This window comes from Liolophura sinensis, chromosome 9, assembly GCF_032854445.1.
Source record: "Liolophura sinensis isolate JHLJ2023 chromosome 9, CUHK_Ljap_v2, whole genome shotgun sequence".
NCBI lineage: Eukaryota > Metazoa > Mollusca > Polyplacophora > Chitonida > Chitonidae > Liolophura > Liolophura sinensis.
In genome coordinates this window covers 28,164,585-28,376,055 of record NC_088303.1, presented here as the reverse complement: position 1 = coordinate 28,376,055, position 211,471 = coordinate 28,164,585, and the positions used below count along the sequence as shown (strand labels likewise).

The window sequence follows — 211,471 nt, the reverse complement described above, 5'->3', positions numbered from 1 at the left end:
AGCTCTTACAAATTTGTTTATGGTATCATGTATCTTGCGAGGTCGATGAACATACGCCTGATCACAAGCGCAACAAGTTATGATTATAATAAGATGGCGACATTTTTCCTTAAACAGGAAAATGATGAAGTAAGTCACTGAGGAACAGTTTATTTTGCACCTAATAATTTTATTATAACACCTTTATAGTATGTACACAAATTGAGTGTCCGAGACGATCTGTCCCTGTAAGATTTAACCAGAACAAATTCCACCCATCATGCAACTGGACGTTTTTATCAAATGCAGCTTCCAGTGGAGAATTCTTTGGTGTTCATCAAAATCATTTTAGTGCTCATAATCACCATAGCTACAAGCAATCAATCTGCTTGGCGTGCTGTCACCACAAGGCAATATCTTGTCAACAATGAATCCAACTCAACCTAGCTTGCAGGCAGCTGCATTACACGAGGAGGTCTGTCGAGTTCTGACCCATGCAGGTGCTATATGGTTCCCTTATGGTATGCTCTACCTCTGAAAGGTTAAACCTGCATGACGTCCGCCACATACATGCAAAATATTATGGAGTGCGGCTAATAACATCAATTAAGTAATAGCATCAATTAAGTAAACATATAAAATGTAATGATTATAGGGTTGAAATCATTGGTTGATGAACTATATGCATGAGTGGCTCTGAACTTCGTGTTATTATAAATTGTTGTCTCTGTATATAGTAACAAAATTTGTATGGAGCGTTAGTATATAGTTGACCTCTGGAACTGCCTATAGTAGCGTATATGTACTTCTGGCTGAATCACGATTACTGCCAAGGTTGACAGAAACAATGATGTAGCTATGAATGGGTAAAAACAAGTACGCACACTTCAAGCCGAACTGTCTTTTTTTTTTCCAAGAAAATGTCAACGCAAGAATTATTGGATCTTTCCAAAATGAAGTCAAGGACTGAAGTGTTTTTGTTCTGAAATAAATTTAAAGCTTAGTCCACGAGTTAACCACATGCATGTTTAGATCATGTTGTGATATCTTCGCAAGCTGTTTTCCGCGTCCATCGCATGGCTATTCCGAGCTGTGTGTTTTTACAACGATTTTGAATAGAAATCCAAAACGACATGTAATAGATAGATCTATATATGTGTATGTAATGTATATCATATATACATACTGGCATTATCCACTTTCAAATTCTATACGTTTCTAATGCTACACACGGGGCGTCCGTGGCCAAGGTGATCAGCGTTCCAGCCTGCTGTGAGTGCAAGTCCAGGTCATTAGGCCTATGGCTTCCACATCACACACGGAAAAGTCTCTTCGCAACCTGGGGAAGGTCGTGTGTTTCCCCCGGGTTCTGCCCGATTCCACCCACCGTAATGCTATACATCACCAAAGCAGTGTTTATATTGGGGAAAATAAAATACCTGAAACTGTTAAAGGCCTTCAAAGTTTCTGAACCCTAAAACAAAAGCATCTATAGGCTTAGACAATGTGATCAAGATCATTCATCAAAACGACATAGTAGAAACCAGGCATGTAGTGATCTCTGTATACCTTCTTAAGAGAGCATTTTGCCACAGAATATAAAACCACCATTGATGTTACCGCGATTCGTATTACTTCCCTGTATACGCATGCAAAAACTTGATAATAACTAAGGCACTCCAATTAAGAGCACAAATCTCTGCCATGCACAAATATTTGTAAGCAAAAGTCCGCATTATACAGTATGATTCCTGAATCGTGACACCGATCCAATATAAACACCAAAGTTAAAAACACCAAAGTTCAGCACCCTTGGCTGCTGAAGTAATAATAATTAACGCAACATAAAAGTATTGTTGTTACCATGGTTATGCCTTGCGATAACTGGTATTCTAGCCACAAAATCATAAATTTTGTGCTACGTGGGAAGGTCTCCCAGTAACCAGTGGATGGTCGTTGGTTTCCCCCGGGCTGTACCAGTTTCCTCCCCAAAATAAATAAATAAAATGTGCATTTTTTTTACATTTCTGAACTGGCTATATACAAGAACTGCATTATATATTTGATGTATGAGGGTTTGCCATAGATATCATAATTTCTTTAAAATATATCTGTCTGTTGGGAATGGGGTCTTTTTAGCATCCTTAACTAGCTATGCAGCCAAGCATCATATATTTGATATATGGTTTGCTCTAACATCGTGAAAATGTATTTGTCTGTTATCTGTCTCTATCATTGCCCAATTCTTTTCACACAACCTTTAAATCAGTCTTCCAGTATTTGTTTTTTACACCTCACCCATCAACCTTCATCACACCGATCGTGCATCCCCATGGTTGCACTGGCCAGCTTCGATTTAGTCATTATATAGGCCTACCAACCGCTGTCACTTTGAATAGACTCTTCATTAAACCGACCACTTCATCTGCATGGTCAACACTGAATCGTTTGATACTGGCCACTGTCAACTTCACTGTCAACAGGCCTGCACCTTTACTGGATGGTCACACTCGACACATTGTGGCTATACATCATCGTGTCACCTCACTAACCACCCTTCAGTACTCAGGGAGCACCCTTCATTATGAAATGATCACCTTCACTTGCCCCCTTAGCCCTTCTGTGCTCTTTGGCCAAACTGGAAAACAAAGTGTGTCCGAGCTTATACCAGCTTGGGACATGAACCAGCGATCTGTTAGTTTCCAGTGCACTTCTACGACTATACTGCAGGGAAATTACCTCCATCACCGTAGTTTGATAGAGATTATATTCCACTCTGTTACATTAATCCCCTGTCACGTTCTCGTGACTTTCTTGAGACGGCGATTCTATAGTATGCACAACCCGGGGCCCGTTTTACAAATCTGTCGCAATGCCGTGTCAAGCGCAATTACCATGGTGAAGCATCTCAATTATTAGAAATCAGGACCGATACCTTGTTCCAACTTCCATGCAGAATGTAATTCTTTGCATTTTTGTCTTTCTTAGCTGCGAGAGAGCCATTTTGGTGTACAAATGCATGCTTGGTATGAAAATAATGGAAAATGACTAAACCTTTGGCAGGTATATGGGTTTGATTGATGAATTTAGTTTGAAATTCTTAAGGCTATACAGCTGATAGCATTGCCATGTCAAGACTTTGACGGCTGGTTAGGATAGGCACCAGTTCTTACTGGCCATGGAGTGTTTGGGCAAGAGTTACATTATTACATTACGTTAACACTGTCGCTTGCGGAAAATTAATATAAAAGTCTGAAAACCTCAAATGGCTCTATGTGTACATATGGATTTTACCTGGACATTGCTTATTCCGGTAGATTGCTCGACCATAGTTTGGTTAACTTCGAATCACCGTCCAAAATCGGTCATCTTCATTCCATCCACCATGTAACGTCCTCTTCCTCAAAGTCAGTTCTCATCCTGTTGGCCTTCGACCACATCACCTTACGGTGACAGAATTCACAGTTATGTGTATTTGTCCCAAGTTTGAATGGCATAGTAATAATAATAATATACAACATAAGCTTAGCCTTAAGTTGCATATATTTAATGCCAGTGTCCAAGAAGTCGTACATTTAAATTCCCATGGATAAAAATAAGAAAAATAAACCGTGCTTTTTCCTAAGTGTAACTCTATACACTGATGAAAACAGCTGCCCAGTTTAATCCAAAGTCCTTTTGAATCAGTTCTCGGACAAACTCTTCTACGCGTGTATCTTCAGTTGTAACAATCAAGCCTTGTTAACGGGGAAGTTGATATTCCATTTTGCTTGTGGCCAATGATAATATGTACCATGGATATTTTAGTGAACACAAGAAAATGCCGCACACGCATTCCTGATTCTCGGGTTTCTGAAACCAAAATACTATCTCTCTTCTCGGAAAATGTTGTCCAGATTGTGGTGTGATGGGATTTTTGTTAGCTCTACAAACAACAAACGAGCTGACCGATCGACTTTGCTAAGAAACGCTAGAAATCACGTCTTGTTGTTATTCTTGACTGAGTACGGCATTCTGAACAACCGATGTCGGAGAGTGGAGAACTTCTGTGCATGCAAGGGGAGATGGGCTGTGCGCGCGGAATATATATTGCATGCATTCGAAACGTGGAGTCAGATGTGTTTCCTTCACATATTCTGGCTTAGATATGAATTACCATTGTCCTCATGCATGTTAAGTTCTTTATTCAACTTCTGTTGAAATAAAGATCTCAGAAAAGCATAAACTACAATGTTTGCGCTTGATGTCTCAGCAAGGAGGTTCATGCGATTATGCACTTATATATGTATACAGGCATCACAGCCGAACGTATGCAGTTTATAGGCCAATATTGTAATATGATTGTATATGCATGCATGAATGGAAAACCATTGATTGGACGCGCAGGCAGCATTCATGTATAAGGCTACATATAAGCATATGTATGGAATTTTATATGTACAGTTATAATCTTATTCTGAAAAAATACTCGTACTGAATTTTATTCATTTAAAGAGGCTATACCTACAAAATGATTATACCTTTCAAAAAATATTGGCTCGTCTACAGGTACGCGCGTTATCGTTTAATCTACGTATCTGATAACAAAAGGAAATAATGTGAGCTATTGGTAAAAACAGAAAATTGGATTCGCCTAGCAAATATGGATTGTCCACGAAAGCCTCTTTTAAAAATACACAAGAATACCTCCCTGGGTGGAGGAAAACAGTCAATGGCCGGTGTAAACTGCCAACCTTCGTCAGGTTATTGGCGAACTTTTCGCCAATTTGACGTATACATATATAGGCCTATATCATTCGGAACTCTTCGCAAGGTTCCGGTCGGCCGTCAACAATCCTGGGAAGGGTTTAGTGAAAAACATCTTGTTTTGTGGCATTTTAGACTGAATAAATAGTAAGTGATCATCTGTGATGGGTCATATTATTCAATCTTGCGCGAACACAAACATCGTTAATGAACAAGAAAAATACGTTAAATATTGATTATATTATTGAATTTTATTGAGTGTCGTCAGAATTATTCAGCTAAATATGCCCGATATATGCATAAGGTGAGTTTGAAGTAATAAATTGACATGTATCACACGTGTCACACAATTTAAAATGATATATACAACTCTCTGCCTGAGGAGTCTGAGGAGTGAAAAACGCCTATGTTCCATGTTCCGAGTGTATACATGCCATGTGCATACAGGCCTATATATTGGCATTGGCGCATGCCAATAACGGCCACACGAGTGTCTTCGATCGCTTGTATCACCAAATGTCCTGGGAGTTAACAGTGAGGGTGGTAAATGTACAAATCCCATGTCCAAGGCAGGGACTGAACCCGAATCTCGTGTCAAAAGGCAAACATGGTAACTACTTGACGACGACTCGCTCCCTTCAATCCTTTCTGTCTCTTCGTAGGCCAAGCACAGAATGTCTCCCTCTGCATTGTTTTAATATTATTAGGCTATATGTTAAATGTGATGACAACACAGCCTTTTGACATCTAATAAACTGCAACTAGCATCAATGCTTTTTTTCACCTAATTCTGCTTAATCCAAGGAGTTAGGTGTGTGCGAAATTTTCAATATTTATATGAGTAGTTAGAATAAAACTCTGACTGAGGTAGGCTAAACTGACAGGAGACCGAATTTGCCAACTATCACATGTCGTAGATGCTCTGGGTTTACTCTCTACACTGTATGCGTCTCACCATATTCTTCATGTCTATATACTGTTGAAAGTTTAGATCTCTGCATAGGGCCTAATACTTTCGCCTGGGTTTCTCTTTCAATATTTCCCCCTTGGTTTTTGTCTGATATTTTCCGTGGACAAATGACTGTTGTATCCAAGTAAACCACAAACAGGTCTAATTGGTGCGCTATCTGAACGCATTTATAGGCTTACGATGCCTAATTAAGCCAGCCTGGAAGTTGCGGTTTTAATTTGGTCGTATTTCCCATAGTGAACAAATGCGGTAATCCACTCAAGGCTATTTTTACAGCCCAATCGGATTTAAGCTCAAATTCGCCGTGAATGATATTATAATGATATCATTATACTTTACGCCTCGTGAACTTCAGTCGATGAATTTATCAATGAAAACGTGTACTCGTACGTCTCCGTCACTTTCACGAGGATACCCGAAGGCGAGACTGGCGATCCCGGTGTGTTAAATCAACCGCTGTCTGCCGTGCTTTAGTGGAACGAAGCCGTGGGACAGAGTTACGCACACTCTGTTCGAGTTTGTCTGTCCGCCTAGACAATTTTTACAGGTGACTGCCTCGCTGGATACTTTACTCAAGTAACACGGAGAACAGTTCGAGGAGTTGTTGAGAGAGTTTCTGACAGATTTGTAGAAATCAGAGCGACTTTTCGAAGTGGATTTGTACGGGTATTACATGTAGACGTCCCCCGCCTGGCGAGCGGCACCGTGTCAAGGCGGACAGCAATTTTACCTGCCACCGTCTCATGCTGAACTAGGAAAATTTCATCGTGGGAATTTGAACAAAATATCCTCATGGCCTCTTTTAGAAACCGGCCTGTATTCATGGCTCGAGGGTGGGATGTGTCTCGTGGCTGGTGTTTTGTGTTTCTTATTGTTCTATCTCTGTCACAAAAAACAGTGGCATTCCGAAGAAAGGTTGCGGAAAACTGCAATGAGAACACTTTGGAATCCAGGGAAGACTTGGCCAACGTGATTTTGTCTGGAACTGTGAAAAAACTTTACCCAAACGGCCACCCGGGTATGATGAAGGGAGATATCGAAGTTAAGCGCATTTTTAAAGGATTTAATGTCATTAATGAGTTGACTAACGATTATAAGAATTCCCTTTCTAATGCTAGAAATTATCGCGAGTTAACGGTTGACCGTAATCAGAACAGGGCTGCCAATGCTATTAAAGATGGGGCGCCCAAGAGGGGCTCTCACCTCATGCTGACAGTTGACGGGTTCGGCGACCCTGAACTTTGCGACACCAAAGTGAATAAGTTTGACACGAGAATTTTCCTACTAACGAAAGGAAATAATGGTGAATTGAAGCTGAATTCCAGTGTAGTGAGGGTTACTTTACGAAACTTGGAACATGCAGATGCTGTAGTTAAAGGTAAGCTTTTTTTTTCTTTTTTTTTTTGGACAGATCGATGTGCAGAGAACTATCCACTTTCATGTACACCCCTGTTTGTGTTTTATATTGGACTGGAGGGCCGGGGGGGGGGGGGCTGGGGGGGGGGGGGGGGGGTAATACTTGGAGCTCCTGGCATAAATGTAGATGTGTGTTATAAAGAATAGAAAACGCATTCCATAAAATGAACAAAAGATAAATGTAGAAAGTTATCATTTAATTTTAACATGGCACAAAGAAGTGACAGTTTGAGAAGCTGTAGACAGTACCAGGTATAATCTGGAAATAAAAAAAGAATGAATAAAATGCATACAGAACTTCAACCACAAAGAGGAATGTAATGAAAGGTTTTAATATGCTGACTTCACATGTAGTGTGATACTTAACACTGCTAACTGACTTTTAAGACCTTGAAAAACTCTTTATTTATTATTTTCTAATTTTTTTAAGAAAGCATTATTTATTAAAACTCACTTATAAATTTTTAATTTAAGCTGTCCCTGGTTTGTTCACATCATGAACATAGATTATCTTCTCGGAGGTTTCATATGATGTTTGCATAAACATATGTATACTTGCATGTAGGTATAGGCCTACATCATTGTATAATTATAAAAGAAAAAAAACAGGGTATTTGTTTTATATATATAGCATATAAGTCTACAGTGTATATGTACTTAATAAATGGTGTTTGACAGCTGGAGATTACTGTTCAGTTGATGGTAAATAAATGTAGATGTAGGTCAGTGTGTTGCTAAATTCATGAATTTACGAAATACCTGTACATACTGTTTAGATAAAGTACATGTAGCAGGCCAGCCAGTGTATAACCACTGTGATGAAATTTGAAGTGTCAGTCAAAGACATCTGAAATATTCACTCAACCAAGACACATGTTCTCTGCATTATCAGGTTTTAAACATTTTCAAGTCAAACTTTTGAAAAGACTATTCCTTAATTGAATAATTAATAAAATAAGCCGTTGTTTTGCACATGCACATTTGTATAGCCTACTTTGACGGCTCTATGCATCACATATGCTAATTAACAACTATTTCATGAATTAATATACAGTATTACATGCTACATTCTGAAGCATATACTGTATATCTTCATAATTAGACGCTAATAAGCCAGCCAAAAGAATAATAATGCACCCATGTGCATATGTGGATATTAATAAAATAATAAATTTGTAGCAAATGTAGATTAGTGTCAAATGTCTCAGTTACAATTAAAAATTTTGATAAATGTGTAAACTGCAAATTTGGAATTTTCCCTCTGTTTCACTTAGGAGGATCTATTGTACTTCACTGCTGATAATTGTTTGTTTATAAAAGACTTGGAAGATTATCATTTGTCATGACAATTGCTTGTAAATGTATCAGCAAGCTAGTTTGCATGTTTTTTTTTATCAGATACATTGCTATTTGTTTAAAATGTCTGTTGTGCATTTATCGTGAAGCCATCGCCTATAAACAGTATCATATCAGGCTGTTCCGAAGTGCACTCTAACCCCCTATGGTCAAAGCTAGGCGTGCGTTGTATGATGGGTGACAGACAGACTTTAGACACTGTCGTCAAATGGCCTCCTCCCCCTCCCCCCCCCCCTCACAATATCGTCTCTATTTACCTCCATGTCATGCTTGCTTTCTTTGGTCTGCTTGAACGAACAGAATTTTTGTGTGGCCTTGTTTGAAGAGCAGACTGGATTCTCCTTAAGACGAGATACCCGCTGATCCCTCCTTACATATTAAGCATCCAGACCAGGTTTAACTGCCATTTTATGTTGATAAGGGACAGCGGAGATTTAACCCCCAAACTTTGTCCCCTTTTTGTAGAATGACCCAATAGAGTGTCAGTCCATGAATTGTCAGCAGCTACAGGTATAAGGCAGCCCTCAGGCGCTTTGATCCCTACTCATAGATAACTTTTCCATGCCTCATATACTGGTTGTTAAACACCCACAAATCTGATGTTCTTACCTATGCTGCTGGTTAAACAACCCCTAAAATGTTGTTTTTACCTATGTGTTGGATGTTAAACAACCCCAAAGTTGTTGTGTTTTACCTATGTGTTGGTTGTTAAACAACTCCAGATCTGTTGTTTTTACTTATGTGCTGGTTGTTAAACAACTCCAAATCTGTTGTTTTTACTTATGTGCTAGTTGTTAAACAACTCCAAATCTGTTGTTTTTACCTATGTACAGGTGGGTAAACAATGCAAAATATGCTTTTCTTATACTACGCTGGCTGTTAAACTGTGCAAAATCTTTTGTTCTTAACTATACTAGTTGTTAAAGTACTCAAAACCGTTGTTCTTGCCTATAATGGAGGTTAAACAACTCAAAATCAGTCACTGTTATTTATACTGGTAGTTAAACAACTCTGAATATGTTATTGTTACCTTAACCCATGATTAAACAACCCCAAATGTGTTGCTCATACCTACTTTCTTTCACTGTTTTATGTGTTAAACAGCTTATATACAAGTATGCATACATGGTATGCTTGCTTTATATATCTGTTAAATTACCTTAAATTTACCTGAGTGTCAAATTAAGCAACAATCAGGAAAATAATGTAAATATGTAAATTCCCAAATTAAGTGTTAGCTTAGTGTGGAAAAGAAGATATATATGGTATTACAGTAGAAAATTAATTTGTAGAAGAAAAAAAACAACTTTTTTTTACATAGTTGTAGTTTTATACATAAGATATTAATAACTGTTACATAATGTGCATGCCTGTACTCAATGACCATAGAGTACATGCATGCAATTCTCTTCATACCGTGGCAATTAAATTAGAAAATTAATTGTTAGAGTTTTGTAATTGACGATCGGATATTGTAAAAACTTTAGAAAATGTAATCTGTCAAGAAACTTCTATTAAAACAACTAAGTGTGATTCATGAGGAGATTAATGGGAACAGTTGATTATTTTTATACAGATCTTGAAAATGAGTTACACTTTTTTAGTTTCCTGTTGAACTTTCACTTTTAATAGCCTTTGCCTTATATTTTATTCAGGTATAATAAGCATATTGTGCTGTTTAATACAGTATATCAAAATAGGTATTTGGCTAACAGGTAGAAAAGATCAAAATTTTGTTACACTCAAACTATATAGCATGAAAATAGAATTACCATGCACTGAATAATGAAATTCTACAACCTTTTCAACGGCCTCTGTGAGCAATATTTTGAAACATTCTGAGACAGAGAGAAATAATTTGCACAGTTTCATGAAGCTTGCACCTTTAGTGACACAAACGACTCATTTTTGGTGTCATTTTCATGCTGACTATGCATAAAATTCCACTTAAAAATTCTTTGAAGGTTGAAAAGGTTGAAGATTTACAGCATTATAATTATTTCCGTATCAGTCTATATTATAAAGGTGAAATTCTTAACATATTTACATGTATCTGTTTATATATTCTGCAAGGGTAATTTACATATTAAGTCAAATTATGCTGAAGACCATACTTGCATGCAAGCAGTACGTTGAGGGTTAAAATGGCTGGTTTCTATTACCAGAGATATGGTTGGATGTCTTGTTAGCTTTTCCTTTTTATTTTTTTATAATCCTCTGTAAAGTGTAAAAAAGATGGTATCACTCTAATAGTATGGTGGCAGGGTATAAACTTTTGGCATTATAAGTCCCTAAGAGTATCCCCTGAGGTATATACAGGTGACAGCAGCCTGTTGAAAATGACCACTACATCTCAGTTCCTGTGCAATGTGTGCTTCATTCTCAGTGGCAGTCATAAATAGTAGATGATAAAAATCTTAGGACAAACTTTATTCTGCCAAAAAAGTGTAAAGATTCATCAGAGATTTATGGAACTGAGTGTGAGAATGCACACATAAAAGATAGGGACATGCTTCTTAAATATCAATTTACTACAAAGTAATTTGTCCAAAAAAAATTTGCCCCAGCAATTCAGCATACATATCATAAGATCATGTACACATGCATTATAGATCGATGTATCCGTATACTCGTATACAATAGTAGACCCCTGGTATGTAAGTACACAGGTATCTATATACAGGTATATAATGGTAGATCGTGAGCACAGGGTTTTTGTTGATCAGACGACATTTTGATTGATGGTTGAACATGTTTAGTTCTGGTACAGATAGATCTGTGTTCTCAGCACATCATTCTCAGTGATATCTGATCAGTTCTAGATGTGTGGACATCTAGAAAAAAAAAAGCCTGCATTAATTTGAACACTAAAAGGGAAATCTATAGGGGTCACTCCTAGGCTCCCTAGTGTTATATTTTTTTTGTAGATCTTATGTCTACTGATTGGACATAAATAAGATACAGAAAATATGACTGTTGGAATGTTGTATTACTAAACGAAGCTACATGTACCAACAGTGTGAATTCATAAATTTAAGTAAAATACAATACACTAATTACTTGAAATTATTATCGGTATGAATATTTCTTGATAAGTACTGTGATAAATAAAAACATAAATTTGCGTTCAATTGTAATGGGGGCCTCCGTGGCTCAGTCGGTTAGCGCGCTAGCGCAGCATAATGAGCCAGGAGCCTCTCACCAATGCGGTCGCTGTGAGTTCAAGTCCAGCTCATGCTGGCTTCCTCTCCGGCCGTAAGTGGGAAGGTCTTTCAGCAACCTGCGGATGGTCGTGGGTTTCTCCCGGGCTGTGCCCGGTTTCCACCCACCATAATGCTGGCCGCCGTCGTATAAGTGAAATATTCTTGATTACGGCGTAAAACACCAATGAAATAAATAAATAAATCAATTGTAATGTCTTGTGAATTGAATTGATTTTATTCACTTGTAAGTAATGCAGTCTTTCATGTAAATATTTTGAAAACTTTGTATGGAGTTTAGTGTTGACAATAATATGCTTGACTAAAAAAAGCACAAAAAAGTTATTGATACATGTATGCATGTACATTTTTTTTTTCTATATGTACAAATAATAATATATAACTGGTATATTTAGATTGTACTCCGAAACAATGTTAGAAAACTTTAATACTAGTATATTTTACATACAGTGATTTACAAAAGAACTGGAAAATACATGTATATATACCATTTTAATGGTATTTCATGTAAATGAATTGAAATATCATTTGGCTTTTATGTACATTCTGACAATTAAATGTCTGTTGTAGCAGTATGGCAACTTGTGAACAGGACTATGTCTATGAGAATTTTTGTCCAGGTGGTGGGTATAATAAATATTATAGTACATGAATATAATTCTTTGAAACAGTTTATATGCATTCTGTGCTAGAAGGAGTTGGGTGTGGGCGTGTGTTTGTGTTGGGGGTGGGGGGATGGGGGGAGAGGGAGCTGAAATATAAGTGCTGCTATGGAGTGTACCTAGGGCTAGAAATTAGCGCTGGTCCAGTGGTTCGAGGCCATAGGGTTAAATGGAATTAAACCTGAATGACCAGCAGCTCACTGTGTGCTGTCATAATTGAAGTATTGTGCTTACAGGTACTGTAATGAAACTTAAGCTGAAATACAGTACTTATGAGCTTATGTAATTTGTAAATGCAAAATTAGAAATTGTTCTGTTTCAAGCAAGACCTACACTTGTAAAACCCAATGATTCGTTTCCGAAGAAATGAGCCGTTTTATTAAAGTGCTTGTTATGGCGGTATCAAGCGTGTCCTTTTCATTTTGTCAGGACCAGTAAACCTACTGTCGGACCAGTAGAACTCTGAGAATACTGTGTCCTAGCCATGAGGATTATCATCTTAAAAGGTTGTTACCTGCTCTCGATGGTTTTAGCTCCCCCCAGGTTATACTGAAAATCTCCCTGACATTAATGAGTATGTTACCTGATGAGGTGATTAAAATATGTGTGTGGTTATCTTTTTTGTTCCTTCCTAGCCGTAGTAAGTGGCTCTCCCAGCCCCCCTACCTTTAATCACACAGGTGGGGGGACAGGCGAAGAGGTCAACAATGTTGGTTCGTGTTAGCACATGTGTAAGCTGAGACGTCTGAACTAACGAAGCTCGAGAATACCTGTAAACCTGCCCTACCTGCGTTTGCTTACCTGCCAGATTTTACGACCCCCCTGAAGACACACCTTTGAATTTATATATAGACCTGATGCAATTAACAAGAAAACTTTGCTGACAAATGTCAATAAGGTCTTAATTGAGTGAAGAAGTTCGCATCTAAAGGCCTGTGTCAAGAGTGGGGGTGGTGGTAAAGTACGTATGTGTAAGAGCACCAACTAAGTTGTGGCTAATTTGTGTGGGTGGGGAAAGTTAAACAGTAATGCATAGGTACCACATTAAGTTATGTACATGCAATTCTTCACTTTCACTGGCAGGTGTAGCCAGGGTGTGAGTGGCAGTGTCCTGTGATTGGTGTTTTTTGTTGACTGCTTCTATGGCCTGTTGGTTAGAACGTCCACCTCGAAGTCGGGAGACATGGGATCAAACCCAGGTTGGGTCATACCAAAGACTTTAACGATGGTAATTGTTGCTTGCCCTCACTGGTGCTCAGCACCAAGAGGTTAGATCAGGGAAACAGGACTGGTTGGCCAGTGTCAGTATAATGTAGCTGGGTGGGATGTAATGTTTGGTGTCTCCTGCATGATTACCTCAGTGGTGGCAGCACTTTGGCAGCATGGGCTCGCCATGCCACAAGAAGACACAGTATATACACACACCTAATGACTTTTCCTCTTCATAAGACAGAAAAATTGTTCAGTACGATGTAAAACTCCAAGCTTAGCATACATGCATGTGTATATATATATATATATATATATATATATATATATATATATACACTATGGCAGTCACCATTATGGTAGAAGTAAACCGAATAGAGTAGGTGAAACGCATGGCCATCCGTAGGTTGCTGACAGGCCTAATCCCATGTACCACCAGAGAGGAAGCCAGGCTTGAAGACACAGCGACTGCATTGATCAGTGGCTGTTGAGTCCATGTGCTGTGCTAGCATGCTGTATATATATATACATGTATTTATTTTACACGAGGATGTCCTCGAGTATGGAACATAAAAGGGGACACATTACAGTTCTCAACACTGATGTGTACATGTATTCTACATGAGGATGCCCTCAAGTATGGAACATAAAAGGGGACACGTTACAGTTGTAATGTGTACATGTATTCTACACGAGGATGTCCTCAAGTATGGAACATAAAAAGGCACACGTTACAATTGTAACGTGTACATGTATTCTACACGAGGATGCCCTCAAGTATGGAACATAAAAGGGGACACATTACAATTCTCAACACTGATGTGTACATGTATTCTACACGAGGATGTCCTCAAGTATGGAACATAAAAAGGTACACGTTACAATTCTCAACACTCATGTGTACATGTATTCTACATAACGGATGCCCTCAAGTAAGAAACATAGAAATACACACATTACACATGTACAAGACCCAGCAAAGAGGAAATGAAAAGGTGCATATGAACTGAACATCTTTGATCATTATAGAGTAGCGCCCCCAAGATGTCCCGTGGAATCTGTACTATATATGTACTGGTGCATGCAAGCTTCAGAGGTTAAGAAATACATAAACTTTTTCATATCAACTAGCGCAGCATAATGATGCAGGAGTCTCCCACCAATGTGGTTGCTATGAGTTCAAGTCCAGCTCATGCCGGCTTCCTCTTTGGCCATGTGGGAAGGTCTTGCAGCAACCTGCGGATGGTCGTGGGTTTCCCCCGGGCTGTGCCCGGTTTCCTCCCACCATAATGTTGGCCGCCGTGTTATAAGTGAAATATTCTTGATTTTACGGCGTAAAACACCAATCAAATAAATGAATAAATAGAATATGTCAAAGAGATTTCAGTTAAGTTAGTTTCAATTTAGAGGGACTACAAAATGATAACAGCTATTATGCGGATAGTTTAAGAATCAGACGGTAACATGTAGCATTTCCATCCACTATAAAGTGTGGCTCAGTATAGGCAGCCATTCAGTTAGAAGTTTGCATTTATCACTTCTCGTTAAGAGTTTTCTGTGATTTAATCAGCTGTAATAATTATTCAGTTAGCTCTAGCTGTGCAGTTTGGGATGTTTGTATTGATTCTGAAATCTCCCTAAATGAATTTTGCTTTTGCTTTCGTTGTGTTGATGTGAACGGAAGATCAACTGAAAGGCAATCTAGTGAGCAAATCTTGCTTTGCTACCATCATAAAAATGTCCTCAGTAGCACACTGAACTTGTACCGTAGCTACACAGTCAGCTCAATAAAGCTCTCATTTGTCCTGAGCCAAAAATTGCATAATTATGGCAGTATAGCAATAACAATGGTAAATCAATGATTTCAGGCTTCGTGGACATGTGTAGCTTAAAAGGAATCCTAGAAAAATATTAGTCCAGTATTTGATTTGTGGGTAATATGGTACAGTCGTGGTGGGTGCCCATCAGACATGTGCATTACCTGTGTCGGCTATGTGGCTGGCAGAGCATTGGCAGGTTCATGTTACAGCTATTGACTCAATCTCCATGCTTTGAAGTTGCAAGTAAACTTGACAGTTGCCTCATACTTTGCTTTAATTAGTTGACGTGTTTTCTGTATGACAGTATTGCATGTAAATTGTGGCATTATATTCATTACCTGTGGTGGGCATCGAGCTTCTAGATTGATTAGATGTGTAGCATATGAGCATCGTGGAGTATGGGGTGTGGGTGAGGTAGACAAGAATGAGTTAATGCATGGTAACTATACAAGTGCATACATCAGGTGATAATATAGAAATTAATGCAGTCAGTCATCAAATCAATTAATCAGTCTTTAAAACAGTTATGTCCATTATTCCTTTCTTCTGGTTTTTCCTCGTTATCAAAAGAAAACTGTTTTGTAACTTGAACTGAACAAATTGAAATTCAAATTATAAAGATTACGTACATATGAAATACAGAAATATATGTGTGAAATGTACATGCACAACATTGATATAATTATAAAATACAAGTACATGTATACAAAATCTGAAAGATTACATTTTTAGGTAGATAGCTGAGTTTGCTAAATCCTGTCACCTCCCACCATGGCTTACATGCTGTATATCTGTACAGGTGTAAACTTGAACATTCTCAACAGGTGTCCCACAAGTTATTAGACTATTTACTTCAGACCCAGGTGATTCCGCAGAGTTCTGACATTTTTCCCAGCTAATCTATGTGTCCGCGAGGTAAGAATGTCTCGGCTGGACTCCTAGGGACGACTCCGAGAGGGTTGAGTGCAAATTCACGCTATGCCGACACAAACAGTGTTGATTACCAGGAGATACAGGCAAACTTACGTCACATTTAAAGGCAAGCCTTTGCACACACCCGAAGCTTGTCAGGAATGTTATTTGAGGGTACTTACCTTAAACAATGTTTAAACACAACAAAATACTTACAGTACTGTCTGGACAGTTCTGTGATACTGAAGTAAAATTGTTCCACAAAGTGGAGTCTGTGTTGTACATGTATGTATGTACACAATCATAGGAACATACAGGTACATGAGCATGTTTTATAAATGTCTCCAGTCTCTATTTATGCACCTACTGGAATTCTTCAATCTTTTTGCATGTTTGTAAGGTGTTCGTTCAAGCATATTCCTGAGGCATAATGCTGTGTAGACTGATAAAATTATCAGTCTACACAGCAAACCCTGAAACTGGCTAATCCAACAAATGTAGTTTTGTCTCTAACATCAAATGATAAATGTGCATAAATTGCAGTGAACGTCGCTTCAACATATGTGAAAAGATTGAGGAATTAGGGTATATTTCATAAATTAGGATGTATAAAGCCTCATTATTAGTAGTAAACCATATGCACATTGGAATCACCTACTGCCCTGTATTTTCCATGACAACAGTTCACTTAAAATCCCTAATACTCAGGTAGTGCACGTATAAACAATATGAAATTTTTTGGGATAACTTTAAAGACAATTCCCATAAATCTCTTTTTAACAACAAGTAACATGTAACTTTGGAACATAACAGTTACAATGAACCACCTTTGGAAGAGCTTAATTAATCACTTTTTAGTAAGTCATACTGTAAATATATACAGTGTACATGTATATTATGGGTAATGGCACAGAGGGCTATCAGTTTTAAGGTTTACAGGTACTGTATGTGTATGCATGTAATTCTAATTAAATTTTAAAAAAAACAAAAGAATTAAACAACTTAAGATTAAACTCTTGCCACACAGCAGGTTTGTCATGATACATGATTTACTAATTAATATGATCTATTTTTTCTTATCATCTCGGAAATTAGAAAGTTACACAAAGATCCAGAATATAACGTAATATGATATCTTACATTTGGCAAAAAAATCCTTTGCATGTCATCAGCATATATATTGACTGATTTTGTATGTCCTAGTTGTTGCCATGCACATGTTGCACCTGAATTTATGAGCTGACAGATATTACATAATAATTCAGATACAAGACGCTGATTATAATTAAAATAATTAGAAAAAAAAGTTCATATCAAAAGGTGGATTTTTAATTGTGTCGTATGATTTACTTGGGGTTTTTTTGTTTGATTTGTTTTTGTTTTTTTTTCTTTTTTTTAGCACATTTGAAAATATCTTCATAGGACTGTCTTTAATAGCTGTACATTTGGTTATGAAATATGATCCTTTTTTGAATGAGTGTATAATAGATGTACATGGTCGTTATAATTATTAAAGTTGATATGAAGTGTATCAAACCTATAGTTGAAAAAGTTTTTACAGTAAACCGATGTTTTTTCTGTCTCTCCTCTGTTTGACGTTGATCTATGAAAGTGTGACATTCAGTGTCAATAATCACATGTGAATTCGCAAATCTTTTACATGTAACATTATTATAGTATGTAATCAAGCCCTGTACACTTAATTACCTCATGTATTCTTACTATAGCCGATCTGTCTATCATTGAGCATTGAAGTAGTGAGTTCATATCCAGCACGTGCTGTTTTGGCTGCTGCTTTAAGTCAGCTGGTTTGTCCTGGTATCTTGTGAAACAGTGTTAAACACCACTCAGATACATACACTTTGTCAGATAATAAGATAAACAAAATAATTAAAGAGGGGCCTCCCTGGCTCATTTGGTTAGAGCGCTAACGAAGCGTAAAGATCCAGGAGCCTCTCACCAATGTGGCCACTGTGAGTTCAAGTCCAGCTCATACTGGCTTTCTCTCTCCGGCCGTACGTGGGAAGGTCAGCCCAGCAACCTGCGGATGGTCGTGGGTTTGCCCCGAGCTTTGCCCGGTTTTCCACCCACCGTAATGCTGGACGCCATTGTATTTAAGTGAAATATTCTTGAGTATGATGTAAAACACCAATCACATAAATAAATAAATAAACAAAATAGATAAATGAGGCCTTCCTTGAAAATTCTTTGTTGGGCATAACCCGGACATTTAAAAAAAGAAATAGGGTTGATTAGTAGACAGTTGGCAAAAAACTGGGATGTTAAACAGAATAACAATGAGAGAGAAACAAAATTCTGTCAAAATCTCAATAAACATTCAATAAAAAAAGAAACCCAGGCTTTTTTGGTAGCTTGATCAGATTATGTCCCACAAACATATTTTCAATGACCACCTGATGGTGTGGTATTTTAATTTCATAAATGTTACATAATATATACATGTAACGGCAAGAGCTAGTGCCTGCAATATCATCAACCGGATTGCGCCAGTTCATGCCATTCACAGTGTAAGCTGGATATGATTATCTGGTGTCTACATATATACATCACTGTAGCAGTGTCCTTAGTGCACTGGTTGTCTAGCTCTGGCAGACTATCACTGGTGGTTTTGGCTTCATATAGCACACATAATTAAACCCAGTTGTATTTCATCAACAGTTTGGCTTGTAAAAGAGTGCACTTTTGGAAACACGCAATTAAACTAATACTTTTGAAGCCAGTGCTTTAATTTTGCTGATAAATTTAAGACATGAGACAAATTTCACAGAAAAACAAGTGACATTGTAATGTGGATGAATCAGAATCAGAAAACTATATGTGAAATTACTAAGTATTCAGGTTTTTGAGTACAGCTTGTAACAATGGTCAAATCCATGTATATTGTATATTGGTTAAAAAAAAAAGTTGTTTTCCTACCGTATTTTACCGTATTATTGATAAATGTATGTAACTTATATATTTTACTGAATATTTTGCACTGTATATCAAGCTCCATTGGAGTCTCAAAACAACAGACTTCACAAATCTAAATGTGGTAAGAATTAATGTCTTGATGTCCATGCATGCACATCAGTGTGTAATCTGCAATGCTCAGTCCTCCTCCTTTGTTAGCTGTGTATTAAACGTCCTATTGTTTCTGTCTGTAACCCCTCTTACCGTTTTTATAAAGGTCATGTGACTTCTCCTGCTCATAAGCCGCTGACAGTATAAAAAACATGTCAAAAAGTAATTATTTTGACCTGGTTGACAGCTTAAAGGACCTCTGTTTTACTGTCAGTTTTTTCCATGTGAACACCAGTGATAACCTAGCTGTTTGCTAGTTGAACCTGTGCCATAGTTGCCAGGTACTTGTACCTCAAGTACACAGTGATCTGGTATATAAAGTGACACTGTGACAGTGCACAGAGAAATTTTATAAAATGCAACTGCTTTCCGACAGCTTTTAAGTCTGTGAATGAAAGACACTCTTATGAAAGTAAACTTTTTAATGGTAAACAATCATATTTTTGTTAAATTTTACTTGCTCATTTTAATATACCTTGGTTATTTCGAGTGGCCAACAGTTTGGAAACTTGTTTTCTGGTTCTAAAATGGCTCTGTATATTTTCTTATTGGGGTTTTGCCTCTATATGTTGGGTGATATATTTATTAATTTGTCATACTCAAGAAATTTTCTCACATACAATGGTACATGTAGTTAGTTTTTTTGAATGGAGGAAACCACAGTGCCTAACTTAAACCATCGACCTTTGGCAAGATAGTTAAAAACTTTCCCACTTGTGATGTATAAATATACCCACCATTTTGGTAAGAGACAAGTGGTCTAAAAGAAACACTGGACTACGCGAACAGACACATGTGCATTGTTGACCATTATTGTAACCAAGATCCCATGAATTGTGACAGCAGGGGAATATCAATAGACAGTTATCTATCCAAGGTCGAAATTGAACGCACATTTCATGTGGCCTATAGCGACTGAAAGGCAAGCATCTTTACCACTTGGCCGTATTACCCACTTCCTGTTAGATCAGATGAGGTGCAGTTAAGTTACATGTAGGTTAAGTGCAAGGTTAGGTGAAGTGCAGTGATGGATTATGGGAGGTGCAGTGTTTATTAGGCTAGGTGAAGCGCAAGTTAGCTAGGTTGAAGTGAGGTGCAAGTTATGTTAGGTGAGGCGCAAAATAAGGTTATGGAAAATGCAATGTTAGGTTCTGTGAGGTGCAAATTAGATTAGATGAGGTGCAACATTATGGTTTCTTACTCCACTCTTAAAACTGTCAGCTTTGTTATATGAGGTGCAAATTAGATTAGATGAGGTGGAACATTATGGTTTCTTACTCCACTCTTAAAACTGTCAGCTTTGTTATATGAGGTGCAAATTAGATTAGATGAGGTGGAACATTATGGTTTCTTACTCCACTCTTAAAACTGTCAGCTTTGTTATATACCTGACTAATCAAATAAATACAAAAATACCTGAAATATATGAACCTGTAGATGTACATTCAGCATATGATGTCCTGCAGAGATGATGTATCTGCAGATACAGACACTTTTAGTGATGGACCTAAGACCTTAAAAGAGGAAGTTATGACTTCCTTGCTTGGCGTTCAGCATTAAGGGGATAGTGCAACGACTGGTTGACCGGTATCAGTATAATGCCTCAGGCAGGTCGGCTTACTTGCCTTCCGTAAGTTGTCTCACTGAAGCAGCACTAGATAAAAGAGAGGCGGAAATTTCTTTCTGCAAAAAGGAGGCACATTACACGTACATGCACTCTAAGAACTCCTTCGTCGTCATAGAACTGAAAACTTGTTGAGTACGACGTTAAACCCCAAGCACTCACTCAGTAGCGATGGTGAGCACGTATAACCGTATGAAACAGTGTAACTTGTCAATAAATGGCGTTATAGTCAGACAGTTGAAACATGCGGTGTGTCCCAAGGTATGACATTAAAAACTCACTACCACAAAGTTTTGTGAAAATGGGCCTTGGTCTAGCTGCAGTATACATGCAGTTGTCAGTGTTTCTTCAGATAGTTCAAGTGTATGGTTTAAAACCGAGCCTAGTTTGTCCTCTTTCTGAGTATACATGTCAGAGGAGGTGTGTAAGCTAGGAATATGTACATGTATGTACCCACTATACTTCTGGTCTCATCAACCCTGTAGCTTCTCACCACACCACCCCCTGCTAGGCTGGTCTGCCCACATTGTCCCCTGCAGACAGACAGTTACTTTATCAGACTGTTTTCTGACAGCCTGTTCAAACCGCCTTTGTAATGCCTTGATAACAGACAGCATTTCCACCTTCTATATACAGTGTACATGTACCATAGTATCTGTAATAAATCTACTTTAAAATTGTTCCGTAAATCTCTAAAAGACTGGGAATTCCATGAAGCTTTTTAGCACAGCTTTATGTTGTTGATGAAGATAAAAATGAAAGGGCAAAAACATTTTATCAACAGTGTATTAAAAATGTCAGCGCAAATATAACAAATTCTGCTTGTCACATTTGGGATATTTTGTTGTCAGCGTCTCCAAAAAAGGTATATATTTGTACCCTTATATTCTACAGTACTGTATATGTGTAAAAAATTTGTAAATTAGAAATAGCTTAACCTTTGAAACCTGTGTGGGATCAAACAAACGTGTGTATATACCTCTCAGAAAATCATGGAAACACTAAATAACGCTTAATTGTACAGTACACTGAGTACATCTGCACACTGTGTACATCTGCACCCTGTGTACATCTGCACACTGTGTACATCTGCACCCTGTGTACATCTGCACTACATGGTATCAACAAGCTAAATGTTTACACTGGAAAGATCTGCTTGCAGTAATAGTGTGTTTTCTGTTTAAAAAAAAGCCAGAGAGATTAGAAAGAACCGGTGTTAGATGGACACATTTAATATTCCTGAACCTGTTTGCAATTTTCAGTGGAATTTATGCACATTTTTCATTTGATTTTGGAGACAAATCCTATATTTATTGGATTGGCCAAATCAGGGATTTAAAAAAAAGTATGATTTTATCAGTTCACCCAGAATAATGCCTTCAGAAAGTGCTTAAATAAACAGCTTGCAAACTTCTTGTTGAAGAATTACAGTAGTGTAAATTTAAAAGTCAATTTTGAGGATATTTACATCTGTTTGGTTTATTATGTGTATGGCTTGGGTGGTATAAAATGGACCTCAGCTTTATTTGCGGGGATCTAGGGCATCAGACAGTAGGCAAATACAAGCTCCCAGGACCCCCCTTTCCCCCTTTATTGTTCTTCTCACCTTAGAGTAAGGCAGTACAAAACTGCTCCAGTTTATACATGTACACCTGTGAGACTGTATTAAGGAAAACCTTACATAAAACTGACTGGCCAATTAACCTTTGATGTACCAGTACTTACTTTATTCCAGTCCATGTCAGTTGATACATAATAATCGGCTCATGTCTTCTGATTTGGTCACAAAATACTGGCAATACAAATATAAAGACAGTATTTAATTATGATTTGCAGATTGGTTCTAAATCTAGACCAGCTGAGATTTTCACCTGTCTGAAGTTCCAAGACCTTATGTTTTTGTACATTTTTAGCTTGTTTGTATGAAGTCCAATAACAGTTGATGTTAAAGCAGTAAACGTTGAGGGGGATATCTTAAAAAGTACATCATGTATTGAGATAGGGCTTCGCATACGTGTGAAACACATTTAGTATGAGTGGAATGTTCCATTGTTGATGCCCAGTGTGGATATTAATTATTGTAAATGACTAAATTCACAACTTAGCCACTTCATTGTGTATTGGAATCAATGATAAGGTAACGACATAAAGGGTGGTGTCTCCAAAAAGCACTGCATTTATTGATAAATACGATAAATGTGAAGTGCAGTAACAAAAAGAGAGGGATGACCCAACTGTTTGCTTCAAGTTTCAGTTTGAATATTGGCTTCTGGTTGGGTTAGGAAGAAAAAATTTTGTTCAAAAGCAACGGGAAGAAAATCCTTCCCCTCCCCCCCCCCCTCCCTTTTTATGCTTACTGTACACGTACTGACGATTAACAAGTACCTTGCTATGTTCACAGTTCTGACTGACCGCCCCAAAGAACATATCACGGTTTGACGGCAGTCAAGCATGTCTTTTTGTTTGATGATACATAGTTATCTAGGCAAATTAAGGATCATCTGCTCAACCCACTTTCTGCAGGTTGCGTGTTAGACAGTACAAACAACACCCACTTTAGGATAATCATGTAACCTGTCACGCTGCAGTATATCTGATAAGTTTTCTTTTGTTTCCACCATTCTTCTGAAACTCCCTCTTGGATTGACAACAGAGCTATCTGTTATCAGTCCCTTCCTGTGATAGACATGACGTGGTTTTGACAGACTAGATACTTGGATCACCCTAGACTACGCCGCCTCGGAATGTGGCAGAAGAGCAGCATTGTTCAGAATGTGTCATGTAACATAAACATGGACTTTTATCTACTTGTATACTGATACCAAGGCTGGAATTTAAGTCAAAAAATGTTTACATGCACAAGGTACAACTACATGCTCATGTTAAAAGCTGTGTTGCACAGAAGGTAATTCACTCGCACATGTAAAATTGAATTTCATATCATATAAATTTATGTGAAGAAAAGTTTCAAATTCACTTACTCTAAATTTATTAAGTCATGAATTCAGGAGAATTTTTTCTGATGGAGATATGATATTTAATGAACAAAAAACTTTCATGAGGTATCAGGTTTATTGCCTGCATGCATGCTCTAGATTGTCTATATACACAGTACACAGGGTGAAAGGCTGCATATACAGGTATGCACCCCATATATTGTAACCCTGGACATACATGCATTGGAGTTCCTAGCAATCCCAGGAAGCTGTATAAACAAGGCAGTGCGAGGGAAGGTCTGGCAGCAACATGCAGGTGGTCGTGGGTTTCCTCCAGGCTCTGCCCAATTTCCTCCCACCATAATGCTGGCCTCAGTCATGTAAGTGAAATATTCCTGACTACAGCTCAAATAAATAAACGTGCCATACAAGGTGATGATTATAAACTATATAATAATATATATAGTATATACTAAACTTTATTTGTACAAATGCTTTGGACAGTGTAAATTAGGTCAAAGCTGGTGATCTGAGCTGAGGCTCACTCTTTATACTATTAGACAAGCAAGCAGTTACATTGAATGATGTATTGAGGACAGAATAAATGTTTGATCCTTCACATGGAGGAAGAATCCCCTAAATCTCACAAAATTTAATTAAAATCACTAAATTTAGGAAAATGGAAACAGATTTCTCAGTATAGATTTTATGTTACTAGGTCATGACGTTTCACTTCACTCCATCAAAAGTATCAGATGGACAGGATTTGGGTTGTATTTTCACATGTTCGCCACTCCATAGGATCTGAAAATGCTAGCCCAAACTGTTGACTTAAATTGTACTTATGAAAGTGCTTAACTAATGTTTACTAGTTAGTTTTATTGTAAAGATCTAAGAATATCTATTTTGAGAATTGCCAAATATTGGGTGACATAATTTAGTACTATGTTCTGATCAGTGTTGAGGAAGTTTGTGATCAATCATTTGAACAGAATTCTATGATTGATCTTCCCTTCCGCCAAAAAAAAAAAAAAAAAGATCTACCCACCCTCTTTTGTTATAAAGAATGGGTAACATCAAGCAAAGAATATCTTAATTTTGTCCTAGGGTAGTTAGATATTTTTTTTTTAAAAAATCAATATGGCACTATTACAGAGTAGTTAGATCTGACAAAAAACTCAAAACAACAGTAAAAAAAACTCAGTATTTATGATAGGGTAGTTAACATTTTGACGTCTATGAACCCCTGATCACCTGGACAAAGTTTGTAGAGAAAAGTTTTAAATGCAGTCTCTATATAGTATACAAGAAAAGTTTAAATGCAGCCTATATATAGTATACATATGCCTGGGATTGTATGCTGTGTGTTACACTTCTGGTGAATTTCCTGTTATGACGGGTACATTTGATAATGTCATTGACCTGTCAGAGTTTTGACAGACACATGTTTATTTTCAGTCTTTTTGTGGGGTTGGCTGGGGAGGAACAGTGTTTAGATATGATCATTACAGAATCTGTTGTCACAAATTTTGAGAATTATACACTAAATGAGTTAAGAAAAAATAAAAATATGTGCAAATTACTAAAAGAAAAATGAATTTGACGAGGATGTACCATTGTCTCAGAAGAATTAATGATAGTTTATTGGCCTAAATTATAACAGGTCAGGTGAGGTACAAATAAAGGTTAATGTCGAGGTTTCGGCTCCCTAACAATGGGGCAACATGTCCAATCTTTAAGCATGGCAGCTTTTCTATACAAAGATAAAACTACCCAGACATTATCAGTATTGTTGTCAATTTTCGACACTCAAATCCACGTTATAATTCAAGAGTTATTCAAGAGAGAAATTATGAGGATTAATCTAATTATGTTTTCTACTATTTTGTCTGTATGTGCCACACCATGTTAAAATTGGCAGGCTGGCCCATCCGTGCTATGAGCCGATTATATCATATCTTAAGCAGGTGGTGTTCTTTTGTTGTATCTCAAAACATAGGTGTTACAAGGCATGATGTTGATTAGCTGGTATGACTAGAGTTTAATGTAACAAACATATCAAGGTTTTGGTATATGTATATGTGGCCCACCTTTTGTGATATACTGCGATTCACAGGCCTATATGATGAATGAGGTCATGAGTTTGAAGGTAGCTCTTGCTACTTCGTTCATGGTTAACTCCTGGAAATTTGATATTCTCCACCCATGAGCCTTACTGAGCTGTCAACAGTTATTAAACGCTGTGTTAAAATCCTGTGAAATAAATGAATTCATAAAGCTACACACTGAGCAAATTTGACCTCATTTATTTATTAATTTGATTGGTGTTTAGACAAGTGTGAAGACATGATTTTGTATTGCGACAGTTATAACAAAACCAGGGCTTCTTTTCATATAGAATAAAATGAGAACTGATGTAAATTATTAGCTGTTGTCATACATGGTTATACACTGTAGGTTTATTATAAAACAAATCTCACTTATTGATCAGGTAAGATGAAATGCCCCGTTAAATATGTCATATTAAGTTCACAGGACTTTTGAGAAGAACTTGTCATTTTACACGTGTATGTACACATATATATGTATATGATATGTAATATGTTTGCCTGTTCTGTCAGACTGAGTATGTTAATTACCAGAGTGACATAATATATTTTGTCTGCTGCATTACCGGTAGCTGACCAAAGCACATTGCTGATCAAGGCACTGTATCCATTGTTTTCTTGTCAGATTTTTGATTTGCTTGAGAAGTTTTGTGGGGGTACTTAAGAACTTTCATTCAGAAGTCGTGTGAACTTTATATGACATATTTGAAGGAGCATTTCATCTTACCTGATCAGTAAGTAAGGTTTGTTTTGTAATAAACGTACAGTGTGTGTAAGCTAAGGCACAAATACAAGTACTCATTGCAAACTCCTTTTCAGAGACACAACTTGTGATAAATTACCCCCGGTCGATCTTACAAAACTGTAGCCTTTTATTGCATGGCGACAGTTGTAATCGACCAATGGCATTCAATATTTTCATTCACTGCCATTCTCAATTAACCTCGCAGACGCCAGTGTTTGTAAACCCAAGACCTAGACGATCATCAGCCAGCAGTGGATTCTCCCCCAACGATGGACTTAGCATGAACCCGCCAAGAAAAGACTGTTAGCAAACATTGAGCTAATTCACTTTTCTTGTCAGAACGTGTGCCTGTGACAAGGGGCTACTTTATCCCCTGCTTTCTTTCAGCTCCATCAGGATTTCGTCTTTGAAATATATTTCTTGTCTGTTTCCACAGTTGTCTTTCATTTATACACGTTATACAGACTGACACATGAACTTGTATATATTTTCATTCACTAAATTGTTCAATACAGAGTCTGTAATGTTGTGTATTTTACAATGTATTTATTTTAGGCTTGAACATTTTCTGTATTTATCAGACTATCCTCTTTTGTTAGTATACTGTATATGTGCCAGAGCAAAAAATAAACCAGTACTTAAATGATTTGTAAACACTAAATAAACTGGTTCAAAATGTTTTATATATGACCCCTTCTTGAACTATCAAAAGCTAGTGTATAAAATTTGGGGTGAGCTTTATATGTTAAAACAAGTCTCCACAGCTTCAGATTTGGAAGCCATGGACTGAGCATTGCAGTCAAGTATTAAGTTTAATTGAGGTAAAAAAAACCTTACGAATTGACTCCTGAAATCATCAAGGCTCTGTTGGTATGTTATTTTCTTGCTGTTTAATACATAAGTTTGGGGCACTCGTATGTATATATATATATATATATATATATATATATATATGCAACTTATGTGAATTAACCATTCACTCTAGATATGGAATAAATACTAAAGTATGTAATATGGACATTAAATATTTTCTTCTATACTCCTCCCCTCCCCCTAAAAAAATTATCTACTTTTTATATGCTTATTTATTAAAGTTTCAAATATTTCACCATTCTTTGCACTTTTTCATAAATTACTAAGTTTCTGTGAAGTGTTAAACTGTGAGAAATTTGGAATACTGCCATCATTTCTGTGGGAGTATTTATAACAATTTTCATGTATAAAAATTCATTTAAATATGGCAGATTAAACTACAGATGTGTGTTCAAAGCTTTAGAAAATTATGGCGACAAAGTGTGTATTTTGTAGGGATTATTTCATAATTAACCATGCATTTTAAGTGAAGAGGCACCCTGTTTATTTACGCTCGCTATATAGGAATGCCTTAATTTATACGGTGTACAAAGCATCAGACAAAATTATGGCTATTGAGATGGGAAGCCTGTTAACTACCCTGGAAATTGGTTGATGAGATTATTATTTGTGGTGCAAACATTCCGCTATTTGCATAATGCCGCCTCTGCATGGCCCAGTACTGCCTCCGTGGTGCCTTCATTCAAGCGAGTCCCTGATTAAGGAGAGATGCATGGTTCCAGAATAATTCTTGCTGTATAGATGTTGTTGACGATTCAGAATATATAACTGCAGCGCTCAGAGAGCCGTTTCCTCTATGTAATGGCCACAGTATGGCACTATTGCCTGTAAATATTAACAGTTGTCTGGATCATCTTTGTGGACAAAATTTGAGGAACAATTTATCCATCTTGTATTGAAAACATCTCATAGTTAATTGGCTTGGTTGTGACATGAGCAGTTTTGTCCAGGACAGTGGTTTTTCTCATGGTTCTGCCTGATTAATCGTGACACAACACTTATCTTGTCTGTAACAAGATAAAGAATTTTACTTAATTATTTCTGTTTATTTGATCGAGTCTGACATAATTTCAATAATATTTTGGACATGCATGTATGTGTGATGTCCCACCCTGTAACATACTGAAACCGAGCCAGCCAGTAGGCTACATATATGATATTCTACTGTACAGACGTGAATTTTAGCACCAAAAGTAATGCCGTATTTTGTGATTTATCTGCCTCTAAAAATGCATTTTTCATGAAATTTTTTACGGAAAATGCTGTAATTAAGCTTGCTGGTGCTTTATTGTTACAGTAGCAAAAGGTGTAGAAGATAACATGATTAACTAGAAGTCTGTTCAAAAATGTTAGATTCTGCTTCTATTATTAAAGGCATATCATTATCATCATTACAAAGCCCACTGTTAATTAACATTCAGATGGATCTGCGGAAGATGAATTTGTTTAGTGCATGTACAAAGAAAGCTTCATTATTTCATTCTCTCTTGAGTTTCCCATGCCATGCAGTGTTAATCCAGCATAGTCCTGGTTATAATTGGCAAACAAGAGTGCACAGTGAAATAGAAGCCTTGTGTAAATGAATTTTAAAGTCATTAATTGTCAGAGGTCATGGCAAAGTCACATGATCAATATGTGCGTGAATCTATCCCAGTGAAATATCCAGTGTTGAGAGACGTTCATCAGTATTATTTGATTAGGACGTGTAATCAGTGGTCAAATTAAGGTCAGTTGGACAGTCGATATTTGAATGTGTAATGTGTAGTTCAAGTTCTCTGAGCACACCGTCTTTGTTACAAATCTTGGTCCTTCAACCATTCTAATACATGGCGGAAATTAGTATCTGTATGGTTTGTTTCTTGGATTGTTTAACTGCTGGCTGTTGGAGAATGTCCAAGAATCAATTGTACGTACTTGTGTGTGAAACCATTATGGCAGAGAACATTATGCCCTTCGTCTGTCATGAGCTGAGCTGATAAGCCGAAAACTTTGCATGCTGGAAGCTTAAAGAAAAGACAACTATTAACCAAATTTATATGTGCATCTATGAAGTATCCAACATAAAGTTTAAAAAGCAAACCGTTTTTTGTGTGATGTTCAGTTGCATAACCAAGATATCACAGTCCAAAGTAAGCCAATTTGCACATGTTGAAAAACTCAAAAGTGCTGCCTTGTCATCAGTATTTCTAACCAGGGATGAGATATTGCTGTAACCCAAGAAAGCAATTGTTTCCACAGTGTTGATGAAACCCCATTTTGGTTTGAAGCAAACATATGGCATATGCCTTGTAAGAATTCCGTGTAGAAAGCTGATTTATAAAGTTACTAAGCATGTTAGAACAAAATGACTGTGGCCAGTCAAGACAGTTTCCCATACTCTCTTTTGTTTTAATTAAGGTAAAATAATTTGTTGTCTCCTCATTTAATCTTGGTCGTGATTTAAACATCATTGTCCACGTGCTGTTGAATGAATGCTTGACCAAAATGATACAAATGTCTCAAAGGGGATGCCATTTAAATGTGTTTGTATCTTTGCTGACCATTCTTGCATGGTGTGTCTCACTGCTGTTGACCTTTGAACCTCAGTTGACCTTTGCACTCATGATTGATCACTCAAATGTGTTTTCCTCACCTTCTGAGGAGGCCAAGGGTCACTGTAGTATATGTGGGTGTTTGGAGTAGAGGGGGTTGACCTGTCATGCAGGTGGTTTCACGCCTGACAGTCCATAAAAATTACAGGTTATTTATATAGGTGTAGATAAAAGTTTTTTGTACTTTATGTAGTGACAATTTGAAGATTTGTCTGTGCAATAATTACCATTTATGTATCATACAGATGTGCAAATAACAGCTCTTAACATCTAATCAATATGGCTGACTTAAATTTTCCCAACCCTTTAAGCGTTAGTGTGATATTGTGAAAAACTTTTCCGAACTAGGGTTGGTAAATGTACATGTGGATGGAAAAACAGTATATGTACTCTGAACAAATGTCATCAATCTTCTTATGTTGACATGTCATGTCATTTACTTGCAGCAACCATATATGCCACTGTGTAAATTCGTGCACTAAACTTGTTTTAGTATGTATACACTGTCCTGATATGGAAAAGTTTTTCAGTAATTTACCAAAGGTTGGTGGTTTATAACTGATATCTTGTAAATGAACAATTCTTGGGGATGTACCTATTGGATTATGCAAAAATCATTCAGTCTTGGTTCTGTTATTCACAGTTGTTAACTTACATGTACATGTCTACAATTTTCTGTTACGCCTGTGTACGTGTAGACACAATATATAATGTACATAGGTACATTTGTTTTGCGAATGTAAATGCACTGTGAAGCTACATGTATACTATACTGTACATTAATTGCACAGTGCTTGTTATGCTTGTTGCTACAGGCATGGATATGACTGAAATATTGAGGACGTTAAAAACCCCAATCATTCATATATATACAAACCCACAGGCATGGTAAAACTATACGTACATGCAGTGTACGCGTATATGAAAAATTATAATGCATACGATGAAATGGTGACCTTGACCTGAAAATAGCACCTATTTCAAAGTGTAGTAAAATAAAACTGAAAACACACGAGAGGTTGTAATGCTGGGGGATTGCCTTGTCTGCCATGAGCACACAGTCAAAACAGCGAACACAGTCTGATGCCCTTTAATGCTTGTTAAGTTTGGAGGGTTTTTTTCTTCAAAGCATACATTATAGAGTAAATACAGGTGTTTTTGCTCGTTATCTACTTAAAAAGTCTGATTACACCTGTAAAAGATACTGTAGAAGGTAGCATTAATCAATTGAGGTAAAAGCTGTGTAGACAGTTTCATTCATGGTTGAAACCAGGGGCAGTACTTAAACCTGTCTGAGGCTCCACAGGGGTTGATTTTTGCAGATAGTGTTGTCTCTAGAGATTATATATGTCTGTAGTGGAAAAAATTATATAAACTGGTGATTAGATACATGTTTCTTTGCTGGATGAATATATTGTACACTATCACTTTTGTTGGTCTGAAATTTCCGTCAGCTGGCATCTCAACATGAAGACATTGTAAAGCATTTTCTTACAGATGTTCAGAAAAGTGCAGTTGTTTGTGACCCCCACTCCTCTAGGGCTTCCCCAGTGACCCGGCCAAAGATGTAACATGTATTGAGGGTAAATAATAAAGGGCCTTTCAGCTCTGCAACAGTTGAGGTGGAAAGGAATTTAAATACCTTAGGACTGTCAATTAAAAACTTTTTAAAAAATCGGAGTTTGAAACATAAAAGGGGCAAAAATAAAAAGGTGCTTCTTTTTGTTGCTGGTATCATGGATTACAAGCCTGGGTGTCCTTACTAAGGCATGAAGACTGATTACAAGAAATTTCTTTCTTTTATTCAATTCTGCCATAGTTATTTCTTATTTCCTTTTTGTCCTTTCAAGGTACATTGTACAAACACTTCCTGCGTTTACTGATAGCAAATCTGTATTGTGTTTGACAAGCATTAAAAATCGTTTACGACCAGGTTCAAACTCCCGATAAAATGACCCGTTTCGTGTTTGTGTTTACCTGGCTATTTAAGAGCATTCATCATACGTACGCCTTGATTTATGGTTTTTACCTACAACCGTTGAATTCAAGCGGGCTGTCTGAATCATGAGAGGTGCAGGTCCTGACCTGGGCGTGTAATTGTCTACGCCACAAGCTTAAGGCCTTGACTAAGACTTGGCAGTTGCCATATACCGGCGCATGTAAAGTATGGCTCCGTTCAGTATCTAGTTCAGTACACGTACTAAGGGATTTTTCACACGGTCATGTGTATTTAAAGAATGGTATGTCATATTATGCATTGCACATATTCATTTTACACTACATGGATGTCATGCCAGCTGTCATTATTACATGCCTACATGTAGGTACATTGTACATGCCGTGTAATTCTTACAAAATGTAGATACCCAGTTGTGTGATCACCAATACTATAATCATAAAAAATTAATTGATGAGTTTTATATTAAATTTTATTACACTGGTAAAAGGTGTACATTACCTGAGAAAAAAAAAACAGCCATCTATTTAAATACCTAAATATGACATTTCTTCACGATTTACACATAATGGATGATTGCATGTATCCATTAAAGAGACCATTAATTTGCATTTGTTATTTTGTGTATATTCTTGATGATTATGTACTTGTCAAATTTTAGAATGTTTACATACATATAGGGGTGCTTATAGGTATTTAGCGATGTGTAAACAGGGAGCTTAATTGTTTTTTCAATTGCTACCGGTAACGTATAGTTGCGGGTTCAATCCCAGCCTTGGAAAGGGAAGCTATGCATTCCCTCAGTACAATCATTCATGGGGCCTTGGAGATAATAAGTAGTCAGTGTTGCTGGGGTGGCCGTTTGCACAGTTTAACATTCATTGAAGACAACTTGTCTCTTTCCAATAATGAGTGTATACACATCAGATACAACTTGTACATAAATGTGTGGTAGGAAGGTATTTCAGCAACCTGCGGATGGTCGTGGGTTTCCCCCAGGGCTCTGCCTGGTTTCCTCCCACCGTAATGCTGTCTGCCGTCGTATAAGTGAAATATTCTTAAGTACAGTGTAAAACGCCAATGAAGTAAAAAAAAATAAATAAATGCGTGAATGAGAGTTTGGCAGTAACTTGCTAAAGGTTGGTGGTTTTCCACAGGAATTCTGTTTTGCACCACCCATAAAGCTGACCACCGTCATATAATTGAAACATTCTTGAGTATGATGTTAACAACAATCTAAACAAGTAAACAAGTAAAGCCTGTGCTTCATGCACAGAAGTACACTACACTTTTTAACAGTTACCAGCCATCACAGACTTCACAGCAATAAATGTGTAATTTGAAAGCAGTACATGTACTTGTATTAGAATTACCCCTTATATTTCATAGAATTTTACATTTCATACAAAATTTAAAATTCTACTCTATAAAGCTGCGCACATGATCATGAGTTTGCATAAAATGTATCTATTTTTTTCTCAGGCATGACAGCATCACCGCATCATCTTATCCCCTTGAAAGAGTGTGTCACTGTACATTTTAGTATCGCTTACTATTTTAATGAGATGAAATCTGATCCTCACATTAAAAAGCAAACATCATTCATGCATGAATAAAAATCTGATCCTCACATTAAAATGCAACCATCATTCATGCATGAATGAAAACCTGATCCTCACATTAAAATGCAACCATCATTCATGCATGAATGAAAATCTGATCCTCACATTAAAATGCAACCATCATTCATGCATGAATGAAAATCTGATCCTCACATTAAAATGCAACCATCATTCATGCATGAATGAAAATCCGATCCTCACATTAAAATGCAACCATCTGGAAGCTGACAGGTCTGTGAACTGACAAGATAAAATGCATGCTGGGCCCAGTTTTAAATATGTGTGAAGATGATCCCACAGTGTCTGGACACATCATTAAGGCTCCACAGGAGGGTCTTCGTCTTGTGGCTTTTATATGTACTATATGATGTAATCTTGTGGGATGTTCATATTTAAGGGATGGTTTGTAATATTGCGTGTTCGGCACCATAATAATATTTTAACACTATGTTAAAACAAATAATGTACTCCATGAAACTGGTTTAAGACTTAATACCAGATTTCAATTTAAGCCAAGTCTTCAATTTTGTACTCAGTCAAAAAGAAATTGCGCAACAGTGTATTAAACAAGGAAAACAGCATGGCTGGACTTGAACTCACAGTGAATGCATTGGTTAGAGGCTTCTGAGTCATTGTGCTGTAGCTAGCATGCTAATGGCTCTGCCATGGAAGCCACTGAAGGTACATGCATGTAACTAAACATCACTGTTGGAAAAAGTACTTGGATACACGTAGTTAAATTATAGGGTTAAGGATTATAGGGCTAGTTGAAAGTACACTCACTTACAAACAGTGAAGTAATATTGTGAAATCATGGAACCATGTTGATAATTATTTTGAAAAATTTCTTGAACTTGTGATGCATGGGCATATGTATGTTACTGAAGTAATTACACAGGGTCTTCTGTAATTGTTTCTTTCGTACATTTAAAAAAAATTTTTATGCTGCAAAGAGAAATCTCAAAGACTCACGTTTTGGACTTTTGCAAGATTTTCACAAGGAAACATTTCTGACGAATCATCACTGTTTTGCCCGCTTTAATAAAGGAAGCACTTTGATTCAATTCCTGCAATAAGTGGCAGCTATCCTTTAATAAATTCAACGTAGTAAGATATTAATAAGACATTTAATGTGACATTAACATTGTATTGTGTAGGAGTGTTGGCTATTGTCAACTTCAGCAATGGAGCCGATCTTGTAGAAGGGTGAATTGCTGTATCACGCCATTCATGCCTAAATCAAATCGTCCGCCTGGCTTGAGGTGCTCACATCCTCACGGCGGAGAGCCAGAGAATTAGGACTACAGTACCCCCAAGTTTGGCAGGACCATAACTGATTTCATGGACCACTGCCTCCAAAAGACCTGGGTTTGTCAGACAGTATTTGAGCGACGATTGTAACTACCCTCAGTCACGCCAACTTAACAGGCCCTCCTGGACCTGAACTGGTGCTCTAATAAGATTCCCTGCCTTTCTATTCAATCTTAAAAGCTACTCTAAATCCTTCACCCAGCTTGAAAACGAAAAAGCGCTAATCTAAAACAGCATAAAGTAAAAGGCAAAAAAAAAAAAAAATAGCCCAGCCATGTGTTAACGCTGTTCTTCTTTGTGTTAGATCTTTTCTTTCTAAGGTGAGCCTAGTGGCAAATGCCTGAATGAACCAGATGTATGTACATCAAACACATCAGTCATTATTGGCTGCCTTTAAACATTTCATTATATATCCAGTTGCTGCTTGGAAGGCTTTGTTACATAATAGTCACAGAAGATTCCATTAAACAGTCATTTCCGTTTGTATTCACTGTAGCGAAACTAATTTTGGGGGTAGTAGTTACAGGCAGAAAGTTATTAGTAAGCCACTGGTTCATAGGGTCATTTTGGTACATGATCTGTGCATGCACTTGTTGATTTAAAATGTCAGCCTGTGTGTAAGTGATATAAACTAAGCGAAACTAAGTACATGTAAACTTTTTAGGTGGTGGGGGTCTGGCGCAGGAGCTAGGGATGCAATATAATGCCCTAAAATGGCTATGTTTTATGTGGTGATTCTGGACGACTTTGGATATCAATGACATCACAAAGGTTTTTAATGTCGCTTACACCAGTACTCGTAGGTCAATAGAATTTCATCTATTTTAGGTGAAACCAATAAAGTTGCTTCACAATCCTGACATTCAGCATTATCGGTGAAAAGAAAAATAAAGGTAGTTTTGAGTATAGATTTCAATGATCTTTATACTGATGATTAATTATTTTGGAAGCTTCTTGACAAAGTATCCCATGGAATAGTATCTAGTACATGTTGAATAAGGTGTGGGTGTATTTAGGACCATTAAGGGCTACCTCAGTCCAGAGGAAACCACTGCGGGAATCTTAAAATGAAATGATGGATACCCTAAGGAAATAGAGCTAATGGCATAGTTCAAAAAGATTTAAGATGAATAATTCTATTTAATCCCAGTAAATGAAAAGTCCTTAATTTTCCTGGTAATGTTCCTGGTAACGTGGTAATGTTCCCTATGTGATGACAGATATGAGGTCAAGTAAGGCAGTTATGCTGGAATGACTTCATGCACATTTGAAAGTTCGACGGCATTTCTGCAATGGGTGATGCCAAGTGTTCCTTCATGACGTCACACCAGGCAAAAAAGGGAATCAACAAAACTTTTCTTTCCGTATTATTCTCTGAAACTACTAACAGTGGTTTAATTGCATGCTATTTTTAGAAGATATAGTAAAGCAGTTTAGACCATCTTGATTTTTATCATTTTACCCTGCTTTGAAGACATTGACACTGAAGTAGCTCTTTAACACTAAGAATGGGCAAGACTTTCTGAACGGGATCGGCCCACATTTAAGATGGCCAAACAGTGTAAAGCGACATGTAGGATGGGTAGCAAAATCTGGTCAGGATTTGAGCAGGATGGAAGGATAAGCAGATGAGGATTCAAGTAGAATAGGAGGATAATCTGGTCAGGATGATAGTAGGATGGTGGCGGGGGGGAGATAATCTGATCTTGATTTGATTATGAAAGGAGGATAATCTGGTCAGAATCAGAATAGGATGGGAGGATAAGCAGATGAGGATTCAAGAGGAGGATAATCTGGTCAGGATGATAGTAGGATGGTGGCGGGGGGAGATAATCTGATCATGATTTGATTATTAAAGGAAGATAATCTAGTCAGAATCGGAATAGGATGGGAGGATAAGCAGATCAGGATTCAAGAGGAGGATAATCTGATCAGGATGGGAGAAGGATAGGAGAATAAACTGATATGGATTAAAATGGGAGGTGAAAATACATGTAGTTATCAGGATTGAAGTAGGATAAGAGCTACATGTATGTTGATCCAATAAAGATAGGAGTGAGATGGAAGAAATGATCATACTAGAACATGGGAGGATAGTCTGATAAAGATCAGAGTAGGATGGGAATAATCTGGTCAGGGTTGGAGTAGAATGGAGGATAATCTGGTCAGGATTGGAGTAAGATGGGAGGATAATCTAATATCGATCAGACTAGGATGAGGATAATCTGATCAGGGTCTTAGTAGGATGGGAGAATAACCTGATAAGATTCAGTCTAGGACGATAATCTGATATGGATTAGTCTAGGATGATAATCTGGCCAGGATTGCAGTAGGAATGGTGGATAAAACAGCAGAATTGCTAGAGCACCTTGCAAGTAGAACATGTTTTGACATTATTCTTCTACCAAAACAAGCAATTATGTGTTATAATACTTGGTAAACATTGTAATTAGTGGATCCCCAGTATACCACCCTAGAGACCCTCCAAAATAGATCAAATTTTTGGCACGATTTGTCGATACAGAGTGCATAGAATTTGAACACTTCTTTCACGCAGCAGAGCCTTCAAATCATTACCTGATACTATTCCCGACCTCAGCTTGTCTTGAGGTTTAGATCTTTGCTCGTTACGAACACCTGAGTAATTAGTAATGGTGTTACATGTTAGGGCAGACAATGGCAGTTTGTCAGCAAAGGTTGTTGGTCTGAACTCAAAACAAGTCTGTGTAACATGATGTACATGACACGAAACAGATTTCACGATGCCAACAATGCAGACGTAACTACACAGGCAAAGGATTAATTCGCTCCCAAATGGTATCAAGCGATAACAATTTAAGTTTAATAAGCTTTGCGTGAGCATGCATAAACTAACAATATGAAATATCAGTTTGGCTGTTTGCTGTGTGAACTGATGCATGAAATCACGTCCCAGAGTGTAAATGACTAGTATAAATACATGTATTACATTATCAGTTATCATATTACATTGAGACGAGTACTTTTAGACCACTCATACATGTAAACATATAAATTTAGTACATGAAGACTGAAGTGCATGCATGTACATGAGGGCTTGAGCAAAAAATGTGCAAGGAGCCATAATTACATTATCATTTGAACATATCGTCTGAAAATATCGGTGAAAAAACTTCTGAAGCTTATATGTACATATATGTAAAAAAATTAGAACTGTTAAGTAACCCTTACAGGAAATTGGCCATAAATTAAAGTTATACATATGAAGTGGAGTGTTCCAAGACATGCACATGTAACGTGACAGCAGAGTTTTTCATCAAGGTGCACACATATACTGCGGAACATTCCATGAAGGCTTAATTACACACTCATGGACTGTGAAGTTTTCCATGCAGACACACTCATGGACTGTGAAGTTTTCCATGCAGACACATTCATGGACTGTGGAGTTTTCCATGCAGGCACACACATGGGCTGTGGAGTTTTCAATGCAGACACACACATGGACTATGGAGTTTACTGTTGAGTTTTCCATGCAGACACACACATGGACTGTGGAGTTTTCCATGCAGACGCACACACATGGACTGTGGAGTTTTCCATGCAGACGCACACACATGGACTGTGGAGTTTATTGTGGAGTTTTCCATGCAGACATACATATTGACTGTGGAGTTTTCCATGCAGACACACACATGGACTGTGGAGTTTTCCAATCAGACAACCACATGTACTGTTGAGTTTTCCATGCAGACACACACACAGACTGTGGAGTTTTCCTTACAGACAAACACATATATACTGTGAAGTTTTCATGCAGACAAACGCATATGTTGTTGAGTTTTCCATGCAGACACACACATGGACTGTTGAGTTTTCCTTGCAGACACACATATTGACTGTGGAGTTTTCCATGCAGACACACATATACTGTGGAGTTTTCCATGCAGACACACATATACTGTGGAGTTTTCCATGCAGACACACATATACTGTGGATTTTTCCATGCAGAAACACATGTACTGTGGAGTTTTCCATGCTAGAATACATGTAGATACATACATACATAGAGTCTGGTTTCATAGCATCACGTGCCAGACATGCCAGACACTATCACTATAAACACAGACAGCTTTCTTTGTGTGTGGGTTCTCTCTCGGTAACTTGATAGTAAACCCTACACCATCCTAAAGTTTTATATTTCAAAAAACTTTTCAATGACTGCAGTCAAGGAGGCATCAGCCTATTTTCTCCCTGTTTGGTTTTCATGTCAGAGAATTTATATTGCTTTTCATAACAAAAGGTTGATGTTTTCTTTTTGACTTTTCAGACTTGCATACATGGACGACATGTAGCGCTCTAAATATTTAGACGTCAACCTTTCATTTCTACCTTTTACTGTGGATTGAACTTGTAAACTCAGGAACTCCTTGCCGCCTCCAACAAAGCAGTCCACAGCCATGTACTCCTTTGTTCTTATCCAATAGCATGTCACACTTTGGTGCGTTTGTGCTCATAAAAGACATAGCTAGAACAAAATTATGACTGTAGCATTATCAGGAAAACTGCCTCTTGTTTAGCAGTTAGCATTTCTTGGTGATCATCATTCATCCTCGCCATGAGGCTGATCATCATTCAGTCTCACCATGAGGCTGATCATCATTCAGCCTCGCCATGAGGCTGATCATGATTTATCCTTGCCATGAGGCTGATCATCGTTCATCCTCGCCATGAGGCTGATCATCATTCAGCCTCGCCATGAGGCTGATCATGATTCATCCTCACCATGAGGCTGATCATCATTCATCCTCGCCATGAGGCTGATCATCATTCATCTTCGCCATGAGGCTAATCATCATTCATCTTCACCATGAGGCTGATCATCATTCAGCCTCGCCTTTATAATGCATATACTGTTTTTGACTCACCACAGATTCTGCAAATTCTTCTGCTCGTATTTGTGCTCATAATTTTCAAGATAATATTTTTCTACTCAAACGTAATGCTTTTTCATATAACTAAATCATGATGCAGTGATATATTCCACTCCAGTGTTCCAACCATCCGACACCAAATCACAGTCAGCACAGTTGGTAGAGCGTCCGCTTCGGGACCGGTAGATCCAGGATCAATCCTTGATCGAGTCACACCTAAGACTTTAAAAGAGGAAGTTGTAACTTCCTCGCTTGGCGTTCAGCATGAAGGGGATAGTGCAACAACTGGTTGACCCGTATCAGTATAATGGCTCGGGCGGGGCGGCTTACTTGCCTTCGGTAAGTCGTCTCAGTGAAGCAGCACTAAATAAAAGAGCGGTGGAAATCCGTCCTGCATCAAGGAGGCACATTACACGTACATGCACCCTAATGATTCCTTCGTCGTCATATGACTGAAAAATTGTTGAGTACGACGTTAAACCCCACTCACTCAATCACTCACTCACCAAATCACAGTCAAGAAAGAACATGGAATTTCAATTGTTAAGCGGGTGATACATGGATTTGCAGGGAGGAATACCACTCATCCAGAAGGACAAAGATTGGCATTAAGATATTTCATGTGCTTGGAGTTTCATGCCATTTTTTGACATTGTGACAGAGGATATGACATTCTAACACAGCACAGTGGATCGGACTCTCATCAATTCAGTCACTGATAGTTCAAATCCAGCTCATGCAGGACTTCTCTCTTGCCATGCATGGGAAGTTCCACCAGCAACATTCAGATGGCTGCAGGTTTTCCCAAGGTTCTGACCTGTTTCCACCATCTATAATGATGGTCGCAGACTTATAAGTGAAATATTCTTGAGTACAGCTCATAACACCATTAAGATCAATAAATAAGCGTCACAGCAGATGTCAAATCTGCCCTTGAGCAATGTCTTAAAGGTCAGCAGCAACCAATGGAATTGGATGGGTGTTTGAGATTGAACTTGATTTTCTACAGAAGATGGACTGCTCTTGCATGTTACGTAGCCATCATAGTGCAAAATGTGTGTTTGGCTTAGTATTTTGGCATTTGCTTACATTGTACATGTAGCCAGCAAAAGAGAAATTTTTTTATTGTCTGATTTATTTATTTATTTATTTATTGATTTATTTATTTATTTAGTGATTAATTTATTTATTTATCTAGTTCTTATTTGATTGATGTTTTATGCTATACTTAAGAATATTTTACTTATACAATGGCAGCCATTATTATGGTGAGAGGAAATCAAGAAACCCACGACCATCCACAGTCTGCTGCCAGACCTTTCCACGTACGACCAGAGAATGATTAAGCCAGCATGAGCTGGACTTGAACTCAGAGCCTCAGTGTTGAGTTGAGGCCCTGATGTCTGATTTGTATCATGCCTACAATGCACATATTTCACACTGAAGCACAAAGGATAAGGGACAAAGTTTAATTTTCTCTTTAGATAACCTCAATTTAAGGTCTCCTTGACCTTTCTACATCTGGAGACATAAACCTCCACAAACCTGTCACCAGACACAAGGAACCTGTGTGGAATATCCTAGGTATTCTTCCCGGAAGAAACCCTATAATGTCATGGCTGTTTTATGATTGATGTTTTGGGTGAAGTGAGGGCAGTGGTAAGCAGTAATGTTCATGTCATGGCATAACAACTCTAAGATGATCTTCTTGACGTCAGTTAGCAGATTACATGTATGTAACGATTATCAGGTTTTGATGGTTAAGCAAGAACTTTAAATAATATCTAGCATTTTGTCACAAAGTTTTCCATTGTAATGTGCATGTATCTACATGTAACTTCTTAATTTAACATAGGAAGGCGCAGTTACGGAGGATTCTACCTTGTTAGATACTGCTCTACTCTTTATTTGGTGAAAGGTAATTTAATCGGATTTCTCTGGAGTAAGCAGAAACGTTTGAACTAAATGATGATCAAGCATGTGTGACCTTGCCAACAATGAACCATTATATGTGAAAATGGATTCTGGAAAGCCGTTGTGTCACTTAATATATAATATTACATCTAATGGTTGAAATAAAACTCTGTTCTCTATTCTGTTTTTCCCCAGCCCACATGGCTTTCCCTGTTAAGCGAAAAGATATATAGGTGTTGGAGTAAATAAATACTCTGACACTGTCTATTGTAGTTTGGTGTAAATTTACTGATCGTGGACAGATATCTGTGGGTTCAGTAGTCTGCAAGATGCGGCAGTAAAACTGTTCCGTATTGAATGTCCTAAACCTACAGCTTCCTTTGTTCTTTTTAACCAAATCATCCCCATTTTGGAGTTTGTTTCCCTGGTTGTATGTTCTCCATGACAGCATCTGCATGCTTTTAGAGGGGCTGTGATTAAAACAAGTTTTCCTTCATGTATGTCACTTGTGACAGGCTTATATATGACTTGTGAATATACAGCAATAACTTTGTATAAATCTCACTGCATAAACCTCCCTGTATAAATCTTGTAAATCGTGTAAAAAAAAAATCAGTAACCTTGGTTGGCATAAATGCAGCACTATATAAATATATTGGTCAGCATTAATGTAAAATGTGACCAGGTAGGATGTGTCTGGCGTCTTAGGCATGGCATTTCAGCGAAGCAGCACTATACAAGTACACTATGGCTTCATTGTGCCCGGACTGCCACAAGGAGACACCTTTGAGTCGTGATCAAGGATCAATGTTGTTATTTGCGGCCTATTAGAAATATAATCCTCATGCTGCTACGTACATGTATATGAAATAATGATAATTGTGTAGGCCAGGTAAAGCAATCAGGGATGTTTTGTCACGTATTATTTATGAACACTGCACCTGAATTATCATTGTGGTCTCTTATGTACTTAATACAGTGGTTGGAGCCAGTCGCATGTATGTGTGAATACGAAGGAGTTATATGCTTGGACATAATATTGTGTATAAACTGCAGGCAACACACCACATGTATTATGTCACTGTGCACACACATACTGTATATGTCTTGTCATCGCCACTACATCACCACATGTACAACTGTTTGTTTGCACTCAAAACATGTAAACCTGCACTGATTGCTGAATTATCTCCCTTTAGGGTTCCACAAGCTTTTCATGATCCATACAGACTCTGTAGCTATGCTGAAGCCTGCATAGATCAATCATTTTGGGGATATTTGTAAACCTATTGATCATGTACAGATAATGTAGTTAATCCATGGTTAAACCTATCAGGTATATCAAATTCTTCCTGTGAATTCAGTTTGGTGTTTTCTGGATAGATTAAACATGTTGTTACTATACATGTATATGTTACAATGTAATTTGGGGCCTCCCAGGTTCAGTCGGTTAGAGCGCCAGCTCAGCATAATGACCCAGGAGTCTCTTACCAATGCGGTCGCTATGGGAAGGTCTGTCAGCAACCTGCAGATGGTCATGAGTTGCCCCCGAGCTCTGCCCGGTTTCCTCCTACAATGATGCTGGCCATCGTATAAGTGAAATATTATTGAGTACGGCGTAAAACACCAATCAAATAAATAAATAAATACAATGTAATTTGCCATAGCTACATGTAGGTGTGAATACATCAGTTAAATACATCAGTTAAGGTACATGTATATATGAATGGCCGGGTATCTTTCTCATATGCAAGTATTTTTCACAGTGTAGTCTTTTACAGTAAACATGTAGCAGTGGGAATATTTATGTGTACATTCACATGTACATATACTTTGCATGATTAAAATAAATATCAAGATGTTTCTTTTCAAATACATGTTTAATGGTGTTCGTGTAGTGTGCAGTAGTTTTTCGTTTATTTATTTATTTATTTTACTGACTGGTGTTTAATGCTGTACTGAAAAAATTTTTCTTGTAAATGACAGCAGTTTATAGGTGGAGGAAGGTAAATTAATTGGAACCATAAACCGGCCAACGTTTTCCCTTTGTGAATACCTGAGTAACCACCTGACTTACAGCCGCAGGCGAAACAGTGGTCACAGGCTGCAGCAAGCCAGCACTTCAACCATCTGACCCAATGAGGCCGCAAAACTAGACATCTTAAGGCCCGGCCTTGTTGGCTGAGGGATCTAATGGGTTCTGACGAAAGCCCTATAACCTGTTCCTCTCGCTAAAATGAAGTCATTTGCCCTGCAATATGGCTTAATTTCATAAACCAGTCTATGGTCATATAAGAGAAAAATGAAGTTAATATAGTAAGTTTGTAATATGTTATCTACAAATATATAAACTACTGCCCGGTTTACGAGAAAAGAAACCATGGAGATGAAAGGCAGCAGCCAAGAGATCACAATTAAATGTATTCCGTAAATACATGTAAGAATTAAAAAATGCCAAAAAGGTCAATTAACAGTCCATTGTTACAAAGTCTTTATCTTATATTACTGGAGGCAGTGTAGTAAATTGACATGGTCTAGGTGTAAATTATCCTTCATACAGGCTGCCTGACACCCTTATCATGGCACAGTGTCACTGGTACAATGGGTAGACATAAGGGTAAAGTACATATACATTGTACCTGTACCTGTTCAAGGGAGACAGTCACCTTATGATATGTATGTTGAGATCAAGTCAAGGTCACGTCAAGGTCAAATCAAGGTCCCTTCATTGCTGGTTCTTTTGAGTGAACATGAGAAAGGCACTCCTACCCTTAGGCCTGCTGTCAAAGTTTTGCTTTATGCTCTCAGTAACTCATTCACCTCAGTCAAAATCAGACTTCGGCGGCTTAATTCCTCAGGAATCAAAAGCTGAACCAAAGAGCCCTTTTTTGTGGACCGTGGCAAAAGTGTTTTGATAACAAGGGGAGAGAATAAGGGTTGAAGGGTGGTATCAGTGCCTCCAGTGTATTGTCTAGCTGTTGCCATTGTCATCAGCACGCCTGTGTCACAGGAGCATCTGTCACCTGGCTAGGTAATGGGGCTGAGTTTATTTCCCACCTGACAATTGACGCCCAAACCATGCCCTCCCCCATCCCCTAACCTCGTAATGTTCACGGTCTCACAACAACTTCGACAGTTTTTCAGAAGGCTAGAAATTTGTGCAAAATGAGGCTTAAAATATCAACTAGACCATGAACAGGAGACAGCATTGAATTCACTGAGTGATTGTTCTGAAAATGATCATTAATGTTTTTTTATTACTTGTACTTGTGAGTCTAGTCAAAAGGGAAAGAAATAAATTGAAATTAAGAAACAAAATTTTTTTCTTAAATTGTACATGTATGTGTACTTTTTTTAGTAGTTTTGCTTTAAGATACAATGGCATGTATCTGTAAGCCACTGATTGCACATTAGATTATTACAGAAAAGTAAATAATATAGCCACACGCATTCATGTGTATGTATATGCAAGGAATTGTAATTAACTCATTTTATATTTTCCTTCATTCAAAAAATTAGAATATTTACTGCAAATACTTTCAGTTTTAACATTTTTCTAAGTACCTGGTCTCCTTGAAATCATTTTCTCATCAGACTGTAGAGTGAGTAGGCTTGATGTACAGGTGTGTGGAGAAGTACATACACCTCTGTCCATATATCATAGGTAAACACTGATAACATACCAGAGAGAAGGGCTGGTTGTTCAAGTAAAGGTCAGCAAACGTAGCATAAAGTCAACACTGGAGGGAGGGGAAAGAATGCTACCTAATGTATGAGTGGCCAGAAGGGCAAACTGACAGGCAAGCCCACGAAAAATATGGTTTTTATCTGTATGCTTGACAGCACACAACACTCAGCCACCACTTTTTGATCTAGTACATGAGGATAAATAGAGAAAAATTGTTAAAGTGTTGATATGAAACAATGCAATATTAGAGAGTGGTTGTACATCTGGCATTAAGGAGGTGCAACCACCTGTACACTGGCATACCAAGTATTGTTGGTATACAGGTGTATGAGATTGCTGTGGTGCTCCCAAGCTTGCATTACTACATGTATGCCAGATAATTCCTTTTTTTTTTTTGCTAACCAGTCACATGTGATAGATAATCTTTTTTCTTCCTGTCCAGAAATGTCTGCACATCTGTTAACGTAATTCTTCTTAAACAAATAGAAGAAACAGACAGAAATGTTTTTCAGTTCTAAGACTGTAGTTTTGATGTGCTGAATTTTCGCTCAAAATATTATAGGTTTCATAAATAAGTAGTGTGCTAAAAAGCACCTGTTAGTATCTAAAACAAGTAACCCATGTTATGTGCCATCTCCCTGGTTTGTGAAGTAGGCTGTCAGTATTCACCAGCCCCAGACCAATCATCTTATGTGTCATATGCAAAATCACCTCCTGTTTTGTTAAGCAGGCTGTAAGTATTCACCAGTCCCAGGCCAATCATCTTATGTGCCATATGTGAACCCACCTCTCTCTGGATTGTGAAGTAGGCTGTCAGTATTCACCAGTCCCAGGCCAATCATCTTATGTGCCATATGTGAACCCACCTCTCTCTGGATTGTGAAGTAGGCTGTCAGTATTCACCAGTCCCAGACCAATCATCTTATGTGCCATATGTAAACCCACCTCTCTCTGGTTTGTGAAGTAGGCTGTCAATATTCACCAGCCCCAGACCAATCATCTTATGTGCCATATGTGAACCCACCTCTCTCTGGTTTGTGAAGTAGGCTGTCAATATTCACCAGTCCCAGACCAATCATCTTATGTGCCATATGTAAACCCACCTCTCTCTGGTTTGTGAAGCAGGCTGTCAGTATTCACCAGTCCCAGACCAATCATCTTATGTGCCATATGTAAACCCACCTCTCTCTGGTTTGTGAAGTAGACTGTCAATATTCACCAGTCCCAGACCAATCATCTTATGTACCATATGTGAACCCACCTCTCTCTGGTTTGTGAAGTAGGCTGTCAATATTCACCAGCCCCAGACCAATGGTCTTATGTGCCTTATGTGAACCCATCTCTCTCTGGTTTGTGAAGCAGGCTGTCAGTATTCACCAGCCCCAGACCAATCATCTTATGTGCCATATGTGAACCCACCTCTCTCTGGTTTGTGAAGTAGACTGTCAGTATTCACCAGCCCCAGACCAATCATCTTATATGCCATATGTGAATCCTCCTGGCTTGTGAAGTAGTCTGTCAGTATTCACGAGCCCCAGACCAATCATCTTATGTGCCATATGTGAACCCACCTCTCTCTGGTTTGTGAAGTAGGCTGTCAATATTCACCAGTCCCAGACCAATGGTCTTATGTGCCATATGTGAACCCACCTCTCTCTGGTTTGTGAAGTAGACTGTCAGTATTCACCAGCCCCAGACCAATCATCTTATTTACTATATTTGAATCCACCTTCCCCTTGATTATGAAGCAGGCTGTCATTATTCATTAGCCTCTGACCACACTTATCTTATGTGCCATATGTGAATCCTCCTGGCTTGTGAAGTAGACTCAGTATTCACCAGCCCCAGACCAATCATCTTATGTACCATATTTGAATCCACCTTCCCCTGGATTATGAAGCAGGCTGTCATTATTCACCATAGATTTAGCCAGAATTTGAAATCATGCAGTCTGATTTTCTCCTATTTGCTCTATCTCTCCCATACACTCTCTACCTTTTACCCCCCACCCATGCTTAACAGCTTTTTACACAAAATCAAAACTCTGTTACCCTTCGATTCCTTTTTATTACATGCAACGCACTGCTTGGCATTGTGCCAAATGTACATTATCTGAGTCGTTAGATACCCCGATCACGAGACAGAAGCGTTTGACTTCTGGACGGGCCTATTGTAGTTCTATGAGTGGATAGAGGTTGTTGTTTACATCGAATAAAGCAGACAACAAATATAAACAAAGAAACAAAATGGCTATTTTTTCTGTTGGAGCGAACGTTTATTTTAAAGGAGAAAAGTATCAGGTTACAGATAATTTAAAGCCCATAGGGACATTTGAATGCTGTACAATAAGAGACAATAATGGTTTAACAAAAATTTTTTTTTTTTTACATACGGACCTGATAACTCTTCCTGCGAGTCTTTCTTTCAGCGGCCTCTCCTGAACACTCTAGTTAACCACAAACCATGGTATGGCAATCAACCAATGGGTCACAAAACGATCGGATCCATGATGTCTGATATTTCCTGCGATGCAAAACTTAGCCGTCGGTACACGAGTCACTGCGTCCGGGCTACGACAGCCACAGTTCTTGCTGATGCCGGGGTTTTTGTGATGGACATAATGTCTCTGACAGCCCACCGCAATGAATGCAGTGTACGGAGTTATGTCACCAAACCGTCCGTTTCAAAACGCCGGGAAATAAGCGATATCCTGCATGCTTCAAGTGTGTTATCAGAAAATGCTGAAAGTGAAAATGCCGTTGAGTGAAAATATTCCCATGTCAATCACGCCACTCCCAGTGCAAATGCCTGACGCTGTCGACTATAATGTTACACGTAACAGTAGGAATACCATACAAATGGCAAAATCCCAGTTTTCAGTCACGCCTCAAAGTTTTTGAGGGTTGTTCAACAATGCAACAATAAATAACAGCACAGTTCACATCAACTTCACATCCTCTGGGTAGCGGACTGGCTGCAGATCGCCCTTTTCAACTCCCAATCCTTGTTTGATGTTTATCCGTGTTAAACTGTTGTTTTGTTTTTTTTTCACAATGTTCAGTCCGTTTACTCGTGTTTTCTCTCCACAAACGCTATTGTCTGACTGCCGTCAATATATTGCCGTTGACCCAGATCTTCAAATTTGGTACATCACCTTTATGCATGAGTGTGACGCATATATTTTACGTAACTGGTACGGCGCACTGAGTGAAACATGTGCACGGGGCAGGTTTAATGTACATATAACTTTGTACAGATTGCGTCATTACAAATTTAAATTGTGATAGCCATCCATTGTATTTCACAGTACTATAAACACAAATCATGTTTATCCTCATGATACCTTCAACATATAAATTATAATATATTTATTTGCTTACTTGTAATTAGCATAAACACATATCTATGATGCTGTTATTGTTTTGTTATTTATCAACATATGTTGAGAAATTAACATTGAATTGAAAATGTGAACTGAAGTGTTCCATTATTTCAACATTCGTTAATCAAATTGAATTTGATACAGAATGACCAACATGACCGCAAAGCATTTACACAAGTAAACTAAATAAAATTCAGTATCAAACTATTGTTAACCTATTTTTGTGTGATTCATTTATTTTTTTTTTTTACGTAATTCAGACTTTAATTACGTTTAAACAGTTGAACTCCTCACTTTCTTTGTCGTTTTGCTGATGCCAGAAGTTTCCATCCGCTTTAGCTATGTCAGACAGAGTTTGGGAAAACTTTTGACCTGCCCAAACTCTTGCTGCCAGCAATGAGCGACCTCCCCGGCTCACTGTCAGTGTGGTCGCTGTTTGACACCGTGCCTATCTCACCGAAGCCTTCCCTGATAACAGCGTCTTAGCTGAAAGCAGGACAATATGAAAGCAACCCTGCAGATGTTTTATTTCATAGTGCTATATTTTATAGTCGGAATTGTTTTCGAGAAACACACATATTCTTTTTATTATTCTATCCTAGTTGTGAAGCAGATATCATAAATATTTTGAAGTCATAATATTTAGCATTGCATTTTAACACCCCCTGTAAAACACATCATGGTTTCGTCCAGAATTAGGTCACGCACCTTTAAAACATTTGGTTGGACGAAAACGTGTCAGGGAAAGTGGGGGCATTTTTTGCTGTTAGTCTATACTGCAATGGCGTTTTTGTTATAATTACGAAAACATTTTGCTGGTACCAAGGTAATAGAATAGTTCAATGTTCGCATCAGGGTAGTCTCAGGTGTCGCCTTAGACCTAAAATTTGTAAACTCTTCCACATCGATTTGATGTAAAACTACCATCAGACTACCCTGACGCGAACATTATTTCTTAAATATACATAATCCTGTATAATCAAATAATAATAAATGTACATGTACAATACACATATTTATGGAGCAAGTTCTTAGAAGGCAAACATTTTGTGAACATCACCATAGTACACGTATATCCCGTGAAAGTGTATGATCTAAGGGGGATAACTCTCAGAGCCATCTGTCTCAAAACCACGAGATTCATGAAATGTCTTGGTACAATCAGTGCAGATTAAAACCCCTAAGAATTAGACAATTAATGAAAATAATTTTATTTGTGACAAAACAAAGTGTGGTTTTATGCTTGGTCGCCTGATTCATATGAGCTGTTTTATGTGAGAACTAAGCTTAAATCGCCTATTCTGTGTTGTGCATCTCCTGTTCCACAACAAATTATTATTACAGGCTCTCAAAATTTTGTTCTCTCTGAAATGTTTCTCAGATGTATCATAATTAAATATTAACATCAGATTTATTTGTTTAACTTTTAATAACCAGGAAAACATGCAAGTAATTAAAATGAAGAAAGTACCTGAAAAGTAAATGTAATATATATACTTTTATATATATATATATATATGTATAAATAAATTTGTCAGGTGTGAAAAAAAAAATAATGGTATCAAAATATGCTAAATCAAACATTCTTAGCAACAACAAATGGGCACAAAGTCTTTCAGAGCTAACTGATAAGTTATGTTTCATTTACGTGTAATTTATCAAAGCTATTTAAAAAAGCCGTTGAAATATGAGGAACTGTCACACTTGCCTCTGAGTATTAAGCTAAGACTAGGCCCCAGGGGTGGGATAGGGTGATTTGTGTCAAACGAAACACATAACTTATTAGTATTTATACAATTACACCAGATTTTCATGTCTCATTTCTCCATTCCTGACTGGGCATACCTGGTTTACCTGTTGGAAATTACCTTTTCTCACATACAGGTACTTTTTCACCTATTGCGAGTCGCTGAAACCTTAGTTAGACTTTTTTTTTTTTTTTTTTTTTGTTTTCGACTGAGCTATGTGTTTCCCCTGGGGCAGGAGATCTGCCTGATCAAACAGGTACATGTAGGTTGTCATCAGCAGGGCGGACAGGAAGACACTGTGAAGACTGTCATTTTGCTAATGTATCCTGCTGTGGTTCACCTGAAATAAGCTAACAAACTGTTTGACAGGTGTGTCTGCAAAGGGACACAATAATACCAGTAATTTTCTCCTGAAACTGTCACCTTGGATGGTTTAGGTGTTTGGAAGGAGTATTTGTGTTTCCCTTAGTGCCTTCTTGTTTATTGCCGTTTGTCCGTGTTTTCTAACAAATCTCAGTCTGATGTCAAAGCCTGTAGTTAGCATTTAGTTTCTGACCTGGTAAATTCTGTACATTTACGTTGACACTTGGATGTGTTAAATAGTGAAACCAGATGTAGTGGTACGCATGCTGATAAATGTAACACTTGTACATGTATACATGTTGAGAGTTGGTAGTGACTCAGTAAGTACTGATACATATGGCACTTGATGAGCCATATGTGGGAAGGTCTGCCAGCAAGCCCCGGATGGTCAGTCGTGGGTTTCCAGAGCCCGGTTTGCTCTCACCATAATGTTGGCTGCCCTTGTATAAGTGAAATATTCTTGAGTATGGCGTAAAACGCGAATCAAATAAATAAATCAGTTTGATGCCCCTGAGGTGCAGGCTGAGTCCTGGCCTTGGACAGGTAATTTATAGATATTCCCCATTCTCAGTATGGGTGGGACCTTGGTGGCAGTGACTCTCCCAGCTGACCAGTGCGTTTGTGTGGAGTCAGCTTACTCTGTTTGCACCACCAGGAATTTCTGATCCAAAACGTAAAAGGTGCATGACATTGTCATCAAGCATTGCACATGTAAACTGTTATATTTTTGTTCAATTTATTTCTTATTTACTAAAATATAGCTGTGACCACTGTACACAGTTTTTGTTAACCTATACTTACCTGAAGGTTTGTCCTTCATACAAGTGAAACATTCTTGGTTACAGCGTAGAACAGGACTCAAATAAGTTAATGAAATGAATAATAAATAATGCTGTAGCAATTTTCCAGTAGTGATTCAGAAGTATTTTTGACATAGACAATTAGGCGACTAATGATATTGAATTTTCAACTCCAAGTAAGCTGCATTTTGTGGACCAAAAGTTCCTCCATCACCTGGCTCCTTTGATCCATAAAACGATGGTTGTGCATGGTGTAAGGAAATTATTCTTGACTGTAGCACACATGTACATTGGCAGTTAAATCAAGACTGATTTCTCTTGCAAGTGTTCATTTAGTGTGCATGCATGATTGTCATGACCAGATCTGCATCCAGAAAGAGTTGGGTGGAGATGTGATATTGTTGGCCAAATCAAATCCTATAAGAGCTGAACATTGTCTTCTGGCATTTAGGTGGTGCTAAATAATTCAGGCATTTCCCTGTCATTAGCCTATATGTGTATACACGGGTATATTAATTGACTTTGTGTTTATTTATTCCTCTATCAGGCAATGTCAAGAGTAAAACAAAATACACCATGTTTATGATTATGCATGAGACTGTCAGCATGAATATTCATGAGCGGAAGAAGCTTCCATTTTGCATGAAGGTTAGGAGTTGAGCGATCGGTTTGGGTCTCAGGCCGTAACTCGTTATGGTTATCTTGCATATCGCCTCCAATAGTGTAGCCCACTAGATCAATACAGCAAATGTCCAAACTGTTTAAATATTCCCTATCAGGGCATGGGATTTCCCCTAATCTCAACCTATTGCATATAGATAACTTTGTTAACAGACTTGTTACCGTAAACATATTAAGAAAACCCATCACCTCACATGAACATCTCACTTTTTTTTTTTTTTGTCTAAATATTATTGGCGAAAGAGAAGCAAATTGTCAAATCCAGGTTTTGTGTTTTATTTGGCAACAAACTACATGTATATGGAGCAGTGCTCACTGTTCACATTTTCATTTCAACATTAGAATCCAATTTACTGTTATCGGTGAAAAATCAATGTTTTAGAGGACACATCAGTGATAATTCATTGCCATTGTGTTAAAAAAAGAAGATAAGCTGTTAAATTTGTTTTGAAACAGAATAAGACTTGCAAAATCAAAGGAGAAATTTGTCTTAAGATTTATATTATGTATAGTTACAGAATTATTTCTGAAAACATATTGATGCATGGTGATGATGATGATAGGGTATGGATGATTAGAGTCAATATGAAAGAGAGTAAATACATGAATATTGGTTTAGATTTTGTGCCATTAATATTAACTAAAAATAAGTAATGAATTAAAATTACATACGTAGCAAACATTGTAGGTTTACTTACAGATACATGTATGTGTAAAACCATTTTCCTATGGTTTGTACATTTATACCTTACTAGGTTGAGAATTCATACTTTTCAGTGTTTGGTGAATTCTGCACATTCACTGCAACAAATTGCTTTATGTAAATGCAGCTTAAGCATTTTAGCTAATCGCATTTGCTGTGCCTGCTACATGTATTCACTGCGCTGGTTAAAGGTGGACACCCAAGTGAATACTACAGTTACCAGTGCTGTCACTTATGAGCAATCAGTTGAATTAGTATTCACTGTGGTATATTAGAGCAATGTAATATATATGTACATACTGGTTTAGAACAGCTTTTTTGTCTTAATTGCAAGACTCTTTACAGTATAATCTAGGATAACAATTTCAGACAAATCTGACAATATTGAGCCAGAAACCTGCCAATGATTGCTTGTGACATACCTGTGAAATCTGGGCATCAAATCAGACAACTGTATATCAACTGTCAACCATGATAAGACTATTGACAATTAGTAACAAACATTACAAAGTCATGTAATGATAAGCCGGTAACAATTTTCAGTGATTTTGAAAAGGAACGTGCTAGGGACATGAATTTAATCAGTATCTAAATTATGTACCATGTTTGTTACTCAAAAATATATATCTCTGTTGTGCTAATCAAATTCATTTATTTATTTATTTATTTGATTGGTGTTTTACGCCGTACTCAAGAATATTTCACTTATACGACAGCGGCCAGCATTATGGTGGGAGAAAATTGGGCAGAGCCCTGGGGAATCCCACGACCATCCGCAGATTGCTGGCAGACCTTCCCACTTATGGCCGGAGAGGAAGCCAGCAAGAGCTGGACGAACTCACAGCGACTGCATTGGTGAGAGACTCCTGAGTCAGTACGTCACATTGATTGCAACTGTTCATATATCCAACATTAGGCACAATACCACACAGTTTGGAGGCTGAGCCCCAGAGGTTATAGAATGAATGATTGAAAGATTTGTGCATAACGCAGCTTCGTCAATGTTGCAGCCACATTGCATTTGACAGAAAATAACATTTATGAATATTTGAATGTATAGGGTGAAAAATAAACTCTAAAAACATAATTTTAGTTTTATTTTTGACTAACATGTAAGTCTAAAATGGCTTTTGCAGTCTCTTCTATGTTCATATGCAATGATGGAAAAATTGACAGTCCTTTTTATGGTGCCTAAGGACATGGCTTTAAAATAGTTCCAAACGTGACAGCAAACTCTCGAGTGCAGCTCTCAAGTGGGCGTGTGACGTCCCGCGTGAACTAACATGTCAATTTGTCTGCTAGATGACCCCGTTTCCATGGTTGGTGGCTGAAATCATGCCAGGCTTTCAAGTCGGTAACCCAACAGAGTATTTCCTGTGTTTGTTTTGCTATCAGAGCAAAAGTGTGGCGTGGACACAGCAGGTACTACGGAAACCAAAGATTCGACCATCACATTACACCTGTATTTTAGCACTTGTAGTTTGCCTTAATACAAGGCTCACATATTACACCATATTGTTGAAGTCAGTAAGTACTTGCCAGGAAGTTTCTAGACATTGGCATGGATGGGTAACTTTTTTCCAGCTCATTATGTTATTTTTATGTGATTTTAATTTATTATTTTAATAAATTATGACACCACATCATCACCTACATGTAAATGGAGTGAAAAATAAGGCTTGCCCCTTGCTCTGATTTTTTTTTTAGTTCAAACGTACATTATTTTTTGTGGGATTGTGATCCACATGTACATTTGCCATACCATCCATCCATCTATGCAGCATGGCACTATGGATGTAAGTGAGCTCATTTACTACAGGGGGTCAAAATGTTTGATATCTCCAGGTCTTCAATGATGACCTCAACAAAACTGAGGTCATCCACTATGAGTTAAAGGTGTGAAATGTACATGTATTTGCTCTTATTTATATCATTGTAGAACAACTAAGACATGAAGAAAATACAACAAACAATCACTTAGGTGTTTGAAATTATGAATATTTACATGATACAAAGTAACCTTTGTGATGACCTGGGCTCAATTTTTAGCCAGTCATCATTTTTATTTTGAGCTCTTCCAGTGATCGAGTGAATGAACATATTTACTAGCAGTCCAGAGTAAGAAGGTGCACATCTCTTGCACCAGCAACAGGAAATTGTGCCTTTACACTTCAAGAGTAATAGAATAAGAGGGGAAGCTCTAAAGAAAAGATCTCACTTTGAGAAAATAAGCAGACTATGAGGCGTTAATTAAACCATAAATTAATTATCATTCATCCCAGAAAACGTCCTGTTTTTGTACATCTGCTGAAGCACATTGTGAAAACTTATAGTGTACCTGTATATGTAGATGATCAGAATACCGGTAGTGAACATGTGTAACACAAAAAAATGGCTGGAAAGTTAAGCTCTTTTTTGCAGTAAATGGCTATCATAAAAAAAGTCTTTTGGGTTGTGTTACCTAATGCATACAGGCTCGCTGGAGTCGTTTTTTAGGTGTGAAAGTTTTGGGGTTAAGGGAATTAAGCCATTCCGCTCTGCGAAAAAGGCAGTTGTCATGTTTCAATTTTAGAACAAATTTTGTTGAGTGTGTCTGGAGGTACATATATACCCTAAATCTCCTAAAATTTAACCCACAAAAATTGAATTTTTAGATGCAAATAAATGTCACAAAGTAGTATATTTGATGCTGACACATACCTGTATAATTTTCCATTAGAATATCTTCCCATGTTCCAAACAAACCTCAAAACACCTTTCTAAAATCAGAAGGACTCTGTGAATCTGGGGAAAAAATGGGCAAGTTAGTCATGGACGAAATTTGTGATCATTTAGGGTACTTCAGGAACATACATGTAAGTATAATAGTGTGAAGGATGCACATGTGGAAATCACCACAGGGTACTGTGTATATATATATATATATAATTTGAGAACTGGTGAGTGATCCTGACATTACAGTCTAAGTTCTGCATTCTACTGGTAAATCAACCAGTGAAAGTCTTACCACATGTGTCCACACCAGGGAGAAGCTTAAGATGACCATAAGCATCTGTGATGCTATCTGGCTCTTTTGATGTGAGAACTTTATAAGCCCCTGGGTGGGTAGTAATAGTGTGAAGGATCACTGATTGGATGAGAGATTAGATAGTAGGGGGTATCAGTGTCAAGTATTTACATCCTGAATGATTGCCCCTCCTACATCTATAACCCCCCCCCCACCACCACCACCACCATATATTTCCCCTATGTTAGTGGCTACTCTTATCTTAAGGGCTACTGTATAAATTTGGATTTACAAGTACCCCACACAAACAGATCTCACTATACATATAGCTTTCTATATACATGTATTATATCACTTTTGAGTCAACTTAAGAAATTGGTGAAGAAACACTCAGTAAGGTAGTTTATAAGTTGGTTCTCATAGCACCATTGATCAAAGCATTCATTAGTTAAATGATTGTTCCCCCCCTCCCCCAAAAAAGAGAATTTTTTTCTGCATTTAACTGCTATGTTTTATATGTGAGGATCATCCAATTGCATGTCTTCCTTTGGAAACTGGTGTCTTAGGAATTATTTTTAATGGGCTTTGTAATTATCGACTTCATGTTCCCTTCATGTTCAAGAAATGGTATATACATGTCGGACTTGACACTTAGATGGTAGATGTGTGCTTCATATATAGAAAGAAGTTTCCATGGCCCTACCATACCTTACACTGCATCGACCGTAAGTAAGAAGGTCTGCCAGCAACCTGCAAATGGTCATGGGTTTTCTCCGGGCTCTCTCCAGTTTCCTCAAACCATAATGCTGGCCGTCGTCGTATAAGTGAAATATTCTCGAGTATGGAGTAAAACACCAGTCAAAATAAATAAATAAATACACTGCATCAGTTCTCAAATCAACTACATGTATTAATACCTTTGAACTGAGGTTATATAAATGGCATGCATGTTAACTCTTTATACATGCTGGCAAATGTATCTGTGAAAAGTTATTGGAACATGTCCTTGAAATCAGAAAACATGCACTTGGAAGTACTGTGGTCACCCGTGGGGGGGGGGGGGGGGTAAATTTGGTCCTGCCCTCCACTGTAATCCAATTAGTTGTTAAGAGTGACTTTTAATGCATGGACTTCAGTCTGTCCCCCACCGCTCATGTGCTACTATCACTCCAGTACTGTTTAACAGGTATCATGTGTGTCTATGTATGGCTCACATCTGGCTGTCATACATTCATAAAGCAGTGGTCATTTTCTGTCCTGTCACTCACAGCCTATTCAGAATCATCTGCTTATTCTCCTTAGACCCCCTCTTCTGCATAAGCACTACCCCTGCCCACAAGGCTGGACTCTTCACAGGGTTCTATTAACAGGCACAAATGAATGCCCAGTCATGGAGGGGCTCTTGAATGCCCAAAAGGTAGCTTATTCCCTGTAGTACTAGCTTCTTCATTCTGCCATGAAGGTGAATGGCACTGCAGCACGTGGTGTCTGTTTACAACTACACACAGGATTAAAGCCGGCTGTGCTGGCTCCCATGCCACTACTATATAGCTCTGGATTAAAAGGGGCCCTCACTCCCAGTTCCAACTACTATAGGCTCTTTCTTTGCTGTCAGCTGTGCAGTGGCCGACCAGTCATTCACTGCCTTTGATATAGCCGGACTCAGGCTGGATGCTCTAATGCCTACAGTACAACAGTGGTGTCTGTACAGTCAGCAGTTGGCTAGGCAGCGTTGTTGTTGTGTTGAACTATTCAAGAGATCAGGCCTGTGTAAACGAAAGTTTGAAAGAGTTCAGTGTGTAATGCAGGGAGGTCCAATGGAGTGCTAATATGAGTAAGATCGCTATATAGAAATCCGGATCACAACTGGAAAATGCCACACAGGAGCTTCGGGCCTAAAAAAACAAACTCTCAGGATATGTTTGGATGACCTATAAGTTAATTTTTTTGAGTTTCCTCTTAATTTTTTATTAAGTTGATTTTGTGTGGAATTTTTTTTTTTGTTTAGGGATTGTTTTTCTTTTTTTTTTTGTATTTTTTGAATTTGCCTGACAGGTCTTGATCACACCTCAAGCGTGAATGGGTGTTAAAATAGTGCTGGTGGGTGTTATCATTGGAAGCTGATGTGTAGTGTGACCTGGATACCTGGAAGGCATATAGCTCTGTGTGCATTCACCTACCTTGAGAAACATCTTTCGACCCACCACAATCAGGGACAGATTATATATTCAACACCGATTTATTCGTACGTGTACAGCACTTCTGTGCTACTCTTGGAATTGTGGTGACCATTGTCGTGCTTTTCAAAAGTTCACGAATACACAAAGTTTTTATTCGTGCATGAATACGGTTTGTGCACTAGAATTTTGTTATGACACAGTTATGAATGTGTCGCAGGCCTTTTGATGGAATTACCGAATTTGTTGTCGGGGAAGTGTTGAATTTGTTGTTGTTGATCAACTTCGCAGATTCTCAGGTGCTGGAGTTACCATTGAAACGGATGTATTATTTCTACCTCATGTGATTTATCAGTCATGATGGCAACTGTTAAATTACCTCACGTTCACATTGTGACAAGGAAAATGAGTTTCACGGAAAAAGCTACTACGTGTTTGCGCTCATGCTGGAAAGCCAACACGTTAGCAATTGTGTGTTGTCTGTTTGGTTTGTTTTGGTGTGGACTTGCTGTAGTTATGATTCTGCAGTACTCCAAGTTTATCAAAGTATCAAGTAAGTATTTCTAATGTGCTGGTAATGATTGTAATAATTTGTCCTCATGCATGTATTCATTTAAGTGTTAAAATTAAATTTAAAAAGAAAGGTTCTACAATTAAACTTAAAAACAAGGGATTTTACAATTAAATTTAAAAGTAATGTTGTAATTTAAACTTGAACGGGAAAAAGTATTGTAATGGGAATTGCAACTTTTGTAATCATCTTAAGTTAGATTTTTATTTTTCCTATTGCTGATGAATTCTAAGCAATTAGTGTTGATTTTCATAGACATTCGTCTTTACTTTTTGGCTTCACAAAGTTTTAAACTTAATAATAATTAGGCAATAACCTTAGCGCTTGCTATATACGTATATGAATTTGATTTTACCTGTTAACTTACTGAATTGGTATTAAAGTTGAAAAACCAACAGTGGATTTATAAATTTTTGAAAGTCAGTCATTTGAAACCTATTTCTAAGCAAAGGTAAGCAGTAAAAAATCTTTGGATGTTTATATTAGCAATGAGGCAATTTGATGAAAAAGGCTGTCATACAATAAAACACTTAAGTAAATTTCAATTATTCTTAATTGAAGAACATAAACATAAGAAACTTGTTTCTTCTACGAGAGGTTATAAATCCATGTTCTTAGAGTACATAAAACCTACATGTAGAATTTACTTACAGGTAATTGCTACATTCGTTGTTTGACAAACTTTTCCTTTCATCTCTATGCAAACTAAAATATATTATCAAGGTTTACACAGTTGAAAAGTTTTTCATTTAATGAGGTAAGTTAAATTTGTAACTTTGCTAAGGTAAATAAATGTACATTTACATACAGCACAACATGTGACTGTTTTAAAGTAACTCCTGCCCTCATAGTTTCTGATGAAACGTTACAACTATTTCTAACTGTGTGTCTTTGACTTAGTGAATGTTTAATTTTCAAAAAGGTATAGCTTTAATTCTGACAATTAATTTTGCTACTTTGGTCAGGGTATTAGTACAGTTTTCCTTAGCCGATTTTTATATTCTGTGTGTTCACATTACTTACTAGCACAAATGCATATAAGTGTTGGAAATGACAAATCTTCACCTACCCTTATTTCATGTTATCATCATTTTCCCAAACCGAATCAGAATGAATTAGTCAAACATAGTAGCCAGTAAATTAATGGACTGTAGGTAGTGCCCATTCACTCTATCTATCTGCATAGAGTCAGTGAAGTGTGAAAAATAATTATTGTTATCACATATTAAATAAAAAAGTATCAGCCTCTATCTGAGATGATCAGAGAAAATTCATTGCCTTTGTTGTGGTAAATATAAAAAAATACAAATTGTAATAATAACTCTCTGCTGTGACCTAAATGAGACCTGAAGCCAATTATCAGAAAGCAAAAAAAAAAAATTTAAAAACATTTCTCAGAGTATACTCGTGTTTTTGTGCACTCGTAAAACGGTTCATACACAGGTACATGTATGTGTTCATTTGTGTACCTGTTTCAAATTCCAGATGAACTTGCTCTAGCTTTAACTCTCGGTAAACTTTCAGGATCATCTGTGTCCAAGTCAAAGTTCATTTTCTCTTGTTTGTCAAAGAAAAGAACATTTTAAATAATGTTTGTTTAAGGCTTTTTGCAAATACTTGTAAAATGTATTTGGTGAAGATGTTGTGCAACCTTTTGTTTTTCCCATTTAAACTTAGAAGAAAGATTTAAGATTTATTTCAGTTAAACAAAAGAGGCCTTGTGGCCTTTGAGTCAGTAAGGTGATACAGACAAATGGTGCTTGGTACTGAAATAGCATTTAAGGCCTAGAAAATAAAAAAACTTCAAGAGAAGATCTCTTTAAAGACTTTGAAGTCAATATTAGAAAACACATAAATTTGGTTTTTAGCTTATCAGCAATAGAAAAGTGAAGCATTTTCTGCATTGTTGTTTGTTTAAAGTTGTTTAGTGTAATTCACAAACCTTTTTTCTGAATTATTAACCACAAAAATTGGATTTTGTATTTGCAAATGCAGAAAAACTGTGATGAAAGACACATGTTTTAGCTTTGATATAAGTAACATGTGCATCTACATGTAGAAATATTAATTGCCAGGTAGCGTCTACATGTAGGAATGCCCTTCCTAGGTAGCATGTACCACAAGGTCTTGCAAATGTTCAGAAGTGATAACTAGATTTAAGAAAGGCTTTAATTAACTGCTGTTAGGAACTGCACTGTGATGTTCATTATTTCACAGGTGTGATTTTTTTTTTTTTTGACTTTTTTTTGTTGTTGACCTGATTGATTTTAAAACTTGTCTATAAAGACCCGTTAAAGTAATTAATAAGTTCACTTGAAAATACTGTAGAGCTACAAGACATACTTGACTTAAGTGATCTATTTAGACCAGAAGTGAAGTGTGTGTGTTCACATAGTGGAAACCCGTTCCAGATGTGGACATAATGAGTCTAGCAGTACATGGGTGTTTATCAGTTCAGTATGGTGAAAATTCCAGCCATTTTTCCCCACCATTGGAAGATAAATATGTCATTGAGATTCTAAACAGTGCCAGAGCTTTGCCTGGGGCTAAGTGCTTTACAACCAGTCATTTAACAAAGACCTCACAGTTGTTAGGGGGTGAGGGCAAGTTAAATACACAGAGGGTGTTTGAGAGCTTGTAGGTGCAAGTGATAATCTATCCCAGCTTCATGAACCACAAGTCAGAAGTCAAATACACATCACTGCAAGACAGTTCATCTGTAACACCTCTTGTCAGTTAATTAATTAGATATTTGTTATTTACTAATCTTTGTACTCCCATGACAGATTTCTCATTGTTCACAAATAGTTAAGACAATTTATACATGTTTTACTATATTTGAAATTTTAACTTCCTCAGATAATCTTATCCATTTGTTTGCCACGTTCTTGTATGTACATGTATATCAATATTAAAGGTATAAAATTAATCAGCAAACTTTCAAAATTACTCATTGTTGATCTTTTTCTACTGTGATTTACAAAGGGTTCATTGGACAAATTTGGGACTCCTGTTATGTAGAGTTTGATTTGAAACTATTAAGACTTCACCAGCAACCCTGTATACAATATGTCATAGGAAGACTTTTTATATTTGATAGTCTACAGTTCTGAAGCACTCAGAAGGTTTTGAAAAATCTGGTGGATCAATACCTGAGAGAAAAAGTAATATGTCAGTCATTAGTAATTTTACATTTTGCATTATTATCGGTGAGTCCAAATAGCCACATAATATGACATATTATAGGTATATGAAGTCTTGATAAAACAAGACAGTTCACCTCGTAATGCTGAGGTTAGTGAAATATCTTTTAGATTGCTGTATATGGTCACTTTTACTCCTTAGTTTATTTGGCCTCTTTGCAAGGAGAAATGGTTCTGACCCCAAAATGTTGGAAGAAGCATTACACAAAAAGGTGGCAAGGGGGGGCTAGTGATGTCTACCAAGCTTTATGTAAGACTACATCAATAGCCTTGCCAGAAGAAAGTACAGGTAAATGCAGGGGGGTGAGGAGTGGGCGGTAATTCAAATGTTTTTTCTTAATACATGTAGTGTGACTCTACTCTTGTTGGTTTAATTGCTTGTTTTGGTAAAATAAAGATCTAATACATGTTACAAGCTTTCCTGTTATGGGGATTTAATAGGATATTAATCACTAACTATACAGCTGTGATTACTGGCAGGCCGTGGCAGTGTTAATTAGTGAGGCATTTACCTGTACTTTCTTCTGGCAAGTAATGAGGCTAGTTTAAGTACCAGCTGCCCTTGATTAAAGGAAACTCAGGTTTCCATGTAACGTGGTGTGGAACTTCAAGCATTCTACGTTAATTTGCACCTGTAGATTTACCTGATGAGTTTAGGTGTCCCAAGTTTCTTGATTTGGCTTAATTGGTCTTTTGCTCCCAGGTTTCTTGATTTCATTTGAGGTTTTAGGGCCAGCGAACAGTTGATAGGGTTTGTAAGGCTATTGATGTAGTCTTACATAAAGCTTGTTAGACATCACTAGCCCTCCACCCAATATAGCATATATACACCTTGAGCTCACCGTTTGTATGAGTCATTCATACTTATTCTCTAGTGCAGCCATTAAGCCCTTAGAAATTGAATAAGTGTCAGCAGAGCAAATTTTTTTAACATACAGTACAGTGTATACGGTATTGTATGTATTGTCTTAAGATTGATTTCATTTATTGATGGGTTTGTTTTTAATGAAGTGCTTGAGAATTTCTCCCATAATCGATGATAATCATGTCTATGAGTGGATGAAACTGGATTACCCAGCGAAAACCACTAATCTTCACTGGGTACCTGACAACCTCTTGAAGCCCCAGCGGACACAGTGAGACCTGGATTCGAACTCACAACCAGGTCAAGGACCAGATACTCACAGCAAGGCAGAGGTTTAATAACCATCTGAGCCAGCGAGGTCTGTATTGTAGGTTGTTGTTGGAAATCAATTCTGGAACAGCTTTGTATCTTCCCTCAAGCCAGAAGTCTTGTCAAAATACATCGTTATTGAATGCCTGTTTAATGGCACTGCAATACATGTAATTGACTTTGAAAAACCTCTTCATCCGTTCATAATGCTTATGGGGTATTAATAATGTGTTATCAGTAGCATTTCTTCTTCACATGACAAAATCAATTCTAGTTTTCTTGGAATGTTATGATCTGGAATTTTAATGTAACTATTGAAGTCAGTTGAATTCTGTACATCAACACAATTCAGAGTTGCATACAGTAACAGCCTAAAAAATTATGGTCTGCAAGCTAGTATAGATGTATAACAGCTGTTAGAATATTTAAATTTTCGGCTACATTGAAACCCTGTTTGTGGGATTCGTTTTATCTCCTGAATGCAAGAATACATGTATGATGAAGTAATAACGTGCACACTGAAGTAATAAAATAGACATACACTGTTTGCACGTCCATTGTACATGTACGTGCATTGTAAATACAGGGAATGTTATTTCTTTTCAAGTTGAAAATCCACATATTTCAGAAGGTGATCCAGTCAAGTTTGACAATTTGCCAAGTTGTTTGTGGTTCACTGCTACAATGCAACAAAAATTTAGTAGTATAAGATATTCTTGGACTAACATCTGTCTGATGTAAAATAGAGAAAGACTCCAGAAATAATACATTAATTTGATTCTATCAAATTTAATCATTAATAGTGCCTACAAATATTACCTTTTTATTTTTTTTTTAATCCAAAATTCGTAAAAAAAAGCGTGATACTGGCTGAAATATTGTAACCGTAATGTGCAAGTGCAGCTTTTAGTTAATGAAGTTTTTTTTTGTCCCAGGAGTACATGTACTGTACCATCTGTAAACATGATAGCTTGTGTACAGAGTCAGTGTACATTAAATTGTAAATGCATACACATTCAGCGTAAATGTACACCTATACTGAACTCAGGTCAGTTGTACATGTACATGTATAATGATGTGTTTGCATGTGTCCATCCATACATGCAGTATCATTATTTCCACTTGACCACTTGCTCTCCATGCGTACATATCTCCCATGCACCAATGTTAGTCATTTATAACAAGGGAACTGACCATTGAGCAGGTCAGTTTTTCTCTCTCATTGCCTTCTCCAATAAAAGCTGTGTTTGAGAGTGTGGTTCGTGAGCATACAGACCTGCTGGGACACCTATTAAAGTCTGCTGAAGGCACTGTAGCATGTCTCCTTTGAGGCAAACATGAATTGGCCCGATCTCTGGCCATTGATCCTGAGCGGGAAGGTATAGCGGGTTATCAGAGAGAGACTTCCTTTGTCCGCCGATCAACTAGCATGTTTGTTAGCCTTTCCTTGGCCGGTTCCTCCAACTCCCGAATACCCCTGCCAGCTATTTGGCACTCCCCAGTCTCCTCTGGCAAGATACCCGATCTTTTGTGTGAATTGGGATCGTTTAATTTGCCAAATTTAGAGGGAAATAAGGCGCGTCCTAGCAGTGATTTTGCCATCCAGGATCAATCCAAGAGTATTTATTTCCTTTAGTCAATCGACAGGTTTGCCTCCAGGCAGAATGCGATTACTTTTTCACCAGACGCTTCCGTTGACCGTGGCGTTTTTTTCTCCTCTCTTCTTGCACAATGTGGTAAATTGGAGCCAATTAGCATTTTGTGAGACGTGTTGTAAATTGTTGGAAAAGGCAAAGGGGACATGACATCTAAGTCGTTCGTACCCAGAGTGCTTTTATCTGATGCCTTGTTTGATCTCTTTGCCCAAGTTTGTCAGTGTTTGCTTTTATCAGACCTCGATCAGACAGACTGTTAATAAATTTCAATACATATAGCTTAGTTTGCATGTAGGCATTGTCACAAATGAATCAATGTCTATCTACTCTTTTGCTATTAATTGTGCTAAGACTTTCATCTTTGTATATTGTGAATTAAGTCAACATGTTGTGCAGTAATATACAAAAAGAAATGCCCACTGAAGGTTCGTTTGTAAACTTTGTAAAAAAGAAAGGTTTGAGACACATACTGATACTGTACTTACACATACTTGTGTATCTCTTGCAGAAGATTTTCGATGCATGTATCAAACACTGACTTATGAAGCAGTTTATCAGCTAACTTTAACTACAAATGCAGATGCTGGTCAGACCTCCGTTACCTGTATGCCCCTTTCCTCTGAGCGAAGGTGGGGACAGGAGCTCAATACATTATAGGGGCCTTCGTGGACAAGAGGGTTAGCAATAATCCAGGAACTTTCCCTGATGCATTTACTGTGGGGTTCAAGTCCAGCTTATGCTGGCTTCCTTCTTGAGAACGGCGTAAAACCCATTCAGATGAATAAATAAATTAATATGTAATACAGTGATATGACAACAACAGTTGGTACTATAACATGTACCCTGCCCAAAAAGTCACACGTCTGCCTTGACAGTTCTGAGATTTCTCTCTGTCTGTCTTGTTTTGAGTGATAGGACACCATCAAGAAAACAAATTCAAGTTACTTTACTGGTATAACACAATTTCTTGACGCTCTTTAATATTTTTTAGCTTGAACTTAAGATTTTCCTTTATATTGCTTTACGTGATTGTTGTCCATATTTGACTTACATGGAATGTTGCCGCAAAGAAGCAGAAGTAGAATATTTCTCTATTTTCTTGTCCAGCTGTCCATATTGTCTCTTGTACATCTATTTTTTGCCTTTTTTGTCCACCTGTCCATATTGTCTCTTGTATGTCTATATTTGCCTTTTTTATCCAGCTGTCCATATTGTCTCTGGTACGTCTATTTCTGCCTTTTTTATCCAGCTGTCCATATTGTCTCTGGTACGTCTATTTTTGCCTTTTTTATCCAGCTGTCCATATTGTCTCTTGTACATCTATTTTTGCCCTTTTTGGTCCAGCTGTCCATATTATTCCTCATACATATTTTTGCCTTTTTTTATCCAACTGTCCATATTGTCTCTTGTACGTCTATTTTTGCCTTTTTTATCCCGCTGTCCATATTGTCTCTGGTACGTCTATTTCTGCCTTTTTTATCCAGCTGTCCATATTGTCTCTGGTACGTCTATTTTTGCCTTTTTTATCCAGCTGTCCATATTGTCTCTTGTACATCTATTTTTGCCCTTTTTGGTCCAGCTGTCCATATTATTCCTCATACATATTTTTGCCTTTTTTATCCAACTGTCCATATTGTCTCTTGTACGTCTATTTTTGCCTTTTTTATCCCGCTGTCCATATTGTCTCTTGTACCTATGTTTTTGCCTTTTTTTTTTCCAGCTGTCCATGTTATTCCTGGTACATATTTTTGCCTTTTTTATCCAGTTTTCCTTCTTGTCGGTATCACCCCAGGTACCGGTAACATAATATGATCTATTTGATGATTACATGAACCAGCAATGCTCCTAAGGCAACTGGGGAAGCAACATATAATTGTCTTCCATTTGTAAAAGTTTACATTAATATAGATAACATGGCTAGCTGGAAGTCTTTATAATCTTAAACCTCAATGATAAGATGAAACCAACATCTGTAACTTCATATGCAATTACTGCCAAAGTTATTAAAGACTAGCTGGCTGCTGCGAGGACATGGTACATGTAATGATAAAGATGGACATGTGGAGGATTCTGTGAACTGATGATTCTAGGCCTAACAGACTTGCGTTACATCATTAAACAGGTTACATAAAAATTTGTAATAAAACCATTTGACACCTGTACTTAATGACCACTTAAAAACGTGTATTTTATTAAGATTAATACGCAGATGGAGTTAAGAGTGTGGGTGCAGGGTGGGTTTCTTGTACCACATTCCCAGTCTTAGCAGATGATGTTGAATGAGTGAAATGTCTAAAGATGAAACCTACATGCTTACATTGCCGTAATGCGCAACCTTTATGTGCTAAAATTTATATCTGTAATGCAGACCCGACTAAAAGTCCAGCTTAAGTACTACATGTACTTGTATAATGAATACATGCTTACCCCTAGAGGTATGAAAAAAGGATCAGGAAAAAGTGAATAAATTGAGATCATATAAAAATGTACATGTAGTGCGTTCATTATGTTATATGCTGGCTTTTCAAGGATAGAAGGCTGCTAGCATTGATTGGATGCGTTTGATTGTACAAGTAATTCCCCTCCACTCAAGACTTCAAATGAGGATGGCATTAAGTTTTTATCACCAATATCATGCAGCTATCCCATATATAGCACAGCAGTTCACGTCCTTGCAGCTCTGAAAGTGGCATTTTGCCTAACAACCTATTCATACCTTTAAACTTGCCGTCTAAGTCTTTTAAGCCTCTTATCTGCAGTTCTCCATACATGTATGGTAAGCATGCTACATAACAGTATTACTATCTTAAGTCTCGGTAATTAAATCAATAAATGTAAATCTCATAACCAGTCAATGTGATAATGCTAACCCCATTAAAGTTATCTTTCTGGTGTTGTGAATTTATAGTTTTTTATTTTGCAATCAGTGTGATTAAATTGTCAAGGGAACATGCATTCAAGTTCCAGTTTTGGCCTCTTGAGATGAGTGTAGTCCTTCTGTAAGATATCAGATTCAAATTGATTGGTCAGTATTGATAAAGATGTGGTCACCTTGGATACTGCAGTAATGCCCTCAGAGATTGGTTGACAGATATCAGGTGACAGTTAAAATGGATGGACTTTAAACCATGTGATCAAGTGAAAATTTCCCAGTGAAACACCTGGGTCTCATTTGCTTGATTGAAAGCTTGATTCAGATGGTATGTGAACGCCAAAAAAGCTTTGCGCATATCATTTTACAAGTATAATATGAGTTGTTTACTCTGAAAACTAAATGATAATGGTGGATGTTCCAAGGACATTACTTTCAGCTACATGTGTAGTGTTACATGCATTAAATATGAAATAAATCTGTAGTGTTTAGCTGACATAACTTTTAATCTAAAATTTGTAACATTTCCAAGTAGTTGCTTTGGACCTTTAAGAGACTACACGGTGTGCCAGTGAATTCTACATCGTAACTTGACTTGTACATGTATATCTTGAATTAATAAAGTAAATGTAGCTTTGCATGCTGTACATGGGCTTAAACTTTTATGCAGTGCTCACAACAATAATGTGATTTCATCAGTGCTCCTTAATATTCAACCTCAGGAGCAGACCATTATCAGAATATCCATATGATGAGTGACAATCATTATTGTTGCAAGTAAGTGCATACATTCAGGCTCATTTGGAAACATTTAAAAAAATTAATTATTGTGAAAATTGCCGAAAATCACAAGATACCAAGGGTGGTATTTTAAGAAAGTGCAGAAGTCAGCTGTTGGAAGAAATATATAGAAACTGAAAATGTACGATAATTTTTCAGTATCATAGCTTTATTATATGTACAGAATTCTGTCTATTCTCAGTAATGGTGAAAAGTTAATATCATATAGGAACATTTCAAGGAAACCATTAGCGACAAGGCGACCATTACCATTACATGCCTGCCTGACTTAATTCAAGGAAACCATTACCATTACATGCCAGCCCCACTTCATTCAGGGACATACCACTACATGCCTGTATGACGTCATCACAGAAACCATTACCATTACACACCAGCCCCACTTCATTAAAGGACATCATTAACATTATATGTCTGCCAGACTTCATTTAAGGAAACCATTACCATTACATGTGAGCCCTATTTCATTCAAGAAAATCCTTACCATTACATGCCAGCCTCACTTCATTCAAGGAAACCATTACCATTACATGTGAGCCACATTTTATTCAAGGAAAAGTTACCATTACATGCCAGCCTCACTTCATTCAAGGAAAAGTTACCATTACATGCCAGCCCTACTTCATGCAACAAATAGTTACCATTACACGTCAGCCCTAATTCATTCAAGGAAAAGGTACCATTACATGCCAGCCACACTTCATTTAAGGAAATCGTTACCAACCACATTTCATTTTTTTTGTTGGAAACAGATTTTGTATATCAACTCCATTTGCTGAAGTTGATAAAATGCCATGATTTGAATTCTTTTGCACCAAAGCATGTTAAAATGATATGTTATTAACTGTAAGGTTGAATTGACTTTCATGATGAAAGGTCATGGGCATGAAACTGGCGAATAGTTTATATATGCCTGTACATTAACATTTGTTTTGATGTATGTGTGTATGGTATATATTGATGCACCATGCATATATGTCACATTGTCAGGTGATCAGAGGGAACCAGAATAGAAAAGATCCACAGTGTACATTGTGTCAACACATTAGGATATTTGAGCCACTGTCAACCAAGCGTTACCAATTCTGAACACACATTTAGAAGCTAATGTACTGATTATGTTCTGTAGTACTTTGTGCTGCTACCATGCGAGGAAGGGATGGAGACTTTTCTATTATGGCTAGGGCCATGGTGATCCATGTTCTGGTTGTACAGTTTAGCTTTATGGTCGGACCTGAATAAGTATCTTTATATATATTAACTAGATTCACCAGAATAATTCATGTGAACAAATTTATATGAAAGAGATTACAAAAAACCAAAAACAGCAAAACCACCTGAACTAAGGTCATGTGGGAAAGTCAATAATAAGAGGTATATATTAAATATGTTGCTTCCATGTTATGTAATGTAGTGAAAGAACGAAGATAATTATTGTGTTATTTTTCTACAACTTTCATGTAACTTCATAGCCACGTTGTACTGGTGTTAAATTTGACACCGAGAAAATGTGTCCTGGATGTAAGAGGACATGAAATTAGCTCTTTTAAGACTGCCAACTAAGTGAGTTTTCTTATACAGTTTCATGATACATGTAAATGCCTTGGTTTACCAATGTGATGCTGTAAAGTTTAATTCCGTGTACAGGTATACATTCTATCAAAAGTTATCATCTGACCCATGAACAGCATGTACATGTATTTTTGCACTTTTTGACCTCATACATGTTTTATTTTCCAGGTGTTCCATTTAACCCACCTACACCTCTTCCAGCTGGTAAGTAACCCATAGATTATATAACTTTTCTTATCATGTGCATTTACGTAAATTTCGACAGTAGTGGTGGTTGTTATTTTTCTATTCATTCAGGGGGCCTCCTTGGAAGGGGGGAGGGGGGCAACAAGGTGCAATGATCCAGGTGCCTCTCACCACTGCAGTCGGGTTCAAGTCCGGCTCATGCTGGCTTCCTCTCCTGCTGTGAGTGGAATGGTCTGGCAGCAACTGGCAAATGGTCATGGATTTGCCTGGGCTCTGCTCGGTTTCCTCCCACCATAATGCTGGCCGCTGTCGTGTAAGTGAAATACTCTGAGTACGGCGTAAAACACCAATCAAGTAAATAAATAAATCTATTTCCATCTCCATCGTATACATACATCGTATCATACTCGAGCATGTGGGCATGAAAGATGTGCATGTTATAAAATGTCTTGATTTCAGAAATCGAACACAGATCTATGTATGATCAGAGTTGTTGCGTTTAGCTATCGCAGATTTGCCACAGTGAAATATATTTCTGCTACATGACAATTTATCCCAAAATCTTTCTGTTACATGCATGATCATCAATGATTTGTTTATTGATAGATTGAAAATCTGTACATTTATCGCAAATTTTCACAAATTGACATGAATCAATCTTTCGCCTCGCCACAATATGGCTGAAAAATTGATGTGGCATCAAGCATATACATGTACATTCATTCATTTAATACGTTACATCATTCCTACGAAACAAAAAACAGAATATAGAGAGTTACATACTTTTGAGAAATTGGTCCAACATTAATATAACATCAACCAGGCTAAATGATTATTCGTAGTGTGCGGCATGCCACTAGCTCACTTGTAGCAGGCTTAAAGCAGCACATGTTTATTCCCTGGGTGTTGAGCTGCTCAGATAGACATGTACATGTAAACCTATACAGTCTGTAGATATGGTAACTGGCCAACCAGAACATTGCTTAAATGTTCCTTGATCACTCCACAGGCCCTTCCCAGACAAACCATCAAGGACCAGTGGCTAGCTACCATTTGTAGGTTGCCTGCAGAGAGCTTTTAGTCTGGCTTGTCCTGTAGATCATAATTTACTTGCACATATGTTAGCCTGACCTTCAGTTTTTCGACTCAATAACATGAGCAACTTCCAGAACTGTGTTCAACAAAGTAATGTTCAACAGAATAATAGGACGAAAAAATGCTAAGAAAAATGATAACCAAAAGAGAAATGATAAACAAAATACTGTAGAAGAGAATTGTTTTTAAATAGAGTAATGTGAACAGAATATTGCTGAACCAAAAAATTGGAAAACAGAATAATTACATTGAACAGAATAACGATTTTCAATAGAATAGTAGTAACATGCCTGAATCCATGACACTTTCTTCTGCATTAGCTGAAAGGCCTAATTAAATTAGTATCAGTGCCCAGCACAACATTGTTTATTCTATATTCATTGCGAATAGGTCATACACCAATGTGTTTTGAGAGAGTTTTTGCCCTGAAATGGGAAGCCTTGGTATAATTGTCCACAAAAACAGTCCTCAACTCCCCAAACAGTGCTCAAAGGTGGACATTTAACAGGGGATGTGTCAATTCTAGATGGATCACTTTCCAGACCTACGAGAGGTCATTTTGAGGCTGCTTCAAAAGACTGAAGATGATTGATGATGTGTGATTTAAGATACAATTAAAAAAATGTGTAGGATTTGTTTACAAGAGACAATAGTGTACATTTACCTTACACATGTGGAGTACACTTACAGTATATGATGTTAATTATGTAGTCTCCCATCTTCATACACGAAGCACTGTCCAGAACAATGTTGCCTTTAGTTTGGTAATTAACATTTTGATTATTTTCTTGGCTTTTTGTTGTTTGTTTAGAAAACGATTCCTATTATCCCTGTTTTTGTTATTTTTTGTTAATGGAAGACTTGTGTTGGTCATTAGGATAGAGTGTGTGCTTAAATGCTGAACCCCAAAAACATACATTAGTGAGGATTAGATCTCTTTCTTTCTCTCTTTTTGTTTTTGTTTATTTTCTTTTTTTTTAACACTGTTTAAAAGATCTATAAGAAAACATGCAGTATTGAATGAGTATTTCTTTTAAATGGAGTTCTTGCACTGAAGTGTGCATTTGAATTCTGATTAATATCTGTGAATTAGTTATATTGTATTAATTTCAAATCTACCACCACCACCGAAGATATTATAATTGAATGTAGAATAGTGAAGTTTAAATAAAGCAGATAGATTCTTGACCCACCATAAGATTATGAAAGAAAGCAAAGAAAAATTGCTACAGTAGCACTGAAATAGTGGTATCTTAAGATTTCTTAACTGGTATTTAAGATCTTAAGATCTTAAGAAGATCGACTGTTTGTTTTTGTAAGTCAACACGATATACCAGATTGAGGATAGTAAAATGCTAAAGGCTCACCTGTCAAACTTTGAATTATCTGAAATGTTTGTTTAATGAACCTTTTAGCATTCATCAGGTGTGAATGTGAATGTTTTGGGGACTGAAGTGGAAGAAAACCCAGTTACGCAGACTTGTGAATGTGATAGCTCTGTGTTGAGACCTCTACCTGTTACTGGGGGTCAAGTAAGATTGGGCCTTTTGTCCCACGGGTAGATTTCTATGTTTGAAGTGTTCTTTGCACGTGAATACAAACTATATCAGGTCATTTCCTCTATGTCGGACGATTTTACCCATGGGCAGTCTCAGACAGGAACGTATTCATAAAGCTGGCTTGTCCAAGTGCGTATCAAGTTCTATATCCAACAACTAACCCTCTTTTCGACTTACCTTGTCCTTTCGTGTTTACCCTGGGATCTTTTATACAAGTACTTTAAGTGCAAAGGTCAATCTTGTTTTCTTGATAAACTGAAGATACGGCAAAACAAAGGATAAGCCCATTTTTCATGTCTAGACATCAAAATGGCCTGTGATTGTTGAAAATACCTCCTAGCACACATATGCACTGTTTTTTTGTGCTTTTTGCATGTACCGAAAAACAAGTACCTGTATTTGACAGTAATTTGGAAGTTCCCTTAAATGTTTTTTAATTTATTTATTTATTTGATTGGTGTTTTTCGCCATACTCAAGAATATTTCACTTATACGACGGCAGCCAGCATTATGGTAGGAGGAAACAAGGCAGGCCCCGGGGGAAACCATGATCATCCCCATTGCTTGCAGGCCTTTTTTAATTTAAAAAGTTTCTCTAAATTTGATTTGTAATTTAAAAGTTCCCTTAATTATAAGTTACTGAATTGTAATCTTTTTTCTAAATAAACAACCTTTACATGTAGTTCAGAAAAAGTATTTTCAAAAGTGAACACTATTTCTTATAGTATTTAATTTACATATTTTTTTAAAATTATCTAGGTAATTTGCTATTATTATTATTATGCTTGTATTGTTTTACACATGTTAAGTATAAGGGGTGTCTCTTAAAGTATAAAAGTAATTAGAATATCCAATGTTCTGAGACGAAATTCTTCTTTAATAAGAATTTGGTGAAACTTTAATAGAAAAGGATTCTGATGTATCTCTCATATTGAAAAGAAAGATTCACTCCTAATTTCCTGCAGAGTTGAGACAACCATCGTTTGATGGCGTGAAAGAATTGGCTAAAATTCAATTCATGTATGTGTTCGTCTTCATCGTCAAGGAATTAAATCTTCCTGACAGTATAAGGTCTTGTTCTAACTGGTACAATTGCATTTGAGGCCTGATCTTGTCAAGGTTTTTTGTCAGGCAGATATGTTAGCCTTTATACACTCCATCTGGGACCTGAAGCTAGATAACTCAGTGCGCAACTCCAAATGGCAGCAGCATTTTCCCTCTCTTGGAGCAATTCCTCCTGACACGCGCTCTCTCTATGTCAAGCATAATCGAGTAACCTTGTTGACTTTTCTATCCGTCAAATCCACAAGTTGTTATTGGCCTGAGGGAACTGTAAAACTTAATTTTTGGGAAAATCTCAGCTGAAACACATTTTGTCCGGCAATGTACTTGCGGCCTTTGCCCCAAGAACCAGTTATAAGGAAATCTGCTGGAATTTGCTGGCCATAAAGCCCTTAAAAACCTTTGAAGTGAAAAAATCAATAAAAAAAGAAATGATGGTTTTAGGGTGAGGGGAAGGGTTCAGGTTGGTTTGTTTAATTTTTGAGAGATTATTCTAAACTCTTGTTTATTTTCCTTTCCAAGTGAGTTTTTGAAACCACAAAATGCAGTACATGTGCAAAGATGGGAGCTATAACATTTTTGCTTGTTACTAAGTTCTTTTACTAATACATGTATCTTATCCCCAAATGATTAATTTCCGTGGGGGAAATCAACTGAGTTCTTTTTAACAATGATTCCCTCAACTCCACGGGGACCTGCCCATCCCCTATGTCAAGTTTAAGGAATGGCAAGAAAAAGATCATTTTAGGGAAAATTTTCAGTTGGTGCTCACGATAGTGTTAATGCTACGATGGAACTTTATCTGGGAGTCAGTAAAGCGCATCTGATCTCTCTCAAGGGAGGGCCACTCGCAGAACCCAAGGTGTGGCTTGGATAAGAAATGTAATCAACCAAGGAGAATGGTTCACTTGGACAGTTTGGTATTTTCCTGAAAATAAAGCTTCGCGAAGGAAAACTAAATCATGGCCCGTTTTATAAAGGTGGACGCAGAGATAATCAGATTGTGGCACTAATGCTCGTTATGGTAGCCGGGATTGTGCGCGCTTGTCAGACAGCCAATGGCAGCTTCCCTCCTGCGGCCATCCATGGAAAATGAGGCCAGCGAAGGCCAAGCTGTTCTCCTAGGAGCAGACTGTTATGGAAAGTAGCGCAATTTGTTTCGGCCCCCTTTCAATGGCCTTGTGGTGTTATCTTCAAATGTTAAAGAGAAGGGAATTCTCCAGGAAAAACGTCAAAATGTGAATTGCCAGGAGCTGAAAAAACACTGTATCAGTGCTAGATATCAAAGTGAGAAGTGTAAATTAGATAAACGAGAGCTGCAAATCTCACATTATACCCCTCCAACGTCCGTTTAGATCGTCTCCCACAGTTGCTTCTTGGGATCAAAGCTTAAAAACGATATCATCCCTCACAGGCAGATATGTAATACATCCTGCTCATATCAGAGGAACCAAATTACCCAGTGCCATTGTATTTTTGTGGAAAGTAATGATGGCTAGTATGATGTGTTAGAAACCATTACATTTGTTTCTGCGAGCTTTTAATGCAAGCAGGTTACACAATTTGTATACTGATTTAATTCATTCATCTAGAATATTCCTTGCGTCTTTCTGTCTTCCTGGAATACTGTTGACTGCTTCTTTTTATATGTACCTGTCTTTATTTCCTACTTTATGTACTTTCTTAGTTCTTTGGTGTTTTGTGTGGAACATCCGTTTGGAAATTGGTCGAATTATTGACTAGTTGAGGAATGTCTACATCAACACTAGTAGATTATGTTGTACATGCACAAACACGTGGTCTTCCAAGGATCTGGAATCTAAATACATGTGGTTCTGTGGTGGAAGGGAAGTGGACAAAAAGGCTGAGAGAAATTAGCTGATGAAGTGTCCGTTTGGTCTACAGGAAGGTGTCTGGACTATGGGCAGCTAAGGGACTGACTGACTGGCAGAGGTACTGCAATTAGTTGAGATGTCAAACCACAGTCTCACAAATGTGTCCTGCAGTATAGGGAGTGGGCAATGGACTGAAGAAGGGCAGAGCTGTAGGGTCACTACTGCTAGATTAGAGGTTGTATTCGGCCTGTCTGGGGCACTGGAAGGGTTACTACAAAGCAGCAATTGATTGTCAAACACCCCCCTGCCAGGTTTTATCATGTGCTGTTGAGCCGCCTTCCATTCCTATGTAGATAAAGGAGACAGCTTTGACAAGGCAAATGCCTCTATGTCTTGGATTTCTTCAGAAAGATTGCCTGTCAAAGCTAAGGCAATCTGATAAATCTCCTGATTCCTATGAATATTGGAGAAATTCTGCCCTTCAAGGGCGATTGTACATTTGCCACTTTTCAATAACATCCATCTTGGTAGGTTATTGGCTACATGTATCTTCAGTACTGCATTCTCTCAACAGGGCTTTTATTGACAAGTAGAGAAAACGCTGAGAACCAAAAAGTAAACAGCTGAATTGATTGGAGTAATAACTTATAGTCAAAATATAACCGGGGTTGAATTGAAATATAGATGTGCAATAACGCAAAAATCAGTAGCATTTTGCAGCGGTCTACTTGCCCGTTAATCCTTTAAAGTTGCAACATTTATGGTACTCCACTTACACATGTAGATCAGGAACATCAGGAAAAAAAAGTGATGTGAAGGGCGTTCCTAGATACTGTCAGTATGACTCATAAAGCCCACCATAGTTTTCAAATATTTTAAATGCCTTTCAACACTCTTAAAAAATCTGAAAAAATCCACAAAAGTATTTTTACACGTAGTTTTCAGTTGATTATATGATGAACCTTACTTCATATTTTAACTGTCTTTTGCTTTAATAGACCAGTAAGTGAATGAATTGGTACGATTCTATATCAGTGAATGGTCACGTTTTTCAAGGCTGAATTTATATGCTATTTTAGCTTTTAATGTGACCTTGTTGCCATCAAGGTCAAACTTAAATAGCAGCAGCAATAACAATTCACCTGTGTGCTACCGTCAAAGTTGGAAAAAATTCTGTATATATTTGTGAATTAGAACACAACAAATGATGCATGCTCATGCCATGGCAGCCATTGATGTCTGCATGATAATGTTTCTTTGAATATTATGTAGTGTGTAAATCATTGCAAAGCCTATGCATATTTGGTTCTTAGTGCCATCTTTGCCCAACGTAGGCGTTGCACTCAGTTTATCGACACTATAGTCTTTCCACTGCAATAAACCAGCATTTACCTGAGATAAAGACAAGACAGCTTTGGAAGAGAATATGTCAGTCTTATGCCTTCCATGTAATCACTGACGGAGATCCAACGTTGGGCTGACATAGTAAGTGTTATGGATTGCCCGTCCAGGCTGTACATATAGCTGTCATAGACAACGGTTAATGAAGGGAACTGTCCTGGCAGCAGTGTTGTATGTCCTAAAGGACAATATTTTATTCTGATCAGCAATCCAGAAAGAGGCATCCTTGGCTCACAGACTATGTACTTCATCTGGAGTCTATAGCTATATGTATGTGATGATTATTGTGAGCAATGCATAACATCATATTGTTGCAAAGAAGAAAATATACATGTACAAATTTGTTTAATATGTGGATTAATCTCTATTGCATGAATGTACCTTGCTTTTGTCATGTTGTAAAATTCTTCAGGTGAAGACTTGATAATTACCCAAATGTGCCTTGTAAGATATCAAAAGACTTATGGCGTAAACCTATATCTATAATTATATTGACCCATTCACAAATTTTAAACACCATTCACAAATTTCAAAATACTACAGAAATGTCTCTTCCCTTCAAGATTGTGTTTATAAATACAACATATTTTGATGGTGAACATTTAATCCTCAAACTGGGACCTCTGTGGCCAAGGGAGTTAGCACACCAATGACCGAGGATCCTCTTACCAATGCAGTTGCCAGGAGTTCAAGTCCAGCTCATAATGGCTTCCTCTCTGGCAGTATGTGGGATTTGTTTGACATATCTCTTCTTTTGTCCTCCAGCTTCCACAAGCTGTTCTCTGGTGTTCTTGGAGCCAAGATTGCCCACAAGACTCCCAAGACACTTTCACTCCCCAAGTTTTGGGTGGCCAAGGGAGCACGCTTGGCAAAGGTGCTCCAAATGGGCAGGATTAGTGAGGATTTCAGACCACCTGGGGGCAATTTTCTGGGGTTTTAGGGGGTGTTGTAGTAAGGCCTAGGTAGTGATTACTGGGCACAGAGGAAGGATCCCAGTAGGGCACTGAGACAAAGGCTATCTCTGACCCACACAGTCATTAATCTGACAGTTATTGGGGACCTTATCACATGCAATCTCTGCGTAAACAGCTGGGACTCCAGTGGTCATCTGCTAATGGAATGTTGGGGGAAGAACAGGTTTCCACAGAGGCTGATCTTCCATCCAGTCTCAGTTCTTGGAAACTGGTCAAATGACTGGTCAGTCAGACATAAATTTTATATAAAGGTATCAATTACCTTTCTCCCTAGAATGTTCAGTGATTCATTTCATGGTGTGAACAGTAATTATTTTGTATAGCCATCTTTACAGTGTAGGGACCACAGTCCATCAGCTTGATGAGATATATTTCCTAATGTTTACATTTGCGAAGTTTAATGATATTGTTTAACATTAACCTATGGACATCTTTTCTAAACAGTGTAAGTCTAGGTTGCATGCAGCGTTTACTGTTTAAGATGGGAATGAGAAGATCACAAGTTCTGTGTCTGCACGATATGTATTTCATTTGTATATATGAGAATGGTGTGAAATCTTAAAATGGATTCAATTGGGTATCAGTACTGTTTGTATATATGTAGTATACGTTGGAAAGCAGTTAAACGACATTAAGTGAAATAAACAATTGTGGCTTAATGCAACATATTCAGCGCAAAGCTTTTGCAGTGTACATGTACACGTTAGGGAGAAACTCAAATGTGTTCGCGTGGGTTTCATTAACAGAAAAAAAGAACAACAGTTCATAAACAGAACCAGCAGGTTAAACTGGGAATTAACTGAGGAAACATTGAGTAGCATTTGCTTTGGTAACCTGTTTATCATGAACTTCTACATATATGTTTTATTAAATACACTATATATTCAAAACATTTAAGGTTGACTGCAGATACCTACATACATGTATATATTCAATACACTTCCTGTGGAACACCCAGAAAGGCATGTATTTTTCTTATTTCCAAGTGTATGAAAGTTCTCTTAATATAGATTTCTCAGATTACCTTTGCTGAATGTCCTGCTTTTGATTGACTAACGATATATACGGTTCTTCGGCCTCAGTGTGAACTACTTTGAGGGAATATGTACATATGTTGAGAAGGAATATTATTGACAGCATGCAGTTTACCTGAAACTGAACACCAATGTTCAAGAGAATCGCACGTCAATTATCTGAGATCTTTGTTTGATATGCAGTATGTGTGAATTACGAAGGAAGGTGCTAGCTGCGAGTTCTCATCCACTGTTTTGGTTAAACCGTTGCACTCTGATGGCGTATTAGTTTAAGGAATGGCAGGATCTGCTATAAATGTTTACTTAAAAGAGGATCAGAAGCGCATTTGAGACCGGAAATTTCAGAGTGGTTTTTGGAGAATCACATTAGCTGTGAGTTACACGGTGCATGGACGAGTAGACAAAACAGTGGGAGAAAGAAAAGGTGAAAGCCCTGGCGATTGCAAAGCCTTAATGGCACAACTGTTTGACTTGCCTGACACACAGCTTTGTTTTTTGTCGTTGGTGATAAGGCTTTTTGAGTTGAAGCTTTGACTGTGTTGCACATAGTTACTTTGCAAAACCAGTATGTAAGGTCCTTATCAGGGCTAGCAGACAGACATGACCTTATGTTTTTTCCATATCCAGGTCACACAAGAATAAATATTACTATTAAGGATTAATTTGCTGACAACAAATTAAGTCCTCCCTCCAAGTACACTGTCTGCCATGTGCAGTTCTGCTATTAAAGCACAGGTTATAATCATACACACGAAAATGTCTGGAACATATGCCTGCATGTACAGCTGTGGCTTAATTTAAACACCATTTCAGATTTCAATAAAATTTGGGGATGTTTTCGGCTTAAATGTAAATTAAATCTATGCATTTGCATACTGGTTAACATTTGAGTTACTAGGATACACAAGCTGGTCTTAAAGACCCCTTCACTGCGCAGTTTCAGATCCTTGGTGGCAGTGAATGGTAGACAGCTTGTACTGTAAAAGCTGTTTTGGTACCTGGCCTTACAATGAAGTGTGTAAACAATCACTTTCCTTCCACAACTATGACATACCGTCCAGGTGTATCTTACGAGCTTGTACCCTGTGGGAAAATTTTCCAGCTGCAACCGTATGTACCGTAATTCCTTAATTTTTTCGCATGTGAAAGAGAAGCTTTCAGTGCAATTTATGCACCTTTTTAATTTGATTTTGGAGACAAAACTACATTGGTTTAATTGGCCAATAACAAGGCCTCACAATACAGTATAATTTTATCAGTCTACACCAAACAATGCCGTCACAATTTGCTTGAATAAACATCTTGCAAACATGGGAAAGGGTTGAAGAATTACACCAAGTGTGAATCAGTGCCAAAGGTTGGGATGGTTTTTACTAGGCACTCAGGTTTAAATCTGACCCATATGTCATGTATGTATTACATGACATTTGACCTATTTGACATATGACATTCTTGATTAAGGTGCTAAGCCCCACTTAAAGATGTACATGTAAGTATAAAATTAATGTAGTTTTATATACACTTGCATGTATGTCTAGGTGTAAGAGAGAACAATTGAAAACAGTTATTAAACATATGATTTGAATGAGTGACAAAGCCATAGTTATATTTGGCATACATGGGCTAAAATGTCAACATTGCTGGGCTACTAGAAAACAGTAGTGTATCTGAATGAATGAATGTAGATTTGAATGTGTTCATAATGTAGATTTGAATGTGTTCACACTGTGAATTTGAATGTGTTCACACTGTGAATTTGAATGTGTTTACAATGTGAATTTGAATGTGTTCACAATGTAGATTTGAATATGTTCACACTGTAGATTTGAATGTGTTCACACTGTGAATTTGAATGTGTTCACACTGTACATTTGAATGTGTTCACACTGTACATTTGAATGTGTTCACCCTGTGAATTTGAATGTGTTCACAATGTGAATTTGAACGTGTTCACAATGTAGATTTGAATATGTTCACACTGTAGATTTGAATGTGTTCACACTGTGAATTTGAATGTGTTCACAATGTAGATTTGAATATGTTCACACTGTAGATTTGAATGTGTTCACACTGTGAATTTGAATGTGTTCACACTGTAGATTTGAATGTGTTCACACTGTGAATTTGAATGTGTTCACAATGTGAATTTGAATCTGTTCACACTGTGAATTTGAATGTGTTCACAGTGTGAATTTGAATCTGTTCACACTGTGAATTTGAATCTGTTCACACTGTGAATTTGAATGTGTTCACAGTGTGAATTTGAATCTGTTTCTGCAATAATGTTCTGAATTAAGGCCTTACAACTCAAAGTAGTCACTCACAGGAATCTCTGACGCCCCAATAAGTGGATGAGATGAACCGGTTGAGATTTCTCACGACAATGAAAAGCCAACAGACGGCATTGTTTATTTCAGTGAACAGTTTCAGCAAGGTAGTGTAAACTGTTGAACTTAAAAGGACAATGGAAAGCGCGACTGTGCATGTCAGCCGAATGGTGTTTGGATGACAACTTTGGAGGCACATGACCAATGTATTGGGTGGCTAATAGAAGACGGCTAAGCAAAAGGCTAGCACTGCTCATGCGAGGACAAAGGGACTTTATGCCTGCTTTATTTGAGAATGGCCGGAAAGCAAACAGTGCTCCCAAACAGAGACAGACACACCTCCACTGAGTAGAAATTTCTTAAAAGCCTGACCACAAAGGTTAAGTCTGCAGGCTGGGATACTCCGCAAATCGCCATCAATAACCAAATAATAGCCTACCAAAATGACCCCCTTCCACAAAGACTCCAATGTCCCCAGAAAAGGGAGATATGAAATCCATTCTCATAACCTTTCCACAGGAGCATATTTCGTCTGAGTGTCAATCAGTGATGGGGACCAGTTACCAGGACAATGGGAATCCAACTCACGGTCCAGCTCGACCTCTCACATCAGACAGATTTTTTTTTTATTTCCTCCCTGTGTTATTGCGTTTCAGCTGATATATTGGCTGGCGGAGACAAAACAATGTCTGATTTTCACCCTGCATCCAGAATAAGGCCACTGTGTCCTAGAGAAAGATTCATCGGAATAAAACGGAATACTGTATTACAAAGCTTTTTTCCTATACATCAGTGTTACATTACATACCTCTTTATCTTAATGTGCCCTTTTTTGAAATTCAGCTGTAACTGAGTGAACTGATTGGCTGTTAAACCATTCCATGTTTTTGATGTACTAGTGTTTCTTTTTTTTAAAGGTCAATCCCTGTAATAAGTGTCATTTGAAAAGTTTTGATACTTTTATCTCACAGAGACAAATAATTTTATTTAACTCCAATTTACCCAGCCTTACAACTACTACTACCCTTTGTCTTGCAATGATATTCCAATATGAAGCATGAAGAATTTATGCATTGGATCAAGCCAAGATTTGAACTCGGATCTCCACATCCAAAGTCAGGCACAGTCACACTACAGTGGGTTAACAGGACATTCTCGCTACCATCCACTAATACATGCATTTGCTGTGGACAGCTTCATGCAATGGTAATCCTTCTTTTTTGTCAGTATTGTTTTTTTTTTGTAAGTATTGTTTTTTTTTTTTAATGTATACATGTGGTATATAGTTCTGATGATAGATATACTTATACATGTATGTTCATCTATGTACACATATGCAGGTTCAGGTGGCCAGACCAAATCATAAGGGATTGAGTTATTGATACATCTTCGTACACAGACATAATCTGATACTGCCATTTGGCTAGTCTCACAAAGCCCTTGGGGCATTACTTGTTTGTAACTACATGCACAAAGTGCCTTACTGACTTGCTGTCTGCAACATTGGCTTGTGGCTGTATTGCCTGTTCTTATACATGTACTGTTACCTTGACATAGCCATACTTGAGCTTTGTGAAAATGATCTTTTATATGACCATTTAGAATAACACCTTGACTTCAGTTCACTGGCAAGAGGCCTAATTTCACCAGATATGTGGGATTATTTGCCAACTATCACACTGTGGTCACTGCTCTGGATTTACTCTCCATTTCTTTTATCCTATGTAAGGTAATTGTACCAGAAGCTTCCAGCATGTCTGTCTGGGATGGCTAGAGATTAGTGGTTCATATCCATTGTTTCTGGCTGGTGATTGATGTTAGGCCCCAGGGGTAGGTCTGGATGTACCCCCAGGGGCAAGGAAGCGCTGATAGTCACCCCAGTAGTTGGGTGTGAGTAAACATTGTGATCTGCGCAAGACTACCCCCAGAGAGGAACCCAAAGTCAAAACACTGGAAGAAATGTAGATACTTTCTTAAAATAATAATGATGCTTTATAACATGTAACCAGTGCATGTGGAACACTAACACTGCAAGCAAACTAAAAGTGACAGCCTTAACTCTTTGATAGAGTGTAGCTGGGCTACAAAACACAGGTCAAAGAGACATCTTGTAGATCATGTCGCAACGTATCTCACTGTGTAATAAAATGATATGGAAATCGAGTAAACAAGACAGTATACTAGCCCAAGTCTATAAGCCTATTTTGTGATTCTGAATGTGTAAAAACAAAATTTGTTTGACACATGCTGTTTGATGGCCCCTTTAACTTTTAGACATGTGTCAGTAGGCTGAGAGATGTTGGCTTGGGAAGTCCCCAGCTCCAAGATGTGAACTGGTGTGGGGTCCCCAGTGCTTGCAGATGGTGGTTTGGGAAGTTCTCATTTCCAAGAAGGGCTGATCAGGGAATCCTCAGCTCCAAGACAAGCTGGTGTGGGGACCTAAATGTTTATGGGAGTTGGCTCCAGATGCTCTTATTTCCAAGAGGAACCCACTGTGAAGAACCCATTGCTTTTAATATGAATGTATAACATCCATTTGAATTTCTCCATCAATTCCTGTCAGAAACTAACATTTGCCCTGTTAAGCTGAAAATTATACTTTAGTCAGTCCCTCAAACCATTCTTCCCCAACAATTTCTTAAGAGCCTTTAAGATGATTCGAATCCTGGCTCCAAAGACAACTTCAGAAAATCTGTTGTAGGCATTACTCTTTTATTCAGGAGCACACCATTTATGTCAGGAGGACATTCATGACTATGAATTTATCCTGTTGAATGTATATTAGATTTTATTCGATAAATGTGCAGCAAACATTTGATTAGCAAGCCCTCACTGATCACTTTATTATTGAGTCTTATTAACACTTATATTATGATCTTTGTCTTTTTCCATAGTTTAGGATATTTTTTTTTTTTTTTAGTGTGCATATTTATTTTGTTTTCATTATTTATGAAACGGTAGCGAAGTTTGGGTGATTGTAGAGAAATGATACCTGTAACTATAAGGGCAATTCTGCCGTCTGCGCTTTAATTGTTCTCACAGGTCGGCAGTTCATTCCTTGAAAAGCCGGCCTATTCATCGCAAACAGTGATGGATAATATAAGGTGCAATATGTTAGAGACAGTTTCTCTCCCTTTCAATTGTAAATGATTAATTTCTAGAGACATTAAAAGCGATTTCCACATGGAGACGCTAAGAAATGCTTTATTCTGTATAAATCACTTTCAGTTGGTCTAACAAAAAAAAAAATCAAAATGTCGTTTCATCAGTTTTTCTGTGGAAAAGGTAGCACTTGCTGTTTCGTCCAAAAATATGAAATATTGATGTTCCAATTATTTATACCGTTCAGAGAAATGAAAAAGCTTTATGATTCTCAGGCTTTTTATTATTAACATCTTACATCAAAAGTTTGAAATATTTATCGGCCTGTTTATTTTCTTCAGGCTATAATATGATTTTTGTGTTTTTTTTATAGCAAGATCATGCCCCAAAATAATTCTATTATGATGAAATTGTAAGTAATGAATTAATAGCAAACACACAGCATGTGATTTAATCAAAGTTCATGAATGATAACAGCTGTTCTTTGACCTGACTTTTGTTCTGATCAGTTGTCCTTTGGGACGAAGCTGCTGTAAACATTTTTCTGTTGATATCCTAAACAATGTAATTTGTGAGTGGAAATGAAGTTTATTTCCCTCTTCTTTTAAAGATTCCAGTGTTCACAAGTTACTGAATTTCATCAGATAGCCAGGATTATGTCACCCTGGTTTTGTTAAAACCGAACAAAATTCTGTTTAAATTTAAGTCCAAGTTGACGACTACTTGTACATTTTTTGACAATCTGCCAGATACCATCTATGCAGAAAATACAAGGCATTAACAACATCGTACTGTCTGGGTAACACAAGCATGACATTATGGGTAAAATTCTTGAAAACATAATTCTGAACAGTCAAAGAACTGTACAGTGAAATCAGACTGGAGACAGTTTTGGTATTTTTTGAGTCCTTTATATTGTATACATGCATTAAGCAGAAGTCTGCCCTAGACAAACATCCTCATTTATAAATGTTTATTAAATGTGTTGACAACACAGCATTTTCAGCAATTCTTGTTCACATCACTTTTTTTTTTTTTTACCTACACATGTATTTTATTTATTTGATTGGTGTTTTATGCCATACCTGGGACTAATATAACTTATTTTGAAGCTCACTCAAGAATATTTCACTTATACCACGACAGCCAACCTTATAGTGGGAGAAAACCGGGCAGAGTCCAGGGCAATCCCTCAAGTAATTCTGTGTATAAAGTCATATGTTATTGTACTAGGGTGGGGCATAAGTTGCTTAAGCATTTACATGAACAGTTTAATTGTTTAATGAGGTAAAGTGACAAGAGGCTGAATTTCACTGGTTATGTGTGGTGATTTGCCATCTATCATGCTGTCATCACTGCTCTAGTTTTACTCTCTCGGTGCCTTTGGTTTGACTTGCCAAACTCAAGTTTTCCTCAGTGCTGACAGCTGTACATTCTAAACTTGACTTAGATGTCAGCACCTCAACTTTTTTCTCTCCCCAATTGTACATATCCCTTACAAAACATCAGATTTCATCACCGTAAAATATACCAACGAATTATGATATTATCTTTTCATTCACTGCTTACATGTGTTTTTGCAGAGCCTCATTGAGATACTAAAACCTGAATAAGTGGTGTTAAACTGTTCGTTAATTATTCCCAGAAGTCTGGAAAACTGACACCAAGGAAATTGATGGCGCAGGGCTAGTTAGCGACACATTTGTGATAAAAGTTGTCAAATTAAAAACATTCAAAAATCAAGATAAAGCTGTAGGTCACATTTTGACTTGGGCTTGGTGACAGAAGAAAATCATGAGCAGGTTAATGTGTGGCGACCGGGACAAAATATTTGTCAATATGGCCGTAAATCTGTTATGCTCACAGGAAATGTTACACCAGAGGCGAAGTTTCTGGTAAGTGTATATTTAGGGACTGAAGTGATATAGAGCATAGGAGGTGAGTTCTAAACTTTTATTCCTCAGGTCGCTGCGAAATGACCTCAAATTTGACCCCTCACCTAAGTCGCTCATTTCCTCTGACCCTGAGAGTTCTATTTATAAATGTGTTTTGGTGTTAAAATTGTGTGGAAGGTAAAAATGATATTCCACTAGAAAAGTGGATGATATCTTTCCAGAAAAAAGGATGATATCCTAGTAGAAAAAAGTTTTAAAAGTAGTATTTTATGACATTTAATTATCTTTTATTGCACAAACGTTTCGAACATTTGCATTATATCGCAAAGAGCAGTAATTCCTCTCCCCATGAAGCTGCTCTATTTTTTCATGTTGGCCAAAAAAAGTGGTGGTAATGTCAGAAGCCAGTTGAACATAAAAACACAAATGTCAACATAAAGACACTCAGAAAATCACCTTTTACTGCGTTAATCTAGGCTGTGGGTGACAACACGATTGATCTGAGATCATAAATATTCATATTTCAAGTTCATTATATTGTGTGATCGCATTGCTTTTTCATGTACAGTTGACTACAGTATGTACATGCTCATGTAAAACTTCTGTACAATTTAAGCAGCACAATATTAAAATTAACCTTTTGGGGGTTTTTTTCTTTTTCAACAAAGTAGCACTTCCAACTAGCAGTTTTCACCTGCCACTATTCCGTTCAACATGTTTTTATATGTATGCAATGAAGCACATTTTGGAAATGAAAATGTATCAATTGCACAATGTTGATTTTGTATAGCATATATATTGAATACAGATTCATGAAAAACTGACATGGTTGCCTAGTTCAAACATATTCTCGCCATGATGTGGCTGAAATATCGCCATAATCATTCATTCGTTCGTATTAGGTAAATTTATTTATTTATTAGCCTGGAGTTTTACACTGTTCGAGAATATTTCACTTCTATATCAGCCAGCAATATGGTGGGAGGAAACGATATTAGGTAAAACACAGGTCAAACCTTTATTAAATACATGTACACATGTACACATGTTGGTGATTTGTTTTGTATTTGTTATTTGAAATTTTAAATTCAATTTTAATTTCACTGGCTTAATATTGATGTCTTCATGGTACATATAAGTCTGAGTGATTCAACAAGCCTCAGTTTGCATTCATTTCTGTTACATTTTTCTTTTAGAATCGGTGTGTTTGTTTGTGTGAATAGCACAGAACATCCAGTTTTGGTTTTTCGGTGGTATACAAATGTCATATCTGATACATACAGTGCAGCACTTGTACATATGTGAAGATCCTGTATGTTTTTCGATGAATGCCTTCATTTGTTAATTATCTATAAGCAGTGCTCAGTAAGGCTCTAAGATTCAGTTTCTCTGGTGATAGTCTCTGGATGATTTATGATTTCATCAGATGTTTACGTGCTTTTAGGAATCCAGAGTAATATGTTCATGCTACGTACCCACAGACCAACTGCGACCAGATCGGAAACAAAGAGTCTCCCTTGACTCTCCCATTCTAGATTAAGTCAGGATATCCAGACGGAAGCAACAAAATCACTTATCTAGTTGTAAAGTGCAAACTGATATTTCCCATAGGAGATAAACAATGGTGGTAGCTAATGCGGCTTTCCTTTTATCTGGGGAGAAATGGTTTACAGCAAGCCTAGAGCAGTTTGTCCCTCACATGGAAAAGGGTGCCAATTTTCGATCAACTTTCTGCAGCTCTTCTGACACGGAGGTACAGTTTGTTGTCATGAAAGTGCCAGTGAATGCACAGTGTGATTACTGCCAGAGGCACAGGATTTGTTGGCTAGAGGATCTTTGTACCAAGTCTGTGGTAAAATATGGTACCGTATATTTTAGGGTAAAAAAGACAAAACATATGTGAACATAGTCACAAAATACTTTCTGTATGACACTGTTTTATACTTCAGTTAATTATGCTTTGAAAGGATGATTCTGGCTAACATGTCTTGGAAACATTACATATTACGGGGGACTGCAGTATATAGGGATACGGTGTGTAAAGGGAGAGACCCTTTTGGTACGCCAGTTGTCTGGTTCCAGTCAAATACAGACACAAACTTTCTGATTCAAAACTTCATCTTCAATGCCTAATCCAAAAATATGTATGTATGGTTGAGGTCTCATGTAGTGTATACTTAATGATTTTTCAGTCATACTATGACGACAAACGCCTTATAGAACACAGACCAGAAAATATGCGGTGTGAAAAACAGAAGAAATTTTGAAGAGTCATTTCAAATTAGAAAGACGTTCCTCTGAGAACAACAACATTTGAGATGCCCAAAAGGGAGGCACGCAGTTGGTTGACTTTATCTTCACTGTCAAGGATCAGTTTATATCCCTGCATTTAACGGTCTCGGTATTAACACACATACATGTGTATAACAGTTAATAGACATGCCTGGACTGCATGAATTCAAGTGTTTGGGCTGTTTCTGCAAAGTTGTTCATTTTATGACAGATACCAGCTGCAACAGAAATTGCAATTTACACTTGCAAAAGAAACGGCTTGATCATAAATCGTATAGATCTGTTCCCTGAAGAAGAAAAACGACCTTGGCAAGTTTGTGCGGCACCTCATTTAATTGGGGGCAGAATGTTGTCGCCAATACAAAGCTGCAAGCATTTCACTTGTAATTACTCGACGACTAGGAGGTGAAACCTTGCATAATGAGATATTGGTCTTCTGATCTAGCCGGTAATTACTTGGATTTTCTTTTCTTTTTTCGAACGGGTGGGGAAGGGAGTTGACGGGTAACTTGTAGTGTTTGCCTGGCTGTAAGACAGAGATATTGCTGACTCTGCAGTGTTCATGACCTTGTGACTCAGATGACATAATTTATATCCAAGGAAGCAAAGAATCCTTACCTGTTGCCCTTTGTACAAGCCTCTAAGTTAAGATCTACATTTGTGGGTTACAAGAATGTCTAATATATTTTCTTGATTTATCTCCATTTTTTTATTAGTTGGAGGCCCAGATTTGTTTTTTGCTGTTGTTTTTTGCTGTTGTTTTTTTTTTTTATGTTAATAAAGCTACAAATTGATTTCCAGATAATCTTGTTGTGGCTGCTGTCACAAATATATACAGCAGTATATAAAAATATTTGTACAAATGTAAATGAATAAATCACTCCCCTCAACTTATAAACTAACACTGGACTGTGTTCATACTGAAATATTCTCCAATATGGTGTTAATGAACATTAATCAAATAGATAAAGGAAGAAACATGTTGTTGAAAATTTTGGCTTTAGAAAATGCTTTAGTTTGGCAAAAATTGCCTCTACAGATTTGATATTTAAGTGTGTCTTTGATTTTCTGTAATTTAAATTAGTAGTTAATTCATCTGTCAGGCTGATGCATGCAACAGACGACACATTACATGTATAATGATTCAAATTATTTTAAAGGCAGTGAGGAAACCGGAGTAAACCATCAGTCTTAGGCTAATAACTGATGGACTTTTCCCTTATATGACACACGAATATTCACATGTCGTATTGTTGGAAAAGGGGGCCTCCGTGGTTCAGTTGGTTAGCGCGCTACCGCAGCATAATGACCCAGGAGTCTCTCACCAATGCGGTCGCTGTGAGTTCAAGTCCAGCTCATGCGGGCTTCCTCTCCGGCCACACATGGAATGATCTGCCAGCAGCCTGCGGATGGCCATGGGTTTTCCCTCGGGCTCTGCTTGGTTTCCACCCACCATAATGCTGGCTGCCGTCGTATATGTGAAATATTCTTGAGTACGGCGTAAAACACAAATCAAATTAATAGATAAATAAATATTGTTGGAAAGCAAGTTATCTTTGTGTTAATTTCAGGAAACCTAAATTATGATGCTTGCGCTGTTAAAACTGTCCTCCTTTTATCACCAAGGCCAAATATTGGAGGAGACAATGGAATCTTGACGGTTTCCTGTCATCTAGACTGGAATGGAACACCTGATGTGTGCTGGTGATTGCAGTGACTCATGTAGGCTATACGTTCAGCTCCTTGGGAGAGCGTTTTGCCACAATACATATATGCTATTCATTCTTGTCAAACTTGTGTTCATAGGTTTTATAAATTTTGTTTTGTTTTGTTTTGGTTGATTTTTCGCCAGGACAAGGCCAAGTCAACATTTATTTTCGGGGTATTTTTTTAAATTTTTTTTATACAATTAACTATGACATACATAAGACCTACACATGTAAACTTGTGTTTATAGCCTTGTAATTCAGATCCAAAGAACTGGTAGTAAGATTATCAGTATGACTATATGTGATGATTAGATGAGGTGTCATGACTGGTGTCTTGTCTGGTGTTTACGGAATGACGTTATTCAATAGGGCGTCTGAGTCTGGCTGCTTTCAGGAGATTTTTCATTTTTTATTATTTTTAGACATTGAAGTAATGTTTTGCGTAAAGCCAAAGGCCAAAATGTAAAGATGATGTTTTTCTCTGAGGTGTTCTCAGGAAATGATGTGTAAAGGTATATGAAGACATCTTGGCCTAACACAAACATGGTGTTCTCAGGGAATGATGTGTATAGGTATTGCTGTGGGAAGACATCTTGGTCTTACATAAACATGATGTTTTCAGGGAATGATATATGTATAGGTATTTCTGTGCGAAGTGATCTTGGCCTGACAAACATGGTGTTCTCAGGAAATGGTGAGTAAAAGTATATGGAGACATCTTGGCCTAACATAAACATGGTGTTTTCAGAGAATGATATATGTATAGGTATTTCTGTGCGAAGTGATCTTGGCCTGACAAACATGGTGTTCTCAGGGAATGATGTGTAAAGGTATATGAAGACATCTTGGTACATCAGGTATTTCTTTGCGAAGACATCTTGGTCTCACATAAACATGGTGTTTTCAGGGAATGATGTGTATAGGTATTGCTGTGGAAAGACATCTTGGTCTCACATAAACATGGTGTTTTCAGGGAATGATGTGTATAGGTATTGCTGTGGGAAGACATCTTGGTCTCACATAAACATGGTGTTTTCAGGGAGTGATGTGTATAGGTATTTCTGTGCGAAGTGATCTTGGCCTGACAAACATGGTGTTCTCAGGAAATGGTGAGTAAAAGTATATGAAGACATAACATAAACATGATGTTTTCAGGGAATGATATGTGTACAGGTATTTCTTTGCAAAGACATCTTGGTCTGACAAACATGGTGTTCTCAGGGAATGATGTGTAAAGGTATATGAAGACATCTTGGCCTAACACAAACATGGTGTTCTCAGGGAATGATGTGTATAGGTATATGGAGACATCTTGGCCTAACATAAACATGGTGTTTTCAGGGAGTGATGTGTATAGGTATTGCTGTGGGAAGACATCTTGGTCTTACATAAACATGATGTTTTCAGGGAATGATGTGTAAAGGTATATGGAGACATCTTGGCCTAACATAAACATGGTGTTTTCAGGGAATGATATATGTATAGGTATTTCTGTGCGAAGTGATCTTGGCCTGACAAACATGGTGTCCTCAGGGAATGGTGAGTAAAAGTATATGAAGACATCTTGGCCTAACATAAACATGATGTTTTCAGGGAATGATATGTGTACAGGTATTTCTTTGCAAAGACATCTTGGTCTCGCATAAACATGGTGTTTTGAGGGAATGAAATGTACCCGTATTTCTGTGGGAAGATGCCTTTGCCTGACGAGTCTCTAACAGCTGTATTTGACTTGAGGCTGAATTCTTTTGCTGTTGAAAAACAAGCGGAAATTATTTTCTTCAGAATGGCAAGGGAATTGTGCTATTTGTCTCATTTCTCAGCTTTCTTTACCCCTTGGCATTATACATAACGTCATTTTGTCCTGGTGGAGAGTGAATCCCCTTCACAATGATATTGGTAATGACACTGAAGAACAGCTTGACCTTTATCATCCTTTCTTCACCAGGGTCTAGTGTTTGTCAGGCGACATGTGTTAGGCCTAAGAGGTGTTTCTAAATGACATTCAGCCTGGCAATGACAAAATTGAGCAATATATTTGATATTTCCAACATATATCCCCTAATGAACAGTACTTGGGTGATGTAGTACATTCTCTACCAGACTAATTCTACTGATACAGCCATCGTGGGTAAAATCTTTATCCATTTTCACTGAAGAAATCAGCTTTAATTCTCAGTATGCAGTAATAATACACGTATGAACATTATATGTGTGTGATATTCCTTTAAAGTGCAGACAAATTCAAATCTAAATGAAATTAACTTGAGATCACATATGGTAGGATTGTAGTTTATCATTTCCTTGGAAATCGGTATTTGTACATGTCCAGTAGTTTTAAAGCACATGATATGCATGTACAGTGCATGTCTATATGATATACAATTATTCTTCATCATCATTGGCTAAGTGGTGTAAAAGGGATGTTGCTAGAGACTACCAAGTTGGAAAGTTCTCTTTGCTGTTTGAGGTGTAGCATGTTCTGTACCTGTATTGAGGATGGTTTTCACAGCAGGACATTTTTCGCTCATATTTGCTGTGGTTATGTCCGATCTACCAACCAGATAAAGACTTTATACTTTACATACTGTATCAGTCACAAATTACAGACTGTACAGGCCCACTTTGTGCCCAAAGGGACCATCACATGCTGTAGCCTTGAACTCACCAACAACATCACATAAATGGTTGAATCCAGTTCTCACTAGTTCATCTTTGGCTTCAGTTAAACTTGAAGTAAATAAAAAAAAAAAATCACCGAAGAAGTAGCTGATCTAGCTTTTCATTGGAGTTTTAGTGCAGAATTTTATATATGATTACGTAAATTTATTTTTACAGTTATTTATTTATCTGATTGTAGTTTAACGCCATATTTGGGCATTTTTCATCTATAATATGGCAGCCAGTTTAATTGATTGAGGAATCTGGAGTAAACCACCATCCTTTGGCAAGTTAATAACAGACTTTCTGTCATGTGAGCTTCACATATTGGTGGAAAGGGTCTTTAACAAATGGTAGACTACAATAACAGATATAGGAATGTTGTAATTGTCAGCACGATCCCACAAAAGAGGGCAAGTCTACAAATTGTATATATACCTGCCTATAAACACCTGTGTGAGAAAACAGGTGTGCCTCTATAATTACAGGTATGTAGACATTTTTTATTTGGGTTACGTCCTCATTAATGATTCTCTATGGTACAGGTGCACAGGATTTCACTTTTCAGTATACATGTAGGTAATGAGTCTTGATCAGCACAAGCTTTGTCGGCTTTGAAGAAAAACAAATTAGTGTTTAGAGGATATACACAATTCTTACATATCAGGTAAGTGGTAAGAAAATGTTTTAATCTGCCAGTGGTAGTGTAAGCCTCCAGGGGGTATCTGTCTTTTTTCACAGCTGGTGTCCCTTCCGTCCCAGGGTTCTTAAAATCCAAGTTGACACAAAATCGATGTTTGCATTTTAAGACTGGCATACTTAAGGCGGTTTTTGCGTTCACTTCCATTTGTTTAATATCCAGTCTGACAGGAGCAAAATTGAAAACAGGACTCAATATTTCATCTATCCCTTGACTTGTAGGGTGCTCAGGTTTCTTGCACTCCAAGGACGCTGATGGCATATTGTCCCCTGTGAGAAGACTTCATCACTGTGTGGCTATCGCTTTACTGTGATCAGTCATTAACTTTCCCTTATGATAACTTATCTAAAGTCATACCCTCCCCATACCGTCAAACTTCGCCCTTCTTCTCCGGACATGACAACAAACCTTATCACATGGTGTGCGTGACGGATGTCTTCACACTGAATATCTGATCCACGATTTGATTGACTTCTTTGGCATAATTGTGATGTGCTGCTCCTGTACGTACACTTGGTACGAAAATAGAACAAGATGATCATAGATGGCAGGTAAATTCTTTGATGTTCGTCAAGGCTAACAAAAGCCTTTCATGTGACACAATCAATTTGAAGAATTTTTGATGCGAAAAGGTGTGTCTTGACAAGTCGGGAAATGGATTAGCTGGAAGAAATGTATGATCTCCTGTCATTGGTGTGGATGACAACCTTGGCCCATGTGTTTGATCACTCAATAGATCATTAGTTGTCTGTTGATTTGGATCAGCCCTCATTAAGGGATCAAAGGGCTCGAGGCGAGATAAGGGTAATAGCTACACCTAGAGCGTAAAGGCTACCCGCTGACAATGCTGGTACAAAATCAGTATTGGTTTTGGTTCATTGTTATAAGACATGAGGTAAGAGATCTCAATATGGATTTCACTTTTGAGGCTATTACTGTGCATAGAATGCTCCTACATAGAAAAAGTACACAAAACTTAAAATAATAAGCATCAATAATTTGAGTAATCTTCAACTTCAAAGAAATGCCATAATAACATAAACAGGTGACGCAGATATTTGACCGACAACCATGTGTACCACAGTTGGATGTACAGTTGCCTGATGAACGTATTGGCATGACCAAGATACATTTTACATCATTTGTACACGTTTATCTCATACTCATTAGGATGTGTACATGGATTCTGTGTTATTACATGTGTTATGGTTGAAGGATTTCGCTACGTGGATCACTCCAAGATTTGAACTCTGGTCTCAGCAGCCGAAATCCAGCGCTCTACCAACTGAGCTAAAGGGAAATTCCTGCTAGCTTCTGCTGGTATAAGCACTGGAAAGCTGCTACTGTTACATATACACGTGTACGTGACATAGATGTTACTATTACATGTACATGTATGTGGAATGCAGCCCAGATTCCTTTTCTCACATGAGGTTGTGGTATTCATACATGCTGTGATGGGATAATTAGCAGTGGTAATAAGACGATTTACAAGGATAACTGTTAGTCAACCTCACCCTAGCGCCCCCCCCCCCCCCCTTACCGAAATAATCCATTATTAAATTGTCTCCTTCCCTGAAACTTCCCTAAACATTTTCAGTTTGATCCACCATACCAAACAGATATCTTAAATACATGTGTTCACTAGCTTTTTATTGATTGACAAATATATGTACTGTACCAGATATATGCCTGTACCAGATAATGTTTTTTTATTACACCTGGAGAAAAGAACGCAGTTTCAGTTGAAGCATGTGTAGTCTTGCATTGTTGCACTTCAGGTTACATGTATGTTCTTGTAACTCAGGGGTAGAATGAGAGAAAGTGAGGCAGCTCTGTGTGAAGTGCATGTACATTGCGTTTTCGCGGCTCACTCAGTCATTATTGACATTTTCCAAGAATTCCCAGAGTTATAAGGAGATTTGCAGGAAGTGAGCAATTTAGGGCTTGGTCAGGTTTTGTTCTTCTGGAGAAAAATCCAAACACACTCCTTGTTGATCAACCAATGCCTGTCTGAAATGCAGTTTGAACTTGATTTTCTGTGGGATGAAAATCATTTCTCTCCATTTGGAAACTCTTCATTTTTTGTCCTCTTCACCGGAACACGTACTTAGTAAAAATAGATTTGCTGTTGGAGTTTCTCTGTATCCATTTCCTGAAAGTGAGATGTCCATGGCATTGAGTATTAAGCTGAAAATCTTGTTCTTTTCACCCTTTTAATGATTTGCAAACAGGGGTTGGAATCCAAATGCTGTACTATTGGTTACGGGTTCTGCAAGTATTTGATTTAACATTTCCAGTGGTTAGCTGGAAGTTCGAAGATGTTGTCCAATTTTCCAGAAGGAGCATCCTATTCACCAGTTATATGTATTCAGCAATATGGCATAAATGTCTGAGACTGTCTGGATTTTGTAATTAGCTTCTAGCTATAAATTACTTGTGAGTGACTAGTACTTGTGCATGTTTGGTTGATAGGATTTATTTATTTCATTGTTGCGTAAAGCCATACTCAAGAATTTCGTTGAAAAGAATGTGATTATGTATGTACATGTTTACATGTATGTACACCATGCAAATTGTTGAGTCTGCGTCATTCCCACCATTCATTGTAAGTCTGCACCATGCAAGTTGTTAAATCTGCACCATTTAAGTCTGCACCATGCAAACTGTTAAATCTGCACCATCCATTGTAAGTCTGCACCATGCAAACGTTTTAAGTGTGCAGCATACCTTTTACTTGTGCACCTTAACTTCGTTAAGCTCCCGGCTTCTGTGGGTATTTTTTATAACATCTTTATATTTATGTGATGAATGATGTGGTATTTGCAAAAGTCATGACATTAACCCCTAGGAATCAGTAAAACTCTGAAACCTTGATATAATTATACTTATTTGATACATGATGTATATATACAAGATGATTTGTTTTGCTGATGGCATTTTGAAGCATCCTGTGTTTTGACCTGAAGATCATGAGTCAATTAAGTCTCATTGCTGATCGAACGCCACATTTGATGAGCTGGATGAAGTGGAGTAATGGTCAGGACAATGAGTCTAATAAGACTCTCTTTTGTATGTTTTTTTTTTTTCACCGTTCTTTTTCAGCAAGCTTTGTAGCAAAAAGATGTCCTTCTCGAATCTGAGATTGGGAGATGTTTTCTTTCCCGCAGCAGGAACAAATGATGAGGGGTTGATTAAAATATCTCCTATTATATCCTGCCTGTTTCAGAACAGTTATAATATGACCTGATTTCTGTTTTCATCTTGCATAGGTGATGGCAGGGAGGAAAAAGTATTTTTGATAACCATTATCAGATTTAATTGTTCATGTGCAACTTGTTTAGTGAACTGTTCAGTCCTGCGATATTACCTATACTGTCTCTCGCTTTCTCGATCTCGAACTCGAACGTTTATTATGATTGCTGAGCATTTCTGCTGCTAAAGCTAAATTTGCACTTTGCAATTTATTATATTGACTCCTCCAACGTAAATTCTATTTAATATGATCTATTTAAATTGCACTGTGCGTGAATACAGGCTATGGAATAGATTTTCCTATTTTCATTTGACTAATGACATTTAACTCGTCAGATTTGAGTCGCACCTGATTTATCCACCTGTGAGTTTACAGCAAGAATAGTTTATGTTTACTAATTTATTTCCCATGGGTGGACAGTATACATTAGACCACATTACTAAACTCCATTAGGTTTTACAAAGCTAATTAAGTGATAACTGTACTACATTTTTTATAGGTTATCAGCTGAATTAAGTGCCAGCGTCTTTGAATTGTATCCAGTCTACATGTATGTAAACATAAGCAAATTAATAAGCTATGCCTTGGTTAACCTTATATGCAATAAAAACTAAACATCATGTGGAAAAACTGAAAATGGTGTGGATGTGAAAAAACTTGTGTCCATCCAAACCACTTCACCACCTTCTGTGAAAATGAGATTCCCTTTCCAGAGGCACTTGTAATGCGACCATTAATATCTGGAACGTGTTATTGTGCCATATGCTCAGTGGTTGCTCGTGAAAGCTGATCAGAATGCCACTCACTGTATAAAGGTATTGTAGACCAGTCTTACTGACGCACATACCCCCCAGAGGGTTCCTCGCAGAGCTCTTGACCTTATACCTGCTCTCACAGGAACCATGCGTAAAAAGGATATCAATTAATGCAGCATGGGTTTGAACTTTGACCTTCTCGCCTTTGATTTTTATTTCGGTTTGGTCTTTGACGTCAGGTAACTGTTTAATGTTGAAGGGGGTATTACCTGATAGTAACTATCCAAAATCAAATCTGCCATATTATAACTAACATCCGTGTTTGATCTTCGCTACAAATTAAGTAACCTGATGTTAGAAAGGCGCTAGGATGTAGACTGATAGTACATGTTAAGTAACATAAGGACATTTACACCTGTTGTTGTTGCAAATTAGAGCCTGGGAATTTAGTGGGGGGTAATGAGTTTAAGTACATAGACTATTAAGTTCAACCAGAACATGATGTACACCTGGTCTTACAGATGAATGATTAGAGCTTTGAAAGCATACAGGGTTATTGTACCTCTAATTGGCTCAATTTGATGATAGTAAACTCCATGGTTAAAGTCGATGTTTGTGTCATGTTTAAAGCGTTCCCTTTCGAACACCTACAGTAACTGTACTGTATACCAACAATCTAGCTTCTACGGTTACAGATCGGCACGCATTGAGCCTCTGATCCCTCGATTTTATGTGTTAACTCACAATACACATGTACTGAACTGGCACTAAGATTCACCTAAAAATACATTTTTAGAGGTGAATTATTACTTTTGCCTCCAACTACATTTTTCCCATAGCATATCTTCCTACATGTATGTACCATCCAAACAAACTACAACTTTAAACTCAGAGTAACTAAGACAAAATGAGTAATTTAGAGTCATTGACGCACATTGGATTTGAACCTGTAACCTGACTGGCCTGGGGCTAGGTGACGTCTGGCAGAACCCATTAGGTATCTCATATGTGTCCATGTACGTATGTACATTAGCTGCTTAACACTTCAGCATATTTGACCAGTAAATTTGACTTCATTTTGAAGGCCAAAACATGTTGTTCAGGTAGAGACACAAATAATCTTGGCAGAAAGTGTAAGACAATCTTTCCAGATCTTCCTATTGTATGTCAAAATGCAGGCACTACAAGTTTGTCTGCGATCAAATTTTTTGAGGGTCGTGGGTAATTTATTTATCCCTATGTGCATGATCATGTCCAATAAACCTTAAAGTTAAACATTCACCAAGGTAAGAATTGATCGATCAATTTTGTCAAGACAATTTCTGCACCTCTATGCTACATATTATATCTTGGTGTGCATTTTTATGTGAAACATGATAAGAATGGAACAAAAAATGTAAAAGTGTTAAGCCATAAAATGGAAAAACAGTTACATAAAAGCAGGTGATGTTTCATTTTATGTCTGTACACATTTAATTTTTTCACAGTTTTAAGGGTTAAAAATACTTTTTTTATTACTTTTCATATTGTCATTATCACTTTCAACCCTTAAATTGCTTAAAAGCTGCCTATAGTTTTTTGCTGTCATGTGCAAGGATTATGACCCTATATAATGGGCAAATCTGCTATTTCCAGATGCAGGACACACAGCTTGATAATGCAAATTCGTCATCTTGTTGACTGGAATGGACCTGGTAATTTTAATGGTACATTGCTCCTCATCCAGTCAAATTCACATTATGCCTTTACGGGACATTACACCAATAATCTGGATCAAGCAGGATTGTCGTAGTGAAGAGATATGGTAGACTCACTCAACAATAACTGTAGCTATTATAGCTCGCCTAGTTCACCGCATTTCGCCCAATTTTAGGTTGACTAGGCCATTCTTGTTCATAGTACTACACACATAGATGAAGCCTGATGTTGCTGTAGTTTTAGAAACCATATTTGTACAGTCATGGTTTATTCTTCATATCATTTGTCATTTCCGATGCACGCATTTCATGTAGTCCTATCGTGTGATTACAATACAAGCTAACCCTTACGCATCTATAGAAGCAAGCTTTATTATTTGTTTATTTATTTGATTGGCGTGTTATGCCATACTCATATATTTCACTTATACGATTACGTCCAGCATTGTGGTGGAAAGAAACTAGGCAGAGCGCGGGGGAAACCTACAGCCGTCTGCTGGTAGCTGGTAGACCTTCCCATGAACGACCAAAAAGGAAGCAAGCTTCAACTGGACTTGAAACACGAAGCTTTATCACAACAGTGTTTTTAAATTGCTTATTCGAAGAATACACCACAGTTATTTTTTTTATCTCGATTTCATTTACATTTGTGATGCTGGTGTTTAACCCTTTAGTTTGCCTAATATCTTCAGATTTGCTCACTGATATTTCCTTCATATTTTGAGCATTTCAACAACCAGTTCGGGATTCATTTTCAGTGATGTTTGTTATCGAAATTGGAACGGGATGTCAGCATCTGTCAAATTCAGCTTCCACTCAAAAATCTTGTAAAATATTGCAAAATCTTCCGAAATCTGCTGCTGATTGCTGCCTTAAAACCTGAAGAGTAAGATTAGTCCCACGTTATAGGGACCAGGGATACAGTACATCCTTTTAGCTCGTGACAGGACTAAAAGTTAATGCAGAAAATTAAGGAATCCAGGAAATGGCTGCGGAACACCCATCACTTCAGGAGATAATATTTCAACTCTCTGTCATGTTCATTGCATGCAATCACAAACTTTAGTGGATTGGTCGAAACCCATAAATAACATTCCAGATACCAGATTTTTTTTTCATTTCTTTCCTCACTTTCTGTGCCTGAATTATCATACTCAGATATAATGGAGAAAGTTTGCAGAGGTATTGAATCTACTTTCAGAGTGCCATGTTTTGTGACTTTTTTGTACTTTCTTATTCTTTTGAGAGCCGCTGATACAAACTTTCCGTTCAACTTTTTCTCGCGTGTTTGCGAAGAGTCCGAGGTTTGATACGTAGAGAATACGAACAATAAATCATATGGATCGCAAAACCCTTTCATACACGTTTGGCCTCAGATGCACTTATCAAAATTGTCATCATATTTCTTGCGGTGTATTGATTTACACTGTTACATAACCAACGTTATGAAGCATTGAAACTTATTGATTTTATTTTTATTGATACATTCGTGTGATAAACATACAAAATTCTTGTATAAATTGATGGTTCACAAATGTGTAAATGTATACACACATGTATGGTTTTGCATGACTGTCACATTTCTATATACGGTTAATGTATTATAACCACACTATCGCAAAAACCAGGCATACATCAAACTGGGTCTGTCCATTAAAAACCAGTCCAGTCCATGAATAAGTTTTGCATACTTGTATTTAACAGTATCCTTGATTGTGTAAGTGGTCATTGGTTTCCATGCAGTAACTGCTTCAGCAAATTAAATATTGGTCGATTTTGATGGTCAGGATTCAGTTTATGGCACCTCAGATCAAATTCCATAAACCAGCTGAACAGCTTGACCCATGTACATGCATTGTATAGTTTTGAGTACATGTATAAAGCACAGGATTTGAATTTGCTTGTTTGAGGTGAAGTTTGCAACACAGACACACATCTGACCCAAAGCCATGCCACCAGTCTTGATTGGAGCACAAGGTCTCATTGGTCAAGGGTTGTTGGTCAGAACAGAGGTAGCCAGTCTAGACTGCCCATGCAGCCATGCTGGGAGGACAACTTTCATAACTGTATTGTCTGTATGCATGTACGTGTACACAAATATGGGTTGTTTAGAAACAAAAACGGCAAACTGTCTTGTATTCTGTATGCAGTCAGGAGCTTGAGCTGTCTTCAGAGATACATGTATGTATACGTTTATTCATACACATAACATTTTATGTAGTACATGTGTCTGTACATGAAAGCGTTAAAAGAATTATTTCTTAAGGTTCATTAACTTACGGAGCAGTGGTCATATTGGATCTGATACTGAGAGTTCCATTCATCTTTGAAAGGTGTTTCAGGGTTTATTTAGGATGACCAAAAGTGATGTTTTGTGACATTTATTTGCTTCTGAAAATGTCAGAACCTCATCACAGTACTTTTGATACGGGAAGTTGAAATTTTGACACATTTGTCTTGAGGTAACATTTAAGACGTTAATGGTGACAATTTTTTTATTTCTAGACTCCAAAAATAGGACCTAAAATCATATTTCAAATTTTTACCTAAGTCAGAAATTGCTTTGTGGAATTGGCCCTTGATGGTGGCAAAGCAGAGAAATTTTTTAATCGACCCATGATGTATACCTAACTGTTCTTATCTGCTTGTAATAAAGCTCCCTGCTCCAATGTTTGCACAGTTTGGGTTCATTTTATGTTGGTGGATTCTAAAAGGGGTAACATTTAAGGGAGAGTTTGCGAAGTAAAGGTGACCCCCAGCTGTTATGTGACCCACCCACCTCCTCTCACTTAACCCGTAAAAAAAAGACCAGGCATTTTTGGGTTTAGGTACATGTCCAACTAATAAACGAGCTGTTAATTAGATGCATCAAGGGTTGAGGCTTTTTTAAACTTGTGTTTACGGGACTGAATTGAGTTGGTGAGGTGTATTCATGGATTCCTGCCGAGTTTCAATGGTTCATTATTATTGGGTATAATATTCTCTTTTCACATGCCAGTCCATCACAGCTGCATGTTTTTCCCTCACCTACTCCATGCCATAAACCCATTAATGGTTAACTTCCACCAAAATGACACTTCCGTTATAGGTCAAGTTTCATGTAGAGAAACAGCAAGCACAGTTTTGTGTAACAAAATCATAGTTGTCCAGTAAGCATTACATGTACAGTGTGCATACACATTGTACACCACTGAATTTGCATGGTTACATATTCTACAACTGGTGTCTATTATGTGTTTAATAACCAGCAAAGAATGTAAATGGAAATAAGAATTGCCTGAATTACAATGTACATACACGTAGATGTACGTGTAAATCTTTCTGACAATTGCTTCTGACTACAGTGTGGCACAAAGGGGGTTTTGTTAAAATGATTTTACAAAATTCTTTAATTCTTTCTTTAATTATCATAAAAGTCAAATAATTTGTGCTTTAAGCGGATTTTTGAGAAAAAATCGATCAGTACAAATACAATCAAATGGCCAAAATAATTACCTTTCACAAAATAGCAGCCTCAACTGTGCATGTTTCACCGTTCAAAATCAGCAACACAGGTATGAATCTGACAGCTGATATAAATGTCATAATTTGAGCACTACTTGGTAAATACACAAAATTTGATTCCATTAGTGGATATGGAGTTTTGGCTGAAAATCTCCAGTATAGCCTGTTCAGACATCCTGTACTAGGAACATGTAAGCAGTATGTGTGATAGCTAAATGTAGTACTACCACTAAATACTTTCTGATGAATGTTCTGATCTGATCATCAACTTAGGCTTGCTGTTCATGATGTTAGCAGTGTAGAAGTGTTTGTTTTGTTAACCTGAAGGAAATGTTGTTAACGAAAAGAAAAAAGAAGAGAAAAAAAAAATAGATTCAAGGTGATACAGTATCCAATTTCCTCTCAGTGTGATCTTTGCTCCGAGTGTTGGGGCTTGACTTTGACATTGCACTCTGTTCCACACAGCGATCATTCGGCCACAACAGACTATGAGCAGATGATACCCCAAGACAAGGTAACTCATCCATCCAACCTAACATAATACAAGCATTCTCCCTCCCTCTGTGCATACTCCCCTTTCTGCTCTCAGGTAAAAAAGCACCAAGGCCATGTGGTCGCATTTCCCTGCTCGTAGGGGATGTCAGATTTTATCACTTGTCAGGTTTTTATGCATTTTAGAAGATACTCACCAAATATATAATAAATGTCAAAATGTTGGTTGGCATATATGTGTTAATGGTGTGTGTGTATATGTATAGGCTAATCCATGCTCAGCATGCTAAACGTATGCATGTATGTATACTGTATTTATACAAGACATAACCCCTCATGTATATACATTGTACATGTGGACGTTCCTCTCTGGCTTGACCTGCCAAAGCATCATGCGTAACACAGCTGATGGGCAGCTGGCCAATGAAGCCACAAGATCAAATCCAGTTCTTGCTGTTTTGGCTTACATACCACTGTAATTCAAGAAGTTTGTCACTTAACTGAAATATTCAGTTTCCATCACATTTAAACCTGTCGTACATGGGAAGGTCTTTCATCAACCTGCTGGTGGTCATGGGTTTTCCCCAGGCTCTCCCCGGTTTACTACCACCATAATTCTTGTCGCTGTTGTATAAATGAAATATTCTTGAGTACGGTGTACAACACCAATCAAATAAATAAATAAATAAATTTAAACCTGACACCCCCATCAAATAAGCACAAAAAACTGGTAGAGTATTGCATTAGTAATTAAATAAATAAATATTGACCAGATGGTTGCTCAAATTATTTGTCATGATTGGCAGGTACAGAGGTATTAGACGAAGATGGTATGCTTCATGTGCCTGTAGGAATGGTAACAAATAATCTAGATGTCTCAGCTCCGATAATAATGGCATGTGTTCCTTTGGCTTCCAAAGAAGATTTGTCAGGTACATATTTATACCTGTCAGTATTGAGGGGGGGGGGAGGGGGGAGGGGAAACGTAGTGAATTGTTTTATTTATTTATTTGATTGCTGTTTGACTCCAAGTCAAAAATATTTCACTTGTACGATGGTGCCCACCATTATGGTCGGAGGAAACCGGGCAGATCGCAGGGTGCGTCAGACGAATAGATAAATAATACATGTGTCAATCTACACCAAAATATGATATAGGTATAGGTCATTGTTTGCTATTGTTTACTCAATGTAGACAGAAGTATTCTAATTTCTTAGATAAGTCATATGGTATACATATGGTATACATGTAGTTTAACTTTTTATTTGCAGTAACAGCTTTCAGGTTAATATTTTTCTGGAGACCACAGTAAATGTTTACATTTACTCTTACATGTATGTGACACATGCACATTGTACATGTATTGTATGAAATTTTGGACGGGGAGGTAGGGAGAGGAGAAGGAATATTTTATAGTTTGTAATTTGTGTCAAGTGACATGAACCCTTGGGAATGAATAGATTGAGTTAAAGTCGCCGGGTTATTTGGAGCGGGAAATTTCAGCAGGGTAGAAATAACCAAGTGAACTCGCCCTAGATGAAAGGACTTTGTCTTGATGTATTTAGCGAACAGATCTCATTCACAACATTCAAGGCGCGGAGACATTTATTGAATTGTCGGATGGAGGAGAATTGGAGATTGCTTATTTAGAGTTAGTCAGATGGGGAGCCAATTTTGTTCCCAGTTTTGACCACCAGCCACTTGATTACACGCTGCTACCGTCCCTGATTTCAACTGCCCCCACTTCTCTATGGCCCTTCCTGATTAATGACCTAGCTCCCAGGTAGCCCAACCCTTGCCTGATTGAAGCCTTGTTGAGGGACAGGACAGGCAAACTTCTTGACTTGCTCTACACTGGTACATCATGGATGGTGCCACCATCAATAAAATTTACAAATGTAGGTGATTTTGTCAAAGATGATGGAATATGTTGTTTTTTTTTTTTTCCTTTTTTTTTTTTTTGTGTTTTTTTTAATCTTATCTTGGATGTGTCTAAATTATCAAATAGGGCTATCAAAGATATACATGTAGTACATGTTTTAATTGGCTTATCGGAGGAATGTTATCTTGACAGACTATTTTCTAATTTCAGTGAAGTTATATGTGACCCCATCGTGAACATTGCAGCTTCGTCTTCAAAATGCTCGGGGGGGGGGGGGGGGGGGGGCATCAGTTGGTTAGCGAGCTAGCGCAATGCGGTCGCAACCTGTGGACAGTCGTGGGTTTCCCCCAGGCTCTGCCCGGAATCCACCCACCATAATGCTGGTCGCCGTTGTACAAGTGAAATATTCTTGAGTATGGCGTAAAACACCAGTCAAATAAATAAAATATATCAAAATGTTAGGAATTATGTTGTCAAATTGCATGTACTCAAAAAGTTATACTTTTGTCGTCAAATTTGTTGGTATTTAAAACATGTTTGTCTTACTGTAACATGTATTTATACTGCATGATCTTGAAAATTTAAAGACGCTAGATTTTGTTTTGACTTTCTTTACATGTGTCTATGTGTCACATATTTTTGTTTTTTGGGGGGGTTTTTTTCTCAGCCAGGGTGTCGAAATTAAGCGTGCATATTTTAGTCAGTGCATCCCCCCCCCCCCCCACCCACCCAAAAAAAGCTGTAAGGACAACTGTTTTTTTTAATTTGGTCCATTTCATGCACCCACCCTGTCCACTATGTAAGTAACCATTTCACAAGTTTCCTTAACAGTTTGTTGAGAGTTTATTGTTGCTCACCAACATTATGTGAGTCACAATATGAAGGTGTCTGTATGATTCTTGCAGGATTGTCTTAGTGCAATCATGTAGTGATTGTGATGCCTTTGTTGAAGTTATAGATTCCCACCATTCTGTGATAAACTGTAAATCTTTAACCTTTTCACGTGTTTGCAAGGTGTTTATTCAGATACATTCTGACTGGCCGCAATAGCTCAGTTGGTAGAGCATCCCTTTCAGGGGGGGTGGCGTTACATCCAGGGTTAATCTTGGGTCAGGTCGCACGTAAGACTTTAAAAGAGGAAGCTGTAACTTCTTCGCTTGGCGTTCAGCATAAAGGGAATAATGCTGGTTGACTTTGACTGGTTGACCCGTATCAGGGCCGTATGAAATCGGTCAATCCAACCAGTGTAGTTTTGTCTTCAAATTCAAATTAAAAAATTGCACTCAACGTTGCTCTTTCATATGCGGAAAGGCTGAGGAATTATGGTTCATGCATTGGATGTGATGCACCACCAAGTTGGAGTGAAGTAACACCATACAAAACCAGTGCTAACCTTGTTCCTAAGTTAACCAGTCTTACGTGTGCCAAGATTGCTAAACCCAGTTTTAACATTGAACCCAAGTTGCTTGTCTTTGATATTGACCTTCTGAACACTGAGCCCATTACAGTGTGATCAGAAAATTACAGTGCACTGTAAGTCCTGTGTGTGGTTAACATTTTTCCCACAATCATTAACAAGGCTTTTAGATCAGTTTCAAACTGAGCGACAAGAATGTGGCGTGCAAGTACTGCTAGAAGACACTTTAATAGCATTGGGTAATAGAGTTGTTAAAATCTCTGCTGGCATAGTATGGATTACACTCCGAAGGCCGTCGGATTAAACGAAAATTGAATTCGATTGGAAGGAAAAGTGTTGAAGTCTCTAGAATCGTTGACCTATCTGGTGTCTGTAGAAAATGAGTAAGAGAAACAAACTGCTGGTATCTGTGTGAAGTAATTGTGTGTTCTCACGTCAGAAAATATCAATATCAGAGAGATAACTGTTCACCGATATTTGCTTCAGGAACGTCAGTATGTCCTGAAAATTAATTATTGGAGAGGTCTGTGTTCAGATGTGTGGATATGCATGATTGGATGTAAATTAAATAGCCATCAGGTTTTAGCTATGACCTTTGTGTCGATAAAGCTCCGTTCTTGTATTAAATTGTTTAGAGGAATGATTTAGCATCTGCAGAGTTTTGAATGTAAACCTGTAGACCTGACATTCCATTCCGTTTTCCTAGGAATAGTAATTCAGACCATTTCCTGATATGGTTCTATTTTTTTCACTTTTATCAGACCTTGGATTTTTAGACAGCATTCTCTTTATGTCTTTTAATAATATATAAATGTCATGCATATAAATTTCAGTATTATATTATATTAAGTGTTTTAGCTGCCTTGCATTATACAAGAATATTAAGCAAAGCTTCACATTACTTTATGGGATACACGCACATATATACTATCAAACCTTGAAAACACATAACATAGAAACTGTTGAAATTTTATACTTCTGTTCAGGCAAAAAAAAAAAATAAATATATATATATATATATATTGAGACAAACATAACATTTGTGAGTGGTAAAGACATATTCTGACAATATTCTTCTGGGGTTTGTCGAGTGATAAACCTATTTCTGTTCCAATGGCTGTGTATCAGTTAGGCATTTTCAGGGTGTTGAGTTTACATTGTTATATTGCAAAAATAACTTCAGGGTCTGGCTAATTTTGCAACCATATTCCACAAGAAAAGGGGCAGATTATAAAAACTGGTATCAAAACTTAATCCAGAATCTCTACTTTAGTACTTTAGATTGGGAGCAATATAGGCTTAAAGACCTTAAGTCAGAAAAGTTTCAAACATTTCAAGAGTTCTTTGAGTGTAAAGGGTCATACATTCATAGCTGTCTCCAAGCACGCCTCCTACACATGACCAATACCATCCCTGGTCAGTGTTTCCTGTTCTTAACACGCATTCCCTGTCCCTCAGATCAATCAGTTTGTCAGATCAGAGCATTTATCACGGTACGGCTTTTAAACATCTTCCAGCTAACAATACTGACCCTCTGAGATATAAATATGTCATTGTCAGAACAATCCACTGGCAAATGCAAAGCTACTTTGTTAAACACGGAGACTTAGATTTCCCTTGGGACTGGCTTCTGGCCCATATGACCAACGGATTGCTTGTTTGTGGTCGCTATCTCCCCACTACATTATTAAACTCTCTTTGTCTGAAGGACTCAATCTTAACGGACAGGTCTATCACCTTCACACTCTACTGAACAAAAAATAATATTTTCTTCAAAGAAAGTCAATTGAATTACTTACATGTTTTTCTCTTTTTCTGAAATTTTGTTTCTCTGATATCATTTCTTATCGGTTAAGTTTCAAACTGGATTTTTTTTCTGTGATTTAAGAAGCATATCATTTTTTTCCTCTGCTTAAATCAAGACCTATGTAAACTAGCATGTCCTAAAAAATGTAATAATCAACTTTTTCCTCCAGTTGTTTTTCATTTTAAACTTCCTTGAGAAAGACCTAAAACAGGAGTGGAATGTAAATTGTTATATACATACACATGCAGATTGATTCTTTTAAACTGTACACCATATAGTCAATCTATGAATAAATATATTGAAAAAAATAGCTGTTAAATTTCAGAACTTTCTTGAAGAGCTTATGAAACATTTTAATAATCCTCCCCTGTCTGTTTTGAGTCATATCACTTTCCTTTGTGCACATTTTTGAACTGTTTCCATGGGGTCTCATATAATTGTGTTTTACAAATTTGATTTGAATGTCATTCAGTGTTGTACAATGATTCAGTTTACAATGATTGTTAAACAAAGGAGTGCGTGTCATCGTTTATTACATTTTTAATCATAAATCATGTCAAAGAACTGTCATTAGAGGAGACATTAAGCTGGACATTGTAAATGATAATTACCACTTCTGTTGCTTGGAGCAATTATCATAATGGCAGACGATGTCTTTGCAATGAAAAGCTTTCTGGGAGACTCTTTGTCCACGAAGGATTCATGATTTAACAGGACCAAGAAAAATCAGCTGCCATAAAAATGAATCTTGAAAGAGGTTTGAAGAGAAGCACCAGATGGGTTGACTGTCCCATCAATAAGATATGTGATAGCTTATTGTGACTGGGCCCTCTCAAAACCTGTGATTTGTTCATCTCCAATGTATTTGATGAATATCATGTCACAGAAACCTTGACCATATAGTGATACTGCCGGGCTTTTATGTACAATGTAAGCAATAAAATTACCATGCGAAGGACTGAGGTGGTCTGTTTTATAGGAATTTTAGTCTCCTTTCAAACAGATTTTGCTCATAAAGCGTGATGTTGTCATTAGAAACAAGAGCCAGGCCTGTGAAAAAGACATAAGGGACAATAGCCATAAATTATCCACTTCGGTTTCATAACCTTGCTACATGTGCATGATACCACTTATTACTAAACATATTTTATCTCTTGTAACAGAAGCTGTTTTTCTGTAAGTTCTGACCAATTCTTATAATGAGTTGCCTTTAATGAGTTAAAGGTGTTTTGAATGTGACTGGCAAGGCAGGGCAAAACACTGAATATAGTAGAGACACATGTGTTCATGAAAATATAGATCTCTCTTTACTCCAGTAATTCTTCTGTAAAAACAAAGCTACAGAATTTTCCCTGTCTGTGATCAAGTAGACTATCTTATCAGTGGCTTACAATTATTGACCATCTTCTGTAGGAATGATTCGCAAAGATTCTATATGTTTTGCTGTTTAGGGAATCTATCATGAATTGTTTTGCTGTTGAGAGAATTATAATGAAGTATTTTGCTGTTGAGGGAATCTGTCGTGAATTTGAATCTGAATGAATTTATCATTCATCATGAATTGTTTTGCTGTTGAGAGAATTATAATGAAGTATTTTGCTGTTGAGGGAATCTGTCATGAAGTGTTTTGATCTTGAACGAATTTATCATTCATCATGAATTGTTTTGCTGTTGAGAGAATCTATCATGAAGTATTTTGCTGTGGAGGAAATATATCATGAAGGGTTTTGTCGGGTGTCATTTGCTAAACTAAAAGGATTTTATCAACGCTGTAAAGATATCCAGTTAACTCTATAAAAATGTGGAGCTACATAGATATGACATACATTCTGTGTGGAACTGAGGTGAGTGTCATTTTCCTGTTGATATGTACTTTTCCTGTTTCAATCACTATACCAGTGGGAAATGTCAGAATTTCTTAGTTCCAGATTTGATGTGCCACAGTGCACCTAACAGTTTTTCTAACCTATAGTTCTTACATGTAATTTGGGTAAATCTTTCCAGTAATAGGGAGAAATATAATTGCACATATTAGTAAGTATGATAAATCATTCAGTTTGTCTTCTCTGTCATCATTAGTGTTGGGACGATGTCGCCAAGTCACTGTTTACTGTTTGAGTGGAAATTTATTTCTGCTTGATGATGATGGATGCTAATAGCCTGAAATAACCATTTACAAATGTATATTAGAAAAGAAAAGAATCAGTCGAACCCTAATGCTATTGCATACAAAAGCATGGCAATTAATTCCGAATAATCAGAGAATTTATATATTTAACATTTCAATATTTCAAAAAAAAATTTTTGCAATCCAAGGTTGTGCATTTATGTTACCTATCAGCTTTCTTTTCATAAAGAGATGTATTGACCAACAGTGAAAGAATTGTGCTATTCTTTTAGATGCCACGTCCATAGAGTTGAGACTTCCAGATGTCTACTGACCTGACTTTGAACAATCAAATTTTCAGTAATTATCTGGGGTTTCCCTTCGATCATTAACTCACTCAAGCTACTATATTTAGAAAGCTGACTTTTTTGTCTTGGTTACCTTGTCTAGTTATTATCCTTGTCTAGATGTCTAGACGACGGGAGATGTTCAGAGAAATTTCAGACACGGTATTGTGTTGTAATTATGCAGAAAATCATGTATCTTCTGTTCTGTCGTGCGGATTGTTGGGAATACTTTATAATACATTGTAGGTAGAAAGGAAGATTGTATTTGGTTTATTAGACTTATAATTGGCTTTCATTCTATCTGTTTACATGTGCGATCCACAAGTAAATGTTACATTGTGGGGGTCTTTGTGCAGACTCATTTGCATGTTATCTCATCGGAGCATGACGGATTTCCCCTTATAATTCTCTTAATTGACACTTTTCAGAAAAAAAAATAGGATAGACCCAGGAGGTTTAGTCGGAGTGAAATGCAACTTATTTTTGTATTTAGCTGAACAAACTCAAAATTCTGAATTTCTTTCAATGGTATGTCCCTCCCTTTAAAGCTTGCCCTTCTTGTAGCAGTTAGTAAACCATTGACTTCAGTTTTTATATAATGAGATATTAATCTTTGATTTTGAATTTAAATGAAGTCTTGATTCAGAATCATTCAACCAAGAAATTCAGACTGCAACCTCACTTGGTCAAGAGGAACTGATGGTAGATGTACTGGATGTACTTGATGTTCTTATAACTTTTTCTTTTGTTTTATATCTGTTTTACTTGTTAGTGTGGGTCATTTATTTACATACAGTAGGTGTCTTATTTAGGTTTCAGTTATAAAATGCACATGTGTGATTTATTGACAGAAAGGTAAAATTGTTTGGTTACTTTTCCTTCATACTATTTTGTAAAAGCTGTAATATTGTAGCAATTATGTTTTAAGTTAATAGTTGTTTATGAGCGTGTCTGTGAAATATGATTTGTTGGAAATATGGATATGATTTGTTTGTCCAAAACATTTAATGTAACACATTAGGCATCTGAAATAAGCATGGCAATTTCAAATTATTAGGGTGTCAACCACCACTTTACACTTTGGTGCAGAGAGTATGTTATAATTCTGTTACTGCTCCAAGATCTGAATATCCGGGTCTAATTAACCAGACAAAACTGACCATGATCGATGTCAAGGTCGTGACGCCCGGATGCCTACATCGGGATAATATTGAACAGGATTGCCACAGATGGTGCTGTTTACCACTGACGACTGTTCCACTCAGTCCCAAAGGTGCTACTCCCCAAGTAAATCCTGTTTGAACTCGATTGATTGATGTTAGGTCTAGCGTTTTGATTATACCGCATTGAGATTTGTCAAAAGGGATAATAGACAGCGGTAAATATCCCCGTGAAATGCACACGTTATAATTTAATAGACTCGTATAAATGATTTCCCTTCGAACATAAATCCACATTTGAGTGGCATTATTGAGGAAGGCATAAATTGTTCACAGGTCTTGCTCCGCTCTCCTTGATTTAAAGTCAACTCCTCCACAAACGTCAGCAAGGTGATGCTCACAGTGAAATGTGCGTGTTCTGTTTTCACATAATGTACCTTCGTAGACATTTCATGGTGGCGTTTGTCAGGCACCTAGCAAAGTTGAGGTGTTTCACTTATCCATATATACTTGCCCAAGGTGTTTTCTCCACGAGTAAATTACATGTACATGTAAATGTAGACTGACCATCCCAGTGTATGTTATTTATATGTTTGCCAAGTACATTGTATTAAATCAACTAAGTAAATGAATAAATTCTTATTCTTTTCATTATTTTAAAATGTCTGTTTTTTTTTTGTCTTAATTTTGTGATTAATTACTTTATTTATATATTCATTTATTTATTTGTGTGAATAGTGCATTTCTTTTCTGCATATATCGATTTTGATCATCACCAAAAACCTAATGCATTACAAAACGGCAAGTTTCCTGATTGCTAGTATTTTGTTCATGCATGCCTATAATCCTGTGGGTGCCATGCCGTGTAAACGCTGAAGAGACATTCAAATTTGTTTTTTCAGTGATACACATTTATTGCATTTGACAGCATTAATTGGTTTAAAACATAGGTTTGAAGGAATGAGAACTACTTTGTTACATGTTACATGTTGGTCTTGGACAGACAAGAACAAAAAACTGACACTGACTGGCATGCAGGGTTATTAAAAACACAACTGGTGCTGGATGAACTGTTTACCAAATGTTGTATATACATGTAGCACAGTACATGCATGTATGTGAGCTAGCCAGACTACGGGTTCACTTGTTGGCGTGTTTCATTCATGGTTGTCATTGAAATACAAGCAAGTCTTCTTTGAGGAGCTCTACTTTCATGTCTCTCTGCCTGGATTGAGAGCTTAAAACACCCTGGGCCTAGACTTTATCAGGCAAAGTTGCATACCAATCACTGTCAAAATCTGGAATATCGAGATGAAGTCAGGCTTTTGACCTGGACGAGTATTAACCAGCATTTACTGGTAAACACTCCGAGACGGTTGACACGAGACCTCTCTCTGGACTCGGCCAATAGTGAGTCAAAGACTTTGGAATAGCCAAGGAGAATTGATTTCTGTTCATACTGTTTTTCTGATTTTTTTAAGTGTATGGATACAAAAGGCTGATCTGAAAATGACAGGCCAGCACTATTACCTCTTGCCCTCCCAAAAAAATTAGACAAGTTGGAGAAGTTTTTGTTGTTCCTGCACTACTTTTAATGATTTTTCAATTGGGACTTAAGGAATTGGCTGGGAACTAATCGTTATGTCATGTGGATCAGTGTCTTCCCTGCATTTATCTAGAGACTTCGTCCATGTTAAAGATACCATGAAAATTATCCACTTTCATGCTACAAAGAAAATCCCTCTCTAATCTTATTGCACCTCAAGATTTTTTTTTCTTTCATCTTCTTCTTAAAGGCTTCTTTAAAATAATCTTGTGATCAATACACTTGAACGCAAAAATTTTGCCTGATTCAACAACTCTTGATTGGAAATTTTCAAAAAAAGCAAAGCTCCTCTCTTGTTATTTTGATGAAATTCCTTAAAATTACATTTAGTTGATTGTAGCATATCTTTTTCTTGACAATTTTGCATGTATTTGTAAGACTTCATTCATTGTTCTAAAGAAGTTCTCTTTCTATTTCATCAATTTAGATGTTTTAGTTTGTATGATCTTGGTCATTTCAAATAGATTTTCTCTGGCAGTCTGCAATACAATGTTCTAAATTCAGGTTAAACTAATTATGACAACAAAAATTTAAATCAGTTTTCTGGATATGCTGTTTAGATTATTAATTGTAAAGACTGGATTTTTCAAATACATGCACAAATTACAAATACAAGGGAAAACTATGGCTCCTTTCTCAATTTATAAAACTGTACATCTACATGTGTACATCATATATATATATGTATATATATATATATATCAGGTGGGCATAAAAAAAAATGGGCTGTACTTTGATGCTGCATTGCTCCATTATCCTTTGTTCAAACCCTTTCAAGCTTTAGACATTCATATGGCAAAATTTGTTAATATAGTGACCAATTTTCAAGGTCATAGCTTGAGGACTCTATACACAGGGTTAAAATGAAAACATAGCCTCAAAAACACACGTTCCGGTGACCCACATTGCATCACCTGTCAGGTGTCATGAGTAGAGCGCGCACTGCACCTGTGTGACATGCATCAAGGACTGCTAGAAAAAATTACTCTTAAGGAGATTCAGGACTCAAATCAGTTCATGGAAGAAACGTTTGTGTGCCGTCTACTGAGAAGATGCAAGGCCAGGATCACCTTTTCAAGTAAAACAAGGTAGAACATCATTTTGAAATGTCTGGAACATGCGTTTTTGATTCTGGTCCTATGAACAGAAATGTTAAAGGATGAAATTGAAATTTGGTCAGTATACTTAAAGTATAATGGCTTTTGAGTGCGTAAATTTTTAGAAGCTGACGTAAGAGGGTTTCGAAGATACTGAGTGTCAAAGTATGGCCCATATTTTATGCCCACCCGGTATATACACATTAATGTACACATTTCATTGGCTGGGATGTACTACAGGACATCATCATATAAGTGGGAAAATTCTTAATTATGGCATTAAATGATATTCAAATAACTAAAAGCAAAAATAATTAATAAATTGGCTATTGGTTGATCACTAAGGTCTTAACAATCAAATCCAGCTTACGCTAGATTGTCAGTAACACTAGATTAGCTATTATAGGAGATTGTGTCTGGCACTTGCATGCATGTCAAAGTGTGTTTTCCAGCCTCCTCAAAGCATTTATTTCATTGTCTTATTTAAAACAAAATATTGTTGATTAGTGAAGAGTATGTAACACAGGTGAACTAAATAAATATACATATACATTGGATTAAAAGACATGCATTTGTTTGACTTTTGTTTTTAATTTGGCTACATTTTGTTGGTAGGTGGTACCTGACATTTGGTGGTGTCTTACTCTAAGCACTCTGGTGCTTATATGGTCTTCTGCACCAATACACCTGACAGCCATTGTAACAATTGTCGAGTACCAAACAGCATTAAATATTTAAGTAAAACCAGAGACTGTGTTAGTTGGCAGATGCTTATGCACTTCATTAGGTTTGATTTACACCAGTCAAATAAATAAATAAATTTGATTGAGTGTTTTACGCAGCTTTTTTTAGGGCAAAGGGTCTGGACAGAGACAGTGATTGGCACATCCAGCCATCACATCAGAAATAGGTCAACAGCCACAACAGTTTGTAACCTTGACATCAAAACAGACATTTATATACCAGCCATCCACCAAAATGGAAATTCCAGGTCAATAATTGCAGCTTCAATTCCAAAAATGACATATAATTAAGCCACCAAAGAACTAATGGATTGGATGATAAAAAATTAGAATTGAATACACACTCATTAGGAATCATGTAGGACTTATGGTGACTGTGTGGCATTGTATAAAGGATATGAGTCTCTGTTGCTTGCTTGATAAGGAAAAATAACTATCTGACACTTGAAAATGCAGTTCATGTAGATGAACCTTGAAACACCAAATGGTGAAAGTCCTGTTCCGGAATACGGAAAGACTGGAATTTTTTCCTGGCGAAGATTGAGCACCAGGATGTGATAGCTAGATACAGCATCGAAAAAAAAAAAGCCACAAGGCAGTGCACTGATTTTCTTTGGTGCTGTTATGTTGACACGTACAGCCTCATTTTACAAAGATTTATTCCTTCACCAAATATTGATTAAGTAGTTCTGTGTCCTTGGTGAACCCTAGATTCTGTATGGACAAAGGAAGTTCTGAGCCATAAACTACATTAAAACTGTGATCATCCTGTAAAATGCCCTTCATGGGGTGACTGGTCACTTCATGCTGCATGGTTAAGTCAATCTCAAAATGACCGCTGTCTTCTTCCGGCTTTTAAGCCGGGAAGTACAAATAAAAATACATCTCTTATAGAAAAGCATTCATGAAATTTATATTTGTAAATAATTTCATGGTTTGAAACTTAAATACCATGCGAACATGAATAGTGAATGGTTACTCACTGTTGTGAAAGAATGTTTATAAAACAGTAGATCAAGCATATGAAAAGAAGAAACCTACTGCTTGTTTTGCTAAAGTTGGATTTAATTGAGATAAATGTTTCCTGTGCTGTTTATTCTTCACTGTTAGGCGCTAAGTACTCCACCTGGAGTATGTTCCTGATAGTATGAGACGGACAGCAGAAATTACAGGTAATGCAAGATATTAATTGGACTTTGCTCCATTTGTGCTCACCTTTTCTTAAAATACCTCAGAATTTAAAAATTGCTTAAATTCCTTTTCGCTATAATAAACGCAAATATATCAGCCTAAGAAATTGATCAGGGAAGCGAAAGTGGTAACTGAAGAGCCCAAAGTCTGAATGATGCCTTGATGAGCTCAATATTCAAGTTCTTGTGGTTGGAGATGTTTTGTGCATCTCTTCAAGTTACTTCACAGGAAATGCCATTAATCATGGTCATTTTATCTGCGGAAATTATTGTTTACGAACATGTGGTAATTAGTCCAGTTTGTTGTGTTAACAGATGTTATCCCTCAGCAGTAGAATATTCCTACGGGGTGGAAAAAGTTTAAATCCCTCCGGAAAATTTCCGGCCAATTTTCCAGCAGATGTGGCTTTGGCTTGGCTTTTCCTCTGTTGGCCTGGCGATTTGTGCGTAATTATCTGTGATGGACTCAAGATGGAGTCCAGTAGCAGTGGATTATTTTCTTTCTATTTTATGGAGATCACTTTATAGACAGACTCGTTTTCAGAATCTGTTGATTATGAAACCTGCTTCTAAGAGGCAATGGTTTTTGGAATATCAAAATTTTTCAATATCCTGTGAAAGCCTATAAATCTACCCAAGAGAATATTTGCAGACCATTTGTAATTTTCACGAAAGGTTTCCCTGTAAAGGAAATTGAAGACATAAATTTTGACAAGTGGTTGGCATTTACAGGCGTTTTTAAGAACTTCGTGGCTTTTCTTTGTTATGATACTCACTGATTGACCATTTTTTGTGCATCCCCTAATTCCTCCCCTGCTGCGGTTTACAGGGCCAGAGAGTAAAATACACATTGCTTATTCATACACACATTATGTGCAGAACAAATTATGTTGTTTACTACTGCATGTACATGTATATCTACAAGTAGTTCTAGGTTTACTTCTAACATCATTTAATCCACCAAAACATCACCACTTACATCTTGTGTTTCTTTTGAATTTGTTTGTGAAGTTCGAGTGGAAATATACCTCGTATCTGCAAAATGGACAGATTTATTTGTATGTACGCTATTTAGATCACAAATTGGAATCAAAAGTTTTTGCAAGGTGTGAGATGGATTGGGGATTGGGCTAAATTGGGTGAAATTGTCATTTTATGCTGCAGTGGATTCAGAAAGTATTAAAAAAGGCACTTCTGACAATACAGCATACATGTATTCATGTTGAAGTCTGTGTCCCCATACATAAATACAAAACAGTATGTAAGACTTGCACAGAAAGTGAACTCACTTCTATTTCTTGGAGATTTCCCATATCTTATTGATATCTAGTAATTGTGAATATCTTTGATATACATGTGTATACAATACATTTCTGTGCAATTGCAAAAGAGTGCCTCAATCAGCATCATGTAACTATATGTACATACTGTTCTGTAAGAAGTATTTACATGTACCTGTTTACATTCTATATGTATATATACTGTATATAGTTGCATTCCTTTAGCTGTAGTATTTCATCTCTTTTCCTGGGTTCGTACTTTCATGGCTAATCAAGCAGAGTGTATTGTCTTGACCACATGAGCCCAAATCATGGCTAAGAGTGGTGTTGGGCAACTGCCAAGCCTTTCAGCCATTTCTGATGACATTTTATCAGCTAGTATGCTTCTGTAACTCTGTGGCGATTGTCGCCGCTTCGTTGACCATCTTTGGGGGAATCCGTTCAGACAGACAGGTGGCCGGAGTGGGCAAACTTTTGATCAATACATTCCTTGTCATGATTGTCTCCATCCATCCAAGCCGACGGAACGGAAATGAGGCTGGCTATGGTAGTTTTAGCCGCGGAAATGACAAGCCGTAGACAACTGGTGGTAAAGGTAATTGGGACTGTTTGCGTTGAGCCTTTGTGTAATGAATAGCAGATTTAGAAGGCGTGTACAAACTTCCTGAAAGAAAGAGCAGGAAACGTAACTGGCTGGTAGTACCAATTGGTGATAATGTATCATCACATTTTGTACCATAAAAATAAAGTTTTTGTAGTTTGACATTATTTAATGTGTTGGAAAAGGCAGAGACGAATCAGAATGACATGCCAACAAATTGCACCACAAGGTCACAAGATGATAGATAGCATTACCTTAGGTCACAAATGACGAAAACAGCAACTTATCACCCGCAACGTTATCCACAACAGTATCACTGACACACCACAGTAACATCATAGGCTTATCAAAGGCACACCAGTGGCCTACACCACACACCACAGTAACATCATAGACTTATCAAAGGCACACCAGTGGCCTACACCACACACCACAGTAACATCATAGACCTATCAAAGGCACACCAGTGGCCTACACCACACACCACAGTAACATCATAGACTTATCAAAGGCACACCAGTGGCCTACACCACACACCACAGTAACATCACAGACTTATCAAAGGCACACCAGTGGCCTACACCACACACCACAGTAACATAATTGTCAAACTCCTCTGTAACTAAAGGTAAAACAAATTAACCTACAGTGTCAAGTGACATGCCAAAAATTTTAACCAACTCTTTTTGATCACATTTATGATGGGCGTCTGAAAAAAGTTTCACAAGAAGTAATTTAGAGTAGACAAAAGTGGAGAAAGTTGAGGAGCTGACCCTAAAGGAAACACCTGTCATTAGTGCCTCTGGAACACAGTGAGACAGGTGATTGATAAATTAATATCTTCAAAGGTTACCTAACATTTTTCATGAGGTATTAGTACTGTTTTTACCTTTAACGAGTTTAAACTCAAAAACTCCCTAACATAGGGCACCCATGATAAAATGTTGTGTGAAAGTCTGTCCATATTGTAGCCCAAGATGGCCATCCCCAACATACTCGGAAAGAAGGACATGTTTCATATGTTTTGCATGGACATATGGTTCCTTGTTTGCCATACAAATTCTTCACTGCATTTTTCACAACCGTTTCCATAGGGACTCGCAGACTGGTAGTCATAAATCTGGGAGGGAGTGAAAAAACCATTCTCAAGAGAATTCCGAAAGAAGAAAACAGAATTACCCTACCTTGCCGAGCCAAGGGTCGTAAAACAAACTTTGAAAGAGAGCCAAAATGTTCATGAAACATTTTTAACCTGATTTAGAAATATTAGGAGACTTTATGAGCAAATAAATTTTGATTGGTGCAGAATTGATTCGGATCTTCAGGATTGAATTTGGCACTATAGAGTGAGGGGGCAGTTCATTTTGATATTAGTTTTATAGCTGCCCCTTTTTAGGTCAACAGAGAACTTGACCAATTTTCTCTCACCAACAGGCTTTCTACCAGAATTTAATGGTACAAGAGAGAGAGAAAGAGAGCCAGGAAGCAGTAAAGAGGACACACAATATTTTAAGGATCACCCATAGTAGGTAACGTGTGAGCTTTACAGCGTCTCTGTACTTCTCCTGTGTACCGGCAGGCAGGAAAATGTAAATATAGGTACATTATTAATGAGGACATTGTTAACCTCATTTGTCCACAGCCTGGCACGAGCTTAATTGCTGGCCCCAAAGTATGCTCTTCAGAGATTATATGGCTATATGGCCTGATTGATAGAGATGTACATGTACAAAAATGACGTGCATGTAAATCCTGCAACACAACAGCCCGATTCACATTGCCGATTTGCAAAATGACGTTATTTAATACCTTTTTGCACTGCTTCATCATGATCAAGATTTGAAATGGGTTTCAAGTTATTACAACAAGTTTATACAAGGAACGGTCTGCCAGCAACTTGCGGAGGGTCAGGGCTTTTCTGCTTCGTTTCAGCTTTGTATTCATTATGTTACAGCGTTACTATAATATTAGTATATTAATAATTATGTGTAAGTGACTTGACTGCCGATGTCATTTTTATTAATGTTGGTTTTGGCTGAATTCGCCCAGTTCACGGACTTGTGATGTGCGAGTTACTTGTGGGGGGTTTGTGAGCTGTTCTTGAGTGGTTCTTAGGGCCTCTGTGGTGTAGGGGGTTAGCACGTCAGCATGGCGCAATGACCCGGGAGCCTCCCACAAATTCGACCGCTGTGAGTTCAAGTACAGCTCATGCTGACTTCCTCTCAGGTTGTACATGGGAAAGTCTGCCATCAATGTGTGGATGGTTCTGGGTTTCCTCTGGACTCTGCTCGGTTTCCTCCCACCATAATGTTGGTCGCAGTCATAAAATTTAAATATTCAGCGTAAAACACCAGTCAATTAAGTAAATTAAATTGAGTGGTTATGGGTTTAACGAAATATACAGTTTCTGCCATATTTGCTTCATTTTGAGGAAGAATAGACTTTAATACCTTTTTCTTTGTGTTCGTTGTGTACCTCTTCAAATGCCTCAAATGCCGCGCATTCTCGGCATTTGAATATGTATGATGCAAAGTTCAGCGGTATCTGGGTTACACAACAAACACCGTTACGCTCATGCTGCCATTCTGTTTTACTCCCTCCACAGAGGTCTTGCATTTTAGACCAATCAACAAACAAGCTTAGGCCATAGCAGTTGACCTAGATACGTCAAAGCTGTGTCTGTATGACACCGTTTCTTATTGTTGCCTGACATAGAAATGTAAACGATGTAATATGACATCATAAAGCTAAACTCAGATTGGAACATCTTGAAACAAATGTTTCTTTTTTAACCTTATGGCTTCTGGGTGTAAACTATAAAACATGTAAAAGCAAAAACATTGTCTATAAACTGTGTAAAATAACACTTTGATCACTGAAGGAAATTCTGATAGTTCACTATTATATGAATCAGGAAGCAAATCTAACAAGTAAACAAACTCAAATTCTTTTATTTGTTGACATAAACAGCATGAAATGATATTCGGAGAAGTAAACCTATCGGCTGGTATGTTGCGTTACTCACTTAATGTTGTTTGAAAATTCAGCTGTATTTAATATGTATATTTGCACACGGCTTGCAACTAACAGAGAGGTAGAATAAACTGCAAGCAATTATGAAAATTACAATATAAAGCAAGGAAAGTGAGATGAAGACAAGTACATGATATAGACACCGTGGCACAAAATTTGTAAAGACAGCAAAAATATGTCTTGTCATTGCATGTATTTCATTTTACACCTGTATACTTTGTGTGAAAACTTCAAGCCGATTCTTTTAAGAACCACGGGGTTGTTTTCTATCTTTTTTTCTAGAACATGGTTATATATCAGTATCAAGGTTTTGTCCCATCTTACAAATCAGCTCTTAGTTAATTTCATTAGGATTCAATTCACTAATGAGAAAAGTGGCTTGGCATAATGTGTTAACCAAAGCGGCGAATGTCCTGGATTCCTGTGGTTATTGACTCGCCTATCAGAACTGTGAGAACACTTAAAAGGAAAGCATGCATTAATCCTACCTTCGGAAGCCCAAATTGCCATTGTATGGCTGCCTAGCGAAATGAAATGGATTCTAGGTGTTGGTCCTACTTTTTCTAATTACCGAATGGGACATTTTACCATGAATAAAGAGAACCTCATTTCGAGTAAATAGCAATTATTCATGTAGAGAAAGGCAGTAGCCTGTTATGAAGCTGGTGGATTAATTTCTTTCCAGCAATATAGATTATGGTCTTATGTACAAAGCACATGTACACTGTCACTCGTGAGGAGAGTTCATCAGTAAGTCGCCAAAGACCAGTTCTTTACACTGTTTTGAAGGGGTTTGCATGACAGCAGTCCAAATTTTTGAGATATATCAAAAAGAGCTGGAATCCACTCTTGTGAATGCTTGGTGTACTGGTACTGCGCGTACAGTATGTATGCACCATGGTACATGTTTGCTGATCGGGGTATTGCATCTGCTTTTCTGTTATTCCAAGGCGTGAAATGAGACTACATATATGTATGTGTATTGTATATTTATTTATTTATTTGATTGGTGTTTTTCGCCGTACTCAAGAATATTTCACTTATACAACGGCGGCCAGCATTATGTTGGGTGGAAACCGGGCACAGCCTGGGGGAAACCTACAACCATCTGCAGGTTCCTGGCAGACCTTCCCACTTACGGCCGCAGAAGTAGCCAGCATGAGCTGGACTTGAACTCACAGCGACTGCATTGGTGAGGGGCTCCTGGGCCATTACTCTGTGCTAGCGCACCAACCAAATCAGCGACGGAGGCTTCTGTATAGTGTACACAAACATTGCTTAGCCTGCTTAGAGTTTGGAAGGACGGGACGGGGTGAAGGCTGCAGATGTTTTGTTATGTGCGTTGGTTTTCTCTTCAATGAAGAGATTTGATGGCAGTGGAGCCTGAGGGCCACCATCACCGGATTGATGGGCAGATTTTTGTGATGTACGGACACAAAAGCCCACGATAATTTTTGTCCTATCAACTTGCGACAGGAAATAGCCTTCGGGCAGATCAGGTTTTTTGCGCTAAAATTCTGAGCTATGATGATTATTTGTGGTTATCATATTGCCTGTAACAGTATAGATATCCCAATACAGTCTGCCATGTGGCTTTCTACAATGGAAAAAAAAGTCAGCATACACACTTTTGTTATACGGTGTCATTGTAATCTGGCATTGCTTGTCAGTTCCGTTGTGTTCAGGCTAGAATTCCAGAGTAATTCCTCTGGCATTTACGATAGTCCATAGGTTGTTAAATGATATTGGACCACAAGGTCATCTAGGTTTGATAATAACAACACTGTGCTAATGAGTATCTGATACATCCAGCTCTCTTGTTGCTTTTGGCATAATATTTGTATTATAAGCTTGCAGTTTTACAAATGGCCTTCCTGGCAGCAGGCTTTGTGGTAGGTCTGCTTTTACTGCTGGCGATTACGAGCAACATCTCATCTTTTCATGGGTTTGTGTTGATCTGTGCTTGGCAGGAGAACTTATCCTGAAATATCAGAAGGCTATAATACAACTTTTGCAGACAAGCGCCTCTGTAGTCGTGGATTAAATAATGCAGGCTTATCAAAATGAAGATTAGGGAACGTCTTTCATTCAGGCTTCATCTTATCTAACATATTTATGAGAGGAAATGGTTTCTTCTTGTTTTTTGGGGGTTTTTTCATGTGTATATCATCATTTCCTTATGAGGGATAAAAACTAGAGAAAGGTATATTAAAGTATAGTCAGAATTAATCTGTCTGAAACCTTTCAGTGACATGCCAGTAACATCCCATGTAGCTCACCACGAGCTCACTCACGGAAGTGGCTTTGCCATCTTCTCCAGACATGAATGTATGACTACTATCAAGTCTGCGTAAGATTGGTTCTTTTTTCACTAAATATTTCAATAAAAGTGCTGAGGCTTTAAATATTTGAACATCTTATCTTTCCTCTTAGACCTGATTTAATAAAAGTTTGAGTGATTAAGTTTAATTCCACTTGTAGCCTGATTTAGTCTGAAGAGAAAACGTTGACATATCTAAGAGTTTTGCCAATCCATTAGTGAAGTATTGTTAAGAACAACTCAACTTGATGGAAAAATGAAATTGTGACATTGCAAGTCAACTATGACTTTTCTTAGCAAGTTAGGGCAGAGAACATATGACAGCATTAGATACAATCATTTCACGATGAAAACCCAGCAATGTACTGTCTGGGTCACCCCTAGTCAGTTGATTTCTGTCAGTCTCCTTTAATCTAAGCAATAGCTTCATAAATATTATCTGACTTTCTGCGAGAAAGATTGACCATTTACAGTGTATGTCATTGAAAACCCCAGTTGTCAGCTGTGTGGCTTCAGGAAAGCTCTGCCGGCTTCAGCTTGTGCTAGCCATCATCCCCTGATTTAAGAGATGACCATTTTTTCTTGATTCCTCTCGAATTCAGAGACGTAATGATGGCCTACAGCAAGAATATGGGGAAAAACTGAAAGCATATGCCTAAGACAGATCATGGCTGGGAATGTGTTTTTGTCTTGCACATAATTCTCTGTATACTCATTATTTTTTTTTCCAAGATGATATTTATATTTACATGATTACATACACGTATCTCTCTATATGAGTAGATTTCAAGAAGACAGATATGTCTACATATATTACCAGGTTCTCCTTGGGATAGAGTCAGAAATAATTGCCATTAGTAATTGCAAATTAATGTAATGAAAAAAAGTGAAACCTTTGGGTAATTTGACATTGCATTACTCTCTCACGCCAGACCGTCCTGACCTACTGGCTCGTCATATTCTGATACAAGAAGACAGTGATGCAATCAGTGTTAGCCAGTGAATGCTCCTTTTGAGAAAAACGCCTTTGCAAAAGACTACAAATTTTCATTGTTGAAGTGAGGGGATGGGGGGGGGGGGGAGGAATGTGTCTTCATTAATATTCATCATTAACCCAGGACTGGCAGAAGTAACATGTCGTATAAAGAACATGAGTTTGAGATATAGCAAGGAAGCTGAGGTCATGGTTTGTCACAAATTCAGGATAAAAGAGCTGCGCACATATCAGAGACCATGTCTACAAGCCATTCTACAGGGAAAAGATCTTTTTCTATCCTGTTAGACTGGAGCAGGGAAATCATGCTGTCAACAAAATGCTTAGAACAAAGTCAAATAAAATTGGATATCCCAGTTGTTATTGTTGTGTCACTTGATTACAAAGTCTCAGGTGAAAGCTTTAAACAAGAGGCATAAATGTTTATCTAATTACATGTACAGTGGAAGAAAATTAGTTATCAATCAGACTTAGGCCTGTCAGTATATTAAGACAATCAGTGGATGTAAACAATGTTGTGGTGGTGAAAAGGCCTTTATTCAGATTGAGTAACTCTCCAGATACAGTATGTCCATGATATGTATGTGGTTTAGTTATCAAAATAGGGCAAGGATATACATGTATCTTAGTTTGGTTTAACACAAATATTTAGTGACCCGATGAACTGATCAATGGGTATTAAATTCTTTTCTTAATTGATTTTTTTAACACTATACTTGGCTTGTACAAAGGTGGGTGGTCAGTTTTATTATGGTTGAAGAAAACCAGAGATAAGCCACTGTTCTTGGGCAAGTTGTTTGCTTACTTTCACACTGAAGGAAGAGAGGTTGTCCTCCTTTAATGTGAAATGCGTGAATAACCCTTGGAGTACCGCTTATTGTCACAATGAGAGCAAGGGAACCTGGAAATTCCCTAAACTGAACCTGCAATTAGGAATTCATCACCTGAACACAGAGCCATGCCTGTACCCTGCTATTAATAATAAGATACATGTAGAAGCCATTGGTAATAGAATGGGGTAAGGGTGTGTTTGTCTTCTGTCAATGAAAAAGTGTTTACTACAGTGAGGGTTTCACTCAGCCATCATTTATTTCCCATCATAATCATACTAGTTACTGTTTCAAGTGTTCTACCTGAAACCTGTAGCTAAAATACACTAGGAACTCCATAAAAACATGAAAGAGAAATGGTGTGTCCAAGCGGTATTATACACCTGTACAGTATTATACACCTGTACAGTATTATACACCTGTACAGTATTATACACCTGTACAGTATTATAGGTGTACAGGTGGTACAGTTCATTTACATGGAGTGTACCAGGTTTATTTATTTATTTGATTGTTGTTGAACACTCAAGACACTGTACAGATTATATATTAAGACAATGTGGTCTTTAATAGACCATGCAACTGGTCATTTGGGCACCTTTGACCCCTATAAATTGTCACCAAGGCCCCACATATGGTGAGAGAAGGGGAATGTACACCATGTTTTATGTCCACCCTTATGTGCAGGGAGTAAGGGCTCTAATGAAAGCTGCAAACAGAAAATCTCTTTATGACGATTTTCCATAAGGTAATGTGGTTACCCTAAGGTAAAGGAAATATACCTTTCCACGCGTGACCTTAAATCAAATATCTGCTTTAAAAACTTGGGAATGTTCGATAAATAATATACACTGTTGCGCTAACAACAAACATGCGGGGAGATGGGACTGCCGATCAACAGGCACTCTGCTTTCTCGGTGCCCATTGCTTGCAGTTATTCTACCTCTGTCATATGCAGGTTTCCTCTTTCAACACAGCCTTTCCCAATTTATTTAATTGCACAGAAAAACGTGTGAAGCAATACCCTCTCCTTCCCCAACAACAACGCCAGGGGAAGACAAAATGGAAAGCCTCCAGGAGCTCCTTTCGAGAGCTTGCTTTTCTTCGTCAAATCCCGCTGCTGGGCTACAACACCACCATTGTTCACTGTTGATCTAGTTGCGCTAAATAACTTTTACAGTATGCCTTGAAATCAACAGAATATTTCCATTTTTCACTTGTTGTGGATATCGAATCGCATCATTTGTGTAAGCTTTAAATGTCTGCACATGTCAACTGTCATTTACTGTTAACAACTTCCGGCCAAGAGATAGTACAGTCATTTCCATTGGTCGGCCAGGATTATTTTAAATAGCCATATTTACGTCGCCGTATGCCAGATGTGCAGGCTATTCAGCAGAGGTTGAGTAGGCCTACAGCTACGGTCCTGTGCCTAAGGAGATTAACATTGCATGGTTATGTACATGAATTGACTTCAACATTTTTGCTAATCTAATAGTTATTATTCTTTACGAAAGCTACTGTCCTTTACAGAACTTACTGTCCTTTACAGAACTTACTGTCCTTTACAGAACTTACTGCCCTTCACAGAACCTACTGTCCTTTACAGAACTTACTGCCCTTCACAGAAAATACTGTCCTTTACAGAACATACTGTCCTTTACAGAACCTACTGTCCTTTACAGAACTTACTGTCCTTTACAGAACCTACTGTCCTTTACAGAACTTACTGTCCTTTACAGAACTTACTGTCCTTTACAGAACTTAAGATCCTTTACAGAACTTACTGTCCTTTACAAAAGTTACTGTCTTTCACAAGCAAATGCAAAAAGTGCATTGAAAACTTTGGTTCTGTTTCATTCTTAAATTTGTGTTTACCGATAGATATCACTGTGGATTGAAATATACCCAGAATCCTGTCAATGTACCCTATAATCCTGTCACTGACCACTCTAGTCTGGACAGCCTTTTCTCACTATACCCGTGTACCTGGGTTACATGTTTACTGTAAATATATTTATTGTGAATAAATACTATACAAATGCTATTCAAATCACATTCATTACGGACAAACTGTGACAAATAAATTGAGCTCTATCTTAACTTCATTATTGATCATGTGACTTTTCAATAACTCAAACTTTATGTTTTGTTGAGTTCATTCTCCCAACAGTGTATCATATGTTACAAGCCAGATTGATTAAGTTTTTCCTATGGCTTTTCCATTGTCATTATTAATCTGTTCGCCCATCCCGGCACAGCCTGGTCTGCTCAGTTAGCCGGCTGCTGGTGGTTCCAGCTGGTCAGTCCCAAGGTTTTAATTACTTGTAGCCAGCAGACTAGACATGCAACCTATAATCCTGTCACTGACCAGTCTAGCCTGGACAGCCTTTTCTCACTGTGCCCATCAGCTTTTCCCCTAGGGGGATTGAGGTATTAAAGATTTACTATAGGCCGGTTGGGTGATCATGACCAGGTATATGTGCAATATACTCACTTTCTAGGTTGTTAGTTAATTAGTTCTGTCCATGTATTAAGTAATGTGTAGACAGGTCATATATAGCTTAAGTACCACGATATACCTGTCTGCTCCAACGATAAAAGAATGTGGAACACTCTGCAGAAATTTGTAGCTATCTGCTTTATGAGTGAATTGTGTTAACATGTAACTGCAATCTTCATTTATGCAACCAATTCTGAATTCACAAACTTTTAAGCTGTTTCTCTACACATGCATGTATGCATTATATTTTTGATTTAGTATTTGTATTAGTAGGAAAAGTATGGTCAAACTAAAACTTTTTAGGAAAAGTATGGTTGAACTAATGCATGCATATTTCAAGGTTTCAAAAATACATTTTATGTTGTGCATTTGGTTTGTATAAGCACAGAAGTATATATGTATGCACAGCTAAGACAGAGTGTTCTTTTTGTACCACTTCTGTTAGTACAAAGTTATGCACATTTGTGCCCTATACATGCAGTAACAAGTGTAAATTCACAATATAGACATCCGATAGCGGGAAATTCGTGTCTTCTTGCACACAGGCCCCTCATCAAGTGATTGGCTTATATACGTATTAAAAGATAAGAGATTCGTGTTAAAAAGCTAGGATGCCAAAACTTTGACCAAAGGACTGACACACAAAACAAAGTAACAGCTGAAACAGGCAGCCACTGAGCATTGCTATTTGTGCATGTGTAGGCCAATGTAGATATATAATATACTGTAAATGACATAAAATTTCTCCCACAAATGTGCATTTATATGCCACAAAATATTATTTGCTGCTGAAAAGTACGTACAGTTCTCCAGTAGAATATCATCACATGTTCCAAGCAAACCTCAGAACACCTGTCTAGAAGTCAATAAAATTCTCAGATTCATCAAAAATTGGCAAGTCAGTCATGGACGAAGTGTATGGTCATTTAGGGTAGTTTCACACAAATATATGTTAAGACCTCTTAACTGTGAATAACCTTCTCTTGAGAATGTTAACCTCTTGTAGGTCGAAAGGCCTTTGTCAGGCAGTTATTGTATTATTCATTTTGTTCACCTTTGTTAAAACATGGTCGTTAAACATAGTCCCTGGGTTAACCCGGGGAAATACGCAGCTAGCTTTACGGCTTGTTTGAGACAACGGCCCAAGTCCCAAGGGATGTCTGTCTCTTCACACTCACAAAGGGCCAGCAGTGGTTCCAGCATGAGGGTCAATACCTATGAATTTTCAACAGGGATTTTCATTTGGTCCGAACTGTCAAAGTAAATTTGTTCTGTGGCCATGTCAGTTTACAGAGGCAGATGATGTAGCCAGTGGTCATTTGCTTTGGCCTTAGTGGTCCAGCAGTGCAGAGTACATATAAGGTCGGTGACTAATTTGGGAACCATGGTCATTAAAAAACCTGAATAGTCAGAAAAAAAAACCTACTTAGCCATGACTAAACCTGAATAAACATATAAAGGTCCCAGTTCTGAATTATCATAAAGAAAAGTCGTGAGCATTTAAAATTATGAAAAAAAATATGTTGATAAAACCATGAATTTTCACTTCTGATCTGTGCATACAGTGTAGTTTTCCATATTTCTCGGTTTTCCAATGCAATGTGTTCCATCTGCATTAATACTGTACCTGTTAATAATTGGCAACAGGTTCATTATACAATAGTGTGTGCACCACTGCTCATGTAAATCAAAATTGCATGTTGATTGTATATTCTCCATTATTCAGTAAAAAAATTATATTTGTAAAATTAATAAATTACATTTGTATTGTGCGAATCAGATGAAGCATTAGAAAATTGTCAGCGATGTTTTGGTGTTGACATGCATTCTGCATTTAACACATAGTACAATTTAACCGTGCAGGAAATGTTTTAGTTTAGTGTTAATATGACTGGACAGAAGGAGGTTAAGCTCATCCAAGTAGAATTAATGTATGAAGCATTTAATCATCAGAATTGAGCGATTCCCATGAAAATACCCTTGCATATACATCACTTTCGGAAACTGATAGCCGTTATTTAGATTGATACACAGTGACACAGATAGTACGATATGTCAGCTAAAGTCTGGCCCATTAGCATATTGCAGGGACTTTAAAATGATACCTTGGATGCAAACATCTAAAGTTTTGTGATAAGAAATTACTCAAACATCCCATCAATGTCCAGAGTGGCACTTGTTAGGTGAATGAATCCATCAGAATCAAGCAAAAGGTGTTACTTGAAAAATGCTAACCTTTAGATGAATCATAATATTTCGTGTGTAAGTGTAATAATGCTTCCCGTGTTATTACATAGTGTTTATAATTCCAAAACCCTTCTTGTCTTTGTTTCTACTACTAGCTTATAAGTCTGTTAACCCCTGTCAGATTTGAAATGCTAAAATGCATACAGTTTACAGTGCAGGTGCTTTTGCAAAAGTGGTTAGATTTATCTCTAGGAAAGGTAGGGAAAATTTTTCTTACATTTTGTATATTTATTGTCGCTAGATTTAAATCAAAACGATGCTAAACAGCAGTAAAATTGACTCCCTCCAAAATCTGTCAAAGCAAACTGAATCGAAAGTTCTAAACACTTCCACTTTATTTATCAAACAAGACATGACAATTCTGTTTGACACAGGCAGCTGTCATAGCAACCACCAATGGCTGACACGGCAGATTTATGATGAGGATCTAATTGGTCCATCTTGACTTGGATATTAACCAATCAGTGTCATATGGCTTATCGTTTCCTGTTGAACTGTGTTTGGTTAAGAATGGTTAAGAAAACCAGCTGTTCATGCAGAAAAAGTCTGTAATGATGGGACAGAATCTCCTGTGTAAGATCTGTTTGTGGCTTCAGCAAGCCATAATTATGTAGTGGTGAAAAACATGCAGCTCAAAATTTATCATTCAAAAAGGAAAAAACGAGAATAGTTTTTAGTTGCACTGTATGTTATAATTCTTATATTTCAGACTTCAGTCAAAATTGGCCAGGTCTTTATTTTTGGAAAACCTGCGTAATAATATTTTTTATTTTAAGTATACTAGTATCCTAAAATATAGACCAACTTTACAGGCAAATATGTTGAACAACTAGAGCTAGTAGTTACATCCCAGTTTTTTTCACTGCCAAACAAATACAAAAATCATGTCAGAAAGGAAAATAATGGAAAGAGGGGGAAAAAAGTAGATTCCAACAAAAAAAAAAGTCAAGTCATAACATGGCACTTCCTGCTGACCAGGATCACATGTCCATGATGACCTGAAAAACAACGAGACATTAATGGCTGTCAATTGACTGGGATTGACAACTAGGATAATAGCCTGCCGATCAAAGAGGGAAGCCGGGATGAGAAGTCAGGGGTGGGTGGGTGGGTGTTTGATTTGAGACCAGGAATTGAAGACCCATGTTTGCCTCCTTACATACCGCTAGATGCTCAGGAGATGGAGTGAGCCCTTCTAGCATAAAAGCAATATTTACAGAAATAATATTTTTTCACTCCTGCAAGATATTAAACCATCATATTTGGCCTGACAGAGTTTGAGTCACACTGCCTATTTGCACAGCTGGTGACTGTGGAGTTTAGTGGCTGTGGCCTAGGCTCCCCACGCTGCCTCTGGTTTGTGAGCTTTATCTGGTTATCCTGGCATTCCCATCCCTTGCCACTATACTACAGTCCTTTGGTCAACCATTTTTTTTTCTCCTACACTACAGAGTAAATAGTGTTGGTGCAAATGGCCACTGACATTTTCAGTTTCCATTCAGAGCCCCACATGTAGCTTATTTCCTAGTTCAGTCAGGGCTCTGAGGTTAAATGTGGCGTCTCCGATTACTCGTAAATCTGCGGTTCGCGCAATATGGCATGATATCGACTTGGCGTGATGAGATGTTTCATCTGGCAGCTATTTATCCCTAACATGAAATCAGCAGTAAAGCACATAAAGTGAGTCTGTGATTTAGTCGGATCTCCAGGCTCAGATTGTACACAGAGCACCATATACATCTGAAACATAAAAGCAAGCAAACGGCCCCCACCCCCCACCCCCATCAATATACATAAGTTACATCCAGTTCAAGATTTATAACTCCCCAAGAATCAGGAGCCAGCTCCATAAAAGCACTTTTGACTTTGTTCCAAATTTGAAATCTCCACTGTATTTAGAGGTCTGGCAGACCTCTAAATGCCACAAAATCATTTCTAACTCAAGCCTGTTGTCTTTTAAAGATAACATTTTTGAAGTTATCAAAGTTTTAACTTCTATGGCCACAGATATATTTTCTGAAATGGAATTTCAAGTATTGACTGAAGTCTAAAACAGCTTCAGAGGATAGGCCACGATTCCACTCAACCTTTTGTGGCTGGTCGTACTATAGCCTCCCTGAACTAAGATTTGAACTTCAACGCTCATTTTCAGTCTTCAAGATCTAAGACAAGTCTTAGAATTAAAATAAAAATTACCTGAAAGTGACAATTTTTTTTAGCAGTGAACTATTTTGAAGAAATTTGGAATTTGACATGTATGTTTAAGGCAACTTTGTGATCCTGCATTGGGGCAAAGGTTCAGTTACTTCACACCTAAAACAATCTCCACACCTTCTTACCATAAGGGTATTCCAATCAACTGGTGTGCCTGGTGTCATCACATACACTGTGTTGTGATTGGGCCTCATGCCTGCTGTCCTCAGCATTGCATTTCAGTGAAGCAGCACTATAGAGTGTAAATATGTTTGCTTTAAGGCTAGCTCATTCAGTGTTGCAAGGAGAGACTGTAAGGGAATGACTTAAATAATACCAAAAGCTAAGTTAAACCCCTAAGCTAACAAACAAAAATTGGAACATTGAAACAAAATTCTATATTAGGATAAAATTTATATTTGTTAACAAATTACGAACATAATGATAACTAAACTAAGTTAAACTTAGTGTGAACTTTTGAATTAGAACTCCAATTAGTCTCAACTTCCCTCCACGACTAATCAGCACATTGTGCATAATTCTGAGTTCATTTGATCTTAGACAGGTGCTTTGTGGTCAGTTTGGAAGGCCGGGTGATGTACTACTGTAAAAATGTAAGCTTCACCATAAAAACCAATATTTTGTGACATTTATTTCTCTCTAAAGCGTTCTTTTTGGGGCAAAGGTTTAGGTCATTTACAGTAATTTTAAAATTATATTCAAGTTTTAATTAATGGCTAAGGTCAGAAATCGCCTTTTCACACTGGCTATTATAATGTATAGAGATTTGGCTGTCTGTTTGTCAAACTCTACTTGTAGTCATCAATAGGATTGTTTCTTTGCTTGCTCATTCTTTTAACAGCGTTATTTTGATCATGTTTATCAGGGAGATGTCTCACAGTATTGAAATGGACACATTTACATGGTTTGCTGACCAACTTTGAAGCCTTTCAAATACAAATAACATGTACACATGTACTTAACAGTTTCAACTCCATTGAAAAGATGGACTCAGTTTGGGCATAAGTACAGAAAAAACAATAATAATGACCATTTCCAGAGATAACACAATTAATTATGAACTCATCCTTTGGTAGGAGTTGTGGGGGACAGGGGGTTGGGAGCTTAATTATCTTCCTTGGCCAGATCACATTTACAGAACTTTGCAAGTCGTATTTCTTGTGAAAGACGCTGCCTAGGTTGTAGTGCAACAAGGTGATGTCATTTTTTAGAAAAGATGCAAAAACTTGATTTAGGAAAGTTTGTGAAAGCAGGCCCTGTATCTGCATGCTTACACAGGACAATTAAGATACAAGTTGCATATTTTAAAACAATTTCATACACTATTATGCAGAAAGTGCACTAATCTCTCTATTTTATTTTATATACAGGTATATATCCTTGACTGACATTATACAAGTATTAATGATCACATATCGAAGGAAATTGCTGGTTAGACTTTGGGAATAGAGTTTGCACCCAGTGTCAATGACCTTACCCAGTGACACATGTTAACATTATAAACAGATCTTGAAAGGAAATGTTTTTTGGGGTTGTTTTTTTTCCTTCGCTGGTTTCCTATACCCAAATCTTCATAATTCCGGAAACATGCTCCATATGTCTTGGCTTAAACACTTCTTCCTGTTTAGCCAGTTATTGACACGTGAAGATAATCATGGTAATTAGTTCATGTTTATGTTTGTTTTGTTGGTTTGCACACCTGTTCATTAGTAGCAAGAAATTAGCATTGGTTAACAGGTGTGATCAACTGGTTTGATTGACTAGCCACTTGCCCAGTCCGAGATTCACCTGTTCAGCAAAGTTTTAATCAAATACACCCACATAACCCCAAATCTTCTGGGGTTATTAAGTGTGAAAAACACACTTAAAGAAACTTTCTGTAGTCAAATTTAGAATAAACATGTATTTATAACAGAGGAGCAATTTCTGCTACAGTTTTTGGACCCAATTTACCTAACTTTGCCCTGACTCACACTTACCAGTCTAAACGTTTAAAATGGATTTTGTAGTTAACCAAAAACATTACATATATCTCTACATGAAGATATTTATAATTACTTTTATGTATTTACATTTACATATATTCATTCATTTTTCTGGAAGTATAGACGGGTGTACATGTAAAGGTTGGACAACTTAAAGTGTTTATTTATTGATTAAATTAACCAAGAAATTCCTCTTTGGTTAAGTTAACTCTCGGTATGCATATCTTTTCCCACTTCCCATCCTAGTGGTAAAGGGTATTTTATCGTAGGCTTTGATGGGCAGCTTAGTATTAAATGTCGTGCGCATAAGTTAAATTCTTTAGGTTACATCAAACTTGTGTGGTCTTTTAAAGGGTCACAGCTCATTGAACTGTTTCTGCTGTAAGTCCTACCACCAACAAAGATGTCAGCGTTTGCCTTTGGACAGATATATGTCTTTTAAAACATTGACTTATTAAGTGAAGGACCAATGAATAAACTGAAAATTTGCGGATAATTACTTACAGGTGGTGGCAATCATTTATACTCGAGTTTACCAGGAAACAAAAAATTACTTTTTGATAAGCATCAGATGTACAATAATTTAGTTCTATCAGGCACAGACCTGTTTTGGTAATTGAGGCCTACAGGGATGCCTTTGTGGATGCAGATATATTTACATTTGCGTATGGAAAGTTGGAAATCTGTAAATGTTGTCATTTGATTCCCACACCTACGCAATATTTTCCTCATGATATTTTTGCCATGTCTTTGTTTCTCCTTTACTTACACTTTCGCGACCAATACGTCAAAATTGCAGAAGCAACTGTGAAGCTACTTGTACAACATTTCATAGAGATCTATTTTAGATATCTACACTATATTCTTGTGAAAGCCTTTTTTTTGTTAGAATGCCGTAAGCTGACTTTTGAAAAAAAAAATATGATGCACGAAGATTTACGGAAGTGCATTCTCCCATCCGCTTTTGGATTATGTTTTTTCGTGTTTTCCATGTCAACGTTAGGGATTGTCACATATAGTTTATGAAGCTTTGCAAGCTTTTTTTATTTTGTATCTTTGCCTCTCTTTCTCATGGGAAATTGAACTCTGTTTTGGATAGCAAAATTACAACTTATTTTTTTTGACCTACTGTAATTACCATGGTCACAACTGACCTCAATTTTATGTTCCCTGCCAGAATGATAAACAGCCCACTACCCACTCTTCCTCTCTCCTCCTTCCTCCCTGATCAAAAAAATAAAAACCTTTCTCTTGCACAGCTATACCTCCCTCCCCCTCCTCTTCCACCCTCCCTATAGCCTGTCTTCTGTAGCAGTTCTAATAGCCCTGTAATTTGTGAGCTCAAATCCCAAAGGGACATCTGTTACACTTATTACCCAAAGAGATTTGTCAAGGTGTTTTAAACATCTCCTAAACATACACTAAGGCAGATTGATTCCAAGTGGATAGTTTACCCCCAGAGTAAACAGTGTGGTGGGTGGGCTTTATAGTTACTTCATTCTCAAAGCTCATACATCAGCCTTTATGATCATTGCACACAAATCACTCATGAGTGTTTATTTACCAAGCACCCTTATTAACAGAAAACACAGATTTAAAGGAGAAGCTTGGTTTGTCTGGTTAGATTTGAACAGAGACGAAAGTTTTCCAGAAAGAATTAAAATGTGTTTAATGTGTGGAATTTGCGTACATTCGTGTTCATAATTTTCTTATATGAATTAACAAATATTGTACTTTAGGAATAATTCAAGTTGGATTTTTTTTTTATGCAGAATTTAATGAAAACCTGTTCAGCTGCATCATCACACACTTATTTTATAAGTGAAAACCTTATTTTGAAATAAGGTAAAAAGTTCATCTTTTGCAAAACTTTTTTTTTCATATGATATTGTTTAGGCTTTAATGCAAGGATTTGCCAAACATTTCTTTTTCTTTTTGTATGTGAAAGCTTTATGAGCTTCATCACAACTATTTGAAATGAAGTATAGTACTCCTATACTTAGCTGCCATTTTATTAACCTCTCGCTTCAACTAAAGGTGACATTTTAATGTGGTTTGGATGGCTCTGTGACAAGGCTGTAGCCAAACACTTGAGTTATCTCCCTCAAGAGACTCTTCACTTCTTTCCATGCACTGAATACTTCAAACTTTAATGGGTGGAACTTCAAAGAAGGATTGCTCTGAAGGTGAGAGAGGAGGTTTGTTGAAGAGGAAGTTCTTGTAAGGTGGAATCTTTAATGAAAAAAATGACTGTGGTAAAAAAGGTTGACTGTGAGGGTGTGATTTTCTTTTGTAGATGTTTTCAACAAAGGTTGTAGTAGTTTGTGTTAACTGTTTTCACTGTTGTTGTCCTTCAGATCTCAATTTTCTTTGACACATTATGCTGTAATGTTACCTTCAAACAAGATGAGTTTGGTGTGAGAATGGGCAAAATAGGCATGCCTCAATAATCTTTTTCACAAAAACTGTTGCAAAAAAATGACTTGCAAACAAAGGCAATGTACGTACATAAATGATTGAACGCAATTAATTTAACTAAATTTCGAATGAACCTTATTTGAGTAATGTTCAAGTGATCTAAAATTATTCACCCTGTTAGAGAGACTGGCAAAATGTGCTGAATTTCTACATTTGAAGCTTCAAGGCACATGAAGTCAAGCAATTGAACTGTTGATTTCATTTCTTGGATTCCTTCAGCAGAGTATAGATATTTGCATGTTTCATACCCACTTTAAAAATATCTATCTATCTAACATCTACCACAGTCAGTTGTAGTAATTATAAAGTGGGTAAAGGTAAATTTGCCGGGTTTATCTGTGAAGTCCACTTTTATCCAATGGAACCAGATTTGTGTATAACTAGTCAGCTCTTTTACAAGCAGTCCTTGGCTAAGTAAGGTTTGTTGAGCCAGCTGGCGATGTTAGTACGAGATCTAACTGATAAACCAGTGATACAGTAACTCCGTCAACAAACTGTTTACCTCCCTTTGATAGCCAAATGTCAGTTTCGTAAGATCTGCAGGTGGGGCTCTGGCATACAGCGCCTGGGCTAGACGCGTGTTTCTCTTATCAATGGGTGTTCTGTAAAAAGTAAGCATTTTCCATGTGTGAGAAGTTTCCCGCTTTCATGGGCTTCTGTTAGACGCATAAACCTCTAATACAGGATTCACTTGTTTTGCTCAAATAGGCCATGAAAAATACTTTATCTATCCTTACCCTATGCAGATGTTTATACTAATATGTAAGTGTAGATCTGCTTTGGTAAAGAGTGGTACGTATTTTATACCATTCTTAAACTTAACCTGGATATCTTCCTGTATGATAATAAGTGCTATTATCGCCAGTTCTAACCATGCAGTACTTGTACTTTCCATCAGTACTGTACCATTAATATATGGTACATAGTATTTGATGATGTCCACATGGCTGAAGTTTTAGCTGCTAAAAGAGATGCATACTTTTGACTTGTGTCTATCAACATAAGCTTCAATATTAGAATATGCCATGAAGAGTTACATCCCCTTTTCAATATTACTGTAGCCTTCTCTGCATGGCTCTGACTATGCATGATGGTTGTTATTAAAGTTAAATGAATAAATTGAATATTTAGTTCACTGTCATGACAAGCATTGTACATGGACTGTAATTCTTCAACCTTTTCTCCTTTTTTTTGTATATTTTGTGTATATGTCATAATGCATTTTATTACAGTATTTATGTAAAGGATAAATGTCAGGATTTCCTTCACAAATGTGATATCTCACTGGCTAAGTTAGATATCACTTTTGTTATTACACACCCCGACACGATGACCTCACAAGGAAACATTTTGTTTTATGACGTTCCCATCTGAACTCAGCGGAATGCCATCGCAACACAAGTTCAGTCAATTTTAACATTCTTGTTTCACGCAATAAAACACAACATATCGCTAAATACACAAGTCTGTTAAGATCAACAGCTAAAAACATTTGCTTAAACTTGTTCAAAGTCATTATATGGTCAAATATAAATAATATATAGAATATTGCAGAGTGAATGTAGAACATCAAAAATCTTTTTCTTGTGATAGGTGGAAATGATAATCCACTGCGTCTCATGGGTTGTCAATTTCACCTCTAACTCGAAAAATATTTATGATATTCTACCTACACTGTGCAATATCCTCAATGTTTTTAATATATTAATCACATCTTTGAAATATTTTAGGCTGAGTACTTCTTGGCATGTAACTTGTACTGAAGCCAGCTACTAGATAAATCCATGTGCGTGTAAATATTCCATCATCTGTCGTTTCAGGCCCGTGCGATCGTTACTACTGTGCGTTTGGCGCCATTTGTATGACAAACACCACCACCAACGCCCCCTACTGTCAGTGTATAGAGAAGTGTCACCATGTATTTTCACCAGTCTGCGGCAGCGACGGGGTCACCTACTCCAGCGAATGTCACATGCGCAAAGCAAGCTGTATAGGACAGAAGCGTATCCAGGCCCGATTTCCAGGGGCTTGTGGTAAGATTTCAGAATTTATACATTTTACTTGAACATATGCTTTAAGAGCTGTTTTGAATTGTTTCCACATTTGCTTGAAGTGAAGTTTAAAAGCCAAAGATAAAGTTGATTAATTTTTATATTCACCATGAATTTTAAACACATGCTTATATTCGTTCGCAGGAAGATGGGTAATGGCAGGATTAAAGTCATTAAAACTTGTTCTTAAGATGTTACAAATCATCATTTGATGAACACCTGAAAGATATACCTGCTTGTATTTTCATTTTAACATTGCTCTTGTACACCCTCAAAAAGCATACATAAATTTCACAAATTTCCTTTCTAAGTGGATAAAAGAAAAAAATAAGTTACCTGATCCAGTGGTCTGTATCAGCAAGTTTCATTCGAATGCATATATTCTTGTATTTGAGTAAATAAAAAAAAACAATTAAGATCCTCATATTTATAGAGTTTATATATATCATGTTTATATATTTGTATATATACATGTTATGGTTATCTAAATATTTACTGATTTTAACTATCAGTATGTTGTACCTAAAATAAATAAAGTAAATTTCTGATATTCTCACTGAAGATGGTCAGGTGATGATATGTAGGTGGTCTAATGGCAATGCTGATGTTCGTTTCCCCCTATGGTTTATAAGGTTAGCAAGATTAATGTGAGGCATGTAGATTTGCTGATTAAAGACTGTATTCAGACTTTTTGGAATTTGAAAGCCATCATTTTGGTAAAAATCTCACAATGTTTCATAAGAGCCAATTTTCTTGCAAGTTTCAACATTCTGCATAATACTGCTAAAATAGTTGTTTACTTTTTAGGCATCTTTTCTATTAGGGGCTTTAGCACAACTGCAATGTTTTATACTTTTCTAAATGAAAGCAGTATCAAACTGCATAAAAAATGTCACCAGAAAATATATATATTGATTATAATTTTGAAATATAGAGAGTGAAAAGAACAAGGGGAATAACTCAGATCAGACAACATAAGGTTTGGATGACAGACCTGCAAGACCGGCAAACATAGAGTATTCATGATGAATTTTAATTGTATCATTAAAATATTTTCTTCTTAAAATATTCATGTTGTAATACCTATATCAGTTCAGTTAAGATGTGTAAATACATGTGCACATATAGCCTAATTCCTCAGCCTTTTGCAATTTATGCACATTTTTACTTTGATTTAGGAGACAAAACTACATTGGTTGGGTTGTTCGATTTCAGGGCTTCACAAAAAGTATGATTTCATTATTCAGTCTACACAGAATATTGCCTTCAGAGTATGCTTGAATAAGCGCCTTGCAAACATGCGAAAGGTTGAAAACTTACTGTAGAAACAGCTGCATTCCTCACTATCGCGATCCGATTGACAATTCAAACACTCCCAGACTGGTAAATTTACTCCGATCTTAATCAGTTTTCATTGATCCAAAATAAGCAGTATAAATATGAGTTGAAATCAGATTCTATTTTATACGTTCGAGGTTGCTAAAGTGAACATTTATAAATTATTAAGACTACACTTTACCATTTTTTCTGTAGCAATACATTATTTCTGCTGGATGATGGTTATGGTGATAAATGGGAAGATTAACATATTTATGGTAAACTGCAGAACAGCGATCTCATAATCTGAAACTCTGAATGACATGTATATGCCAAAAAGATGACATCCACATATAAAACCCATATGAATGCATGTAATCTGCTCAATAACAAAATGAAACATGGGCTTTAATACTTTTCAGCTCAGGGAGGCAAGGTCATAAAACACTTAAATTAAAATTACAACTTCTATAGCATTTAGCTTAATATTTACTGGCAGTCCATAGGGTTAACTTATTTCAGTAAGAGTCGCAGCAAAGCATCCTGGAGAGAATACCCATCATGACACTTGAGCCCTCACTGTTTCTATCCCAGTTCTATCCTAGTGCATTGCCCGTAAAAGGATACCTACTATGACACTTAACTGCTCTCTATTTTAATGTGTTATCTGAGTGAAGCATCATGGAGAGGACACCCATTATGACACTCATGCCCTCACTATTTTAGTGTCCTATTCTAGTGCATCATTAGTGACACTTCTGTTTTAAGTATTATCTGAATGAAGCATCATGGAGAGGACACCCATTTTGACACTCGATTCCCTCACTGTTTTAGTGTTCTATTCCAGTGTAGCTTCAGTAAAAGGATATCTATTATGACACTTAAGCACTTCTATTTTAGTGTTTTATTTAAATGAAACATCATAGAGAAAACACCCATTATGACACTTCAATATTTGCCTCCAAAGATACTAATTTTTTTCATGTGATACAGCCGTGTGCATGTCAGATAGATTATGCACGTGTGTAAGACAAAATACTCATATTAGAAGAAAGAACTGATCCAATGGAAACATTGAGATGATGATAAAAGCATCCTACTTTGAATCCTGCCACATACATACTGGGTAACACATGCATGTATACATGTACACCCTGGAGTACAAGGCTACACTAACCAATGATGAAATCATAATGTGATCTACTTCTCTGACTGCTGCACAACTCTGCCGAATCTTCAGGGAGTGTTAATTATGTTCTGTCAGTCCAGATTTTCATAAGTTAATATTTAAGCTGTTTCCGATGAAGTTCGCATCGATCCGACTTTTGGTGGCAGTGATTTAATTTCCTCCCCGAATACCTCTCAGTGTCAAAACTGTTTGCTCAGTTCTTTCATCCGTTGTCGCTGAGCAAACAATCCAGTCACTGAGTGAAACAAAAAATTGAGTCGCTATGGCAACTGGTAATTGTTCCTCCAATATCAGCCAGTTAAACGATACAAACTTACAAATCCAGATCGTTAGCAGTGCACCTCACAAACCAATAAAATTAATGTAATTGAATATTCAGCCCAAGTTGCTAACCACAGATAGCTGTAGCAATAAAAAACAATACTTTCTTCTCTCCCTGCTGATGTAGTTGGGCACGTTAAGGATGCTTCGGGCTGTACGCATACGTCTCAAAAAATGGTGTTACTTGAATGAATGTTTTCTTGCTTTTGTTTTTACAGAGTTTCTCATTTTACAATGTTCTCTGCATGTGTTAGACGAATAACAGAATATGGTGACCTTGTAAGGTCTGAAGGTCTGAAAGTGGATAATCGTGGGTTTCCTTAGGGCTCTGCCCGGTTTCCTCCCACCATAATGCTGGCCACAGTTGTATAAGTGAAATGTTCTTGAGTACGGCGTAAAACACCAATCAAATAAATAAATCAAAGACCATAAAGTCCATACAGGTAGAAGATGAAGATGAGTGATAAGATGACCTGAGCAGATTACCTACATGTAGGGGATAACTCACCACTGAATGTCAATCAGAATTTAGTTATTTGATAGTTGTCTCTATCAGTATTTATTAATATTACAAATATTTCTATCAAATCACAGCATTTATAATCATATGAGCTTTTACCCCATCCCAAGTATCCAAAGTTTTCATGTATATGCTGCTATCTTTTGCTTATGATTTCACCAAGTAGAAGTTGTGATTGCTAGGTAAACTCATTGGTCAGTGAACAAATCGATTCATCAATCAATCAATCAGTCAATCAATCAGTCATTGAGGTTTAGTTCATGCACCTGATAAACCCTCTCACCAGTTAAAGCTGGATTTGAAGGTGTAACCTGATTTATGAATTGCTAACCTGATTTATCAATGGCTAGTGGAATTCTGGCATGATGCCATTTTCCACTCTGCTCCTGCCAGCAAGAGCCCTCAAGTCAAGACGTGTGTATGATGCAGAATAACTTCTTTGAAGGGCCATATGTAATTGGTAGGGATTGGTACACTAGACAAGATATTTCGTATGGATAAATAACTGGTTTGTTTGTTAGTACAAATCAAGAATCTGCTTACCCATAACAGACTTCCTGTAATGCTCAATGAGTCAAGTGGCGTTTAGAAGTTGAATTAATGCACTGTACATTCTGTATTCTAGTCATATTAACATCAGCAATTTGTTAACATAAGAAAATATACTTAACCTAAAATGTATATTTTTGTTTTTGACACAGTTGATACACATGAGTTTCCATGGCATATTTAAAACATCTTGGCTCTGCCATGTATGTTGAACTGAAATACAAAACTTGCAGTGTATGCCAGATTTAACTATAAAACTCAATCATATGAGCTGGGGCTGGTTTCCTGAAGCTCACTAAGCTAAGTTTGCACTTAAATACCATGACGACGCATGTGATAGAGATATAAAGTGCACTTTAGCTAAGGGCTATTTAGCACTACTTATCACTGAGTATAACTGTAATAGGAATTATTTAATAAATAAATCATAATTACAGTGAATTGACACATACATATGTTCCTGAGCGTTTGATTATTGATCGAGAAGCAAGGTTTTGTAGCGATAACGTAATATGGTCCTGATTAAGTAAAACTAAAAAAATTGGCTGGATCTTCATCCAAAATCCCATCAAGTATTTATGAGCAAACATTGTTAATGGCATACCCTGAGACATGGAGGGCATTCCTGTTCATATGGAAATGGGTGCATTCTCCTTCAGAGCTAATTACAAAACCAGGGATAGATACATAAAGCCAGGAGCAAGACTCCAGAAACGATTCCTCCTTAATTAATGCCCCTCAGCAGAATTTGTCAAAGTTGAAGTGATCAAATAGCAGTAACAGAAATTCCATCAGCAAGAGCGCCTGAGTTTTGATTTGGTAATGTTTCATCGAGGATCTCTTAAGAATGTGGCCCACAGTATGTCGATATTAAATACTGTATCATTACAAAGATCCCATGTACTTTACATGAATATCCTAAGCTTTCCAATGCGTTCATAAATACATGTACCAATCATGTTTCAGTTGTAATTTGCACATACAGTTATCCATACATAATCTAAGGTTGATTTATGGTTTTTACTAATAGTATGTATTTTCATTATTAGTACTCAAATACATGAATGTTGGCTCTTTTCAGCGATTTAAAATCATTCAGCCTCTAAACATGTAGGTGATAAAAAGTAGCTAATTTGCATGTGGTAATTACCGTACGTCTTTTATGTGGATTTTAAAACTTTAAAATGTCATTACATTGATTGAAGTTTAAGGGAATATTGAAACAACATTTTCATGATAGTTATTTTTTTTGATAAATTAAAATTTAAAAAATTGTATTCTTTCAAAATGTATTTCTAGGTTTATTAGTCTTTATTTAAAAAAGAAAAATGGTAGAGTTGATATTTAAAGATTGATAACTGAACACCCTTCAGGTGGCTCACATCATGATGTGCCTTAGCATTTCATGGGTCAACTGTGTGTGGTTTTACCGTTTCCTGTGCTAGCTGGCATCCAAAGTGTTACCATGCAGAGCAGGTTTCTGGCAGGCGGGAGGGAGGGCACCCAGGCAGGCAGGCAGGCAGGCATTGAGCACAGCAGTCAGGGATCTATTAAACAGCATGCTTTAGGCCACCAATATTGACCAGGCTGATCACATCAGCTGTAGCACTGGAGCTAGACTTGCTTACTTCACCCAAAGGCAAACCTCCAACCAGTCGTCCTTCTTGTACTAGAAACGAGTATTACTGGTGATCTGAGGGCGGCTATCTGGCCAGCTAGATAGCGTGTATGGCTAAGCGGTTCTCACTGGCACTGTGCTCCTCCCAGTCCTCTAATACTATATCAGCCACAGGAGACTGAGAACAGTGCAGAAACCCTAGTCTGGACTGTCTGAGTGATTTATGCTCCGTCCTATGCTGTCTTGAGAGGTCTACAGTGGGAGTTCAGTCACCTAGCTCAAACATGGGTTGTGGATGAATGCTGGAGCAGTGAGGAAAGCTGTTAGGTGGACACAGACTTGTGAAGCTGTACGGATGGTGGACATTCATGTACTCATAGTCTAGCAGTGAACCGTCAAGTCTCTCTCATTGCCACCTGGGTCTAAGCTGCTCTTAGACGCCCAGCTTTTTTTGCCTGCAGGCAGGCGTGAGGAGTCGTGTATTACCTCATGACGTTAGTAGTGTGTGGAATTACCAGTGTGTACAGGGTAAAAGGTCCAAGATTGTCTCAAAGGAGATGTGCTAGCATGAAGGTTACCATATGCCTGCAGTGTTTTATAGGGATGATCTTTGGCATGGCAGAAAACCTCATGTAACCAGCAACAGATGGTGCCATGTAATCAAGGCCTCCGAGCAGAAAGACATTCAGAGATGCTCCAAACCCTACATTGGGATTCCGTGCTGGATTCTTACAGAAAGAAGAACGTGTGTTGAAATTTCCAGGAAATTAATTAATATAGCCAGCTTTTGAGAAGATACGATACACATGGACATGTACATGTGTCTCTACATGGAGATTTGTCTATGTGTTATCTTTCACCACTAGGTGGATTTCAAGATAGATATTGATGGAGCAGTCTGGCCTTGTGTCCGGTGATTACATATGCATAATCATGGCCGCATTCATGCTGGCAGTCTGGACCTCAACATCTTAAGCCTGTCGTTCTGGGTCGTCTGGGGTCAGGTGCATTAGAGGATCTTACCTGACACTAAAGCAAACAGGAATTAATTATTGAAAGCTCATTTTGTCATTGTCAGATATATTATTGGTACACTGTAATACTAGCAGATTTACCACTGCTAACGGTTTATGAGTCTTGGTTCAAACTATAACTGGCTTTTAGTAGGAACTTCTGTGAACTGCATGTCATTTGGCATGTATATATGGCTGTCTTCCTGCTCTCATTGTGTTATTTCTGGATCTCTCTGTTTCGCCAGCACATTTGCAGATGTGGATCGTTCATTACCAATTGTAAAGCAAAAAAATCACAAAGACAGTGATGTATCTGAAGATGCAGATGGATTCCGACCCCAATGTGTCGGCGTGTTGCCGCTGCGCAAGGAATTCAACGTCAGCCGATTATTCATTCTCCCAACAACACATCATGCCTGACAGAGCTTCTCTCAGAAACATCAGCGCAGGGACAGTATTGGCTAAATTCGTGTCCCCTCACAGAACTCGGCCACGGTTAAAATCGCCTTGGGGCGAATTAGACCAGATAATTTTTATTGTCACATTTTTGATGTTGTTGTTGTCATGCTTGCCAGCCGCTAATGCATGTTATGTTTACCCGCCAGATGTGAAGGACCCTTGCGAGGGGCGGGTGTGCAGCTTCGGAGCCCGCTGTGTGCCTTCACTGGACCTGACGGCCGCGCGCTGTGAGTGTCCGGCCAGGTGCGATTCATATGGAGACAGCGTGGGAAGCAACCCCGTATGTGGGAATGATGGCGTAGATTACCCCAACATGTGCGAGATGCGACGAGCAGCATGCAGGCAGATGAAGGACATCAGAGTCAAGTATTACGGCAAATGTGGTAAGTTAGTTATTATAATATTTTATGGTTCTTTCAAAAGCTGGGTTGTTATCTAAATTTACACCTGTGTCTAAGAGAGTGTGGGTGTATTGTGTTTCACCTAAAGTTTAATATGTGTAAATAAACTTTTAGTAGCACCTGAAGGCTTTAAAATGGTATTTTTAAAGTCCACACTTGGGTATTTCTGAAAAGAAATTTATCAAACTTGACAAGAAACTCATAAGGTGAATGAATTAATTGGTTTCAAGAATAATATTAAAATGTTAAATTTTAGGTGAAATACGGTATGTGTTAGTGTGACACACGTGTAATCTTGTGAACAGTTAAGATATCTGAAAAAGCAACTAAGCAGAACTTCAAAGTTGGGACACTTTCTTCCAGCTACCATCATGATGAGATTAATATTTGAAATATATGCTTTCACGCTTTACCAGAATTTACAGATTTTGGTATTTTTCTTGGATTGAAGTGTGACTTCAGGAGCTGGACCCACTTGTACGAAGCCCATCTTATGAGGAGCACATAGCTACCATGGCAACCAGCAATGTAGGCATTACGTCGCCACGGCCATTGCGTACTCATAACATTAAGTTGGCTTTGTACAAGTTGGCCCAAGTCTGACATACCTTGTATATGTGACTGTGTTAGTTGTATCAACGGGTCATGTGTTTTATAAATGCCTAGAACAGCCTCTAGTTAAATATTTTCTCAACTATCAACCAATACTATGAGAAAATATGTATGTTATACCATCAGAAAATGCCCATGTAATGGCATGAGAAAATGCCATTGTAATACGATGAGAAAATGCCATTGTAATACCATTAGAAAATGCCCATGTAATATCATCAGAAAATGCACATGTAATACTGAGAAAATGCCCATGTAATGCCATTAGAAAATGCCCATGTAATGCCATTAGAAAATGCCCATGTAATGCCATTAGAAAATGCCCATGTAATGCCATGAGAAAATGCAAATACGCAATTCATACCATGAGAAAAACAAAGTTTCATAGAAAGGATATCATTTGAATTTTTTTCGCTTTTCAGTTTTTGCCTAACTCTGTCTCTTGATACAAAGCATCTGTTAATGTACCTTAGCCTTTGACACTTGCAGCCTCATTGGGGCATGAGTCTCTCCAGTATCACAGTGAATGTCGCCAGGACTCCCTCGTTATGATCGATTGGGATGCTTATTTCCAATCGACTGATTGCGTCATTTCAGTGCACGTTGACTGATTTATGATTTTTATTTTCCATGGAGCATGCTGACAGCGGGTCAATCAATAAGCTGTATATCCCTAATCCCCATGTGAGCTGTTCTCGTTAGCACCAAGACAGCGCACCTTTGACATTTCAGAGTGGTTTGATGAATGATTTATGACTTTGTGTAAAGTCACCATTCATGGGATTATATGGATATCAGTTGATTGATGTACGCACGGTTAATCTGTTTCTGGATTAGCCATGAATCAGCAACTAACAGTTACAAAACTGTTTTGGGCTGAACTTTCTTTCATGAAATTTGAAAGTTTGTTATTTGGCACCATTCATTTGGCACCATTCATTTGGCACCATTCATCTTTCTCACTGAAGCAATAAACCCTGCAAGACAAATAAGTATAAGTTCAGTTCAGGCTGCAGCGTCTTCTGTAATAGGTGAAGCAGATCAAGGTCTTGGTAAGATTGCTCTGTATAATCAGCCATCTTGATTTTCACAGGATTTCTTCACCAAAAGCCTTTAAGCATGTGGACATACGTTTGAATCAACCAACCAGATACAAGATTGTTATTAAAATTTGACAGTATGCATTTCCTTTTGTGAGGTTTAAAAAAAATATTTGACAATATGTATTTCCTCTTTGTGATGTTTGACAAAAAAATTAATGATCACAAATACAAAATAATTACCCTCACAAAATATCAGCCCCATCTGTGCAGGCGTTATCTTTCAAAACGAGTCCCTAAGACCCTAAAATTTATGAAATGGGCCGCAATTATGAGAGAAAACCGAGCAAAGCCGATGTGTGTTTTGAAAGGTAGGATATTATCCTACGGGAAACATTAACATGAAAAGTAATATTTTAGGACATATGTTTGCCTCTAAAATAGCACTTTCAGGCAAAATTCAAGGTCATTTAACATAATAACATCAGGACATCTTTCTGGAATCAGCCAGTGAAAGTAACCAAATTCTAAATACTATAGTGACAAACCAAGAAAATTTTTGCCGAGAAAGAACAAAGTATGAAACACAAGACATGATACTTATTTATATGTACATTCAAGAACTTCTTCAACCATTTTGTTTTTGAACTCACTCAAGATCATCAAGCTCACAGAAGTATCCAGGCCATTGTTTAGTATTTTCAATCTCCATGGGGACCTCTCAGATGCCAGGCAGAAGGACTTTCACATCATTGTATTGGCAACACATTTTCGTTCCCCAGCTGTTCACAATAACGTCACATTAAAACAGTATGACGTTAGAATTAAAACTGATGCACTGTAATGTTGTAGATGTTACACTACTATCCATTTTTGAGGTAACAATGACCCAAGGGTTCAGATTCTAGCGCCCCTTCACGTGATTAAAAAATATGCTGCCTCCCCATTGCTTTTAGTATGATAGCATTTACATTATCATTAGTTGGTTTTAAATAATTGTTGCCCTGCACAATAACCTTTCGTTATTCATGATTACCTTGTATAAAAAATTAAAGTATGGCAAATTCATACTGTTAAATTGACAGAGTTGCCCTGACAAAAAAAAAAAAAAAAAACATTTAGTAGTTGCAATTAATCTCCCAATCTCCAGGTTTTTAAGGATCCGAAAGTATCTCAGGCAGTTTTCTATATCTGTAGTCATCAAAATGATCAACATAATGTCACTTCGTCCCTGATCTCCTTAAAGTAAAAGATAGCGAAAATATGATGTAAATTCATCATACAGACAACTTAAAACTATGCATAAATATACTTTCATTTATGTTTTTTAGATTTTTGTGAAGAGAGTTAAACTGTTCACCTGGTCACTGTTAATATTTACTTGTAAATGCATGTTTGTTTTGTCACCCTGTCAGAGGGCCTCTGGGAAGAACAGTTTTTGTAACTGACAGAGTAAATGTTCATCATTTGTCTCCCTCAGAAATTAAAGTTATATATATATACATGTATATCAAGCCATTTAAACCTTTGAATTCTAAGGTGGGCTTTATGGAACATACTATCAGAGTTTAGGAACTCTGACGTCACAGGAAGTTTTTCCAACTTTAATTACGACAATGAATGTTGCAATAACTCTTTTAACCCAAATTACTGAAATAATGTTTTCAAAAGTTCTTTCCTTCTAGTTAACATCAGGAAAAAAGGTGATGTGTTGTCATGGTTCCAAGACACCGTCAGTATGGACCATGAAGCTAACCATAGAATTCAAATACTTGAATGCCTTTGAACATTCCTAAAACAATCTAAAAAAGTAAATGAAAGTCTCTTTACATGTAGTTTTCAGTTGTCTCGATGAGCTTTACTTCATATATTAGCTTTTTTTTACTTTAAATTACACGTCACAAAATACATCCTAAATTGGCCCAGTTTGTTATATGTTTATTATCCTACAATATGCAAAAATAGAATGTACATGTATGTACTGTAACATTTTACATATTCTATAGGATGAAGTCATACCTCCCAAAACGTGCAAGGGAATTTAACCCTCAATATGAATATAGTTTACAAATATGTCAATGTTTTTCATTCTCCATCACATATATAAATAACGACTATGTCAAAGACAAATTTTGCCCCAGAAAGTGCACTTTTTGTGTCAAAATTTACATTTTTCCTGCAAAATATCATCTTACCATCCAGACAACCTTCTAACACCTTTCAACAATCAATGGATAGAACAATTTCAGGTCTTTTTTTAGTATATGTGCCGGCACTAAGCAGTATCTGTTTTACATGCGCTTACCTGAGTATTGATTTTTTTACCTGTCTGATAATTTATCATTGATACCTCCTGTGTATGGCGCCATATCCGAGTAGGACTCCTCAATTAACTACCATTTACCATTTTATTCATGTCTACTGGACTCATGAATTATCTATTTATCCTGTAACAAATTAGGCTAATTCATAGTTAATTACCATTGTAGAAGCATGATGAAGCATGCTGCATGTTTTGTCAGTCATGCAGCAAAAAGTACATGTATACACATTGTCTACAATTTTGTTACATTCATTTTTCAAGCTTTTCACCCTCATAGATTTTGGGTAAACGGGTTCAGGAGTTTTGACACAATGACACTGTAGAAGTGCATTAAAAGTCATAAGCAAACTGTTTCTGAATAAGCCTATAAATGTCTTGTAAAAACAGTGAAGAATTCCAATCCAAAGCCAGACTTCAGGGCTAAATTTTTGACACAAGCTTTCTGATCAATACTTGAATATATCAAATGGTTTAAAATTAAGTGCAAAAATTTTTTTGGTGTCATGCTTGAAACTTCTTTTGCACCATGAGTACGGTTTTAAATGTTTTCTTTTTTTTTTTTTTGATTTATCCAAAAACTATATCAGAATTTTTTGTGAGCTGCATTGATTTTGTTGGGTAAGTGCAGATCTTTTAGTTTATTGGTTTGTAACATTGTGATGTACATCCTATTATTGATACTCAGTGAAGCGCAGGGAGCCCTGTTCAGTAAGACATACAAGTCATCAAGGACATGTGTTACACAGAGAAAGCAAAAAGTTTTGGGACTCTTGGGACTTTTTTTAGTATATGTTATTGGATTAAGTTACACTTGCACTGAAATGTTTCAGGGACATTTGATATGCGCTGTAGATGGTTTAATTTTTAGATACCGATGCTAATTAAAACATTGATGACCTTAAGGCCTTACTAAAAGTGGAATGACCCACAAGCATGTTGTAGTTTCTTGAGCATCCCTAACCCTCATGATTTCTGGATGCTCCAAAACATTGTGTGTGGCCCGTTAGTCTGTCTGTTCATCAAAAGAGCAGTTTTGGGGCTGTGGTATTTTGATATCTGATCGATATATTTGTGTAAATGTATCTGCCAAAAGACCTAGAATTACTCACCTGCATACTGTTAGCAACAAGCTAATAATCAGTAGAAAAAAAGGAACTTGGATTGGAATATAGTTGTAAAAGTCTGTACATTTCTTCAGAGATTAGTGTGTAATTTTTGTGAAATTTACTGCTTTTCATCTCCTCATCTGTGAAGGCTTTTTCCTCCAAACCAGAAGCAGATGTGCAAATGTTGGTGTGCTGCCGGGGATTAGATTACATTCCCTATTTATTTTCCTCAGAGATAGGAATCTCTTTTAAAACTGATGAGTGTATTTACTTTGTGAACTGACAAGATCAACATGTCAGTATGATTTGCAAATCTGCCTTTAGTTAGGGTCCAGTCATATGTGACAGACGGTTGCTGTGATGTGATGGGACCCCCCCACCCCCCCACCCCACCCCCCTTAATTGACTTCCTAGGTAATGTTTCTGAATTTAGGGGAAAAAAAGTCAAATTGATGTGGACATTTGTAAGAAGTACTGCACAATTTTGTTATTGGTCATAAATAATGCTTTACTTTCTTATGCTCAATGTAAATTCTTGAATGTGGTGTCAACAACAACCAATCAGTCAATCAATACTGAATTATTCTTCATTACATGGCAGAAAGCACTAATCAAATAAGCAAATGAATAAATCAATGTCTGGTAGCTTTACAGAACAAAATTAAATTTGAGAAACGCGTTGAACATATTTAGACCCACCTTTAGAGTTCAACATTCAGTTCATGACACCTTCTTATCTGTGGAAAACAAAAATTATACTGTAAAGGTCATATTTCGTGTAAGTTTACATGAATATTTCATGCAGAAGCATTTATCACCATCAGACAGGTTTAAAGAAAGAGTTTCTTATCAGTATGGCACTAATTAGCAGATGCAAAGTATAGGAAAATGAAAAACAACTTTGGATTGGATGAAACCATGAAGGAAATGGATGAGCTTTGTTTTAAGATTAATTTTGGAATACATCTGGTAAAACATGGCAGTGAAACATGGTGCCGTTGTTGATGAAAAAAATGAGGTGACTGCCAGTACTAATAGAGGACTTCCAGAACATCACCCAACCTGAGAGAATCCTGCTCTCCAAGAATCTCATTTCACCCTAGGACGGGCTTTATGCTCGTTCAATTTCCCTGGTGTTCCATCACATCTCAAGCTCAACAGTGTGGGTTAAAAGTCTTCGGGGATACGGTTTTACCAAAGATCTCATCCGAATTTTCTTGTACCAGACAAATCTGGTGTCTGTGCGCCAGCGGCGGGGACATTCATCTAGTTAAAGGCCTAAACCTTAAAATGTAAGCAGTCGGTATTGAATTTCACAGCAACTGAGCAATCAGAGGTCAACTGAAGTTTTCTTCATTACAATAGCGTAATACAGTTATACCATAATAAAAGTACTCGTGTATCAGACTTCTTATGTCAGTAGTTATTGATATCTGCCTATATATCTAAGCATTAAAACAGATATCCACATTCCACTCCAAATGGATGTTCAGTATTGATGATAGAAAGGTTCATGTTTTTACACAATTCCCATATAGAAACATGATTGTATGCAAATTAGAAGCAGCATGCAGATTTTGATTTTATGGGGAAAATCTTCGTAATGTTCAAGGCACTGAAGTCAGATTCGATTTAAAACATCAAAATCTTGAAATACAAGCGCTTCAAAAAAAATGTGCATTGTAGGTGTGAAAGCCATGATGTAGGTGTATGGCTCCATGGTTTGAGGTTAACAGCCAGAACTGTACACAACAGTGGCATATATCATGGCACGCAAGGTGATTTATAACTTTGTTGACTTGCTATACTATACTAGTATTTCAGAATCTTTTGTCAGCCTGGAAGCTCTATGCAGAGTGAAAACAGTGCATGAAAATCATAAAACCTTCAACGTGTTGTTGGCCACAAATGCAACCATTTTTGCTTTCCAGTCGTTTCTGCATATGGTAGGGAATATGTTCAGAACATTTCTGTGGTTCTTGTGTACCCAGAGGTCTGCTCTATTTGGACCCAGTCTCAGATCAATTAATGATTAGGCCATGCTGCTAACTATAAGCTGATGTGTAGTAGCTTTGTTTCTTGATTGCCTCTCACTGATTAGCATTCGCTTGGAGCATTAATCATCCTGTCAATAATTATTCTTGCAAAGTCTATGATTAGGTTCCACCAAACCTTGCTGGTTTATTTTTAGACAATTTACATTAACATTTACACTGTAGCTTTCATCATGATTGCCATTGAAATTTCATTTGGTCAAGGAAAATTTCCCAGGGTGCATATTTACTGGTTTATCTAGCTGTTGATGTGAAAATTACCAAATGGCTTCTATATTTGAACAAATTATCTCAGGTATATTGATACATTTATTTCTTTGATAGGTAGTTTTATGCTTTACATGAAAATACAACACTTGTACAATGGTGTTCACAGATCCTGTCACATGATGTCCATTTAGGTACATATAAGACTGTTGTTGGGTGGCCTTGGGTTTGTAGTTGGGACCTAACAGCACAACTAATCCTTCAAGAACCTTGCACACAATGTATCATTCATACTAGGTTATTGAAAACAATGTTAATCTAGTTTATCCTATCAGCTTAGTATACTTTTTTTTTCTTTTTAAAGAAAATGTGCAGCAAACCTAGATGGAAAGGCTAAAACAGGAATGTTGTCCTGAATCGAAGAAGTAATACACTAAATGGTTCTGTTTTGATAGAATTTGGAAGAATCCTACGAGTCTTAAATACTCTTTGTATGAAACTCTAAATACTCTTTGTACATAAACATTGAGAAGCCAGCTGTTTTGATATTAGATTACACAACCAATATGCCAGAAACACCTTCATTACAGATTGTTAAATAAAAGTAATCAAGGTACCCTTTGATTACCAAGACATATGTGAAACTTTATATTATATGTCTTTGTCAGTTAATGTACTTTTGCTACTTTTCTGAAGCTCTTGTTCACCAACTGTAGTAAGATTTGATTGGTTACATTAGGTTACTTCTGAGTGTTTTACAACCCATTTATTCTCACAGAAACATTACGAGATATTGTCTGCCGTTCAAAACGGATGATTTTCACATTAAGACCATAGAGTACAATCTATGTCAGGAAGAAGTAGGGGCACGCATAGACTGGAGAGATATTTGTGGTCATTCGTCATGCCTTTTAGACTGACACATTAGATAAATGTCTGCTGTGGAAATGTACCAACGTCTCTCAATTCATCACCATGGCAACCAGCCGCAGATCTATCAAAATGGTGCTTAAATGTGTGTTGTATGTGGTGTATGTGTCTTTCTCGCCCAGGGAACAGAGAATCCAATAAGAAAAGTCATGAACAGAGAAAGAGGATTTTTTTTTCATCTCAGTCTTCAGAGAAATATTCAAAGAAATATTTGTAAAATATGAGACGCTGAGAATCGATTGAAGGCAATGCTTTTGGCAGTGCTCTGGTCTTCTCTGCTGACTTTGCTCTGACTTTCGTGAGGATGCTGGACAAACTACTTCCAAAAAAAGTCCACCGTTCCAAAGTAATCACAGTCTTTGGGGGATATGTTGAATAGCGTTTGCTTTCTTTATGATCCACTACAGGCCCATTGGGTGTGGAATAGGATCAATAACTTCTTTTTTAAAAGGGAGAGCGAAATTGAGCGCCTTCCAGGTCTAATATCTCTGCAATGTGTAATTTCGCTTTTCTACGTTTATTGGATTTCTTTGCTGTAAATGTAAAAGATGGTGCTTATGTATTTTTTTTTCTTTCGTGCTAACCCATTCGTGTTGTGTTAAAATGTTTATTGTGTTCACTGGGTTAAACTCAAGTAGTATCCAACACAATTTTCACAATTTTTGAACCTTAACCTAGACGTGTAACATAGTCCTACGTATGATATAGTTTAGACACAACGACATATTGATGGAAATAAGTGCTCACTGCCAGGAACTATGATGGAAGAAATGTCCATTGTCCCTCAAGCAGACTTTAAGTGCTGAGTCTTCTTGTAATTGTCACAAGAACAAGAAGTTAATTACATTTCACACGTAGTGTGTCTAATATCTCCATTCTCTTTCCTAGTTCCAAGCGGAGTTAATTACTTTGTTTGTTTCTGTCTGTGAACAAGATGGCTTGCCTTGATCTTCACCTTATTATTCCACATTCAAGAAGCAGAGTGTAACAGTTGACCGAGAGAAAAATTAGCTATTCCTGTCAGGTTTCCATACTCTACTTGAAATACCTTCAGTATGTCAGCATGGGTACTGATCATGGATTTTCAGTATTAAGACAAGCTCCAGGTTTGGAAGAGGAGGGTCAGCAAATCCGTAGGCAACGTATAGTTAATCATGAGTTTCAGTTACAAAAATCCAGGCATAGACAAGTCATCACCTGCGTTCAGAAGAAACTCCAGCATACTGTCAAAAACTTGGTAATTTTACCAGGAATTGTTGCAGATTGGGGAGTATGCTTGAAGGTGGGTAATTTAAATATACAACTTGCCACTGGATTGGCAGTTAAATATTCTGTAAGAAGCTGTGCTAAAATAAATGATATTTCCTAGCACCTTTGAGGTTTATATAAAAGAACACTGAAGGCAAAAGCCAAAAAAGTGACCATGAATAATTGATGATGTGTATTCTGTGTGAGAATTGTACACAATTTTTGTCTAAAGCCAAAGCTAACAGAGATCTGCCACACTACAAAATATTTTTTTGAAAAGAAGCATTAAAGTATTAAGTTGAAAAAGTGACCATAAATTATGAATAATGTGTTTTCATTTCATCAGCAAGTGCTTTTCAAAAATTTTCATTTCGCCGGAAGCTGAACAGATAGAAAGGAAGGCCAAATATTTGATCAAATGTGACCGTAGAGAAAGTTTCGCCAGTAGCATATTCCATATAGACATGTACACACATACAAACAGATCTCTCACATCATGAAAAACACCTTAACATTCAGGAATAAATGTCCCAGTCCTGAATTGTCATAATAATAAAAAAAAAATGAATTTTACCGGTGTTAAAAGAAATCCTGAAAAGGTAATAATTTTTCATTTCCATGAGCATCAGCATATGTACCAATGACATATTCATTTCATGAACTGGGATCGGTGGGGTTTTGTTTCTTCATTATTCCAGTCTAATGACAAAACATCTGAGCTGCAATGTTTAAAGGTGTAGTATTGGCCTTTAGACATTTCGTGTGGCAGAAGTCAAGAATTTCTTCATCCGATTTGATCCTGAGAAGAAATGAATTTTTGTCCTGAAATATTCATGGCAACCCAGAAGTATGTGTTTACCCCGTAGCTAGATTAATAGTGTTTAGCTATGTATATTTAGCATGTGATGGTGTGATACTGGCCTTCAGACCTTGTCATTTGATTTGTATGCTAGAGGTCATGAATTTCTGCCAGGTCTACTGTATTTCACGTAAAATTTAACATTTTTGAAGTGATGCATTTTGATTGATTGATTGATTGATTAATTGTGATTAATTGATTGATTCTGATTGGTTCACCCTCCTTATGCTGACACTTAAGTTTTTTGTAAAGATTGATTAATTTCCTCAACCTCAGTTAGCATCAAAAGTGTCATTTTAAATCATTTTAGGTTTCTGAAAGTGTATTTTTATATACCAAGGTTTAGGTGAAATACAGTAGACATGAAGAGTCAGGCATGTTTGTTTTGTAAATACCTTTGTCATCAATGTGCACATGTATTTGTGCTGTGTCATAGCTGGGGCCTCCGTGGCTCAGTTGGTTAGCGCGCTAATGCAGCGTTATGACCCAGGAGCCTCTTGTCAACGCAGTCACTGTGAGTTCAAGTCCAGCTCATGCTGGCTTCCTTTCCAGCCGTACGTGGGAAGGCCTGTCAGCAACCATAGGATGGTTGTGAGTTTCCCTCGGGCTCTGTCCGGTTTCCTCCCACCATAATGCTAGCCGCTGTTGTATCAGTGAAGTATTCTTGAGTACGTCGTAAAACACCAAACAAACAAATAAATTTCCCATAGCTATAGTGTAATGATATTCATTTTGTTGTACATTCAGGATGCAATAGTGCAATATTGGTCTTGAAACGTTGTCATTTGGAATTGTATTTTGTCAAATTTGGTCATGAAATTTTTGCTCAGAAATATCTGTGGCAACCTTGTACGCCCTGTGTTTGTGCTCTACCATTTCCCAAAGCTGTGGTTCAATGGAATTCAGCAATGTACATTCAGCATGCGTTCTCTAGGAGATAAAGGTGCTCAGGTACATTTGATGACGATTAAATTACAGTCTTGATGTACACGGCCTGAAGCCTTGTAGAAAACCATAATTCAATTTGCCAGTGGCAAGCTTCCCTCGATAATGAGCACCATGTCATTAATAATGGAGAATTGTGTCCAGGCATTTCCTATGTGCCATATAATCTAATATAGGTAAGTGTTCCGACATTCTGCACGATCTGCCCAACCCTAATTGCACATTGGCCGTGATCGAGCCAACGTAACTTCATGTCTGGCACAAGCGATAACATTCACCTATTAAAGGACAAAAAGTCTGTTGATCACGTCGAGGCTAAATTTGGCAAATGTGCGTCCCCTGCTCCATAGATAAATACACATACAGTGGCTAGCTTGTACTGGTCAAGTATTGTGGAAGAATAGTTGAGCTCACTTGTCAGCATGTGGTAAAAGCATCGTATTAGTTGCTTGTGAACATGTATAAGTATTGCTAATATTAAAGGAAACTAACAATCCTGGAAACAATTATACAAATATTTTGAAATAAAGCTGTATTTGCAGATTGACTGTTCATTCCCATCTAGTGCCTGACACTACAGATCTTATTAGCGCAGAAGGCCGAAAGTTTCTTTCACATTTCTTTCACAGTTTTTGTCAAAAAGTAAAGATAATGTATAGATAATGTATAATGTTGTTCATTAGGATAAATTCAGCAGACCAAATGTGTGAAAAATTAGAAGATATGTACATTTACTCCTGTCCTTCATTGCAATGCTTGTTTCACTACAGAATAGCCATAAACATTTCCCCAAAACATGTCCCCCAAAGTTATTGTTCGCCTGGTGCATTAGCACATATTTTCAGTTATGTCATTGAAGAAAAGCATTAGATTTTCAATCTTTTTTGTTTTCCCTTAAGAATTTAGTGTTTATTCTTATATAAAACCCCTCTGAAGGAAAGAGTATGGCTTTACGCCATGTCTGCAGGATTTCAGCCATATCCCTCCCCGTTTAACAAGTCTCGTCTTTATAGTACATTTCTCTTGGTCTAGACGAAGCTGGGCACTAACTAGGTCTCACAGGTCTTGATTAAAACTTCTGGAAAGGGGAGTACAGTCTATCCAACTCTACCTAGGCTTCGTTATTTGCCTTATTCAAGAGTCTCCAAGAAAAGCAGACATTTTATGGCAAGTAAAGAGAGCAGGATATGAATATTTAAACCATTTTGTCTGCAAAGGGAATGTTAAATTCTCAGTGGAGGCTGTAGCTCTTGGATGGATCATAAAACGCGGATCAATCGACCCATCCCTGCCACACTGAAAGTACTGACAGCCAAGGGTAATGCAACACTGCTTTATGACAACCAAATTTTTTGGGCAGCCTTTAAATTTTGTACCAAATGGTCCTCAGTCTCATAACATACAGACGTTGCTCTACAGATTAGCCCCAAATGAAGATTTATGCCTTTTTTTTTTTTTTCATTTGGTTTCTGTATATACAGACAGAAAGTCAAGCAAACCACAGCTATCTGTTCTGCATACTAATATACCTTCTATAATATGCCTACAAAAGCCATAACTTTTCTCTACTAGTAACTTTCTTCAGCAACTTCAATAGAAGCACGTGTGAGACAAACTTTGTTTTAGAATGCAGAAATGAATATTTTTTTCTTGCTGCTGGTATTGAAAGCATTTGTGTAGAAATATAAAAAAAAAATGTCTTTACCGACTTCTGGACATGACAAGATTTACCTCACAAGCAAATGAAACAAATATACATTTGTTAACATCATGTTTGAGGCATATAATTCATGAATGGCGGGTACTATCCCTGATCTCTTCTTATGCTCAATACCATCCTCCATCATGCATGTGTGTGACCACACATTTTCATCCGGTGTAATACTCTGGCTCAGTTTCTCTTACTGAGTTTCCCTTTATTACCCAGTTTCCCTTTAATACCCAAAGGTCAATTCCGCAAAAGCCATTTGTGATTAAATATCAGAATTAAATATCTCATCATGGTTCTTAGTTTTTGGTACTGGAAGTTGACATTTTGACACATTTGTCTGAAGATAACATGTATGAGGTAGTCAAAATTTTGATTTTTAAGGCCTAATATATAACCACTTCGAAAGCCATATTTCAAATAGCTATGTGAAATCAACCCCAGTTCCCTTTCTCAGTTCACCTTACCACCTTTCTCGGTATATGTAGTAGTATTAACTATAAAAGAATGAAAAGAGAGACAAGAAGGCTTGCCATCCTAAAGCTGGTGAATATCATACATGTATGTTAAGGGAAATATCCTCACATACAAAGTAACACTTCAACTTATTTGTTTATTTAGTCTATTAATTTCACTGGTGTTTTATGTCATACTCAAGAATATTTCACTTATACAATGGCGGCCGGCATTATGGTGGGAGGAAATTGGGTAGATCCCGGGGGAAACCCACAACGATTTTTTGTTTGTTTATTTATTCATTTGATTATGGTTTAATTCAAGAATTTTCACTTCCACTATTGTGGTCTGTTTTGTGGATGGAGAAATCGGAGTGCCTGCGTTAAAACCACTGACAAACCTATGACACACCATATTGATGAAAAACAAGCCGTCTTCAAGGAATATTAGACTACTCAAATGGCTGGATGACTGTCGTCAATGACTTAATTTCACCAAGGACCCACGGGCAGTCAGAGGACATCAAGAAATTAATTATTTAAATGTCCAGTGAAGGAAGTATGTGTATGTACATAATTACAATTGAATTTGACTTTATTATTTCCAGATCCATGCGAGGGATATGAATGTCCAGTGGCTCAAGTATGTCAACTAGACGAGAAACGGAAGCCAGTCTGCCGCTGTAATGACCTGTGTCACTTCGACTTTTCCCCTGTGTGTGCCAGCAACGGTCGCACCTACAGCAATGACTGTCTCATGCGAGTGGAGGCATGCAAAACCAGGAAAGAGATTCATGTGGTTTTCCGTGGAGATTGCAACAAAGGTGAGATCAACATGTGCACTCCTATCCCCTTTTAGTTAATGCCCAATACTGATAGCAATGTGATACAGATAGTTAAGTTTTACTACATAAGTTTTTATTTCCCCACATCATTGTCAGGATTATTGAAGGGTTTGTACGAGATGCGTCGCATCTACCAGAGACGACACACTGTTTTGGTAGCCAGAGAAAGCCCAATTTACTTTGTAGCATATTTCTTTACACTTAATATTCATATCTTCTTACCAAATATCTCATTACTAACTATTGCACTAGCTTGAGCTAATCAGTTGAAACCAGTCGGACTTTTTACATCAGCGGGATAAAATACCGATCAATATGACCATGTATCCTGTGGAATTTGGGCTGAAGGGAGTGTGAAGATGTACAGCATAGAGAGTAAAACCAGAACAGTGACGACAAAATGATAGCTGGCAAATGGTCACATGCAACAGGTGAAAGATGTACAGCATCAATAGTAAAACCAGAACAGCGACGACAAAATGATAGCTGGCAAATGGTCACGTGAGCGATGACAAAACGATAGCTGGCAAATGGCCACACGTAACTGCTGAAAGATGTACAGCATCGAGAGTTAAACCAGAACATTGACGACAAAATGATAGCTGGCAAATGGTCCTGTGAGTGATGACAAAACGATAGCTGGCAAATGGTCACACGTAACTGCTGAAAGATGTACAGCATCGAGAGTTAAACCAGAACAGTGACGACAAAATGATAGCTGGCAAATGGTCACGTGAACGATGACAAAACGATAGCTGGCAAATGGCCACACGTAACTGCTGAAAGATGTACAGCATCGAGAGTTAAACCAGAACAGTGACGACAAAATGATAGCTGGCAAATGGTCCTGTGAGTGATGACAAAACGATAGCTGGCAAATGGCCACACGTAACTGCTGAAAGATGTACAGCATAGAGAGTTAAACCAGAACAGCGACGGCAAAATGATAGCTGGCAAATGGTCACACGTAACTGCTGAAAGATGTACAGCATCAATAGTAAAACCAGAACAGCGACGGCAAAATGATAGCTGGCAAATGGCCACACGTAACTGCTGAAAGATGTACAGCATAGAGAGTTAAACCAGAACAGCGACGACAAAATAATAGCTAGCAAATGGTCACACGTAACTGCTGAAAGATGTACAGCATGAATAGTAAAACCAGAACAGCGACGACAAAATGATAGCTGGCAAATGGTCACGTGAGCGATGACAAAACAATAGCTGGCAAATGGCCACACGTAACTGCTGAAAGGTGTACAGCATAGAGAGTTAAACCAGAACAGCGACGACAAAATGATAGCTGGCAAATGGTCACACGTAACTGCTGAAAGATGTACAGCATCAATAGTAAAATCAGAACAGCGAAGACAAAATGATAGCTGGCAAATGGTCACTTGAGTGATGACAAAACGATAGCTGGCAAATGGTCACGCGTAACTGCTGAAAGATGTACAGCATAGAGAGTAAAACCAGAACAGTGAAGACAAAATGATAGCTGGCAAATGGTCACGTGAGTGATGACAAAATGATAGCTGGCAAATGGTCACACGTAACTGCTGAAAGATGTAGAGCATGAATAGTAAAACAAGAACAGCGAAGACAGAATGATAGCTGGCAAATGGTCACACGTAACTGCTGAAAGATGTACAGCATCAATAGTAAAATCAGAACAGCGATGACAAAATGATAGCTGGCAAATGGTCACGTAAGTGATGACAAAACGATAGCTGGCAAATGGTCACGCGTAACTGCTGAAATATGAACAGCATAAAGAGTAAAACCAGAACAGCGATGACAAAATGATAGCTGGCAAATGGTCACGTGAGTGATGACAAAACGATAGCTGGCAAATGGCCACACGTAACTGCTGAAAGATGTACAACATAGAGAGTTAAACCAGAACAGCGATGACAAAATGATAGCTAGCAAATGGTCACACGTAACTGGTGAAATACGGCCTCTTGTCAATCTGCCTTTGCTAGGGTTTTATTCTAACTGTTTTTTTTAAGTGCGTAAATAGTAGCAATTTACTCGCCTCCTACTACCATGGCTTATCGTTTGATTTGGTGTAGGTAGCCTTCATATATAGAAAGATAGTTGAGGTCAGCTATTTGAGGAAGTTCCAGAGGCTAATCAGTGCAATCATTTATTTACCTTGCTGCTTCAGAAATTCCCTTGAAATCCCTCAGCCATGGCTGAGCTGCCGCACACCTATATCGCTTAGGAACAATAGTCTGGAGTGTAATCAATACTGGAAGTAATGTATAGCCTTCAACATGCCGCTGCCTGTTGTTTGACCAAGTGCATCTTACATGTAATGTACGGAGCAGTGGTTATTCTGCAGTCATGACTTTCTCCAGCATACTTGTACAAACCACCGGTTTCACCCGAAAAAAAAAACACTTTTCTTGCGTTGAAAAGAACGAGGATATTGATTTGCCTAAATTAACTTTTCTTGGCTGGGCCACAGATGTCGGTCATAGTAATTGGGTATTCGGTTTGAAACGTGCTGGTAGAAATCCCCAGTGAGCGACAAGTCAAATGCATTCATCGGTCATCCTGAACCTTTTCATCGCGCAGCCATGTGATCAAATCTGTGGTGTAGTTCCGGTCATCAATATCTGCTGCGATTTTCATTACAATTCTTCTGGAGGCCCTTTAAGTTGACACAAACATTCGGGGTTGGTTGCTGCCAAGCAGTGTATACAATCATTTCAGTAACTAAGATAATAACTTGTAATAATTCAGCTTTAAAAATATGTCTAGGTTGGGTATGGCCAAGGTACTGAAACTTTTGTATGCACTTTGTTCTCACAGCACTAAATATTTTGCCTATATGGATGTGTACTTTCTTGATATACTAGCTCAGATGCTTGCGCTAAAATCTGACCTTGTCAAGTTCACCCTTTAGGACCAAGACCTTTTATTTTTTGGAAGATGATGTCTTCTCCTCATCACTAGTTTTCATCTTGGCAGTACCATTTCCTTTTAATAACCATATATATATATATATATATATATATATATATATATATATGGCTCCACTACTGGGCATGTTAATGTCTTGGAACATTAATCAGACTGTGGCATTAGGCCTCATGTTTGTGTACACATGTGTAACATGACCTTTTCATTTACAGCTACAGTACCATGTTAAACCTGTCCTACTTGTCAACATACAGACTAAACCTTAGGTGTCTGTGATTAACTGTATACATGTACTTATATTCACTTGTCTTACCATGATCCATAATGGTCAGGCTCACATATCCTTAAAGCATTGAGTTGGGATCCATTCTGACTGTCTTCTAGTGTTGCTCTTGCCAAGAACTCTTGTACTAGCTTTGACCTCTGAGACTGTAGGTTCAAATCCAGTACCAAGTAGTATGTTTTCTGTCGGGTGATTTGTCCGGTCAGGGCTCTGCCTGGTACTTTCTACTCAAAAATTAAACAGCCACTGTCTAAGTCAATTGTTTCTTAATATGTCATTAAACCCCTTTAAAATAAAAAGAAATGAAGTTAATTTAATGCATTGTGGAGTGAATGGTCTCTTTCTATAAGTCTGTTACATGAAGGATGATGTATTCAAATAATGTGTAAACTAATAACTTTGTTTCAGTCTGAGTCATTGATATTGGCATGTAGTACTGCTGTACATATGAAACTACTTGCTATTGCAAATTTGTACTGGCATGCACGCAGTACTGGTGTATCTGGAGATAAATTGAAATTGCAAACTTGTACTAATGTCTATGCAATAACGGTCATTTTGCGGTATATGCCTGTTGGTGTCTCTATAAAAGCAATTAATGTGTATTAATTATTAATTAACATTTATTGTCTCATGGCTTGACTAATATTCTAATACTAATACTGATGAGCATAGAAAAGTAAGTGATCTGTATAATGATGGTTACTGTGGAGAGTCTAATAATAAAACAAATCCAAAGTAGCGGACACTGAGTTGTCACGGTAACTAATGAAACTCTCTTTATAGACCCAACAGGTGGAACAGTGGATGATGGCACTAATCATGGTAAACTGACCTCAAAATCATAATCCGTCCAAGTCTCGTTTCAAATCAACTCCTTCTCTGTCTGTCCAACATTTTTAATATTTGCACAATAAAATTAGTGTGTCTTTTATGTACAATGCATCTGTACTGTGAAATTCTGGCAAGTGTTTGAACATTTATGTCCTCTCCCTAGTTTGCCCCTGAAAGGTATGAATGAATTACCAAAGTTCATATTTGACCTTTACATCCATACTTTAACCTTTAACATAAATTTTCACAGAATTAAAACTTCCTTTTGTTTCCTTGTTCTCTAAACTTTGAAACAAATTCACATTCATATTTGCATTTATTGGCCAAAAAGAGAATCCTGTTTTTCAAAATTTTGCATTTTAAATAATGCAATGAAAAAAATATATAAAAAAAAACAAGAGAAAGTTTTCAGATGCAGTTTTTAATATTCTTGCTACTTACAATGTCTTTGTATGTAGTGTTTCTTTAACTTGACACTTGATTTGGTTTCCTATTCAATCTGCAGATGAAAATATCTGCTAATTCAGCCCTATTTATAAAAACTGTTTGTATTCACAATATCTTCAAAAACTGAAAGACAACTGTTTTCCACTTTGAGTATTCACTGACATCATAGTGCATCCATGTAGGTTATGATAGAGAAGTGCCAGTTAATTGTTAAGGCATATCCCACTCCAGTTGGTTTCATTGGTGATCTGCTATAATAAAGCCCCTGTGAATCAAGAGTTGTACCTTGCCAAGATTGATCAGTCCATAGTAGCTGGTATTGCACAAACGCGCAGTCCGTAATCACATGCAGATTTTGAATCTTTTATTTATGTTAATGGTCCCATTTTCTGTTTATTGAATTGTGGTGCTATTTTTTTTTTTTTTTTTTTTTTTTTTGATTTTTGAAGTTTTTGAAAATCTTTTGTTCCATTATTTTCTTTCAATAAAGGGTACATGCTCCCTAAATTTCTGACAACAGATTTCTAAATGATTTTTGCGGAATTGTTCTCCTTGAAACAAACAAGAAAGGTGCAAAACATTTAAAAATAAAGTCACTCGGTATAACAAAATGTTGGTGTTGTATATTAAGTCTTTTTAAATTTTTAATTTTAAATAAAAACAGAGGTTTCAATAGTTCATGTATCAAAAATTAGTTGGAAATAAAATCAAAAATGTGTATCAATGTTTAATAAACCCAAGTTGTGAATGCCAGTTATCCTTTGATCAGCTAGAGACTCCAAAAAATCAAAACTTCTAGAATTCTGAAGAATAATCCAAATTACTTAGTTTTCTTTTATTTCCATTATTTTGCTGTTGTCTGGTTTACCTTCTGCACTCTTTTATTTCAGAATGATTTGCTAAACATCTGTCATTTGCTCTGTGTATTCATCCAGATATTTTTCTTAAACGTTAACAAAGAACTGGATTCACCCGTGTCTCAAGTTTTTTTTTTTTTGTCATGACCCTCATTGTTGTCTGTGTTTTAAATTGGACTTTTAGCAAGTTTCTTTTGAAAATGTAAGCAGCTGTAGGCTTGTCATCCTAACACTAATTTTGAATGTTTACGATGAATTTTTTTCAACTCCGTCATTTGTGTTGTGGTATTTTATTAAATCTTTGCATGAATTATAAAATTTTAAAACTGAATTTGAATTTGCCAGGGGCCTTCCAGCTTATTTTTTTTAAAAAGCTATTTAAAAAAAATTAAATTATTTAATATGAAGCTAAAATATTCTTCAAACATTAAAGTATTGCCTAAACTTCAGTACTCAGCTTAAACAAACAAAATAAATGAGCTGGCAAAAAAGAAGGACCCTGGCTTATGTTCAAATAGTCTTGTAGATATGATAAATGTGTACATTTATATGTGCAATTTCTTAATTGTTTAAACTTCAATTTAATAGCATCTAAACCATTTAAAGGGAAAATGTGGTGTGCAGAATGCTGCCTGTGATTTCTGTTGTTGACTACATTCATCCTACTCTAATATCGTTGAAAAATCGCAATAAAAATTTAACCGTCAGTTACTAAGTTTTACTGAGAAATAATATGATTCAAACTAACAGGCTTTATATGTGTTGAACTAAAGCTGTTAAAACTCAACTGAGAACTAAAACCTTATTTTCTGTTGTAATTTTCCTTTAATTGAAATAATACAAATGAATAAGAGTTGAACAAACTGTCACAGTAAAAGAAATATATTGCTGTCTATCAGATAAACACAAAAGAGTGCATATAGCTGGGATTTTGCTGAGCCGAGTGTTATTTGTGGAATGGCTTGCTTTACCGGTGCTCTGTCTATCTGTCTTGCAGAAAATAATCCCTGCAGTCGTTTGCAGTGCAGTATGGGTGAGGAATGTAATATCGACAGGCAAGGGAGAGCAACCTGCGTGTGTCCACAGCCATGCGAGCCTGTATTACGACCAGTGTGTGGCACCGACCAAGTCACGTACGACAACGAGTGTGAATTGCGCCGCCAGTCCTGCGTGCAGCGGAAGGCTGTCTCTATTGACTTCAGTGGTCCATGTGGTGAGTTCATTTCCTCCTTTATAATGCACCATATTTAAAATTAAATATATACGAAAATTGAAGCATATTGTGATGAAAAATGCGCATGATTCTAAAAGCAACCTCTACTGTGATTGACTTGTTACTGTATATTAAAGTGAATTTGTAATAGAAATACAAAACTATGTATATTATCTTAAAGTTTGATTAGGATGTAGTCTGTGGCATGTTGTATAGAGTGCTCATTTTTGCTTGAAAATATTTTAATATTATTTTTTAAAGTTGTAAAATAAAAGCCATTATAATTAGCCATTATAAATGGAATTAAAGAGCAGGTGTATTTCTGTATAAACTTTAAAACAGATAACAACTACATATATTGAATTATTTTATAACATATATCTGGTGGGCATAAAAAAATGGGCCCTACTTTGATGCTGCATTGCTCCATTATCCTTTGTTCAAACCCTTTCAAACTTTAGGCATTCAAATGGCATGATTTTGTTAATATACTGACTAATTTTCAAGGTCATGGCATGAGTAATCTGTACACAGGGTTAAAATGAAAACATAGCCTCAAAAAAGCATGTTCTGGTGACCCACATTGCATCACCTGTCATGGGTAGAGCGCGTGCTGCACCTGTGTGACACACATCAAGGTCTGATGGGAAAAAAATTGAAGTAGATTCGGGACTCAATCAGTTAATGGAAGAAACGTTTGTGCGCTGCCTACTGAGAAGATGGAGGACCAACTGATCACCTTTCGAAATAAAACAAGATTGAACATCATTGTGAAATATCCGGAACATGCGTTTTTGACTCTATTTTGATTTTGGCCCCATGAACGGAAATCTGAAAGGATGGAATTGAAATTTGATCTGTATACTAAGGACATAATGGCTTTTGAATATGTAAATTTTTAGAAGCTGACCTAAGAGGGTTTCGGAGATATTGAATGTCAAAGTACGGCCCATTTTTTTATGCCCACCCGATATATCAATCAGGCTGAAAAACTGTTTATATGTATGGGTTGTTGGAAAATTTACTAGGTGCAGTAAAAAAAATTTAACTGTTTTTCATAATTTAGCTGTAATGTTCCTAGAATATTGGAAAATTTTTATTTTTTATTGATTAAAAATAATATTGTGTTATTATGCAATATATTTTTGTCATGAATTTTGTTGTTGTGCAGATTACTCAATTATTCTGCCGATTATTCTACTTGTTTTATATTGCATGATTAAGTTCTCAGGTGGATGTGGCATTACAGGGATAAAGGTGAATAGAAAACATTAGTTGTGTGGTCAAGGAGACCATTGTCCCCTGGTGACCCTCTCAACAGCTTTTTCAGTGTGTGGAAAGCTGTCATTGGTCAGATCTCTCAAACCTTTTATGTCTCCCTCACACATTTGAAACCTTCTTCGGCACAAAGCTATGATTAGACGCTTTTTTCTTATCACACAAGGCACTTGTGTAAGAGCTGGCGCATTACTGGTATGCAGCTGGATTTTATAAACATTGAAATCTGTCTTGTGCTAGTTATAGGTTGGCTTCGTATTAATATAGAAGATCTTACCAAGCAAAATTTACAAAATATTAAGCCATAATGGACATCTTCCACATTACTGGATTTTGCTTCCGAATTCAGATATAATTGAGAATCATTCCAACCTAAAGTAAATTTGGCACAGTATTTGCAGTTCATTGTTCATTGCCACCTTGGTAGTGATCGGGTATGGGAAAATTGGCGATGTAACACTCACGTATTGTGATAGGACCAATGTGGTGAATTCATGCTACATCAAAAGCTGACACAATAACCATGTCTTCAGTGTCAACCCATGTCAGATTTAATGCCACTGGTACATGATATTAGAGTGTGGTTTTTAAAGAAGCATGATAAAGAGCAATGCCAACAGCAGGCTGCAGAAGCCAGTAATGTGCGAGTCGTTTCATTACTGTTAATTATTAGGAACCATCTAATCAGATGTTTTTTGGACCATCATGGTATTTTTTTTTGTTCATTGTCTGCTACTGTATATTTTATTTCCATATCAAATCATTGCTAAAGTAGTTTTAATGATTGATGTACAGAGTTACTTTTATTGACATTCAGTAATTGGTCCACCATACATGGTGTATTTTTCTTCCTCTTGGAAAATATTTAATAAAAAAACCTCTTTCTTCCAAAAAGTTAACTGTTGTGCAGGTTAAGAAAAAATTAGGTATCGTAAATGCATGAGACCAGGAGTTTGACAGTCTGCATTTTTTCACTTAGTGTTGCTGTTTTTGGATCTATTTTTTGCATGTGTATTGCATGAAGTGGACATTTTTTTTTTCTTCTCAAGTACTTGTGCATTTGATTGTAAATTTTCTAGACATGTTCTACCTGATGTTGTGTGTGACCTGATATTCATTGGCAGTGTTTGTTTAACAGTGACACAGCTTTGAATTGTAACTGGATGCATGTTGTAAGCATGTAAATGTTTTCTGAAAAAGGTTTCACACAATACATGCATGAACATAGTTGGAAATCTTATGTTTGCATTTGCTGCGCTAAACTGGATTAATTTAGTATGTAAAAAGATGTACATTATAAATCTAAAAAATGAACGTTCTGTTATTTGAGTGAAAATTCTTTGAAACAAACAAACAAACAAACATAGATAACTCATTTTTAAAAATTTGATTATGTATTTATTTATATTTATAAGGCGTTTTATGCCATATTAAGGAATATTCCACTTCAATTTCAAAGATGAAATGCATAAATTTTGTTTAGCAGTGTTGTGATACAAAATGATGATACCTTTCATGGTGAAACTATGATGTAGGGAACAAATGCAAACTTAGGTATTCATGTACATGAATATGTATAGCCCCGGACACACAATAACAACTCAGTGGGAAGGTCTGTCAGCAACCTCGGGATGGTCATGGGTTTCCCGGGCTCTGCCCGGTTTCCTCCCACCGTAATGCTGGCCGCCGTCGTATAAGTGAAATATTCTTGAGTACGGCATAAAAACACCAATCAAATAAATAAATAAATAAACTAACAATAACAACTCCTAGAAAATGCTGCTCTGCATGGCTGCTGTTGGTCGTAAATACACCCACAGGACTATGATCCCGGAATGTCATGCGGAAATTTTACTGTACTGAAGTTTGACAGTGCTGATTTTATGATTGAACAAATGTACCATGCATAGCTCACCATGAATACAAATGCATGTTTGTATTTTAATCATTAGTATAGAACAGTTCGATAAAGGAAACATAATTTAAATTTGTGTCTATAATTATTATTTTTCTGTGATAATATACATAGCATTGATTATTAAATTCATCAGCTAAAACAAATCTTAACAGTAAGTGTTCATACTGGTTCAGATTTTTCCTTAAAGGGACAAACCACTGATGTCCAAAAAATTGTGCTGTTATTTTAGACCTCATCTACATAAAGTTGAGACTCCCGTATGTCTACTGACATGTGTCTGACTCTGAGTGAACGATGGAATGTTTAGTTTTATTCGTGTTTCTCTTCAGCTGTCAACTCGTTCATATTGATGTATTTAGAAAGTCTGATTTTTTTTAGTCAGTTACCTCCCCCTGTTGTTTAGACAACGGGTGAATTTGAAATGTCAGATGGCATTGTCAGATGGCACTGTGTTGTAATTAGGCTTCCAATTTGCTTTCAATCTATCGTATTGTTTACATGTGCTACCCACGGGCAAAAGTTGCATTGTGGGAATCTTTGAGGTGCCTCATTTGCATGTTATCTCGTCGGGCGGACAGTTTAGACCAGTCACGGATTTCCTCTTATAATTCTCTTAATGAAAAACAAAGCCCCAATAGGCTCAGTGAGGAGTCAAATGCCAATCATTTTTCCTTTTGGCGGAACCAACTCAAAAATTCTGAATTTGTTTCGGCTGTATGTCCCTGTAAAACTATAATTCTGGATAAGTTTCCTGCAGATTAATTTTTCATTTGGGTGTGATATTGATGTTCTTGGTTTAACTATCATTAAATCTAGAAAAGTTTTGTATTCACACGTATGTTTACCTGGAAACACTGGACACATTGTGGTTTACACAAATTTCAGTGTCTTAACACAGACACCTGAAAAATCATTGGGTTTTAGAACATGTCATAAAGGTATAAGTAAATCCGTGTCATTTGTGTGTAATTTTTAATATGTACACTGTATTATGATTTAAGAGGGATCCTAGGAAAAGTCACAACATATAAATGCATGTGTATGATTTTCAGAACAGAGCTGAATATTTCGTTGTTGATCACAAAAAGCATTTCTTTAGCGGAGTGTTATGTAGCGGAGATGTGTAAATGATACAGCTGTGAAGATGCCATATATTACTGTACATACTCATCTACAATTCAGTATACTATGGCCTGTGGGTCACAATCTGGATAATTGAACACATGTACATAAGCATATGTAGCTTAACACCAATATTACTGGCACAGCCATAAGTCCGGCATCTGGTTACGGTTCATGGTGTCCTATGTTTTACCTCAACATATAAAGCAGACTTCTGCAAAGTAAGTAAATTGTTCTAAAGCAGGACATAAAACCTGAGTCAGACACCAGAATAAATAAATTACTTCCACACTACTATTAACACTGCTGAATGGGAATTGACTTTCTGCACCCATCGTAATTAAGCCACCACTGTTACAATTCTGCCCACCAACTACCAAAACAAATGAAATATTTGGAGGTATTGTTATTTTGATGATGTTTTTGTTTTATTTGTAGTACCATGCAATGAATGTTTACGTTTCTAATTTTTCACCTGGCTTGGTCTTTGGTCAGGTATGGACGGGCCATGTCGCGGGACGGTCTGCGATCACGGAGCCACCTGCGTGGTTAAGAGAGGCCTGCCAGTCTGTGAATGCCCTACCTGCTCAGAGGAATTCAAACCGGTAACTACATGTAGCTTTTCATTCTGTGTGAATTTATGTGGAAAAAAAGGTTAAATAATGAAATAATATCTGAGTTACATTTAGAAGTCTGCTGACATGACAAGGCCGTCACAGTGTATATTTTATTCAAATTACAGGGCCGTCACAGTTTATATTCTATTCAAATGACAGGGCGGTCACAGTTTATATTCTATTTAAATGACAGGGCCATCACAGTTTATATTTTATTCAAATTACAGGGCCGTCACAGTTTATATTCTGTTGAAATGACAGGGCCATCACAGTTTACATTCTGTTGAAATGACAGGGCCGTCACAGTTTACATTCTGTTGAAATGACAGGGCCGTCACAGTTTACATTCTGTTGAAATGACAGGGCCGTCACAGTTTACATTCTGTTGAAATGACAGGGCCGTCACAGTTTACATTCTGTTGAAATGACAGGGCCGTTACAGTTTACATTCTGTTGAAATGACAGGGCCGTTACAGTTTACATTCTGTTGATATGACAGGGCCATCACAGTTTACATTCTGTTGATATGCCCATAACAGATCCTGCCAATCATTGTTTTGGTATTATGCCTTCAGGTTTGTGGCACAGACGGAATTTCCTATACAAATGAGTGTAAACTTCGGATAGAGAACTGTGAAAGGAAAACGTACGTGGAAGTTCGACAACAAGGACTTTGTAGTAAGTGTTGAACAGTAGAGAAAATCATATGATGCAGTCAGTGATAGTTGATAAAAACTTTACGTAGGTGTATTTTCTTCAGTGGTTTTTTCTAAATGGATAATGAAACCAGGACAAAGCAGGTTAGGCCATCCTTAAAAAAATTCTTTGTTGGGAATAACCCAACCGACCTTATTTGTTATTATTTTTTTGTATTCTGGTTAAAGAAAAAGATAAGGAATATTAACATTCTGAATTTTTTCGTCAAAAATTCTTATCAAAATTCCATTAAAATTTATAGTGGGATGCTTTGTTTGAGGATCAGTCTGACAACACTCAACAAATATAACGATGGCCTCAAGTGCCATGAATCCAGTTCCTACTGGCGCGGCTGTGTCGTTTCATTTAGCAGGAGGTTTGTTGGGTACTCAATGGAGTGTGTTGGTGTCCCTAGGGATTGGTCCTGTTTTCTCCCACTAGAAACTGGCCTAAGGGTTAGCGAACTAGTGCAGTGATGACCCAGGAGCCTCTCACCAATGGGGTCTCTGTGAGTTCAAGTGCAGTTCATACTGGCTTCCTCTCTGGTCAAATACTTGTGAAGGTCTAGCAGCAACCTGCAGATGGTCGGGGGTTTCTCTGAGCTCTGCCCAGTTTTCTCCCACCATAAGGCAGGGCGTCGTCATATAAATGAAATATTCTTAAGTAATACATAAAACACCAATCAAATATATAAATAAATAAATCCAACCAGGAACTTGAATTCCAGCCCACCCACCCACCATGTAAAGTGAAATATTCGTATCTAAAACGAACAATGATGAAATAAGTCCATTTTCACATCAAGATTATTGCTTGGGTGATATGATGCCTTGATATAATAGAACATCTGACTGTTGTAGATGGCTGCAGTCAGGTGAAGTGTGACTTCTACTCTGTGTGTGAGAGTGATGGAAAACAGGCGCGTTGTGTCTGTCCCTCACAGTGTGTGCAGGTGAGTGTCTCATGCAGTTACCTCCCCTTACAACACGGCTTAGCTGAAAAGTTACAGAATTAATTGATTGATTGATTTATTAGTTTATTAGCATATAATGTTATTATATAATGGAAAAGTCAAAATTAAGTTTGGAATCTTGCTTATTTAGGTACATGCATATGAATGTTTACATAAAGTGCTGATATTTGATTTGATCTGCTCTGTCCTGATGCTTTCTTGGAACTTTTAGCGCCAGCGCAAGGTAGTCTGACCCATATACATATATGTTGTAGTGTGGTATATGTGCTTTATTGTCACCTGTCCACAAGTTTTCATTGATCCATTCCAACCACCTGAGCAAATGATCACGTTCATGTCCGTCCACTTGTATTATACTGGTCAGTACAGTGTGCATATCTGTACCTCTCATGTGGGAAGAGTTTTGACTCTGATTTGCTGACAGTCGTGGTTTGCCATGGGTATGCCAGTTTCTGCATCCTTATAACTGACCATCATCATATGAGTGAAAAAAAAGGAACAATCAATTAAATAAATAAATAATAAGCATGAGTGAGGCCTCCATGATGTTATGTCTGTTAGTTTTGTTTAATTAGTAATGGTTGCCATTCTGTGTGTGCGTTTTGTTCTTTCTCGATATGTTTTACCAGAAGTATGCCTTTTCCCTATAGCTAGTCTCAACGACACAGTACACATGTTACGTCATCTGTAGAAGCTTGCACCACCTGGTGGAGAAACATGCCAAACTCTTCACAAAATTGTGAACTGAATCATGGGAAATCTAAATTTTAAATGTCTGCTGCAAGAACTGGTCACACATTGAAACCGAAACTCAGTATTTAATAACTACAATTTCGTTAATCATTGTTAGTATGCAGTTATAAACTCATTTACTACATTTATATTTCCATGCAACTCTAAAACAATTACTATCAAAGACATTGTTGTCCTTTTACTAAATTCTTCATTGTCCTAATTTTTTAAAGTCTATTTCAACACAACTGCGTTTGGATCCCTCCATGCATCAGCCGTTTCTCAAACATTAGCTGTGCAGTGGAGAAAAAAACATACATGGCTGCGCAGATACGTCACATAATGTGTTAGAGATGGAAGAAAAGTGTAAAGTGCCATGGAAACTAGCTATAGGGAAGTTGCATACTTCTAGATAATAGACTTCTGGTTCTACTCAAATTCTCAAATCACATTTGCATTCTTTGCATGTCGTGGATTGCATGATATTATGTTTGTTATTGAAAAAAAGGTGTTTCTGTTAATGTGTATACATGGTATATATAGACACAGTCTCTATCACTTTCTTCTCATTGTATATCTCTTCTCATTGTAAGAGAGGAATCAAAGCAACCATTGTGGTTTTCATTTGTTTATCTCAGTTAACACTCTGTATTTAAATCTGAATTATAATGTATAAATTAACATGATTCTAGTTCAACAAAAACACTAATTTTGGTGTTTAAATTCAAACTGATTGTTGTAAATACTGTTGTAATAACCCGGGGTTGCAGCCAGTATTCCTGTACATCCTAAGAGTTCAGATGCAACCACTCCTTACAGCTAATAATCTTTACTAATCATTGCTTTATGGGAACATGCCATAATTAACGTCTCAGTCAGATACTGAATTGACGCATTTTTTTGCATACTGCATAGAGAAACTATTTTTAATGTGGAAGTTTGATATTCTGTCATGTATCTCCTCTTGCATTCTCTTCTATATTCTGTATCTGTATCATATACATGTATATTCTGTATTTGCATTATATTCTATATTCTACATCTGTAACATACGTTTTCCATCTGTATTTCTATTCTAAACTCTACATATGTATTTTATTCTGTACTTAACATCTGTATTCTATTCTCTACTCTGCATCTGTAATCTACTCTATTATTCTTTTCTATACTCTACATCTGTATTCTATTCTACACTTTACATCTGTATTCTTTTCTATATTCTACATCTGTATTTTATTCTATACTCTACATCTATATTTTATTCTGCATACTACATCGACTTACGGGTTTCTGTTGTTGTTGTTTTTTTTGCATATCTAGGTGGAATCTAAAGTTTGCGGCACAGATGGAGTGACCTATCAAAACGAATGTGAGCTGAAGGTTGCGGCATGCACCAAGAAACAGCTAATCACCATCGTGTCTGTGGGCGAATGTGGTATGTGTGATTGCTAGGCAACCACTTGTTCACAGACATCAGGGGCTGATTCCACAACGATATTTTTTACTTAAGTCAAACTACGTCTTAATTTACCTCTCAAAAGGTCTAAATGAGCCAATAAAGACACATTTTTTAATTCACCTACAAAACACAGAGATGAAAGTTTTCAGGATTGTGTGTGTAATTCATGATCAATAAATCAATAAAAATCTAATTCCCTGGAAAATTCTAGAGACTTTCATATGATGTGACCAGTTTCCGATTTTTGACGATTTCTCTGCCTTCATGTCTGAGAACTAAACATACGTTATTTCCCCAGGAACTCCATCCTCCATGCTTAACTGACTGCCTTAGTATAAAGGAAGAATTCCTGAGTATGGTATTAAACAACAACCAAACAAATAGAAGATATTGTTTTTCAACTTACCCAATTCTTCTAAACTTTGGGACAGATATTAGTAGTGCTGAAAGTGGAATATTACATTTCTTTACCAGCCTTTTGCAAAAGTAAAGATATGTTGATCATTAGATGGTCAAACCATGTAAGGAAAAAAGAAACTCAGTATTCCTGCTAGAATTACATACATCTTGGATAAAACTAGCAGACCAGGTGTTCCAAATTTTAGAAGAAATAGAGTAATAAGGTTAAGAATTTTACTTGTTACTGATTGATTCATCCACCATATAGAGCCATGTAAGAGCTTTTTTTATGAAGTTTGATGATTTTCTTATCAAAAGTGTCATTGTATGATCTTCACCTGCTCCTGAAGGTGTATTTTTACCAACCAAACTTCAGTGGAAACACATTAGTGGTACATTGTACCTAGAAGGTTAAAAACCATGACTTTGTTTACTTCTGCAGATCTTTGTAACAAGGTAAAGTGTAAGTTCGGTGCCAAGTGTGAGAACGGTCTGTGCGTCTGCCCCATGACGTGCCCCTCCACCTACGACCCCGTGTGTGCCAGCGACGAGCAGACCTACAAGAACGAGTGTGAGATGAGAATGGTGGCCTGCTCTCAGAGTATCGAACTCGACGCCATTTTCAACCGGGAGTGTGACACGTATGAAATGTCTGGAAGTAAGTCCTTACAGCGGTCCTGTTTTGTTTTCAATACAAACAGGAAAACATCACAAAGTACACTAAGTGTGTCTATATATGTAAAAGTGCCTTTACTTAATCTATCTTCAGAAGTACAAGTAAAAAAAGAGTTGGAGTTGAAATATTTGAATCCATTTAACTACCACATAAATTCACTTTGAATGAGATTTTTTTTTGTCTTTTTAAAAGGCTTTTTATATTATTGCATTTTAAAATCCATACATCTCTAATATGATATTTGGTGTGTTATAGGTGGCTCTGGAGATGAGGTGTGTGATGAGACCACATGTAATTTTGGAGGCACATGCGCTCTGACAGCGGACAATGAACATGGATGTACATGCAACTTCAACTGTGAGGCTGTCAGGTAAAGGCTTTTGTCTGCACTTGTATTTGGCATTGGTGCCAGGTCAGCACAATGACCCAGGAGCCTCTCACCAGGTCCAGCCTTTGCTAGCTTCCTCTCTCGCCATATGAGAGAAGGTCTTTCAGCAATCTGCGGATGGTCGTGGATTGCCCCTGGGCTCTGTCAGGTTTCCCCTCACCATGTAGCTGGCCTCCGTCGTTTAATTAAAATATTCTTGAGTGCGGAGTAAAAGACCAATCAAGTGAAGAAATAATTATTTGGCATTGCTGTGACATACAAGAAAAAGGTGGTCCAAAGTCCATCAATCCATAGTTGTCAAGTATACTGTTAATGGATGAACGCACATATTTGGTCTATTGTATGGTGAGAAGTAAAAAACACAATATGTCTGTATGAAAACTGACCAGATATGGGGAATCACGATAATAATAAATAAAAAAAGTTTATTTATAACCTTTTTTATTTTTTACAAGAAAATTGTCAATACAGATATTCTTGCCCACATACTGCAGTTGTGCACCATCCTAACTTTCCATTTGTTCAGGGAACCTTTACTTCCTCCAGTGGTCAGAGCACTGGGTCTCACTTTTGTGGCTGTGGCCTTAAGTAGGGAAAATTGTCAGGTACCCGCCGAAGATTGGTGGTTTGCTCTGGGCATTCTACTATTATAGAAGTGAAAAATTCATGAGTATGGGGCTGAACACCATTAAGTTATTCAATCAGTTTGTTGACTATTGGTGCAGGGAGTCTTGTCTAACCAGTGGCTGGACAGCCAAGTCATGGGTGCCTTCTCAGCTTTACTTTTGATTTGTAACAGATCACATTATTGCCTTTCAGGGAGGTAGTGTGTGGCTCTGACGGTAGTACCTATGGTAATGAATGTCTTATGAGGGAGGAGTCATGCAGGAGGCAAGAGGAGATAAGCAAACAAGCTTTGGAAAACTGCGGTATGTTAATACAGTATATAGCACATTTACATAAGTGTCTACAATAGGCAAAGAGCTTGCCAGTAAGTGTGACTTGGTGGAGTAGAACAGAGGAGCAGTTAGACTAGGGGAGGGATTTTTGTGAAGTATGTTTTGTTATTGCATCTCTGAGGAGCCAGAAATCATTACATCATCAGAAACAAGTCATAATTTTGGATTAATGTCATAGCTACTCTGATCTGAGGCAATTATCAGCACAATCTTCGGACATGTGACAAGTGCACTGGGTGTGAAAACAAGGTGAATTTAACCCAGACAAGATAGGCCTTGAATAACATTTTACCATAAAAAGTGACAGACAAAGGTTTTAGGTATGAAATTCGTCATGGAAAAGTACTCAGAATGTGCCTGGTTTTCAAATATGATAGTTTCAGTATCCTGTGAGGCTTTTGTCTTCAGGAAATTGCAAAAAAAACTGCATTTTGCCTATTTAACTCCATGTTGTTTATCACCCCTTGCTCCTGGGAAGAATGAAAGCATCTCAAAAACAACAGTCATGCAGTTTTAAATGATGCAGTTTGATTGGTTTACAGATATTGAGGAAGAGGCTTGTGATGGCAAAGAGCCCTTGATTAATCCAATCACAAGTCAGGAATACGACTGTGATTTCCAACATGACGTTTGTCCCGCCCACAGTTATTGTCACAAAGGACAGTCATTTGCGAAGTGTTGTCCTGAAGGTAGGTGTATACAAAAAGATTAATCTTTCTATGATAGTAAAGTAAAACATGCAATTTGTGTTGCAAATTGTATAAACTGCCTTGGCTGACATAAAAAAAAAATAAGAGTACAATTTAGACATTGATGAAGTTTAGGAATGCATGAAAATGATGAGAGTTAAAACTGATTATAAACATCGCTCAAAACAATTTACGGCCAGAAACAGTACTGCTTCGAATATTTGAAACATAGTGTGTGTACATTTGTAAAAATGAAACAGTGGACAGCCGTATCCAGTCAAGTGACAATAATGTTGTATTTCATTCATGCCAGATCAAACCAAGAGTTGTTGGGACACACCCTATGGATGTTGCCCGGATGGCAAGACGGTCTCCCCTGGGGCGTATCATGCTGGATGCCCAAGTAAGGCAACCCATACTGTATGACTATGAGATACTCTGCGCCCTCCCTCCACTTAAACTCATACTGTATGACTGTCAGATACTCTGTCTCCTCCCTCCACTAAAAGCCATACTGTATGACTGTCAGATACTCTGCCTCATCCCTGCACTAAACTCATGCTGTATGACTATGAGATACTCTGCCTCCTCCCTCCACTAAACCCATATGGTATGACTATGAGATACTCTGCCTCCTCCCTCCACTAAAACCCATACTGTATGTCTATGAGATACTCTGCCTCCTCCCTCCACTAAAACCCATACTGTATGACTGTGAGATACTCTGCCTCCTCCCTCAACTAAAACCCATACTGTATGATTGTGAGATACTCTGCCTCCTCCCTCAACTAAAACTCATACTGTATGACTGTGAGATACTCTGCCTCCTCCCTCCACTAAAACCCATACTGTATGACTGTGAGATACTCTGCCTCCTCCCTCCACTAAAACTCATACTGTATGACTGTGAGATACTCTGCCTCCTCCCTCCACTAAAACCCATACTGTATGTCTATGAGATACTCTGCCTCCTCCCTCCATTAAAACTCATACTGTATGACTGTGAGATACTCTACCTCCTCCCTCAACTAAAACCCATACTGTATGTCTATGAGATACTCTGCCTCCTCCCTCCACTAAAACTCATACTGTATGACTGTGAGATACTCTACCTCCTCCCTCAACTAAAACCCATACTGTATGTCTATGAGATACTCTGCCTCCTCCCTCCACTAAAACTCATACTGTATGACTGTGAGATACTCTACCTCCTCCCTCAACTAAAACCCATACTGTATGTCTTTGAGATGCCTCCTCCCTCCAATTAAAGTTGAAAGTAGAGGTGATCATTAAGCATTCAAAGAAACAGTTTGTGTACCTTTTTTGAAGCAATTTTCACCTGTGTGAAGTTAAAGTTAGTGCAGTGTAATTTTGACCATCTGTGAAGATGGCTCGTGGCTTTACAATAATGATATCATTTCTCGTCTAGGCTACTGTCAGTGTAATCCTCTGGGGTCGTTCAGTACGACCTGTGACTCCAAGTCCCGACAGTGCACGTGTAAGCCTGGAGTTGGGGGGCTTCGGTGTGACCGCTGTGAACCAGGCTACTGGGGACTACCCAGGATCAATGAAGGCAACATTGGCTGTATACGTGAGTATTTGGTGAAAATACTTGTTATCTTTACTCAACAAACAGGTTAAACTGGACAAAGATGTGAGAATATCTGTACTGAATAAACAAGATGGACTGGCTGTACTCTGTAAATGTAATTGAATATCAGTAATATAGAAAAATTATTGATTATTTGTAAAGAAGATTTAAAGTCATGCTCGGAAGAAAAAAAAACAATTAATCAAGTAGGACATGGAGATTAAAGATCATCTCTACAGAAAGATGAGTGCCTGTCTGGACTGAAAATAACATTGAATATATGTATCTGCACAAGATTTATGCAAAATTTAGAGGAGGAAATTGTAAACTTGTATCACTGTTTATTTATGGTGTCTTGTAGGTATTCAAAGGTAACTTATAACTGTAAAATTTTAAGACTCAGTTATAAAATGGAAATGTTACTCGTGGTCAGTAAAGCTAGCATTACCTCCCCTTGATGAGCACTGTTGCAGATAAGTTTGTAGGGTTATCTACCTCGTTTTGTTTCTCTCCAGCATGTGGCTGTAACATTCATGGTTCTGTGCGTGATGACTGTGAGCAGATGACGGGTCGCTGCATGTGCAAGCCTGGTTACACAGGCATGAAGTGTAACATCTGCCCTAATGGAAGCCTGCTTGGACCATTCGGATGTGATAACAGTAAGATTAGCTGTTTTCATTTGGAAATCTGATTTTGCAGTTAGGGAAAGATAAGAAATCTTTGTTCTCATATTGTCTGAGCTTTGAGCAAATAAACTTTAGCCAAAGAGGGATTAGCATTGCGAGTATTGTTTAAGCAGGTAAATGGAGACATTGTTTTATTCATTTATTGTCTGATCTTATAGGTTGTACTCAAGAACATTTTACTTCCGTGACTATAGTTAGGCTTAATGGTAGAGAAAAGTCACGTTAAGCCAGTGGAATTGATACACACAGCCTCATTGGTCAAGTCAAGGCTGCTGTGGACTTTATTGATAATAGACTCCGGTTTCTCCAACCATGAAACAGAAATTGAGCTCTGTGTTTAATTGAAATTTTCTTTAATACTGCATACACTCTGTAAGTCCACACTAGGGTACGTACTTAATTAGTGTTTCATAGTATTTCATAAGACTGTTCAGGAATTTATTGACTGCATGGAGGACAGTATTAAACTGAATTTTAATGTGTTCAAAGAATAATACTGGAAAAGGTAACAAGAAAAAAATAGGAATGGATGTAAAAAGTATGTACATTACACTTTGCACAAATTCGAGGAGAAAATGTGTGGCATCTGTGGCATGACATCTGTTATAGCTGTGGTACAATGGTGCTGATATGTAAAACTCATAAAATGAAAAATAACACGTTCTGAATGCTTCAGAGGAATTAAGACTTGTAGATGTTCGAGAATTTGTCTTAAAGTGAACATAAAGTCAGCCACTAAAGCCGAATTATTTAATAAAGTAGTATTTGAGAAATGTTCTAAAAATATTTGAAAAATTCTACACCACTTATCAACAAAATAAATAGCAAACAATTGTCAGTACCTAGTCACTCATTGTATGATGCCATTTTGCCATGTTATAGCTAACTAGAGTGACGTCACAAAACCTAGGAGCTCTCCCGTACCATCGGTATTAAGCAATGTGACAATGACAAAATTCAAACAAAAACATCTGATATCCAACCAAAGAGCATCAGCCCTGTTCCGTGGTCAAAGGGTGGATGTTTGTTTTAGTTTGGTGCTCGGTCAGGTCAGTGTTCGTGGACATACAAGCGTCATGTTTTAGCGGTCCTGCTTGTCCTCGTACTGCGTGGGTGTAAGCATTTGACCTAGCTGGCTGTACCGACTTAAGGGAATTTACCGAAAATAGCAGGACTTTTTGATTGATAACAAACTCTTCATTCACATTTCGGGAAGATATTTTCATGATAAATCTTACTTTGCTAAGAAAAAAATAATGCAAAGTCACAATATTTTTCTTCAAGCAATGACTCTCCTGCAGCTGTTTTCTTGCCAGCTCACCCTGACTAGTTACCGCAGTATCCTGCCCAACATAGGGGACATAAACGCCCAACGCATTGTGACAGGGGCAGTCTTTTCAGTTCCCTGCTCATAAATGTGTGGTCCAAAAGCATCAGTTTAACACTTCAACTAACAGCAAAATCCAATGTATTGTATCAATATCTGTCTATCCACTATAAGAAACCACAGTTTGACAATCTACAGCTAACAGTTTTTTGGACGTGACAGCCAATTATCACGTGACTCTTTTAGGGCTAATGATTGGCCAAGTTCATAAGGGCTTCTACTACATGGCCACTCAGAGTGAATTGTCCGTCAGTGCCTTATCCCAAATGCAGAACTTCATCTTCTCAGCTTTCAAAACTTAGAAAACTTAGAATTTTTTGCATATTTCTCTGTTATAACTGTGTCCTATATCATATTTTCTATGTATATGTTTAAAACATGCTCACATGCAGTGATTTTGTGTTTAAAAAACCAAACATTGTATAGTGTACTTTGAACTGTATTTGCCATCACGAGTAATGCGAAAGTAAGAAATGTAATACATGTACATGTAGCTGGATAATTAATCCTGCGAATCAAATGATGTTGCAGATGGTCGAGACACTCCTGTGAAGTGTTGGGAACTCTCCTGTCAGTTTGGTTCAGTTTGTGAGGAGACAGAGGGCGTGGCTCAGTGCATCTGTAAAGGCACCTGTCCATTCAATGAGAGACCCTCACTTGTCTGCGGGACAAACGGACAGACGTACGGCTCAGAATGTCAGCTGAAACTGTTTGCATGTCGTCTGAAGCAAGACATAAAAGTGGCCTACAGTGGACCCTGCAGTGGTTTGTGCCCTTGTTCTTTATGGTGTTTATTGCGGTAATCTGCAGAAATAATTGATTATTTTAATTGTAGCATTTCGGGTGATTAAACTCTGCAGATTTTGTCCATTGTAATAAGATTTAAGCAGGCTCTATATCATGCCTTTAAGAATAACCTTTTTTAGGATGTAGTGACCGGCTATCTTGGGTATAAAAATATGTTGAAGATCGCAGATGGTGAAAAAATTGTATTAAACAAAGCTGTGATATAGGTTAAAAACTGCGAGTATATTTGGGATGCATAAATTTGATTATAGATGATTATACAAGTATCATAGCAGTTGATTAAACACGTTCCCATTGAGCAGACATTTACTTTAGGTTTGCTTTCTTCCACTGATGTTCAAAGATCTCTCTCTTGTTTACAGGAACAACTACCTCAGCAGTAACAACATTAGCTCCCCCCACCACAAAGTTGCGCAACACAAAGTTCGTGGCACGGCTAACGAATGAAGACTACGGCCGATTCCTCACAAAACCAACCGTCCGATCACCTGGTAGACCAAGAGGTTAATGTCAGGTTTATTTATATCTCTAACGATTACATACGTGATGACTGAAATCTTTTATGTCATATTTACAAAACTTACCCACCAAGCTAAATGTGCTCACCAGCGTGTTACTATTTCACGCATACTTGCAGCAGGCTTCTAGTATTCCATTACCATGTTCATGTGTGTAGCCTTCATCTGACTGAGGTCCTTAGTTATTGCACTTGCATTTGGATATCAATAGAACATTTTACCTCATAAGTGATAGGCCCTGGGTTCAAAACTGAGTGTGGTCTTACCTATCACTTCAAAATTGGAAACTCAGGTTCTGCCTCACTTGGCATTAGACCGGTTACTTATCAGCTCAGTATAATGTGTCCGGTGTTTTTTGCATAGTATTCCAGTGAGGCAGCATGTTAGCGTTGGGTTAGGTCTCCTATAATGAGTGTAAGATATATACGTATGCACATGAATAGGGAATTAAGGTTGAAAGTGAGATTAAACCCTAATTAAACAAAGAAGTAATCATTGGATTTATTGTTCAGTAGCTGGAGTTTTCTGCCAGTGTTCGACAAAGACTCCTGAAGTTGCACACCACAGGCAAACCTCTGGTTCACTGGTGGCATGCTACTGACTTGCCTGTATAGAACTAATAGTGTGGCTTGGACAGTTCATTATTTTGTTAATTAAACATGTTAATAACACTTTGTATATTCATATATGCATGTGAACATTGACCCTGGTAACATCTTCATCTTGTTCTAACACATATTTACTCCTAATACAAATTTATTCCAGATACTTTAATGACTTTCCAACCATTTCTAACCTTTACTTTGTCGATTTTTGTCTTATATTTACATTTACCTTGCATTTGAACTCACTTATAACAGTTTATTAACACTTGTAACTTCTGTAACATGTATGGAATGTCCAGCTGTGTTGATAGTTCCTGTACTAACACCTGTCTCTCCCCGCCTTATCTGTCAGGGAGGATAGATGGGCGGTGTCCCGAGTCTGGAGACTGTAACATTCCACACTCACGCTGTCGTCAGGGAGTCTGTAAATGTCTCAACAGCTACATACCAACACTAGATAACACTATGTGCTCAGGTAAATAAATAAGATAACATTATGTGTTGTGATAGTGACTGCGATAACATTTTGTGTTGCTGTAGTGACTGTGATAACATTATGTGCTGTAGTAGTGACTGTGATAACATTATGTGCAGTTGTAGTGACTGTGATAACACTATGTTTAGGCTGAGACCAGTGTTAGGCGACAGTCCCAGGTTTAACTATTAGTGTCAGGGTTTCTGTTTACCCCGGGTGGTCGTGAAAACTAGATCTGTAGCATCACAGTCAGTATTGAGCAAGCCGTCAAACTTTTTGGAGCCAAGTACTACATTATCATTGTCATATGTGGGGTTAAGCAAATGCCTGAAATTACTAGTGATTTGAGTGGTTTTACAGTGTAATATCTGTACATAACTGATCCAAGTTGTCTCCCCTTTCCAGAAGTACGCCGCCCATCCACTGCCAGTCCTCCACCCACAGATGGGGATATTTGTGACATCAACCCATGTCAGAACGGAGGTACATGTACACCGGACAAGTCCCTGGGTTTCAGCTGTTTATGTCCCCTGGGTAAAGGGGGCGCCATCTGCAAGGAGGGTGAGTGACAGTCTGTGGGTGAACTGCCTCAACCCTTAACCTGATTAATAATTAATATTATGAACCTCCTCCCAGGTTCATTTTCTGTCCAGTCTTCGCAGTAAGTTCAAATATGGGTTTCCCCATTAATTTTTGGATATATCAATGATTTTGACAATACGGTGCTACCTAATTGTTGTTATTATCAGTTGACTTTTCTGTAACTGATACGTCTAACTTTGGACAGCAGATTGAAGCCAAATTTTGCATCCATGCAAAATTCAGATCAATATTTCTAAAATGTTTTGAAGCACTGGCCCAATATATTCAGATTTAAATATGACTCACAAAATCAAGATCTTTGCAAGTGTACATCCACAATTGGCTTTGAAACAACCAACAGTCAGCAGTTTGCTGGGGTTTATGTTTGATCATTGTGTCCTTTTTTATTATTCAGAGATCGCATTTGGTGTCCCATCCTTCTCGGGCCAGTCATACCTTGTTCTACCGGGCTTTCCCCAGGTCAGTAGGGAACTCACCATAGAGCTGGAGTTTCGCTCCCTCAACAAGGACGGCATTCTCCTCTATACGGGACAGCACCTCTCTGGGGGCAGGGACTTTGTAGCCCTGGCAGTGATTGATGGATACGTAGAATTCAGGTAGATATCTAGAATTACACGTCCAGTAAAGGCCAAAGATATCTCATTACCTACATTATGCCACATCAGACAAAATACTGCTGTTTTCACCAGAGAGCAATGGGGGATGTGTATATTCCTGTATCCTGCAGCTGACATCATATGTGTCTGCTTACTAGGTGATCTCTGTGTTGTTCATTGTGAAAACAATGGTCACATTGGTCACAAGTGATTCACCTATACATTGGTCTTCTGCCCTGAATTTATTGGTCTTTGGCAGGATAAATTTGTTACATGGTTACTCAGTGACAGGACACAGAAATATATGGTGTTTGTAACCCTCATATTGGTTGAGGCATTTCACTGAGTAACTGTAGCTAATAATATCTGACATGGACCAAAGTGCAATAAAAACTAGACTTAAGTCGTATTAATTGTTCTTAGATGTCGTCCGTCAACTATCCAGCTGGGTATCAAATGTGCAAGATATTAATTATTTTGCAAGCCTTAATCATAGCAATAAAACTTGATAAAAGATCATATAAACAGTTATGATGATTATTTTCACAGGTCTATCAGCTTGACTCATTAATTTAACTGTTTTGATTACCCTCAGTCAAATGGTTAGCAGGTTGCTAGATATCTGTCTTTGGATCTCATCGCTCTCATTGTTTTTGGTGCCTTGGTGACAGTAAGCAGTCAACAATGCGCAGTCCAACTCTCGTTGATGACCACTTGTCTTCTACAAAGAGAGTGTGCTTATCATTGCATCAAAGTTTGTCAGTAACTTTCCAGTGGTCAGTGGTTTAACCCTTGCACTTTTCCTTTCTTCCACCCTTAAAACTGATAGACATGGTGTACATGTATGTCACATTGAGTATACCTTTCAACAACAGTTAAATAAAAAAAATAAATCTATCTTTTTTTTATAGGTACTTTGCTGTAAACACAAATATTTGTCTTAATCATTACAAAAACTAACTACATGCATCTCACTTTTGTCCTGTGCTTGTTCAGGTTTGACTTGGGTAGTGGACCGGTCACTTTAAGAAGCAGAAACCCCATAGAGCTCAACAAATTTACCCGTGTTGTGGCACGGCGTTACCAGCGTGACGGACTACTAGTGATTGGAGACGAGAAGGGAGTACAGAAGAGTAGTCCTGGAGATATGAAGTCTCTAGACTTGGAGGAGAATTTGTACCTCGGCAATGTGCCCAATCAGGACAAAGAGTGAGTCAAAAGTCATATTTCTCATAACTTTTTTCATAAACGATGTTGTATGAGGTATACTGCCATAAGGCAATGTCATTTACAAGAAAAGTTATGAAAAACTATTTACAAAAATTTTTAGAAGGTAGCGTCAGTTAAAGCACAAAGTGAGACCTTGTATATACAGTGTATAATTGCAGCCACTGTAGAAAATGGTCATGGATTCATTAGATCATAATATATAAAAAGTAATGCATTAAATATTGGTATTATCTTTTAATTGTAAACAAAGCTTCATTGATGTTGTCTTATACTGGTCTGGTTTTTAATTTTTTAATTTATTATTTGAACATTTGTCTAGCAAAACTTCAGAGAGAAAGAGAGACGATAATTGTCAAATTCACATTCTCCAAAAAAAGAAAATGTTTTGTTGAACGTACCCCAATTAAACATTCATGCATTGTTCTATTGAGAATTTACTTCATGTTACAGCATAATTGATAGAATTGGGGTCAACGTGGGACTGGTGGGCTGCATCGAGTTCATCCGAGCAGGAAGGAAGGAGAACATGAGAGAGTACAAACTGAGCTACCCCACAGAGCCAAATGATATACTGGATGGAGGTCAAATAAGTACGTCAGAGCCCGAATTTTCTGTAGGGATCTTACAAATACATGTACCGGTATAACAAAATCTTGAAAACCTCATAAAATGATCTCCGTGTATGAAGTCTGCAGATTTTGTCCTAGCTTTACACAGGTACTTGGCTCCGATTGCAGACATGCATCCCTTTCCCAGCTTATGACACTGTTGTTGTGGGACAAGCCTGCCTATTGCGTTAAAATGCAGCTATTTACATCAGGTCACAGAGGGATGTCACCAATGATATTTGTGGCTATACTAATCCATTATCATGCCAGAAGTCAAATAATTAAAGTGTATTTATAATTTGTAAAAGCAAAAAAGAAGTTTAAACCTATATGCATATTTTCAGGTGACTGTGGTGACAGCCCATGCAGTAGTCTCCCTTGTCAGAATGGCGGCACCTGTATTGTGCTGGACAATGCCTCCCACAAGTGTCTCTGCACAAAAGAGTTCCAAGGTAAGTTAAAAAAGTCACACTAGCGTTACAGAATGTGAGATGTTATGGGAAAGCTTTTCCTTCTTGTACTTGTCTCAGTCATCCAGGAGTTGATTTCCTTGGCCAGTTAGTAGGCTCAACTCGTCCATCAGTATGCATGTGCAGGTCTGTATATGTTTGTTGTTGTTGTGTGCAGGTGATCAGTGTGAGAAGCCATCCAGTCCATGTCTCAACAACCCATGTCAGGGAGGGGGAGTGTGTTTTGCCACCCCTGATGGTGACTTTGACTGTACCTGCCCTGCTGATAGGGAGGGAAGGTTTTGTGAAAAAGGTAAGCAAATGTGAGGTTATGTTTATATATTCTCGTATATGTCACCATTATCTAATTTACATATACAGTATGCAGTTTATCAGAAACTCAACACTTCGCTTCCTGAGAATTACACCTGGCAAGAATGAAATCGATAAAATGAACAGTTGTGGAGAAAATTGAATGATGTACCTGTGCATACATACCAAGATGCCTTAATTCCTTTGTAGTTAGTTACAAATTTGAAACTTCACAAATATGTACTGATTTATCTCCCTTTAGTGACAATGAAGTCCGCATCTGTCCCAGAGTTTGATGGTAATTCCTACATGGAGCTGCCTCTGACTGACTACGTGGGCAGACAACTCTCCATTGAAGTCTGGTTCAAGGCTCTGAAACCTGATGGTAAGTTCTTTGTGACTTGTGAGGGAATTTTGGATGTAAGGTGTGATGTGAGGTTAGCCGTCTTGATATCATCAGTGATTTACATTGAATGTATATATGTTCTATGCTATTTACAATTTACATGTATCTTGTAGTGATATGCTTCCTCTCAGGCTGTATGTGGGAAGGTCTGACAGCAACCTGCGGATGGTTGTGGGTTTCCCCAGGGCTCTGCCCGGTTTTCACCCACCATAACGCTGGCCGCCATCGTATAAGTGAAATATTCTTGAGTAAGGCATAAAACACCAATCACATAAATAAATAAATAATTATAGTAATGTGTGCTGAAACGTGTACACATTTATATATGTGCTTGTTCTTATTTTCAGGAGTGATTTTGTTTGCCACGCAGTACTCAGGAGGAAGTGGAGACTACATCTCACTCAATCTCATCAACAGGACACTAGAGTTTACATTTGACATTGGAAGTGGACCAGCCGTAATCAAGTAAGGCATAGGCAACAAATGTGTACGATTGTAAATGTAAAGCTGGATAATCATGCTGACTTTATCTGTTGGAAGATCTGCCAGCAACCTGCGGATGGGCGTTGCTTTCCCCAGGGCTTTGCCTGGTTTCCTTCCACCATTATTGCTGGCAGCTGTTGTATAAGTCAAATATTCTTGAGTGCGGCGTTAAACACCAATTAAATAAATAAATACATAAAGCTGGATAGCCATACCTCCTGTACTAAGTCGTGATAACCCTGGGCCTGTTTTACATGCACATAGTTACCATGGCAACCAGCAATGAAGACAAGGTGTTGCCATGGTATTTACATCTACCAGCACAAGTGGCTATACAAAGGGCAGTGGTTTCCCCTAATATAAACTTGTCAGTATAGCATAAAACCCAAATCAAGTAAATAACTAAATTAATACACACAGGTGCTTAAATTACATATCCAAACCAGAAAGATTATGTCTTTGCCTTCATAAAAAACTTCATTTTGTTTCAAATACACCTGTAAATACAATGTAAGTAAATGTTTATGTATGTACATGTAGTAGCTTTTTTGCGAATTACATGACATAATTGAATTCTAACACAATCACTGTTATGAAAGAAACATGATTGAAATAAAAGCCTGTATTATAAGGAGATTCACATTTAATTTGATAGAATTGTGTTCATCTAGCTGTCAGTTCTATCATTTTGAAAAGAATTCACGTTTAAACGCGTGATTTCATATTACATAACTTGTATCCCCTTTGTTTTCTCTCAGGAGTGCTAAACCCATTGAACTGAACACGTGGACGAGTGTGGTGGCCCAGAGGCTCAACAAGAATGGGGACATGATCGTGGATGGTGGAAAACCTGTCACTGGCAAGGCCAAGGTAGAGAAACATTTGTAATGATGCAGATCTATTCCTCATAAATATTAATAGTCTGTACTGAAGGACCATTAGGTGACATAATAAAACTGTTGTAAGTTTTGTGATTCATTTTTATGCTTCTAATATGAAGGGCAGTGTTTTATTTGTTCGCTCTGGTTTCCTCTAGCCATAAATTTAACAACCATCATAGAAGGGATAATTCTGTGATTATTCACTGGTACTCGTATCTATCAAATTACTCATCCGTTGACCTCTTCTATGATTTCTTCTAATTAATAATTATTGGAAATCAAAAAAAAAAAAGTTTTTTTTTGTATTTTTTGTAGGGATCCATGAATGAATTAAACCTGGGTGAGAGCATGTTTGTTGGAGGTTACCCCAGTATTTTAGACTTGCCTCATGCGGCAGAGATTGTGTCCCGGTTCACTGGAGCCATTCAAAGGGTAAGACACTTCATAGGACTGTTTTGTTACCAATGTTACATGTGGCTATTTTCCCCTCACCAGCGTGGTTGATGGAGGGAATTATGATGGATGTATCATCTTTCCTGTCTATCTCTGTGTCTGTGTAACCTTTTCATGAAGGTTCAGTTTTACTACAGTCTACTGGCCAATTTGTCACCTAACTTTGTTATACGCAACACACACCAAAAGAGGGAAATATTATAAATTCAGTTAAACAACAGTTTATAGTTAACATGCCTTAAGGTGTAGGTACAGTCAGTGTGTGCCTCAAATAAAAAAGACAGGGCAAACTGTGTTCAGAAAAGGCACAAATTATGATTATTTTCCAAGATGGGTTTATTGTGACCATGTTTGCCAAAGAACTTCACATCATCTCAAGTGCCACAACAGTTACGTGATTATAGCAGAATGATCCTGAGGGCACACATCAGAGAGAATTTCACAAAAATTAAGAATTTTTTGTGGGAAAGTGAAATTTGTTTGAAGAAAGTGATGGACATGACATCGCAACATTTAAAATATGGTCTGAAGGGGCCAACATAGTTTATCTAACTTTTGATGCTTGTTAGAGACCAGAATAAAAATTTGTGACAATAGTTTTGCCTGGTGCTTCCAATGGCACTGACTTAGTTTCGTTGTTTATGTTTTCTTCTACAAGGAATTTGTGTATATCTTTGAACCTAACCTTGTGACATGGGGAAACGTTGCTCTCTTGCAGATTTACATCAATGGCCGCCTGATAGACGATTTGCCTTCAGAAGCTCTCACAAAGCATAACGTGAAAGAGTATGAGGGCCCACCATGTAATGTGAACCCCTGTATGAACGGAGGGGTGTGTGTGCCTCAGCTGAGCTCCTACACCTGTAGATGTCCCATAGAGTACGTGGGAATGAGGTGTCAGATATGTGAGTGTCCTACATGTACTGTCGCTGTTAAAATGTTTATGCACTGTGTAAGCTTGCCGTTACAAAGTAATTGAGAGGGTGTCAGAAATAGTATTGTCTAGCCTTTGACCCGAAGTATTTAACGAAGCGGATATCAGAAGAGTTATTTGTCCAGCTTTGGTCCAAACTCTTCATAGGAGGAGAAGACATGGGAAGAGTTATCTATCCTTGACCTTAAATCTTCAACAGGGTGCAAGGACATCCTTTAACAAACAAGAGGGGAATCTGCTGGGACTTGAACCTCATTTATTCAATTTACACCTCAAAAATATACTTTTAAAAGTTAAAATTGTTTTTCCTTTTCAAAATACAGTAATATTCTTTAATACTGAATTTCCCACTCTGAAGTAACTACCCTATGCAAGACACCCCAAGATTCATTTAGTAAGAGCGCTTTTAATCAACTGAGATTAGATGGTTACAGAGCAAGTATGATAATTTCTCTGTCTATTTCAGCCGCTGTCTCCATGAATGAAGACCGACCAGTCTCATTTGACCGTACCACATTTCTTCAGTATGAAAATAAACTCACAGAAAGGTACAGAAAATTTCAGGATTTCAAAGCCTTGGGAACCTAAGATTTTTTTGAAAGCTCTAATGCTGCAAGACTAAGCTGTTTTTTTCAGCACAGTTTTTACAGTGTCATCCACACTTGGCAATGATAATCATAGACAACCTTTAGAAGGCTGATATTTAACAAGTTTTTCGTCAAATTTAAATGATTGAAATTCAAAGAGTTTAAACATACCTGAGTTGTGACATAACCTCAGGACCATAACTAAGAATTATGTCGAAGTCTTATAATTTTATTTGTATCTTTTTTCTCAAGGTTAATTTAAAAATTATCATTATGTGAGCTTAAATTAGTGAAATAACATTATCTGAAATGAGTATCTTCAACAGCATTAAGCACATTTGGATTTTAGAAGGTGTGTCAGGTATTTGGAAATGTAAGCTGTTTAAACCAGAATCTGTCTAGTTTTCTCCAGACTGTGTCTACATGTAGGTGACTGCCTGGTTTCCTCCAGGCTGAGTCTAGTTGGCTCTGTCTGGTTTCCTCCAGGAACTGTCTAGTTTCTTTGTGGTGATGTCTGGTTTCCTCCATGCTCTGTCTAGTTTCTTTCTGGTGATGTCTGCTTTCACCAATGCTCTGTCTGGTTTCCTTCATGAACTGTCTGGTTTTCCTCTATGCTCTGTCTAGTTTCTTTCTGGTGCTGTCTGATTTCCTCCATGCTGGTTTCCAGGAGGATCCATACAAAAAAAAAACCGTGAGCTGGATGACAGCCTGAACCCTTCTCCTCATACCACCTGTCAGTGTCCTCATACTCTGAAGGTGAATACGCTGCCATTCCTCTTACAAGGCAGCACCCAATTGGACCTGATGGTTGTCGTGTTCAAGCATGTGATCCACCTGTACATTGATCAGGCCCAAGTGGAAGCTGCCTCACATGAGGAAGGGCAGCGACTTCCCCTTCAGAGTATCAGGAGGCTGACAGGTGGTGTGAGGAGAATGGTTCAGGCTGTCATCCAAGCCCACGGTGGATACGCAATATTGAAGTAAAACACATTGAGAGATACCAAATGACGTTTTTATCGAGTAATTTGAACCACTGCTTCCTCGCTGCTTACTTCAGAACCATACTTGCAAAAGCATTGTTTCACATCACAACCAGTGACAATAGAAATGCATGTGTGTTATCAGTAAAACACAGCTAATCACAGCTAAGCGGTTCACAGCTAATCACATTTTACACTGTGTTAAGGCAGAAGAATGTTATTCGAAGGTCGACAAATCAGTACAGTGAAAACCAGGGGGATGCTTAATTAAGTTCTTTGTGGATATCTATCTGGTTTCCTTCAGGCTCTGTCTACTGACACACAAATGTCAATCCAACCATTCTGCATCAGTGAAATTTTCACCAATTCATCAGTGAAAGTCATGGATAATATTCTATGCATTTATTTTTTATATCTGTACCTTTCTCTTTCAGCTTAAGAGGCCAACAAGATAACAAATTTTCATTAAAATTCAAAACAAAACGGAAGAATGGATTGCTACTGTTTAGTAACCAAGGTGATTCCCTTAGGGGAGACTACCTAGCCCTGGCCATTGTTAATGGGAAAGTGGAGTTCAGTTATAATCTGGGCAAACAGTCAGAAGATGACATGTTTGTGATTCGCTCTGATGTGTCAGTGAACAACAATAAGTGGCACACAGTCACAATCCAGAGGTAAGTCTTCTTGAGTTGTTGTTTATTCGGTGTTTTTTTAGGGCGAAAAAACTCAATGAAACTTTGGGATCCCAGATGCAGTTTGTAGCTAAATTAACCCAAATCAGACAAACTAACCACGGGCTGCAAGCTTGGAAAAAGGTGCTGAACCTTTTTTAAAACATCCTGTTGGAGAAAATGATAAGACCCAAATGGTAGGAGAATAATCTGACCACTTTCTCCCAAGGAGTATTTTCAAACTTGGCAGGCAGCTATTTCAGGCTTGCACTGTTGACAGTGTATTTGGTGTTGGAAAGGTGCCTGTAGTAGGATAATGAGCTAGGTCAGGCTTTCTATGTCCAAGATTTAAACACATCAGGTTAGAGTCTAGAGAATTGTGCAATTTTCCTTCCTCTGTCAACCGAATAACAGGATTAAATTATATTTGAGAAAATCGGTTTTCTTGAATTTAATCACTGGACAGCTTGTTAAATTTTTCAAAGTATGTATTGGGTGGGAGTCTAATGTAATTTTGTTCAGATCTGGCCATTTTAATTAATCCTCTCAAATGAGGGAGTTTGTTCCAAGGAACAGCCAAATGTCATTCATGTTAGTGTCCAAGAGTAAGAAGAGGTTAAAAAGAGGTTAAAAGAGTCCAACCAGCACAATCTTTGTAACACTTAAAGCTGAGAAATTTGTCTGTTACCTGATGAAATCGTATTAATTCTGCATGTTTCCATCAGACTGACATTGCATTACCTTGCTTTTCCAGAGAAAAACGTGTTGGTACTTTAACAGTAGATGATGAAAACCCCATCAGCGGGATATCACTAGAGGGCGCCTCACAACTGGATACAGATGGAGTGTTATGGATTGGTAAGATTTGGTCACATGTGTATTCAGCATAGTGTACCAGAGACCATTTCATATGCAGATATACATCAGAATAGGGAACTTTGCTGGCACTGGAAATACATTGTGTGACTATTTTGTATCCATAAGTGACATTTAATGATTGATTTTCAGAAAGGATTTAAAATGGTCAGCCAAACTCTTTCACAATGGTTCATAATTCATACAATTAATCACAATCATACCAGAGATATAATCTAGAGCTCAGTGTACAACATTAAACCAGTGTACAACATTAAACCAGTGTACAACATTAAACCAGTGTACAGCATTAAACCAGTAAAAAGAAAAAAGTTCAAATACTACATGAAAATGTAAATGACCAAAATTTTCAACCAAGGCTGATTTTTCCTGATTCTAAGAGTTATTTGGATGTTAATGTTTATTTTAAACATAAACTAATATTTTATGACATTTTATTGTTGGCCTTTCAAAAAGGAGATTTTTAGGGCAAAATGTTAGGTCATTTCTAATATGTGTCATGGGGGCCTTTGTGGCCGAGGGTGTTAGCAGGACAGCAGGGTGCAATTTCCCCCAGGCTCTGCTCATTTTCCCCCTATCATAACGCTGGCCGCTGTCGAATAAGTGAAATATTCTTGAGTACCCTCAAAAATTAAATAAATAAATAATATGTGTCCCTGGTTGTTATTTTGCAGGAGGGCGTGCAGATTTACCTCAAGGGCTTCCCAAAGAGTATGGAGACGGTTTCAGAGGATGCATTAAGGACATTGTTATTGACAACCAAAGTCTTCACTTGGTCAATGACAGAACCTTTGGTGTTGGAAGGATATCGTTCTGCGCCAACTGAACAGTGTGCTAACAGTCACTGTTAAAATCTGCTGAGTTCATCATTATCAAAACAAGCCACCACCACCACCGAAGCTCAGTGACTCCCTAGAAACATTGTGAAAACATTTGTAGTCTTTTGTACATCATGTACACAAACTCTGTGTGGAGTTTGCATGCTCGTACAGTATACGGGGGGGCATCTGACGATCGTGGCAAGCAGAAAAACCTTGTCACACTGGAGGACATTTCTTTACAACACCACAAAGGTTGTGCATTTTCCTGTGATACCTCTGTCTTTTTGGGTTGAATGGTTGCCATGGCAACCGCATGCTGTACCGCGGATTTCTTCTACGCAGACGGATATTTGTTTTGAAATATGAAACAGGGAAGTGTGTACCACAGGAAAGGTGTTTAAAATGCTAAATGAACACTTTATCAGTATGATGTGGTATTCATCAATTCGTATGAATACCAATATACATGTATCACAGAAGTTACATTTGTAGTACTTCCTGTACCACCGAGTTAACCAAGTGTATAGCGTTGTTTTTTTGTTTTTGATCAGACATGTACATGTAGAATGTATGACGCAATGTTATCAAGGGTACCAGTGTATGGTATACCTAGAGATTGTTCAAGAGGATCCATTCTTGTGAAATTTTTAGTCTCTGTGTGATTTTTTAATTTACATGATCTTCCACTGAAGTCGAACAAATCATTCAGAAATCGTCATGCATATTGGTTACCATGGTACTACTCCTTTTTTTGTTCAGAGTCGTCATTAAATCATTTTTTAATTTAGTTTGATTAAGACCATATATGGATAGTCTGCAGTAATCCATGAGACCTACATGTACACAATGATAATCCACATATTGTTGTGGTCTCGCATGAAAAGCCAGCAGTATTTGATTTCAAGATGAGAGCAAGAATAAGAGTCCCAGACCATAAAAGTGGGGGAAATTAGCTAAAACTTACATGTATATCAAGTTTGAGACTTTCCCCGAAATACATGGAGTTCACCGAGTCTTGATAGAGTCACCTACTAACTCTGCCGAATGAGCAAGCTAATTTTCAGTTGCATCGCTCCAGGTATTGAGAATCACAACAGAAGATATGCCTCTGGGGTCTGTTGTAGGCAATAGTAGACCTTGCCAAAAGTTAAGGCGTAGCCTGACTGAAGTTAAGGCATACGCCATATTTTAGCACTATGGCTGAGCATAAACCAGAGTTTTGTGAACAGTCACCCCAGTGCTTGACTTTCTGGAGGGAAAAATGCCCTCACTTGTAGTTCAAGAGAAATCGAATAAAAAAAATACCACCTCAATAACTTGTGTAAAGTTGACCATTTCAGCTGACTTTGGAAACAGTGAATTAGTGCTGTGAAACTAATGGGTTATGGTGGAGGAGAAGGAGGCGGGGCGTGGAACGGGTTCACTGAATTCCAATGTTAAACAACACATTCATTACACACCAAAGAATTGTCATTTATTTGATTTACGCAAACTAAATGTACTGACAAGTGCTAACTGTACTCCAAGCATCACTACAACTGTCATTTTGGCACATTCTAAATATTTACTGTTAAAATGTTGTGAAACTATTAAGAAAGGTAAATATGAAAGAAAATCCATCGCATTGTTGAAAATTTCACGTGGTTTTATAGATAATACTGGAATTTAGAAAGAAGGAAGAAGTATTGGTCAATAGGTGTATAACATGAAAGGAGCTGATAACAACTGAGACATGCGTGTGTCAAAGAAAACTCATAATAAATATGTGTACATCTGAATTAGGCACTACATATTTCTTTGTGTGGAATCTGTTGTTGGATAATTTGATAAAATCAGCTGCAGTTAGTGACATTGTCTATTTGTTGTGCTCCTTAACTTCTCATCTTTGTTGATGTCTTTTTTTTTAACTATGGTTTTACGTCGTTGAAGGCTTACAACAGGGATGTGTGCCCTTTCCTGTATTGTTTTTTTTTTTGTTTGTTTTTTTTTTAATATTTTTATTGTTCTCCTTTTTCTGGAATTATCCCACAAGATTGTGTCGGAGTATCAGCTGTCAATAGTTCCAAAAGCGCATCTTCCAGCTCATCAATCTTTACTACTTCATCTTGTTTACATGTAGTTAGAGGTTACTGTAATAGGAATAATAAAATATCTAAGCTCTAAGCTATTTATTTATTATCCCCATCAGTTGTGAGCTAAAACTGATACTAATCTACTGTATATTTTTTGTCTCCCCTTTCGAACATGGATGTGTCTTCTGTATATTTGCTTTTTGTGTTGTTCCTATTTGTAGGACTACTGTACTGTACTTCTGCCCTATCTTATGACCAAATGTTGGAACTGATAGTTGCTGTTGAGACCCAGTCCATTTAAGAATGTAACCCTTTGGGCAAGTGGTTATTTCTGGGATGTACATATTATACCGCTGTACATGTCGGTATCTTTTAATGGACATGAATTGCATTTGCGTATCCAAATGTCTCTTTCTTAAATTTGCATAAATGAAAACTAAAACTAACGTAAGAAAACAAAAATATGTAGAAAGCTTTGTAGTAGATGTTTGGAAAATTCATCACCTGAAAGGATCTTTTTAATGTATAGTTTCAGTTTTGGTTGTGCATTGTTGTGTTATGTAGTCTTCCAAGCCTGAAATTGTTAAAAAGTTTTTGATCTTTGCTAATTTTTTTGGTAGCTAGCATAAGATATAACAGTTCTTCAGTTGCAGTGAGATTCAAGTTTTTCAAGCCTTTTGGTTTAAAAGTAATATTACTTTTCTAGCCACGTTAATATACATTTGGCTATATAGCCAAGCGAACAAAATACCTCAATTTGAATTTCAGTTTTACCCTGTAGCAGTATAGCTGTAACTGTTGTTTATAGCTAAATGGCATGCTGCGTATTTGTATTATGAAGTTTCGCGTGACCTCTGTCTTTATCCTGAATTTATTTGACCTAAGGAGAAACGTTTTAGCTGAAAATACATGTATCGTGTTTTTACGTTCAGTGTGTTTCGTATTAATCTTGATGTATTCTCTTGGGAAAACAAGACAGAGCGAACAAGAAAATAGATATATAGTTAGTCTAGCCTCTGAAACTATCCCAGGCGTTCTCGTCTGCCATGTACGTGTATTTGAAGTGTAATTTCATCACGTGCACGTAACCCATATTACGTGTCACAGAAGTGTACGAATTCACAAATATATAAAGTGCTATGACTGTTACCCAATGTATACAAGTTGTCTTTTGAAATATTTCTCTGTTGTCGTTATCATCTGCTAGATATTTGTTAGACCATGCTTATGTTGTCTATGAAAGCCTTATGCGCTCATGTTTGACAAGCTACGGACGATTATCCCCCAATGTGGTTTGCACATCTGTAGGTCATACGTGGGAAATATTTTCAGTAACTTGCCACAGCTTGACCAATGGAAATCAGACAATTTGTGAACCATGCAAAGCGTATGTACGGATCGGACTAGTTTCCGACCTTGACCTGAGAGCTCGCATTCTCAGTGTAATTTGCGAGTTTGACGATTGTCCTCTGGGTAGTTTTCAAAAGATAAGCCCCCCACGCACCCACAAAAAATCACTCTATACCCCTCTTTTCGGATGAGGTGTGTGTTGGGGGGAAGCGGGGTACGGAATATATATCTCCGGTCCCGATGGCTTCGGGGGTGGTAGATCCAGGGTCATCCCTGGGTTGGGTCATGCCTAAGACCTTAAAATAATAAGTTCTAACTTTCTCGCAACAAGGACATTACATGCACCCCAAGGCCTCTATCTTCATCATATGACAGTCAGGTACGACGTTAAACCTCAAGCTCTCACTCGTAACAAAAGTGTATTAAACTAAAGTATTTCGTGTGTTATCAGTCTGTTGGACGTGTGTTACACGAGGCCTGTCTTTTAGGGTGGGACCGCGTCGGTGACCTAATGGTTAGAGCTGGGTTACAATACGACATTGTATCCCAGGTTAGAACGTCCGCCTCGAAGTCGGGGAAACCCCAGTATTAAGCCCAGGTCGGGTCGTGCCAAAGACTTTACAAATGATAAGTGCCGATGCCTCGCTTGGCGTTGTGCACTGAGAAATTGGAGCAAGGGAACATGACGGTGGGGCGTCATGTCTGGCGTCTTCGGCATAATACTTCAGTGGCGACAGCACTTTGGCTGCATTGACTCCCTCTGCCACAAGACTTCCTGTCGTCGTATAACTGGTGTTAAACCCTAAGCATACATACATACCTGTTACGGTGCGTTCCAGTCCCTTCCCGAGGAGCTCGAGACCACTGGAGGTACATGTTTTCTGTCATTATTCGCCCGGCACAGGTTGGCCATTTGGCCATGGTGCAGCGTGTTATGCATGCGACTTGGCCTGACTTCAGAGTCAGGATTTGCCACCGGTGACGGTCAAGTCATGGGAATAAAATAGATACCGGTACATATTCTTCAATGGTCCGATATGTCACCAGAAAATGGGAAAACGATACACTTCTGGAACAATTCGCCTCGTATGAGCGAGACTCCTGCAGCGCTGTCACAAAAAATGATGAAAAATAATAAAATACTCCACACTGCATCTTATCTTGTCTAAATATTGCCTTTTTCCAAAAATTGACGGTCGTTGCGTATTATTTGTGTTTGAAACATACTGTTGTTTATTGCGAACGCGTGTCTAAATTTTTTCCCTTTTATTCCTAAAATAATGTTGATCAGCAATATGTCAGTCTATCAAGGTGTGACTGAAAAACTGAATCTTTTCTCGAAATGCCGGTTGCCATCACATCCAACTCAAATAATGCACTCTCCCTCTGCTAAAATACATTTATTACAGCTGTATACACAGGAATATTTCTTTCGTGGAGGAAATTAGCTCTCTTCACTAGGCATCTGATGAACCTCCTGAAGTGCTACCTAGGTTACGTTCTATTCACCGACCTGACCGCCAAGGGTGACAGATTCATTGGCCTCAGAAGGACATGGTGTAACGTCCCAATGTTCTGGAATTCGCGTTAACTCGAGCTCAAATTAAGAATACAGATCACCGACGTGAGACTCGCTGGAGACAGTGGCCACCGTCTCCTCCAGCAACCAGTCGGGAGCGAATGGAAATTCCCCTGACGTCCACGTTGGCGTAAAGAGCGAGTTAGAGGGTGAATTAGATACCTCATTTATATGAGGTACCTGGTATAGCCGTCTGCTGGGAAAACAAATTGAATAATTCAGCCGGTGAGTGGTCATTACGTGTCCTTGCCCACTCAAGAGTAATTCATTGATTATTGTTTCCCACGCAGGGAATATTTTTTAGATACCTGAAGCAACAAACCAAACACAGTCACTTTTGGTTGAAGTTTTACTAAAACACCGCAAATGTTACTTTTACCGTTCCTCGGCTGTGAGGACGATGAGATGAAACCAGGAAAATGCAGACCGCCATATCCGCCTTTTTAGCGCTGTGTGCTGTTAAGCAGTCGTGGACTTTCAATTTATTTGATTGGTGTTTCAAGCCGTACTCAAGAATGTAGACAGTTACAAATATGCTTTGGCTCGTGCAGTGTCACTTATAAAATAAAGACTGAACTTTATCTCCACAGCTTCATGATTGACTTTATTGGGCTCTAACAACAAACGGAACGCTGTCTCCATGGCTTTATCTGGATGACTTACTTAGGCTGTCACAGCAGACAGGACGCTGTCACAATGGCTTTATCTGACTGACTTAGCCTCTTACAACCGCCCGCACGCTATCTCCATAACTTTATCTGGCTGACTTAGCCTCTAACAACCGCCCGCACGCTGTCTCCATAACTTTATCTGGTTGACTTAGCCTCTAACAACCGCCCGTACGCTATCTCCATAACTTTATCTGGCTGACTTAGTTGGGTTCTTACAACAGACGGGACGCTATCTCCACAGCTTTATCTGGGTGATTTAGTTGGGACCTTGCTGTCGAGGGAACGTTATGGCCATAACTTTATCTGGCTGACCTTAACACCGAGTGAACGCTATCTCCAAAACTTTATCTGGCTGACCTTAACACCGAGGGAAAGCTATCTCCAAAACTTTATCTGGCTGACCTTAACACCGAGGGAATGCTATCGCCAAAACTTTATCTGGCTGACCTTAACACCAAGAGAACGCTATCTCCAAAGCTTTATCTGGCTGACCTTAACACCAAAGGAATGATATCTCCATAACATTATCTGGCTGACCTTAACACCGAGGGAACGCTATCGCCATAACTTTATCTGGCTGACCTAAACACAGACGGAACGCTATCTCCATAACTTTATCTGGCTGACCTTAACACAGAGGGAACGCTATCTCCATAGCTTTATCTGGCTGACCTCAACACCAAGGGAAAACTATTTCCAAAACTTTATCTGGCTGGCCTTAACACCGAGGGAACGCTATTTCCATAGCTTTATCTGGCTGACTTAGTTGGCGTTTTAAAACAGATGCTGAAGGCGATCAGAACGACAAAGAGCACTGTGATTCCGAATCCGGCATAAGAGATATAAGTTTTGATGTTCTTGTTCATTGGCTTGGTGACAATGACCTTGAAGGTGGCAATGTGGGTACCTCCAACCCAGCAACTGTGGAACAACAAGAACACAGCTATTGACAAGTACTCTACCTCACATATCTATATTTTTGTCCACATGTTCTTTGCAGGCGCAGGTGCTCTTTGATTTTTCAGCTATAGTGTCTATTTATATTAAGAGGTATTATTTTTCTTGACTTTTACCTTTCTTCTGTGTTAATATATTATTCGGGATTTTGAAGGTGCATGATGATTTGTTTATTTATTTGATTGGTGTTTTACTACTCAAGAATATTTTACTTATACGACGGCGGCCAGCATTATGGCGAGAGGAAACCGGGGCAGAGCCCTGGGAAACCCACGACCATCCGCAGGTTGCTGAAGACTTTCCAAGGTACGGCTGGAGAGGAAGCCAGCATCAACTGGACTTAATCTCACAGCCACCGCATTGGTGAGAGGCCCCTGAGATATTACACGCTAACTACTGAGCCACGGAGGCCCCAAGCGCATAATTACATTACCATTCTTGGGATTTCTGTTCTCCCATGGTACATGTATATGCCACAATGCTTTGAATACGACAGACTACAGGATAGAGAGGACAACAACGGAGGGTATGCTACGACAGTGGGACAGTTGATTTATTTATTTATTTGATAAAAGACCAGATATGACACCCCAACCAGTCACATTATACTGACACCGGTCCAACCGGTCATATTTCCTTGCTCTAATCTCCCAACCCCCTAGGCGCCAAGCGAGGCAGCAGCAAGTGCCATTTTTGACATATTTAGTAAGGCCAGCCCAGGGTTTGATCCCGGGGTCTCTTGAGTTCGACGTTGACGGTCTAACCATTAGGCTACCAAAGCAGTCCTGTTCGCGTAAATGCTTACATAGTAGCAACTTTCACGCCTTTTAGCACCACGGCTTACACAGAAGTATTGATATATTGATGCTCATATTGATTAAAATTTATTAGAAGTCACTGGTCTAGAATTCAATCTAATACTGTGCCGTCATCAGCTTCAGTAACTCTTTACGTTTCTAACAACCCAATCGGAAGAACTTTCATGTTAAATTTCATTTATTTCGTATTATTATGATAAGTTAGTTTCAGTCCTCGAAACAAACATTCTTATATCAGGCGTCAAGAATGATCTTGGCGAGTGAATTAAATCAATATCCAAATCGTGTACCATTCTACGTGTAGTTCATAAGTCTATATGCAAAATATGTGTCTCAGTCAGTTGTGCTTTGAGTGTAACTGTCAATAAACACCTGTTAATTAAGTGTCGGGGTAACTTCCTGCTATAGGCCTTATAGCATACAGGAGCTAGCTGAGTTACGCTCTTATGTCAGCCAACTAATGATCAAATGCTGCGGTGCTTTGAGAAGTTATACGGCTTATAGTACAACATGAGCTCAAAAGTCAAACCCCTGGACCGAGTATGTCTAGACCGGTATCCGGTTCGCTAGGATCAACTAGTATTGGTTATCAAACCGTATAAGCATTATCATACTTTGGAGACCGGCATATGCTTGGTGTGGGCACAGTGTTTTGCCCTGGACCTTGATGATGTGAAATACTGACACTGCTGTGGAACTATCTGCCGACATTCGCTTGACTGCATCGGCGTAGTGGTTGGAGAGCCAACCTCGAAAGCCGTATATCTGTGGTTCAATCGTGAATCAAGTCATATCCCAAGTCCTAAATATTCAACATATTTTCGCACTTACTCGCTTGACGCTCAGCTTATTAAAGGGAGTAAGCCAAGAACTGGTCGACTTGAAGCAAAGTTAATGTGATTGGACGTGGTGTCTTCAGTTTGGCGTTCCAGTGAGGCAGCACTACATGTCGTCACTGGCCCGCTTTGCTACCAGGAGACATCATCATGATAGGCCTATGTTAGAAATTATGTTGAAAGCGACGATAAAACCCCTATCAACAAGCCTGCCGACACTCCATCAACAGCTCTTGTTTATATATGTATTTTATGGGAGACTTACTTGAAGGCAGCAGTGTCCGTGATTTTGAGCCTGCGGATCAGCAGTCTGTACAGATGATCAATCCTTACCCTGCCCAGTGTGGCACGTCTGATCGTCAGCGGGTTGATCAACACTGTGCCATTCTGCCAACGAATCATCTCTTCCTTTTTCTTCTTATGGCTAAGATAAAGGTAAAACGATAAAACGTTTACACAAGCTCGGCTGTATTTAAATCGCACTCAGATATTACAAGATATAGTAAAGTGGACTTATCGACTTAAAAGGTTGTGCCATTCATTGTTGTCGTTTTCTGAAGACCCCGAGGATAGAAAGTTTATTTGTATAACAATGAACAGCTATAAAAGTTATCTCACAAATACGGATCGACTTAAAAGGTTTTGCCATTAATTGTTGTCGCTTCTGAAGACCCCGAGGGTAGAAAGTTTGTTTGTATAGCAATGATCAGCTATAACAAATTATCTTATCTAACAAATAGGGGTATGAGATTTTCTCCTTTGAGGACATGAAATGTGTCAAACCATAGCCAATCCTTTCTTACGCGAATTTTACATCAAAATACTTCTTACACGTATTTTGCTCCTCATCTAAATTTCTTCATTTTTTCGTCGTATTCTACTTACACCAGCGAGAAATTGTTTCAAAGGCAAACTGAAACGTTTCAGCTTTAGCAAATATCTATGTCAATCGTTTTCTCCTCTCTTTTTTTTTTTTGACGGAAGGTGGGGGTGGGGGGGGTGGGGGAGTGGGGTGTATAATTCATGAAGGATGAATATAAATATTCATATTATGTGTCCAATGTAACATATGAAACCTATGTAATATAATATCTAACATTAGAACGTCGTGACTTGTTGCATCCGTCAATCACGTTTTAAAAAATGTGACAGTTTTTGTGATGTCGTTGACGGTTAGATGAATGAACCAAGGCCACTTTGGTGTCACCACATTCCCGAATCCAAAGGGAACTAAGCCATGGCGTTCTGAGCAAATCTGAGACGATGTGTGCAGTTTGTTTCTGGCCAAAATATTATAATCTATAAATGCGATACAAGCGTATAAAATAATAGGAAAATATAACACACAATAACATCATCCTGTATTTACTCTTATAACATTCAGGTGCAAGCCAAACACTTTCACAGTTCACCAAAGTAGCCTTTGGGCATGTTTTCTCACCTTTCGGTAGGGCATTTCAAGATAAGGCGTTTCCCGGCATCCTTGTACATGACGTCCCGTTTGGGTGTATGAGGAACTTTGGGCACCTCGTTTATGGAGTAGTACTGGACTTCCACCTCTTTCAGAACCTTGCCATACTCATCGGTGACTTGAATGACCTCTGCCACGGTGGGGCAGGGCACCAAACATGGTCCCATCAGGGTCTCGCTTTCGCGGTCGCGGATGTAAGGAATTTTAGCCACGGAACGCGGCAGTAAGGTAGAGCGACATGGGACGCCCTCAGGGTAGTGCGCCATGCTGGGGATATCCACCGGGCTGACGGGATCGGATAGAACAATTTTCTGGAGCATGACAAAAAGACTGAATATTTAACAAAAATATTAATACGTACAATGCATAGTGTTTTATCGTAAGATTCCAAGAAGTCAGCGTGTTATTTGTTGATAGTACACAAACCAACCATAACACGACCTATTCCAGTCAATCCCATTCGCCATGTGACCTCCTCGTCGCACTTATTTGATGGTTGTTTATGGCCGTATTCAAAGTACTTGTTCACGTATATATAAGCTTGGCCAATTTTATGGGTAGTGGAAACTGGAGAGCTCGAGCACTTTCACCAAGGATTCAGCGTCAGTAACTTGCCAAAAGTCGGTGGTTTACACCGGGCACACCGGTTTCCTCCATACACCCATAGAACTGACATCTACTAGTAAAATATCAGTTGAAATGCTTCAAGTATGTCGTTAAACAACAAATAAATAAATAAATAAATAAATAAATATACCTTCCTCACGAGACTTATTACAGAGTGGTTGTGAGTTTGGTGTTATTACCTTGATTGTACGGCATACGGCACAATTCCTCCTCACCACACTTATTACAGTGAGTTTTGTGTTGTTACATTGATTGTACACAGACCAATCATACGACGTAACCCTTCCTCACACACTTATTACAAAGCGGTTGTGAGTTTGGTGTTATTACCTTGATTGTACACAGACCAGTCATACGGCGTAATTCCTCCTCACCACACTTATCACAGTGAGTTTGGTGTTGTTACATTGATTGTACACAGACCAGTCATACGGCGTAATTCCTCCTCACCACACTTATTACAGTGGGGTTGTGAGTTTGGTGTCGTTACATTGATTGTACACAGACCAATCATACGATGTAACCCCTCGTCGCCACACTTATTACAGTGAGGTTGTGAGTTTGGTGTTGTTACCTTGATTGTACACAGACCAATCATGCGACGTAATCCCTCTTCGCCACACTTGCTGCACGTGCTCCAGGATGACCACGTGGTAACCACGCACAGGTTGTAGTCAGACAGATGGACCTCAGGCTCTACCGTAGACTCGGGGTCATTCTCATAGACCTGTTAGAACATATAATAATGTGAAACTTGTCAATGCAGGCCTAGTTCATTGGAATTGTTTTTATGTGATTGTATGAATGTATGTTAAATGTGATGGTAACACTGCATTTTGAGTAATTCTAGAGCACAGACTTTCAATAAATTGCAACTAACATTACTGAATTTTTTTCACCCAGTTCTGCTTAAGTAATGGTGATAGTGCGTTTGTACGTTGCTGCTTTTTAAGCATATACTGGAACAGTCGGAATAAATATTTCACTGTGCGAAAGTTTACAAATGGCCGAATTTCAGCGGTAATACATGTGATCATTTGCCAACCATCACACTATCATCACTGCTCTGGTCCCCGGATCACGAAGCCATCTTAGACTTCAGTCAAAATTTCAAATCACTTTAAATTTGCAATTTCTGGTGTAAAAAGGTCCAAATATAGCTTTACAACGTAAATTGTGGGTTGTTATTGTACCGGTACAACAAATTTCAGCTAAAATAATGGAAAGGAACATACCAATTTTAATGCTCAAAATGTTGACGTAAGTCTAAGATCGCTTCGTGATCCCGTGGCCAGGTTTTACTCTCTATGCTGTAGTCTTTTATATTGGTTTCTTTAATCATGGTATTTTAAGCCATGCTTAAGAATCTTATAAGGACAGGACGATTTTCAAGTTTTTGTGGCTTCTTGTCAACGCGACACACTGTTAAGAATTGTACTATAACGAGCAATGTAATAGTGCAATAGTAATATAACTATAACATGTTCTGGAGTTTCCATTTTCAATTTTATGCAATGGGACCATGGGTAATACACCCTGAAAGACATAGGACACCCCAGTTCATGATTTACTTACTATACTATCACTAAAAATAGTAAATCCTACACTGAAACACTGGGTTTAGAGACATACGAACCTTGCGCCCATTTTGCAGAATAAGGCTTCACATTGTTCCACATGCTCTACATTTAATGATTCTACAGCAAAATGAACCCTGTACCCCTTTTGGAGCCCTGACTTCACCTTGTTCCATGTATTTCAAAAGGTGCGTGCTTTTGGGAGAACGGCTTCACGTTGTTCTGTATTCTGTGGATAGAGAAGGACTTACAACACGCCTCTTTTCGTTGAACAGAACATCAACCTGGTAGATGATTTGTGGTTGGCCATCCAGTAGACATGCGTACTGACCAGCGTCCATCACGTCGATGTTCTTAATGATCAGGGATTTACTGTTGGTGACAGTAAATCGTCGGGGGTCCTGTGGCACTTCCGCTTCCTCTCCAACGCGCTGCTGGAAACGCCGCCATTCTATTCCGTATCGGCTGGGGTCATGGTCTGGACGCAAACTGAATGAAATAACCACGCAGTTAAGCGACATGAAATTCATGTAACGCGACGGCACGCTTTGTAGAGACATTGTTATTAGACTGACTCGTCGTTACACGTCAGACCTGTCATCTGAACAGACAATTCAGGTTCAGAAACTGGATTTAGTATTAAAAAATTACAATAACTGTATCCAATAACTGTATCCCCAGTCTGTGGCTTTTAGATTACATTACCGCAAGCACTCATCCAAAGATCCAACACAGACTGGTGTAATTACGATAACTACGATAATTTATTTATTTATTTATTTATTTATTTATTTGATTGGTGTTTTACGCCGTACTCAAGAATATTTCACTTATACGACGGCGGCTAGCATTATGGTGGGTGGAAACCGGGCAGAGCCCGGGGGAAACCCACGACCATCCGTAGGTTGCTGGCAGACCTTCCCACTTACGGCCTGGGTCATTACGCCGCGCTAGCGCGCTAACCGACTGAGCCACGGAGGCCCCAGGTACGATAATAAAAATACGAAAAGTGCTAGTATAAAGAAACAGGAATGCTGCACAATGTTGCGGTAATAGCTAGAGGACATTTGGCTCTTTACGCCAAAAATAGATAATTAAATAATTGAAAAGGAACGAAATTAAGAGTACAATTATCCAGGTATGGCTTTACGCCAAGAGGTTTGGCGGGTTAACGGCGCTGAAAACATCGATCAGTCTGTATATATTAAAAAGTGGGATATTTCTTCTGTATTCGTGTTTTGTAAAATAAAAAGGGATGTAGGGTGTAAACGTTAAAAACAAACATACCATACGTTACAGGAGAGTTCCACTTCCTGTCCCTCTTGTCTAAGTTTGGCAGCCCGGGGTATTTCTCGTCCGTGTGAGTTCTTTTCTCGGAGACATGTGTGATAAATGCGAAATTTCTTGCTCGGGGTGTCGGATTCTGAATAAGTTGGCAGTTCCGCATGAGGGCTAATTGCCCTGGGAAAACGCCTGAGGGTGGCCTGTATCAAGGCTGCGTTGTCTTGATCCGGTAACGGTGGGTTCGCTGGGGCGGGACTTGTGCCAGGTACACGGTTCTCAGGGCGGCCAGTCACCTGACCATTGATTTTCGGGCAAAGGCGGAGGAAGACAACCAGTAGCACTATCGTGTACATTTGTGTGATGCAACTGATTCCCTGTCTCTCAAAGCCATATTCGGTTTATTCATCCTCTTTACTTCTTCATGAAAAACGAAAGACGAAATCTCTTCATATTTTTGCGTTTATATAGACTTTATACATCATCTGAAGTATCTCTTTAAGAATATTTCACTTATACGTATTTATTTGTTTATCAGCAGATGTCGGATTCGAACTCTCGATCTGATGGCTTGTTCACGATCTCGCCGCGAAATTTGATCTTTACATTTAATTATAGTCAATTTGCTCCTATATGATAAGCCTATGTCAGGTATAAATTTAGCGAGCAGAGTTATATTGAATACCTAGCCGATACATGAATTGTTTCAAATCAAATCAGGAGACAGCAAGCGCTGTGAGTTAGCATGAGTCGCTGTTACCGAGTCGCTGTTGAATTACGATCATTATATGTGGCCTATAATGTGATTGGATGAAGTATGTCTAGGCCTATTCACGGTCAACTTCTACAGGCACTTGGTAACACGAGGTCTATATGTACTGGGCAATACTATACACTGTATTGTCAATATACAGTATAGTGTTTAGGCTAAAAGGTTATCGTGTTAGCCTACTTCGCGGACAGGGTTACATAACGGTATATACAGTGAATGATAGATGCACTCCAGTCGTCAATTGTTTTATATTTTACCCAGCTTGGTGTTCAAACCTTAACAATTAATGTAAAAACAGGCTTACGCTTTGTCTTCTAAAACTTGGGACACCTAGTCGGCGCATTTTAGCCAATATAAACGTAATTCTAGCGAGAATATTGAGTTTCTTTTTTCTCACATGGTTATGCCATCTAATGAACAGTATACTCATGTCTTTACTTTTCCAAAAGGCTGATAAAGAAATGTAATATTCTACTTTCAACACTACTAATAGTATTAGGGTGCCTTAGCTTGTA

At 37.7% G+C, this 211,471-nt stretch overlaps 2 protein-coding genes across 4 annotated transcripts; one reads left to right on the top strand and one right to left on the bottom strand.

The window, feature by feature from the left end:
* The first annotated feature begins 6,138 nt into the window (after positions 1–6,138).
* LOC135474993 (agrin-like) lies at positions 6,139–197,799 on the top strand. 3 transcript variants are annotated; one of them, XM_064754715.1, is made up of 35 exons: positions 6,139–7,073; positions 70,536–70,571; positions 139,566–139,778; positions 146,929–147,165; positions 161,279–161,494; positions 167,865–168,080; positions 172,894–173,003; positions 173,591–173,693; positions 174,572–174,663; positions 176,737–176,851; positions 177,717–177,932; positions 178,206–178,320; positions 179,158–179,267; positions 179,840–179,986; positions 180,300–180,389; positions 181,416–181,577; positions 182,093–182,236; positions 184,182–184,415; positions 184,820–184,960; positions 185,933–186,055; positions 186,461–186,616; positions 187,053–187,254; positions 188,251–188,463; positions 188,935–189,074; positions 189,437–189,544; positions 189,720–189,854; positions 190,116–190,238; positions 190,607–190,724; positions 191,501–191,612; positions 191,939–192,055; positions 192,795–192,981; positions 193,477–193,558; positions 195,012–195,251; positions 196,003–196,106; positions 196,799–197,799. In XM_064754715.1, exons 1-35 carry the CDS (start codon positions 6,488–6,490, stop codon positions 196,948–196,950), a joined length of 5,595 nt encoding a protein of 1,864 aa, XP_064610785.1. In that variant the 5' UTR covers positions 6,139–6,487; the 3' UTR covers positions 196,951–197,799. The 3 variants fall into 3 exon arrangements, with proteins under 3 accessions (XP_064610785.1, XP_064610786.1, XP_064610787.1); XM_064754717.1 differs by lacking the exon at positions 6,139–7,073 and adding an exon at positions 58,835–59,072; XM_064754716.1 differs by lacking the exon at positions 185,933–186,055.
* A 5,567-nt stretch (positions 197,800–203,366) lies between these two features.
* LOC135475762 (Ig-like V-type domain-containing protein FAM187A) lies at positions 203,367–210,540 on the bottom strand. The gene is made up of 6 exons (XM_064755700.1): positions 210,191–210,540; positions 209,155–209,392; positions 207,901–208,053; positions 206,670–207,010; positions 205,494–205,652; positions 203,367–203,538 (listed from the first exon to the last, which is right to left on the bottom strand). The coding sequence occupies exons 1-6, from the start codon at positions 210,538–210,540 to the stop codon at positions 203,367–203,369; spliced, it is 1,413 nt and encodes a 470-aa protein (XP_064611770.1).
* Positions 210,541–211,471: the final 931 nt, after the last annotated feature.

What these genes read in the sequence shown, in the direction of transcription:
- LOC135475762 (XM_064755700.1), bottom strand. Translation starts at nt 210,540, where the DNA reads ATGTACACGATAGTGCTACTGGTTGTCTTCCTCCGCCTTTGCCCGAAA. An exon ending in TTGGTCTGTGTACAATCAAG is followed by an intron (nt 207,011 to 207,900) that starts GTAACAACACCA and finishes GTCATGCTCCAG; the next exon opens with AAAATTGTTCTATCCGATCC. An exon ending in ACGGACACTGCTGCCTTCAA is followed by an intron (nt 203,539 to 205,493) that starts GTAAGTCTCCCA and finishes GTTGTTCCACAG; the next exon opens with TTGCTGGGTTGGAGGTACCC.
- LOC135474993 (XM_064754715.1), top strand. Translation starts at nt 6,488, where the DNA reads ATGGCCTCTTTTAGAAACCGGCCTGTATTCATGGCTCGAGGGTGGGAT. An exon ending in TGCAGATGCTGTAGTTAAAG is followed by an intron (nt 7,074 to 70,535) that starts GTAAGCTTTTTT and finishes TTTATTTTCCAG; the next exon opens with GTGTTCCATTTAACCCACCT. An exon ending in TTCAACTGTGAGGCTGTCAG is followed by an intron (nt 178,321 to 179,157) that starts GTAAAGGCTTTT and finishes ATTGCCTTTCAG; the next exon opens with GGAGGTAGTGTGTGGCTCTG.